The sequence below is a fragment of the Anastrepha obliqua genome, chromosome 5 (genome assembly GCF_027943255.1).
Source record: "Anastrepha obliqua isolate idAnaObli1 chromosome 5, idAnaObli1_1.0, whole genome shotgun sequence".
Lineage (NCBI taxonomy): Eukaryota > Metazoa > Arthropoda > Insecta > Diptera > Tephritidae > Anastrepha > Anastrepha obliqua.
In genome coordinates, this window is record NC_072896.1 from 39,976,314 (window position 1) to 40,219,500 (window position 243,187).

General features: G+C 36.4%; 5 protein-coding genes and 1 long non-coding RNA gene across 16 annotated transcripts; 3 read left to right on the forward strand and 3 right to left on the reverse strand.

Moving 5' to 3' along the window:
• Positions 1-4,879: 4,879 nt before the first annotated feature.
• LOC129247855 (uncharacterized) lies at positions 4,880-5,984 on the reverse strand. Its single transcript, XR_008582581.1, has 5 exons — positions 5,743-5,984; positions 5,594-5,682; positions 5,472-5,539; positions 5,095-5,415; positions 4,880-5,038 (listed from the first exon to the last, which is right to left on the reverse strand). It is a non-coding gene; the product is annotated as an uncharacterized LOC129247855 (long non-coding RNA).
• A 3,632-nt stretch (positions 5,985-9,616) lies between these two features.
• On the forward strand, positions 9,617-10,717 carry LOC129248705 (cuticle protein 19.8). The gene is made up of 2 exons (XM_054888332.1): positions 9,617-9,628; positions 9,689-10,717. Exons 1-2 carry the CDS (start codon positions 9,617-9,619, stop codon positions 10,715-10,717), a joined length of 1,041 nt encoding a protein of 346 aa, XP_054744307.1.
• Positions 10,718-26,417: 15,700 nt separating this feature from the next.
• Positions 26,418-60,109, forward strand: LOC129248570 (glycoprotein-N-acetylgalactosamine 3-beta-galactosyltransferase 1-like). Of its 8 annotated transcripts, XM_054888169.1 has the most exons (6): positions 26,424-26,530; positions 27,146-27,224; positions 50,712-51,304; positions 58,961-59,057; positions 59,158-59,436; positions 59,498-60,109. In XM_054888169.1, the coding sequence occupies exons 3-6, from the start codon at positions 50,793-50,795 to the stop codon at positions 59,690-59,692; spliced, it is 1,083 nt and encodes a 360-aa protein (XP_054744144.1). In that variant the 5' UTR covers positions 26,424-26,530; positions 27,146-27,224; positions 50,712-50,792; the 3' UTR covers positions 59,693-60,109. The 8 variants fall into 8 exon arrangements, with proteins under 8 accessions (XP_054744145.1, XP_054744144.1, XP_054744150.1 ...); XM_054888170.1 differs by lacking the exon at positions 27,146-27,224 and having other exon boundaries at positions 26,418-26,530; XM_054888175.1 differs by lacking the exons at positions 26,424-26,530; positions 27,146-27,224 and adding an exon at positions 26,644-26,663.
• A 12,557-nt stretch (positions 60,110-72,666) lies between these two features.
• LOC129247163 (glycoprotein-N-acetylgalactosamine 3-beta-galactosyltransferase 1) lies at positions 72,667-179,825 on the reverse strand. 2 transcript variants are annotated; one of them, XM_054886136.1, is made up of 6 exons: positions 179,206-179,825; positions 92,279-92,494; positions 78,662-79,172; positions 78,489-78,585; positions 73,050-73,334; positions 72,667-72,957 (listed from the first exon to the last, which is right to left on the reverse strand). In XM_054886136.1, exons 2-6 carry the CDS (start codon positions 92,319-92,321, stop codon positions 72,748-72,750), a joined length of 1,146 nt encoding a protein of 381 aa, XP_054742111.1. In that variant the 5' UTR covers positions 92,322-92,494; positions 179,206-179,825; the 3' UTR covers positions 72,667-72,747. The 2 variants fall into 2 exon arrangements, with proteins under 2 accessions (XP_054742111.1, XP_054742112.1); XM_054886137.1 differs by lacking the exon at positions 179,206-179,825 and adding an exon at positions 135,589-135,966.
• A 4,848-nt stretch (positions 179,826-184,673) lies between these two features.
• Positions 184,674-186,865, forward strand: LOC129248531 (gamma-tubulin complex component 4 homolog). Its single transcript, XM_054888111.1, has one exon. The coding sequence runs from the start codon at positions 184,788-184,790 to the stop codon at positions 186,801-186,803; it is 2,016 nt and encodes a 671-aa protein (XP_054744086.1). The 5' UTR covers positions 184,674-184,787; the 3' UTR covers positions 186,804-186,865.
• A 5,296-nt stretch (positions 186,866-192,161) lies between these two features.
• LOC129248004 (uncharacterized) lies at positions 192,162-226,631 on the reverse strand. Of its 3 annotated transcripts, none has more exons than XM_054887398.1 (2): positions 226,387-226,631; positions 192,162-194,180 (listed from the first exon to the last, which is right to left on the reverse strand). In XM_054887398.1, exons 1-2 carry the CDS (start codon positions 226,499-226,501, stop codon positions 192,625-192,627), a joined length of 1,671 nt encoding a protein of 556 aa, XP_054743373.1. In that variant the 5' UTR covers positions 226,502-226,631; the 3' UTR covers positions 192,162-192,624. The 3 variants fall into 3 exon arrangements, with proteins under 3 accessions (XP_054743373.1, XP_054743375.1, XP_054743374.1); XM_054887400.1 differs by lacking the exon at positions 226,387-226,631 and adding an exon at positions 213,875-214,894; XM_054887399.1 differs by lacking the exon at positions 226,387-226,631 and adding an exon at positions 198,287-198,471.
• Positions 226,632-243,187: the final 16,556 nt, after the last annotated feature.

The following is a 243,187-nucleotide window of genomic DNA, read 5'->3' on the forward strand; positions in this document are numbered from 1 at the left end:
CTTCATCAAACGTATTATTACTAGAGACGAGACGTAGGTACGTGGTTTTATGAGTGTGAAATCCAGCGCCGTAGCCGAATGGGTTGGTGCGTGACTACCATTCGGAATTCACAGAGAGAACGTCGGTTCGAATCTCGATGAAAACACCAAAATTAAGAAAAACATTTTTCTAATAGCGGTTGGCCCTCGACAGGCAATGGCAAACCTCCGAGTGTATTCCTGCCATGAAAAAGCTCCTCATAAAAATATCTGCCGTTCGGAGTCGCCTTGAAACTGTAGGTCCCTCCATTTGTGGAACAACATCAAGACGCACAACACAAATAGGAGGAGGAGCTCGGCCAAACACCCAAAAAGGGTGTACGCGCCAATTATATATATATATATAATCCAGACATCGGGCGAGTGAGTCAAGAGCTACAAATAAACTAAGACCAAAACAACCACGTCTTTTTCAGTAAAAAAAGTAGTCAGAAAACGATGCTCACGGTTTTTATGGATTCCGTCGATATTGTAGTAGTGTAGAAGTAATTGAAAAATCTAAGACAGCTCTGAAAATAGAGTTCCAGAAATGTGTCGAGAGCTAAATCAAAGGCCCTCGTTGACATAAATGCGTTGCAGTCGATGGGGAGTACTTTGAAAGCGATAATATCACTTTTAAGGAATAAACTTGAATTTTGAATTTTCCAAATATATTTTTTGAATCAAGGTGGTGTGTAGGAGCTGTTCATGTGGTTGTTGTTTGATTTCGATTATATTCAAATGAATGTTCAATAGAATCGTTTATAAGTATAATACAATAATTGGAGTAGGTTTCGCGCCTATTTTATGAAATTTTCTACTTTTCTGAAGTAATATGCATTAATGGTCTTTGAGAAACTTTGTTTCTTATTTAATTGCATCTTTTGTATTTTTGAAAGTCTTTGTTGCACAGAAAAAGGAGGTGAACTTCTGCCAAGAGTAGCGTGCGCTCATTGCCGCGATTTTACGCCAATTACCAGCTGCAATCGGCAGTCGTCATAATAGAACCGGCTTGTGCGCAAGTTTCTTCTAATAAAGTTCGCCCCTTGACAGGTGTGAGTAACGGAAAGGTCTTAATATAAATAATAAGCCATGTTCTGGATAAGAAGCTAAATTGGAGACTCACAGTTGCAGATAGAGTAGGCAAAGCAATGGCAGCGTTTTACTTCTGCACAAGGTGAATTGGGGAAGAATGGGAGATAGAACCCTTAGAATAATACATTGGTTCTACACAACGATAGTTAGACCAAATTTCTAATATGGTATTGTAGTATGGTGCAATGCTCTCGTGAGAACGGTGTGAACATTAAAAGTGTTGGCACGGTTTAAAGACTCGCAACTATTCTCATAACCGATTCAATGCTAGCCACTCCATCAAAACTTAATATGCGACACTAAACTTATTTTTAGTAGGTCTGCTGGTACCTTAAGTAAGTGGTCAAATATGGAATTTCCTGGATTTGTGGACTATGCATGTATGATATAAGAAAGAGCGACGTATACACAGATGGATAAAAGTTGAGAGCAGGGTGTGCGGTTGCATATATTCCGAACATTTGGGTATATCTTTTAGTTTTCATTGATAGCCTGCCGGCGAAAAAATCCTTCACAAAGCTGTCGACAACCTCCAAAGTAGCCATGATAGGCTGAGCTAATTCCACCCATAACATGGATTCCTGGCTATTACGTCATCGACAAGAACTGCAGGGCCAATGAACCAGCCAGACTTGGTACCAGGGTGGCTGATGAGTACATCGACAATGACATAAGCGTACCATACCCTTTCAGACTTGTAAGCTACTTATTATTGATAAAATTATAAGAACACCGATTGGAAAATTGCGTTATAAGCCCACCTACTGAATCGCCCTACAGTTGTGGCCGACTTTCAAATAAATGAACTCTAAATCCACAGCATCCCTGCTAAATCAAAATAAGCGTAATCTTAGAACACTGCTTTCCGTTACAATAGACACTGCCTAATAGGCAGCTTCGCCCAGAGGATAAGCATTCAAACACATAAGTTCCTCAGAAGCTTTCTAATCTTACACCCTTAGTGCCACTGTCCTGCTTTATCCGGGCGTAGACTTCCCACTTTAAGTAGGCAATTTTTAATAAATTGGAAGATCTGAGTACTGTGTAAATCAGGAATCTTCTAAAATTTGTAAAAAGTTGGTACTGATTTTAGGAGAGATAGAGACAAGCTCCCCACAAGGCATCTCAATGAGCTATGAGCATGAGTGTGACCCGTATGGAATAAGCGCTTCAACCTAACCTAACCTAACCTTACAGGCATGGCAAACTTCTGAGGCAATTTTTGAATGGTTTAAGTTTTTCACAGATGATAGAGCCAACGTTGACGTTTTATGGGATTGAGTACTTTTTCTGAGTTTATCAAAGTCAAATTATTCATCAATACTGCATACTGAACTCCGTGAAGGAATAAAAACACAGCTGTGCGAATTATGGCCAGACAAGTCTTGGCTGTCCACCAAGGCAAAGCGTCCGCTCATTTGACAATTTTGATCAATAGGTTTTTAATCGAAGATTTTACACTCATGCATTTCTATCTGTTTGCTAAGGTAAACTCTGTATTAAAAAGAAAAATATCTGTGCATCTTAGTTATGTTAGAAACGCGGCATAATGGAACAAGGAACTAATAAAAGAAGTATTCCATCACTGTTTTGAACTATTTAAGCTACTTTATATCAAAGATTTAGTGGAGGAGTGATAAAAGGTAAAAGGTAAGGTATATATGACCATCTTAAGTCTAGGACTCTCCTTTATCTAAAGGACAAACTGATTTTTCTTACCGCTTGGGAGTCTGTGTAAAATATTGAAATTTGGAATGGAACCGTCATTAACTTAACTTTTGGTGAAAAATATGAGTTTCTAATAAAAGTTACATAAATTTCCTGAAAGCTTTGGTATTTAAAGGAACCATATACATATTTTCATAAACAATTCAGTCAAAGACACTTTTTCCATTCTTAATTTGAAAATTTACTTGGGACTAATGGCTTTGTATTTGTAGGGTCTTACAACTGAAAACATCGTCAACAATTTAAAATCGATTTTTTGGTCGTTAACCACATTTTTTCAGACTCGATCGGATATAGGACTGAAGCTGGAAAATGAAGCTTGGAAAATTTAAATTTGTAATTTAAATTCATTTATTTTCAAAAAAGTTCAATTTCAATAAAAAAAATTGAGTGATGGCTTTTAGTTTTTCCCCATGATTCAATTATACAAGGTTAAGTAAAGTTTGACATCTGATTTCGGATGCTAGTTAATCAATTGATGCAATTTAGAAGCCCTTTCTGAAAATGTAGTAAGAAATTGAAAAAGGTCCTTGTAAGCCATAGAATAATTTTATGTTATTTTATAAGTGGTACTTAATTATTTATATTTTTAACTTAACTATTCCCATGGATTTGTGTCATATACCTCTGCAGTAGATTCTGTTTTTATGCGGTAGATACGTTCCGCAAGAAACAGCATAAAAAAAGCTACCAGTTCTATAGTAAAACTATCGATACGTTTCAAAAGTGCTAAGAACCGCATAAATCTGAAATAATGTAATAAAATCGCATAAAAAAGGGCACTAGTCCCATATTATAACTATAGATACGTTCCATAGACCGCATGAATCTGAAATAATTAAATAAAATCGCATAAACAAATATTGTATTTTTGAAAATTATATCTTTATTTAAGAAACGTCAGAATCGAAAAATAAATTTACGTCAGAAATAGAATCAGACAATACCCGCATGTTGCGCATTCGTTTAGGATTTGGCGTAAAATCACTTCCGTCACTTGAGGAAATGTACACGTCTGATCTAGATAGTTATGCAGGCGGTTCCATACTTGTAGGGTTAGCATTTTTGATGTAATCTGTGTTGAGTTTTTGCTTAGCTGGTTTAGAATCTTGTTTATATGTACAATTCCCGATAGGTCGACATGCATTTTTTAATTAAAAAAAAAACCGCACTATTTCAAAACCGCATAAAAAAAAGCCGCATAAAAACAGAACCTACTGTATATGTATTTTTACTTATTATTTCATCCTGCTGGCTCAAGTCCATCCCATAGGGCTTTTTTGCAGCAGCAGTTTGAAAATTCGAAAACTTTGTATTGAAAATATCGAACCAATCATTCACCGTATCAATGAACTCTGCTGTTTCCATGGGCTGATACATATCGAGCCCCAACGCATAACACCTTCGGATTACACGCAGAAATATGTGATGTTACTTATATATGTGTTTTAAGTTAGTTCGCAGTTGTAAAACAAATATTAGTTAGATGGGAAACGAGACAAAAGTAAAAAAATGGAGTCTCTAAAGGAGTATTTTCATTACATTAAAATGGAAATGCAGCTAGTAAACAAAAATATTTTGGAAAATTATTTCACTCTTATGCATATAAAGCCATGTTTAGTAACCTTTGCATTACGACGTGTTGCAAATTTCCTCATTTCAGTACCGTACGAACGTAAATGTACGTTTCATAACTGTTTTTACAAAAATGATGTTTTTTTAAAAATGATATCCCACCGTAAAGCTCCCTGCCGTTGAATTGGTTAAACGCTGATTCCAACATTTTAATTTTATCTAAGAACTCGGTGCTTGGTTTAACTAATCCGCCCTTAGATAAAGTGTCAACCCAAGTAAATGTAGGCTCATTGCATGAACAATCGGTCAACTTTAATTTGCGTATTATGTAACCGGCAATATATTCAAGAGCATCTTCGTGTAAGCTATCAAAGACATTGCGAAAGCAGAAGTTCAGTCGATCATTCCTCCACGTAAGAAAAACATTGGAGTTAGAAGAGTTAAAATTGAAAAAATTATAAATTTATTAGTTTATTGTTTAAAATTTGTCTACCTTAATATTTTATTAGTATAGTTAGGAAAATATATTCATATAGTCTAAAACTAATACATCGAAAAATTTCTATATTGATAACATAATCCACTTTTAGTAATTGCGATGATTCGGGCAGAAATCAAAAACCTGTAAACCAAAAATCTTAAAAATTGTTAATTCATAAATATAGCACTACAACTTACATGTAAATGTAGACGTAAAGCGCGAGGACTTGCTCGTGTAGGTGTTGCGCATGCATTTACGTACAGCATATTGTTCTAGACCGGGTAGCGTGAAGAGCCAGTTCGGAAGCCAAATTGATTTCAGTGGTAGCAGAACTAGGCACATAATGACCGTCACATGTCAAACACTTACTAGGTATTTGCACCATCATACACAGCACGATCAATGTCATCTATGAAATGGTAGAAATACGCGGTAGAAATACGCGCATACATGCCTTCGTTTCTAAAAACCAGCTCTTCAACACACATCTTCCGCTGCACTTGCTCGTCTGTGAAGTCCTACAAATAAAAACTTTTAAAACCAATTTATTAGCAAATATTCTAATAGAACTTACTAACTGTAGTTTATGTATTGTATGTAAGGTGGTCACTATTATATTTGCAAAAACTCTGTTCTAAAAACCTATTAATGAAAAAGTTTAATAAGAATTTATACAAATGTCTGATCTGGACTTACGTTTATGAAAATTCACCAACCGGTAGTTTTCGGCAGCAGAAAGGCGACTCCAAATAATCGACTACCACGATATGTAAGACATAATCGACCTAAATAGTGAAAAATGCCATTAATTTACAAAATAATTAGCTTTTATTAAAAAGACTTACCTAAATGTGGCTATATGGTAGCTATTTATCGCAATGAAAAGCACAATTGTAATGTAATTTTCACAGAACTTTCAATAGAATTGAAAGATGCGAAAGTCTAAGCAAAATGGAATAGGCAAAACAGTATTGCCTGCTAACTTTTTCAGCAAAAATTTTAACTTCTACGCTTTTGAGTACTTTTTCTTTAGAATTTGCTCTGAAATAAAAAGTAGCTTTTCCAAGAGGACAACACGGATTTATTAAGTAGCTTCAAGATGGCTAACACAGGGTGAAAATTGGCTACTTACATCACCTTTAATTATTGCTTCATGGTTTTTCCCGCTGTTTCTACACTGAATAGAATATTTTATGAAATATAGAGAAGAATGTTAAGCGATTTAGCAGAGTTTTAGTTATAAATTATCTTCCATTGATGAAACAACATCAAGACGCATACCACAAATAAGAGGAGGAGTCGAGTCCTGTAAATCTAGGCTGAACTATGTCGGTAGACATAACAGCCTGGTGTTAACATTGGTCCCGGAACACGTGGGTAACGTGGGTATCAATACCTCTGACTCTTTAGTTAGGATGGGCTCTGAAGCCAACTTCTTTGGCCTGGAACCCGTTCTGCCACTCCCTTCTGCACCCACGGTTAGCAAATGGGTTACTACAACGCATAAGCAAGCTTGGCAGGCGGAGAGAGGATGCAGATGGACTAAACTGATGTTATCTGACATGTCCAACCGATTGTCGCAAATCCTCTTGTCATTAAGCAGAAGGGACTGCAGGCAGCTGGTTGGACTGATATCGGGCCACTTTCCGTAGGCGAAGGACATGGAAAAGGTGGGCATCTCAGAGAATGTACTATGCCCAGCTTGTGAAGAGGAGGATGAGACGGCGGACCACTTTCTGTGCGCCTGCCCCTCCTTCGCTCGAATCAGGCTTGAGGTCTTTGGCACTGCTGTGTTAAGAAACGACCACCTTGACTACTTGGCACCACAAAATCTACTCAGATTTCTTCGGAGGTCAGGTACCCCCTTCTGTAACCTCGTTGTACCCCCTGGTAACCTTAGCAACCATAGCTGAAGCCGATGTATACAATCCGCGTGGGAGGCATGGTCAGAGCTAACGAGAGGGAAGCTCGGCAGGGCCACTTTGATATGTAAAATTTAAAGGCCTTCGGAAGTTCGCAGCGTCTTTCTCGGAGCGAGCGGCTACAAAAGGCCTCAGTTCTTCAGATTAGAACCGACCTCATGCCTTATCTCCAAATCTTCTTTAGGCTTATAACTTCTTGATGGACTCAACGTTTTTCGAGCTACAGATACAAAAACATGAATTTAAACACGCGAGGAATACATTATCCAAGTGGTACGTCGGATTTGGAGATGCGGAATTTGTGTTTATATGGAAATAGTTCTATAACTGAAACCTCTCGTGGCTCCATGTTCTATTCGTAAGAAAGGAATTGATAATGATGTGAGCTGACTTGTGGTTGATAATTGCCCTCTTTCACCATCATGCGTGCATGGCCATCACATTGCTGTCTCTAAATGCGTAAATGTGTGTTTTTGGACAAATTTGTTCGTAAAAGCATCATCGACGAAAAATCGACGCTTCTCTGAGAACTCAAATTCCCATAAGCTATCCGAGATGGAAGCATTTACTAAACTTTTTATTTGATTGCCGTAGTGCGGTCCTCTGCGAACTGCTTCTGTCAGGTCAAGAAGTATTGCGTAAGCATACTGAAACGAGAATGCCCAAACTCATGCATTTCATCTTGTACATTAATGTCATTTGGTGTGCTCCGTTACACCTGATATAGCTTACTGTGACTTTTTCTTGCTCCAAAGACTGATTTTTGAGATAATTGGGGGATACGGAGGAATTCTCAGTAAGCGGTGAAGGCGATAACAAAATCAATGTGATAAAGGTTGGAAGAAAAGTTAAAATATGAATATTGGTTGCCATGGAAACAAACTTGAAGGGGATAAAATAAGAAAAAGGATAATCAGATGGATGAACTTTTTCCAATAGGGGTTTTTTTTAACAAATGACTACAGTCAAACTAAATACATAGTTTTTTCAGTATTCATTCACATTTCATGTCAACAACGTTGACAACTCGTACAACGGTTTTACGAAACTCGACGCTCTGTCAAAAGTGTTCATCGCGCGATCAGGCCAACTTATGATGTACATAACCTATTAGCAATTGGGCCGATTTTTGGCTTAATGGCTACGTCAATAAGCAAAATTGTCCAATTTGGACTGAAGAGCAACCCTAAGTCATTCAAGATCAGTCATTGCATCCGTATGGTGTGGCCTATGGGCTGGAGGAATCAGCGACCCATATTTCTTCAAACGCGACGCTGGTACCAATGTAACGGTGAGTGGCGAACGCTATCGCGCCATGATAAATGACTTTCGAAGCCGGAAATTGAAGCCCAACAAAACGGCGCTACTTGCCATACAGACCGTGAAACAATGGATTTACTGCGTCGTCGTTCCGGTGAGCAATTTATTTCTCGCCTCGGACCAATGACTTCGCCGCCATTGTGGAGATACGTAATGCTTTGTGGATAAACCAGTTTCGATTGAGGAATTGGAAGCCAACATTACTAAAGTTATTCACGAGATAACGACCGAAGTCCTCCTTCAAAATTGTTATTCACGGATGGCCGATTTGCGATGCAGTTTCGGCCAATATTTGAATTGGATTATTTAAAAAAAATAAATATCATGGTTTTCACACAAAAATTATAAAGATTCAATTTGATCAATTTGAATTTTCGTTCTCTTATTTTAATTTAAAATCCGATACTGATCATCTTTTATCAATGAAAATGTTCACGATTTTCATTTTATTAATGAATTCCGGACACTTAAATAAAAAAAAAGGCAGCGAGAATCTGTCTTAATGAAGTCCTACCAAATCTGAATTTGCCCACTCACTTTAACTCTGCCAAAATAATATCAAAATGTAGGATGTTGCTCATGATGCGTATTTCTTCAAAAATTAAAAACTAAATCAGAGGAGTGAAATCTGACTTTGGTTCGTGTGAAGGCAAAACTCCAGGAAGAAATGTATGATAAAGAATCCCGCGGAGTGGCACCGAGCACTTTACTAATTTTTAAGAGGGTGTGTCGGTGCCAATAGTTTACAGAGCTTAGCGTTTTGGCAGCGATGAAAAGTGATAAAAAAAGAAATCAAGTAGACGACAATTGGTAAAATTACCCAATTCCAAACGCTTCAATGTCAAATCCGATTTTCTGCTCTATTTTTTGGAAAAAAAAAATGTCTATTGTGTAGCTGGTAGCATGTCAGGTGAAGAAGGAGACACAGAGACACAAAACTAATGTAAGATGTCCAATATTGATGAGTCAGCTGTCAGCAAGGGGATGACATTTGATTTCTTTGATGAACTACATTTTCTTTGCATTATGACTGTGTTGCCATGTCGAGTATTTTATTTACGCATGTACACACATACACACAAATGTATATGGCTGAAAGTGTAAGTTATTTCAATTAAATATTCAACAACAATTATTATGGAGCAGGGCCAAGCTAATGCCGTGGATAGTTTACTGTTAGACACAATATTTTGGTCATGAATTTTAGTTGCATTTATTTATTTTTTTTCGTTACAACTTGTATTTTTATTATAAAAAAAAGTATTGTAATCAAGTGCAGCCTCATTTATTTGTGGTTGTATAATAATGTAAGTAGTCGCAATTTGCCTACTTCATCGAATTGCCTCCAAACGATCTTTTTGCATTATAAATATTTCACTCAGCGCAATTGAAGAGCACAGTGCACAACAGCATCTATTCACATCAAGTCAAAGCACACGCTTTTAAACTAAATCAACTGAAAGGATTATTTAGGAAAATGGCTCTCAGGGTAAGACAAAGTTTGAAGTCTTTCAAAAGGACCGCTTATGTATCTCATTTGCCATTGCAGTTCTCCTACTTCGCTTGCGTAGCTGTATTGGGCCTTCTAGGCATCACATCCGCGGAATTCGACTACAATCCAAATGTTTACAATACTAACAATAGCAACAACAATAATAATAATATCGAAACGCCTAACATAAATGGTTATGACGATGACATCCAACAGCCAGCTAACAGCTACGACGCTCCACTAGCAGCTCTTAACACCTACAATAATAATAATTCAAAGCAGCAACAGCAGCAACCTCCAGTGAATGGTTATAACTACGACGTCAACAACGCGCAACAGCCACTTTCAAACAACTACAATAACAATAATCCTCAACAATCGCAACAGGAGCAGCAACAACAGCAACCACAAGAGTCACAGCGCAACGACTATGGATATGCAAAAGGCGCCGAAGCGCAACCCACCAACGCCATAGCTACACCCGCTGGCTATGACTATAAGCCACAAAACTATGCCGCCCTTTCTTCGTCCTCATCGGCTTCAGGTTCTACTACCACATCAACAAATATCGAAACATCATTCAGTGCGCAAGGACGGCAAACATTCGCCCCCGCCGCGCCAGTTGAAGAGTACAATCCGCCCGCTAAATACGAGTACAGCTACAGTGTACATGATGACGATACTGGTGATATCAAGTCACATAATGAAGCCCGCGATGGCTACTTTGTCCAGGGATCATACAGTGTAGTTGATCCTGATGGCTTTCAGCGCACGGTCCGTTACACCGTTGATGGACCGAGTGGCTTCAATGCTGTCGTCAATCGTGTGCCATATGCGTTGAAGCCAGTAGTCGCCGCCGTAGGTTTAAGTGCTTCACCGACCTCCGCCGCACCCATTACTAATATAGCTGAGTTGCCTCTCAGCAATAGCGCTTTGTTGGAGCAGTCTTCTGCTGCTGCTTCGTCATCATCCATATCAGCTTCGGAGCAAGCGGACGGTTCAAATAGCAACTTGCCTGTGGAGCCACGTGACAGTTACGCAACGCCTCCATCCAGTTCCCGGGATGGTAAAGGGCGATACCCATAAACACTTGGCACTTTGCTTACTAATTTTGTTCTATATAATCCTTAATTTCTTTGTAGTCGAATGAATGGTGTACTATGCATTTAATAAAAGTAGTTAGTAATAGTTTTTATTACAAAAAATTCACTGATTTTTTCAATTATTTAGTCATAGGGCCGTCTTGGAGAAAGTGCTTTTCAAATAAATTTCTGCTTCTGTTTTCATGCAGAATACGATTGATAAGTAAAAGTAATTTATTAGTTACATTTTTCACGATACCCGATATCTTCCGAACTTAACGAGTCTACGCTCAGTGAACAAAATAGTGCTGATATTTACTTCTTCGAAACCAAGTCAGCTGACACAAGCTCATTACAAGTTTTTGTAAACAGATGTTTATCTTTTCTCTGATAGATTCCAAAATGTTTGGCCCAGAAGATTAGCCAATAGAGTCCATTCTGTAATTGAATAATGTCTCAAAGCACTTACTTGTAAAAAATTTGCATACTAAAGGCTAGCATTAACTTTACAAACGTGAAATTTTTCCAATAAAATCCATTTTATTCGCTGTGAAAATTTAAGGAATGTATCAAACAAATTTATGAGCATCGCACCGAAAGCAATTGGCAACTTTCGATAAGAAATACTACTACCCAAAATTTTGATAGTTTTTCGTTTTACATCCATACTTGTTTGTTTTTTAAATATAAAATCAAAATAATCGAAATAAGTTTTAGTTCGTTCAGGTTTTCTTTTCTCTCGAATTGTTTTGCTTCTTTGGCGCTTTAACATTTCCTCGTGGGCCATTTGTGTGAATTTCGCTCCCAACATATTCGCCGTCCTTTGTGGTAACTGCTCCAGATGTGGCCATCTTTGTTTTTCTTCCACAATACTATCACTTGATCTACAAATTTCTCTGCTGAAGATTCTAGAGCCGCATTGCAGTTATTGGAGCGCCTTGTCGTTGGGCTAGGTGTCGACGTCTGGAAATAAAATAGGAAAACCTTTAATTAAGTTGCTTATGTTACAAAATATCGAAGCTTGTCCTAAATCTTACATAATTTTTCTTTTTAATTGGCACGATAACCGCTTACACGATTTTGGCCGACTTTAACAAAGCGCGCCAGCCGTTTCTTTCTCGGGCTAACCGGCGCCAATTGGACACACCAAGTGAAGCCAAGTCCTTCTCCACCTGATCTTTCCAACGCAGAGGAGGTCTTGCCTTTTACTCTGCTACCACCAGCTGGTACCGCATCGAATACTTTCAAAGCCGGAGCGTTTATCCATTCGGACGACATGACCCAGCCAACGTAGCCGTTGGATCTTTATTCGCTGCGCTATGTATATGTCGTCGTAAAGCTCATACAGCTCATTGTTCCATCGCCTGCGATATTCGCCGTTGCCAACGTGCAAAGGTCCAAAAATCTTACGCACTCAAACACTCCAAGCGTCGGTTCATCGGATGTTGTCATCGTCCAAGCTTCTGCGCCATACGTTAGGACGGGCATGATGAGAGTCTTGTAGAAAGTTAGTTTTGTTCGTCGAGAGAGTACATTACTACTCAATTGCCTACTTAGTCCAAAGTAGCACTTGTTGGCAAGAGAGATTCTACGTTGGATTTTAAGGCTGACATTGTTATCGGTGACTGTTTGTTTGAAGACAGGAGGTACTTCGTTTTGTCCTCGTTCACCACCAGGTCCATTCGCTTTGCCTCTTTATCCAGTTACATAATTATAGCCGGGGTAATCGAAACTTTCATCGAAGCTGGTGACACGTCCTAGACTGTCCATGCTTGGACATGAACTATAATATTGAAATCAGTACACATATATAAGTACAGGGTCCGGCACTCGACGTGTAACCAACTTCAGACCGCTCGCGCAGTTGATGCACGGGCATCAGCTCCCTGTTAATTGACTAAATGACAGTCCAGAGTATAGTTTACAAGCGGAAAAAGAAAATCAGTAATGAATTTCAAATGTAATAGTGTGATTGCATTATATTTGGTTGGAAAATCACAACCTGCGATTGTTCGTGAGCTCGATCACCTTAAAGTAAAGAAAGTGTTTGTTTATTGCACCATTACTCGATACAAGGATACTGGTAGCATCGCGAAACGTCATGGAAGTGGTCTTCAAAAGACTGCAACGTCTCGTGAAATAGTTCAAAAAGTAAAGAAGCAACTTGAGCAAAATCCCCGACGGAGTGATAATCAAATGGCAAAAGAACTGAAAATATCTGGCCGTAGCATTCGCCGCATTCTGAAAAATGATCTCCAGTCAGACTTGAGAGAGCGAAGGAGTTGCTTCGTTCGGCCGAAAGCGGTCAATTCGCAAATATCGAGAATTACGAAAATTTCAATCATCGATTGGCCTCCAGGAGGCAGCACCCGTCACAGGTAATGGTTTGGGCCTCTTCAACCGCAGATTGGAACTCTCCAATCGTTTTCATTGAGCCTGACGTCAAGGTAAATGCGAAATATTATCGAAAAGTATTCTGGAGGTGGCCGCCATACCCGAATGGGTTGGTGCGTGATTACCATTCGGAATTCACAGAGAGAACGTAGGTTCGAATCTCGGTGAAACACCAAAATTAAGAAAAACATTTTTCTAATAGCAGTCGCCCCTCGCGGACAATGGCAAACCTCCGAGTGTATTTCTGCCATGAAAAAGCTCCTCATAGAAATATCTGCCGTTCGGAGTCGGCTTGAAACTGTAGGTTCCTCCATTTGTGGAACAACATCAAGACGCACACCACAAATAGGAGAGGAGCTCGGCCAAACACCCAAAAAGGGTGTACGCGCCAATTATATATGTATATTTATGTATATAATAACAGGCCAAAGCGTCTATAGACACACGCTTTTTTTCTGTAATATGAATGCATCATTAATAAACCCTTAGAAAAGTTGTATTAGAATTTAGTCTTCTAACCTCTTTTCTTTGTCGGCACAAATTTTATTTAGTTTTTACTTTAACGTTTCCCCTTACATTCATAACATTCGTAATAATAATTATCGATAAGATAGAAAACACAGGGTTGTGCGGAAAAAAGTATCTCTATAGAGTAAGATTATTTTTTATTCTCGAATTTTGGGATAGAGATTTCGTATGAGTAATCCCGCTTTTTAACTACGGATTGTGAGATAAACTCGAAGAAGTAGATTATCTAAATAGTTATGTATTTGTGATAAGGGAAATGTAATAATACCCCGCTAAAGGGAGATTTTCTGCTTAAGGGGGAAGTCTACTGTGAATTTTTCAAAAAATCGATTTTTTTTTATTAGCTTAAAAAATACTTTGAACCCTCTTAAATAAGGTACAATATGTGTTACAGCTGGCTAAATTTTTCTTCGTTGAAATTTCCACCTTTTCCCGAAGCGCTCCAAAGCGCGTACCTGCGGCACATGAAACTTTAAACGCATTTTTCTCGAAACTAAGTTTTTGTATACGGTGTACACGATATCTCGAGTTCTGATAAATGAATCAGCTTAAAAATTTAATTATATATTCTCTGTAATAGTGTCTCTCGTCTGACATAGGATTTTTTTGATATCGTTATTTGTTAAATTGTTATAAACAATAGTAACATCAATTTTAGGCAAAAAAAAAGAAAAAAATTTCAAGAATTTTTTTTTCAACGCCAAAATTTTTTATCGACATAATCCTACGTCAGACGAGAGTCAATACTATGTATATGATAACAATATTTTGTTTTTTTGTTTTAGATCACCGAAACGTAAGATTTCATGTACACCGTTTAGGCACCTAAGAAAAGCGGACCTGCGCTTGCAGAAGTGCCACAGCGGCCATTTTGAATATTTTGACTCAACATTTTTTTTTTCAAAAACTTAAATATATAATAAAGATAAGAGTTTAAATAGATTTTATGTACGAGCAATATTTTGTTAGAAATAAAATCCGGAAAATAAGCCTGTTTTTTCCCTTGTCACAGTATACTTCCCCCTTAATAAGTGTACCACAGACTCAAATGATTTCGCATGCTTTAGATACAACATTTTACTCCGATCTTAAAAATATTTTACATACTTCCACTCTTTGAGCGACAAATATTTCAAGCATTGTTCACTATAAATGGATCAAAAAATGTTTTTGATTATTAGATTCGGTACAAGGCTTGATCAAAACACGCAATAAGTTTTAAAGGGAACATTAATAACACCTGCAGATGGAAGATTTGCTGCTTGAAAAGTGTTTAAGCGGTTAGAATTTTAAACAATTGCCGCTGACTCTTTAAGTCAATCAGAAATATATAGGCATAGACTGATAAGTGCAACGGTATATTTAAAATATTTTTTTACAAAAAAGTTATATGGTTCCCAAATTTCCTATCCTTTTTTTATTTTATTCTAAAAAATCACTAGGCACAAATATTTGTTAGAAAATTCCAGGTGATACGAAAAAAATGCATATTTGTACAAACCTATCGCGAAATGCAAATAATTTTTGTTTAAGCAAATTACAGTAATTAAAATTTCAAATACTTTCAAAAGTATTACCCGCAAAAAAGTGACAAATTAAACAAAAAGTGTAATATTTTTATTTTTAAAGCAATTTGTAGCACTTCCCAATACGTGTCGACGTAGTTCGTGCATCTATCATAATGCTAGGTATACCACTTATATTTATGGCCTTACAATGAAAAAATTAATATTGCTGGTTGAAAACGGTTTTATTTTTATTTTTTTTTTTTCAATATATTCTCCTTGATGATCAATACACTTTTGCATTTGTATAAACCAATTTTTTCAACACTTTATCTACTCGCATTTTCAATGCATTTTTTTAAATCGTGTGGGATCCAGTGTGAACAAAGCTTTTTTACCTCAAGCTGATCATGCAAGATCTTATTGGTGCTCGTCATATTAATGGCCTAGGCTGTGTCAATCTTGCGGCATCGATATTTTCTGGCATACCAACCGATTTTGGATCATCTTCCCCCAACGGCCAACAAAAAAAAAATTTAACGGTGCTATTTTGCCGAGCCAAATTTTCAACGCCACTATAAAAAACACTAATATGGCTCACAAACCAAAACTTTCTAAGCGCGTTTATGGGAAAATATGTCAAACTTTCCACAAGAAATGTCAGATTGCACCTGACAACACTAGATGTGTCCAAGGATGGAACATATTACGTCGAATTCCGATTTGCTCCTACGAAAGCAAAAACAAAACCTCCTTTTTAGTTTAAAGAAACTTACAAACAGCTTGTAGATAAAAGCTATGCAATTTTCTTTTAGTCAATTTTTAATTAAAAAACCACACCATTTAATTATTTAATAGATTATTAGTCAGCAGACACAGATATTCTAACATTTATGGCCTAAGATTGGCTATCAAATCGCAAGCCAATTATAAAGACAGCATACGATAGTTGAGGACATGCGTATGTATGTATATGTGGCTACAACCTTCCGAAACCATTATATTTCTTTATGCTTTTTTTTTTGAAATAAGACATGGAGGCCTACAATTTAACTGAAGAAATGAAGAGACTTACAGTTATCGTCGCTATATGTAAAGGGTGATCAATTTAGAGGTATCGGATTTTAAATTGAAATAAAACAACGAAAATTCGAATTGTTTGGGCACGCTTTATTATTTTTGTAGATCCATTGCTGACATTTATTTTTCAAAGATAGGCCCTTTCAAATAATGGCCGCAATTGCGCCGCAATTCGGCCATCCGTGAATTCCACTTTTGAATGACTCGCTGGAGTTCTCGGTTGGTATCTCGTGAATAACTTTAGTAATGTTGGCTTCCAATGCCACAATCGAGGCGGGTTCATCCAGAAAGTAGAAAGTTAGACTTTGAATATCAACGTACCCACAAATCAAAGCCCGATCTTGGTGGCCAAAATCCACTGGACCGAGACGACAGATAAATAAAAATAAGAAAAATCTTGTTGCTACTAAATGTTGTGGAGATCCCGGCCTTCAACTCCGGTATTAGAAAGTCGTTTATTATGACGCGATAGCGTTCGCCATTCACTGTTACATTGCTTCGTCTGTGAAGAAATATCTGCCGATGCTTCCTCCGGTCGATAGCCAGAATGGTTTATTTCAATGGATGCGATGGCTGCTTTGAATGGTTTCAGGTTGCTCATCAGCTGGCATATGACAATTTTGCTAATTGAGGTAGCCTTAAGCTAAAAATGGATCTCATCCTCTAAATAAATTCGGGTCTCAAAATGCGGATCTTCGGCGAGTTTTCCAAAAGCCCAAAAACTGAAATTATGGTGCTTTAGAAGATCTATCGGCTTTAAATCTTGGACTAGCTGTAATTTACACGCTTTCAAACCAAAATCTTTGCGTAAAATCGGCTAAGTAGTACCATAAGATACGACAAGTTATTGAGATCGGCGCCGAATCGATTCTTCAGGATCTTCGGCAAAACTCTCATTTACAGCTGCAATATTCTCTTTATTTCGGTCTGTACGTGGTCTAATCGATCGAGTATCACCCAATAACGTAAAATTATTCTAAATTTTGCCGATAGCCTACCGAATAATGCGTTCGGTAGAATGATTATGTACACCATAAGTTGGCCTGAGTGCGCTATGAACACTTTTCACAGAGCATCGATTTTCGTTGTTGAAGCGTATGTAAGCCTTTCCATGATGAATTGCCAATGAATAAAGAAAAAAATTATGTATTTAGTTTGATAGTAATCACACGTAATCTGTACAAACACCCTATTGGACAAAGTACCTCCAATCTGATCACCGTTTATGCATGTATGTGCAAATTACCTGACTGACAGTCAACCTGACAGTCCAATCATGTTCACGCTTGAAAAAGTCTCAATCACGTACAATAATCCGTTCAGCTTTACGAAAAATCACGTATTTTACTCATCTCTATTTAGAATCTCGCTATGATAAACTATTTTAAACCGTTAACTAGTTAGCATTTCAATATTACTAAAGCAGTTTTCTACGTAGGCGCATTCGTGTGCTACAAATGCACACAAATAAGCATTATATGTATGTATGTATGAATGTTTGTAGATATGTATATTCTCTAAAAACTGACTTTAATCTTACTCCAGTTTTATTGATATACATACACATATGCCGGGCCGATAAGAAACGTAAACATTTGATGGAGAATATTAATTAAATTAGCGATTGAAAAGTCTAAGAAATTAATTTAATTCAGAGCAGCTTAAATTTGTATCAAACTATAATGTATTTTTAGACTTACAGTACACTCCCGAAATGTGCACCAAATCATGTCTGCGAAAATTTTCACATTTGCGAATAATCAGAATCCAAATAAAATCCAAAAATATTTCTTACATTTAAGGAGCTCCATAAATATGTAGATGCTAGAATACCATTTAAGCGAAATTGCAGAAATACAGAAATGAAGTCGCTGCCAGGGCATAAATATAATATCTGTTGTGTTAAAGCGATTGTAAGACAACATAAAAACTTCCAAATAATTAATTTAATTCGGCAAATACTTTTAAATTTTTGATGGGAACATTTTGTGTTTTGGAATTGTAAGAATTTAAAATTATTATGCGTAGGTGTGAATAAGTATGAAATATTGATTTAAAGTGCTCCCAGGTGAAACGATAGTGTTTTCAAAGCGGGGGTCGTTGCTATTATAGGAACAGTAGATTGGTGTAATCATCTATAGAATTCCATAAGCGGATAATTACCTCTAGTGATAGGCTCTCAGCGCACTCTTGGTATGTTCAAAAATTGCCGGATAATATGCGACTTACATTTTCAATCATATGTAGGTGTGTTGGGCCACATGGAAATGGCAAGAAACTTTATTGCTGACAAGTTGTCTATGCTACAATATATCTAAGCAATATCCAGGAAACAATGTCGGCGTTGACCCAGCAACTGCAATTGATATGGAACTACGCCTCAGAAAGGCCAACAACGTATTTGCACAACTGGGTAAACCGTGGAGATCAAACCCAGTACTCTTGCCCACAAAATTCCAGGCTTTTAATGCATGCATTAAAACGATTTTGTTGTACGGATGCGTGACCTGGTCAACCTCAAAGACAAACGTCAGGAAGCCTCAGACATATTCTGCGAGTGTGATGGCCCACGAGAATCTCGAATGAACACCTATGGTGGCGCACTCAGAAATTGCCGGTAGAGACAGAAATCAAAAAGAGAAAGTATATGTGGCTGAGCCATATATAATATTTACATATGTGGTGCCACAGGCCGTGCTGGAATGGAATCCACAAGGACAACGAAGAAGAGGACGACCGAAGACAACGTGACGAAGAACTATTATCAGCGAAACTAATAAGACAATGAGTCAATTAAAATATCTAACAAAAAACAGAGAAGATTGGAAACTTTATGTAAAACAAATTTGCGAATAGACTAAGTTGTTATATAGTTTCCATATATACATAGTTTGTTTATTTTCAGTTGAAAAGGCCATTTAAATGTATAATTTATCAAGAAATGAAAAAAAACAGTTCGTACTTATAATATTTAATGGTAAATTACGTGCAGGTCATAGTAATAATAAAAGGTGTATTCAAAAAGTATGGCGAATTTTGAATTTTCGCAGGTTACGTATATTCGAATTTCGATTTTTTTGTGGCGATATGTTGGTACTTATGTCTCTCACTCATGCCGACGAGTTCGGTCATTTCGAATGTTCAGTTAATTGACTGTGTTGACTGTGTCATACCGAGAAACTCCTTTCGTCCAAAGCAACGTTTATCGGTGATACAAAATGTTCTCAGAAGGCCGAAAAAATGTGAACGACGAAAAGCGTGCCGGACGCCCGAGCACTTCAACATCAGAAGAAAAAATTGATGAGGTGTAGAAAATGGTATTGGCCAATCGTCGAATCACCGTAAGAGAAGTTGCTGAGGATCTAGACATATCGATTAGTTCGTGCCATTCTAATTTTTTCAATGATTTGGACATGAGACGGGTCGCCGTAAAATTCGTACCAAAACTGCTCAATTTCGACCGAAAGCAGCATCGCATGAACATTGCTAATGAGATGTTGGACTCTGTCCGCGACGACCCAAATTCGCTCCAGAAGGTCGTAACTGGTGACGAATCGTGGGTTTATGGTTATGACGTGGAAACCAAAGCTCTATCATCTCAATGGAAGCTGCCGCACGACCAAGACCGAAGACCGAAAATAGCGCGCTAAGTTCGGTCGAATGTAAAAGGTTTGCTTACCGTTTTCTTCGATTGCAGGGGCGTTGTGCATCATGAGTTCTTGCCACAAGGTAAAACGGTCAATAAGAATATTACCTGCAAGTTATGCGCGACTTGCGCGAAGCAATCCGCCAGAAACGCCCGGTTCTTGCATCACGATAAGGCCCCTGCTCACACATCGTTGCTTGTGCGTGACTTTTTGGCCAAAAACAACACACTTATGTCACAGCCACCGTATTCGCCAGATCTGGCCCCTGTGACTTTTTCTTGTTCCCGAAACTGAAGAGGCCCATGAAAGGATGACGCTACGCTACGATTGACGAGATAAAGACGGCATCGAAGGAGGAACTGAACAAGATAAAAAAAATGATTTTTGAAGTGCTTCGAAGATTGGAAAAAACGTTGGCACAAGTGCATAATATCTCATGGGGATTACTTTAAAGGGGAGAAAATAGATATTAATAAATAAATAAATAATTTTTGAAAAAAACACAAATTTCGCGATACTTTTTGTACAAACCTCGTAGTTGGCTATGCATGGCATCATGGAGATGGCATTTTCGGGTAAAAGAGAACAAGGAATGGGGTTACCACTTGGCTACCTGTGGTCAGCTCTTGGAAACACGGGTCAAGACAGTCCAGCAAGCGCAGGGGTACAAAGTCCTTCCAGTGATTAGAAGCAGCTCTTGACACTATTAAAGCCGTAACTTTCATTAGCGGTGAGAGAATTAACTGAATACTGGCTCGATCGAAAACCATGCGGTGAGACAACAAAACTTCTAGCTCCGTCTACCAACAATTTCTCGTCATTGCAATTATTTCTCTTCTTCCTAACGGCAATGAATAAATACAAACATGGAAATGATGCGTTTTGGTGATAATCACAATTTGCTTATAAGTAAATGCTTATTTTAAATTCATATATGTGTAAGATGGCGCAAAATAAATAATCAAATTTTGTTTTTGAACAAATTTTTTACATATTATACTTTTTGCCTATTTTGGCAAAGCTTCTACTCCAATTTGTGGTGTACATCTTGATTTTATTTTATGAATACGCTCAGAGGTTTGCCGCAATTAGATGAACCATTTTCTACAATATTATTTTGGTGGTCGGTACAAATAGCGGGTTTTGAACCAGAGCACTACCAATTGTTAGTCACTCACGAACCCAATCGGTGGAGTCGAAAGCCCTGACAATACTTTCTTTAATATTACATAAGTAGATATAAGCATCTTCTTTATATTATATTGTATGTATATGTGCCCATAATTATGAAAGTGGTCTGAGTCAAAATTAAAAAAGGGGTTTATCAGTTATATCACACCACATTATTTCAAACCAAATTTATTCAATTTATTTTTTTGATATGGTCAAACATGAATTATTAGATGGTGGTTGTAATTTCAACATTACATGGAATTCATTTAGTGTTAATTATGAAAGTGGTCCAAGTCAACATTTTAAGAAATTATATTAACATAACTTAGAAAAATGGGAAAAATCGGAGCAACCAATAAAGGATGAGGAAGAGAAATCACATCTCAGCGAAAGTTATTATGTGCATTTACAAAATGCTGAACGAGCTAGGAACAGTCTTGCAGAAGACCAGAAAAAAGCTAAAGAAAATTCCAGGAAATATTATGGCTTCTGATTCCTAAACTTCTTTTTTGTTAGCCTACTATAGGCTAAATGTATACGTATATAACTTGGATTGCCATAATTTCCATGATGATAATGCCAAGATTTACTTCATGTAATTGTTGAAACGACAGCGTCAAGAGTTGCACATATATTTATCAAAATTAGGCTTACAGTCATACTTGTTCAGGTCAAAATTGTTAGATTAAAGTAATATTGACATGGATGGCAATTGCTCAGTGATCAAATAATAATATTGAAACAATAGACCACAATATTTTGGCATCGAGACCTTCCTTTCTACCTAATGAACGTGATTTGGGTTGATAGAAATGAAAATAAAGAAGCAAATAACTTATACAAACCTGAACATTATTATGAATTCATGAAAAAGTGTAGAAGAAGAAATACATTTCGAATAAAAAGAATGTCGCAGCCGGATTTTATTTTAACGAAGTCACCAGAAGAGTCAACAACAAGAAGAGTAAAAAATACCACGTGGGACTCCGTGAACACGTAACAACAAACCGTCGAGCCCGAAACATCATCATGATATTACCAAATCAGAATTCCGAATTCAGTGAACGAAATTCTTACAAAATTAACCTTATAAAATCTCTATAAAACTTCTTTAGATGATTCTAAATACCATGTTTTGAATCTTTCCCCTGAAAAAGGAAGACAAACTAAAATTCATCCAAAATTTCATATTTCATATTCAAAACTAACAAAATTCTAAATAAAAAGATCGCATAATGTAAAAACATTTTTTTAATTAATTCAAGTGCTATTCATTAAATATCTCGAAATAAAAAATATATGACTTAGACCACTTTCATAATTAGGTATACTGTATATACAGTCTGTGTCAGGAAAAAGGAACCGCATGAAAGTATGTATTATACAAAACTACGAGTCACAATTACTCAATAAACCGTGTACTATTCATCGTTGTCGAGTATAACCTGGCATCTTCTTCATGCTTTGAACCAGCTTTTTCGCGTAGCTCGTCGACAAACAGGAGTCGATTTTGCGAACTTGACGCACGAGTTGCTTTAAATCATGAACTGGCCTTCCGGTAAGATGCGTTTTCATAGTTTCCCACACATTTTCAATGGGTTCGGTGACTGAGGACTGGGAAGGCCAGTCCAATTACTCTGACGCCATTTTCTTGTTTTGTTGCTTCTCAATGTGTTTTTCTGAGAACAGTGGTTTTGATGATGTGGGATGGCAGGATATATTCGCCTCCTTCAGTCGAAGTTCGATGGTGTTGATACTCACATCTACTCCTTTTTTAGCAAGAATTGTGCGTGCTTGGCGTAGTCCTGCTTTTTTGTTGTCACTCGCTTCAAGCCGCGCTCGGGTAAAGTCATCAACATTTTTGTACACTTTATATCGCTGATTCCACATCACAACAAACTTTTTTGATTTTTTCATTATTTTTGCAGCCGGGGCATAAGATAACTTCGGCCTTTTCGAATGCGTGCGTAAAAGTATCGCCTCGAAACGCTTCGCGTACTCCTCACTAATTTTTGTTTGGTTGCGTTGTCGGGAAAGTTTCGAACGACACTAACCTGAGTTAGCACTGGCGTCGTAGCCCTTGAGTGGGACTATTACGCATCAAAAAGCAGAACGAAATATATCTTGAAGTTACAAGAAAAAAAACCGGTTCTTTTTTTCTGACACGGACTGTACATGCACACATATAATTAAAAAAAAACAGATACACCTGTTAAGTTGAAAAACTTAAAACAGTATTAAAATCTGGCAGAAGTCATCTACTTTAGAAACCAGTTTTAAAGCTGTGTCGATTTTTAGTCTCACTTTATAAAGTAGTCAGTGTAAATACTATTTGTTCACTTTATCGCGAGTCAACCGTATTTGCAAGTAATACAAAAAGGGAATGCCATAAGAATCGACGTTTTGTTTAAACTTCCACTTCAAATTGGTATGGATTTAAAAATTCCAATCACGTTAATGGCTAAACAACAATAACTAATAAAAGACGAAAAACAGACAGCTATTACAAAAGCAAAGCATAAAAGAACTGTATGGTAGTTCATTGTAACAAAAATAAATAAAAAAATTAAACATACATACACACCTGTATACTATGATACAATATTGTGCAAAATCGAAGCAACCTTTCTTTTGAATTAAATAAACCACTTTTTCTAATATATTGACAGAAAGGGACGACTTAGTATAATTGTATATATATATTTTAAATAGCATATGATAGAAACTAATAGTGTTTTATTTCCCAATTTTCTTTGGATTCCAATTTTGTTTTCGTACTACTTTTCGTGTTCAAAAATAAGTAATTCCCCCTTTGTTTGATATTCATTCATCTAATACAGTTTCCTTTTCTCGAAAAAAAATGTAATCTCATTGATACTCATTAGAATCAATTTGGATTCCAATTGGTTTTTGAGTGGTGAATTTTTTAGCCGAGTCACTCGAACCGGAAATTGCACCTTTCTGGCTTTATGGGTTGTTTGCACTTGGTTTGATTTGGCGTTTTTAATTTTAGATAGCTACCAGAAGGCTAAAATATTGCTGCTGGGCTTTATTAGACTCGACAAATATCCACAGCCACTTTTTGCTCTCTTACCACAAATCTGCAAAGATTGCTAGAGTTGATTGAGTTTTCTCCCTGCATAATATTAAAATTTTGTTTCAACGTTGATCTTTTTTGTTTTAAAGTGGGAAATGAGCTTCATTAATGATAGTCGAATAGGCGAGTAGTCCAAACTGAAAACATGTTGTTCGTTGAAAAAGAGATAGTGTAAAGATATTAACAAAAAATCTTTTATTTGGTGCGAATGAAAAGTTTTTGAGTGGGCAAGCATATCGCCACGATGCCAAGGTCAAAAAGGTAGGGATATTTGAGCACTAACTCCGAAAATTCAACTTCTATCAAGAAAGTTTCCATGTTATACTTTTTTGCAGCCGAATTCTGTATTATTAGGAAAATTCGGCGTCGACAACTAACTGATTCGACGGTTGGTTTAAGCTCCTGCTCTCAGAGAGCACTGATCAACCGAATTTTTTTGGGACCAGCCCGACTTTCTGTAAAAATAAGATCACTTAACCAGTTACCGATATCCAGATTACCTTAAGATTATGGTGATATCACGTGGAGCTTAAAAGATCTGTCATGCAAAGTCAATCCAATGTATGCACGAGTGATGTTGAAACCCATGCGACCTAACCTGGAATTTATCTTCTTAATATTACACTTACAGTTTTCTTGTGCATACTGTGTGAAAGACTAAAATCATCACCAATGAACTATGAATCTTAATAATGTCGTTTTAAACCTGGCTAATCGACAAATACCATCAGTCATATATTCATGATATACTTTATCTTTGAAAGATCCGAGTAAAAATAACAAACACACAACAATTTTGTCGATTTTAAAGCTTTTCTGATGGTCTGTCATGGTGCAAAGAATTCAGTCCGTAAACCGGCTCTCAGAGAGTTTGAATAAATTAGCTGATTGGCTGACATCACAGGGGTATGACTTTGGTTTGCTTATGAAAAAAATCGATTGTATATTTGATGTGTGGAAAAAGTCAACACAGTCACTCTCTCATATTGTGTCGTTGTCGTCTGAGCAACGCCTGATTTGCCATAGCTGCCCACACAATTTTGTTATTCCCCATAGCAGATTAGCCAAACCAGGTAATCTATCATCCTTGATGGCTTATATTACGATGTACAGAAAGCAGAGTGTAGCCAACATCCAACTGCTAACCAGGTTTCAGCTGTATTGAAGAAAAGAGCTGATTTGTTGTGCTTATAACTGCAGTTTGCTTACAAAGAAAAATGAGATTCTGTTAATGATATACCAGAAAAATCAACCCAGCCTCCACTCACGTTACTTCATTGCCATCGGAAAATTGATTGGACGAGTGTGTGAATGAGTGTGAAACATGCGTACAGAGTTCTGCTGCCAGATCCCCGGTGTCACAGCAGTCGAAGTTGCTCTAATAATTTTGCTTCGGATGGTCAAAGCTGGTAATCGACCATACCTGAACCTATGGTACTGTTTTATGTTAGAAACAAATGTTGGAAGCGCAGAATTAAATCGCTCAGACCCATCCTTTATATGTACATAGGTGAGTAAAATAAAATACATAAGCCTGAAGTCCTACCAGAAAAATGATGACCTCCACTCCCTCTAGTAAATACTTGATTGCGAAATATCGAGCATAACGCACAAATAAAGGGTTTATCGAAGCTTAGTAACTCTAATCTTTCAGTAGAACTAAGATACGACTTTGCTCAACTAAAAAAAAAAACAAAAAACATCTAACTAAATAAGTTTATCGTTGTTACTCAGTTTTATTTTCATAAGGAGCTTGAGGGAAAATTTTTTGGTCAACCTAAAAATGCATACAGGCTTGAAAAATGCACCACCACTGTGAAAGAAATTATCGCTTAAAAATGGTGCCAAAATTAAGTGTTTTAGACTTTTATCGATAGTATTTAATGAATTAGTGGGCACACCGAACATATAAACATATTCTACAAATAAAGGTATTCCCAACGATATCTTGGGCATCACTATGGAAAAATTAATTTTTTGTTTTCTGCGTCAAATGAAATAAAATAGATGCGTTTAATTTATGCCATACATTTTTGTTTCGGCCTTCGTCACTCTTACTCAAAATCTTACCTTATCTGAGAAGTGTTACTTATGTTTTACACTTTACTGTATATATGAATTAAAAACAAACCTTAGTGACAAGTATTGGACGAACGCAACCGCCTGCGCTGACTGCGACAGTGCAGCAACAGTGTGAAGAAGACACAGCGACGATGCTAGCAGCTCGCGTGTGTTTACCTTCGTTTAGCTCACCGAGTGGTTTCTGCGCTCAGTCGACGACGAACGTTGACGATTGACGGTGTGAATCAAATAGTTACCGGACAGCTAAACGGATTTGGTTATTTTTGTGTGAAGCAGTATTTCTTGCAGTTAATGAAAAATAGCAATAAGAGGTAAAAAACTAAAAACCAAATCACAGAGAATGAATGAAAGTGAAAGAATTATGTAAATGAATTGGCTATTTCGTAGAAGCCACAAAGAACGTAAAGTGTGCGCTCAAATATGTGCCTGCCTATAAGTAAAAAAGTGAATATTACAACTTAGGTGCTTCAAAACAAAAAAAATTCTGCTAAAAAGAGTGAATTTATATTTTTTGTTTTTCTACCCGATACCGCGAGTTGGAGAACAAGTTTGTTTTTATTGGAATAAAAACAAATTAGAATCAAATAAGTTTTTAAATTGAATTAAAGCACTCATGTGGATGTAGGTACATACATACGTACATACATCCACATGTGCACCCAATGGTGCAGTGCTGTGATTATCAATTCTAATATAAACAAATACCAGAAGTGGTGCAAACGTGAATAAAAAGCTACTTTGTAAGTTCAATTAAAAAGAGTAAAAACGGAATGTCAATGAGTTATTGTAATTAACGAACGTTATTGAATTTGTGCAATTACGAAAAATATGAAAAATATGGCCTTGAAAGCAAAATAAAATGAAAAAAACCATTACTAAATATGTAGTCTAAAGTGATGAAAAAAATTAATTTCCGTCCCAATCAGTGTCAACAAAAAAATATTTGTATTATTCCAATTGTTAGAGTGTGGATAAAACAGATAAAGCAGATAAACAAAACTTTACGTAAGGCATTAATTGAATATTTTAGAAGCGAACCTGTATATCCAATCGCGATAAGCTTTTTATAATTAAATTTTATACATATATGTATATAGATTATTCCAACGGCTTTTGGTGTATAGTAGTTATCACAAATAACGAGCAAGAGAAATTTGGCTGTGCTCAGTGTAATGAACAACATACAAAATAAATGTTTTTCTACAGAATAAATCATAGTTAACCCAATCTACATAAGTATGCACAAATGCGTATATCAGCATGCAGAAACGGTTGGCCCTTTTTTAAAAGGGATATCTAATTGTGAAGTGAGTTTTTCACGGAGCAGCGTAGCTGTATCTGCAGCGTAATAGCCTAAACAGACGGCAGCGAGACTACCGGCGGAGTTAATTCCGACTAAAATTGTAGTGTGACAGACGGTTTTTTAGCGGTTTAGTGAATAGCTGATTTGCCTCGTGAATAGTTTTGCCAGTAAAAGTTGGACCGCAGGCAACAAATACGGATATTAGCTGCCCTGATATTAAGAAATAATTATTTATTTCTTCTTATCTTAAATTGCAATTTCTTAAACTGCTCCGAAATATCAGGCAATTAATGTAATTTTGAAAGTGTTAATGCAAACTAGCATTACACCAGTCTTTCTTGTTCTTCTCTTCAAAAGTTTTATTTTTTCATTCACAATAGCTATTAACTGTCATTTTCCGTCAATGCTGCCATCGAAAATTCCCCTCTTCCGCCTAAATAATGAGAATTAGCCCTCATCCCATGTCGTTCCATTTGGCGTTCGGACCCATGCAAATTATATTAGAAAACATTCATAAGGTACCTGCTAAGCTTTAGCTTTTTCAAAATTTTTTATTTTAACAATATTTTATCATAAACAAACGAAAGACCTATCGAGATGAGAAAAGGGTTAAGTTTAGTTGTCAACCCGCATTAGTTGCACTTAATTCCTAATTAAGGGGGGAAGTCCATGTAGAAACCTCAAAATCGGTCATTTTTTAAACATATTATTAAATGTGATAAAATAATTATATTATTTTGAAGCTTTAACACAACTTTATTTAACCTTTCGAGAGTACAAAAAAAAAATTTTTCATTTTGTTTTTCCAAAATGGCGGCTCAGGATCATTTCTTGTCGACTGCCTACGGCGCGAGGTCCCAAACTGCTCTATTTATTACTCTTAATCTATCGATCTGAAACAAAAAAATTTAATTGTTGTTTTTTTATAACATATTAACGGAAAGGATAAAACTATAAAATTAAAAAACAAGTATAAAATTAATTATAAAATAAGCCTTTGAAAAAAAGTCAGAATTTACGGCTGTTGTATTGACATTTTAAACCTCCAAAAAGTAATTTATCAACGCGAAATATTTGAAATGTTAGGTTTATCCTTCCGATAGTAATGTACAGAAAGGCCTCACCAAACATCAAACAAATCGGTCTATAACTTTTTGAGTTACAACACGAGCAGTTTTTAAAAATACAGTTTCGAGATAAATGAGTTTAAAATTTGAGGTACAGGAGCGCGCGGACCGCTCTCTACCTAGTTAATGGGCTGTAGAAGCTATAATATTAGGAGTTTCCGCATTAAAATTTCACAGTATATTCTTAAGAAACTACACTTTCGAAATATCGAAAAAACAAAAAATCGATTTTTTGAAAATTTTACATGGATTCCCCCCTTATCGTCGTGTATCCCGATTAACGCCACCGTCTGCCTACGGTATAAGGCTGAATTCCTCCACTTTGTAGTGTTCCATCACTCACGAATTGTTCTCTCTTTATGGTAATATTTGGCGTCTTTTAGTTGGTTATTTTGCTCAAAGTGCAATAGAAAAATGAATACTGTAATAATACTTCCAAAAATTTTAGTCATTGCAATAACAAGGTGGCGCAAAATTGACAATCATAATTAATTTTGTTTTTGAATAACTTTTTTACTGAATAAAAAAAGGATTTTGAATGACGGAAATCTCTATTTTCACCTTAACGTACTCCATTTCTCGTCTGTTTGTATATTGCGACTATTTAGCTCATAAGAGTGAAATATCATATGATTGACGTATGACGTCATTTGCAAAAATTATAAATCTTTCTTGTAAAATGAAGAGACATTTTTCAGTACGCGATTTAGCGAAACGTTGGTGTTCAGTAAATCAAAAAACTATTGTGTAATCACAATGTTTTATACAAGACACAGTGATTGGAAATTTCACAAGTTGTCCGCTAATGATAAGCACATTTTGTTGTAGTAAGTCATGAATATTATGAATGTAGTAAGTCATGAATATTATGAATGAGGCAAAATACCTAATAATTGTTTTGTTTTAACACGATTTTCAATATTTTAGTCATTTTTCTTGAATCTAATAGAGCAAACGGAATGAGACTTATCGACACATGTACGAAGCGTTAAAATTAGTCTCAGGGGAAGTCGCTGAGGCTCGGTAGATTTGCCCTCGTCGTTTAATAATTCATTCGTTTTAATATATTTAATGCTTTATTTTAACTCTTAAAAGAATTTTTTAATATTGTCACCTAATTCTCCTTTTTACTCGATAGATACGCTCCCAAAAAAATCGTGTAAAAAAAGAATTAGGTACACATATTTATTTATATTTATTTCAATTCTAATCTTGGATTACGAAATATTCTTACAGACCACACGGCTAATATTAATCTGAGAATGAATCAATCTTAAAATTAGTACAAATATTAAATAAATGAGCTAAAATCAAACACTAGTGATGTGGCGCAGAGAAAAACATTTGCAAATATTCAACTAAAGTAGGACTTGATTGCGTGAAATCAAAATCTAAAATACTGAAAACTTATTATAGTTCAGCACAATTTCTAGATATGGGAGCGTTGACACAATAACTGCTTTTAGAAAAGGTAATTTTAAGGAATTCCGAATGGCGAAGACTTCTAGAGGGAATATTGAAAGCAATCTTTTCTAAAAGAGAATGATGGTCAATAGAGCCAGTTATGAAGTTAATGATAAATGAACACGCTAAAATGGAACTTCAGTCCTCAAGTGCAGGAAGGCTAATTAGTTGGTAATGAGAATAGTAAGAAGGTAGTGGTAGAGACAAATTTAGTGAGTGGAGCGCAAATTTTAGAAAAAAATGTTAAACTCGCTCAAAGCGGTTAGATAGAATTTTAGTGTAAGGCCTCCAAATACCCGGATGATAGATTTACTAGGTTTGGGAATTAGCTATGGTGAAAAAAGAAATTAAGCGAGTAACTCCGGCTGGCACCTCACAGGGGACTCTGTAGCAGTATTCTGCCCGCTCCTTTCAAACATTTGCACACTTGTCCAACTAGTTGTTGTTGACGGCAACGAATAAATGGTTGTGCTGATTTTTTTCGTATATCACCAACACAATTTCAGTTTTTTTCGTAAACAAACAGCTTTCACGACACCGGTTACGCCAGTCAATCAGCTGATTCTTTCAAATTAACCGCCTGATATCGCCCACACCTTCTAAATTGTTCACCATGCTCCAAATAAATGATGCATACACCAGTATTGATCTAACCAATGCACAATACAGAGATTAAAGTGTGAAGTAGTTTTATTGAAGAAGTTTTCTTGGCATTTCTTTGTAGTACAAACCCCGTTATTGGCATATATCGTACTTCTTGCGCCCATTTGATTCTCATTGTCTCACAGCTGTCAAACAAAAACGTTTTACGACCGACACCTGAAGTGGTGTTGAATTCAAAATAGGAATCGTCTGTAGTTCACCCAATACTTTAATTGTTTCTAACGGAAATTGGCATTCGCCGTTTTGAATCTAATCATTATTACTCACATTTATGCGAGAGTGTTTTAAAACGAATGATAGACGAACGATAATCGCACCAAAGCCGCCAAATTGGAAATCGTCTTCGCTTGCGGAAAATATATATACATATGTATGTACGTACATGTGAATGAAAAATAGTAAGGAATATCAAACATTTGTACAACAAAATTCGTGCTTTGACTACAAATATGCGATAAAGCTTTGCGGTTTCTGGGTGTTTACAATTCAATATTTTTTCGCACGCATCCGGTTTGGCTTCCATGAGCTTCGAAATTTTAACGAATGTATAAAACCAAAGAAATTATTTGAAATCATTCAGGTCATTTAGGAAAAAGTATTTTTTACAACTCGCATTCTTAATGACTCCCAAGTTTTGTCATTAAATATTAAAAACAAATTAGTTATGGAAGGCAACGTTGAGTTAAAATACTGCGAAATTTTATTCAAATATTATCATAAAATTCAAAATTATTAAAAAAATTTTTATATTTTTAGAAAGTGGTTTGTCATGTATGAGAAGCTATTCTTTCGGTCAACACTGATTTAAGTGTAAATTAAATTCTGAAAGAGTTTGAATCCAATAGTAATCTACCTGGGTACTAACGATTTCAGGTCATGCATAAAGTAGGTAGGTAGGTGAAATGATTGAAGTACAATTCTAGCACTCTGGCACACTAGCACTAAAGCGCCGTTTTGATACCATTATGAGACCTCCAACAGGCAGATATCTACAACCAGCCAGGGTTGTTGATGTAATGGGAAAGATTGTTGAGAATTAAGGCTGTCAAAAAAAGGAGCGTTCTGAGGACTTTCTGAGTTCTCCGTCTATTGCACTAAGAGCTCCATCTTTTCTCCGCCTTCCTAAGATATAAGTTGTGCAATTCTTCTTTAATAACAATCAGGGCGATACCGATGACCGGCAAGCTCATCAGCAATTTCATTTCCCCCTTATATACATACGTATTTGTATTTAGTTTTGCATATTTAGTCTATGAAACCACAATCTCTTACAGACAATTTAAACTAGTCTGTTATACTTAAACTAGGGCATCGAATTAAGAATATTAGTAAAAATTGTTTTAGAAAAATCAAGATCGTCAAATTTGGTAAACTTTCAAATTACCCGGTACATTACGGGCTTAATTCGTGTAACATAGCACGAAGATACATATCTCCGCGGAATATTAAAATTTATTTTCTCCAAGAGTGACTGACAGGCATAAACTCCTTGAATACAGGGTTTGATTGAAAAGTAATGGACCTTCCGCGCAGAGCGTCTGCCAAGCAATTAACCGAATCGGCTGGTGGGGGAAAATGATCGTTGGACCTTCCCCTTCCAATAGAAACCGGTCCCAGTTCGCTGGCAACAGCGGTGCAGTCAACATCGCTCCGCGCGTGAAAGCTGTAGTTAAAAGTGTGTTAGGATTCTGCAGTGGCGAAAATGCAGCGATATTATTGTTTATTTAAAATAGAACTAGTAGGTCAACGATCATGCTGAGTTTGTTAGCTCAACAAAAAGGCACAAAAAACTGCTAATTCAGACGAAAATATCGATAAAATCACCGAAATAGTCGAAGTTGACCGGCATGTTAGTAGTTGTTGCATCGTCCAGGAGCTAAAAACAGTTTTGTCCTATTTGCGACCAAAATTTTAGATTTTAGTTTATATCAGTGGTTTTCTAAGAGCTTGAGAACTTAACTTTTAATGCAAAACAGAAATATTGTTGGAATGATTTTTTTTTTGGTTATAATCTGTTATATAATTTCAAGTAGTAGTCTGGTGAAATACTCATTTTTTATAGATATTTCTTTAGGAATTTTTTTTAAAGAAAATAAAATGCGATCGTTTGGATTTTATAGTATGTTATTATTGACATCAAATATGTAGTATACAAAAACAATTTTTTTTACATATTTTTTTGTAGTAGGGTGGCACCAAAGTAAGGGTCTTAAAAAAACGATAGGTGGCTTGCCAACAGGATTTTGGCTCTTCAGGGCACTTAAAACGAAAAAGTTAAACTGATTATTAATCTGTAGGCTTGTCATTTTGGAAGGTGCTACTCTCGTTTCTTTTCAGCCCTAACATTCCATACTAAAGTCTGATTTCCATACCTTTTTTTCAAAAGTTCGCCATTTTGTTATTTTTCAAAAAAATTTCCAATTTGGTCAAACGTATCTGCATAGCATTTATTTCTTGGACATGATATTCGATATATGTCAGGCACGGCTACGAGTTACATGGTCTATTCGATCAGTCCAATTTCTGAATAATTTTTCCAATAAATCTGGCATATGGCGTCAATGGTGGCTTGAATATGGAAATAAAGCGATTGCTAAGCGCGCTGTATGACAAGTTGCGCCATCTTGTTGGAACCAAATGTTGTCTATGTTCAGCTGATTCATATTTGGAAACAAAAATTCAGTAAGAATGACTCGATGGTGCTCGCCATTCACCGTAATGGCATCTCCTTCCTTTCGAAAGAAATAAGGATCACCAAGATGATGTTGCAGCCAGTGTTTGGATGCGTTGTTCTGACATTAAACCATTCATGATGACTTGTCAAGCCCTACTGAACAGAAATGTCTACACAGTTTGCCATTCTCAGCTCTCAAACCATAATTACCGACATCGATAGTTCTTATGCAGCTAAAAAGAACACCCCATAAATATAAAATAAAATATTTTGATTGTAATGCAAATCATGCAAATATAATAACGGCTCAAGAGTATGTGTGCCCTTTTTTCGTTGATCGCCGCAGTTGAGCTCATTATGTGGGACGTGGTTCTAAAAGGCCTAGGGTGCAAAATCTTGTTTTCTATCTTTTTTAAATCACCATATTCGCTGCATATTCACAAACAAATAACTTGCACCGGTGTTTGCTTATTTCTTGTGCTGACATCGTTCAAAATAGCTACTTCTGTCAAATTTACCGAGAACAAAGTAGTGGTGCTGTGGATGGTGCCACGTTTGAATTCTCTATATTTTATAAGTGTATACATGTCTGTATATATATAAACGAAATGTCTTATATCCCTTGTGCAGGCCGCCAATCTGCAAGATTTTTCATCACAAAATCAGTCAATTCGACCAGACCGATCAACATGAAAACTCACAACATAGACATAAAAGTTACTAAATTAAAAAAATTTCTGGAATGTATTCGTTTTCATTCCACGGTGCAGCATTTCGCATTAACAGTCAGCCGTTTGACGATAATTCATTGCGACGCGCGCACTCGCAAATTGCAAATTCAAAATACATACATACATACATATATATGTATGCTCACAGTAAGAAAATAGCGCTACAAGTACGTGCATCCATGCAAAACACATACAAATGCTAATGGCACACATATAATTACGGAATGTACCAATCTCGCAAAAAATAGGGCAAAAAATACGCAAATTTTAAATGTTTTTTTTTTTTTGGTTTGGTTTTTGTTAAGTGAAAATGCCAGGAAGAGGCCAAACGCGGGCAGTTGCCGGTACATGTATGTGCATATGTATGTGGTCGTGATGAGGCGCGCCACCAACAAACGACCCTGTCTATCAGCCGGCGCGCCAGTCAAAAAGTCAGCGAGTAATTATACACAAAAATGCATATACATACTTACAAACATGCATACATATATACATACATACACATATCTTATATGAGTGTATTAGTAGATGCTGAGTGACGCGTGCGCTGCAATATTTTGGTAATAAGATTATATTTATACGTACACTTGTACGTATCAGAGATGTAGCGGGTATTCGCATTCGCAAAAAGCCCCGCATTGACTCTTGCGCATGCGAATGTTGTGCAAGTCGTGACACGGCAAGAAATTATGGGCACTAATTGATCAACAGCAGTCTTCATTTCAGCTACTAGACGTACTTATATGTGACCAAGTTTGATACGTTACCCGACATCTGCACAGGCAAGAGTTTTTGCCTTAAAAATTTTATCAGTCAATACATATCGAGTTTTTTAGCTGCATGAGAATTATGGATATCTATAACTATGGTTTGACAGATAAAAATGACAAACTGTGTTGACATTCCCGTTCAGTATGATTTGGCAAGTCATCATGAATCGCTTAACGCCAGAATATTTCTAAATGAGGAAGTTGCTGCCGTTACGGTGTATGGTGAGTACCATCGGGCCACGCTGACTGTAATTTTGTTTCCAACAGTTAAACGGCTAAATACCGACGACATTTGGTTCCAACAAGAAGGCGCAACTGGCTATACAGTGCGCTTATCAATCGATTTATTGCCATATTCAAGCCACCATGACGGCTAAATTTACTGAAAAAGTAGTCAAAAATTCGACTAATCGAATGTACCAGTTTTCCTATTTGGCAGCTATATTTTCATTGGCGCGAAAACTTAGTGACAGCAACAATATTTTTTTTATATTAAAGCTAAAATTTGGCTGTTTTCTGTTGGTTTATTTATGATTATGTACTTGGTTATGAAATATCACATTTTTTTAGATATTTTAAGCATATTTGAGCTCCAATACAAGGCATATGCTTGTTTGAAGTCATCTTACAAATGTTTTTATAAAAATAAAAAAATGCACCTGCACAAAAATTGCTACTGATAGAATTAAAATTTACCCTTTAAGAAACAGGCAGGAACCTGCAATGGCAGTAAAACTACTTTTTATTAAATTAAAATTTGAAATTTAAGTACTAAATGAGATAAATATGTATTATTAAAAATTACTAACTTTCCTTTTTTTTTTATAACGAAATTTCTAAAAACAAAAATAATTTTTTATAAGAGCGTACAATTACTGGCGTATGCGAATCATGGTGAAAAAAAAATTCGAAGGCGTGGCCAATATCATACAAGTTAACCGGCTCTCAGCGAATTTGAAAGAATCAGTTGATACGCTGACGTAACCGGGATCATGACAGCAGTTTGTTTACGAAAAAAACTAATATTGTGTAGGTGATATACGAAAAAACGTCTCAACAACGACTGATTGGACGAGTGTACGAATACGTGTGAAATAAGCGAGCAGAATTCTGCTGTTGAGTATCCGGTGCTGCGGCAAACGAAATTACTTGCCCAATTTCGTTTTGCACCATAGCTGCTGGTAATCTATCTTCATTGTATCCTGCTAGTTTTGCTGTTTCTAAGTTGGATAAAGAAGCAAAACGAATGGGTTTGGTGGTGAAGTAAGAGAACATGAAATAACTCCGCCGTCAATCAAAGAGACGGCGAATTCGCGTTTAGGCACCCACAGTTATAATATTGAAGTTGTTTATTTAGAAACCAGGGTATAAAAAATATCAGTTACAGGTTATCAGAGAGAGTTGATAAATGGACTTAAACTGCGAGTAGATGAACAAATTCCACATTAAGAGGGAAAAATGTTCATAAATTACAGAAAACGTCTCCACAGTTCGCAAATACTATTTATAATAATAATATTAATATAATACTATGTATAATAAAATACTTGTTATAATAAAGAATCGCGATTATTTGGGTCTAAAAAACCCAACAATTTAACAAAAAAGTTGTTATATTTTGTTACATGTTTAATTCGATACATTCATGTTACATGTTTAATTACATTCATTCACGTCACATTTATCTTTTTACTTTACTACTGTCGATCCCACAAAAAGTGTAACGCCGGTCCCCAGGTACCTGTGCCAGGGAAAGACCAGCGCCAGTTCTCCGGGACCAGAAACGTGTTAAACTCGGTCAATCAAGCGGAAGAAATTACTAAAAATACTTCATCTGAGCATTCGCATTCGCATCCGCGCTAATCTAAAATTCCACATTCGTAACATCCCTAGTACGTACAGAGTCGCCGATTGGCGCGACATTTTGTTTGGTTTTTTTTTTTAATTTTTTTTTTTCGTTTATTTACATTTTGTTAACTTTTTTTCGTTTCTTTCTTATATGGGCTTAACGCGTTGACAGCGCAGGCAGCAGCATGAATAACACACAATGGCAATAAAAGTGTAAATATAACTGAAGCTGCCGCGGTATGTTGCTGTTTACCTGCGATCTGCTCGATTATTGATCTTGGAAGATTTGTATGTGTAAGAACATACATGCATACACACATACATGCATATGTGTATATTATACAATAATACATTTGTGTATACATACATACACAAATAATGGTGTTGTTGTGGGTTTTTCGTTGATGATCGTGAAGTTTGGTATTTTTGTCGTTGGTGATGCTGGTGCTGGGTCGTTGTATCTTTGTGTTTGGTGTTGTATTTTATGTTGCTGGTATGATTGCATCAACGTGACCGCATGACTCACTCACCGAATAACCAGGCTCCAACTGTTCATTGGCTAGCAGTAGCCAGCAGTCAAACAACACTTGTTGCTTATGCACACACACATATCTACATATGTATATACAGACAATGATTGGTATGTGAGCAATGCGGTACGCTACAATCAGCATGAATGCAAATTCATTCAGAAACTCATTTTTTCGTAGCTTCGGTAAATGTACTAATTAATGTGCCGTTTATTTTAACCCTTTACTGCGTGAAATAATGAAACGTTGAAAAAAATTGTTGCACGGTGGAAATAGCTTTACTATTTAATCATCAATAAGATATATTAAAAGAAAATTAATGAAAAAGTATATTATTTTAATTAAATTTTTATTTTACGGAACCATATAAACATAAAAAGTAGTTATAAATTATAGAAAACATTTCAAAAGCGGAAAAGTTATTATCCGACGAGAAAGACGAGTATATCGACTTCATGAAAATATTAGTTTTTTTGTCAAAAAGTACTTACGTAGGGGATCATGCAGCCAGACTCAACCCCCCTTCAATCCTATCTGCAGAAGCTGTCAAGCGGAAGGGGCGAATGAAAGTCTTTTCCACTACTTATGCGAATGTCCAGGGCTAGGTAGGGCAGACATCATCTCAGACATCAAGATAAAGAATTTGCTGCTATACTTGGACCTCACTAAATGGATCTGACTAAGAAAAAAAAGACATCATCACACGAAGACAGTGGTAGTAAAACGGTGCTGGTCCCTAATTAGGATTATTTCAGTGGAAATACTCAACCACTTCAACAACAACAACAGAAACAACAACAACAACTTACGTTTTACTCTGTTGTCGTTTTTTGAAAATGAATCACTCACACTGCAATTTTGTTTCTTCACCCACTTGCACAAAAGTGAGGTTATTTCGAAATGTGGTAAAATCATAGACAATTTTTTTGCGTTTTATTATTGCTGAATATATGTTTATTTATTTACATATATAGGGTTGTTCAATAGGTGCGCTTCAACTTTTTTCCGATAGGGAGGGCGAACGACGCAATATTTTTTATTTTTCGCTTGTCATTTGTAAACTTCATTAGTATACATTTCATCATCGAATGCTACACACTTGAGCAACGATTGCAAATAATCGTTCTGTTGCTGCTACTTTAAGAGCATTACGGCCATTTTACGGTCCATTTAACAAGCCGTCCCGTTTTGGGGTTATGTGAAGTCATTGGTCTACAGTAACAAGCCGGCGACCATTTGTGAGCTCAGAGCCAATATCGAACGCGAAATTGCTGGAATTTCGGCCGATTTATGCAAAAGATTGATCGAAAATTGGGTTCAACGATTGGACTTCGTAAAACGTGCACGCGGTGGTCATGCAAAAGAAATCGAATTTCATACTTAAATGTATATGTTCAAACTCGATAATAAAAAAAAAATTAGTTAAAAAAGTCAAACCGTTTGTGTTTTATTCAAAAAAGTTCAAACGTTGAAGCGCTCTTACTGAAAAACCCATATTATTTTATTATACTTCATTTAGAAATAAAATTGAATTAAAATTGTAATACCATATATGGGCTAATATGCGCTAAAAGGTAAAAGATGATGAAATAATTTAAATTGTATTGTGAATTTAATTAATTTGCTTATAATTTACCGTGCTCACTACAATTTTAAAGCGGACTAAAAGTTACCAAAGGCGACCGCCGTAGCCGAATGGGTTGGCGCGTGATTACCATTCGGAATTCACAGAGAGGTCGTTGGTTCGAATCTCAGTGAAAGCAAAATTAATAAAAAACATTTTTCTAATAGCGGTCGCCCCTCGGCAGGCAATGGCAAACCTCCGCGTGTATTTCTGCCATGAAAAAAAGCTCCTCATAAAAATATCTGCCGTTCGGAGTCGGCCTGAAACTGTAGGCCCCTCCATTTGTGGAACAACATCAAGACGCACACCACAAATAGGAGGAGGAGCTCGGCCAAACACGAAGTGTACGCGCCAATTATTTATTTTTAAAAGTTACCAAATATTTTATACTAGGCCTAGAACATCGAGATTTTGAAATTTTTTACCATTAAACGGCCCCGCTATATGTATTATATAGTGCCATATTGATTTCAAAGTGATTAAATGAGTTTTCTTTTCACCTTTTACTTTTAAAATAATCCACAACCAAGATTGTGATAAAGGGTCTTCCGAATTTTCGGTGGAAAAAATTTATCAACATTTGACATAATGCGGATATATTTTAGTTTTACAATTAGGTTGCTTAGGGTAGACTTTTAACAATTTATGTAGATATGTGGTTCTATCAACAACAACGAAATATATTGAGAGAAAATAACCAACCACGAGCAACCTTTACACTTGCTTACGGATTTTGTGGTTATCTGCTAATTTTTAGTGCGGAGAAACAAAACGAATTTAATTATATGGCAGCACGACAAATAAGTAACGTTAAACGAATATACGAGGGTCGTTCGTAAAGTCCGTTCAACATAAAAATAAAGTTAAAAACTTCTTAATTTTTTGATGTAAACCTTTTTTATTTTTCGACATGGTTGTTGTTGTTGTAGCAGTAATATAAGCCCGTCAGTGTAGGGTATATCACCAGTCGTCTTCGTCTGGCTCATCTAAAGGTAGGTCCAGGAAACATGCTGTTTTGACAGGTTGTGTCCAGAGGGAACGGGGTGTTAGATGAGTAGGTTTTAAAGGGCATGTGAAAAGATGGTTAGTGTCGTGCGGGGTGCCTTCACATGCCGAACATATGTATGTTTGGTATGTCGGAGTCAATTTTGGATAAGTAAGAGTTTAACCTGCTACTGTATCCAGAACGTAATTGTGCCAAGGTTACGCGGTTCTCACGGGAAAGCTGGAGCTCTTCATCTGTTGGGCGTGATGGTTGGACTCCGATTACGGCATTCGGTAGATGGAGCTTAAGGAGGTGGTCTTCGACATGGTCTTCTTTTGCACCTCGTCGAACGCTGTTTGTTCGATCATTTCGAAATAATAGGATTTGTCCAAATCTGAAAAACAACCATTTGTTTCTGCAATCACTTCCTCATTTTAATGAAATATTTTCCCGCCAGCCATTTCTTCAAGCTGGGGAACAAATAGTAGTCCAAGGGAGCCGAGGGAGCCGAGGGAGCCAAGTTTTGGGGGATGTGAAATGAGTTGGAACGATATTTCCACTAGTTTTGCGACCACAACTGCTGAGACGTGAGCTGGTGTGTTGTCGTGATGAAAAGGAAAACCAACTTTCTTAATTCAAATGGATACCAAATACAAAGAAATAGACTAATTAAATTAAACTTGGTGTGTGTTCTTCCAAGAGATGCTACTAACAAAACATTACCTCCATATGCACCAGTGGTGCCATCTCTCTGACTTTGCGCGAACTTTTTAAACGACCCTCGTATATGCATACAATCATTAACTGCAGGCTGGAAGCAGTCGAAGTGTATTGTATTTGTGAACGTAAACAATGTTTAATATTTGCAACTATTATAATAAATTGCACAATTACGTATGCATCTTCGATAAATTCGCATTCCAAAATACTTTAAACTGGATAATTTGGCTTTTTATGCTGTGCTTAGACATTTTTTACGTTCAAAAATATCAAAAAAAAATATTTCTTTTGATGGACCCCATTTTCAATCAAAGCTTGTTATATTTCTCCACTTCTACAATTGATGCGGCAGGATTACGCTCCACGCAGAGGCATATATAGTACTGCACCCTCGTCGAGTAAATAATGGGCCGAGAAGAATTCCGCGACAATTACACTAAACCGCCACGGTGCACTAATTGTCTCCGAGTTGCTCGTCACATATACATAGGTGTGGCTACGCTGACCTAGCCACCGTACAGCCCCGACCCCAACGGGCCACTTTTTGTTCCCAAGCATCAATCGAGCATTGAAAGAAACTTCGCTGTAGACGGTGAAATCAAATTCGATTACCTTACTGAAGAAGATTTCCGTTGATAACTTCCAGGGCGTCTTCAACGATTGGGCAAAACGTTGGCAAACAGAGGGAGAATACTTTAAAAAGTTCTGAAAAGATTGATATTAAATATATATGTTAAAAAAATCATTGTGGGAACTTTTTTGATAAATCCTGTATAGGGATGATTGAAAAATTTGTATAGAACATTATGACGAAATTCACATCAAAATCTCCAAAACTTATCGATTCCACTTTCACAAATATACTCATACGTAGAACGCACTAAGACGCCAATGTCACTTTTAATTATTCTCGGTAAAGATTAAATTCACCACGCATTTTAACACATTATTATTATTATTTTGAGAGGATTTATCACTATGACCTGAAAGATCTATTATGCGCCCTCGTGGATTCAGAGTATTTCTATGAACCCAACTTCCTTAAAAAATTTTAGTACAATCCATAATTGACTATCTTATTTAACGGTAGATGGAGCGACTAGTTTTACTTATAGCGGAAACCTTTCAAAAAATTATTATAGATTGCAAACGATATATGGCCAAAATGGTACAGAGTACTATTTAAGGGTTAATAAGTAAAAAGTGCAGACTTAAAACGAAAATCATAGGCACATGCAATTGAAAGTCATCTTTTTGCACCTCATAAGACATCAAACTGCAATATAATTTTTTTTTTTCAAAATATTCTTAGAAGTCAATACAATTTTGCAACTCACTTCACTTCAACTAATTCTGAAATCACTTTTGTCACTTAGAAGAAGTGTTTAAAAGTTTCAACAGCATTTTCAGACGTTGAAAACGTTGATCTCGCATTATATTTTTGATGATCAGGAACTAAAAGAAGTAAGGAGTAAGGCGGATGACCCATTAATTCGATCTTCAAGTAGTTGAAAACTCTCTTGTGTGAGCCGATACAGAGAGGTTCCATTCTCCTTGTGAGGAATGGTTCGAAAACTTCTGGAAAACAAGTTTACTGTTTTAAGTTGGTCTAGTGGTACAATTGCAGCATGACCAGATTTTCCGAAAAACAGGTGACAAATTGCTTTGAGGTGCTTCATCCGTGAACAATTTTTGTTAATGTAGATTAAGCTCGTCTTGGAACATCCACACTGTCGATTGCTTTTTGCTTCCAGTTCATATGCATAGATCCAAGATTCGTCTCTTGTTACGATGTCATAGGCGTGCGTTGTCCACCGCGGCTGAATTTCTTTACACCAATCGAAATCAAACATCCAACGAAAAAAAATTCCCTTGACGACCAAATGTCTATGCACTATCAAATTCTGGTACCATTAATACCCAAGGATTACTCTATCTCGCGGTATTACGTCGACAATTGATACACAGCATCTATTATTTCTGCCACAACAATCGTTTTGGACGGCCTTCCCGAAATTCCTCCTCTAGGGATCGTTGCACTCGTTGTGCCAGTGCTTCGCCATGGCTAAGTGCGGTGCTTCAATGCGGATTATCAATCCACTCCTATTTATGCTATTGATACCTATCTAAGTTTATGCTAAAAGATTCCAATTCTTTCGATAAAAATATCGGATTGCGCCTCATCACACGTGAAGTTGCAAGGGCGACCCTTTCAAAAGGCAACGCTGGTACAATGAACGCCTGCGTTATTCAATTTATATTTAGCACGATTTCATTATGACCGACTGTCATGATCTAGTGTCCACAATCCCGGAACTATACAGGCTGCAAAGAAGTGTATGTTTATGCATTACGGGTGCCATGAGTGCAACCTCAGGTGATGCCCTAAATGCTATGCTTGATTTGCTCCCCCTGGATCTTAAGGTACAACAGGAAGCAATAAAAACAATGTGTAGACTCCATAAATATGGTGTCTTGCAGGAAGACGGAACTTCGGGACACAGAGAGAGATCTTTAAGTTGCGAAACGAAATTGCCGATGAGTTGGCCAACCGTGGATCAGCGGTTCTCACAAGGACCGGAGCCAATAATCGAAATCAGTTCCGCAGGAATCATGAATTGGATCAGCTACATAAAGAGCGATGGTCCGGTCTAGAACGCTGCAGAACTGCAAAGTGTTTTGTGACAAGTCCGAACAGAAAACTGTCAAACTTTCTACTAAAACTTGGAAGAAAAGACATTCGGTTGATGGCCGGTATTATTACAGGACACAACCCATGGGGTCAGCATATGACCAGATTTAATGACCACCAATCATTGAGGACCCAATATGTCTGTCGTGCTTGGAGGAGGCGGATAGCACTGAGCACTTTCTCTGTGAGTGTACTGACTTTGCTTGAGCACGGCTATGAGTTTTGGGTTCCGATGTCGGATTTGCCAAAGAAATTCTCACAGGACTAACTATCTCTATCTCTGTCTCTATTCTTTCCTACGTCCTTCTCTGATACTTTTCTCCTTCCCTCCTTGACTATCTACCCTCTTTCCAGAGCTCTAAATACAATGAGCTTTTTAGCCTGAGCATTTTACGAGCCACCAAATCTCCTGGTGCTTCTTGGCTCGACCTTTTCAAATTTCAATTTCAACATACATATGTATGTACAAATGTGTATGCTTATAGAGGGTGGTTAAGTTTCAAGGGCCGATGTTGATTTTGAATAAAATACAATTTTTTTAAGAAATTATTGTCATTTCTCTTTATTATGATAATATTGGTATGGTTCAATTACGTATGGAACAAAATATCGGCCAAATGGCCGGCGCGGCCTCTGTGGCACACCTCCATCCCATGGTCCAAATTTTCGATGACGCTGAGGAATAACTAAGGCTCTATGCCGTTAGCTCTTTTAGCTCCTTTAGCTCTTGAATTGTTGCTGGCTTACCGACGTACACCTTTTCTTTAAAATAACCCCAAAGAAAAAAGTCCAACGGTGTCGTTTACGTTTAGGTGTGGTTCACATTCAACATCGACCCTTGAAATTTAACTACCCTTTATATATGTGTTTAGATTCTGCGCAGTATTTCCAGAAGTGAATTTTATCTTCAGAAGAAAGATTTTTTTCATCAATAATCAGAAAGATCTCAAAACGAAGATATCAAAACAAAATCAAAATTCCATAAAAAATCGTCTCAGTGAAGATATCTGAACAGCACTTGAATATTTTTTTTAATGGGTGTGATGTCAACTATTCGCAGTGTCAAATGCGAAAGTAAGACCGATAGATATCCACGTGAATATGTAATTATTTGATATGAACTTTCTAAAGAGTATCTCATAGTAGACGATTTGCAACTTAAAATGGAAAAATTCTGAGGAGGTTATTTGTTAAAACATTGCCCCATTTTTCAATAGTAAAACATCCAACGTGGAAATTCTGATTGGTAGGCATTGGACCAAATATATTTTTTAACACTTCTGGACAACTAATTTTAATCATTTTGAACCACTGTCACTGTACTGTGTATTGCAATGCAGGCGAATTATCTTTGTAACCCATAAAAAATTAATTTGTTTCTCCTTTTTTAACGTTGCAGATTATACTGGAAACGCTTGCGCTTACAGAAATGCTGAAACGTCAATCAACCACACAAAGCTAGTTTATTGCATAGGCTGTAGACAAATGAGTATTTTCAGCATTGGCACTGTGATTAGTTACAGCATAGCTTTTTGCATTTTCGATTAATTACTTTGCGCTTTTTTGCACGACGGTTGATGTTTCCTTGCTCATTTAAGCGAATTTCCGGGAATCCCATCAATTTTCTTGGTTTGAGCCAAGCTATCTGGCAACACCAAAAATGCCTTATTTAATGAAATTAACTATTACTATTTTGCCTTCACTGTTACTACTAAACTATAGAGCAGGGATTGAATCATCATATCCGTGAACGTATCAGCAATCGCGGAAAAAAAGACATACGAATTCAAATGGATCGCAATGACTTTTCAGTTCACAATGGTTTTTAAGTTCTACTGTGTTGTAGATTGTATTTTTGATTGACAATAAATGTAGAATTGTCAAAATAATTTAAAAATCACTTGAATTAAGCAAAACCTAGCATTAGTATAGTGAAGTTTATGAAAAAATAATTAGGCATTTCCAGACGGTTCTACCCAGATTTATATCCGGCGAAGAACTGTCACTCCAGCAGCATTTCTCAAAAATATATAGTGAATGTTTTATATTTTTACAACAACAACAAAGAATAATGTGACAGCTGAGGGATCGTTGTAATCCATTGGCATTGTCGCACACAGACTAAGCATTTTATAAATTTATTTTAGTTTTAATTTATTAATAAATCATTAAGTACCACCTTAAAATCCGTCCTTAATGTCAAGCTCACCTTCACGCGGTTCCTCCTGTTTAAAATAAATGGGTCACTGACGACCGACCTTAAAACCTTGTATAGAGGAAATGCAATAGTATTGCGACCCAGGCAACTGGACTCGTGTCTAGAGGCTTTCTAAATATGCAAAAATCATAAAAATCGGTTGTCAAACAAGAGCCTAAGGAGAGTATATTCTGAAGGATTTCAGTTTAAAGTATTCAGATCCCAAAGTGGCGCCTCCGATACTACTTGTTAACTTCTGCACTCACTCGCATTCAATTTTGTGAACCGATGGCAGTCCGTAGAATGCGTATATTCAAACATTCCACTAATAATTTCAGCACGACTTTTTCTTCCTGGCATTTCGGATGCTCCCACGAAAACCTTATCTGCTTGCCTCAGCTGAGCCCATCGCTGTCTCTGGAGATATCAAGCTGGACGGGTTCCAGTGCCGCTTCAAGTGCGGCTGTTTCAATCGAGAGCTCCTCACTAAGCGTCAGCATCTTTTCTTCATGTGGTCCACCACAAGTTTTGTTGATCGCAAGCTTTTTTCTTCCGATATTTTTGATCAGGGTAAGCCAAATAAAGGCTTATCAATCAATAATGGTTTATTGTTTATTACAACAGTTACAAGCTTCCTTCCACATTTTCGCATCTTGAACTGCATACAAGTTCGTAAAATGCGTACTTTCAACGACACGGTTATAGATGCGATAATTCTGAATTTTAAGAAATAAGATGCTATTACGTTTGTCATAATCCGGAAAATGCAATTTTCAATAACGAGTTGTATGTTCACAAATGTGACTATTCAAGCCCAGTATTTAGGTCTGCGTATGTTTGTAGGGTAACATACCAAACCTAGTCCAGAGCTTTCCTCCCAGAGCTGCAGACTTATGGTCTGATTCGGGTGATATTCAGGTTGTAACAGCAATGAACCAATAAGTGGCGTCAAGAGGGGAATAAGACAATATCAAAAAGTTTGTAATTTTCATAGCATTCTTTGTATACTCTTACATGTACATCCTTTGCTACATGTTTGGCCGAGTTTCTTCTCCAATTTGTTTGTCCGTCTTGATATTGTACCACAAATAAAGGGACCTACAGTTTTATGACCCCTCTGAACGGCAAATGGTTTGAGGAATTTTTTCATAGCAGAAATTCACTCGGAGTTTTGGCATTGCCTGTCAAAGGTGGCCGTTCACAGAAAATGCTTTTTCCATTACATTTCGCTTGTGACATCAAGTTTGTTTTTTGTGAAATGTTGCAAAGAAAAAGAGCAAAGTGAAAAGGGTAAAATATTTAATTAAAATTGGTTGAGAATTAAAAGAAAGTGTTTTTAAAATATGGTTTTCATGATAGAAAGTGGCTTACAATCGTGATTTTTCAATGCAGAAAATCTAAATGGAATTAAATGTAAACAAAGTGCAAAATTTCAAAAGCGCCAAGTCATCAACTTTACCTCAAATTCGATTACAAATACACGTGGCTGATTACGTGATCCTTAGCAATTGATTCATGAGGTTCGTATCCAACTACCGGGTCAACAAAAGTTATTATTATTATTAGACGTTGTTGCTTCCTATTTAACACAAACATGCGTTCCTGCACAACTGCAATTAAGCGCACGAATTTCACAAATCTAAATTGAACTGCATACTAGGCGACAATTTTGAAAAGCGAAACACAGAACACCAGAACACCATGTCGGGTGTTTGGTCGAACTCGCCCCCCAATTCGTGTCGTGTGTTTTGATTTTCCTACACAAATGGAGGGACCTACAGTTTCGGTCGCCTTCCAACAGCAGATGATTTTTATGAGGAATTTTTTATGGTAGAAATAGACTCGGAGGTTTATCATTGCCTTCCGAGTAGCGACCGCTTTTAAGAAACACCTTTTTGTATCATTCAGTGTTTATGCCCGCAGTGGGATTCATACCATAGAAAGCGAAAGTGAAAATTCTTCTGATTCAAACATTTTTTTATGAAGACAACAAAGTTCACGCTGTTTGTGAATAGATGCCGCCAGCAGTGAGTGATAGGTGATTCTAACATAACCTAAACGTCATAAACCAAGCTTAGACATATGGTAAACAAACTGCTTCGACACATTAGTGATTTTGTTTTGGTACCTATCATATACTTTTGATTTTGTGAAATTGTCTGATTTTGTGCCGAATAATCGTCATTTGCGGGAAGTGTTGATTTTCCTCTTTAATTCGAAATAACGGCAGCTGAAGCGCATCGAGAGCTACAAAAAGTATATGGAGATGCTGCTTTAAGTGAAAGAACGTGCCGAGATTGGTTCCGTCGCTTCAAAGACGATGATTTTAATGTTGACGACCGTCCACGTGAAGGAAGACCAAAAACCTTCGAAGACGCTGAATTGGAGGCATTACTCAATGAGGATCCGTGTCAAACGCAAGAAGAGCTTGCTTCGGTATTAGGAGTTATCGCCAATCCAATTGCAAGCGATTGCATGCTTTGGGAATGATTCAGAAACACGGGACTTGGGTTACTTATGAGTTAAAACCAAGGGATGTTCAACAAGGTTTTCTCGCCTGTGAACAACTGCTCCAGCGTCAAAAAAGGAAGGGTTTTCTTCATCGCATCGTGACAGGTGATGAAAAATGGATTCATTACAGCAATTCAAAGAAAAGAAAGTCATGGGGAGTGCTCGGTCATGCTTCTACGTCGTCGCCTCGGCCGAATATTCACGCTGCGAAGGGTATGCTATGTATTTGGTGGGACCAAGTTGGTGTTATTTATTATGAACTGTTAAAACCAAGCGAAACCATCACTGGGGACATTATCGACATTATTAATTAATGCTGGGTGATGTACTGAAATGGGAATTCCTACTCCACCCACCATATTCTCCAGATATGGCGCCGTCCGATTATAACCTTTGCCGGCCAATGGCACATGGTCTAGCTGAACAGCGGTTCCATTCATATGAAGACATCAAAAAATGGCTTGATCCGTGGATAACCTCAAAAGATGAACAGTTTTACTGCGACAGTATACGAGATCTAGCAAAAAGATGGGAAAAAGTAATAGCCAGCGATGGGCAAAACTTTCAATGATTCACTTGTAACCATTTTTTCAGAATAAAGTTATATTTCAAAAAAACAGCGAAAACTTAGTTGCGCACCTAATTAATTTGCTACTCACATAAAATACGTAGCGAAAAAGTGAATTGTCAACGGATATGAGAAAAATTAATGATCGAAAAGAAATCAGTTTGCCACATGGTACAAAAACGAAGGTCACTTAATGACATTAGTAGCCATGTTAGCCATTTAATTTTTGCTGGTCTTCATCGAACTTTAACTACTAGACTGAAAATTTTAATTAAATTTTTTTTCAACTTGTTTGAGATAGCCTAAGAAAACTAAAAAAAATCGAATTATTTAGCTTCAAATATCCCAGTATCCGTCAAAAAATTTGAAGTTAAGGGGGGAAACCGGTTTAGGAGGCCAAAATTTTGGTGTTTTTCGAGAATTTTTTGAGCAAAGAAGGAATAATCAGAAATTGTTTAAGTTTAGAGGATATTTTATTTATATTTTTAGGTACACTTTTAAATTTTTTTGAAGCTATTTCCGCGGGAGATAGTGGCGTTAGAGCGTACTGTCCATGGAAGATCGCCATTTGGTGGGAATTCCTGAAGTTGCAATTTTTTTCTGAAATCAACAGCAATTTTTTTTTTATTAACAACATATTTCCTAAGAATATTAACCTAATTGTGGTAAAAAAAATATTGAGAATTGCATGCTTTTGAGGTGCTTGAACACAAAGTAGTTTTCTTATTTTTTCACCTATTTTGCTTAAAAAACCATATTTTAAATAATAATATAATCCCAGAATTAGGTTCATATAGATTAGAATTGAATACAGAAAAAATCCCGAAAAATTTTAGAACGATTGGTCGATAACTTTTTAAGCTAGAACTCCCACCAGTTAAAAAAAAGTAGCTTCGAGAAAAACGTCCTTCTAACTAACGCGCGCTATGGTGCGGAACCGACAGGCAGTCACTTAATTGTCATAGAATCGGGAATAATGCAAATTTTGCTTTAAAATTTTTACCACATATTCTTAAGTAGTTATACTAACGATTTATGCAATAAAAAAATCAATTTTTTGATCGATCTAAACCGGTTTCCCCCCTTAAACTATATTTTGTTATCATTGTGGAATACCCCGCCTAAATTTTCACCTCTATATAAAAATTGCCTTTAAAAATTTGAGGAAATATGTAAAGCAACATTGCTTCCTTCATTAGAAAGGTGAGAGCTCAGCTGCTAAAACTAGACCGAGGCGAGTCCTACTTACACAACCTTTTATAATTGAATCATAAATAAAAATACGTAAAAAACCCATAAGCTGAGAAAATACTACAGAATTAATTGACTTATCTTCTGCTCAAATATGAACGAGACGTTATCAATAAAACGGTCTGCGGATGACATATGGCAAAAAGAAATTTTTTGTTTTTTGGTAGGACTGTTATAAGCTTACATGACAAATTTCAGCGTGATATATCACATAGTTTGTTTTCTGTGCTACTGTAAACAAGTCAAGCTCATCTCGTTCATATTTGAGTAGAAGGTACATACTTTTTCTAGATAAGAACGCTAACTGACATACATACATATTTTCACTGAAACAATAGTATGTGTATTCATAAATAACTAGCCAGAGATAGCAGCACTGTCACTTCTAGTAGCGAATTGAGTAAAAAGAGCTTGAGTGTAATTTTTCTACACAAAACTAATTTCGATTCGTTATCTGGACCTCAAAATGCAAGACGGGTTCACTTAATCCAACTCCAAAGCGTTCTTTTTATTTTAGTTATGGGAAAGCTTCTTTCCCAACAGGTCTGAAATGATTACGAAAGCAGCAAATAACCCTACTTATATTTTCGTCCTCTGTAATATCACACCTAATTTTTAGTTGTAGTGCCACTTCGATTACTAGCAACAAATTTTCACATGTAACGGAAAATATTTAAGGAATTTTATAACTCATGCGTAGTTTGAGGTATATAAAAAAAATTAGTTTAAGTAATATAAAAAAATTATAAAATTATAATTTTAGAATATGAAGTATCCAAAGTATAGAAAGATTTATAGTTTAAGCTCTCTCTCTTCTATTCGATTAATTTCCAGATTTTGGCTACATAAAAATTCGAAACCTACGGTAATGTACTACATCCTACATCTTCGCTTACAATACAACCTAATATCACAATGCTTCGTCAAAATATATCGAACCACCTTCGCCCATTTTTAATGCTTCTGGGCGGATTCGTAATAGGATTTTGTTTCTCACAACAGCTCCGCAGCTCAAATTGTGTATTTCGTTTGGGTTTGCCCAACGCCAGTTATCTAGATCGAGTTGAGGAATACGATGATCATGTAGAGCTGCTGCAAAATGAAGAAATTCTCCAGACACGGATTTCTAATACAGATGAAAACAGCCTAGCCGCGCAACTATACAATGAGACTCGAGTACTCTGTTGGGTGCTAACCAGTCCAATCAACCACGCAAAGAAGGCGATACATGTGAAGAAAACATGGGGTAAGCGCTGCAATCGATTGCTCTTTATGAGTACGGAGACAGACGATGAACTGGAAAGTATAAAATTACCTGTAAAGGAAGGGCGTGGTAATTTGTGGAACAAAACAAGGGAGGCGATGAAGTATATTTATGACAATCACTTTGATGATGCTGATTGGTTTCTGAAGGCAGATGATGATACGTGAGCATTACTTTTTGTTTTCTATCTAATTACATAACAAATTCCTAGTGTTTGCTTTTAATGTGATGATGGTAGTGGCGTTCTTGTCTCAATATATCGACCTGTTTGCGCGGAATGATCATATATTAAATTGTTTGCGAAATTGACTTTTCAATGCAACTTAACTCTACTAGAATAAAAAAAAATTTGGCAAAATGGCGCGGTTTTGATCTTAACACTCTAAAAATCGGGTACTTTTTCAGTTTTTTAATAAAAAACAAAATAATTGAAATAATAATATGATTCTATAGCCATCGATGTTGTGAACAACATATTAAAATATCAGACCATTTGGTTGAATAGTTTCTATTTTTGACAACACCAGGCCGAAAAAAGCCGTTTTGAGATAAATGAGTTTAAAGTTTGAGGTACGGGAGCGTGCGTGAGCGTGCGGACCGCTCTCTACCTAGGTAATGGGCTATAGAAGCTGTAATATTGGGAATTTCCGCATGAAAATTTCACAGTATATTCTTAAGATACTATACTTTCGAAATATCGAAGAAACAAAAAATCATTTTTTTGAAATTCCTAGGCCCTCTTAATATAACGGTTCCCCTTAAATAAGTTAATATAACGGTTAGTTAAACAGTTTTAAATGTTATTTCATGTACGAAACTTAACGAGAGAGAAAAATTTTCGTATATGTTAAAAAATTGGTTTTTCGGAAAGTTTAAAATTTTCCACAGAAATAAATCTTAGTCAATAATTGGTATTGATGTTGCTAACCTGGGCTTGAAAAAATAAAAACACTTCCCTATAAAGTTTTGTATTTGTAGCATACGGTAATTTCGCGCAAAGCGATCAGATATGTTTAAGTCAACTTAAGCACTTTTCCAACTTAAGCACATATTTAATATATTATATAAGGCGACTTGGATTCACCACTTCTCTGCTACCTCTACGCTCTGCTCACTGGAGGCAAAATTTGCATGTTGCAAGCTAAAGTTATCTAACAAGATTCGCCGTTAGCGAGTTGATGGAAAAAATAATCAGATGGCGCCTATTGTGGTGATGTTACTTTGCTCTCAGCGAATTTGACAAAGAGTTACGTCGTTTTAGCACTATTATGGCCAGACTACCATTTTCGTAATTTGATTTAACATTTTTCTTTTGTTATTTAGTCTCGGAATTTTAGTTCTTTCTTCATGACATTTTTCTAGCCTGTTCTAATTAAAAGTAATGTTTATAATTTTGTAAAATATATTTTTTAAAAATTAGTTCAATAATTCACTCAGTTTTATTTAGCTTTCCTTTTTTAATATCGCACGTCGCATTGCCCGCGTTTGCGGTTATTATTGATGTTCTTCTCCTTTCAGCAGTCAAATCTTTCGCTCGCTACTGCAGTGTTGCCTAGCTTAGGATATAAAAACGCACTAAAATGCCCATTTAAAGAAAACAAAATACCAAGTTTTTATTGAACTATATACTTAAAGAACTTTTTATGCGTGATAAATTGTCTTTAAAACGTGCGTTTTTTTAAATAAATGTGTTATGGTTATGTACAATTTAATTTATGAGTTTGTTAAGAGAAACTCTTGTGTTAAGAGAACGACTTTTTTGCTATATTTCAGGTTAACTTTTTTGCTATATTTCAGGTAACAAATTAAGGTACTTATTTTGTTAAAAAGTCGTTATGGTTTTTTCAGTATTTTCTGGTATTTTGTTGCTTTTTTTTACTGTTACTGTGAGTACACCTCTTGATGCCCTATGTCCCGCTAAGGATTCAGGACCAGAAGAAACGATTGCACCACTATGGTTTTGATTCGCATTCAGTAAATTCAAACGCTTTTTAAAATGTGTAAAAAGGATTTCAATCTTAAGAAGAGTTGAGAGAAGAACATTTAATATTCTTGCATTGACTTAAAAGGAGCAAAACAATAAATTTGCACCTTCAAAATACCAAACTTTATAGGAATCAACAAATTTGCATTAGCGCTAAAATCTTCTCAGAGTGATTTTTTTTAAACTTCCTTTGTTTAATAATACAGTTTTTTAACTTACAGTTTCGGTAGCTTTAAGTTAAAAAAAAGAAACAAACACCAAACTTAAAAATTTTCGCATTTTGGGTATAAAAATTCACTAAATACAGTGTATCCCTAAAGTAAGTATGCAGCGATGATTTCACCATGGTACAAAAGAAATAAAACTCAAAAGTAACACTACGAAAACAAAATACAATTTTATTTATTTTTCAAAGTCTTATATACATATTTACAACAAAAAATAATATAAAAGTAATTCTTGTTTTAGCCAGATCGGCTTAATATGAAAAAAGTCTTAAAATCACATCACAAAAATAAGTATGCATTCAATCAAAAACCGAATCCAAGAAAAATTTTTTAAATTATAATAAACTGTTAATATTTCGTTGGATAACCTTTACTCTTTTTGACAGCTTTTAACCGCGATGACATAGAGTTTACCAGATTCTGAGTCGCAGAAGTTGGAATCTTTCCCCATTCCTCCATAAGTGCTTTCTTTAGGTCATATTTGCCATTTATTTTATGTTTCCTTATTTGTCTGTCAAGATGTTCCCACAAATGTTCAATGACATTAAAATCTGGCGATTGAGGTGGGGTTTTTAATTGCTTTGGTGTGTTATACAGCAGCCATTCTCTCACAACTAGAGCAGTATGCTTGGGGTCATTGTCCTGTTGGAAGACAAATGATCGCTCAAGCCCCAATTTTAATGCACTTTGCTTCAAATTATCCTTCAAAATGTTGAGATAAACAGTTTTGTCCATTATCCCTTCAATCACAACCAGATTTCCTACACCAGAAGCCGCCATACAACCCCACACCATTATTGAATCGCCACCATGTTTAACTGTGCCGGTCATGTTTTGAGGATCGAGCTCTGAATTTACTTTTCTCCATAGTTTTTCTTGTCCGTCGGAACCAAAAATATTAAATTTACTCTCGTCAGAGAAAATAACGGTATTCCAAAAGTTTTGGTCTTTGGTTTCGTGCAGTTTTACAAATTCAAGTCTTTTCTTTCTGTTAGTACTATTTACAAACGGCTTTTTACGGATGTTCCGACCATGGAAACCAGCAGTATACAAAGCACGACGAATGGTTTGGGGGTTAGAAGTCTTGCCAGTTTCTTTTTCCATTTCAGCCTGTATTTTAGGGGCACTCGTTTTGGGGTTTTTCTGTACTTTTCGTACAATTATCCTGCGTTCCTGCTCCGTGAAAATCTTCGGGCGGCCAGTTCTTGGTTGGTTCTTGGTATTACCTTCTCTTTTAAATTTTTCAATAATTTTTTGTACCGTGGCGTTGCTTTTATTAACATCTTTTGCAATTTGGCGTTGGCTTTTATTATCTTTGTACAATTTTATTATTAAATCCTTCATATCTTGTGAAAGTTCTTTGCCTCGAGGAGCCAAACTTTAAAAATAATTCGCGCTTACACAACGAAACAAATTTGATGGTTTTTGTCGCAAATAAATCACATAAAGACTTACGAAATGCACAAATTTGCGAACTGCATACATATGTATGTACTTTTGTTATATGATTTTTACCGTTTCCTACGTAATGACGCCAGACAAGATAACGGAACAATATGTCGGCATCGTGTCTTTTATATTCTGGTTAGGGATTCTGCATAGCAATTACATACATACATTTGATAAAAATATGTCGAATTATTTTGGGAATAAATTCACATATTCGGCTGTTAATCATGGTGCATACTTACTTTAGTGATACACTGTATATTGTGAAGAGCAAATGGTTGGCGACACTGCACAACTTGGCAAAAGTGACGTAACGCACTCTCTGATGGGCGCAATCTTGTTTCTATCATTCTTGGTCATACCTCATAAAAATAGTACAACTCACTATTTTCAATGCTGCCAACTCTCTTTCAAAAGAGTTTCATTATAATTATTTTAATACAGAGCAAATTTCTTTGCTTCAACTTTGCAAATTCTTTTTTGGTTTTGCCCGTCATATTCACGTTCCTTGCAATTGATAGTTTTTAGTTTACAGTCATCAACAACATTGAGAGGAACGCGAACACAAAGAGTCTTGACAGAGTGCGAGCATCACAAGTACCGAGTTGAAGCAATAAATATTTCCCTGTGTGAGCGTCGTCTTGGTAATACCCATTAAGCGCGTCCAAACAAATGTAATTTTTACGAGTAGTAGCTCTCACTCAGTGCTACCAATACAGGTTTATTTACTATATACCAGTGCCTCATCCATTTCTCATTCGCTAACGCATGGCGTATCGAAGGCGCCTATAGTTAGTTATGTTACCTCTCATTTACTTATTATTAACTCTACTAACATTCTGTATAACACTCACTCTCTCTCAGAGAGGACATAGATTTTATATTGCTGATACCTTTTTTACATACTCACACCTGTTAGTCTTATGATATTTCATTCATGCTTTCTTCTGTTAATTTTGCTATCGTTTCTAACTTAACATAGATACACTTACCTTTCACGGTTTGCTTTTTTGGTTTTAAATGGACGAAAATTGTACCTCAAATTTTTTTGTTGATTATAATAAAGTATGAAATTTGATGAATTTTCAGCCCAAAAAAAAAGAAATTCTTAGAGCGCTTTTTGTAAAAAGTGAAAAAAACGAAAGATAATGGAATAGTATAAAATAAGGAAGTAATTAACATGAAATAAAGTAAAAATGTGTTATTGTAGATATTTTTATTATGAATTTTTACATGAACATAAAATATATTTGATATTTTATTATTTTTTTACGAACTTTTGATCATAACCAATTCAAATATGATGACAATTGTATTCACAAACAGCACGTTGCAAATGCTTAGAATAATTTGGATGACTTTTTAATACCTTATAATTGTTCCCACTTGCACTAAAGTCATGATGCAAAGATTCTACAGCTTGTTCACTGTAAAACCCTAATCCGCATTTGTTTTTCAAACAAAATTGTGACACATGATGAAACAAAGCGTGAATTTTTGGAGTTACTGAAGTACCAAGATCCAAGAAGCGTTTCTGCAATTCGTCGATATCATTTTGATACGTGTCCTTTAATACTGAAGAAAAGCAACTGTCAACAACTTTCTTTAAATTTTCAAAAGCTTTTACAAATTTAAGGCACTCCAAATTACATATAGCTCTTAGTTTATCGACACTATCCAAAAGTTTTTTGCATTGATTACCTTCAAAGGCAGGAGAACCGTAAGTTAGCGACCTTTCAACGTGACAATTTTTGGCCCACAATAAACTTACTTCTTCAAATTTTATCATCATGTCATTGAATATAGTGTTTACTGCTCCAATCATCAAATGCAACTCGGGAGGCGGAATAATGTCTAAAATTTCTTTTCGTGAATCAAGCGATGAAAAAACTGGAAGATTAACACAATTTTTGTAATTTTTGGCTTTTTTATAGTTTTTACCTTCGTGAATCCAGCATTCATAATTTCTTACACAGTTTCCAATACTTCTAGAGTTACCACAAAGATTTAATTTACCACTCTGAGCGTCGCACCATGTGCATGGATGTGTACTAGTATGAGTCATTAATCCAGTGATGATGTTTGCTAATTTAAGATCAGTTGCAACGGTGCCGAGAAGATCATTTATGACCAAATGAGTTTAACATTTGTAAAATTCTCTTGAACGTTAGGTGCAGCACATAGAAGTAAAACTTTTTTGACACCAGAAGATTTAAATTTTTTCGTAGAATTTTGAATTTTCATTGTTTTTGATTCTTCTTTAATCTGTAATGAGACACATATTTTTAAGAATCCACCTCCTCCATCGATGCCACATACGAAATTTATGAAACCTTTTGTATCTTTACAAATTATAACTCGCTCTGGTTCCTGAGTTACATTTTTAGCCTTCTCACGTATAAATGGAAAATCGCGTTCTTCAAAGAATGAATCTAGTTTGTGATTCTTTTCGACAATTTTGTTTCTCAAATGTGGTTCAATAATTCGATTACTGTTTGATCCTTTACGAACTGCTTTTGCTATCTTATAGATCGTATTATTGCTGCAATTTAAATCACTCTGTAATTTATATAGCTCAACATTAGAAATTTTTGAATTTTTTGTCATTTTTGGCTTAACATCCAAAATTAACGGCTTACCGCGAGTTTGTGACAATACAACCAGATTTTTATCTTCCGTCTTCTTTTTAGTGCTGGTATTTTTCTCATTTATAACACTCTTCAACAATGAACTAATTAACTGTTCTTTTTCTGTTACATTACAATTATTTTCAATTTTCTCTTTGACATTAGCGATTAAAATACTAGGAGTACACTTATGTCCTGATCGTAAATAACCTAGGCAGTTTTCACATTTTTTGTTATTATTTGTCGATTTTATTGTTTTTAGAGTATTATTTTTGTGAAAATTTGCGACAATTGTTGGCATTCTCACTAATTCACATAAACGACATTCGCATTTTTTTATGACAGAATTTGGAGTATTTCTTTGCAGCGGCATAAATTCACAGTAATCAGGTAACTTCAATTTATATTTTTCTTCGTCACAGTTATTGTTAGATGAACGATACACTTTCAATTTGCAACTAGCACACACGACAGCTGGTAATCTCTCATCATTTGTATTGTAACCACTCAACAAATTTAACATTTTTGTTTTTAGCACTCCTTTAACTTCAATAAGTACTTGAGCCTTTTTCAAACAAATTAAACATAATCTATAACGATTTTGTTCGTGAGTTCCAGCCTTCTTATACGATAACCGCGCCATTATAAAATAAAGAATGTCAACTTTTTTAACAAACGAAGAATATTGCAAAACTTAAAGGACATGTATTTTTCACCATAGCAAAAAACAAAATAAAATTTTACTGCTTAAAAGAATAAAATATCTTATGCAAGGAAGGTTCACTCAACAACATTAAAGATACCGACCGTTTGTCAACAGCGCATTGCATTGTTTTGCTTCCACGCGCATCACAATCATATGCAGAATTTTGAAAGTAAACAAAGAGCATGATGTCTTATATATAAACTTTTTAAATCTTTAGGATAAGAATAAGTTATTAGGAAAGTTATTAGGAATAAGTATTAAGTTCTAAACCATAAGCAAGATTTATAAAGTTTTGAAAGATGATCAGTTAAACAATCTTTTAATTATTGTTTTTCGTAGATATATATTTTCTTTTGCATATAATTGTCAATATTTTCAATAGATATTAAAATATTATCAATTATTACATGAAAAAATATAGTCAATATTTTCACAATACAATATTTTTATTTTATGTTACGTTAATTATATGGATATTTTATATTATTCGATTTTTTCGTTTTTTTCACTTTTTTCAAAAAGCGCTCTAAGAATTTCTTTTTTTTTGGGCTGAAAATTCATCAAATTTCATACTTTATTATAATCAACAAAAAAATTTGAGGTACAATTTTCGTCCATTCAAAACCAAAAAAGCAAACCGTGCTTTGTTAATGTTGAGGGTTATTTATACTCACATAATGTTTAACCTAATGTTAATCGATCTTATATATGTACATATGTACATCTGTAATTGTATTCTCTCTGAGACTTGTTCTTAGGTTTTAAATGAGAATTTTTAATTGGATACTGACTTTCATACAAAACGATATTATATGGTTTCTTATAGGTACGTTATTATGGAAAATCTACGCGTATTTTTATATCCTTTAGACACCAATGCACCGGTCTATTTCGGTTGCAAGTTCAAAAAGTGGGTTAGACAAGTGAGTAGAGAAAGAAAAAGTATAGCGCAAATATATGTTAATCTTATATAATAATATTATATAAGTACCTATATAATCAAATCCGTTTTTCCTCGTACAGGGTTACATGTCTGGAGGCGCTGGCTACGTAATGAGCAAAGAGGCCGTCAAACGTTTCATGAATTCCGCCTATCCAAATACAACAATATGCCAAAATAGCCACGGCGGTTCGGAGGACAAGGAAATGGGCAAATGTTTACAAAATGTAGGCGTGGTCGCAGGAGACTCGCGGGATGAACACAAACGTGGACGTTTCTTCCCCTCCGGTCCGCAGGGGCATCTTATACCGAAAGACAAATCAAGTTGGTACTGGCGTTATATATATTATAAAACGGAAGATGTGAGTAACCAAAACAAAATTATTTTAAATGGACATAATATTTTTCCATACCAATTTGTAGGGGCTCGACTGTTGTTCAGATTACGCGATATCTTTCCACTACGTACAGCCTTCCTATATGTATGTACTGGACTACCTGATATACAATTTGCGTCCATTCGGCGTTTTTAGACAGAACACAGGACTGCCAGCAAAACGCAATATGACTGAATTATTAGAACATTGGCGAAATGACAAATCTGATAATCCAGTTTAACGATTGCTTGGAAAAAACAAATTTGGTAAACGAAAACCAAGCCCATGTGAAAAGTGCAATAATTGCATGTGGAAAGGTTGAAACCTGCGCTCTGTAAACAGGTATATATGTAGTATGCGTATTTTTACCTAATAAACCAAGGAAATGTGGGCCTATCCAAATGAGCCTTTATATGGGCGTACATACAAATTTAGTTATTTGAAATTTTATAAAAGTAATAAGTAAGAATTTTGACGGTGCAACTATACTAAAGAAGAATATAGCTAAGTGATAAAATGTGATTTGAAACATTAGGCGTAAATAAATAGGAATAAATAAATGTAATTAATTTTGTGCCAAAATCATAATTAAAACCTTAAAATTGGAATAGTCCCATAATGAAAAAAACATGTCTATATTAAATACATAAGTAACACATATTTATATACATATATATATATTTATGCATAAGTAACATATATGTAGATATTTATACATTGCAAACATTTCTGTACATAGAAATCGTATTTCAAAATTATTCATAACAGATTTTAGATGGCATTTATAAAAATCATATATTTTTTCCTTATAATAATTAGTGCCACATACGACTACTTTCTATCCTTATTTTAATCCACACATTTGGATAATTTCTGCATCTACAATATTTAGCTAGTATTTGGAACTTCAGTAATTAAAATAAAACACAAATTATTGTAAAAGGTGTCGTGCAAAATCTACGCAATTTTTGCCAAGTTGGTAGTAATGACTTACTTCATCGTGAATCTCACGCAATTCTAGCGCCCAGCATAATGAACTTTACTAAAAACTATGTAAAGCTAAAATGTTGAGAAAATGTTCTCCGATATTTTTTCTATAGAACAGCAGAACACATCAATATATCTAAACTGTATGGAGTACATAGTTTCCTATGCCAATTCACCTTAAGATAGTGAAGATCATCATCAAAATGTTGAACTTTTTAATCAGAGCCATTAGAAAACTTCTAGATTTGCTACTCTATAGCCCATTCAATTTGAGTTTTTTTTTCATATGATGCACAGGCTCGGATGTATTTTACATAGAAAAAAATTATCGACAAGGTATGAATAACAATTTAAAAAATCAACGCATCTTATCATACTGAAATTGAATGAGCTTCAAAACTGCATACATCTCTTTCTAGTTTCTAGAGATTCTAATTGAAAAGCTTAAAATTTTAATTGCAGTTTTTTATATAAGTAATTTGTTAAATTTTTGTGAATTTCGTACAACGTTTGAAACTTTAAACATTTGTTATACAATGGAATATATATATATATATATATTTTTTTTTTAATTATCGAGAAAATAATTAACATTAAAAAAATGTGAATATTGTAAAAAGATTAGGGGGTTATATACCTTGTGAGCCCGAAAAAATGGACGATTGTCATAATTTTTTTTCAATATGTTTTAGAACTTTTATTCAAATGAGGCATATATCATACTGAAGGGTAACTCTCAAAGAATACATTTTGGTGTTTTTATTTTAAAAATTGTTATTATTTATTGTTCATATCGCCCCTCCCCCGAAAGCGCATGAGCAGCTCAACTGAAATCAAAAAAATTAAATTATTATTGTGCAAAAATGTTTTTTAGTAAATCTGAACGGTTTATTTACAAAAACAAATTTTTCTCGATATGAAAACCGCTTTGCACCAAAAAAACGATTTTTGAGGGGTTGAAAAATTAAAAAAAAAAATTAATTCCAGCGAACTATGTAAATATTTATAAAAAGTGAACTGTTCAAATTCCCGAGGTTGTAACTTCGAATAATTAAAAAAACATCTGGGGTCTGTCAGACTCACGCACGGTAGAAATGAAACTTCTAAGTTGGTTGTTCCATGAATGGGAGCCCCGGTTTAGATCTCTCCCCCCCTTCAGGTTTTCATATTTTTTTGATATATTTATTTGATATATTTACTTAATATATATTTACCTTGGATTGCCATGTATTTCATCAGGCATACTGGAGACAACTATCTGTTGATGAGTCGCATCTGATGCGCAAGTTTGCGTCACATCAGTCTCACTCTGACTCATTTTGCCCGTAACTTAATTGTTCACCAACACACACTGAATTTCCTCTAAATAGTTACGCAATAAAGAAAAATCAATAGCCGTAATACGTATATTCCTTCGATTTAGCGATATTGTTAAAAACTATTAAGAATATCGCTTCGTTCAGTGCGAATCACAGGTCAACGCAATATCCTAACCTCGCTTCACACTTACTGAACGGCTGATGCACGGCGTGGCTAGTTTGCTATAGAGCAAACGGAAGAGAAAGAAAGGCATTCGAGAGAAAAGGGGAGAGACGGCGTGTCTCGGTGGCTCCCTCACATCGTTCAGCGCTTGCGATGCGAGAGAGCGACAGAGAGAGCGAATAGGCGAGAGTGGGAAGGAGCAGCTGCTCCTTGGCCCCGCCCATTTGACGGATTTCGGTAACGCTCCGAACTTACCGTTTCACTCGCCTATTTTCAATCTGCCTTGGGGCCCCCGACGCGCCTAAAGAAGTTTCACTTCAAAAAGTTTATGCAAATCGGTCAAATAGTTTTTGATAAATAATGATCAACGCGACGGTAATTTTCAAAAAACACGACTTCGAGATAATCGCGACTAAAGTTTTGCGTGCACCTCATTTATGGATAATTTGCGCGCTTCCACTGTCTGTAACTTTCGTTCTAGTGATCCGATCTTTATGACTTTTTGAACTTTTATTTTTAAGATGAATACTTTTAGAATATGCCATACAAAATTTTTCGATTTTTTAGTCCAACACAAGGTATATACCCCCTTAAGTGTCTTAATTATGTGAGCTCAAGTGTATATACATAAGAAAAACTATAGGTACATGTATTAGTTTGGTGAAAAAGAAATTCATTCTTTTAGTCTCAAGTGATGATATGCACCGCTTTGTTGTATAATTTGTTGTTATTTTAAATGTAGACGAAAAACTCTAGTAATCAATTTTCATAATTTTCACTTGATATCAATTTCTTATCACTCAGGAAGTTTTGCAATGAGAGAAAAATGTGGTAATCGCTTGGTGCCAAGTCCGGACTATATGGTGGATTCAATAAAACTTGCCAGCCAAGCTCCCGGAGTTTTTTGTGAGCCACTTCAGACGTGTGTGGCCTTACTTTGTCCTGATAGAACACAACACCTCTTTTGTTCCACCACTTCTGGCCATTTCTGGTTAATCGCTAGCTTCAAACGATCCAGGTGTTGACAGTAGAGACCCGAATTCAGTGTTTGCTCATACGGAAACGCCTCATAATAAAAAAGTACAAATGCACAGTAGAACCTTTCTGGCTCTTAGTCCTGGTTGGCCACCCTTTGAGCTGCATCATCACACTTTGACTACGATCGCTTTCGTACAATATTGTCGCATGTGATCAATTTCTCATCCTCAATCCTCACCTGTTTAAGAAATGGGTCGATTTCATTCCATTGGTCAAGTCTTCGCAGATGGAAATTCGATCCCTCTTGTTTTTTGGTGTTAATTGGTGGGGCACCCAATCATCGAACTTCTTCTTTGTGAATCCAGCTTTGCGCAAATGATTTAAAATTGTTTTTATGGTCGATATTTAGCTCCTGGGCGATGCTGCGGCTTTAATTTCGAATATTTCTGTGGTTTTGTCGACATTTTCTTTGACATCAAAAATGCCTAAACAGAATCGAAGAAACCGAAATTGCACGTAATTGGCTGTTACAGCATCGGCACCATAAACATCATTCACAATTTCAGCGTCCTGGCTTGAATTTTCGCCTTTATTAAAGAAAAACTGTAAACCACCGAAATTTCTCTTTGTTGACTTCGATTGTTAACACCCTGTAACTTACAACTGAATAGACAAAAATAAAGCAGCAAATGTACCTTTTTAGTGTGAAAAGCCACCGGGACAACAAGCATAAACTTTACGAGATATCGATCACTACAGACATCTACCGAGCAAATAATGGATTTCTTTTTCCGCAAACTAATGTAATAATTCTAAAAAAGATCAGTACAAGCAAAAGTTCCCATATATCTTTTTAGTTTCGGTATTTGACAGATGAAATTACCCTGAAGATGTATGAAATGCGTAGCCATTTCACATATTTGAGAAGAGAATAAATTGCAATCATAGATCATCAGCGGATAAAGTTGCCTAGATGTTGCACAACATTTTATGAACTTATACAAGGCGGCACAAAATTAATCATTTGAATTTTGGAAAATGGTGTCGTACGTCAGTCATATTTGACACTTGTGAACCAAACAGCTGCAGTATATAAACATATAAGCAATGAGGCGCGTAAAGTTCAGAATAAATATTTCCGTCACTCAAAATCATTTTTTTATTTATTTATTTAATATGTGGAAAATAACAATAAATTATTATTTTACAAAAAAAAAGGAGCACTAGCTGCCAGGGCTTACGGCTCACTGCTCTAAAAAGATTATTTTTTACTACAAAAGTTAAGCTATTAGAGAGTTAATTTTCTGGAAACGATTATTAGGCACTATCGACACATGAATTAATAAAGGAATTAAGTTATGTGGGAGGTAAATTCATAGGATATACGAATCATTTTTTTATTTAGTAAAAAAATTCTTGAAAATTCTAATTTGCGCCACCTTATATACACATGAGAATGCCTTAGTTAGTTTCACTACGCCATTGTGAAAAATATTATCGATCTCACGTAGAAAGGGAAACCCTAATTGTTTTTTGGATTCTGATAGGTTATAATGCAATAAATCAGCATGAAAAATTGTATTAAGTTGCGTTAATAAATAATAATCCAACAGCGTAAGTTTATTTGTAGAAAAATACCTAATCAAACATTTTACTAAAATAAAAATTGCAGAACATAAATAATAATATCCATGTGTAGACGCAAATAGCTTTACTCCTCTTAATGCCCTTTTTAAAATACTCTAATATTTCAGAAAATATACCATCTTAACAAATATCAAAACAGATATTCGTGGAATTTTACTTGAAAAACATCAGGTATCCCTAAATCCTTTGAAATATTTCTTTCTCGCAAGTCTATTGCCAATTACAGCTAAAAGAAATGACAGCTTTTTTAATTTAATGGTTAAAATAAAAGCACCTCCTTGAAAGGTGTTTGAACTGAGCTTCCACCCCAATTTACGGCGTGCGGTTCGACGTTGTCTCAAAATTCAAGCGCTCTACAATTCTTTGCCGCCCCCGGACGGCAGATGGTTTATTATGGAAAAAAGTTCAACTGGAAGTAGACATTGAATCTCGGATCCAACGCAAACATACGTGAGAAAAAATGTATAAATGAAATTATTTCCTTTTTCAAAACTACAAAAATGCATATTCGTCCTATCTACTCCAGAAGAATTGGATATACAAGGTGAAGTCCAAAATAAACAAGACTGGCGTCATAAAAATGTTTTTGATGGCGCCATCTTTTTAATGAGTTAGTGCGTTGGAAATTGCATCCCTAGATAACTTCCAGTGAAATTCAGTTCATTCTGTTCAGTGGAAGCGAAGTTATTGCGTCTAAAGTGTCAGTATGTTTGTGTCATCGATACAAAAATTGAATTGAATATGAATTGTTGAAACAAATTTATGGCGATGAGTGCCTATCTCGTGCCAGAGTTCATGAGTTTAGGGATGATTGTGAGGACATATATGACAATGAACATACGGGCCGCCCAAAATCAGTAATTACCGAAAACTTCATCGAAATTGTTCGTAAATTTATCAAAAATGAGCAAAGCATCGATTTATCGCATTTTAACTGATCATTTGGGCATACGAAAGGTTTGTGCACGTTTCATTCCGCACAAGTTAACTGAGGACCAAAAATTGCTCAGGATTCAACATTCGAAAGACCTCATTAATGAGGCAAGAAAAGACGAGAACTTCCTTTATAACATTGTAACTGGTGATGAAACGTGGTGTTTTCAACATGAAACTGAAACTAAGCGTCAAAATGCCGAATGGAAGGCACCAGACGAGCCATCACCAAAAAAATCGCGTTTGGAGAAGTCAAGCCAATCAAGTCGATGCTCATTTGTTTTTACGGTTCCAAGGGAATTGTCCACAAGGAGTTCGTGCCAATGGGCCAAACCGTCAATGCAATTTTCTATCTTGGCGTTTTGAAGCATTTGAATATTTTAAATAAATTAGCTCGAAGTTAACAGAACAAAGCTCCTGTCGTTTATATTTTATATTAACTCAGTCTTGTTTATTTGGAACTTCACCTTGTAAAGGGTTTTCCAAAACATCAATGGTTTCGTTGCTTGTGGAGCAATTAGCGCAGTCTTGTTGAAAATAAACGATGTCAAGATCAATACCATCAAATTCCGGGCATACAAAATCGTTAAACATCTCTCGATAGCGCAATCCATTCACCGTAACTGTTGCTCCAGCTTCATTTTCGAAAAAGGTCCAATGATTCCGACGGCCCATAAACCGCACCAAACAGTCACACGTTGAGGATAGAGAGGATTTTCAATAATAACTCTTGGATTTTCTGAGCCCCTGATCCGACAATTTTTGGGCTTCATCACTCAAAATGATCGATGGAATTCCGGTTCATTTTCATGCATTTCAACGACCCAATCAGCAAAGACACGACGTTGTTGATGATCGGCCGGCTTGGTTTCTTGTGTTAACTGGACTTTATAAGCCTTAAGACCCAAATCTTTATGCGAAATACGGTGTAATAACGTTTGTGGAATGCCTAATTCCAAAGAACGACAAGGAATGGGCAAACCTGGGTTTTCTTCAACACTTTCGGCTAGAACAGCAATATTTTTGGCTGTTCTTGAGCGACGTCCACGGGTTTTATTCTTTACACCACTAACTTGTCCCAACAGTTCAAATTTTTCCACCAATTTCTGTATTGCGGTCCGACAAGGTGCTTCACGATGACCCAAAAATGTTCGAGTTTTACGAACCGTCTCTGCCAAATTTTCACCATTTTTATAGTGAATGTTAATAATTTCAATGCGTTGTTTAAGCGTAGTTTCTACTTGTCAAATATCAAAAAATGACAGCTTCAAAAGTGACATCTATCATAATAGCGGGCTATTCAAAATAACACCTGTTATTGGAAAACCCTTTATATGTTACAGCCAGGGTTGGGCATTTTCGCACTACCACCAAATTGCACTACCACGGCAAAATCCATTATCTCTAAACCTTTAGCGATGTGAAGAAATTGCATTATCACTAAACTTTTAGTCATAGTTTTTTTTTTTCACTATCACTAAATTTTCAATGAAACATGATCTTACCCAAATACATGTGATACTTGCAATACGAGTGAGTTATTATTTACGTATGTTTGTATGAATGTTTATATGTAACTGCATTCATGCGAAAGGAGCAAAGTTCTAATGAGCGCTTACGCCAAGTATATACATGCATACATACATATGTGTCATATCACTGGCTTATAAGGCGAAGCTGCTAAGTCCAATTCTCAAAGATTTGACTCTGAAGCAGAGTGAAAGAAAACATTAGATTATGTCATTATTTTTATCTCTCCTTTAATATTTTAAAAATTGCATTTAGCAGCTTTTCACGCTAAGCCAACGATATGTAAACATGCATTCGTGTGTAAGTATATACCTAAATTAGTTATGCGAGACTAGTTTGTACGTCTGTTGGTACAATTGGACTTATTCTACTATATTGCAAGTTATTTAAGTGAGTTTTTCTTTTGGTTTAGTGCCGCACGTGTTTTTTAATAAAAAATTGCAAAGTGTTCGAAGTGGTTAAATTTTGTTGTACTATTTTTCCATATGTCAACACTTAAAGAGTCGACTCTAGACAGAAAAACAAAGATTTCACTGCATCGCTCAATTATAAATTCCATCTTGCTATACGGCAGAGAAACGTGGACACTCAGAGATGCAGATGAACAGAAGCTGCTGATTTTCGAGAGGAGAGTTCTGCGAAAAAATTTTGGCGCGATATGCGATAAAGGCAAGTGTCGGAAACGCTACAATCATGAACTCGAAAAACTATATGCGCACCCTTCTGTGATAAGCACAATCATGATCAACAGATTGAGGTGGGCAGGTCACATATCATGGGCAAACACGGATTACTCAATAAATACTCTTCGGTAAGTGCCACAGACAGAGAAGAAGGGGCCGCCTGTCTCTTAGATGGATTGACGGTGTAGAAGAAGACGCAGGCTAATTGGGATTACGGGCATGGGGGCACAGTCACGAAACCGAGAAAACTGGAGGCATATACCAGGGTTAATCAGTCAACAATGATGATGATGAATGGAGAAAAATTATATTTCAACATATAGAATGAGTGGTACTGAAGTAGATTTTGGAAGTGATGATTCATTGGCTGGTCCCACTTTCGAGCCCAAACCTTGTTCGAATGAACAAATTCGACGGGATGGAACGATGGAAATTATCAGCTGTGTACGAACTATCAGTGACAATGCGAGTACTGAAGAATTTCTTCAAGAACAGCTTTTCGGCGTAAATTAAATTCTTTTTCATGGAGAATATCTCAAAATAGTGGAGAGGATATTGTTTAAGTTGAATACTTGCAATTAAAAATTTACAGAGAGCTTCGACTCCATACCAATCGAAAAGGATAGGTATAAGCGCCATCTGTCAAGGATGCCTTAAGAGAATTAAAGGTTCAGTACGCGTAAGTTCTAACTTTATACACCACTTACGCGAAAAACATCCAAGCACATTTAAAGATTTCAAAAGAGAAAGGCTTTAACCAGGAAAATGAATGTAATACGGCAAAATCTGCGGAAATACAGGGACCGGTACTCGAAGTTTAACCTATTAAAAAGGCCATACATTTAGTTTGGAAAATTACTTTTATTCAATTCAAAGTAAAAAATGTGTGAAAATAATAAGAATCAATTTACTTTTGCTCGATATCTCGAAACGAATCGCAAGCTGCCCGAATGTGACTTGCAGGTATTTCGGCCCACTCGCGGACAGTGGCTTTTTTCAGCATCTCGATACTGGTGAGTCTTTTAGTTCGGGCCTTGCTCTCCAGAATGGTCCAAAGAGAATAATCCATCGAATGCGCGTCTGGTGAATTTCAGAACCATTGTGTGGACGTTATGAAGTTCGGAAAGTTGGTTCCGGTTCACTCGGACTTTGTGAGACGGTGCCGAGAATTGTACAAACGTCCATGGTCTTCCACCAGAATGTTTGTCTGCCCACGGCTTCGAAATAACCTCCAGAAAACTTTCCCGATAATATTTCGCATTTTCCTTGACGCCAGGCTCGATGAAAACGATTTGAGAGCGCCCATCTGCGGTTACAGCAGCCCAAACCATTAACTATGGCGGGTGCTGCCTCCTGGTGGCCAATCGATGATTCAAATTCTCATATCAACGGCCGATCAAATAAACCCTATTGCTTTGGGAGTTTACGACTTCCTCAATTTGAAAAGTTTTCTCGTCACACAATACAATATTCGGAAATTGCCCGCTTTCGGCCAAGCGGAGCAACTCCTTCGCTCTCTCAAGTCTGACTTGTTGCTGCTTTGATGTGAAATCAAGCGCCTTTTGTATCTTGTAAAGTTTGACTTTGAGATCATTTCATGTCAGATATTTTCAGTTCTTTCGCCGTTTGATTGGCACTTTGTCGGGGACTTCGCTCAAGTCGCTTCTTCACTTTTTGAACCATTTTACGTGACGTTGCAGTCTTTCGACGACTACCTCCACGACGTTTCGCGATGCTACCAGTATCATTGTAACGAGTAATGGGGCAATAAACAAAAACTTTATTTACTTTAAGGTGCTCGAGCTCACGAACAATCGCCGGAAAAAATAACATTTTCCTTTGAATATCAAAATAACACCTCTGTTTGGAAACCCCTTTATTTATTTTGCCTTTCATTTGTATATTCATTTTTTAATCTAACCTCTGCGGTTTGGTTCCAGTAGAGATTCAGTATACAGCGCAAATCTTTTTCATTTATGTCTAGTAATTGTAGTACATTAAATATCTTGCCGTGTTGTAGAGTTTCGGAGGCTTTTTCATATGAAACATAGAAAAGTGGCCTTTTGCACGTCTCTGCAACATTGACACATAAGAGAGTTTCGCGTGTACCCAATCCGTTTTGAAAGTCTGACTACAGAGATATTCGCACAAAACTATGCTACGGTAAGTAAAGTAATTCCACTTGTTAGCTGTTTATAAGAGATCCTGGCAAACTTGTCTCCAACATTTGGTAGGCTGTAAAACGATTCGATATCATCAATCAGGTTCCTGTTGCAGGTTCCTGTTCGTCTCGGAATTCGGCGACGAAAATGGAAATGGATTGGGCATACACTTCGGACGCCTCATGGATATATTGCAAAAGCAGCCTTAGATTTGTACCCACCAGGAAATCGCAGGCGCGGGAGACCATCCAACACATGAAGGCGACTAGTTGAAACCGAGGCGCTACAAGCAGGCCGTTCATGCAGACAAATAAAATTTCTTGCGTTGAATAAACCATACATACTTATATAATATATATACTTTGTCACAACAAAATTAACTGCCTTTAGATATGCTGAGAATGAAAACAAATTATTTTATTCCTCAAAACTTTTCATACTCGAAACTTTTATTCAATTTTTAATTTCACTATACTTATTTACTTATATTTAAGTAGTGTTTTTTCGCATTTTGTGCATGTCTTTGTGTTCGCTAAATTTACTTCTAAGCCAATACTAAGTATGTATACAAAAAATGGCAAATATATTTACATTTACGTATGTATATATTATGAATAAGCAGTCACACCATTATAATTATTGCAGATATTCAAGACTACTGGACAAATCAAGCTTGGTAGTATATCAGGATATGAGTATTTTGCAACTAAAAAATGCATAAAGTGGGCAAAAAAAATTTTAATACGCTTTAAAATATGTACAATTTAGTTGTTGGAAAATACCCACACGCTTACACACAAGAAAGCTCAATTGCTTTTATATCTGGCTGAATTTTTGTATGCGTGGCATAGTAAGGTAGGTAGTCATTTTTTTTTTTTTTTGTTTTGTTTTGGTGTTTTAAATACGAAAGCATTTTCTTTGGTATATAGGCTTAATTAGTATTTTATAAGAGAATTTTTGGAAAATGTAATCGATTTTAGTTCGGTGTTTTTAGTTTTATGTCTTACTGCATCTCAAATGAAACCAGTCATCAATGAAATTAGTTCACAAACATGAGCTCTTAACTGGATAATCAGGGTATTTGCTACTAGTCATTGTTGTTTCAACCACTAATGTTTTCTAATACAAAATCGTTAATTCTATGAAATCCTTTGATTGAAGTACAAGTTTTTAACAAAACTATTTTAAAAATAGGAATATTATGAATCAAGTAGACTTGTGTGTACATATAAATATTCCTTATTCTATCTTAAATCTAAAGTAATCTAATCGAAGTAACTATCTAATACAACTTGGAATTATTTGAGGGCTGTTTTTTTCTTTTCTTTTTTTTTTTTGTTTTTTGTACAATTCCTGTATCGTACAATATTCAACACATTTTAGATCAACTCCATATAAACTTCACCAACTGTTGACTATGGCAAACACTTACATACTCGCACATATTCTAGGCTAGATACATACTTGTACGTAATTAGTTAACACAAAATACTCAGTTATAAAAAAAACGAAAAAATATATAATAGGACTATGAATAAGTTCGTGCGGTTTTTTTCGAAATTTGAAACTTTATTGACGTAAAATGGTTACAAATTTAATATTCAAAGTATTGTCCATCGCTTACTACTACTTTTTCCCATCTTTCTGGCAATTCACGGATTCCCTTTGTGAAAAATTCGGTCGGTTTTGCCGCAATCCACGAATCGATCCATTTTTTGACTTCATCGTAATTACGGAAGTGCTGGTCAGCCAGGCCATGTTGCATCGATCGGAAGAGATAGTAATCGGATGGCGCAAGGTCTGGACTATACGGCGGGTGGGGTAGGGCATCCCATTTGAGCGTTTCTAAGTATGTTTTGACCACTTGTGCAACATGTGGCCGAGCATTGTCATGTTGCAAAATAACTTTGTCGTGTCTATCGGCGTATTGCGGCCGTTTTTCTCGCAGTGCTCGGCTCAAACGCATCAATTGTCGTCGGTAGACATCCCCCGTAATCGTTTCATTCGGTTTCAGTAGCTCATAATACACAACACCCAGCTGGTCCCACCAGATACACAGCATAACCTTCAGGCCATGAATATTCTGCGCCGACGTCGATGTTGAAGCATGGCCAGGGTATCCATACGTTGCCCGACGTTTTGGATTGTCGTAATGGACCCACTTTTCATCGCCAGTTACAATTCGATGCAAAAAAACCTTTCTTTTGTGCCGTTGAAGCAGTTGTTCGCATGCCATAAAACGGCGTTCAACGTCTCTTGGCTTCAATTCATACGGCACCCAATGGCCTACCTTTCGGATCATTCCCATGGCTTTTAAACGTTTGGAAATGGTTGATTGATCAACTCCCAAAGTTTTTGCAACCTCTTCTTGCGTTTGAGCCGGATCTTGATCGAGCAATTCCTCCAATTCGGTATCCATGAACTTTGGCGGCGCACCCTCGCGTTCTTCGTCTTCCAAGCCAAAATCACCACTTTTAAAGCGTGCAAACCACTTCTGGCACGTTCGCTCAGCTAGAGCATGCTCACCATAAACTTCCACCAAGATACGATGACTTTCGGCTGCTTTTTTCTTCATATTAAAATAATGAAGAAGAATTCCCCGCAAAAACACATTATTTGGCACGAAATTCGACATTTTCAAGTGTGGTAAAAATATTGTTGTTTACGCTTCAAATAAAAAACTTATACTGACGTTTGTGCCTTACGACAGTAGCTCTCCAATGAATGTTTGGAAATGTGGATCGATGGAATAATAATCAAGTTACGCCATCTGTTGTAAAACCGCACGAACTTATTCATAGTCCTATTACAAAACGATCTACTTTTCTGTATGCTAACACACTTTTTTATACTGATGTACTTATATGTATACGAACTAATGCGTAAGCTTCCTTTTATGTTGAGACTATTTCGGTACGTTCAGGCTCCGCCGGCTCTACAGGAGGTGGCAACGTTTCTCCCACTTTCAAACGTTCGGGCAGCGGTTCGGGTGCATTGATAATGCCATATGGTCGCAAATGATATATCAAATAATCTAAGACATACATTTGGTTCGGCGTTACGTAATGGAAGGAAATGGCTGTGTCCGAACAGCAATCCAAGCCCTGTTAGAGAGAGAGAGAGAGAGAGTGAGAGGGAGATAAAAATATTAGGGAAAAAAATAAAAGCATTGTCCAAATATTGTTTATTGCCGTACCTCATCGGTTTTGTAGTAAATATATTTCCAATACCAAAAATCTGAATTTACATGCGAAGGTATTAGATGATGTTCCGGCACGAATGGGAAGAAACGGCCACGTGCATGCTGATCACGTGAATCGCCAGCGGTTACACCTACATTCGCCAAACATTTGCCAATTTCGGCATCTTCTGCACCAGTGCCGTCTTGTTTACAGAGTTTCTTATTCGGTATGGCTTTCTCGACAAAGCGGCGTACCGCCTCCTTACTGAGTACATAGCCAGCACCACCGGACATATAACCCTGAAAATAAAGATGTAGCACATAGCATATAATATGTCTACTTAAGATTTGACGTATGTTATAAGGGGTTTTCTAAACAGAGGTGTTATTTTGATATTTAAAGAAAAATGCTATTTTTTAATATAAATGATCGGATATTTATTTCACTATAAAGAGGAAGGTATGCCGTTAATGGTGGAAAATAACATCAGGCAAATGATCACCACGACCACGCTTACAAGACAATATCCCTTTCATGAAATTTTCCATAACCGAATTGCAAAGTGGCTGCTCTATATTCTCGATAGCCTTACGAATTCCATCTTTGAGGTCTTGAATCGACCCTGGCCTGTTGGCGTAGACCTTCTCTTTCACGTGGCCCCAAAGAAAAAAGTCACAAAGTGTTAAATCACAAGATCTCGGTGGCCAATTGTGATCATCTCTTCGAGAGATAACACGATCCGGAAACTTTTCCCGTAAAACATCAAGGATTCGTTGCTTGTGTGGCACGTAGCGCCGTCTTGTTGATAATAAACGTTGTCCAGATCAATACCATCCAATTCCGGCCATAAAAAATCGTTAATCATCTCTCGATAGCGCAATCTCATTCAAAATAACACCTGTTATTGGAAAACCCTTTATTAATTACTACGATTCAAATTAGAAATATAATAATACAAGGTGGCGCAAAACCAGTCATCAATTTGGTTTTTGAATAATTTTTTACTAAATAACGCACTCCATTGCAGTTGTGTTCGTAAAATTAATAGAAATATGGGTCCACCTCGTTTTACATTACCCCTATTCTCTAAAATTGGCTCCATCGAATCCCTCGTACTACTATTTGTTCTCTAATTTGAAGAAATGGCTGGCGGCAAAAGGATTTTATTCAAAATAGGAGGTGATTGCAGAAACGAATGGCTATTTTTCAGAAATCCAAATACAAATCTTATCAATCCAGCATAAACCAGAGGCATACCTAAGGCGTTTTCTTTTCGCGATGCATTAGGGAGGGGCGAAAATATGAAGTAACTGACAGCACTGGAAAATAGCTGCCCAAAATTACATTTGCTCGGAAACACTTAATGAGTATTTGTAAGACCGCGTTCATACAGGGAAACTTTTGGTACTTCAACTTTGCGAATTCTCTTTTCGCGCTGTCCGTAATGTTCACACAAGGCAACTCCTTTGCTTGCTTTGTTTTAGTTTTTAGTCTAAAACAGCATTGAGAAGAACGAGAAGCAAAAACGTGTTGACAGATCACGAGCAACTTGGTGGTCCTTTCATTTGCTCAACTCCCCCTCTTTCACAATTTACGATTTGAAACAACAAAAGTTGCTCTGTATGAACGTAGTCTAATGAAATGTGTCTAATATCCGCTAAGAGAGTTGGACAGCATTGAATATAGTTAGTTATACCAGATTTATGAGATATAACCATACTCGCTAGTGGCGTGTCTTGCTCGATAACTTTGTTGTTACTTTCACATGCAAATTTTTCGTCAAATGACCAGAAAAACTGTGAACCGAAGACGTCTATAAACAATTTGTTTCATCTACACTTGACACATGAGAACTTTGAATAACTTGCTTTTCAGCTATGGCCAACACCGTGGGGTAGAATTATAAGAATTGAGCAGATATGAACACATAACAACCTCTACGCCACGAACACTATCGGGCGATTCGAAGATTACGAAGGTCGTACTGCAAGTGTCAATGCAAATTGCTAATATCGATCCATGATCACCGAATTTTTGCCGCTATTAATTGAGGAAATCAGTTGGAGGACTATTTACTTACTGCACTGCGCAGCAGATGATGAAAACAACGCTCCCTTGCTCAAGACAATGTTACCTCGACCGCTCATGTCCCGAAAAACAGCGATTTCGACTGGTCTCCTCGCTCGTCCTATTTGACAACACTGAACTTTTTACTATGAAGCTATGTATGTAAAGTAAAAGGAGTACACTAATAAACCTCAAACACTCAAATCGCTGAGGGGCAATATACGCAAAGAAGTCGACTCCAAATATATGTAACCACAGAAAGACTCCAAAATGTTATGAGAAATGCAACAACGAAAACCGAAATTTGCGCAATACGGTTCAACATTTTTAAATCTATATATATAAAAAGAAGTTACATTTCCTTGGTAATCTTATAACTCAAGAACCGCCGAACTGATTAACACAAAAATTTCAGAGTTCTTTTCTATCTTTGAGGAGGTGGTTTGTGTGAAGTTTGATTGAAATCGGTGCAGCCGTTCCTGACATTTTATGTGAGTAATGATTTCCTCTCATACGAAATGCCTGTAATATACTGTACAAATCTCTTTCACCTTACCTGTATATAGGTGACCACCACAATCAAATTTTAAAAAAGTACAGAAAAGGCTATTGTGACATCTTTAGAAAGTATGTTGAATGAAAAAAATCAACTAATTCAAACATTTAAACATTTTACGAGTTCTATAAAGAAAACTTAATATGAAAAATTTCTTGCGGTATAAAAAAAACATTTGATGTATGGTGGTGCGAAGCCCACTGGGAAATGCTAGTACATTTATAAATATTTCTTGAATTATTGGTTTTAAAATTTCCGAGAACAATCTTTATAAAAATAGGTACCTGAAAGTGCAATGATCGGAATTTTCAAAAAAAATTAATTGGTAAATTAGTTGGTAGTTTAAAAGTACGTCAGGAGGTAAGTCAAAGTAAATGGAATAATTTGCCTCACAACGTTGAGCTAAGATGAAGCAATTTGGCTTGGCTGAGTTAGTGCAATGTTAAGTAATTCAATTGAGCTAATCGCACGACGCTTATTATTGTTATTATTGCTTGCTTAGGCGCCGATTATAAGGCGCATAGTGCTAAAGTTAATGATTTCCACTTCTTTCTATCATTGGCTGTTTATTTAGCTGAAATTGTTGCTGGATAATTCCTCAAGAAGACTGCGTCGCCTGGATCCTTTGAGTCGTCCTCTGCGCCTATAATCTTGATGATTCCACTCTAAGGCCATCGCCGGTGTTTCTTGCGCTGTTTTTTTAATAGTATGTCCGATCCAGGTCCCACTCCCCTTACGGGTTTCAATATTGATTGCGAACTGATTTCATTGCCTGGGTAAATCAATGTTTGATATCCAATATGTATTATTGTACGGAGACATCGATTTACAAAAGATTGCAGTTTGGATGTTATTTCTTGTGATGTTGGCTAGGACTCGCCGCCGTACAATAAAACCAATTTAACATTGAAACATTGAAAAATGCGGATTTTAGTTTTTTCCGTAAGGTGTTTGGACTACCATACGTTTTTAAGCATTGCAGTGGCTGATTTTGCTTTGTTTACCAAGATATGTAAACTCTTCAATCTCGTCGATCTGTTGGCCAGCAATGGTGATATTATTGGGCTAGATAGCATTGATATTCATAGATTTGCTTTTCCTAATATTGATCTTTAAATAGGCATTTTAAAGATTTTAAAGATTTCATGGCAGAAATGTACTCGAAGATTTGTCATTGAAGATTTGTCAATTGATGGCCCTCGATCGGCTGAGATAAGGTAGATTGGAGTCATCGGCATTACCTTTATTATACCTTCATTCAAGGTATGACATTGAAAATTGGCCAATAATGAGGCCCACTTCCATACGAGTATAACGGTAATTCTCAAAATCAAGCAAAATCACTCATATTCGATACAAACGATGAACCCAAAAAATAAGTGCGACACGAAAGAAAAATATCAAAAAATTTGCGGTGCCACGCATTATGTCGATAATGACTTAATAAAACTCATCAGAACATGTGTTGTTTAAGTTGTCTGTTCATCTATATCCAACATACAGTGTATGAACACAAGTCTACATACAAACCCTATGAGCTCAGTATTAGTAAAGCAGTAAAGCAATAAATAATAAAAGAAAATAAAAAAACAAACGTTATCACAACACTGCATACTAGTATACAATCTAGGAACTTGGTTCTGTATGTACAGCTGTTGAAAAGTATTTAAGAACGATGCGTCAATAACAAGGTCATGATCTGAAGCATTCTACTGTTGCAAACAAGTTTTTCGATCACTGTTGTGGGTTAGCATCTTCGAGTGCTGACAATAAAACATTCTTTGGAAGGCGTCAAAATGGTACGCAGAATACCACAAATTTGAATCAGTTATTTGAAAAGGCCAAGGCAGCCGTGGCTGAATGAGTTGGTGCGTGACTATCATTCGGAATTCAAAGAGAGAACTTCGGTTCGAATCACGGTGAAAGATCAAAATTAAGAAAAAGGAGTTTCTAATAGCGGTCGCCCCTCGGCACTCAATGGAAAACCTCCGGGTGCATTCAAGCCAACGAAAATAGGTGGTTTTGGCATCACTGTATATATGAAGAGTTACCAACTTCACACTGTTCGTATCCGTAAAACAGCTTATGACATCAACGTCAAAATTGTTCTAATGACAGTCCTCTCCAATCGTTTTTATCGAGCCTGATGTCAAAGTGAATGCAACTTATTATCGGGGAAAAGTTTAAGAAGCTGCTATAGAGCCCCGTGGAAACGCAAACATTTTGGTCGTAGACCATGGACGTTCCAACAGGACTCGGCACCGTCTCATAAAACTCGTGTGAACCAAGAACGGTTAAAAAATCATGTTCCACACTTCATTTCGTCCATTTCGAATTCGCTAGATGCAAATCTGATGAACTATTCCATCTGGTCCCCTTTGGAGAGCAAGGTGAGGACTAAAAAATATTCCAGTATGGATGCGCTGAAAAAAGCGATTATACGAGAATGGGACAAAATACCTCAAGATCACATTCGTGCAGCATGCAAATTGTAACCATTTATGAACAATTTTGTCTTTGAAATCAATAAAAACTAATTTCACACAAAAAAGTTATGATGTTTTGAATAGGTAACACTTCATATCGTTCACCCTGTATTATTGAGTTTGGAAAACAACCACGCTCACGTTTTATATGCCAACAATAAAAGCAAAACTCACTTCTATTATTTTTGATATTCTACACTCAAGCATTTGGGGTTGCCTATAAAATAGGCTGAATAAACGTAGATGAACTCCACGCATAAAATAACTTATTCTTGTTTCATTGAAACTAATACCACATACATACATACATACATATGAACTTATATGTACTACACCATATTTACCTGTTTCACAAACATTTTGAATTTGCAGCCAAAGTAAATGGGACTCTCCGGCGAGTAAGGATATAGCATGTGCCTCATATTTTCCATGACAGCGTATCTAAAGGTGTTCAATAGGTAAGTTTTTAATTTATAAGACAAACTTTTAACATAGCTTCGCTCTACTCTCTACTTACGTGTCATCGTCCGCCTTAAAGAACCAATCGGCCTCGTCCAAGTAGTGAGCGTGAATGTACTTAAACGCTTCTTTCGTCTTCGCCCATAAATTGTTGCGTCCCTCCTGCACCGGCAATGCTATCGAGCCTAATTCTTCATCCTTCTGAGAACTCATGAACACAAGCTTATTACAACGTCGCCCCCACGTTCGCTTCACATGTCGCGCCTTTGCTTTATGATTATTCGGATTTGTCATGATCCAACACAACACGCGCGCCTCGTTGTATAATTTTGTCGATAAGCTGTTATTTTCGAATGCGTGCTGATGAGAGCCAACATCCGCTTCGGGCCCCTCCTCGCCCAGCATATCGTGGCTGTTGTGCGCATCGTTGGCGTCACCATGTTGGTGGCCGGCATATGGCATATATTCGGGACGCGAAGGCGACGACATTATGAACATTTCCGCAAGACAGAAACCGACAACCAGTCCCACTATAAGCGAAATCAAGGAGCGTCGATTCGATCGAGATCCTAACGATATGATCGGGGTTGTGTCGAGCGCCATTTAAATGTAAAGAGAGTTAAAAATACAGAACACTTTGTTTTAGTTTATTGTTATATTATATTTCGATTAGAATATATTTTTATGTGTGACTTGTTTTGTCAAGCGCCAATTTTACAATGAATTTTTCAGAAAACAGTCTTTGATATTCTTCAAAGTGCTTTAACTATAATGCGACATTGGATACGAGTAAGCAGTTAAATAAATATACTCAATGCTTGCATATAGTGATCACACTTGTATTAATAAAAACGGAATGTTGACATTATATTGAGCGTTTTAGAACAGAGAAGTCTTAAACCTCAAATTTTTTCCGCGAAAAAGAAAACTTTTAAGAATTACCGCAATGCGAGATTTAGAAAGAGTACTAAATTCACCGCTAAATATTTTCATTTTTAATACCATAAACACTGAAGAAATTAAGGCTTGAGATAGTTGAAGTAAACGGCAAAAAAAATGTTCACCTATATTTTCGCAACGGCTACTAAGAAGAAAATATCCATCATTTTATTGTGCTTAAAAAACTATTTATATAATATTAGTTGTTAAAATCATTAAAAAAATGTCTTCTAATATGAAGTCAAATAACGCAAATTTCACAGTGACAGTAGTTACAGAGAATTGCCTCAATATGCAAGGCAACATCAAGACACACACCATAAATTAGATAAGAAATTTGGGGTAAACCCATTTCAAGTATACGTCAACTCTGCGTGTTTGTATGAAGTACCAAGCAGAGCTTGAAAACAAACATATAATTATACAGAGTGGCACAAAATTAATCACCCCCTCGGAAGATTTATAATTTTTACATAATGGCATCGTACGTCAATCATATTTGACACTTGTGAGCTAGACAGCTGCAGTATACAAACAAACAAGCAATGGAGCGCGAAAAGGTCAAAAGATTTCGATCACTCGGAATAATTTTTTTTTAATAAAAAAGTGATTCAAAAACAAAATCGGATTGATTCTACGTCACCTTGCATATTCGTTTCACGTTGGGACTAGTAGAGATACGCACCCCAGTAGAGCACATTATGGCTCGGTGGTTTGAGGTAATGCGACTACCTAATAATTTCCAAACGCACGCTCTTTTAAGGGGTTAGGCCACTCTAGGATTTTCAAAATATCGAAATTTTTTTGTTTTTGCTTAAAAGATGCTTTAAACTCTTTAGAATATAAAACAAAAAGTCCTATGCGTGAAAAAAATGTTTATCTCTAATATTTCGCACTTTTGCGCGAGCGCCTCTGACGTCTCTGACACGACTATTAGTTACGAATTGTTAGTCGTTGGAGCATGAGGAAATATCTCTCTTTTTGTTGAACATTGTCAAAAATATTAATTTTTTGAAATATTCGTGTGATTTTTTTCATTTATAATTTTTTTTGATTTTTGCTTAATAATAGTGAAATTCTGAACATGAGTGATAAAAAAGTGTATACAGGTCATAAAGGTACAAAAGGATCGTTTGTTACAAGGCGTCGGAGCAACGTGAAAAAGCGAAGACCACTGAATCGATTTGAAGCTGAAAGGTGTGAGTGCATCTGCTAAAAAATTAAAACAATCTGATGATGAATTTAATATTGACTATGCTGCTGGTTATTGCATTTTGAATTTTATAATGGTATTTTCAACAATAGCTCAATACATAAAGTGTAAAACGTGTGATGCAGATGTAACTTTTGAGCAAAAAAGTCCACGTGGGCTTGGTTTTAAGATAGTTATCGTATACCCGAATTGCAATTATGTTGAGGTTCCAAGTTGTAAGATTATTAATAAAGCCTACGAAATTAATCGACGAATTGTTTTAGCTATTAGAATACTTGGTATAGGGCTCAATGGCATAAAAAAATTCTGTGCTTTTATGGAGTTACCGCGACCTATTTTTCATTCTTTCTATGATAAAATAGTTAACTTGTTACACGTCGCAAGCACTGCTGTTAGAGATATTTCCATGAAGAAAGCAGCAGAAGAAGAGATAAATGAAAGCCGTGAAAAAGGTGAAGAAGGAGGAATTACAGTTTCTGGTGATCGCTCTTGGCGAAAAAGGGGATTCTCATCTCTTTATGGCGTATCTTCTTTGATTGGATGGCACACGGGTAAAATTATCGATGTATCTGTCAAGTGTAAGTACTGTAAAGCTTGTGAGTACTGGGAAGTTAAAAAAAATACGACTGAGTATGAGCAATGGTACTTTAGCCACCAAGAAGAGTGCCAATGTAACCATGAAGGCTCAAGTGGTAAAATGGAAGTTGACTCTATTGTCGAAATGTTTGCCAGATCTGTATCATCGTATAATATTAAATATACCAACTACATCGGCGAAGGTGATAGTAAAACGTTTAAGGGAATCGTAGATAGTCATCCATACCAAACTTTTGAGGTAAAAAAAAAGAGTGTGTCGATCACGTGCAAAAACGTATGGGTTCAAGATTAAGAACTTTGAAAAAAAATATGAAAGGCCTTGGAGGCAAAGGCAAATTAACTGCCAAATTAATTGATGAGCTAACAATATATTATGGACTTGCGATACGGCGGAATTCAGACTCTGTGGAAAATATGAAAAGGTGTATTTGGGCGACGCTTTATCATAAAATGTCAACAGACAGAACGCCTATGCATGATACATGCTCAGAAAGTTGGTGTGAATGGAAAAAAGCCAAAGCAGCAGGCACCTTGAAAGATTTTCAGCACAAGCCCTCACATTCCAACGAAGTTTTTGAGGCCATCAAACCAATATACGAGGACTTAAGTCGAGAAGAATTGTTAAGCCGTTGTTTGGGTGCATTTACTCAAAATGCAAACGAAAGTTTTAACGCAACCGTCTGGAACTTGGCTCCAAAATCCTATTCAAGTGGAAAAAAAGTCTTAGATATTGCAGTTAGCATTGCCACTTGCATCTTTAATGATGGTATTAAAAGTATTCTGCAAATTATGAAGGTCTTGGAGATTGATATTGGTGCCGAAGCATACAATTTTTGCGTTGAAACCGATGCTAATCGCATTAAACTCGCAGAACGCTCATTGACGGGAGCAGCAAAAGCGGCGCGCTTGGCCGTTAAATCAACAAGAAAAAAAAAGAAGAGCAAAATTTGGATTCAGAAGGGCAACTTTATGGACCTGGGATAGCAGATTAAAGGTAAAAAATTTTATACAGTTGAATTTGTCACTTTTTCATATGTAAAACTCGTTTTCAAATTTAAACCGTGTTTATCTCAAAACGTGATTTTTCAAAACTGCACGCAGCATAACACAAACAATTTTTAATATTTTCACTTGTAATTGTACAAGGATCTTTAGAACATTATTCCGCACTGAAATACGTACGGATTTTTTTATTAATTAATTAGAAAAATTTTTATAAACAATTAACGGTTCCATTTTAGATGAAAAATTCTACTTTTGACTTCAAACATTTGCAAAATACACAAATTTCAATATTTCTAAAATCCCGTACGTATTTCTACAGCTATACTCACGTCGATTGAGAAGAATTTTTTTAATTTGGTTTAGGTGGACATTTACGTCAGTTGTACTGCGTGCCGTGAAGTGCCTTTTTCGCAGGGCGCGTTCAGAGATTCACTCCAAAGGCGCCATTTTGTAATATTTTTCAATAAAAATATTTGTAATTACACTTAAATACATGCTTAATAATATACTTAAAAAGTTTTTCCCTAGCACCTTTCTTTCAATGTAAAAAAAATCCTTAAAAAACTGCTTTTTTTACAGTAGCTAGAGTGGCGTAACCCCTTAATAAATAATACAATTTTTTTTTATTTTTATGAACAATTCTTATTCATTTTTTAGAAGCATAGTACAATTACACCTAGTATACTTGTCCTGCCATAAGTTCTGTTACAAGTTAAGTCCGTACTAGATATGAAATTATAATACTTTTTTTAATGAAGTTACAAGATTAGATGAACAAATATTAAAAAAAATTTCATTTTCATTCAAAATGGTCAGACTTTTACAAAAGTCTTCAAACGATTAGGTCATTTAACTATTGCAGTAGGCACGGTTTCAATAGATATGGACGCCGCTGTTCGAACCAAAGATTTTTTGAGACTCACCGAATTTTTGTGAGATCTTCAACAGGCCATGGTCTCCAATTCCGACCACAAACTGTAGTACAATGGATTCAGATATGGAAAATTGTTTTTTAGCCACTGCTGGGTGGTTTTTACCTTATGGGCTGGAGCGCAATCTTGCTGGAAGATTCAACGCTCTCCATTGAGAAGAGTATTCCTCAACTGCTTCACCACGCCTTCTAAGACATCCTCTTGGTACACTTTTGCCCCAGTCTTAACCCCTCTTTCGCAGAAATGAAGAGATGTAACGCCTTTACAAGACACTCCTCACCAAACCATTACGGAGGCTGGACGGTGGCCACGCTGAACCCTTGGAACAACAGTTTTTGCGTCTTAGAAGCTGTAGCATCGATTTTGTCATTTTGCTTATTAAAAACTTCTTTAACAAGGAAAATTTTCTCATCTGTGAAAAGAATATTTTCATGGCCGTTGGCCGCGTGCCACCGAAGAAGCTGCTTGCATCTGTCGATCCTAATTTTCTTCAAGCGCGTTGTCAAGAGATGACCAGTTGAGCGAAGTAAGGCTTTCCTGTGGAGATCAGCTCTAATTGTCATGGATCTGGTCGATACATTCATTTCCCTGGACATGATTTGCTGCTTTGTAAGGGGATTTCTGCGAATTCTTTTCGCATGGCTTTTATGGTTTCACTGGTTCGAACTACGCGAGGACGACCACTTCTTTTTCTGTTCCATACGTAATTAAGCCATACCAATATTATCATAATAAAGAGATAAGGTCTGCGTCTTTGAGAAGGATTCAGTCGCTGCATCGTTGACATGATTTTTTAGTCGCTTCTGAATCAATTTCGTTTTAATATATTTCGATCTGGTTTGCTGCCAAATGCAGACAGGTTATTATGAAGTTCAGACGGCTTCTTTGCTTTTTGTCGTGCTGAATCAAAGCATCTTTTGGCCCTGCATCATTCCTCATTATTTTTATTTTGATGCATATTCATATATATCGTTATAAAACTTGTACTGTTTGTAGTTTCGCCAATTTTGGTATCAGGCGCCCACGCTGTCAGGGCGTATATTAGTCTTTTTAATTGCGGTACACACGCAACAAAAATATTTATATAAAAACAAAACCTCTAAATTGTGGCAAAAAAAAAAACAAACCAATTCGCATATTCAAGCTTATGCTTGAATTTTAATTTTAATTTTTTGCAAAAATTATAGGACTGAATTCAACGCCGAAAAAACTAAGTTTATGCTTCGCTCAGCACGTAAGATGGATGCCAACAATCTAGCTATAGATGATTTTGTTTTTGAAAGTCTAAATCAAATCAAATACTTAGGATTCGTTCTATCAGCGAGTAAATACACATCAAATGCAAGAAATGAAAGAAACTAGCAGATTTCTTAAGATGTATTATGCAAGTATAAAAAATATAAAACTGTTCAGATCAAAGGTTTTATCACGAATGCAAAAAATCAAGATGTATAAAACTTTAATACGTCCGGTTCTAACTTATAGTGCTGAAATCTAGACGCTGAAAGTTTATGATATTAACCAAACCGTTTTGAAAGAACCATAATGAGAAAAATCTACGGTTCTATGCGGCTTGAAAACGGCACGTATCGCATCTGTTACAACAACGAAATTGAAAACCTTATCGGTGGTGAAAATGTAATACTTTTTATTCAAGCGCAGCGGATTTGATGGTTTGGTCACATCATAAGAATGTTCAACGAAAGAAATCAAAAAAGGGTGTTTACTTTACATCCAATAGGAGGAAGAAATAGAGGCCGGCCAAGAAAGAGATGGTTTGATGACGTCAAAGCAGACTTAAACGCGATGAACGTTCATAATTGGAGAAATAAGGCAAGAGCGAGACTGAATTGGAGGAGGATTGTTGATGAAGCTATGGTCCACCGCAGATTGTGAAGCTAATAGCTCCTGGTGACGCTCAAGCATGCATGTCCTGCAACTTATATGTGTGCGTATCGAGTGACACACGAACTTGCTTCGTGTCATACATATTTGTTGTCGGCTTTGCATGATGAAAATAAAAATGTTTAGATATTAGCGTCATGCACCCGACACGCACACATATAAGCTGCAGGACATGCATGCTTGAGCGTCACCAGGAGCTATAAGGAAAGAGAGAGAGGGAGAATAAATTATAAATGCCGTGCTTAAGCCGAAAATCATTAGGTATTGGAAAAGGAAGCGTGACACTTCCCATACAAACTTAAATTTCATATCGTGGCATTAACAAATTGACAATTTGTATCATAGGAATAAGTTGAAATAGGCGTTTTGCGCTCTGGAATCTCCAACAAACTCTCTGCAATACGCAGTTTCTTGATATTTGTAGTTAGATTGTACATATAATTTAATTGAAATAGGAAAAAAACCTACAACTTACAGTGAGAATTGTTATTAATCACAGGCGATACTAGTTAGGCGGCCACCCGAGCCGAATGGATTGGTGCGTGACTACCATTTGGAGAACGTTGATTCCAATCTTAGTGGAGCTCTTTCTAAAGCATAGTACTATGTTCGCGTTTCACGTGAAATGGCTTTCAAAATCCATAAAAATTGCATTGCCGTGAAATTTCGTATGTATCTTGTGGCAGAAAAGTACTCAGTTCACGCCGTAAAAACAACGCGCAACGTTCTCATTTTACATTTCACGACAAGCAAAATGTATATTGCTGGCGAAATTTCGCGACTGTGAGGTTAGGACTAGCCTTTAAGGGAGGGGTCTAGGGTTTGAGCATTTTTTTAATGAATTTTTGAGACTTTGCTTTAGAGATATGAATAGTGAAAATGTATTTAAACTTTTTGTACATTATAAAGCATCATTTCAACAATATTGTACTAAATTTTTGTAAGAAAATATCGGGAAATAAGCCGGTGAGGTAACTTTTCCGAAAACGCCTTTTCCAAAAGGTGATTTGCGGTGACTATCGTATCTAGTTGTAGAATCACCTGAAATAAAAAAAACAGAATTATTTGGTTAAATTATCACCAAAACCTCCCCCCCACTGGCTCCAATTTTTTTTTTTTTCATTTTTACGTTGCCAGCGCGTTTTTGAAGCAAAAAGTGCGATTTTCACTGATTTTTTCGCTGTATAAGTGGAAACCGCCCTTAATGTAAAACAAAAAAGTGAAAAATCTCTCAGTGCGGGGGAGGTATTTTATATATAGAAGTTGTATACCAAATTTGAAAAGGATCGGTTAAATATTGTTGAAGTTCTAATAGTCACGGACTTTGAAAAAGTGGTTTCGAGAAAAACGTAACGCTCCGCTCCAAACGCTCGCAGCTGTCGCAGAGGAGTGGGGACAAAAACGTCTATAACTCCAAAAGTTTTGCTCCGATTGAGCTGAAATTTTGGGACAATATTTTTGAGACGATTTACTATAAGAAAAAGCTATTTCCAAAAATCGATTTTTTGAAAGTCAAACCCTAGACCCCTCCCTTAATTGCTACAAAAATCATACTTCAGCTTGTATACAGATACTTTTAGGATTCATTCGGAAAAAGAATTCGTCTAGGATGATCGCTCAACGTTGTTAAATTCTTTCAATAGTTTCCAAAACTAAAATCTTACATAAAGGATTTTTTTTTATGTTTTATTTCTTCGAGCATTAAGTGGAACGCTACAACGTATTCATGTAAATGCACCTATTTAGATCATAATGCTACAATAAGTAAATTAAGGGGTTACGCCACTCTAGCTACTGTAAAAAAGCAGTTTTTTAAGGATTTTTTTTACATTGAAAGAAAGGTGCCAGGAAAAAACTTTTTAAGTATATTATTAAGCATGTATTTAAGTGTAATTACAAATATTTTTATTGAAAAATATTACAAAATGGCGCCTTTGGAGTGAATCTCTGAACGCGCCCTGCGAAAAAGGCACTTCACGGCAAGCAGTACAACTGACGTAAATGTCCACCTAAACCAAATTAAAAACATTCTTCTCAATCGACGTGAGTATAGCTGTAGAAATACGTACGGGATTTTAGAAATATTGAAATTTGTGTATTTTGCAGATGTTTGAAGTCAAAAGTAGAATTTTTCGTCTAAAATGGAACCGTTAATTGTTTATAAAAATTTTTCTAATTAATTAATAAAAAAATCCGTACGTATTTCAGTGCGGAATAATGTTCTAAAGATCCTTGTACAATTACAAGTGAAAATATTAAAAATTGTTTGTGTTATGCTGCTTGCCGTTTTGAAAAATCACGTTTTGAGATAAACACGCTTTAAATTTGAATAGTCGGTTCAGAGACGTCAGAGGCGCTCGCGCAAAAGTGCGAAATATTAGAGATAAACATTTTTTTCACGCATAGGACTTTTTGTTTTATATTCTAAAGAGTTTAAAGCATCTTTTAAGCAAAAAAAAAAATTTCGATATTTTGAAAATCCTAGAGTGGCCTAACCCCTTAAATCAAGTTTCTTGAACATTGAACACTTTTTATTGTAATAAAATTTGGTAATCTGTAAGCTGCCGGAATCCTCAATATGTACATATAAATAAATATAATATATCTGGTGTCAGGTGTGAAATGATAAGTACTTCCTTAGCAAGTTTGTGCTTCACTGACTAATGTATGATAAATTATTATTTTAAAAATATTCATTTGATCTAAAATCGAAAGTTCTCTCAGCACAGCAGTGCCTTAAAAATAATGTGTCAAAGTTTGATTTATTTTCTTTTCAGCACAACATTTTCAAACGTGAAAATACTCTCCTACAAATTGATATTTTTGGGCTTATCACCAGAGAATGTTAATGAAATGTTAATATTAATACATGTTAATGTTATATTAAATTTCATTAACATTCTCTGTTAATCCGTTATTGTTATATTAAACTTCATTAACATTCTCTGTTAATCCGTTAATGTTATATTAAATTTCATTAACATTCTCTGTTATCGTAATTCTCAGGCATGGAGGACGTAATAAGATCTCGCGTGTTGTTTGTAATAACAAAGGTCTTCCCCTCGAGCTCGCTGCTTCGTTACTTGACAGTTTTACCAGAGAATGTTAATGTCAAATCCCAATTGTACTAAAAATAGTTAACAGTAACATTTGCTCCTTCTCATTCCATTAGCATTCTCTGGTTTTACGTTGCTTGGCTTTTCTTTTTGTAAATCCAACAAAAGATCCTAAGCGCCAAGTACCGAAGCGCCACGGTGCTAAGCTTAGCAATTTGAACTGTAGTTGGCAAAATAGCAATCAGCTGTTATGGGCATTTGATGTTCAGAGGCGAATTTTAAGTTTAAAATATCAAAAAGGGAAGGAAAAAAGTAGGCAAATTATTTTTACAGCCAAAGATTGTATGTTTCAAGTATAAATGAAATGAATGAAACGTAACTTAAACGCAAATGACTCAGCTGTTGCGAAAGAACATTACCAAACTAACAGAAATATACGAAGCCCAAAAATTTGTTGACAGTAAAAAACACTTGCCGAATTGCCAACTAACAAACCGCCAAAGTAAGGAAATTGGTGTGATTACACCAATAAATATAAATTTAGAAACTAGATCAAGTACACACTAACTGTAAAAATAGAGCAAACATTATGTTGCGGAACTCCATGGATTCGTCAAAGCTTTTGCAGTTCAATTAAATATTCTGGCTTATTAAAGTCAACAAGTCTAAAAAGCCGATTGTAAAACGCTTGTTCTACTTTGTGTACCTGGTGATTAATGGCTAAATAAATATCTATTATAAAATAAGCGGCAGCATGTGTTTTGTCTCCAATAATACAACGGACACGAGCTAAGAAGTATAATCATATATTTAAACAATTGTTTGTATTTTTTATTTCATTTTTTTTGCGACACATTTTTGCACATATGCAAAGTAGGGGCATGCATTGAAAGTAGGGCTAAAAACAAAAAAAAACATGTCTGACTGTTATTTTAGATCAATTCGTTTACGTTGTTAAGATGCAAATTAAGTTCATACGACTTATTTTTTCATGTTTTTGTTGTTTACTGAGACAAGTGTAAATACTCTGATGCAAAAGTTCGTTCTAAATTCAAATATTCTTACATACAAGTGAATTGAGACATGAAACACATTTTTCTCATAATGACCGATTGGGCTTGAAATACCCAAACACAGAACCCGCAAAATAAAAATCCCCAAATATGAAATTCTCATGGTTTGTGTGAAATGCGTTTAGATGAGGTCTAAAAAGCTGCAATTGGGCCATGTTGACTTTCAAAGTTATTTTAGTGTTCAACAATTGTTTTTGTTTTAAGAGACTACAGTAACACACCCAAGACTATCAGATACACAGGTAAGTGCACATGCACTTATACAAAGAACAAAAACTCAAATAAGAGATTTCACTACATACATCATTTTATAAAAGAAAAAAATAACTGACAAATTTAACTAGCGAAAGAAATATTTCGGCAAATGGATCGTAACTAATCAAGCTCATTTAGTTTACTATGATTTTTCTTACATTTGGTCGACGCTTCAAATTTACTTTCTTCCTGGGTATGGGTATGATTCTCGCCCATAATTTTTGCAAGTTTAGTTTTACTAAAATCATTTCCATTACAAGTTTTGTGCTCATTCTATAGGTTATAAAGCTTACAGTTTTTCTTTCAACAATAACTTCAACTCTTCGATGCAGGCCTAGATGGTATTTTGAGTGAGCTGAAAGTAATGTCTAAAGGAAGCTGCTACACTCTAAAATTAGAACCATGTTTAGGATTATTCAATCTGGTTTTTTCCAGTTAAATAGTTTCCTTTAAAATAAACCCTTATCTTTTTAAAAAACTTTGTCTTCAGTGCAGGCAATTAATTTTTTGTAATAAAGTAAGACGTCTGCAGGAGGAACAAATGACAAGATGGTTCGGTAATCGATAAACCGAAAATAAAATAATTTTACACAAACCAAATACATGGGAAACAATTAAGACCCTTATTATTTTAGAAACTTTAGACTTATATATATACATAAATCTCCCGGATTGAAATTTAAACAGCTTAAAAATCACCTTTTTAAATATAAATCAAACTTTCAACTTTGCGAGTCGTCATTCTATTTAATATACAAGGTGGGGCAAAATTTGTCACCCACGAAGACAGCTGACAGAAATGCACATCTGTTAGCCCCCCGTTAAAATTTCTGGAACATGATCATGAGATTATTCCCTTTCAAGTCTCTGGCATTGTTCTGGCAAGTCACCGAGCCTCAGGGTTGATATGTTTTTCGAACCTTTGGATATTTGTAGTGGCAGGCTAATCACCTACCCTGTCAGAAAGCAAATAGATTAACGAAACCAATGCAAAACTGAGTGTTGTCGAGGTCATATGCTCCCGAGTGGAGTGAACAAGGAAAAAAAACAAGATATGAGCTGCAGCATACGGCTTCACCACTTCAGATACCGAAGAAATCTTGTGGTCACGATTTAAGTCAGTAAGTCAAAAAAATTAAAAATTTCTTCCAATTTTCAACGTTTCCTCCTTTAATGTACTTATAAATTCTTTTTTTGTTAATTCCAATTTTTCTAAATAAATATTTCTACACCACGCGTTACAGGACATTTTCCAATTCAGTTTCGGGAACAAGAAAACGTCAAAGTCTTGGTTCGTGCGGCAGCTTCCATTGAGATGATTGAACTTTGGTTTCCACTTCATATATGGTTATGACGATTAGTCACCAGTTATGACCCTCTGGAGCAAATTTGGGTCGTCGCGGACAGAGTCCGACATCTCATTAACAATGTTCATGCGATGCTGCTTTTGGTCGAAATTGAGCAGTTTTGGTATGAATTTTGCGGCGACCCGTCTCATGCCCAAATTATTGAAAAAAGCGAACGGCACGAGCCAATCGATATGTCTAGATTCGCAGCAACTTCTCTAACGGTGATTCGACGATTTGCCATTTTCTTCACCTCATCAATATTTTCGCCTGTTGTTGAAGTGCTCGGGCGTCCGGCACGTTTTTCGTCATTCACATCTTCTCGGCCTTCTGAGAACATTTTGTACCACCGATAAACGTTGCCTTGGTCCAAAGTAGCTTCTCCGTATGCCACAGTCAACGTTCAGAATGCATCCGCGCACCTAATTTCGTTTTTCACACCAAATTTGATACAGGTTCTTTGATCCATCTTTTTGAATAGGTAAAAATCGAAGACGAGCCGAAACACGTGCAAGCAAAGCAGTTGTCAACAATTAACTGAACATTCAAAATGGCCCAACTCGTCGGCATGAATGAGAACATAAGTACCAACATATCGCCACAAAAAAATCGAAATTCGAATATACGTAACCTACGAAAAACCATACGAAAATTCAAAATTCGCGATACTTTTTGAACACACCTCGTACATGCAACACATGGGTTGAAAAGTCCCCGTTATAACACACAAATGGCACTTGTTTTATTGCATTCATCTATTTTTCGGTTAGTGCTAACCTTAAAAAGAGAATAAAGAACGTACTTTTAACTAAATCTGTACAAAATTTTAGTAATATTTCTTGTAGTATCTTAAAAAACTGAAGGCACTGCTATTTCAATGTTGCACTTAAAGCATAACAATGCCAATTAAAAACCGTTATTTACGTAGTTGCCAAATTTATTCAAATAAACTTTGCATATCTGAGACCCCTTAACTCTTCGCAGATATTTGGTATCGAAATTTTCTTTTGTATGATTTATTAGAAAAAAAAAAATAAATGACTTCAGAATAATTTTTTAAGGGTACAGGTATTTCCTCATTCACACCTGTGTATATTTTTTCAGGTCACAATTAGAATTTGCAACTAGCAAGCATACAAAGAAGTTGTCTACGATATGCACTTTCTTCTTAACCTTTAATAAGGGTTCTATAAATCTTAAAGAAGATATTAAAAATTTTCCGCGGAGCTGATTGCTGATGCAATTCCAAGTAAGTACAAAAAAATCGATATACTCGTACATACTCGTATGTATGTATGTATTTTAAAGACATTTTTTTGTCGATACATACTTAAATATTTATACAAAACCTTACCTTCAGTCAACACTGATCGTCCCAGCAACCCGTTGACAGTCATTTGTGTAATTTATGTAAATATTTGTGTTGTTACTAATTATTTTGTAGATGTGGTTTGTTAATGTAGCGTCCTTAGCTCCTAGATTTATCACGATGATCCTTAATAAATACCGACTTGTAGATTCTTTGGTTGATTTACAGTGGATTACTTGTTTTCTGCTGGTTTTACATTTTCTGCAAAAAAAGATAAATTAAGAACTAGATTTTAGTAAACTTTCATGCAGCTTAAGGGTGCATTACAATCAATAACATATTTTTTTTTTTTAGTAACTCCATTTATTAAGTACAATCTGTCATAAAAAATAACATTTAGCATTATTTAGAGTTGCAATTTAAAGCAGTTTAGCTTTGAGTAAGAACACTCAGCGGAGTTCATTACATAATTCTGCACACTAAATAATACGAGACTTAGAAGTTTTATACGTTTTTACATTTTACATTTTCAATCTTTGGATTAATTCATTTGGGATGCATTTTTGCACGCCACGTGAGACGCCTGTGTAGTTGGACATATAACATATCTGCCACTGACTGCTTTCTATGGAAAGCAAAAACAAAAATTAACAAAGGCCAACCCTAGCACAATCATCCATTAAAATGGATATCAACAAATGGCAAACACATTTTCTCGTCACTTAACCCGAGTGTTCTGCCCCCTCGAAATCGAACCCTCTCCAAGCACTGCTCAAAAAGTAAAAGATTCCTAGAACACGCACACCAATGGACCCACGCATAAAAACATGCTCGAAAAATTAAGTTAAAGAAGTGACAAAAACATTTAAATGAAGAAGGCCTCTGGATATGACCTCATAATTGAAGAAGTGCTGAAAAAACACCCAGAAGAAGTACTCACTTTCCTTGCGTACATATATAATTTTATTATATTATCTGGTTTGGTTCCTCCCTCAATGGAAAGTAGCTCAAGTAAAAATGATCCTCAAACCAGGAAAAAGTGCTGAACAAGTCGAATTATATCGGCATATCAGCCTATAGCCTATTGGCTCTGAATTAATGGAATCCCTTTTTCTCAAAAGAATGATGACTATAATTCAAGACCGAAATATAATCCCAAATCACCAAATCGGTTTCAGAAAAAAACACAGTTCCATCGAACAAGTTCATAGACTCATAAACCGCATACACGAAGCATTTGAACAAAAAAAATATTCCGCAGTGGCTTTTCTATATGTATGTATCTCAACCTTTCACCGCGTTTGGGATTATGGCTTCTTCTTAGCCTCACAGTCCGTGGTGGACCATAGCTTCATCAACAATTTTTCTCCACTTTATTCTATCCATGGCTACATCTCTCCAGTTGTGTACGTTCATTTGCTTAAGATCTGATTCGACGTCATCTAACCATCGCTTTCGTGGGCGTCCTCTTTTTCTTCCTCCAATTGGTGTTAAAATAAAAGCTTTCCTAGCATTTCGCTCTTTCGGCATGCGCAGTACGTGCCCAATCCATCTAATTCGTTGGGCTTTGATAAAACGTATTATATTTTGTCCTTGAACGATTTCTTCGATTTCATTATTGTAGCGAATGCGGTAGCTGCCATCTATTGTTGCAACCGGACCATATATTTTCCTTATGATACGTCTTTCGAAGCACATCAGCTGATGAATGTCATTTGTTTTCAGCGTCCATATTTCTGCACCATATGTAAGGACGGGTCGTATCAGTACTTTGTACATTCTTATTTTCTGTGCTCTGGACAAATCTTTTGATTTAAATAGTTTTATGTTAACGTAGTAGGCGTTATTTGCAGCTTGGATTCTGTCGTTAATAGCTATCGCCGAATCTTTATCTGCTGATAGTTTAAAACCCAAGTATTTAAATTCAGTGATATTTTCGAAAGCAAAGTTGTTAATACTTAGGTCATCGCGTGTCGTGTTGTTGACTGACCGAATCATGTATTTGGTTTTCTCGGTATTTACGTGTAGTCCCAGAGCTTTTGCATCTTTATCAATACATTTAAAGACGCGTATAAGAGTGTTTCTATCTTTAGCCATAATAAGAATATCATCTGCGTAGGCACATATCTGAAAATCATTATTAAATAATGTTCCATTCGTGTTTATTTCTTTAACAGTCGTGTGTAGCATTAAATTGAATACTAAACATGACAATGCGTCTCCTTGTTTTACTCCGGATATGATTTCGAATGGGTCTGACAGGCTTCCTTGCACCAGTACTTTACTTGTTGTGTTCGACAATGTACAGAGAATCAAATTAATTAACTTCAGAGGTATTCCAATTTTCTGAAAGCAGTATTTTATCCGTTTTCTATTTATACTGTCAAATGCCTGTTTGAAGTCAACAAAGAGGCAAAATATATCAATTTTATATTCGTAAAACTTTTCGAATATCTGATGGACAGTAAAACCTTGATCAATCGTTGAGCGGTTGTTTCTAAAACCACATTGGTAATCGTCTAGGATGTTCTCAGCATAAATATTCAGCCTTTCAAATAGAATGTTTGTAAATACTTTATAACCTGTATTAAGTAAAGATATGCCTCTGTAATTTTGGCATTCAGTTTTATGTCCTTTTTTGTGCATAGGTACTATTATGCTTGATGCCCATCCAGTGGGTATTTCATTTGAATGCCATATTTGGCTTACTAAGGTAAATATTTGTTTATGTAGTTCATGTCCGCCATATTTCAGAAGTTCTGCGGGTATTCCATCTTCACCACAGCTTTTATGGTTTTTAAGTTTTCTTATAGCCAATAGTACTTCGTCAAAGCTAGGTTCTTCAACATAGATTTCGGCCGTATGTACTACTTGTTCCTCCTTACTTGTATTATCGTAGTTTTCTTTGTTAAGTAGTTCGTTGAAATATTCTTTCCATCTATCTATTACTTGTTGTTTTTCGCTGATTATGGAACCATCCTTTGCTTTGCATATATTTGTTCGAGGTTGAAATGTTTTAGTCTGTTTTTTGATGTTCTGATACATAGCTCTGACATTTTTGTTTCTAAAATCGCTTTCAATTTGTTCAATTTGCCGCTTCATGTAGGTTTTTTTCTTTTTTCGCATTATTTTCTTAGCTTCTTTTCTTTTGTTTACATAATATAATCTATTTGTACGTGTGTTTCTTTCCATATATTTTATTCTAGCTTCCTTTTTCGCATAATTAACTGCTCTGCTTTCCTCATCATACCATTCGTTCATTACTGATCTCTTCTCTCCAATAGTATTCTTTGCGGATTTTATGATTGTAGCTTTCAGTTTATTCCATTGATCTTCAATATCTAATTCAGTTGAGTCATTATTTGTGCTATTTTCATTAAATAAAATGTTTTCAATCGCATATTTGTACTTTGCTTTCATATCTTCATTATTTATAAGTTCATCTGTATTCCACTTTAATTTTTTATAGCCTTTGTTGTCATTTACTATTGAAATTCGTTGTCGTAACTTAGCTACCACGAGATAGTGATCTGTGTCGCAGCAAGCGCCTCTATATGATCTCACATCTATGACTGATGTAGCATGTCTTTTGTCAGCAAGTATATGATCGATCTGATTAGCCATATTGCGGCCCGGCATTTTCCAAGTTTGAAGATGAATTCGTTTGTGCTTGAAGGCTGTTCTACTGACAACTAACCCTTGGGCACTCGCAAAGCTACACATTCGCATACCATTGTCATTTGTGTGGTTGTGTATAGAGAATTTTCCCGCAACTTTATCGATGATGCCTTCTTCCTTTCCTACTTTTGCATTATAATCGCCTACAATCAATAAAATGTCGTGTTTGCAAATATTGTTAGTTACGTCACTAAGGTCGTCATAGAATTTATCTTTTATAGCATCATTGCTATCGTTTGTAGGTGCATATATACTTATAATAGTTATATTTTGAAATTTACCTTGCAGTCTTAAATAACATATACGATCATTCACGGGAGAAAAATTCAATATGCTTTTTCTGGTTTTACTGTCTACATAGAATCCTGTTCCGCGTAAGCCTTGAGTTTCAGAACCACTAAAAAAAATCGAGTAAGCTTTCTTTCTCACTTCACCATCACCTTTCCACCTTATTTCTTGTAGTGCACAAATATTTGTCCGATATTTCATTAGTTCGTCTGCAATTTCCGCCATTTTTCCAGGTTGCAGCATAGTCAATACATTCCATGTTCCAAGTGTCAAATCATAGTCCTTTAAACGTTGCAGGGGTCGGTATTGATGTCCATTTCTTATCCGAGGCTGTTGTTGATGTGTCGAGACAAGTTTCTTTTTATACTGACATTAGGTTGTCAGCCTAAAGGCCAGTCCCCTTTCGGGGGTGCTCACCTTACGTCTTCCGTTCCTAGAGCATCCACCAAGGTTTGTTCTTTCTTGTAAAAAGATAGCTACTTGATCTCTGCACTAGGTTAACAGTGTCACCACGTGAAGGCGATGTAAGGGGATTGGAAAAAAAGATTGGATTATGGCTTACTCTATAAAATAAAAGACACCCTTCGAATTAACTATTACACATTTATTAAGGCTTACCTTGAAAATCGATATTTCTTTTTTAAATAAGGCGAAGAACCGTCGAAGCCATGTGAAAGGTCCCTTCCAATTAATTATTACACATTTATTAAGGCCTACCTGGAAAATGGATATTTCTTTGTCAAACAAGGCGAAGAACCGTCTAAACCATGCCAGCTGGTGTACCCCAAGGCAGTATTATGTGCCCTATTCCCATCAACACATACGATCTACCAGCTTCTGAAGTCGGGAACGTTCGCAAATGACATTGCTATACTCACAATTGACTCCCACCCCCATGTGGCCTCCCAAAAACTACAGAAAGGACTTGATAAAATAACTCATTGGTTGAAAGAATGGCGCATTAAGCCAAACGAGACAAATTCTTCCCAGAACACTTTTACACTAAATCGAAAAATTTGCCCACAAGTTAAGTTCAATAATATTATATCATCATACTCCAAACCAGCGTCAGAAAATATCTCGGTATGCATCTTGATAGCAAACTTACATGGAAACCTCATAGTTTTACTAAACGGAAGGCTCCAGGAATAAAACTCAGAAGCCTAAATTGGTTATTTCATCGAAATTCTCATAGTCAGCTATCTTGAAACCGCTATGGACATATGACATCCAACTTTAGGGCACTGCAGCTAACTGAAGCATCGAAATAATTCAAAGATTCCAGTTGAAAACCCTCGAAAAGATCTCAACCGCCCCTTATTATATCCACAATAATTGAAGAAATATGAAAATATGCTACATCACACAACTCTCGACTTCAATCGCCTCTTTGTCACAGAAATAATAGCAAATCGCATAACCTTCACCAGACTCAAGAGAAAGTATACAATAGACCTCATATCATAATGAATTAGTCTACATTATTATTATTTTTTATTATTCCAACAAACGTAGAACTCTACCCTCTCTCTTTACTCTTCAAATGGCACATATTTTAAAAAATAAATTTTAATTTGCACCCATCATATCTAAAATCATGTACAGGGTGGGCCATATAGCGTTTGCTTTTTGAACCACCTGTTTTTGTGAGAAATGTAACACAAATGACATATCAAATGTGTTCATAATTTACTTAAAGGTTTGACATTTACGAAATGGGACGCTATATGCTTGAACAAAATTGGGAAATATTGAAAACCTATTTCCAAAGTGGTGAGTCTTCTTCTTCTTTCGCGGTTACAGTAAATAGCGAGCGTTACCGTGACATGCTCAACGGGTTTTTGTTCCCAAAAATTGAAGAGTATGACATAGACGACATTTGGTTTGAACAGGACGGTGCAACTTGTCACACTGCCAAAGTTACACTCGAACTTTTGGCTACCGTTTTTGAATTCCGATATCAATTGGCCGCCTCGGAGCTGTGATTTAAGCGCGTTTGACTATTTTTTGTGAAGACAAATGCTATGCGAACCATCCAGAGACGATTGATGCTTTAAAACACGAAATCGAAGTTGCCATTCATGAAATTGGAGCCCAAACAATCGAAAATATGCTTAAAACTTGGGTCGAATGGCCTACTGTAAAGCCAGTCCTGGCAGTCATTTGAACGATATTATTTTTCATTCGTAAATAACAATGTTCAATCTTCAAAATAAAACAAAAAATTTGATAAAAATATTGATTCGTTTTTTTTTTTATAGCCGATTCAAAAAGCAAATTTTACATGGCCCACCCTATATTAAGTCCTATAATGCGGTATTGAGCTCTAGTGAGCCTTATTTTGATCAAAGACGATAATTTCTTACCTTCTAATTTTCCTATAAGTGGAATACATACATACATACATATGGGCTTGCGTGTGTATACGTTAAGTTTAGTATATCTACAAAGATTTGACCAACTTGATTAATCGCAAATAAAGTGAAGTAATTGATTTTTTATTTTTAAACGAAAATATTTATTTGTTCGAAATTATCTCTAGCGATCAATGATATCGCACTATCCACGAATATATAGTAGACTGCATGGTAAGTCCTTCAAATGGGTAAAAAAATGCGGAAATGAAATTTTACTTTTCATTAAATTTACGTTATTCGAAAGAAACCACACCTACATACGGCGCAAAATTAATCACTCTATTGGAAGATTTATAATTTTTGCAAATGACGTCGTACGCCAATTATTTCTGACACTTGTGAAAAGCTGCAGTTTAAAAAGACACAAGCACTGGAGCGCGTAAAGTTCAAAATAAAGATTTCCATCTTTCAAAATTTTTTTTTTTTTAATTTCGTAAAAAAGTTATTCAATAATGCACTGGATGATTAATTTTGCGCCACATTGTATATTTAAACAAGCTCAGACGAGCCCAGCGCATTTTTTAACTTCAAATAAACCGTGTTTTTTTGCTACCCGAAAAGCCCCTTAAATAGTTCTACACTCAGAAAAAGTGTGGACTAGTGTTGGTATATTTTCGAACAGTCTGGCAGCAATAAAAGCTCTTAGCGATATAATAGCAACGTCTGTCCTTAAATAACAAAGTGCATGCGTCACGGACACGGAACTGAGCTACCCGGATCATAATTGATAAACTGGCCCCAGAATCACAAAAGTGTAGTATATCCCTTCGATAAAAAAAAATTATCGATATCAAAACTTTGAAAATTAAGCTAATTCCAGCTGGATCGATGGAATCTCCCAACGAACCAACACCACGAACAAAAACTAATTTACCCTTTGTTACGTCAGTTTGTAGTTCGTGTTTTATGTGTCAAAATATACGCTAAATAAATCATTATCAAAGCGTAAGGAAATTGTAATCAAAAGTAAACGAAATTAATTAAAATCGGACGCTACTAAAAGTTTTTCTCCAAAGCAATTAGAAATACAATACACGCTTCTGTGTGGCACAGACGTGGACGATGACAACATCTGATGAAGCGACGCTTAAAGTGTTTGGGAGAAAGATTCTGCGCAAGATATTTGGACCTTTGCACGTTAGCAACGGTGAATGTCGCAGGCGATGGAACGATGAGCTGTATGAGTTTTACGACGACATAGACATAGCGCAGTGAATTATGATCCAGCGGCTAAGCTCGCTAGGTCATGTCGTTCGAATGGATACAAACGCTCCGGCTCTGAAAGTATTCGATACGGTACCAGCTGGTAGTAGTACAGGGAAAGGAAGGCCTCCTCTGCGTTGGAAAGATCACGTGTAGAAGAACTTAGCTTCACTTGGTGTGTCCAATTGGCGCCGGTTAGCACGAGAAAGAAACGATTGGCGCGCTTTGTTAAACTCGGTCAAAATCGCGTAAGCGATTATCGCGCCAATTAAAAGAAGAAGTAGAATTAGAAATATCTACAATGTCTTCACAACACATCTCGCAGATGGAAACATTATAATAATTCTCTTAATTACTTGAAAACATTTGTTCCTAAGCTATTCTTGAAAAATAGGAAGCGAATCGCGAAATAATGGTTGGTTTCTAATCGTCCGGGGGGTCACAAAACACCTGCTTAATATTCAGATTTTAACCCGGCGAGCGTAAGGTTGGGTGAAATTCACCCAGCCTGTAATAAACCGTTTGATATTTTCTATTCCGTACGTCAAAATAAGTTGTGCGTCTGAGTAGCTGCGCGGGGGGAGGTAGGCATTCGTTGTGTTTCATGCCGCAGTTGACCGCCGACTGGCGAGGTGTTTAGATGTTGTCAAAGTTGCGGCCGGGTAAGTTTCACCCACCTTACGCTTCGTGTTACAAATTCGAGTAAATACTTTTTGTTTTATATTCGTTATATTTTAGTTTTTATTTTTTTTTTTTTCAGCTAAATAATTAATATGTCATACGAAGAAACCCAAAGAAGATTATTGAGGGTTTTCGAAGCAGCTGATCAGGATGATTCTTGTGATGATTCTGGTAGTGACTTCGAAATTGATAATGTTGGCCAAAGAAGCTCTGAAAGTGATTCGGAACAAGAGGTAGGATTACCGAATGAGGAAGAAAACGAAGCTGAGGGATCTGAAGAACGTGAAAGCAATGATAACAGACCATATTTTACTGGAAAGAATGGTACAAAGTGGTTTAGTGTACCAGAAAGGTCTAACGTGCGTACGAGATCAGAAAACATTATAAGGGAAAGGCAGGGCGTAAAAGATATTGGCAAAAAAGCAAAGACAGCTGTTGAATGTTGGAAACTCTTTCTTACTGATGAGATTTTGCAAGAAATATTGTTACATACAAATAGTCAAATAAATCTGAAGAGAACTGCTTGTGAAAATAGTCACGTAAAGAAATACTATATATCATGGCAGACTTGTCATCGTCAGAATTAAAGGCTTTTATCGGTCTCTTGTATCTTGCAGGACAGTTCAAAGCAAATAAGCTGAATTTGAAGGATCTGTGGATAAGTGATGGATCAGGGGTTGAGATTTTTAGGACAACGATGACTTTGAAGAGATTTCAATTTATTCAAAACTGTTTACGGTTTGATGATAAGAATACTCGGAGCGAAAGAAAAGCTACTGATAATTTGGCTGCCATTCGTTCTTTTTTCGAGAAGTTCGTAGCAAATTGCCAAATTGTTTATACACCATCTGAGTATACAACTATAGATGAACAACTTCCATCGTTTCGAGGCCGTTGCAGTTTTCGCCAGTATATGCCCAATAAGCCAAACAAATATGGCTTGAAAATATATGCCTTGGTTGATGCAAAGTCGTTTTACGTCATCAATCTTGAAATTTACCCAGGAAAACAACCAACAGGCCCTTACGCTCTCAGTAACAAAGCTTATGATGTTGTGGACAGACTTGTGGCTCCAATTTCCAAAACCAATCGCAATGTCACCTTTGATACCAGTTATCCGTTGATGTTACACTTATTGAAAGAACATCGTTTGACAAGCTCAGGCACTGTTCGAAAAAATAAGCCCGAGATTCCAAGTCAGATGCTCCAAACGCGTAACCGAGAGATCCCCAGCACAGTGTTTGGATTTCAAAAGGATATATCTTTATTGTCCCATGTGCCAAAAAAAAACAAGGTTGTTTTGTTGATGTCAACATTACATCACGATGATAGCGTTGTTGCTGATACTAATGGCACACAAAAACCAGAAATGATTATTTTTTATAATCAGACCAAGGGAGGCGTTGATGTTGTAGATGAGCTGTGCACCAACTACGATGTTTCGCGAAATACAAAGCGCTGGCCAATGGTGATTTTCTATGCAGTTTTGAACATGGCTGGTATAAATAGCATAATAGTTTACAAGTCCAATAATAGTAGCAATTTGTCACGCCGAAATTTTCTTAGAGACCTGGGTATTGGATTGGTTTCAGAACATTTACAAAACAGAAAGGAAAATCAGCATTTACCCCGAGAGCTTCGCAAACGAATTCTGGACCAAGTGGATGAACCCTCACACTCACAACGACCTCCAAATAAAGTTCCTAAGCCTATCAGGAGATGTCAAATATGCCCTACTAAAAAAGATCGCAAGACTAAACACACTTGTTATAAATGCAATCGCTATTTATGTATGGAACATGCTGTTTTCACGTGTCAAGATTGCGCTCAAACTGAAGATGATTACGAGAACTCTGAATAACTATATAGTAAAAGTTTTGATCTCATATGTTTCCTAATTTTATAAGCTAGAAGTAAAAGCTATTCGTTTTGTTTTTTTTTAGTTTCTTTTTTTTATAAAATTATAATACTAAGTGTTACACTTTGTTTAAATGAAAGAAAATATTTTTGTTAATTTCATAACTAAAGATTTAAAAATATTTGTTTGCTTTATTTTTCCTTCCCAATCAGTTCTTGGGTTATTACATAATTGTACTAGTAAATAAAAACATATAAAAATATTATGAACACATTAAAATATCTAGCTCAATATATGGGTTTGTTACACCCAGCTTACGCTCAATGTAATAAATATTAACCTTACGCTCGCCGGGTTAATAAAATAAGAATATGTGGCTAAATCGGAAACTAATATTCGGAAATATTATCAATTCAATCAAAGATAATTCCATTGATTGAAGGTTATGATCCTGAGCATGTTGGTGGGCGAAGGCCGACGGAAGTGAACGACACGCGCAGCCGAGCCGCGCTAACTTTTAAATTTTTTTCGGAGATGAGGAGTCACAGTTTTTTCAAAACGTTCAAAATATGATTTCTTTACCTATTAAGAACTGTAAAACCTTGCCTAAATGTTGGTTAGGCTAACAAAAGCGGCACTGTTGTTACGGAAGGTATACAAAATTAATGTATTTCTTCTGTGAAAATACTGGTAATTTTTCTTAAAATAATTTTGTGTAAAATGGCTAATCATACGGGTAAATATACGAGTATATAAAGTATAATACGGCGGCCGCCGTAGCCGAATGGGTTGGTGCGTGACTAGCATTCTGCCATGAAAAAGCTCACCATAAAAATATCTGCCGTTCGGAGTAGGCTTGAAACTGTAGGTCCCTCCATTTGTGGAACAACATCAAGACGCACACCACAAATAGGAGGAGGAGCTCGGCCAAACACCCAAAAAGGGTGTACGCGCCAATTATATATTGTATATATACTAGCATTTCCCAGTGGGCTTCGCTCCACCATACATAAAATGTTTTTTTTATATCGCAAGAAATTTTTCATATTAAGTTTTCTTTATAGAACTCGTAAAATGTTTAAACAGTTGAGTTAGTTGATTTTTTTCATTCAACATACTTTCTAAAGATGTCACAATAGCCTTTTCTGTACTTTTTTAAAATTTGATTGTGGTGGTCACCTATATACAGGTAAGGTAAAAGAGCTGATAAAAACTTGTAATTAAACTTTGGTTCTTTAATTTCCATTTCAATTTTTTACGCTAAATAAATTATGCTAAAATAAATAAACTTAAAAATGTTTTTCCAGTTCCTTGAATGATCCAGTTTTTATTATATTTTCGTCCAAAATTAATATTAACATAATACACTTACAACCACAACAGTACAACAGTACAACAGAAACGCTCATAAGCGGCTGTGTATTTGTTGTTGTTTTTCCCATACAGGCATTTCGTATGAAAGGAAACCATTACTCACATAAAATGTCATAACTCAGGAACGGCTGCACCGATTTCAATGAAACTTCACACAAACCACCTCCTCAAAGATAGATAAGAACTCTACAATTTTTGTGTCAATCGGTTTGGCGGTTCTTAAGTTATAAGATTACCAAGGAAATGTAACTTCTTTTTATATATATAGATATATGATACGATTAACGACATTGATAATTTTATAGCTGCCGATGAACCTAACACCAATGCTGGTGTGAGGCAACATATAAGCGCGGGTCAGACGTTATACATAGGAACGTGTAACAAATGCATAAGGTCGCGGAAAAGTTGGCATTTGAGCCAAGCCGTGCTCCTGCAGCCAGTGCAGATCAAGGGCAAATATCTGCCGTGTGACAGGAACTTGGTTTGAAAACGCGCTGTTATGTCTTTCACGAATATTTCATCTACTGCTTTGCTATGCATACCGCACGCCCCATAAAATTATTCAGCGGAAGGACATTATGAAGGATGGATCCGTCCTTTCTTCCCGAACGATTTCCGACTGGTTTAGTTATTACAAGCAGGCTGTAGTACTATATCAGTTGGATCATCAGAAGATTCATAGAAGAATTGGCGGAGTTGGAAAAATAGCACAAATTGAAAAACGAAGTTACAACAAAGGTAGTCTGGCTTAATAATGAAAAAAATTGGTTGCAGTATTGTCAATGGAATATTTTATATATTAGAGGATGGAAAGGAAGACCTACGATCGAAGGCGTGTACGAACAGCGATCAGCCAACCGATGTTATGATCTCTCTAATGAAAAACACATAATCGACGGCACCAGCACACGTGCAGATAGTTGGCGAGCGTACGTATCCTTGCCGGAGTGAATAGCCGCAGACGGAACTCACGCCCAATGAATTGAGACACAGTAAAGGGTTACAAGAAGATTTTTTCAGAAAGACAATTTCAACAATACTGGCAACTTTATTAAAGTCACGGTAGAGATCATTTGTAGCCGCGACATTAGGATCAAAAAAGATTATCCGTTTATGAGCTTAATCAAAACTATTAACTACGTTTATAAGATATAATAAACAGTTTAATGTTTAATTTTAAATTAATATTTGCAGATACTTTCTAGAAAAAAAGAGGTTCGATAAAAGGGTGGCTTTTGAAATGAGTGAAATTAACCTTTGGCCTTCGATAAAATGATATTTTTATAAACAGTTATAGTAATTTACCCGATTTTTTATTCGAAATTTTTGCCACAACCCCTCCGTCTATCATCCATCTATCAATTCATTGAGGTAGCAATAGAAAGTTTAGCCAAAGTTTCCGTCGCCATCAACAAACATAAATTTATAGTACGAATTTCGTCAGAGTAATTCAGCTGTTCTTCGTTGTTTTTTTTTTCATTCGCGAACTATCATCTACCATGCATTTAGATCAATGATGCGAGCGAAGCTTTCTAATATCTTCACACCGAAAGCTTTCTCTCTAATGCGAATAATAGCCGCGGTTGGCTGCTGCAAAACAACAACTGAATGTTCAATCAACAAGCGGATTCTCTATGCTTAGGGCGATTGCACAATGGCATGAAATGCGAAAATTCGATACTAAAATATTCAAGAGTGCGAGAATACTCCCATTGCACACGGAAGTGACAATAAAAGAATAACAACAAACAACTGTGAGATGGCAGATGGCCTCAATTCACAGCCTGAAAGTATGCATGGGTTTCGCCGTTGCTTAATTCGCAGATATTGCAACATGTCTTCGCTTGCATTTTGTGGTTGTGTCATTGTACTTTCGTGCAATCCTGCAACTTGCAAGGGTTTTGCAAGACGTAGAAAATCCCCTAATAATTCCCGATTGCTGAGTTATAAAGTTTATTTATTTTGGATGTGTTCACTCACTTTCATTTAAAAAAAGTTTAAAATTGCATGCTTCGATGACAGAACAAAAGAATAGTAAAATAACAAAATTAAATAAATATATTGAAAAAAATTTAAAGTAATTTTATTTAACCACGGTTAAGTTATCTACCGCAGCTAGACATCCTGAAGAAATTGATAATTACGTATGAAGAGTAACAACAAAATTTCTTAACAAAGCTTAAATTAACAAAAATCAATTTGTTTATCTTTAAATGAAAATATTTACATATTTGTTATATAATAAAGGGTGATCAGATTGGAGGCACTTTTTTCAATAGGTTTTTTTTTGACAGATCATGTGTGACTACTGTCAAACTAAATACATACATATATTTTCTTTCAGTATTCATTAACATTTCATCATCTTGCCTCAACAATATTTACAAATCTTACAATGTACATATTACGACACTCGACGCTCTGTGAAAAGTGTTCATCACGCGCTCAGGCCAACTTATGATGTACAGCGATGAGGCCCATTTTTGGCTTAATGGCTACTTCAATAAGCAAAATTTGGCCAGAAGAGCAACCCGAAGCTATTTAAGAACATCGATTGCATCCGTTGAATACAACCCTTTGGTGCGTCCTATAGACTGAAGGAAACATCGGCCCATATTTATTGAATGACGATACTGGCGCCAATTCAACAGTGAATGTCGAACACTATCGCGCCATGATAAACGACTTTCTGTGGCCGGAAATTGAAACCGTGATCTCCGCGATTTGATTCCAATAAGACGACGCTTCTTGCCATCCAGCCCGTGAAACAATGGATTTACAGCGTCGTAGTTTCGGTGAACAATTTATCTCCCGTCTCGGTCCAGTGGATTGATCACCAAGATCGTGTGATATCACACCTTTGAACTTTTATTTGTGGGGGTATGTCTAAATAATTTGTGGATAAAGGCATTGGAAGCGACCATTACTGAAGCTATTCACGAGATACCGACCGAGGTCCTTCAGCGAGTCATTCAAAATTGGGGTATACGGATGGCCGAATCATGGCGCAGTTGCGGCCTACATTTGAAAGGGACTATGTTTAAAAAATAAATATCATTATCATTAAGACTGACCAAACAATTTGAATTTTCGTGGTTTTATTTCAATTTAAAATCCGGTATATCTAAATTGATCACCCGTTATTTATTTATATTAAATATTTATTACTTAAAACATGGCTTTTTTGAAAGTTTGTATGAAAAAAGAAATTTACAAGGTTTGAGTTCTTATTCTTAGAAATAGTAAAACTGTGCACTAAGTTTAGTCATTTTTCCCAACACGAGCTTCCACTTTTCGGTTTTCTCATACAAATCAAGCCTATCACAACTTTCATACTTACGTACATGTTCCTGGTACCACTAATTGTAACACGCATTTCAATAAAAGCAAATTTCGAGTTCCAACTTAGATATTTGTTTGTTGTTTACAAATAACGCAATATTACATAGACATGTGCATATATCACTTTCATTATTTTTTTTTTTATAAAATTGATACTTTATCTATAGAATAAATCACACCGCATATGGCCATTTAAATGCAATATAGCAATTCCAATTATTTCTTTTTTGAATTTAATTATTAATTTAATATTTTGAGTGGGTTCTTCATTATCTGTAGTCATATGAAGTGGAAGGTCTACGATTTTTGAATGATAAGCCACCCTGTCCTTGTGTAATTTTTAGTGATATTGAGAAGTACGTGGTGTGTTCAAAAAGTATCGCGAATTTTGATTTCTCATTCATGCCTACGAGTTCGGCCATTTTGCTTGGCTTGCACGTGTCTCGGCTCGTCTTCGATTTTTACCTATTCGAAAAGATGGATCAATGAACCTGTATTAAATTTTGTGTGTAAAACGAAATTAAGTGCACGGATGCATTCCGAATGTTGACTGTGCCATACGGAGAAGCTACTTTGGACCAAAGTAACGTTTATCGGTGGTACAAAATGTTCTCAGAAGGCCGAGAAGATGTGAACGACGAAAAGCAAGCACTTCAACAACAGACAGACAACAGAAAAAATTGATGAAGTGAAGAAAATGGTATTGACCAATCGTCGAATCACCGTTGGCTCGTGCCATTCGATTTTTTTCAATGATTTGGGCATGAAACGGGTCGCCGCAAAATTCGTACCAAAACTGCTCAATTTCGACCAAAAGCAACATCGCTTGAACCTTCCTAATGAGATGTTGGGCTCTGTCCGCGACGACCCAAATTTGCTCCAGAGGGTCATAACTGGTGACGAATCGTGGGTTTATGGTTATGACGTGGAAACCAAAGCTCAATCATCGCAATGGAAGCTGCTGCACGAACCAAGACAGAAAAAAGCGCTCCAATTTCGGTCGAATGTAAAAGTTTTGCTTACCGATTTCTTCGATTGCAGCGGCGTTGTGCATCATGAGTTCCTGTCATAGGATAAAACGGTCTATAAGGAATATTACCTGCAAGTTATGCGTAATTTGCGCAAAGCAATCCGCCAGAAACGCCCGGATTAATGGAAGAACAAAAATTGGCTCTTGCATCACGAAAATGCCCCTGCTCACACATCGCTGCTTGTGCGCGACTTTTTGGTCAAACACAACGCAGTAATGATGCCACAGCCACCGTATTCCCCAGATCTGGCCCCCTGTGACTTTTTCTTGTTCCCGAAATTGAAAAGGCCCATGAAAGGACACCGCTACGCTACGATTGACGAGATAAAGACGGCATCGAAGGAGGAGCTGAACAAGATAAAAAACATGATTTTTTGAAGTGCTCGAAAATTGGAAAAAATGTGGGCACAAGTGCGTAATATCTCATGGAGATTACTTTGAAGGGGACAAAGTAGATATTAATGAATACATAAATAATTTATTATTTTATAGTTATTATTTAACCAATCCAATTTGCCTTCTTCACTGAGATTTTGAACAAACTTGTGACGAACGTTCTAGACTTTACATTTTCAAGAATTGTAGTATATATTGGAACCAGAAGATGCTGAAGAAGTAAGCGTCAAAATCAACGAATGTTTCCGAAAGCAATTTTGCCCGTGTGACCGCGAATGAAACAGCAAAAGAGAATTTCCGGTGTCTCCCTTCCAGATGTCTCTGTGTGTAAATCGGCTCGAATCACTTAACGAATATTAGTAAGATCGCTTTCATACAAGGCAACATTTGTTGCTTTAACTCGATGCTCGTGATGCTCACTCTATCAAGAGCCGTTACGTGCTCGTTCTCCTCAATGTTGCAGTTGACTGTAGACTAAAAACTAAACAACTGCAAGGAACAGAACTTCTTATGAAACTTGCCTAAAATCAGAAAAGAGAATTGACAGAATTGAAAACAGTGAGGTACTCCTCATGTACACCTTCCACCAAATGTGTTTTAACATATGTCAAATGCCGGTTTTTACTTTGTCCCCCCTTCTCATGAGGGCACCATCCTGTCCTATCATTTTGAAAATGGCTTCAAACTACGAGAAAATTGCAGGTGATGGCAAGAGATTCGGTAACAAGATATATTTTAACAATGAAATTCGTAGTCTCCACCTGACACTTCTGTGTGGTTATACCAGTTGTATGAGGCATAACCATACTCGCTAATGTCGAATCGATAACTTTGTCGTTGCTTTCACATGGAAATTTTTTGTCAGGCAAGCAGAACCCAAATATAGCGAGCGAAGAAGTGGCGAATCGAACGCGTCTAATTTTTCCATGATTGCATGTCAAAATTTCTCTGCAATTTTATCACTAAATTGATACTTTATTTTCTTCTTGCGAATATTTGAGTAAGTTTATTAATAAAATTAAACTTAGAATTTGTTCACGCCCAGTGGTTTTGTTTTTTTGAAGTGAAACTTCTAAGGCGTCGATGGACGACCGAGAATGGAGAGTAAACTTTCAAGGCCATGCAACGTTTTGCATATGTTTGTCTATTTGCTCTTAATTTTTTTGTAAATTTTGCAGTGAATAACAAATGTTGTGAATTTCTTTAGATATATATTCTTTTCTCTCTCTCTCTTTCATTTTTTCTCGGGTCTCTCCCTCTTTATTTGTCTGCCTTGAAAGTTTCACTTCTGTTTTGTGTACTACGCAAGTAGTACAAGCCCTTTTTTTGACAAATGTGCAAACATATACCACACCGCTGATTTTCTTGTTTGCAATTTGCGATTTGTAATTTTTCAATAAGAAATGTCATTTTGTTCTCTCAATTTCCCCTTCGCTGCAAGTTTTTTGACACCAAAAATAATTGTAATTCAGCAGAAGTGACGTAAGATTTATGGTGAAAGTTAACAATCGAAATTAGTAAAACATGCTTAGGTTTCGCATATCATTTTTGCAATACTATCCGAATATTTTCAGCAAAAAATAATCAATGGAAAATCAAATGTAATCTTTATATATAAAAATGAATTTTTGTCTGTATGTCATCGATGAACTCAAAAACTACTAGGCCGATTATTATAAAAATTAGTATATATATGTATTTTTCTACGGAGAAGGTTTGTATGTAGAATATGCTCATTGATGCCACTCGACACCAAGTAGCAGAGTAGCAACTTCTGCCCCGTTCAACCGATTGTCATAAAAATTAGTATGACTATGTATTTTTACGCGGAGGAAACGAATATGACATGTTCATAGATGTCACATAGATTTTGATTGAAGACATATGGTTGGTTGACAATCGCTAACACGGCACTGGCCCAACTGGGAATGCCTGCTTCAAACCGACCTGCAAACAACCTTTTTGATCGTGATTTGCCACGAGAAACACACTATGATTCTGACCAAATCAGGACATTCGTTAGAACAAATCTTCCGCAGTTGATTTCAGAACAACGCATTGCGTTTGACAGAATTATGCGTGCAATCACAGAACAAAGCAGTGGACTGCTTTTCACAGATGCGCCCGGTAGCGCAGGCAAGACTTTTCTTCTTTCACTAATTTTGGCAACCATACGATCCCAAAATAATATTGCACTGGGTGCATCTGGAATTGCGGCAACTCTTTTGGATGGTGGTCGAACAGCGCATTCAGCACTGAAACTGCCGTTGAATTTGCAAAACACTGAGGCACCAACATGCAACATCAGCGAAAACCCTGGAATGGGAATGGATACTCCAAACGTGTCAAATTATCATATGGGACGAATATACAATGTCTCACAAGAAAGCAATGGAAGCGCTTGACCGTACACTGCGAGATTTGAGAGGAAACAGATGGATCTTCGGTGGCGCACTCATTTTATTGTCTGGTGATTTTCGACACTGTCCATTATACCACGTTCAACACCCGCTGATGAACTTAATGCATGTCTTAAATCATCAGTTCTATGGCGTCATTTACCGAAATTGACTTGGACAACTAACAAGCGTGTACAACTAGAACGGGATGCATCGGCTGGAAATTTTGCAAAACATTTATTGGATATTGGAAATGGGCGAATGGAAATTGATGAATTTACACAATGTGGCAACACACGCCGGGTACAGCTAGTAATGTATAAAAAAAAATTAGGAAGCTATTGGGAAATTAGGAAGTTCACTGTGTTATGCACAAAGCTGTACGTGTACGTCTATACATCATATGTAAGTATGCATATATAGTATACGTGCACCCAAGTAGATTTAATAAAAATTTTTATATTTTTAGATTACTCTAAAATTATTTGTACACCTTTCTTTATTGCATATGTTTGTAAATATTCTTATGGATACATATACAATATAATATAAATATAATAGTACGAGCATGATTGCGCACGTACTATCTAGTATCTTCTTCCGCCAACCATAAGCACGTTTTGGCGTTGCAACTGATTATATGGGCACCGGTCATAATAATTGTGCAGATTTTATTAATTTACTCATTAAACTCAACACAAATCAACTTTTGTTTCACACAAAATAAATATTTAATTATAGATATACATACATAGGTACTGTATACTCATGCAATGTACAATATTACTTGTATATATTGTGTTTTGCTGACAGATGTTGAAATAATTCTCATTTGAACCGGGTATACAGTAAATGTATGTATGATTTGCTAGCTTTCAATTAAATTATTTGTGCATTCGGTTTTAAGCACGAAACTGCAACGACAATTGCACCTGCATATATCATACAGTGACTCAAACGAATAATCGTACATACTCACTGTCCAACTTTAAAACAGTATTCCGGAACTGCAAGTTAATTATTACATATTTCTCATGTATCTAGAGTCTACTCCATTTATTCTTATAAATGAATAACATTTACATTCAACATTTTAATGCTGGGAAATAAAAATAAACAAAACAATGGAATTCATGCCCAAACGAATAATTGTACAAATTTGTTGTGTGTAGACAAACTATTTTTTTTTTTGTGGATACTTCTTCCAAAACGTGTTCGACTATATTGAGTTCAGACGATTGAGCGATGGTTTAGAGTAGTTTAGCGCAGTTGCGTATGACCCACCTCTTGAGAAGCCATGGCGGTGTGCTTCGAGTCATTCTCCTGATAGAAAGCAAAATTGCAAAAAGCAACCGTTCGGCAATTTGCCTAACATTAGCTTTAAGGATGTTCACATGTTGAAATTTGTCCATATTTTCTTCTACAAAATGAATATTTTCGCCCGCGCTTGTAGCACACCTTCGCACCATCACAGAACCGCCACCATGCTTTACAATAGCTAGAAACTCGTCTCAAATTCTGTATTGTGCTTTCTCCACACATAACACTTCATCCCAGTATGGGAAATTGTGCTAAACTGCAAAGCCAAGCGCAAAGCACTGGAGGCTGTGCAACGAACAGCGGCACTCAGAGTTTCCTCAGCCTACCGCACTGTCTCAGGCGCTGCAATTTTCGGGATCAGCGGATACCCGTCAACCTCATGGTCCGCGAACGAATGGATGCGAGGGACTCCAAGAAGAAACACGTCATCACTAGCTTCCCAGCACTGAGACGCCAAACCATGCTGCGGTGGCAAAGCCGAGGGGACTCTGAACCGAGTGGCAGATGGACGGCGAAACTTATTCCATCAATTGACAAATGGGTCCAAAGGAACTTCGGAGAAGTGAATTACTTCTTAACTTAGTTCCTCTCGGGCCACGGATACTTCCGGAGTTACCTATACCGTATGGGCAAGGTGACCGATTCCAAGTGCATATACTGCGAGCGATGACGCTAAACACATGTTTTTTAGTTGTGGCAGATGGCTCGCGGAAAGAAATGCTCTGAGGGAGCAGATTGGCGACATCGCACCGAGCAACATAATCAGCAAAATGCTCGAACGTGGGGACAGCTGGAACCCGGGAAAGAAATACATCGAGAACGTACTACGAAAAAAAAAGATTGACCTCGACACAATGCAACAAAGTGAAGCCGCACAGATAGAGACACAAGAAGACGAGCCTATAGCACGAAATATTTTGGACCCAGACGTGGGTGAATAGAATTGGTCCTTTATGGATGCCGTTCTGGACACTTCATGCCACTGATTTAAATTACATCATCATTTCATCAGTGTAAAAAACCTTAAAGCAATATGAAAAGTAGAGAAAATAGACATGTCGTTAATATTTATCATTTTCCAGAAGTCCAAATCCTTAGTTATATTCAGTGGCAATTTTCATCTGGGCGCTCTTGTTTTTCGCACTAATAAGTAAAAAAAAAATAAAAAGAGATTCTTTCGCGCAATTCGTTTATCGAAATTATGTTTTTTCAACAAATTTCGAACTTTTCCATCACAAAGCACTTTATTAGTACTCTGTTTTACGTTTCATTAAATTCATGGCTGATACAAAGGTTTTTTTTTAACTTCGTTGAAAATCATGCTTTCTTTGCAATCATTAAGCTTCTTTCCTTGGTCCAGGCAGCTGTTATTCGCAATCGGGGAGTCAATTTTGTATCTGCTAATTTAGTATAGCACTTTAGAATGAGTGCTGTTCATTAAATTGCCGATGTCCCTAAAAATTGTTCTCTCTTCATGCAATTTAGCAATCAGACGGCGTTCCTCTTCAGTTGTCTGTTTTCTTGACGGAGCCATCGTGCAAAATTTGTAGCAAACTTTTATAGCACTTTTTATGAAATTTGATGCGCATATTGATCGCCCACTTGAAATATAATTCGAATTGAATTCTCCGGATTTTATTTTTATTTAACAGTTTAAAAATGTTGAATGCAAAAATAAATAATAAATAAAATAATTTTTAATATGTACTTAAATTCATTAGACTATAAAAAAATGAAAAACGTGCTTTTTTCGAAGTAAATTTAATTTATCGGTTCGAAAATCTGTTTTTATTTGTGTTTGAGTAAGTGTTTGAACCACTGTGTAGGTATACCCATGTGCCGCAGTTGTAACTTTTAACACGTCGTATTGTGCTGTGCTGTCGAAATAAATACTAGTTGTGTGGCATGATCAGCACAATCTCTATGAATTCGGACTGTGGTTGAAACACTTTTATATTTTTATGCAATAACTTATATACAAGTAGACGTACATGTATACACAAAGTACGTTGCATCAAATGCCATTGAATATGTGCAGCGACAAATGCACATGTGAATCGTCAAATTCTTATTATATTATGATAAATAAACTGAACTATTTTGTGAGGGTGTCTACTTTGCGCGTGTTGTTATGCTTTATTTCTACCAAAATGATTTTTTGGAATTTTTCCGGTTCAATATTTACTCATGTGTACTCATATGTATGTACGATTGCATGAGACAGCACCAAATGTTAAATGAATAATAGCCGGCATTTAGAGAACATGAAATATGAAAACGCGAGTACTTCATAGCTGTAAAGAGACCGAAAGAAAAGTCTCATGTAAAACTAACATTTGTGCCCTATCAGTTTTACAATATCATATCAACATAGACAATAATCAAAACAACAGGTTTCACATTAAATTGACAAGAAAACCTATTAAATTAAGATCGCCATGCATTACATTATCTGATTATGGGAACCGATAACCTCATGTTAAAATTATCATACAAGTAGCTCTTGTTTTTTTTTTTTTGTCGGGACAACTAGCAAATGCAGCTCGCAGACATTAGCCAAGTCCATTGTATTATACTTGGATTCCCTTTTAATTTTCGTGAAATCTACCCGATCTCCGAAGAAATCTGAGTAGATCTTGTGGTGCCAAGGAGCCAAGGTGGTCGCTTCTTAACACATCAGTGCCAAAGACTTGAAACCAAAGAAGTTGGCCTCAGAGCCCATCTTAGCTAAGGAGTCAGAGGTCTCGTTACCCACAATACCCACGTGTCCCGGGACCCATGTTAGCATCAGGCTATTATGTCTACGGACATAGTTCAGCCTAGATTTACAGGACTCGACTACCCCTGATGTTGTTGGGGGGCTGTTTAAGGTCATGAGCGCAGCTTGCCTCTTCATCGGTTTTCCACAACAAAGTTCATGGCTTCTTGAACTGCATACACCTCGGCTTGAAACACAGATACATGCATTCCCAGACCACAGTGCAGTTTTGTCCTGTTGGATTCCACGTAGACCCCCGAGCCGGAGCCATGCTCGTTCCTGGAGCCATCCGTGAAAATGGGAAAACAGTGTTTGCCGGGCTCATTTTCGGAGTTTGACCACAACTGAGTCTCTGGCAGCACTACACTGTATCTCTTTTCAAGTACGTCTCTTGATGGCATGGAGTCAAGGGTCATGGAGAGAATCGTGGGAACGAAGTCCATGCCTTCTCTGTTTTCCAATGCCGAATTGTGTTTCAGCCTGCAGATGGGCTCCAAGGCCTCTCCTTGGATGAAAGCATCAAGTGGTGACAAACCAATCAGAGCATCTAATGCCGGGCCTGAAGTAGTCGGAAAAGGTCCGGTGCAACAGATGGCCACTGTGCGTTGTAGTCTCAATAAGGTCCTCCTGTGACCCACGAGAGAGAGTTTACTCATCCAGACCACTGATGCATAGGTGATAATAGGTCTTATCATAGCCCTGTAGATCCATAGAACCTGACTAGGAGAAAGACCCAACATTTCTACTCATCTAGACCACTGATGCATAGGTGATAATAGGTCTTATCATAGCCCTGTAGATCCATAGGACCAGGCTAGGAGTAAGACCCAACATTTCCAAAGGGACCCCAGCTTTGCGATTGGATCCCTTTTCAGGATCCTTACCAATTTTGCCGTGTCACTCAGAGACTCAATACCGCCGCAGAATTACCTAAAAGAAGCCCTTTTCGACTCACGAATTAGCTTCTTGTGGTTCCTCTGAATATGACGGTATCGCTCCCAGTCCTCAGCAAGATTAGTCTTGAGGGCCCGGTTTAGAAGTTTTCTCGACTCACGCCTCAATGTTTGGAGCTCTCGGTTCCACCACGGAAAGGGAGTCCGATCAAGGAGAGGTCGAATTGGACAGGCTGACTCAAAACATTCAACTAAGGCAGCGCTGAGTTTCTCAACTTCCACTTCAATCCCCTGTTCTTTCCGAAGTCTTGCTGGCGTCACGTCAAAGCGCCCCTAAACTTCTGCCAATCTGTTTTCCTGGGGTTTCTGGAGGACAATGGCATTTGTGCCTCCCCGCCAAACTGAAACTCAATATACCTGTGGTCCAAGCACAAATCTTCGGCAAGGACTTCCCGAACTCTTAAGCACCCCGTCAAGGTCCATGTTTGGGGGAGCTTCTCAAACAAAGGTTTCGGCCCTTTTTCTTATTCACAGAGAATTTAAATGCCGAAAAAATGAATAAAATATTATATATCAAAAAGCTTTGTTACCATCTGCTAAGCAATGGTATATCAAGAAAAATGAAAGCTGGATCCTTCAAGAGGACAAGCGAGTGGAAGACGCAAAACGGAGTTGTCACTTTAGATTGGCCATCTCGATCACCGGATGCAAACCCCATAGAAAATGTGTGGGCTCTGATGAATATGCAGCTTCGCAGACGCAAACCATGTAATTTAGATCAACTTTCTCGGCAAATTAGGAAAATTTGGAGGTCTTTTCCGGTAGAATATGCAGAAAAACTAGTGGAAAGTATGCCCCGGCCAGGTGCCAGGCCATAATTGACAATGCAGAAGATTGGACTTGCTACAGATGTATTTTCATTGAGTATTGACGACCAAATTTTCAATAAATTTGCGAATTTTCGAAAAATCAATTGTTGTTATTATTTAACAGTGGCGACGCTCTTATGTAACAGACTGTATGTGCAACATCATTGCAGAAAGTGTTGCTATTTTGTAGTTATGAAGCTAATGTTAGTCGATTTTACCAATAACTTCAATTTACGTATTTTTGACAACATTTTGTTCTCGAGTTAAAGATAAAGAGTTTGTGTTTTTATGGTTTTTCTATTTTAGGATGGAAAAATGAGTCTCAAAAAAGTTTAACAGACGATTTTATAAAAACAAAACACGGAATGGCCAAGTCTACATTTGCAAAGTGCTGCTTTTATTGCACTTGTATGGAGAGCACAAAGGTGAAGTCTGCAACAATTGCTCTTAAAACAAGAAACGTAATTTGTTTTAATTATAATATAATTTTTTAATTTATTTTATTTGTAATGAATTTTTTATTTGCGAAATTTTTTTATTTACGCGTTTAGTTATTTTTTATTTTATTATACTTAAAATAAATAAAATTAAAAGTAGGTACAGGGTCCGCCATATAACTTTACGGAATTAAAAATGCTATAAAAAAGAAACTACTCAATATTTTTTGAAACTGTTTTTTTTTATTTTGAAGTACAATCCTTCCGGTTAATGATGAAACACAACTTCATTCATATGGCTGCCTCGGCTAGCCATGCACCATCCCATACGATCGGTCCAATTTTTCAACACATTTTCGATTGTATGCGGCTGTATTTCAGCTATGACATCGCGTATGTTGGTCTTCAGTGCATCAATTGTTGCTGGTTTGTTGGCATAACACTGGTCTTTGACGGCACCCCAAAGATAATAATCCAACGGCGTCAAATCGCAATAAGCAACCCAGTTTCTCTTACTTTTTTCGCAAAGTAACACACATACGCTTCATTCGGTGCTTTTCTTCTTCCCATTGTCGTACGTAATTTTCGTACACATTCTGAAACATTACCATGATTTTCAAAGTAATGTCGCAATATTTCCCAGCGTTTTTTGAGCGTATACACAACCATTTTCGTTCAGCGGAAGAATAAAACTAATTTTCTGTCAAATCAGATGACAGCTAAGTGTTCCCATTCTTCAAATAATACCTAGTTCAAATCCGTAACGATATATGGCGGGCCATTTATATTAAACTTTTGTTGAAGATTGATGGCTACGAACAGAGAATATCAATGCTAAATTCATGTTAGTTGAATCCACTAAAAATGAGCATTTGTGCGTAAAAAAAACATTCTAGGATTAAGAAAGAAATATAAATATCAATGGGAAACAGTCCTAAAAGTCCGTGACACATCCTATCATCGGATATTGATGCGATTGCACGAAATGGTTTCGAATCACTCGAAGACGATCTTTTTACTCAACATAATTCTGCATAGCCGTATAAGTTTCACAGGAATAATAAATTTAGGTATGACGTGGAATAGGTTTTGAGGTATTGCGAAAATCTATAGCAGATTTGACATGTTTGAAGCCACACTTATAAGATCTCTGGCACAAAGGAAATAAAGTGCACTTGGTTCCAATCACCAGGTAAGTATTAATCTAATCAAATCGCCATTCAACGCTTACCCACCCTTCGCCACTTTGTTGTTTTTACGTCTTATTATAGTAATCGTCAGCTCATCTGGGCCTACTGTTGCAATTCACACTTTATAACTGACTAATTAGTAAAGCTTCTTTATATTCGAGATTGTCATAGGAATCGCCGTTAAACAGTACTAAAAATTGTGCCTTCACTTATTTTTTCTTAGCCTTTAATAAACTGTTGACGGCTGTACAAACAAAGAACTGTATAACGAGTTAACGCTTAGTTTAAATTACAAGCAGACTTGTCTTGCATTGAGAAACTGACTCATAATAAAATTTAGAAATAAATGAACAGAAATATAATGAAGTTCTCGATATTGCTAGGAGTGTTAACCCAAAATATAAATAGGGCTGACAAATTCCCAAAACGCGAGTTCGTGGCTATAACGGGTTATAACTAAAAATCTGCACTAATTGAAGATTTCAATTCATTTACATTTATTGACTGTATAATTTTTAGTTAAATTACATCTTTACTCAAAATTTACTCATACTTACATACATATGTATAAATATTTTTATCTGACATTAGGAGAGATTGCAGATATGTTGTCAGTGTAAAATATATCGTTTCCTAGCCTTAGTGGAACGCTTCATTTAAATAATTTTCCTTATCCAATGGCACTTAGTTTTTGCCGCTCGAATCTGATACTCTGTGGACATTGAATTCCGCTGCATCTATCTCACCTTAATGTTGAGTGACCTCAATGTTTTCCAAATACATGGCTGTGAATATCTCAATTTGTGAGATAAAATAGTTATATTTGGCACGCCCTTCACTCTAAAATGGGGCACGTATCGCCTACGATGGTCACCACTCACACATTACCAAAAAATTAATAACGAATGCTCGTACAATAGCTTGTGGCAAAGTTAGAATCATTACTAAAATAAAATCAGTTATGGGCTGAGCTTCTAAGTTAAGTTAGGGCCCACTTGGACAAAGAATCAAATTCATCCGATGTGATGCCTTACAGATGAAAAAACAGAGGGGGAGAAAAACAAAACAAAAATTAAAAAGGTGGGAAGAAGGGAGATGATAACCAAACGGTGACTTATTACGTTAATTACTTCAATCTGCTGCTGAAATTCACCAGGTGCGTAATGTTTAAAACTGCTATATCCACAGGTGTAGCAAACACGTAAGACCTCAAATATCGGAATCTTAGCCCGACGAGCGCAGGGCAGCTGAGGAGAAGGTGCTGAGATGGTTCAAACTCGCCCTCCAAACAGCTTCTGCAGAAAGGAGTTAAGGCAATCCCAAGTCTCACCGCAGGGACACCTATCGGACAAATCCTGTTTGCCACCAAATTTGAGAGCTACGGCTTTGTTAGTCTCCTCCGATATACCCGTAGCCAAAAGGATCTCACGACTTTGCATGTTTGCATACTAACTCAGCGCTCGCTAAGTTGACACGATGCTTTCTAGAAGCAGACTACAGGTTCTCAAGGGAACCCCCTTACTCTTTTTTTGCGATGAAACCATAACGAGAGTCCCTTGTATAGCCAGCTCATCAGCTCAACAGTTTTCCGCTATGCCACTGTGACCGGGAACCCAAATGAGTCTAATATCGATGTATTCGGGTGTAGTAGAGAGAGAAGTCAGACAAATTTCGAACGCACAAACAACGAGCCCAAAACGCTAATAGCCGCCTTACAGTAATTGCTGAGGAAAGCAACCAATTCTCTTCTTCTTTAATTGCGGCTACCTCCGCTTGGTAGTCTAAATTTGGGCATAATGGTGAGCTGCTCGCAGAATACTCCCCATTCAACTTCGAGCTAAAGATTCTATGTTCGTCTATTTTTTCGATCTCCTTAATGAGTTCGCTTTCTTGATACCATCATTCCAATCCCTTTTTTTCAGAGAATTTGAGTAAACTCTGATCAAAAATGGCATTATAAGAAATTCCTTGGCCTCAAAGTTTATGTTAGCATCTGACCCATTCATACCATATACGAGTGACTTGGAGTCTGGTTTGGCGATACCAAGAATATTTTAAATAAAATTACACAAAAATAAGAATTGATCTTTGCTGCCTCTGCTCAATATTTGATATAAAAATATTGTGCGGTTGAAAATATTTCTTATTATTCAGAACACCAACTTATCAAACTGTGAGCGAGTTATGAGCGGTGGGCTGGAAAGAGTGATCAAAGTAGAGATCGAAATTTAATTTAACCTTATGTTAAACACACATACATAGATATATTATATATACAGAAAGAAGCTTATCAGTAAAGAGAGTAAGCCGAAAATTTCAATTTTTTCTCATTTATTGTTTAAAAATATTTTTTAATAAAAAAATATAATATTTTGCTATAAAATAAAAAATATTTTTTGTTATTAAAAAGTTTGAGGCCCTAAATGTGCAAACGTTTGCTCGCCTGATTACAATTTGCAAAGACACTTCACTTCTTTAAACTTTTATGCCAACCTTTAGCAAAAGGTCGCGCCAACCACGGCATTGCCGCTGGCAATCAGCTTGAGTACAATAACGATTTGAATTTCCGGCACAACCAAAATAGTCAAAGCTTTCACAGCTTCTAGTGCTGGTGTTGTAGTACCATCTATTTCCGCCTCTGCAACCCCAACCAGTGCGGCCTTGATCGCGTAGTTGACTACAAGTTGGGCTACCTAAAATTTATACGGCAATCGATTTTCATAATACCTTAAGAATATTTAAGAAAACTTACGCGGTGCGCCATAACATTTAGTCTGCGCAGTTTGACCGATTGAGGACAACGACAAAACAATTAGAGAGAATATTAAAAACTTCATAGTAAAAGTATAGCACACAAATTTATAAACTCTTTGACTCTGACACTTGTGGCGAAATGTAATTTTAATTTTAAGTGTGCATCCTCTTCAAAATGTATAGCTGCTTATAAAAGTTAACAATTGATGCATATTTTTGCGAGCTTCAAGAAAGTAGAATATAAAAAACATCTTTACTATTGAAAGCAAAAAAAAAAAAAAAACTACTTACAAAAGCTTTAAAATCTGTTAAGAGGTCATTCATTTTTATACCCGCGCGCAATCGTGCAGGGTATTATAATTTTGTGCGGTTGTATGCAACAGCATCAAGGAATCGGGATAGATATAGAGATATATACATACTCGTACACCAAAATGTTCAGAACGAGAAAAGGAGTCGATTTAACCTTGACTGAGCTTCCATCCGTTTAACTTTAGCAAATATTATTATAATACAAGGTGGCACAAAATTAATCACGCTATTGGAAGACTTATAATTTTTGCAAATAACGTCATACGTCAATCATATTTGACACTTGTGAACTAGACAGCTGCAGTATATAAACAGACAAGCAGACGAGCGCATAAAGGTAAAAATGAAGATTTCCAGCACTCAAAATCATTTTTTTATTTAATAAAAAAGTTATGCAAAAACAAAATTGGATGGTTAATTTTGCGCCATCTTGCACATTTCGACGAAACTTTATACTCACATTCCGCTTTGTCTCTTACTCTTACTCTTTGTCAAGATAGTGAGAAAGGGATGTCTCAGTTATAATACCTTGATTAAATTTCAAGGGCCGATGTTAAATGTGAACCACACCTAAAGGTCAAGTTTTTTTCTGCATTTCATTTGACATTTTTCAATTTCAGACTAACTCAATTAACTAACTCAAGCGTCGTCAATGGTCAGAATGGTGGCAGCAAATGGCAACAGTGAATGACCAATTTTCGAAGAAAATCATCTTCAGTGATGAGGCACATTTTCACCTCAGTGGATTCGTCAATAATCCAAGAGTGATTGCCGAAAAACCAATGCACCCACAAAGAGTGACTGTTTGGTGCGTTTTATGGGCCGGTGGCATCATTGGACCGTATTTTTTCCAAAATGAGGCAGGTCAAGCAGTTACTGTGAATAGTGTTCGCTATCGTGAGATGATAACGAACTTTTTATAGCCCGAATTGGAAGATATGGATGTGGACGATATGTGGTTTCAATAGGATGGTGCCACTTGTCACACAGCTAACAACGGCTCTTTTACGCGAAAAATTTGATGGCCCAATAATCTCACGTCGCGGTGATGTCAATTGGCCGCCAAGATCATGTGATTTGACACCGTTGGACTTCTTTCTTTGGGGTTATTTGAAAGAAAAGGTGTACGTCGATAAACCAGCAACAATTCAAGAGCTAAAGCATGAGATAATTCGGCACATTAACGGCATAGAACCTCAATTATGCCTCAGCGTCATAGAAAATTTCGACCATCGGATGGAGGTGTGTGGCCGATATTTTATTCCATACGTAATTGAGCCATACCAATATTATCATAATAAAGAGAAATGACAATAATTTCCTAAAAAACTTGTATTTTATTCAAAATCAACACCGGCCCTTGAAACTTAACCACACTTTATAAGAAGAATTTACTCAAATTTGGTACAAGTGATGAGGGGCAGGTAAAATTTGAAAAAATGCGTGGTGTCACTCTCATATTTGCATGTAATGCTTGTATCATGGCTTAATTAAACTCGCCCAAATTTATTAGACATATTGCTCCTCCTTCATTCAATCCGACATAAATATTATTTAAATCAGACAAAAAACTACGTACACTCTTCATTTGTTAAAACTGACATCCGCCTGTCCTTCTCATTTGAAAAGCTTTAACCCTCCTTCTCTATGAGAATGACAAGCCAAATTCATTGTCTATGAGTTTAATTGATTCCAAAATTTTAATAAAATGTGCCCGATGAAAATTCGGACCGAATTTAGCACTTCCTTACTCGTTAAATCTGTTTTTCGAAACATGCTACAGTGATCCCATTCCATCAACAAAGCAACAGAAATACTTTTTTAACTTATTTATTCTTAATTCCGTAACAAAAGAAACAAAGGCGTCTGAATGAAGCCGACAGCCATTCACTGAGTACTTGTACGAGTAGGAAGTACAATAATAATAAAAATAGGTTTTTAAGCGGCCGCCGAAGCCGATTCCGGCTTTGTGCTACCACCAGTTCGACTCGAGTTCGATGTCCCCTCTGAGACCAGAGCTGCACCATATGCTATAAAATTAAAAAAAAAACTGCTCGCGTACGTAGATAAGATTGATGTCGTTAATTTCACCACCGCGGCCATCAGGGCGAACCTGTGATGAATGAAAACAAACTAAGCTAGAAACGAGTCTAAGCGCGGCCAACAATATCAAGGCTACCCCGCATGACTCTAACCACTTCCGTACATGCTCACTTAAATCTACTCATCTACGCCTATTCTCTCAAAAACAAAAAAAAGAGTGATTTTGATGAGTAAAATGAGCAATAGGTCTGACGCCGGACTTTTTCTTCTAAGGCTGTTTAGCTGTTTAAGGTTTCTTCTAAGACTGTTTAAGCTTATGTCAGCAAGGCCAAAACTTTAGAAGAACTTAATATAGAAAAATAAGTCAATGTGACAGAAAATACTAAATAAAATAAATAAAAAAAAGTATAACTAAGTGCAATCGCTTTTCGATATCTTATTCAAAAAGTAAACTCGTGAAACTATAAAATTTATTTAAAAATTAATTAATTGTTTGCATATCTGCTATTTTCAAGATTTATTTTTAATTTCCCGTTAATATGACTCAGCCTTATGTAGCTCTTCTCCTAGAGGAGCAATTTCATAATTGTTGTACTGCGTTATTGTTTTTTTAGCTGCTGAACAGGGTCAATAAAGAGATCCATCAAGAACGCCAAATTCTTATACATACATACACCTACATACAAGGTGGCGCAAAATTGGTTGACTACCCTATTGGAATCAATCATTTTTAACACTTGTAAACGTAAAAAGCTGCGTTATACACATAGATAAGCCATGGAGTAAGTAAAGGTGAAAATAAATAAAAGAAAATAAACACTCGATATCTTTTTTTTATAGATTAAAATAGTTATTCAAACCCAGACTTGGATGATTAATTCTGCGCCATCATGTATGTATATAAGTAGGTATATATTTAATTTGCTTGTTCCGTTGCTATTTCCATTATTTTAGCTTTGAATATTATACGGCGGCTCTTTAGTTCCATACGCAAACATTTTTTATTTTATAAAAAAAAACATTTAAAAGTGGTTCTGAATCGATTAACGAGGGTTAGGCACCAATTCTCTCTTCCAGCCACTTGTACTCGCAATCATAATCAAAATTGCAAGAACAGCATCTTCTCAAAAGCCCTCTTTCCTCGTCAGTGAAATAAGGACAAAATGGGGATTCAGTATTTTGACCTCCTTCCTCACAATAAAGTGGGATAGATAATCAACATCATTTAGAGAACGTCAAATGGTTGCAAACAATTTACTTTATGGTGGATATCACAGCGAAATTAAATTAGCTGAATCTAAAACGGCAAGAAAGGGAAACCCAGCCTAACATTTTGGTAGGATAATTGATTTATTTGAAGAAAAAATAAATAGTTTAGCAGAAGATACTCGGAGCGTTAAATTACTTCATTTTCAATTTCTAAAGCTATATCGCGATAAAACCGGTGCAACTGTTGACACGAACTACATCAGCAGAGTTATAAAAAAAATTAAAGATGAATTTGCTGACAGAATTAAGGAATTGAAAACCAACAAAACCATTCTAGCATTCATAGTAAATGTGTTCAACACAAATATCAGGTCAGTCCATAAGTTCGTGCGTATTTTACCCATAATTTCACTTTTGTACGATTTTTGCATACAAAAAATTATTCGCGGAATATAACTATTTATATTTTCTTTGATATATTCTGCATTCAACAACTGATTTCAATCGCGGATAGAAGCATGTGTTGTTAAAAAATAAAATGGAATCTTCAAACGCGTATAAGAGGCATATTTTGTATTTTTTTATAAAAGTGGTAAAAATGCAACAACTGCTGCTACAGAAATAAACACGGTTTACGGAGAGGATACCGTGAGTGTATGGGCTGCGCAAAAGTGGTTTTCAAAATTCCGAAGTGGTAACTGCGGCGTGGAGGATGCCCCTGCGTCCTGAAGTCTTTAACTCCGACGCCCTGCTCGAACTCGTGGAAGCTGAGCCAAATTTGACAGTCTATATGATAGCTCAGAGGTTAAATTCATCGCATGGAACAGTTCACAGGCACCTGGTTCAGTTCGGAAAGGTTTCAAAGCTGGGTAAATGGGTTCCGCCCAGACTTTACGTCGCCAACCTTCAGCAGAGAGTGAATGTGGATATGGCCGGTATTGTTTGTTTATTATGAACTTTTGGAACCAACCCAGACGATAACTGCTGATTATTATTCCCATCAGCTATCAAACCTGAATGAGGTACTTAACAAAAATCGACCGTTTTTAGTGAATAGACGCAAAGTTTTGTTTCACCACGACAGCGCAAGACCTCATACCGCAAGGCAAACAAGCTGAACGAGCTCGGATGGGAGCTAATGCCGCATCCACCATACTCTCCGGATATTGCACCTTGTGATTATCACCTTTTCCGTGGACTTGAATCCCATATGAGTAACAAGAACTACTCCTCTAGCTAGAAGCTAGAAAAAGGGATATCGAAGCGTATTTTCGCTCCAAGGACAAACAATTTTTTGAGCAAGGAAATAAAAATTTGCCTAAACGTTGGGAAGACATTGTAAATAATGAAGAAAAATATATTATTGATTAATAAATACTTTAAACATCTTTTTTATTAATTTTAAAACCACCTTTAAAAAACGCACGAACTTATGTACTGCCCTGATAAAAGTAGCCGTGTATATGAATACATATTTTTTCCTTATGAATACATACATTTTTTTTATTTGGCAAGAAAAAATTTTGTGGTTCTTTAATAACTTTGAAATTTTTTTAAATTGTAATTTTTGACTCTTCCGACTCAAAAGGTTGCCGACCCCTATTCTAGTGCAAACTTTCCTACACAATAGCTAAAAAAAACTGATAACAACACTGACATATTAAATACCAGCATAAAATGTCTCACTGCCAATTGCTAAGCAAAAGACATCCGAAAGGTAACATTTTCAATTATTTTGCTATGATAGCTGTCTGTTCAACCACATAAGTATATCTACATACATACATACATGCATATGTATGTACACATAATTAAATTTTATCAATCTTGTTATCGTCTGCACTTTTAAAATAGCGCAAAATACACAATAGCGGGTGCTTTTTTATGAATATCAGTATCCTCTAGAAATTTTGTTTAATGATGGTTCTCCCTTTTGGTTTAGTGCCTTCGCGCATAAACACAATGGTGACATTTAGAGCAGCAATAATTCTCGTGCGAATTTTGAGCTCACAATTGGATTAAGACTGCTTTGCACTAACGGAAACCTGGCTGAGTGTTAACTTTGATGATGCAGAGTTTTCTAATACGGCTCTCTTAGACATTTTCCTCAGAGATAGAAATTTTGTTAAAACTGGTGTTAATAAAGAAAACAGTGTACTTATAGCTACTCATAGACATCTTGGAGCTGGTTTTTATTAGCTACTGCTTTATGCTTTGTTATTTTGCCGAATTGAATAATTTGTTTGATTTGGATACATAGGTCGCAGCTTTTCGGACATTTGAATGTAACTTGTTTTAACTGTGTTTTGAAGTCTTTTCTATTGGACGTTTGCATGAGTCGCGTCTCAATGCTTAATTCTAAAAGCGTTAGGAGTCCGCGGTTCTCTAAAGAACTCAAAATTTCGGAATAAGTTCCACAAAAACCAAAAGTCTTCTGATGGTGTTAATTTCCATGGGTGTTACGTGTTTTACAGAGCTAAATTAAACAAACTCAATAAATGTTCATGAAATTTCCAAATTACAGAAACCAATATAATTGCAGCTAACTCTAAAAAAACACCCGTAACAAAGAAAATGAATTATCAATACGTGACAATATGACTTTTTTCCGTTCACTTGTCAGCTAAATTAAAACACCTCAGGAATTGTGGAATTGGGCACGGCTGAATGATAACTTTACAGCAAATAAACATGAGGGTTTGAAATAATTGCAAACAGAAGGCATTCAAAAACAGTTAATAGAAAATATAAACATATCTATACTGGTATGTACACAAAAACAAAATTATACTAAGAAAAGTGTTGGTGGTATTTTAATAGTTTTAGAAAACTCCAAAGCAGTCGGTCTTTTGTGATGGTATACTTAGGTTACTTAAATTATTTATGCCAGCAGAAATCTAACTTTGCTATTATTCACAACGGGGCTTGTACCATGAGGTAGAAAAATTCTATGGTCAGACATATTTGTAGGAAGTAAGTTTCTCTTGCAACAGCTGCTTTGTTCTAGTGCAAAAAATAAAAAATATAATCAAACAAAAAAAGACGTGATTGGCGCGATAAGCGCTTAAGCGATTTTAGCCGAGTTTAACAAAGTGCGCCAGTTGTTCTTTCTTGTGCTAACCGGCGCCAGTTGGACATACCAAGCCCTTCTCGACCTTATCTTTCCCACGTAGAAGAGGTATTCTTCTTCCTCTGCTACCACCAGCTGGCATCGCATTGAATACTTTCATAGCCGGGCCGTTTTTATCCATTCGCATGATACTTGTCGTCGCCAACGTAAAATCTACAAAACTCATCCGCTAAATCTTTTTTCAAACACTTCAAGGGACGCCTCATCGGATATTGTGATGATCCAAAGTTCTGCGTCATGGGTGTGCATGATGAGAAGCTTATAAGGTTTAGTTTTGTTCGACGAGAGAGGACTATTCTATTCATTTGCATACTAAGTCCAAAGAAATAGTTGTTGGCAGAAGAGTTTCTCCGTTAGATTTCAAGGCTGAAATTATTATCGGTGTTAATGCTGGTTCCTAAATAAACGAAGTCTTTCACAACTTCAGAATCATAAGTGTCAACAGTGACATGAGTGCCATTACGCAAGTGCTCGGACTGTTTGTTGGATGACAGAGGTATTTCGTCTTGTTCTCGTGCACCGCCAGATTCATTCGCTTTGCTTTTTTACCCAGCTTAGAAAAGGCAGAACTAACATCGTCGTTGTTAAAGCCGTCGTTGTTAATATCACCGGTAGACGCCAGCATAAAATAACTACTTTTACTAAACCCAAATCGTTTAAAGTTATAGTCGTATACAAACTTTAGCAATAATTGGGCAAAAAAAAGCATATCGAAGCCGCCAGATAAATGTATAAGAAAGTAGAACCGGGTTTTTAATTCTCTACTTAAAGGTATAATTTCAAACTTAATCAAATTTTGCAGCTTTTATCTTTAATATGGAGAAATAGTATTTGTATATATAACTTAACACGCCTATCCGAACACGCAAATAGAGTAACAATACATTCTAATAAGCTGTTGTTCGAGGAAAAGCATGGAAAGATGCGCCTGGAACTTATAACAGAGGCCCTACACTGTGCGTGTGACTCGCGAGCCACTTTGAGTGGGTTAGTGAATGAATTGCGCCATTGAATTTTATATTTATATTTAATAAAGCAGTAAAGATAAGCGTGAATTAAATTAGTATTAAAGCGAAGAGAGAGTTTTTGCCTGAATGCCGCAGAGTTTTTCGGTCCTTAACTTCGTTTTATGATGTAAAAACTAGATATTAAGAACTGGCAGACAAAGAAGTATGCGAGCTAAGTATGTGAAATCGTTGACTAAAACAAACTCAACTTGTTTATTAAATTTGTATGTGTAAACATATTTTTTTGTTTGTCCAGTCATTTTTCTCCTCCTCTTTGCTTTGCCAAGGACAACCACGAGTGCAATAAGACACTTGTCCGAAATATTCATAACCAACCCATCACTAAGACAGCTTAACTCAAATTATTTATCCAATTGATTCATGTCTGAATCCTATAAGAAACGAAAGCTGCAACAACACATGAAGAACAATTCAACGAAAAAGTACTTAGTCCTTATGTACCAAGGGATTTAATAGTGCAACCAGAGAATCTTAATGAAATGAGAAGGCACAAATGTTCCTGTGGTACCATTAAATTTTTATATAGACTTTTAAAAAAAATTTTAAAGGTGAATTTAGTTACATACGATTTTTTTTTTTTTAACAATTCAGGTAAACTTGCGACCAAATTAGGAAAATTTTAGTGCACTTCAAAATAAAAATTGTGACGTTAAGGGACAAAACGGCAGGTGAGTCAATATTCTACAGCTCTTCCTCTTCCAAAATTGCTGCACTTCGTTATTGCCCTTTTTGGCTGCTGCATCATGTCATTAATAAGAGACATCAAGAACGCCTATTTCGCCTACATACATCCACTTGCATACAAGGTGGCGCAAAATTAATCACCGTATCGGAAGATTTATAATTTTTGCAAATGGCTTCGTACATCAATCATATTTGACACTCGTGACCTAGACAGCTGGAGCGCGTAAAGCTCAAAACAAAGATGTGGTGGAATGTTGGAAAATGAGTTCTTAAATTATTTGCTCGAAAGTGGTGTAAAACAGTAAAAAACTTTTTTTCTTTTTTTGCATTTTCTTGCTGTGCTGACACCTTCAAAAATTATTCCAACTCTTCTGCGGAAGAAAAATTTCTTATCATAAAAAAATTATCACGTTAGAAATTGTAATCAATTTCTTTGGGCTCTTCATATATTATATGAGCAAAACAATTTTAATACAATTCTTGCTATGAATGCGCGCAGGTTTGTACATATGCGCGATGGTCTAATTACCTCTTAAATACTTCCGCTAGCGAAAGTGTTCTCCTTGGTGTTCAGAATGCCGTAACAAAACGCCCGATAAGACTCAATTTTATTATATGTATTCATACGCATACATACATGTGTGTGCGCAAAAAGCTGGTAGTGATTAGATAGAAGTTTGAGCAACATACCATATCATGTACTAATTTCTATTTACAGTTGTGTTATTAACCATTTTGTTTGCTTTGTACAACTAAAACTTAATAAATTTTGATATAGGAACTTTAATACTTTTTTTGCACTGGACTTCAATTTTGTCGTAATAATAATAAAAAAAGGTTAGCTCTAAATATCGTTACTATCAGCACACAATAGTGCCCTTACAACAACAAAAATACGTTGGAATTTTTTGCTAAGACTGACTACTTGGAAGTGGGAAAAATCAAATACTCAAAATCCAGGTTAAATAAATAAAAAGCGACACCTATTAATCAGCAGAGGAATCAAAATTTATACGCCATTTTAATTTACCATCTTTCATTTGAACACACAAACATATTTATTTCGCTTCACTTTGAAAATGTCAGTGTATATTGTTTTACAATGCGAGGAACCGAATATAGTGCAGTAACAAAATCTTTTGTCTTGGAAGTTTATCACCAACAGAAATAAATTAAAAACAAAAACTACAAACGTTTCAAGGGTATTTAATTCTTCATTTCCAACTGGGTTTTATAGGTCAAATATGGTCATACAAGCTTTGAAGATGAACAATGTAGTGGGCGTGCGACAAAACTAGTAATTATTGCTTATAAGAATCCAAGTTTGACTAAAGCACAGTATAGTACTAACTTCGCGTTTAACGTGAAATGGCTGTCAACATCCATACAAATCGCAATGCCGGAAAGGATGCGTGAAATTTCGTACATACAAGGTATTTCACGACAAAGTATGTAGTACTCGGTTCACGTCCTGAAAACGTGGCGCAACACGCCAGCTACATTTTTTCTACTGGGTTGCAAAATACGCTTCCACAGCTGGTATGACCTCATCAATTGATGATAAACGTTTCTAAGCATGCATTTTTTAGATCAGAAAACAGTTGGAATTAGAAACAGATGGAAGTCGCTTCGAACTTTAGTTCATGGATTTTAGTCAATGTCAAAATGCTCTTGTGACACGGTGCATTCTCCCTTTTTTCACGAATTTTTTCCTGCAGTTGGCCTAAAAGGTTACAATAATATTCAGAATTTATTTTTTTACCAGTTTGCAAGTAAGACAAGACAACAACTTCTCGGCCATTTTCAAGACACGAACTTGTTCGGAGCCAAAGAACAAGGTTCACACCACTCTTAAGCCTCTTGTTTTGATTTAGGATCATGGTTTTGGTTTAAGATCCAAGTCTCATCCATAATGATGAATCGATGTACAAAATCCATTTTATCTTTTCGAAAATGCTCTAAATGTTGGTGAGAAAGTCGCATTCGAATGAGTTTTTATTCCATTGTTAGCGAATGTGGCACCCAGCATTCTTAAACTCAATTCTTCGGTTAAAATATTGGTTACACTGCCCAATGGAATGCCTAGAACTTCTAGGACTAAATTTCTTTCAGTCACTCGTCAATTTTTCAATACGGTATGCTGTATTTTTTTTACGATTTCTGGTGTTGTTACTTTTTTTGGACGTCTTATACGTCGATCGTCTGCAAAGCTTGTACGACCACGTTTAAACTCAGCAACCCATCTTTGTACTATACTAATTGATAGCAAAAAGCCCTTATATACTTTCAACATTTATTCATAAATTTCCTCTTCTTTTAAACCTTCCAATAATAAAAATTCAATCACTGCCGATACCTGATTTTTTCCATTGTAGAAAATACTGTGACACGACGATACTAAATAGTTTGTAAACTAATAATGAATTGGCAGATTGAAATGTAACTTCACAAACGCTCATATGAAATGTGTATCAACAAAAAAACAAAAAAAATTAGGCTATTAGCAACGCCCTCTCTTATCGACCCAGAAAACTTATTGAACAACTTAGTATTTAAAATGCACAGGCCATTCAAAATTGAGCGAGAACTGACAGTTCGTTTGCAAGTAAAATGCCTGAGTTCGAATACTCAGTTACTTGAGATTAAATTGGATAAAAAACTAGTTTTATTTCAAAACGCACCATGATCCCATGATAAATGGTTTGCTCAGTAAAAGCTGCTTACTCGTTCTCTCTTGACAAATCGGCTCCCTTAGCAAGTCACTGGGTTGCTAGCTCTAGAAATTTTGAGTAAAAGTGGAGGAAAAGTAAAATTTGTAGGAAAAAAATTAATTTTCAATATGGTCTGCTGACTAGCAATAACTCGCTAGAGAGTTTTCATCGGTATGTTCAAGTCTAAGGTAGTATGACATGAAATACATACCGTTTAAGTCAGGACATGATAGAGTAGTTGAGCCAATCCGATATCGATGAGTGGAGAATTTGCAAAGCTTTTTTTCTTATGAAGTGGTGATTTAGACGGAATTCATGTTTTGTAAACAGCTAGCATTTTCCAAAGTGTTGCAGGGAGAATAATTGGGTAGTCCCGACGCGATCGATAACATTTCAGACCTCATTATAAAAAAGTTGGGATTAACGGAACTTGTTTCCAATGAGCCCACCTTCCCATGGATAGATGAAATGTCCAGAGGAGGCTTAACAAAGCTCAGTACTAGCATGAAAAAGCTCCACATAAAACTGTAGGTCCTTCCATTTATGTAATAACATCAAGACGCGCGCTAAAAAATGGGAGGAGGATCTCGGCCAAACACCTCACAGAATTGTATGTGCCAATTACTTATTTATTTTTAACGTAAAGGTTTCATATTGGCGAAACCTCGCAACGATCGCGATTTAAAAATTAATTCACAAAATAAAATCTTGGATTAAGTGAAATAATTTCTTGTTATAATATTAGATTTGGCAATTTACGCTAATAACTTCTATTTGCACCATTCTTTACTTTCAAATATTAATTAAAATTTATTTTTTAAACCGTTTGCCCTTTTCTTTCCATTGAAGTAAGAAAATACTTTTTTGCTACCATTTTTACCAAAAAGGATTTATTATTTTCCACTTAATTCACCTTCTTAAATACAACCTTTTGTAAGGGAGTGTCAAAAATCGAATGTCACTAGTGAGCAAACCTTTAATAATTGAACCATGAAATCGCACATTCTACTATTTTCGCTTTCTTACTTTTCAACCAACCTGTGCAGCAATGACACATTAATAGTAAGTGTTTATTAGAAGAGTGCTGGTGGTATACTAGGTACATATGAAGTAGTTGCGTAGTTGAAGTTAATTTACAAGCAAACCCATTCTTCATCAGACCTTATAAAATGTACTCAACTGAAGTATTTTTAAAAATTAGCAGTTTTTTATGCCTTCATGTTATCTATCAGAGGAGTGGTATTTGACTTGCAGAACTACATATGTCTACATTTGTGAACAAAAAAAAAAAAAAATAAAAGTGTTGATGCGCTTAACAAAGTACCCAATTATTATTTTTTCTCTGAATTGAAGTAACACCAGGAGATAACTCCGAAGTTCAGAAAAAAATTTCTTTTGTTGAGAGAAGGGAGCGATTTTTTAAATAATGTCGCTTTTGAAACCTGATTTTACTGGCTAAATGCGTATAATTTTCGAACTGTATCAACCTCTTCCAAAATGGGTTTACTTTGTTGCATTTCAGCAAAAAACGCAGGCGCCAATTCGGGGTATGCAGTTTTATGGCCCATCGAGTTTTAATATGAAAAAAAGGAAGCTCACAGTTTTCGATTTTTTTTGTGGAAAGGTTTTGGGCATTTTCTGTGTATAACGAATGCACGATATTTTTGTTTCCAAAAATTCTAAGGAAAAAGTATGAAATTTTGATGAAAATTTTCCGAATTTTCATACATTTTACAAAATGTTTGAAACTTCGTGTTCCATGACTTTTGTTGTAGTATGAACACATTTTTGTCTATAAATCAAAACAAAAAAGAAGAGTCAGACTTTGTGCAAGGTGGCACAAAATTAATCACCCTATGGGGAGATTTATAATTTTTTCAAATGGGATCGTGAACTAAGCAGCTGCAATATACAAACAAACAAGCAAAAGAGCGCGTAAAGGACAAAATATAGATTTCTATCACTCAAAACCATTTTTGTTTTGTAAAGCAGTTATTCAAAAACGAAATTTGATGATTAATTTTGCACCACCTTGTTTGGGGTGTTTTTTTTTTTTTGCTGCATGGGAACTATCGATAATGATAACTAAGGTTTGACAGCTCAGAATGTCAAACTGTGTTGACATTTCTGTTCAGTAAGACCTGGCGCTTCTAAATTGTGGAAATTTACTTGAAAAAAAATTATGTTCGCGAAGTTCATAGAGCACTTCGTCCAAAAATTGTGTCTAGTGAACAAGCACATTTCTGGTTAAATGGCTACTTGAAGAATTACCGTATTATATCGAGGGAAGACAAGCCTTAAGCCGTTAACGAGTCAACATTACATAAATTAAAGTTAACTGTTTGGTGCGGTTAACACCCTGGCGGCATCATCGATCCTTATTTCTTTTGAAATGCGGAAAGAGTTGAATTTTTGTTTCTAAAAATTAATCAGCTAAACATCGAAGATGTTTGGACGACGGAACAGGACTGCGCCACTTGCCACACAGCGCGCTTAGCAATCGATTTATGGCAATATTCATTATCACAAGAAGTACTCAAAAATTGGACTGATCGAATGCACCTGCGGCGAACATAGGGCGGATATCATATTAAAAAAACAATGGCATGAAATTATCTACCATATTATAATAGAAAAAAAAATGATTCCAACAATTTCTGTTTTGTATTATCATTTTAAGTTTCAAGCCCTTAAACAAAGACCCAATAAAAGACTTACTATTTTCTTCGCATTTTGTGGTCTATAAACATGTTTTTAAATTGTTTTTGCTACTCACTTGTGAAAAGTTATATCCATATACAATATAAATTTTTATACCTGTATGTACAAGGTGGCAAAAAATTAATTGACTTAATAAAGCATTTTTTTTAAATTGATTGTTACATGCACATAATTATGTGGCTTATACATATATATATATATATATATATATATATATATACTTGGCGCGTACACCCTTTTTGGCTGTTTGCCCGCGCTCCTTCTCCTATTTGTGGTGTGCGCCTTAATGTTGTTCCGCAAATGGAAGGCTTACTTCTAATAATTTTTTCGCCCCTATAAACCATAATCAGTCAATTTTTGTTGTTGTTGTTGTAGCAGCATAAACATTCCCCGTGCATATACAAGAAATGCTGCTGAAGTGACAGTCCTTAGCCGGATATAAATCCGGGTCGTTCCGGTTACGTAGAACCGACTGTCGTGGGAACGCAGACAACTTTTGTTCTAGGTAGCTTAGTTTTCTTGATTTGTTTCTTTTTATAAAAATTTATCACATTTTTCCACTTTATTATATTATATTACTCCTTGAAGTGATCTATTTACAGCAAATTAAACATTCAATTTGTATACCTGTTATCAATTACACCATGCGAAAAAATTCATTCCGAGTCACTTTATCCCATTTTCTAAACATGAAATTTTATTTAGTTTTTATGCTGCTTTCTTCTTCTTGGGCACTTTTTCTGACTTTTCTCGAGCACAAGTACACTTTTCGCCCGCCTTTCGATAACTTCACGACATGCGACGTAGTTGACACCCCGGAGTGTATGTATCGAATGAGGTGCAAGCGTAACAACACTTGTGCTTAAGTAAAAGTATAGCAAAGCAAATGCTGACTTTGTTTACTTAATGCTCTTTTTAAATAAAAAAAAGTTAGAAACTATTGCAATGACATTTTCTCGCAATCATATGTTTTATTTAAACATAATTTTTGTTGTTTTCTTTTACTTTTCAGCGACAAAAAGCTATCGCCAGCATAACCGTGGTTTTGCAGAGCTCAATAAGTGAATCGACTTCTGATTTACGAGCGCGCCTATATAGTTTTACTCGAACGGTTTACGAACTAATCAACTACTTGCGTTGGCTAAAACCCACTGAGGGCGACTCCTAAGCACGTAAGTGATGCCCGTACAACTAATGTAACGAAGTCTGTGTTCTTTATCGTGTTTCATGTGCGAACAGAGAAATGTATAATTTATATTTTGCCTTCTAAATCACGACATCCAAGCAAACACATAAATTCAAACTACATATGTACATTCATATGCTATATACAGACCTGCACCCACAACAAGCGATAAAACACACATAAAGTAGTCGTAGCATTTTAAAATTTATCAAAGTAATGTGACATTTGCTCCGCTGTTCCGCGCAGCGATCAATGTTGTTTCATTCATTATCGCCTTCATAAATGAGGAATTACTGCGACATCTCCTGCAAACACTCACATTCGATAGTGTCACTATTTTGGTTTCAGTCGTTACTGATAAGACGTTCACAGTTCTCTTCTCACGAGTACTTCGGCTTGGTATTTATTGTGTTTGGTAGGTAGGCAGCTCTCTCGCTCTGCTTTGACAAATCGGCTTCTTCGCAAATATACAGATTTTGAAAACAATAAATTAAATTGTAGTTAAAGATTAATAACACAGGTCTGCAAAAAAATGGGTTCGGAATGTTCTATAAAAGTTTAGTGTCGTTTCCGAAGTAATTTTTTGCGTAGAATCCGAATCCGGGGTTTAAATTGCTCTATCACGTTAGGACTTTGAGATAACCTAACCTAAAAGTACAAAAAACGCTGTTTTTGCCCATTTTTGAGGTTATGTAGCTACGAAGATTTTGCTCTTCATAAAAAAGTAGACGTGGTATTTTAAATTATAAGTCTTCCTCTTTTAAATGCCGTTGAGTTTGCTCAAATATCTTAATTTTTCACTGAGATATCGCATTTTGAAGTCTCCATGTTTTTTTTTTTTTTTTGTGCGACTATGTAATCGACCGTATCACGTCTCATGTCATCTCAATGGATTTTCGAATATCGAAAAATTCACAAACATGGAAACTTCAAAATGCGATATCTCAGTGAAAAATAAAGATATTTAAGCAAACTCAACGGCATTTAAAAGAGGAAGACTTATACTTTAAAATACTATGTTTACTTTTTTATCTGTCTTATAGATACATATTTAAAGAATAATTTCTGAAATTTTCAAAAACAAAAAATTAAAACTCCTCCATTGTAACGTCATTTCCGGTGACCCCTCGAAAAAAAGGTGCGTCCGCGTTGTCAGCATAACTCCTGACAGGCTCATCAAAAATAAAAAACCAAAAATAAGTGTTTTAGTTAAGACCATAAACTCGTGCTTGAACGAAGGAAAGAAAACAAAGTAAAAATTGGAATTTTGGCAGACATTTTTCCAAAAAAATGAAAATTTCTATCAAATTTGCTACACATTTTGTTTTTTTTTAAATAGTTGTTATTGAAAAAAAAAACAAAATCCTTCTTTCAATTGTATTTCGAACACCTGTGTAAAATTTCATCAAGATCGGTTGAGTAGTTTTCGAGAACATTTGACAACCGACTTTGAAAACACAGTTCCAAAATGTTGTAGAAATTAATAAGCCAAAAAAAAAATAAATCGATTTTTTGAAACAACGAAACCCATGTAACCCCTTAAGGGAAAACTACTTACGAGAGACTGACTTTTCAAGGACTCGCTCACACATTATCGCATTGAGTTTACCAATCTCGATACGAATGTTGCGTTTCAGTTCTGGAATTATGGTTGGCGCATTCATATAAACTTTACTTCTTAAAAAACTCCACGAAAAGTAGTCTGGGATCTATGGCCAGCTAGCAGTTTATATCAGTATTGCGAGAAATAAATCGAACGAGAAACTTAGATCGCAATAATGCAACGTTTTCCCGTGTTGTCTGACTTATGACGCCATCCTGTTGAAAATAACGATCGTCTATATATTCCTTCAAGCTTAGACCACAAAAAAAGTTCAATCAGGTGCCCATAGAGATGTTCATTGAAAGCAACAGCTCTTTAAAAATGAAGACACCATTTCCTCAAAAAAAATTTTTTTTCTATTTTTCAACATAGTCCCCTTTTAGAAAAATACATTTCTCTTAACGGTCCCGTCATCCTCGAAATAAGATTTTCCGAACTCTCCAAAAAACACCTCTGTCTCGACGATGACTTTCTCGTTTGAACTAAACTTTTTTCCCACAAGCCATTTGGTCATGGTAGGGAACAAGAAAAGGTCGCAGTTTGGCGGTGACAACTCCGGATGAGTGTGCTGGGGAGTTATCGTGGTCAAACAGCACCTCCTTTTTCGCCAAATGTGGCCGTGTCTCCTTCAATTTTTTGTGAAAGCGGTCCAATAACTCACTGTAGTATTGTCCAGTGATCGTTCTTAGTTTTTCTAAAAAATCCATGAGGATGACGCCGTTCGCCGTTCGCATCCCAAAAAATCGTCGCCATTTCGCGCACTTTCGTTCGCCGAACAGCGAGATTTATGTCGTGGATTTTTTGAATGATTTCCTCGGTAACCATGTTTGCCGGGCGTCCTGGTCGGTCACTCCTCATCAAAAACAGTTGTTCGCCCACGATTAAATTCGTTGAACCAATATCTAACTGTGGTATGACCACAGCGCAGTGTCGCCATAGACAGCATCCAACTTTGCTTTTACCTTCTCACATTTTTCCCCATCCAAAAACAAAAAGCGAATTACAGAAGGATATTACTCTTTTTCCATCCTAACGAAACACGTGTTACTCGAATAGCTGCCAAATCTAAAGTAGCCTACCAATCAATCTGAAATTCGTTTTGCCGTCGTTTGATAGATGGCAGCACATAATGCGAATGCAAATTTCCTTCAGTAAAGCCCTCTGTCATCAAACAAGGGTACTTATTGAACCGCCCTCGTACTTTGTTTTTAAAAATGACCATTTGTCTCACTTATTTCACTTATTATAAAAGTTTCAATAATTTTTTGTTCGTTCTATGGTTAAAATTGTGCATCTGTCTACACATTTGAAAAATGGCAAAGATGATACAAAATAAATGTATCGTCTAGGGATTATTCACTACTGACATCTAGGCGTCACTTTTGAGAGGCCCTTTATTGTCACATCAGCTAGATTTTTATTTAAAAAATCAGTTTTTCTTAATTTTTGATCTAATTGCTTAATTGAATTTTAAATGGAATTCTTAATTTCTATATCATTTATTTTTTTCTAGCCTGTAAAGTACAAATAAATAAATTGCATGCAATAAAATGCATAAATTATGTTTGCAAATAGAATAATTCCAAATATCCGATTTGTATTGAAATGTCTCGAAACTTTACTAATACGAGTATTATTACTTTGATGCTTTTTTTGTAGTTTTATACTCATAATTGGCAGAATATATTGAGAGTTAATGTTAATTAAATAAGACATAATATTTCATATAAAATGCAGAAATTCCTGCAAATTGTTTTGTTTTTTTTTTTTATTTAAATTTCTCTACTTTGCGTGCTATTTAGCTACTTTGACAAAAAGGCATTTTTCGGGGAGCGCACAAATGCAAGCGAGTAGCGTTTGAGAACGGACTCATGATGAAGTTGGTTGGGCTTGTGTTTGATTCTTATCACTATCTTTTCACTATCACTATAATAATTATCGATATGTATGGTACTATTTTAATAATGACGAAAGTGTTAGCAGTTGGATTTACTTATCTACTTGAAGTACGGATGCGAGGACCTAAATAGAAACGATGTGATACAAAAATAGGAGCATATGAATAAAATTGTGATTGTATAAAACTACAATCATAAGCAATTTTTTTTTTTAATTAATACTTCAATCCTAAAAACACAAATTCAGACCGAATTTCAAGAATCACATTGATTTTGTGAAATAAACACATTTTTTTAAACACTGCAACTACTAATTAGAACGGATTTCATATAAGATAATAGTTTTAATGAACTTGGTTTAACACTCTACACAAGCAAGCTTGTTATGGTACAGGAATGCGAAGTGTTGAGTAGGCCCTCGTTCTCTGATCACAGATACATAAGCTGTCAGGTTATATTCCGCTGAAAAAACAAACTTATATCCTTTAGAAATCCTAAGAATACGAACTGGGACTTTTATAGGGATATATTTACTATCAAAAACACCAATGATACCCCGGAAATACAGGTCACACGACGCACTTGAGAAAAGGGTTGAATTGTTTGCAACTACTCTTGTCAAAGCCTTCAAAAGATCCTGCCCCCCAACACGTAATAGACGCAAGGTGAAGCCTCCTTGGTGGAACAAGGAATTAGGAGCACAAAGGCGTAGAGTACATGAATTCTATAGCTTAGCCAAAGTTGCTGACAATGAGTTCTGTTGGAAGGAGTATAAGGATCTACTAAAAGTATACAAGAAAGAGATACGTAAAGCCAAGAGAGGATCTTGGAAAGACTTCTGTAGCAGTATGGAAGACACTAATGAAGTGGCTAGACCAGGCTAACCTAACCTAACCTAATAGTTTTCTGTAAATTTGAAGAAAAATTCATTATTTTGTAATAAAATCATCATTCGGAACTACGGCTTGCAATCTACAAGACATTACAGTTATACAGGCAGTAAAGTCACAAATACTTGCAGAGATTTCATACCATAAACCGGAGTTCGTTTCTATAATTCGTGCGAAATTGTCTAAATTTTCATTCATATTAAGTAGCTGAATTGTTTAGGCGAGATCCACGGAAGTAACCTTTGATTGAAAAAAAAGTATTCTCATTTGATGCATATATTAAGGGAACCGAAAATATCCTTTTCGCGCATGTTAGTGCTTCTTTGCCGTCTATGAGTTCATTGCGTTGTTGAAAGTCATGCCAGAGATATTTCAAATTCAAAGTTGTGAAAAGTTAAAAACTAAATTTTCTTTCGCCATTTTCAGTGAAATGGCTAGCCAACTACCAGAAGAGTTTCATATCCGCCATGTCAAGCTTTTGGAGTTTCACAAGGACTTTAATGCAACAGTTGCTACCAAAAACATTTACGATGTTTACTTAAGCGCCTTAGATGTTCGAAAATACCGAAGATGTTTTTCTAAATTTAGATCTGGTAATTTCGATCTTTCCGGCTTACGTCGATCAGACAATTGCGTATTAGGAAAGAGGGAGAAACTGAAAGCAAATCGATTTCAAAAATGGAAAATCGCTCCAAAAAGTATCTTAGAAATTTAGCAAACGAAATCAAGTGTTTGCACAATTTGAAAAAAAGTGCGTGTAACCTAGTACACATAACAGAAGTGAAACTTTCAAGGCAGACAAAGAAAGAGGAAGAGACCCGAGAGAGAATGAGAGAGAGAGAGAAATAGAGAGAGAAAGAATATATATCTAAATAAATTCACAACATTTGCAGAGAATACAAATAGACAAAATTTACAAAAACCGGAGAAGGGTCCACCGGTGTAGGTAAACGCTACTCCGCGCGTTTATCATCCACACAAACGCAGTGATTCCAGGACCGCAGCAACGGCACAAATTACCGCAAGACGATATCAATAAATCCGACGCCGGAATGGATAGGCCTCTATAGTACGCACAAGCACTAGCCAGAAAACGGAAATAAGAGCTAAAAAAATTGGGACCAAAAAGTAGGCACAAAAAATATATTTTCTACAAGTTTGCACCAACAAACAAGCGCCAAAAAGAAGGCAGTGTTATTTCTCACTAGAAATTAGCAACCACAAAGAAAAACTCAGGAAATATAGCCTAAAGTGTATCTAAGATATATATAAGGTATAGCTTTCTCTCTCTCATTTTCCTCTATGCTATAACGTTTTTCTCTCTCGCGGAACGAACATGCCCAAAACGTTGCATGGCCATTTACTCGCCATTCTCGCTCGTCCCACGACGCCTAAGAAGTTTCACTTCAAAATTTTTTACAAAAATGTATACTACAGAATATGGTTGCCAAAAAGTACTCGAATACGAAATGATCCATCTTTAAAACTAGTCGAGCATATCAGGTTTTTTTTTCACGAAATATAACCGCAAGCTTTTGTTATTTTACTTTGAGAAGTGCATCAAATGTTCTGAAGAAAATATTGCGGAACAGATCAAAATATTTTAGCTTGCATCAAAAAGTACTCGAATTCGAAATGATCCATCCTTAAAACTAGTCGAGCATATCAGGTTTTTTACCGCGGAATATGACCGCAAGGCCTGTGAAACTTTCGTTTTTTTACTATGGTTTTTGGATTAATACATTTTGATACTAAGCGAGTGCATATCTTTTCGAGTACATGATTTTTGTTATCCGATATGACGAATTTTCAGTTTAACGAATGGTCCTGACATCGTTCGCTTTACTGTAGCTTCACTGTATTAATGAAAATAAATTTCCCTTGGCTTTTGGTTTTACGCAAAAAAAAAAAATATTTATAACTCATATGCGTCACGCCGTTTCTAATTAAATGCAAGCAGCTGTAATTGTACGTACGTGGTAATTAGACGAAATAAGAGCAGTGTTATCTAGAAATACCATAATACTCACGCTGAAAAAAAATATATATTTTATTATGTTACATTATAGGTGTATATCAATACGTAAACAAAAACTTGAACAGCGTTTCCGGCAGCAGAATTGGATTTAAAATTTAAAGTTTCTCCCTGACAGCTGAGCATTGACCGGGGAGCGCTTCGCATTAGATTCGTTATTCGGGCGTGTTATTTAATCACGAAATCGCAGTGGCCGGAGGATGAACGTGCGCTCGCAACTGGAGCGTATTTCAAGTCCAACGATTGTAACTGCTCGTATGCAACTGCTCGTGGTAGATTTTGTGCACTTTACAATATTTGGCGCTTTCGCGTTGCTCAAAGTCAATATTTCACTCGTTCATGGGTGCGAAGGTTCCATTCAAGACAAACATCTGAAGTTCGGTGGCAAACAACCCTCGGCAGGGACCTAGTCAGACATGAACGAGCCGCATGAGAACAAATGAATATATTGAGCTCGTCGCTACAAGTTTGTACGGTAATCCAAGTCAGTCCATGTGCAGGAAAGCGGCTGTCCTCGGACTCTTAAAAGCTATTGGGTATAAACTATTGAGGAAGTATTTTAGACTTCACCTTTTTAAAATTCAAGTCGCGCAAGTGTTTAAGCCTAACGATTACAATTTGCGCAATCATTTCGTACGATAAACACTATCTTTTGAAGTTTTTGGAGTGGATGAAGCTCATTCTCATTTAAATGAAAGTGTAAATAAGCCAAATTACTACCAGAAGAACTATGAAAGCAGCAGCAGTCACTTCAGAGTCCCAAAGTGACAAAGGGTGTGCATTGTCAAGTAATGGCATAAATGGATCATATTTTTTTGAAAATCGTTGAGGGCAACCAATTTCTGTGGACGATGTCTCTTATTGGCGTATGCTGAACGATTGTTTTCTTTCAACAATGAGGCCACGGCTATCCTAAAAAATTGATAAGCAGTTTCAGTTACCCCTATGGACTCTTTTCTGTGCAGGTACTTCAGAAGTAAAGTCTATGAAACAAGCCCAGCGAACATCACATCACTTAAAGAAAATATCGTTCGCAAGGTTAATGGCATCCCGACATCATTTGTCCAGCGAGTGGCACGGAGTACGGAGTCCAGTTCCAAGAGAAGAAAAGTTGAAAAAATAATAATAATATAGTATACAATTATTGAAATAAACTTTTATCATTAGTAATTTATTATTTTAATTTAGCTTTTAATCTCTAATTCTTCATCACAATTTATCACAATTTTTGTACACCTAAGTGGATAAAAATCATAATGTTAAACATTTTTACCAAGTGAGAACTTCACGAATGAATATAGGTAGTTGAAATGGTTGAAATACCACTATGGCACTCCCCAAGTAGCAGTCAAGCGCCGTTTTGATGCCATTATAAGACACCAACAGGCAGATATCTACACCCAGCCAGAGCTGTTGATGGAATGGAGAAGATTGATGAGATTTAGAGTGGCACATTGCTCCAGACTGTCGGAGAGTAGAGCTGGCAGTGGCCTTCGTCGTCTAGCTGCCAAACCTGGACATTTACAAAGAAGGTGCTTAACAGTCTCCTTCTCTGAAAGGTCTCTACAGCTTCTGCAGTGGGTTTCTTTGCGAAAACATTGAAATTAGTGCGTTCGAACAAGAATGAAAAGTCAACCGTATTTAGTGGGAAACAAAAATGAGGTATCTAATATATCTACTGTGTGATTTCAGGTTAATGAGAAGGCAACTTACTACACCCTGATCTGAATAAATTACAATGGAAATAGCTGAAAATTATCATTCTAATAAAATATTCTAAAAAATTAACATTAACTGGACAGGTTCCTCTGAATAGACTGAAATACCCCCAATTTTTTTATATAACTATTACAACCTTATTTCTATTAATTACATTTTAAACAATATGGTATCTAACCTTAGCTTATGTATACAATTTACAAGCTTCAATTTATTTTATTTATTTACATAAAATTTAACTTCCACCGAATAATTTTTATTTGTAATATTGGTTCAACGAAATGCATAGAGTGTAAACTTCAACGCACAAAAGTGGCTCCAAATAAAAACAGAAGGTTCTGAGAAGGTTTGAGGCAATTGTATTGAAATTGACTCGGAAGTTAATTACTGAACTTGCCTGCATATTCTATCTTAGTACGTAAACACTTAAATAAATAAGATAAACCGGCATATTTGTGGAACAACATCAACATCAAGACATACATATATACATATATAAACCGGCACATGAATACAAGCAGGTAGTATGACTTTGCGACCTCGTAATTTAAATTCGTATTATTGTCAAATTGCTTTGCTAAGAACATTTTACATGTGTACATACATATGTATGTAGATATGTACATGTATAATCCACACATGGATATTTACAAATGCATCTTTGTTAATGAGGAATAAAGCTATGCTGCTGTCGTGAAATTTCGATCAGAAGCTTCTTCATTCACTTCACAGTTGACAAGATTGTTAGCTTAATGATATTCATAGTGGACGTAATGTTAACTCCACTGTACTGCTCCGAGTCATCACATTATGCATACTGGATGCGATGTTAACTTCTCTGCTCTGGTCTATTGTACCCTAACACTTTCATGCATGCATTTGAAAAATTTATAGATCGTTCATAAAATGTGAAAAATCGCAAACATTGTTTCATGGTTATTATTTCTTTCTTTCATCATTCCTCACTGTTAAAGTGCGCATCGAATTCCTTATTTTGTTAATCTAAATATATAGTATAGAGGTTCGTGTGATAAAAAAGAAGTTCTAAAGTACCTTTATTGTCAAGGAAATAAATATTAGCCTTTTTGTATTCAATTTATTTATATTTATAAGTTATTTTTCTTAATATATAAATGTACCTCCTCAAACTTCAAAAATCTCTAATAGTTTTAAGACACGAAAAGGTAAGCATATGGTAACTCTCGTCTCCCTAATCTAGTTGACCCAGACCAAAGTGCCTAAAAGTATACCACATACTTGTCAAAAAAGTCAATGACGGTACCAATCAACGCCAATTGGGGCCGCGATAGGTGATACAACAAGCAACGATTTTTTTTTTCAGTAATGATGTATCAAGCCTTAATCCGTTTATCGCATTCAAAATTTTTTGAACACTATTTTTACTCCATTTTGAATTGAATAGTGTTTTATATTATTTATAAAATAAAAATTTTGTTTACTAATATAACTTTTTTTTTTTTTCCAAACATACTAACTTCATCGACAAACAGTCGGCGCACTCGCGTATCGGCACCACGTCACTGTTATGACAGTTATGATTTCGAGGTTGTAAAGGACTTCGTTTATTTAGGAACCAGCATTAACACCGATAACAATGTCAGCCTGAAAACCAACGTAGCATCTTTCTTGCCAACAAGTGCTACTTTAGACTAAGTAGGCAATTGAGTAGTAAAGTACTCTCTCGACGAACAAAACTAACACTTTACAAGACTCTCATCATGCCCGTCCTAACGTATGGCGCAGAAGCGTGGACGATGACAACATAAAGCGACGCTTGGAGTGTTTGAGAGAAAGATTCTGCGTAAGATTTTTGGACCTTTGCACGTTGGCAACGGCGAATATCGCGGGCGATGGAACGATGAGCTGTATGAGCTTTACGACGACATAGACATAGCGCAGCGAATAAAGATCCAGCGGCTACGTTGGCTGGGTCATGTCGTCCGAATGGATACAAAAGCTCCGGCTCTGAATCTATTTGATGCGGTACCAGGTGGTGGTAGTAGAGGAAGAGGAAGGCCTCCTCTATGTTGAAAAGATCAGGTGAAGGAGGACTTGACTTCGCTTGGTGTGTCCAATTGGCGCCGGTTAGCACGAGAAAGAAACGACTGGCGCGCTTTGTTAAACTCGGCCAAAATCGCGTAAGCGGTTATCGCGCCAATTAAGAAGAAGAAGAACTTAATCTTAATTTATGACATTTTAATGCATTGCGCTTATTCTTGTTACAAAAGACATTCAATAATTGGGCAAAAGTGCAAGAGCCAGGCTCGTCGTTACATTTTTACAACAAATCCCACTCTCATAACCAGACACTCTAGTGACCGAGCGCGAACTCGTGCTCTCTTTATTTTTATGCTCCCATTACCCATCGTATGCGAACGCGGAGCTATCTCCTATAAATTTTCTTGTAAAGAAAATAATAAAAACTTCTGATAAGCGGTCGCGAAACTCTTATCCGTGGACAACGAAAATCAATGATCGGAAAGAGAGTATCGTCTAAAACACATATGGCCACACTAACACAGTCATATTTTTCCGTGATATTCTTGCGCTCAGCTCAGTCGGACCTGCTACTTGGCTTAATTTCTGGCACGACCTTGCAAGTTGTTTTAAAAATTAACTATTATTTCAAAGATTTGAGGCCAATAATATCAACTGTTCACTTTTGGACTATTTTTATAAAATTTCATACTGTTTCTTTGTAAATGCATGGAATAAAAAATAATGTCCGCTTATGTTAAAAGTACGATTACATCTAAGCTCTCATTTAGAGTTAGAATTGGTGACTTGGGAAAGTGGCAACCACACACGTTGCTTTTTAGCTTCTTTGTACTACGATGCTGACGCAGGTAGAGCAGCTAAAGGCACAAATTTCACACGAGAAGCGAATGCAAAAGTGTACTAAAAACAATCCTCTATGTATGTATGTAACTGCATTAATATGTACGGTGGCTCACAAAAGCATTTTGCCTAGTCTTTTAAATGTATAAATTTGAAGCCGGCTTTCCGGCAAGATGCGTTTTCATAATTCTCCACACATTTTTAATGGGGTTGGCGTCTGGGGACTGGAAAGGCCAGTCCATTTTCTTGTTTTGTTGTTTCTCAATATGATTTTTTGAGAGCAGTGGTTTTGATGATGTGGGACGGTAGGATATGTTCGCCTCCTTCAGTCGTCGATCGATGGTGTTGATACTCACATCTATTCCTTTTTTAGCAAGAATTGTGCATGCTTGGAGTAGTCGCAAAGAAGGGTCCCGCTTGGACGTTCAACTCTATCCTGCTTTTTTGTTGTCACTCGCTTCAAGCCGCGCTCGGGAAAAGTCATCAACATTTTTGTACACTTTATATTGCTGATTCCACATCACAACAAACTTTTTTGATTTTTTTATTACTTTTGCAGCCGGGGCGTAAGATAATTTCGGCCCTTTCGAATGCGTGCATAAAAGTATCGCCTCGACACGCTTAGCGTACTTCTCACTCATTTTTGTTTGGTTGCGTTTACGGGAAAGTTTCGAACGATACTAACCTGAGTTAGCACTAGTGGCGTAGCCCTTGAGTGGGACTATTACGCAGCAAAAAGCAGAACGAAATATATCTTGAAGTTATAAGAAAAAAAAAACTGTTATTTTCTTCTGACACAGACTGTAAACTGAGGTTTGTTGTCAACAATGAAGCCAAATTTTGTTAAATGTCACTGCAGAATATTCAAATATTGTCGTGCATCCATTTTATATTCTATAAACCACAAATCGCCCGCTCAATTGCTAGATATGCATCCCAAATTATGCCTGAAAGTTTGCTAAATTTCCCTATCGGTATACTATTCATCTTTCCAGTGCTTCTAATGGCTGCCACCAGCTTCTAGCGGCGCGGTCAGATATTTACCACGGTCTTCCACAGGCACGTTTTGGCTCCAGCCTTTTTTAATTTTTTGCTCGATTTATTACGTTATAAATATTTGCTGGGCTAAATAAAACATTTCTGATAACTCTTGCACACCTTTTTTTATTGCATAATTATAATAGACCGACTGAGTCACATCAAACGATGGCCGTTTTCCAGGGTTTTTTGCGTTATTTATAATTTACGTACGATCTGATATTTTTATCAACAAATCACACTTAAAACCACTTTACGACTGATAGATTACTAACACATGTGTAACAACTTAGTGAGATAACGGTATATCAAATCTTCGTAGCAAACGATGCCGAAAACAGATATGTATAGTATGTAAAAACGCTCTCTTGACAGCTGACAGAAGTATTTGTTTTATTTTTGTTTCTGCTTGCTTTGATGGATTCAAAATGTTTACCATTTTGAAGTATGGGAAACTATGTAAGTTAATCAAATAATTAAAAAAAATCTCCAAATTTAAAAACAAGCAATAAGAAGCGATGGTTTTAGTTAAAGAAGTGCAAATGACTTGAATATTTCACTTGGCCAAAACATTTTCTTGACAAACTGTACGTCAATTTGCAAACTATAACACAAGGTAGTCGACCAAAGTTGGTGATAGTTAGAGAAGAACGCTAAATATTAAAAAAAAATCGCGAAACACCTTACAAATGTATATATGCGTGTGTATATCAGCCTCAAAATCTAACGGAAAACTAAACACAACACTTGACACCCAAGTATCCGAGGAGATAATGGATAGATTTTCAATAGTACCTATTCATATCCACGGTAGCGTAGCACGAAAAAAACCGGTTATATAAAAACAAGTATAGAAAAGTGGCATTTATTCGCGAAAATCTATGAAACAAAAAGTTTTGAGTTTCGAAAAACCGTATTTTTTAGTGACAAAGGATTTAACTTTTTTTGGATCGAATGATTGTTGTTGTTGTGGTTGCAGCATCAGCATAAGCATTCCCCATATACATATCTACGAGGAATGCTGCTGGAATGACAGTCCTTGGCCGAATAGGGTCGTTCCGATAAAGTAAAACCGACTGCCGTGGGAACCATCGGATGGCCGTCGTATGGTATGGCGGAAGTCTGATGAAGAACTGCGAATCAAAACGCTTAAATACACTGTTCAGCAGAGATTCTGTCATGGTTTCGGATTGTATGTCAGCTAAGGTAGTCGGAAAACTCAATTTTAAGCTGCAATTAGTGGTGACGTACCTTAGCCTTAAGCGTAACCATAGCAATCAGCTGTTCTGGTCAAACATATGGTAACCGATTAAAAAGGGTTTTCCAATAAGAGATGTTATCTTGATATTCAAAGCAAAATGCTATTTGTTAATATAAATGATCGGATGTTTATTTCATTATAAAGAGGAAAGTATGCCGCGGTGGCCAATTGTGATCACCTCTTCGAGAGATAATACGGTCCGGAAACTTTTCTTGTAACAGATTAATGGTTTCGTTGCTTGGGTGGCACGCAGCGCCGTTGTGTTCAATATAAACGTTGTCCAGATCAATACCATTCAATTCCGGCCAAAAAAAATCGTTAATCATTTCTCGATAGCGATAGATAACACCTGTTATTGGAAAACCTTTTGGTGCCGCACCATAACGCCACAACTAGCTGTGAAATACTTTACATTTGTTTTGATATTTGCGATAAAGATTTGAACATTAGAAATGAACGACGAAAAATTAATTGAGTTAGTGGAAAATCATCCGTGTTTTTATGACAAAAGGCAAATTTTGTCACTAATTCTACTTCAATATAAGCAGTTTATGGTTACGGCATGACTAATCGACAAATGCTGTAATGTTACGGCTATGGTTGTGATTAGGACTATGGCGTTATGGGTACGGCACCACTAATTGCAGCTTTATGGATGGCACGATGGATACGGATCTTTATTTATTTGTCCGTTCTCAATGTATGTATGTATACACACAACACACAAACATGCAGCTTATAATGTTAAAATGTGGGTACTTTTCAACACAAAGCACTTGTAAACTTCTTCTTCTTAATTGGCGCGATAACCGCTTACGCGATTTTGGCCGAGTTTAACAAAGCGCGCCAGTCGTTTCTTTCTCGTGCTAACCGGCGCCAATTGGACACACCAAGTGACCAAGTCCTTCTCCACCTGATCTTTCCAACGCAGAGGAGGCCTTCCTCTTCCTCTACTACCACCAGCTGGTACCGCATCAAATACTTTCAGAGCCGGAGCTTTTGTATTCATTCGGACGACATGACCCAGCCAACGTAGCCGCTGGATCTTTATTCGCTGCGCTATGTCTATGTCGTCGTAAAGCTCATACAGCTCATCGTTCCATCGCCTGCGATAACGTGCAAAGGTCCAAAAATCTTCCGCATAATCTTTCTCGCAAACATTCCAAGTGTCGCTTCATCGGATGTGGTCATCGTCCATGCTTCTGCGCCATAAGTTAGGACGGGCAAGATAAGAGTCTTGTAGAGTGTTAGTTTTGTTCATCGAGAGAGTACTTTACTACTCATTTGCCTACTTAGTCCAAAGTAGCACTTGTTGGCAAGAGAGATTCTACGTTGGTTTTCAGGCTGACATTGTTATCGGTGTTAATGCTGGTTCCTAAATAAACTAAGTTTTTTACAACCTCGAAATCATAACTGTCAACAGTGGCATGAGTGCCATTACGCAAGTGCTCCGACAGTTTGTTTGATGAGAGAGGTATTTCGTCTTGTTCTCGTCCACCACCAGACCCATTCGCTTTGCCTCTTTATCCAGTTTGGAGAAGGCAGACTATCAGCGTCAATTCCATCGTCAACACTTGCAAAGACCTTTCCAAAATCCTGACATAAACCCTATAGAAAATCTGTGGGCTTGCCTCGAAGATAAAGTGCGGGAACAAAAAATCTGAAAGTTACCTTAAGGAGACCCGGTGGCATAGAAATTTAAAAAAATCGATTTTTTGTTTTTTTGATGTTTCGAAAGTATGCGGAAATTCCCAATATTATAGCTTCTACAGCCCATTTACTAGGTAAAGAGCGGTTCGCGCGTTCGTGTACCTCAAACTTTAAACTGATTTATCTGGAAACGACTTTTTTTCGTCTGGTGTTTTCAAAGAAAAACAAAAACAAAAATTATTCAACCGAATCTTCTGAAATTCTAATATCGATGGTTTTCGAGAAAAGTTACACAATTCAAAAATATAAAATACTGAGGTGGGTCAGTTTTCTAGATAATTGACGCGCCAATTCGATCACCTGACAAAACGACACTAACGCCATCTCTCAGAATTACTTCAAGATTCGCTTATGACGCTTTTCCAGATAAAAATATATAAACTCTGTAGTTGATTTTTGCTTTTAACGGCAAAACTCCGAATTTGAGTTAATTTTGAGTTGTGTCGCTTTTCTCGAAAATCATCGATATGTTGTTCACAACATCAATGGCTATCGCCTGTGCTAGAATAATTTTATTATTTCAATTATTTCGTTTTTTTTTTATTAGAAACCTGAAAAAAGCCCGATTTTTAGAGTGTCTAATTAAAAATCGCGCCATTTTGTCAAATTTTTTTTATTCTAGTACGGGTACGGTAGTAAATTAATAATTTTTTTTGGTTTTTGTATTTCAAATAAATTGAAGAGCACAATTGGGCAACACCATCTAGGTCCAATTTTTCAGGAGGGGCGCAACTTCAACGCCATTTTTTAAATTATTAAAATTAAAAAAAAAAAAACATTTTTTTTTTCAACTTTTGTATTTAAAAGAAGTTAAATAAAAGGCCTAATAAATTTAAATATCGTTTTTAATATTTTTTTATTGTAAAAAAATTCCTGAAAGTATCCTTAATTTTCGAGCTCTACCATCGGGACCCTTGAGGTTGTTTTGATCGAGGAATGGGAAAAATATCTACCGAATTTCGTCGCTAGTTGGAAGAATCTATGCCAGGACGCTTAAAAGCTGTTTATATGTTCGTATATTTATATACCAGTGCTAGGCAAAAGCAAAATACTTTTGTGAATTCCAATGTAACAATTATTTTTAACCAGCAACAATTCAAGAGCTAAAGGAGATAATTCGGCCCATTAACGGCATAGAACCTCAATTATGCCTCAGCGTCATCGAAAATTTGGACCATCGGATGGAGGTGTGCCGCCGAGGCCGCGGCGGCCATTTGGCCGATATTTTGCTCCATACGTAATTGAGCCATACTAATATTATCATAATAAAGAGATATGACAATAATTTCCTGAAAAAATTGTATTTTATTCAAAATCCACATCGGCCCTTGAATCTTAACCACCCTTTATACGTATGCTAAAATTACACAGGAAAGCAATGCAACACTTATATATTGTCGACTTTCGAACTTAAAAGTTTTCTACTTATGTAAATATGGTAATACACTTTATACTTTGGAATCAATCGCTAATAAACTGTCAAACTGTAAACATTGGTATTGGTATTTTATTTAACAAGCTATTAACATTTAGTTTCACTTGCGAATTTATTTATAAATAAATTATAAAAATATGCAATCGACTATTTTCAACATTTATGTTTAAGATAAAATTATGTTGTGGTTTTTTTTTCAAGAAGAATTAATGAAAAAGATAAATGCATTTGTTCATGACTAAAGCCGACAGCTCGATCAATACTTCAGCATCTTTCCAGCACTGAACTGTCAGCTTTTGCGTAAAAAATTAGGGCAGTTCCATTAAGGCATTTCCGGCGATTAAAGATGCATAGAATGTGATTTTCAAATTTAATAGTCAAGAGGAAAAATTAGAGCTGTGCGTTTATTCGATTATTCGAATAAGTTGAGTAATATATTGCCCAGTTAAGCGATGATTCGGTTAACCACAATTTGTGTTACTCGAAACGAGCATTAGTTGAATAATTTTAAAAATGATTATTCAAAAAACTATTTATTTTATTATTCAAATAAATTGCTTTTGATTAATCTGAAGTTCTATTGCTCTAGTAAATTTACTTACTTCTTGATTAATTAAAAAATTTACGGTTTGGAAAAAATAAATAAATACCATAAAAAATCTTGTTCCTATTTTTTCCATTGTAACGCCAAACTTATCGATCAGGTGATAAGTATTTGAAGTCATAGTTTATCACCCAATTTCGTTTTTTAATAACTTTTTTACTAAATAAAAAAAAAAGGATTTCGAGTGATGGAAGTCTCTATTTTGATCTCTAAGCGCTCCATTGTTTGTATACAGCACCCTGCGCCACCTTGTATAACATAATAATTATTCAGAATATTTCCACCACCCAATCGTGTTTTTCAGAGTTTAAAAATTTGGAAATAAATAATTCTTTTTTTCTTGTTTTTTATTCTTAATCCGAAGTTTGACTCCTAAAGATGGAAGTTTTTTTAACTGTCGTTTCAATTAGTAAATGTAAATTAAATTGAATATCCTGTGTTTTGAGGGTCGTGCTAGGGCTATCTTTCCGAGCAGGCAAGACTGGAAGGAAGGGAGAGTCGGCACGGATATAGGTACCTCCCACTAACGGATCCAAAATGGAATCTGGAGTGGGGCCGGGGGTTTTCTCTAAATCAGCCAGCATTTCGGTCTCCTTTAAACTGCCAGAAACGAGCAGCGTTTTTCAAGCAGAGGTCTTCGCGATCCTGCAGGCATGCAAAATGCTTCAAGATCGCTGTTGAGAGGGAGACATTAATATTTTTTCCGATAGCCAAGCTGCGATCAAGGCACTGTCGTCGCTGTATTGCAGTTCTCTTCTGGTGAACTCCTGTAAGGAGGAACTCAAACATCTCGATCGAGCAGGAAACATCTCCCTTATTTGGGTTCCTGGGCACAGGAATATAGAGGGAATTGAAATTGCCGACGAGTTTGTCAGGAAGGGGTCGACAGAACCGGTTTCAGCTGTCCCCCTCTCAGACATCGGTGTCCCTTTGTCCGTTGTTAAAGGGAAACTACATAATTTCTTTCTAAGAAAAGCGCAAGACAGATGGAGGTTTGTTTCATCGTGTGCTATTTCGAACACACTATGGCCTCAATACGATAAAACAGAACGCTTAAGGTGATGGGAATCCCCCGCCATTCAATTTCCAAACTCATTGCGGTGTTAACTGGTCACTGGGTGATCGGTACTCATGCGGAGAAGCTTGGAATTCCGTACAACCCCTATTGCAGAAACTGTGGGGATCCTACAGAGAAAGAGACCGTTGACTGTTTCTGCAAATGTATGGCTCTGGCGGCTAGGCGCTTGAGATTCCTTAGCGTGCCCTTTGGGGACGACTTGAAGAAATTCTCCAGCCTAGTCCCTTTTCTCTTCTCCACTACATCAACAGCACTGGATGGCTGTAGAAGGTTTTCTCTTCCCAATAACTTTTCTTTGCACAGGTAATGGTTTACATTATGGTATCAAAACGGCACGTAAGTGCTACTTGAAGGGTGCCTGTGGTACTCTGGCCATTTTACCTACTTACCTACCATCCGGCAAGATTTTCATTATTTAAAAATAGGAAAACTATGTTTTATTATTTATTTGTTTGAAAAATTATATCTTAGCCTCAAATTCCTCAAACGGAAACATTTTCGATTTAAACAAGGGCAAAGTATTCGAAACGAAGGGTACTCAAACGACGTTGAAACGAGGAACTATTCTTTTTGAAAAAAAAAAAAACGAAAAACAATAAGCGAGTGAGAAAACAAGTCCAACAAAACTATTAATATAACACAAAGTAATAAACCATATAATTAAAAATTAAATTGCATTTCAGCGACAACCGCAAAAACACCAGCTGAGAATTCGATTAGGAACTTAGTTGGACCGAAACTCATGAATGCCTACAAGTAGCAATTATTCAATTAAAATCATTCAAAAAAATTAATTACTCAACTGCAAGTCAACACAAAAGAGGAATTCGCAAGAGAACTAGTAACTGAAGGAATAAGAAGTTTCAGCCAATAACCCGGGTAAGAGCCCAATTAACCGGGTGCTCATGCACCCACATATGTAGGGGTCTGACATCTTAATAGAATTAACTGAAAACATACAATTAAAGTTATTTTGATTTCGCAATAACAATAATAATAAAAAAAATTCTTTATTGTATTGTACATTGCACAGCTACTCACAAATAAATACAATAATGACGACAATGAATGCGTCGGAAGGGAGATGGCGTTGGGTGTGTTATTTAATTCGGCTTGGCATTCATAGCAGCTCCAATAGAAAAGCATGCACGCATACCTACATACATATGTACCGTATGTAGGTGCGTTTAGGTATACTATACCCAACAAAACTTTTTGTTTGTTCTCAATCACATCTCCAACGGTAATTCTCAAGAGCATCTCAATAAGGGGATTCAATGTAGTGTATACTCAATTTCTCCACTTGACTTCAAAGGAAATTGGAAAATTGGAGAAATTGATATTAAATGATATATTTTTTATTTAATTTTATAATTTTAATTAATTCAATACTTTCAATAAATTATTTAGTAAACTTAATTATTTACACTTTTTTAAGTAAAAGTTAACGCTGGAAAATATTTTTTTTTCTGGGAAGGTTTATACGCGTATGTATTTATATATATGTATATACATAGATGCTCCCAAGAATGATAGAAACAAGATTGCGCCCATCAGAGAGTGTGTGACATCACATTAGCTGAGTTGTGCAGTGCTCCCAACTGTTTGCTCTTCGCAACAAATTTAATGCCTTTTTATACCCGAAATGCGAAAATTTTTAAGTTCGGTGTCTGTTTCTTTTTTATTTTTAATTCAAAGCTACTGAAATTGTAAGTTAAAAAAAATATATTATTAAACAAAAGAAGGTTAAAAAACGTCACTCTGACAAGCTTTTAGTGCTAATGCAAATTTTTTGATTCTTATAAAATTTGATATTTTGAAAGTGCAAATTTAATTTTTTGCTACTTTCAAGGTTATGCAAGAATATTAAATCTTCTTCTCTCAACTCTTCTTATCATTGAAACCCTTTTTACATATTTTAAAAAGCGTTTGAATTTACTGAAGGCGAATCAGAACCATAGTGGCGCAATCGTTTTTTCCGGTCCTCAATCCTTAGTGGGACATAAGGCATCAAGAGATGTATTCACAGTAAAAACAAGCAACAAAATACCAGCAAATACTGAAGTAACCATAATGGCATTTTTACAAAAAGAGTACATTATCTTGTTACATAACCTCAAATATAGGAAAAACGTTCTCTTGCAAAAAAATAATAAATTAAATTGTACATAACCATAAGACATTTATTAAAAAACAAACGCACATTTTAAAGAGAATTTGTCACGCATACAAAGTTCTTTAAGTAATTCAATGACAATTTGGTATTTTGTTTTCTTTAAATGGGCATTTTAGTGCGTTTTTATATCCTTAGCTAGGCAACACTGCAGTAGCGAGCGAAAGATTTGACTGCTGAAAGGAGCAGAACATCAATAATAACCGCAAACGCGGGCAATGCGACCAGATGTTAAAAAAAAGTAAAGCTAAATAAAACTGAGTGAATTATTGAACTAATTTTTTAATGTACTATATATATTTTACAGAATTATAAACATTATGACGGCCGTTGTAGCCGAATGGGTTCGATTCGGAATTTACAGAGAGAACGTAGGTTCGAATCTCGGTGAAACACCAAAATTAAGAAAAACATTTTTCTAATAGCGGTCGCCCCTCGGCAGGCAATGGCAAACCTCCGAGTATATTTCTGCCATGAAAAGGCTCCTCATAAAAATATCTGCCGTTCGGAATCGACATTATATATATACATTACATTTTAATTAAAAAAAGGTAGAAAAATGTCATGAAGAAAGAACTAAAACTCCGAGACTAAATAACAAAAAAAAAATGTTAAATCAAGTTACGAAAATGGTAATCTGGCTATACTGGTGCTAATAAGACGTCACTCATTGTCAAATTTGCTGAGAGTAAAGTAACGGCACACAATAGGCGCCATCTCATTATTATTTCCATCATGGATGCCTCCCATAATGTAAAGAATGTATAGATATGGCAGACATCAGAGCGTCAACCGGCTCTAAGCGATTTTTAAGGAATTAGCTGATTGGCTGACGAAACCGGGGTCATGAAAGCGGTTTGCTTACGGAATAACTGAGATTGTGTTGATGACACATACATACAGGGTTGGCCATATTAAACTGACCCATTGAGTAACCCTATAACTTTTTACTGTAATTTGAAATCTAAGGTTTACGTCAACAAGCCAAAGACACTAGGCGCACTTAAGGCCAATATCCGACGGGAAATAGCCGCCATATCGGCCGAGACGCTGGCCAAAACTATGGAAAACGCCGAAAAACGGGCACATTACGCTATACGAGCTAAGGGCGACCACTTGCGCGATATCATATTCAAAAAGTGATGTAAACGAATCTCCTTGAACTAAATTAAATGTTTTTCACAATGAAACACAAAAAAATGTTTCTTTTTCCATATTTTTTTAATAATCACATGGGCCAGTTTAAGATGGCCAACCCTGTACATATCAAAATACGTGCTAAGGGCGTCCACTTGCGCGATATCATATTCAAAAAGTGATGTAAACGAATCTCCTTGAACTAAATTAAATGTTTTTCACAATGAAACACAAAAAAATGTTTCTTTTTCCATATTTTTTTAATAATCACATGGGTCAGTTTAATATGGCCAACCCTGTATATGAACAAAATCAACTCAGCCTAGACTTACATATGTAACTTCGTTGCTGTCTGAACAACGACTGATGGGACAAATTCTGCAGTTTAGTACCCGGTGCCGTGGAAGCCGAAGTTACTCTTTTAATTTTGCTTCGGATGATCAATCTTGGTAATCCGTCATTCTTACATGGCTCCGTTAGAGTGTTGTTATAAATTCGGGCATACCAACAATCAACTGTGATTGCAATAAGATCATTCTTGTTAAATAGATTATTGTGGGACTCCTATCGGTTTGATTAGAAATTATTTTATCGCCTCCACAGAGTCAGGTAAGTATATTATGTAATCTAAAATCAGCCTAAATGCGATCAAATCAATTAAAATTTTATTAGATGAAGATCACTGAAGAATATGTTCCGTGATAATGAGTGAGTTGATAATGTAATATACAACAGTTAGGTTGTTCACATGATATCGTAATGAGTTGTCGAGAGCACTTTGAATAACAAGTTGTTTAGAAGACTTTGATTCACGACCAACTATTTTCGAACTGTCTCAAAATTCTTAATTCATGTGCAGTAACTTGTGAACAGTCTAAATATAGTTTCTAATATAGTCTAAATATATTTTTAGCCGTTTAAAGTTTGCGTCATACAACAGTACGACGCCCTTATGAATATACCGAAAATAAAATCTAAAATTACTGCGCGCATACATAGATATAATACATATTCAAAGAACTATAAGAAAAATTTTAAATATTCGCTTAATGATTAAAATTGTTACTTTCCGAATCACATGCAAAAGCTTTTTGGTTGATTGGGTATGCTCATATGCATATGTACGATCTTGTCTCAAAACAATCATATATATATGACCATAAAAAAAAAAATATATATATATGTATACATGTATAGGCTTAAGTAAGTGCTCCCTCGACAAACTGCCACTGATAAAGCAATGAAGCGGCCTATTGTCCGTCAGCTATGCTAGATTAGTGCTGGCGACGAATCGCATACAAATCGTGACGGTAGTGAATAATGCCATGTGCGCAAAGTGGAATCTCGCTGGGATTGTTAGCGAGCCCATCACAAGCAGACAGTTGCATATCATATATATGGAGGAGTACAACTGATCGCTAAAAAATTGTTTGTGCATTAAGAAATGCGGAATGGAAAATGTGAAGATCGCCGAGAACTGTGACAATTTTATCTCTGCAATATATACATATATAACACATAAGCACATACATACATATGCGTATGTGAAAATATGTATTTTTTATTATTTAATGTAACGTTATATGTAAGTATGTGTGTATATGTTTTTTTGGATAATCTGCATAAGCAAAGCATCCCACAAAATTAACTGAGACGTACTGTAATAACTATGTACATATGTATGTGTATAATATATACACACGCGTACACACATACATACATACTTTGATATCAACTGCGGTTTGTTATGCGAAAGCTTAAATTTAATCAGTACTTCTGTTATTGTCGTTTTTGCCCACATAAGTACGTTGTAGTTAATTGAGAGATTTAATGTGCAATTAGCTTTGGTGTTGTACTGAATTTTTAATTATTTTATTTTGATCTTAGTTCCTATCACATTTTACTCATTTACTCAGACATTTCATTCATCGCATTTTTAATTTATTTGTAGTACTCTTGCAGTAATTTAGCTCAAACCGGAAATATTTTATAAATTTTTATATTATAAGTCGCAAGCGAATGAAGGAAATGAAAGAAATAAAATATGAGAAAATTAAGTGAAATACAATAAAATCAAATAACATAAAATAAGGCAAAAAATAAAATAAAAAGTGCAAAGTTAAGTAAATAATAACAAGACGAATTACCATAAAACAAAAACATAAAAGCAATTAATTAATAAAATAAATATTCAAACACAGAACTAACATTAAAAAGCTATACATGTACGCAAACATGCACACTTACACACACTTGGATTTAGTGCAAAATTTAAAAATGCTTACGTTAGGGTCGCCTATCGGAGGATACTGGCTAGAAACCCTTAAGAGTGAAAAAGCTCCTCATAAAAAACATCTGACCAAAGTAATTTAAGTTAGTTTAAAAAAAATCATGAACCAAGCTGCTTTAATCGCATGAATTAATAAAAACATTTTTTAAAATGTTTTCCATTTTCATACACTTTTCCTTTCATTCTCGCAGATTGTTAAGCGATGTAATCGGCAAATTAGCAAAGTGAATGGGTCTGGTTCTAAACGAGGACAAAACGAAGTACCTCCTGTAATCAAACAAACAGTCGGCGCACTCGCGAATCGGCACCCACGTCACTGTTGACAGTTGTGATTTCGAGGTTGCAAAAGACTTCCTTTATTTAGGAACCAGCATTATACACCGATAACAATGTCAGCCTTAAAATCTCTTGCCCACAAGTGCTACTTTGCACTAAGTAGGCAATTGAGTAGTAAAGTCCTCTATGAACGAACAAAACTAACACTCTACAAGGCTCTCATCATGCCCGACTTAACATCCGATGAAACGACGCTTGAAGTGTTTGAGAGAAGGATTCTGCCCAAGATATTTGGACCTTTGCACGTTGATGACGGCGACTATCGCAGGCGATGGAACGATGTGCTGTATGAGCTTTACAATGGCATAGACATAGCGCACCGAATAAAGATCCATCGGCTAGTTGGCTGGGTCATGTCGTCCGAATGGATACAAACGCTCCGACTCTGAAAGTATTCGAGTCTTTGCATCACGATAATGCACCGTCTCACACTGCACTCGTTCTTCGTGACCATTGTGCCGAAAATTCCACGCATATCGTTCCGCAACCACCGTATTGGCCTAATTTGGCTCCGTATGACTTCTGGCTATTCCCAAAACTCTAGAGACCACTCCGGGGAACGCGTTTCGAGTCGATTGAGGAGATAAAAGCTGAATCGAAGAAGGTGCTGATGGCTATACCGGAAATGGACTATTTGGCATATTTCGGGGATAGGAAAAATCGTTGGCATAAGTGTATTTCATCGAGAGGGGATTATTTTGAAGGGGATGAAATAGATTTACAAGAATAAATAAAGATTTTTCATTTTACAACCAAATTCACCTTACTTTTTGCCCACAGTAGTACAAAATCCATAAATTCTACTCGAGTACTTTTCCACCAAAAAATATATCAAAAAAGTACGAAATATCCATTTTTTTATGTTCCACGTTGATACGCACGACACTTAACCACAAACACACAACTGTTCATACTCGAATTTACTCTCGCGTGTGTGGGCCTGCATTTATACACCATTTTATTTATTTGCAGCGATTCATTCGGCGTGTCCGTAAACAAATCAATGCGGTTTAAAATTTCATTCATCGCATTGGGTTACAAAAACTCTAAATAGCAATTTAATAATTTAAACGTAATTTGATAAAAAATGACTAAGTAAAAAGTTTATGTGGCCGAGTAAACGTAATTATTGAGATCCTATCCGTGTGTATGCAAAAGCTTATATTCATATGGATGTACATATGTATATGGCACACAATATATGTACGCTAGTCCCGAGATTACTAGATTTAGGTGTTTTGTAGGTACCAGAAATCCCGGGATTATCTTCTATTCATCCCGGTATCCCGAAAAATGTTAAATATCGATTTGAAAGAAGTAAAAACTTATTTATTACAATAGGTTAGGTTAGGTAAGGTTTGGCAGCCGCATCGCACTAGAGACAACGATGCCACTTAGACCACGAAATGGGTCCGTTGTGAGCCGCGGGGGTGGGCTACATTTCCCTCTCCATATTGAACCATCCTGAGCTTTTGACAAAGCGTAAACGGTTGTTGATACCTAAAATGTATAGATTATCTATATTCGTTAAGAAGTAGGATTTTAAAAATCGGTTCCTGCTTCTGGCTAGAGCTGGGCATGTGCAAAAAAGGTGTTGAATTGTTTCCAACTTCTCCTCATTTCTGCAGCTACGACAGAAATCATGCGTGTAAACGCCTAATCTCCTTGCATGATTTCTTATGGGACAATGTGCTGTGAGGGCCCCTACTGGGTCCTGAGTTGAAGTCTACTCAGCATAGACGTAAATTTAGCCTTGGTCATGTTTGCCTAGCAATTTCACAGGTGTTAACGGTAATCCATCTTTGATTTGCAGTACTGATTAGTGCGTCCTTAATGAGAAGCTTACAAGTTGCGAGAGGTATCTCGATAAAATTACTTATGTCTGGCATACAGGTACCTTCTCTTGCAATTCGGTCTGCCCTACAGTTCCCTAGTATATCTCTGTGGACTGGAACCCAGCATAAGATTATACGATATTGCTTGGACATCTCATTTAGAGATTGGCGACAACCCAAGACACACCTTGATGTTGTTTGCATCCAGGGCACGTAGGGCAGCTTGGCTGTCCGATAGAATGCAGACATCCGTTGATGATGTTCTGTTTATCTTTAACCATTTTAAGGCTTCATGAATAGCGTTTATTCCCGCTTGAAAAACACTACAGTGATCGGGTAATTTAAAGGATTCACTAATAGATACCTCTTCGCAAAATAACCCTGATCCTACACCGGTGTCCATTTTAGATCCGTCCGTGTAGATCTTAACGGGTGTGTTGGGTGTTGGATCTTCTTCAAGCCATTCCAGTCTAGAAGGGATATTCATTAGGAAATTCCTTTCGAAGCAAAGAATGGGAGGGTGATAATCACAGTCACCGGGTATATCCATGTAGGATTCTAAGATGGTTGAGTGTCCATGTGTGACAGTCCTCCATTGTGAGCTCGCTTTGAGCCTTAAAGCGGAGCACGCCGTTGAGTATCTGCAGAAGGGGTCTAGGGGTGGCAGATGTAGCATGATGTCCAAAGCCATGGATGGCGTGGTTTTCATGACGCCACATATTGCCGCTGATCTCTGCACCTTGTTCAATAAATTAGAATAGGTTTTTTTCTGCATAGCACACCACCAGACATTTCCATATAGAAGTATGGGTCTGACGACAGCAGTGTAAAGCCAATGAGCAACCTTAGGTTTAATTCCCCAGATCTTACCTAAAGCTCTCTTACAGGCATACAAAGCTAGGTTCGCTTTCCTAACTCTTTCTAAGATGTTTGACTTCCAAGTCAGTTTCCTATCTATGTTTAGTCCCAAGTGCTTGGTTTCTTCCGAAATCACAAGAGCTTTCCCCTTGAGCTGAGGGATTCTGTGTTTCCTAGTGAACAATATGAGTTGTGTTTTGTGTTTATTACAATAAACGCTTTTAAATTTTCAAGAAACTTAGTTTAATTTGCATATTAAAGCTTTATGCTCCAGAGCAGAGCTGGTGATTTCATAGGGACGCGTCCCACATTTTTCACATCTACATCTAAGAAGTAGTGTTGCCGAAGCTTATTGACTTTCTGTGAAAGAGCTCAATAGATACACAGCTTTGAAGCAATTACAGTTAGTCTTTAAGATGCTATCTGAGCAGTATCTATTGTTTTTGGCACCTAAAGATGACCTGATACCCATAGTTTCATTTGGAAGGAAATTTGATGTCACATAGAAGTCACGGAATGGATTAATCTAAAGTGCATTACAAGAGGTTTGACGGCTTTTTTCTTTACCGATAGGTCTAAGAATGAAATAGGTTCGGGAGCCGGATGATACTTAAACGAGAGTAATAGGTATCTTTACGATATGGGAGGAATGGCAACTGTTTTTCAAGTTTAGAAGTTTTTGCCATCCTAAAAGTAGTCGAATGGATAATTGAGAGAAGATGGAGCGGGAAAGATATTTAAGTCTTCAGTCACAGTCAAGCTGCGCTAAAGGCTCTGGAGAACGCAGAGCAATCCTCAAAGATTGTTCAAGAATGTAAGAAAAAATTTAATTCGGTTGCAAGACAGAATAAGCTCGTACTTATATGGATTTCAGGACACTGCGGGGTTCAAGGCAATGAAATTGCCGATGAATTGGCTAACTGTTGATCAGCGGTTCCCCCACAGGGACCAGAGCCAATAATCGGAATCAGTTCTACAGGAATCAAGAAGTTGATCAGCGATTATGTTTACAATATCCATAAAGAGCGATGATGCAACCTGGAACGCTACAGGACTGCAAAGTATTTTGTGACAAGCCCGAACAGAAAACTGTCGGTCTTACTTCTAAAACTTGGAAGAAGACGGTCGGTTGATGGTTGGTATTATTGCAGAACACAATCCATGGGGTCAACATATGACTACCATTGGAATCATTGAAGACCCGATTTGCCTGTCTTGCTTTGAGGAGGCGAATGGCACTTGAGCAAGGTTACGAATTTTTGGTTCCGATATTTTTGGTTTTTAGATATGTAGTTGAAATGCAAGTAGCAGCGAAACGCCGTTTTGATATCATTATAAGACTCCAACAGGCAGATATCTACACCCAGCCAGAGCTGTTGATGTAATGGGGAAGATTGATTGAATTTAGGTTGGCGCACTGTCCCATGCTGTCGAAAAAAGGAGCTTTCAGTGTCCTTTATCGTCTAGCTGCCAAACCCGGATATTTACAAGAAATGTATTCAACAGTTTCCTTCTCTGAAAGGGCCCCACTGCTTCTGCACTGGAGGTTAAATGGTAAACCTATCTTTTCCGCGTGTGTACGCATCATTCAATGACCGGTAAGCATAGCTACGAGTTTGGAAATTGAATTGCATGGAGCCCCCATGACTTTCCTAGTTCTACGTCTATTTTACTGGGGCCAAAGGGTTTTCGCAGTAGCACACGAAGAAATGGAGCTCCATCTGATCTGTGCTCTTGGGAAATAACTTGTGCAATTCTCCTTTAACAACAATCAGTGGGATCCGATGACCGGGTGATATCTGAGACGAATTCAGTTGACGCCTTTCTGGCAAGCTCATCAGCAATTTCATTTCGCTTTAAGTTCCTATGTCCTGGAACCCAGATCAAAGAAATCTTACCTGCATACCCAAGTGATTTGAACTCCTCTTTACAGGAGCTGACTAGTTTGGATCTGCACCATGGCGTCATCAGAACTTGATCGCAGCTTGACTATCAGAAAAAATGTTATTATCTGCCTCGCTCCCACGTTTCCTAAGCATTTCGCATGCCTGCAGGAACGCAAAAACTACTGCCCAAAAAACACTAGCAGTATTCGGCAATTTTAAGAAAATATATAAATTGGAAACCCTTACTCCGACTCCCAATTCCAACTTGCAGCAGAGGTACCAGCTTCGGGGCAGATTTTCCATTCGTTCCAATCCTGCCTACTTGGAGAGATTGTCCTGACATTGACCCTCAAATTCCAGTTTGCGAATAGAGAGGTCTGTACGAAGTTCAGAGAAATACGGTTTGAGAGAATATCTCCAGAGACCAACCTCCTTTAACCTGATTTCACTTTGAGTAGCGATGGAAATAACGTAAAAGTCGATGACAAGTAAGTGCAAAACGACATTCAGGGCAGCACTGAAGCAATTTATACATGCAGTCCTTTGCACCCTCTCCAGTTTAGAGATATTATAGCGCTTCCGAAGAGTTTTCTACCAAACCAAGGGTTTTTAAATATTCTACAATTTAAAGAATTTATTACTTTAAGGTACAAAAAATGATAGACAAATTATTTTCTAATATATCAATCTCACTGAGGCCCCTATATTTGCGGAAAAACGTCGAGACGCACACCACAAATAGTAGGAGGAGCTCAACTAGCTACCTCAAAAGGGCGTAAGTGATTTTAAGTGATGCAGTTTATCTTAAGTTTTAAATGGTTTTGTTTTTTTTACCACTATCTAGTCGACGTCAGCCGCTGTGATGCACAAAGAGACTTCTGAATATGCACGGTACCCGTCGCGAGAGCGTTAAGGAATACTTTATAATAAATATAATACTTTAGTATTTTACAAAAACACTTTATAGTAAATAAAAAATATTAGATAATTCCCGCTGTTTGTCAATATATGCCGCCAGCAGTGAGTGATAGGCAATTCTAACATAACCTAAACGTCATATTCAAGCTTAGACATATGGTAAACAAACTACTTCGACACATTAGTGATTTTGTTTTGGTATCATATCCTTTAGTTTTGTGAAAATGTCTGATTTTGTGCCGAGTAATCGTCATTTGCGGGAAGTGTTAATTTTCCTCTTTCACTCGAAAAAAACGGCAGCTGAAGCGCACCGAGAGCTACAAAAAGTTTATGGAGATTTTGCTTTAAGTGAAACAACGTGCCGAGATTGGTTCTGTCGCTCCGGTTCCAGACGGTGATTTTAATGTTGACGACCGTCCGCGTGAAGGAAGGCCAAAAACCTTCGAAGACACTGAATTGGAGGCATTGCTCTATGAGGATCCGTGCCAAATGCAAGAAGAGCTTACTTCAGTATTAGGAGTTACCCGCCAATCCATTTGCAAGCGATTGCATGCTTTGGGAATGATTCAGACACAGACTTGGGTTCCTTATGAGTTAAAACGAAGGGATGTTGAACGTCGTTTTTTCGCCTGTGAACAACTACTCCAGCGGAAAAAAAGGAAGGGTTTTCTTCATCGCATCGTGACAGGTGATGAAAAGTGGATTCCTTACAGCAATCCAAAGAAAAGAAAGTCATGGGGACTACTCGGTCATGCTTCTAATATACGTCGTCGCCTCGGCCGAATATTCACGCTGCGAAGGTTATGCTATGTATTTGGTCGGATCAAGTTGGTATTATTTATTATGAACTGTTAAAACCAAGCGAAACCATCACAGGGGATCGATATCGACTTCAATTGATGTGATTAAGCCGAGCACTTCGCGAGAAGCGGCCGCAATACGCGGAGAGGCATGAAAAAGTGATTCTACAACATGACAATTCTCGGCCTCACGTTGCCAAACCCGTTAAAACCTACCTGGAAACACTGAAATAGGAAATCCTACCCCACTCGCCATATTTTCTAGATATTGCGCCGTCCGATTATCACCTGTTCCGATCGATGGCACATGGTCTAGCTGACCAACATTTCCATTCATATGAAGACATCAAAAAATGGCTTGATCCGTGGATAGCCTCAAAAGATGAACAGTTTTACCGCGACGGTATACGAGATCTACCAGAAAGATGGGAAAAAGTAGTACCTAGCGATGGGTAATACTTTCAAAAATTCACTTGTAACCATTTTTTCAGAATAAAGTTGTATTTTCATCAAAAAAACAGCGTGAACTTAGTTGCGCACCTAATACTTTTCAACAGACATAGGAGGTTCTTCACAGTACCCGGAACAAATCAATAACTTTAAGAATATCTTCTATGAGAATTAGCAAATTAGATTTTCTGGTCATGTGCCGGATAACTACAGCGCCTGTCGAACGCAGATTTCGCTACATAGAATGCATGCATACTTTTACAAAGTTGAAAACATCACTATCATCGTTGGCAGTCAGATTGAATTGCAGTCATGACTAGAAAACAAATGTCGGTTGTCACTGATGTCACTGCACATCCATAAACAAATAAATATAAGGTTGTCAAAAAAGTCTTGCGGTATTTTTATTGAATTTTCAATTGTTCATAAAATTGGTTATAATAATGCGATTTAAGTCAAATATGCGCCGTTTTGTTCGATGACGAGTTCCCAACCAGATGCCAACTTCATAATGCCCCTCTTATAGAAGCTCGCTTCCCTATTGTCGAAAAACTCGGAGAGCCAATTTTCACAGGACTCTCTTGTGGACAACTTCCGACTACCAAGCTCGTTCGCCATGGACAGAAATAGGTGGTAATCACTTGGTGCGAGATCCGGACTATACGGTGGATGCAAAAGAACCTCCCATCCGAGCTCCCGGAGCTTCTGGCGCGTCACCAAAGATGTGTGTGGCCTGGCGTTGTCCTGATGGAAGACAATTCGGCCTCTGTTGATCAAAGATGGCCTCTTCTGCATGAGTGCTGCATTCAAGCGGTCCAGTTGTTGGCAGTACAGGTCCGAATTGAGCGTTTGGCCATAGGGGAGCAGCTCATAGTGGATGATTCCCTGCCAATCCCACCAAACACACAGAAGAACCTTCCTGGCCGTCAATCCAGGCTTGGCCACCGTCTGGGCAGCGTCACCGCTTTTCGACCACGACCGTTTGCGCTTCACGCTGTCGTAAGTGACCCACTTTTCATCGCCAGTCACCATCCGCTTCAAAAACGGGTCGATTTTGTTGCGATTCAGAAGCGATTCGCATGCATCCATACGGGCAGAAATGTTTTTTTGCGTCAAGTCGTGTGGCACCTATACATCGAGCTTCTTTTTGAATCCAAGCTTCTTCAAATGGTTTATAACGGTTTGATGACTCATGCCCAGCTCTTGGCCGATGCTACAGCTGCTACTATGCCGGCCCTTTCGATCAATTCAGCGATTTTATCGCAATTTTCGACGATAGGCCTTCCGGACCGTGGCGCATCTTCGATCACCTCTGCACCAGAACGAAAACGTTGAAACCATCGTTGTGCGGTGGAAATGGAAACTGTATCGGGTCCATAAACTGCACAAATTTTATTGGCAGCATGAGATGCATTTTTGCCTTTATCGTAGTAGTACTGTAAAATATGCCGTATTTTCTCTTTATTTTGCTCCATGTTTGCGACGCTATAACTCACGAACGACTAAAAGCAAACAACAATTAATCAAACACGTATTAGCACGTGAAAAGAGCTTTCCAAAAAGCTCTAGCGTGAACCGATGCGCCGAATACAACTAGAACTACGCGCTTGCAAAGACAAGCTTGCGGAAATACCGCAAGACTTTTTTGCCAACCTTATATTTGGCGCATTTATAGTTTATTAGAAGTTCGGCGCAGCTTCTCATAGTGGTGTGTTGCACGAGGTTGTTTTAACTGTAAACATTGCGGAGCCTACAGTTTAATTCCGCCTCTGGGAGGCAGATGTTGTTTTACAAACTTCTTAGTGGCAAAAATGGTATTATAAGTTTATTTTCCACTCTGTTTGTCGTGAAGAACTTGGGAAATCGTTGCGAATGACATAAAAAGTTTTACATTATCTGAATATAGGAAAATTTTATGGCAGTAAAAATATCGTTAATAAATAGCAGGAACAGAATTGATCCGAGGCATCTGGCCTGGGGAACTTCTGAAAAAAGCAATTACGCTGGAAGTAAAATGTTTACAAATAACTCCTTACAATCTATCATAGAATTACGAACAGATCCGACGGAGATAAGTTTGAAACCCAAGAAAATCAAATTTATAAATAACCAGTGGTGACATACTTTGTCAAATGCTTTGCTCAAATAAGTATTTACTACATCAGTGTGAACATTTTCTTTAGAATTTAAGAAGGTTGGTAATAGTTAAGTTGCCTGTACAAAACCGGTGCTGGAAATGAACAATCGATTTAGGGATTGAGAAGGTCAATTTATGTGCTGCAATAAATTTTAAATAGCAGATAGCTTTGGGATGCCGTAGTTTTCTATATATAAACGACCTATTTGTGACAGCTTTTACGAGTAAAAAAAAAGGAAATTATAAAAAATTCCTTCCATGCTGAAGGAAAAGTGCCCTGTTTAAATAAGCGACGAATTAAGGCACAATTACGTTCTGGATACTGGAGCAGGTTAAACTCCTACTTATCCAGAATCGACCCCGAAATTTTCGTGGCTATTTTCTTGCATAAAGTAAGAACTATTACAATAAATAAAGAAGCTGGGAGTAAAAAAAAAGACAAATACCCCACAACCCTAACAAACAATACTTTTCTAAGGAAAGCCGAAGGCGCCTGATGAGGGTTTTTTAAAGTACGACCGCGGAGTTTTACCTAAAAATAATGAGAACAATATTTAGCTCCTTTATCTCGATTATTTCTGTGATTTTATTGACATCAAAAATGCTTGAACGGAACCGATGATATGCACGTAATTCGCTTTTACAGTATCGTCACCAAAATTATCATACACAATTGCGGAGGCCTGGCTAGTATTTTCGCCTTTATCAAAGAAAAACTGTAAAATTTAACATACAAATAAATTTAAATTTTTTTATCGATACTTAACGAGATACCGATCACTACAAATAATAAGAATATAATAAAAATAAAATATTAATACAGTTAAGAAAAGTAAGCAATATTGGTAAAGTACGTTTGGCAGTCCCCAATAAACTATTGGGTTGGAAAATAAGTGATTGCGGATTTTTTTTAGAAAATCAAAGACAATTTTTTCATGGAACTAAATAACTTTATTCTGTAATGTATGGCCTATTTTGATCAATGACCTTTTGCCAACTTTCAGGCAGCCTCATAATCCCACATTTATAAAACTTCTAGTTTTTATTGGCAAAAAACTGAATCAGGTACGATTTGACATCATCATCATTATTGAAATTTTTACCATTCAAGAAGTTTTGTAAAGATCAAAACAAAAACTGATTACTTTTGGTGCAAGGTCAGGACTATATGGTAGATGTGGCAAAATATCCCAACCAGGCTCCAATAATTTTTGCCGAATGGCCAAAGATGTGTCATGATGGAATATAATACCTTTTCGATTTGTCAATTCGGGCCGCTTTTCTTCAACTGCACTGTTTACTTTCGTTAGTTGGTCAATGTAGACATCAGAATTTATCGTTCGGTTGTGTAGTTAGAGTTCAAAGTAGACAATTCTTTTATAATCCCACCAAACTGATAACAAAACCTTCTTTTGATGAATATCAGCTCCTGATGTTGTTTGAGTTGGTTTACCTGGCCGGCTCTACAATCTTGATATTGTTGGAAACAACCCATTTTTCATCACCAGTTATCAGTGGTTTTAAAAATGGATTTTTTTCATTACGTATCTTTAGCAAATAGCAGCTATTAATGCGTTGCGGTAAATGCTTTCAGTTCGTGAGGAATTCATGTATCGAATTTTTGAATATAGTCAAGTTGTTTTAAGTAGTTTTCAATGCATGTATGTCATACATGAAGCTTCTCTGCAATCTCACGTGTTGTACTGTGACGATCCGAATCGATTATTGCTTTGATTAGGGCGTCATCAACTTCAACTGGATGACCAGAGCATTTTTCGTCTTTGAGTGAAAGTCACCAGAACGAAATTTGGCAAACCAATTTTGACACTGCCGTTCTTTTAAGGCTTCGTCACCATAAACAGCACATAACTTTTTATGAGCTTACGATGCGGTTTACCCTTTGCGGAAATAAAAAAAAAAATATGGCGAAAATGTTTCTTTTGATTTTGCATTTTTCAACGAACGCCAAACGAAAACTAAGCAACCGATCCTTTTTTACTGATTGACAGCTGAATTGCCAACTATTAAATAACAAAATGTGTTTTACATTTGTACTACGTCTGCAAACCTAAAAATTTAATTAAAGCCATCTATGAGTGAAATCCGCAATTACTTAGTTGCCAACCCAATAATTCCTTATTATTGGATAGTTTCGATGATACATAGTTACAATAAATGGTCATGGTAGAGTACAGTAGGTTCCGTTTTTATGCGGCTTTTTTTATGCGGTTTTGAAATAGTGCGGTTTTTTTTTTAAATTACAAAATGCATGTCGACCTATCGGGAATTGTACATATTAACAAGATTCTAAACCAGCTAAGCAAAAACTCACCACAGATTACATCAGAAATGCTAACCCTACAAGTATGGAACCGCCTGCATAACTATCCAGATCAGACGTGTACATTTCCTCAAGTGACGAAAGTGATTTTACGCCAAATCCTAAACGAACGCGCAACATGTGGGTATTGTCTGATTTTATTTCTGACTTAAATTTATTTTTCGATTCTGACGTTTCTTAAATAAAGATATAATTTTCAAAAATACAATATTTTGTTTATGCGATTTTATTTAATTATTTCAGATTCGTGCGGTCTATGGAACGTATCTATAGTTATAATATGGGACTAGTGCCCTTTTTTATGCGATTTTATTACATTATTTCAGATTTATGCGGTTTAGCACTTTTGAAACGTATCTATAGTTTTACTATAGAACTAGTAGCTTTTTTTATGCTGTTTTTTTTATGCTGTTTCTTGCGGAACGCTTCTACCGCATAAAAACAGAACCTACTGTATTATGATTTCGCAGATACATATGTATGAAATATCAATGCCGTAATAATGAGGAGATGTCGGCGGCGAATCTCATACAAACCACTTTTTAAATTGTGAATGATTTCTAAATCATTCAATATCAATGTCTTGATATTGCCGAAAAGTGATTGGGAATTGGTAAAGGGAACAGAACAAACAAATACTGAAATAATAAAATCCAGCAATATTTGGTTTCTATCTGCATACTAATATCACGACTTTTCCAAATTTCATGGCAGGCAATATTACGTTAACGTAATAAGAGCAAAAGAAGAACACTGATATATCTATAATAAATATATACAAATATGCCTCGCAAACGTTCGAATCTTCCAGTAATACCTAAGTCAACAGCAGCTGATGAACTCAAGGCTCGCCTCAAAGCAACGCACCTTTGGAGGCATTGTGAAAACTCTCACTAAATACCAATATGAGTGTACATTTGCAGCGCGATACGTCCAGACAAACATTTTCAAAGCATCAACAAAATATTGGTAAAGGAAAAGTGCCGCATTATGTTGACACGCAATCTATTTCATTTGCATTGAACTTTTTCATCATTGTGTTATCCATTTAACAACATATTTGAAAAGTTTGTGCGTACATTGGCACAATTTATAAAAATCTTAAATGGCTTTGCGAACAAAAACCGCCGGCGTTAATAAAATAAACCACGCAGTTTAATGAAAAATTACAGGCCATTCTATTACATACAAATCCATTGACAGCAAATATTAAATATTTTTAAATTCATTGGGTCTTTCTCTTATCAAACAAGATCACCTGTTGATAAAGCAGCTTTGAACAAAGCAGCGAAAGATCTCAGCCATAAAATTAAAGAATATAAAAATCAATCATTTACAAACTACGCACAGCAATTAAATAATAAAAGAGACACAAACTACTCACTATGGAAATGCACCAAAAAGCTTAAACAGCCAGCAAACCATAATCCACCAATCAAAAGAGACAATAATGGGTGGGCGAAAACCAACATAGAAAAAGCAAACTTATTTTCAGATTATCTAGCAAAAATCTTTACACCCAATAGCAACACATCACCAATGCTAAATAATGATGGCATAGCCAATGATGATTATGGCGATATAGTACCCATAACTGAAGATGAGATGTGCGCCGAGATACAAAAGCTGAAGTCGAAGAAATCTCCAGGGTTTGATTTAATAACTGCCGAAGTCCTCAAACAAGTTCCACGAAATATCATTACTAAGCTAACAAACATAATGAATGCTTGCTTTAAGCTGCAATACTTTCCAATCTATTGGAAAATAGCTGATGTCATCATGATTCTAAAACCAGGAAAGCCTCCAAACGATGTAGCATCATATCGACCAATTTCACTGTTGCCCATCTTATCAAAACTGTTGGAAAAATGTTTGATAAAGCGCCTGAGCAATATCATAGAAAACAAACAAATAATACCAACGCACCAATTTGGATTTCGCGCGCGCCACTCAACTATTGACCAAATTCACAGAATTACGCGTATCATCGAGAACACATTTGAAGAAAAAAATGTGTGTTCGGCTGTATTTCTCGATGTCTCTAAAGCTTTCGATAAAGTATGTCATGCTGGCTTGCTGTGGAAAATAAAGAATGTACTGCCAAAAACATGTTTTAATATCTTAAAAACCTACCTGTCTGAGCGCTATTTTCGCGTCAGATACAAAGATGAGTTCTCTGAACTGAAAGAGATTAAAGCTGGTGTGCCGCAAGGAAGTGTGCTTGGTCCCCTTCTCTATCTACTTTTTACTCACGACCTGCCAAACAGCAGAAATTGCTTTACAGCAACATTTGCTGATGACACTGCAATACTAACCGTCGGAAAGACAGAAATAGAGTCTACTGCACAACTGCAGCTTGCTATCAATAAAATATACAATTGGACAGATAAATGGCACATTAAACTGAACGAAACTAAGTCTGTACACATCAACTTTACAAACAAAAAGACCAACTACCTGCCAATATACATAAACAGCATTAAAGTACCATACTCTAATACAGCAAAGTATCTAGGTATGACGCTCGATACGAAACTTAGGTGGAGTGCGCACGTGAAAAAGAAAAGGGAAGAACTGGACCTAAAATTCCAAAATATGCATTGGCTAATGGGTAAGCAATCAGCGTTATCCGCACACAATAAAATACTACTTTACAAACAAGTTCTCAAACCTATCTGGACCTATGGGATTCAGCTATGGGGATGCACCAGCTATAGTAATACAGCGCATATACAAAGATTTCAGACTAAGGCACTCAAGCATGCAGTTTGCGCTCCATGGTATATTAGGACGCAAGACCTAGAACGTGACCTCAATATTGATTCGGTTACGGCAACCATAAAGAAATTTGCAAAGTCGCACGCAGAGCGACTAAGCAAGCATGTGAACAATGAAGCCTTGATTCTTAACGATAATACAAAATGGAAACGAAGGCTCAAACGTAAAAAACCTCTAGATTTAAACTAATAAATAAATAAAAATCAGTTAAAGTATGAATTGTATTTTGCTGAGGATTAACTCAAATTATTTGTTGTAACAAAACTCTACAAAAATTGCTCGTTAGTATATATACCTATGTATGTAATGTTATACTAGTTGCAATGAAAATACTAATAATAAAAAAAGTCCTCGATTGTCTGTGCTGGACTATCTACTAAAAAAAAAAAAAAAAAAAAAAAAATTGGGTCTTTCTGGTGTACTACCGCACACGTCACTCGAAGTCGCCATAATCGGTCATTGTAACGTCTAAACGATTTAAAATTCATGTGTTCGTTTTCCATTAATACCACGAAAGGTTTTCATTCAAATAATGTCCAAGCGCGTAGATCACTCTTAAAATTAGTACACACAAATATAACCAATATATCAGTTTTTGATAAATATAACTTTTTATAAATTACCATTAGGATTAATAAGACTATTTAATGTTAAAAATGCGTATTTTTTGCATAAGCTTGAAAAAATGCACTATCCCGCTCGCTTATTTTGCTTAAATACAAACACCGAAAAGGAACGTTATTCACTTATAAAGAACCTTTATTGATTGAACATTTGATTTAATGCCTTTTTTACTAAATAGCACATCGTATTTTATTGAATTTCTAGTATTACAAATGCTCTTCTAATCGTTTATAATACAGTTCATACTAAATGCGCGGCGCGAACTGTCAAAGGAACGATAATGGGAAAAGAATAAGACGAAATAAAGAAAAACCCCGTCAACCAAAAGGGAACAGTTTGTATCATGATGCAATAATTAAAGGTGATGTAAGTAGCCTAATTTTCACCCTGTGTTAGCCATCTTGAAGCTACTTAATAAATCCGTGTTGTCCTCTTGGAAAAGCTACTTTTTATTTCAGAGCAAATTCTAAAGAAAAAGTACTCAAAAGCGTAGAAATTAAAACTTTTGCTGAAAAAGTTAGCAGGCAATACGTTTTGCCTATTCCATTTTGCTTAGACTTTCGCATCTTTCAATTCTATTGAAAGTTCTGTGAAAATCATTGTGAAAATTACATTGCATTAATTGCATTTGAAGTTTTGGGATTTTTGATAAATAGCTGCCACATAGCCACATTTAGGTACGTCTTTCGTTGCAGACTATCAATCTGATTTTTTGTGAATAACTGCTTAAAATTTATATACACAGGTGTGATTAGAGCCCGTTGCTGCCACCAATACTTTGCGTTTCATCAAAAAAAAAGAACCCAGTTTTAAATAACAGGCATTTATCCCCGTAAGCATGATTTCTGTGACAAAAAATAACACTGACACTTAGCATCTTTTGACCACAGAAACATACGAGGGTGCTATTAATATTTCTGGTCTACAAAGTTTTTAGCAGTTTGACATTTCAAAAAAAAAAAAATTGCTTTATCGGCTTAATATATTTAGTAAGCATTTAAGTAAATTATAAGAAAAAAAATGCCAAAGAATAAGAAAATAAACGGACAAAAAGATTTTTTGAAGTGCTTTATTTTTAATAGCTTTAGATTTTTCATGAAATAACATTTTAAGTAACTTAATAAAATTGAGATTAAAATATTATACTTTGTTTATATTTAAAGTACAATAAAGGAAAACACTCAAAACACTACATTTTTCTTAACAATTTTCGGGGAAGATTTTATCAAAAATGCCTGTGTTTTCTTTACTATTAATTTTTGGATTGAATCTTTTAATAGACGAAATATGCCAAGACCAAGCTTTGTTTTGTGCCACAAAACGTGGACAAAAGAGAAAGTTAAGTTTGTTCGTGTTCCCAGAGACGAAGTGAAAAGAAAAAATTGGGTAAAATCATGCAGCACTTCGTTGAAGCCAGGCGAAAAAGTTTGCATGTATCATTTTTCGGCGAAGGATTTCGAGATCGGACCAGATCGGAAAAGGGCTAAATTGTATAGTGATGCTCTTCCGATGCCTATCGAAATTTTGCATTGTTGGAATGAGCCTGAGACAGCCCCTCATTTAGTTGACGTTTCTACGCAAACAGAGTAAATTCTTTTTTATTTGAAAAGTGTAGTTCTATTCAAACGAATTTTGATTTAGATTATTTACCGATTTTCGTGTGTCTCAACTATAACTGCGTATATATAAATTTATCTTTTTTTAGCACAGATTTTATACTTGTAACTTTGCAGGTAATCTCGTTAAAAAATCAAATGTATGATTAGCGGACGTGACGAAATAAAAGTGGTTTTTCCTCGTTAAGAGTTTCCACTATTCTCAAGTTGTTTTATTTATTACGTCAGTGTAGGTTTACAAGTGGCACATATAGCTTCCAATCCGATGCATGGTCAAAATACATATAGGTATATATGTATATATGACACAAATCCATGGAAATACTTAAGTTAAAAATATAAATAATTAAGTACCACTTATAAAATAACATAAAATTATTCTATGGCTTACAACGACCTTTTTCAATTTTTTACTACATTTTCAGAAAGGGGATAAACTTATGCACTTTTTTCCCTTGCTTCCAAATTGCATCAATGGATTAAGTAGCATCCGAAATCAGTTGTCAAACTTTACTTAAAAAAAAAAAAATAAATAATTGGCGCGTACACTTCTGTTAGGTGTTTGGCCGAGCTCCTCCTCCTATTTGTGGTGGGCGTGTCGATGTTATTCCACAAATGGAGGGACCTACAGTTTCAAGCCGACTCCGAGCGGCAGATATTTTTATGAGGAGCTTTTTCATGGCAGAAATACACTCGGAGGTTTGCCATTGCCTGTCGAGGGGCGACCGCTATTAGAAAAATGTTTTTATTAATTTTGCTTTCACCGAGATTCGAACCAACGACCTCTCTGTGAATTCCGAATGGTAATCACGCACACATCGAACTTTACTTAAGGGGTTAGGTGGGTTACAGAGGTTCAAAAAAAGGGTATTTTTACTATTTTTTTTTTTAATATATACAATCATATATTTTATTTAAACAATTCAGCATATCAAAGATACATATTTAAACAGTATTTTGTGAAATTTTTATTTAAAAATTCCGAAAACTCAGCCGTTGGTACCTCATCTCCCTTAACGTCTCACAAAAAAATGCTCTTGCCGTGGACAGCATAACTCATTATTGGTTCATTTAAAATCAAAAAACCAAAAATATTTCGTTAGTACATGGATAAATCTCGTTACTGGACGAAGGAAAAAAAAATAAAATTTAATTTGAATTTTTGACAGACTTTGAACAAAAAAACACATTTTTTGGTCAAATTTTCGTCATGTGTTAGCTCGAAAAAATTAGTTGTAATAAAAATAACAAAAAATCCTTCGTTCAATAACTTGATAATGTTATTCCAAAGATGTGTGCAAAATTTGAACAAAATCGCTTCATAACTTTTCGAGAAATCGTGTCCACCGACTTAAAAAATCGAGTTTTGAGATAAACGCGTATACCTGCGAAACGCTGCACTGACATGGCCTGATGGGCGGAACTTCTGAAGGGTCTATCTCGTAGAATTTTACTCGGATCAATTTGAAATTTTAGGAGAATATTTTAAACATATTATACTATTTAATAAGACAAAAAAAAAAATCGATTTTTTGAAATTTTCAAACCCACCTAACCCCTTAACCTTGCATAATTGAATCATGAGTTTGTATATACTACTTATTTTAGAAAGCAGAATTATACAAATGGTCCTGAGCGTGTTCATGCCCTGAAGGCCGATAGACGTCATGGTGAAAAGATTTCTAAATCTAGCATCCGTGGATAGACGTCAACGCCCCCATGCCATCGAGCCACACCAACTTTTCAATTTTTTCAGAGGGGAAGAATCGCTTTGCTGCACTTTTTTTCAAAAAGTTTAAAATATATATTTTTTGTTCACCTATTATGAATTATATATAAACCTTGCTTAAGTCCTAATATAATATTTTAAGGCATAAATAAAGAACCGGCACCGTTTCGCTGGAATAAAAAACGAAAAAGTGAGGTTCGATAGAACTTTTGTGGTGAAATTGATCTTTAGCCTACGATAGAACAATATTTTCAAAAATAGTGAAAATTTGGACTATAAAATCGCGCGATCTTTTAATCAAAATTTCCGAAGCGGTATTCAATTCGACTTTAGTTGAATTACAATAAATTATACGTTTTAGCTAATTGCAAGTGTTCGATATACTTTCACTAATCGCAGAGTCTTCATTTACTGAAAACAAGCGAAAACCCGAGTAAATGTTGTAATTTTTGGCACCTTTTCTAAGGAGCACTAAGAAGCCAGGACTTTTAATAATGACAGTTCATTCCCTCCACCTACCGCCATTTTAACTATCAGCCATATAGGAAAGTTTCTCCAGAATTTACAAGCACTCATTTTCCAATAACTACTTCTAAGTAAGTTATAATTCTTTGGGCCACCCACTAGTTGGTTTATCAGTTTACCCGAAAAACAGCAAAAACTGATTGCCAGCAAAATCCAAAACAATTTCGCCAAACAAACAAAACATAAACACTCAAGTGAATTTAACATTTTTCTACAAATACTGAGTCTCCAAGTTACGGACTGTGAGAGGATGTCAGACAAAGCTTTGAAAGGATACACATATGTATATACATACACACATAGGGAATAAAGAGCGTATAGAGACACGCACTCAACTTTTTTCCTTGACTAAACATTTTCTTTCCGGTCAGTGGATTTAAAAGCGAGTGTGAAATAAATATCTTCTATACTTTTTTTGCATATTTTGTTACTTTATGGGAATATGTCTATTGTACCATATATAAGAAACGAAAGCCCTTTTAACTAAACACCAACCTTATTTAAACAATTTTTCGTTCATTTACTCCGCATTTATTTATCGCTGCAGCTAAAGCTGTTGGCCGCAGGGTCTGTAACCCATATTATTTTGCACTTTTATCACATAAATCTTGCTTGCTTGCATTTTTTGACAATTGGACATTCAGCATATCAATTTGATTTTATTTTACACTTTCTATAGCCTTAAAATGTTTGCACTTTTAACATTTCTCTTATATGCGCTTTCATGTGGGCGAGTGTGCGTATATAAGCCATATGTGTTCTATACTCAAGAATTAATCTATATTTACACTTTCGAATTCACTTCGTTTGATATTTCCAACGCAAAAATATCATATAGAAACTAAAGAAAAACAACAAAATAATCACTCGGTTTTTGCTTAGTTGCCTACGAATTATCACGCTATGCACCGCACTGGCTTGGCATAGATGGAAACAAAAACAAAATGCGCACACGGTTAACATGCACTCAGCATTTTTTTTTTTTCTTTTACACCCGCCCGCATTCGCGTTGGCCATTAACAAGACCGAACACAACTGGCAACAGCCTGGCCCTGCTTACACATTCAGCAGCTGCGACAGGAACGAATGAACTATTTGAACGCGCTCACGATGTTATTAGTTGAGGGTCTGTTTTTGCTTTGTCAACCACAACCTGCCAGAGTGTCTCCCTAAAAATTACGAGTACATTTCATTTAAAACTACGTACATTTATGAGTGACACAAATGAGCCGACAGTGCTGTTCGTGCGGGACGACAACTGGGAGAAGAGCAAAAGCGAGTGTTTTTCCATATTAATTTAGGGGTTTGTTTACCTTCTTTAGAAGGGATGCAAATACAGGCGGTTTATGGGTGATTGTTTTTCGTTGCAAATTTCCAATTGTCCTTTGAAATGTTGAATTAGAGTTGGTGTATTTCTTTCAAATTTTCCGCTTAACATGGCATTTTCAGCATAGTATAGTAGTTTAGTGCCTATTTTTTAAACGAATACAATACTATCATTAATGCATATAAAACTCTAAAATAAAGTGCTTGTCAAATACAAAAAGCACAAAAAACAATAGCTGTGTAGGCACAATATTCTCCCTAGAATGCGTATGTAAGTATGTACGTATATACCGCACTGCAGCAACTAAATACATTCGCTAATATATACACACACACACGTGTACATGTGTATTATAAAAGGGAGTGCTCTAAGTTGTCTAAATCGACTTACAGATGTGCTACACGCTATTATAGATAAACTTAAAATGAAGATAAACTTTTATACGACAAAATAGTTGGGCTACTCGATTATTCGTGTGTATGTACTTTGTAAATATGAAACAATTATTAGCATTATTAGTTGGAGTAAAGTAATCAATGGAAATGTCAATTTTTAAATAATATGTACAGCAACTATTAGACGCCTTGTGGCATCATAAATTATTTCGTTCATCACTTCAGATTATAATCTACTAAAAACTTCGCGGCTGCATCCAAATAGTAACAAATATTCAAATTTAAAGAATTTCAATTGTACACAAGTTACGTTTTTTATGTATCTAAACCTTGAGCGGTGGTGTGCGTATTGACGTTCTGTCGCCGAGGTTAGGCCCCTAATATATTATGCGGGCTTTCCGGTTTTCCTGGATGAATTTTATGGCCTTTTATAAGCAAAAATTTTCTCGCACCCTAGCACTGTCTTTCTTTAATTTGTTTTTATTTATATTATTATTCTGAAATCTGAAGAAAATTTGGGTTTCTATTTAGCTAAGTTAGGTGTTAAGTAATTTGCTTTACCAGTTAATTTATAAGTTAAAATAGAAAAGGTAAATAATAAATTAAAACAAAAGTGCTGAGTGTAGTGTACCTCTTTCCATATGTGTGTACATTTGTATGTGCTCTTTTGGATTTTGCGCCACTATTCCCTCACTGATTCGCGAATATGGAAATCCGTTTGAGCATGTTTTTTATTGTTTTTTTTTTTTCCTTTACACATCTGGCGTTGTAATTGGGTTTCATTCGTTAAGTTGCTCTCTTCACACATTTGATAGTAAAAAACATCCAGTCAACGGTTGTATTAATAATTAATGATTGATATAATGATTATTAATTAATACTTAATACCGCAACTATAAGTACATATGTACATGTTTATGAGTGTATGCTAAATCGCTTTGGCCGCGCAAGCTTTGTAATCTTTTAATATTTAGAAGCGGATTGTGTGTGCCATATAGAACGTGAGAGTATTCGGCATATGAGAAAGACTCACCCCCTAAAGTTCGATTTCTTGAAGCAAAACAATTAAAAATAACACGAGAAAGAAATGCAATTATTAATAAGAAATGTTGTGTTTCTGGCTGAAGCATAATTTTAGGCTCGACTCAAACATATTTTGTTGTTCTTAGTAAAAGCAGAGAACAGAGAACGTTAAATATAGAGAATTCTCACGAGCTACGAATAGTGTGAATTGTCAAAAATGAAGTGAAACCGCGAACACTATTTCACCTCGCTTAACTCGACAGCGGGGAAGTTCTTAACAGGGCTGATTACAGTGAATTATGTACAAGTACATTGGCTCTGCTCAGTTTTTGGTTTCTGTATGAAATCAAATTGACGAATGCCGACGGCATTTTGCAAGGCATTTGCTTGTGCATTTTTATGTTCCCTTGGTAAACGAAAATTTATTCAATTTGTATTTTCAAACAAAGGTGATGAAGAAAAATGATTGAAATTATTATATGCGCCAACATTTCAAATCAAAGTAACTTTATATTTTGATTTAATTTACCTCTCACATTTTGGTATGTGCGTTTTAGTAAATTTAAAACTAAACAAATTTGATGAAAATTTTTACTAATATTTTGAGTCGAAATTAATTCATAGCATACAAGTGTTTTGGTATATCGACATATGTACATATTTACATTTGAATATGCATTTTTTGTTCCTTTGGCAAACCAAATCTTTTTCAATTTACATTTTATTACAGGGAATAATAATATACATACATACATTTGTATGTATGCATTTTCTAGATAGTATAAAACTTTAAAATAAATAAAGGAAACAAAGAAACGTATTTGCATATATGGGACAACTAAATTCAATTGCATCTTTATTAAATATATATATGTTGCACGCATATGTGTGCACTGAAGCAACATGACCTACCTCACGAGCATCGCCTTATATTTCATGTAAATAACCTAATGATCAAATTCCTGCCTCACAAAAGCTAAAACAAATTTCTTTTGAATACTCATGTACATATTTGTATGTGCGTATGTACACTTGGTGCCCATATCCCTTCAAACAAATCAAAAAATTCTGTATACAAAACGCTTCATTACCAGGCACACAGAAAGATGGCATATGCAAATATAAATATTGAATTCAAGCAAAACAATGCTTATTAATATACACATATGCATGTACATACAAGCGCACACACAGGTCATTTGCTTTATTCCTCAAAATGCGTATGTCGTTCAAAGCTAAAATTCTATGCCTAGCGACTACAAGAACAAAATGCAGTCATAGACGCAGGCGTAGCGGCCATCATTCTAGTTGCCATAGCGCTGAACAGTCGCGGCGGCGCCGAACAGTTTCAACTATTGTAGTGTGCAACAAAAACTCATCTTCAAAAAATTCATTGATAAATTCGAGCTCATAGTTCTAAGAGCAAGAATTTTCATTCATAAAACGAGCCGCCCATATGCCAATTTTCTCGACAATTCGAAAATAGTCAATATTGGAATATTTCGCGTAGAATTATTTGCCAATATTTGATAAATCTTCAATTTTTGTCAAGTCGAGTGCCCGCGGCATCGTACATATGTATGCAAAAATATATGTATGTAAATATGTCTTTCTAAATGCTCGACAGCCGCAGCTGCTGTGCGTCAAGTGCGCGCATGAGCATACAGTAAGTTGCAGAAAAAACAAGTAGCTTAAAAAAAAAGGTCTGATTCGGACATTTTAATACTAAGATAAAATTTGGAAACAATTATTTTATGTTAACTGATAGTAGGGAAATAGTTAATTAGTAGATTACTTTACGTATGTAGTTTTTCAATTGATAAAAAGTGCACAAAACATATGCATATATCTGCAGCTAGAAACTTACTCTGAAATCAGAGCATTTGAAGATGCCTGTAACATTTCAAGCTTACTGTACATACAATGCTGTGCCAATGAATGTGCGCTGCGCCATGAGTGCGCGCTGGATTTCTTGCGAAGTTTTACCGTTTTATCTTGAGCTGTGGCTGGTGAGCACACATACACACAGCATATACATATGCGCAAATGTATATAAATTCACAAATGTATATAAATTCACAAATTTACATTTGCATATGCCATCTTCCTGTGCGCCTGGTAATGCAGCGTTTGCTATAGAGGATTTTGATTCAGTTGAAGGGAATTCAACAAAGTTTTACAGACACCAGACAGACAGACATAACATATGTACATAATTTGGATGATTTGGAGAAATTCAAATATATAGGTCATATTAAAAAGCTACCTAACATTCTTTGCTTCTAATCACCAAGAAATTCTTATCGACTGCTGCTAAATTTACATAATTCAGCCCCTTCCTGTTAATTTTTGTTGAAAAATCTGTCTATGGTGAATTGTCTTCGCGAGACGAGTACCCCTCGAAAATGAACACTTTCCAGTCATTAAGACTTCTCTATTCATTAACGTTCTCTGCAGAGAATGTTAATGAAATGGGAAGGAGCAAATGTTAAATAACTTTTTTTCGAGTACTAATTTGTAGATTCATAGTAAGGGATTTTCAAATTCAACTTACCACACTAGTGGGGGATTGTATATTAGATAATTACCATGCTAATGGAGGATTTCTATATTTACTTACCACGCTAGTAGAGGAATTCAGATTTTTTTTCTGCGCTTACCACACTAGTAAGGGATTTCATATGATTGTTCACCACAGTAATAAGGGATTCATCACACTAGTAAGGGATTCGTCGGTTTTCATGCTCACACATAAGTGAATGAGTTTGCGATTCCATTAACATTCTCTGGTAAAAGCTACCTGCGTTCACAGACGCCGTAAAATTCTATTTTGCTTTCATGTAATAACAACGCAAAGCTAAGGAGATGCCTACCAAGGATAATTGTGTTCTTCTATAAACTATTATTAAGACTTATAAAAAAAGTATTTCGATTTGAATTTATTATGGTTTAGTTTCAAGTAATCACAATGCCTAGTTTCTATAGGTTGTAAGCATGAAAAAACTGGGAGTTTTTTGTAAAAAATATTGCACAACTAACTTAAGCCATTTTAAGCCATAACATTTCTATTACTTTATAGATTCCTACACAGTACATTAACACGCGCGAGTTCTTCCAATTTATTTAATTTTTTATATGGCACGGATGGCAACGCTAACAATCTGAAGTCTGTAAACATTCCATGACATTTGTGAATCATATGTTTTGGTTGGGCCGTTTTGAAGGCGCGTCAATAGTTTGCTTAATAAACATTTAAAAAACAACTATTCAATAAAATATTCTTCAAGTGCTGAAAGGGAAGTAATTAAATCGTACAATTCACGTTTACAAGCATGATTCATGAAGTGCTGCTCTCGTGTCTTAATTTACAATCAAAGCGTCTATCGCTGGAAGATTTCACCGCGCCAGATGTTACAGCTTTCCTGCATCCGTGTGAAAAGTACGTACTTCAGGATATAGTCACAATCATAAATTTGTTACGTGACATAGAAAAATTCGCAAAGGTATGTGGCAGTAATAACAGTTGCAATCGGAGTGTATTAATCTTCGACACAGATGAGCCACTACAGAAGGGACTTTATTTGAAAGCATTCGCTAATGGCATCGACACAATTTTAAAGGATTATTTCATAGACATTACAGCGCTTGAAAAAAGTTATCTGCAAAATCCAAAAAATTTCTCTCTTCTATTTATCTACCGCAATTTGAAATCATATGAACCACTGGCGCTTTACTTGCGGATGCTTATTCGGGTTATACGCACTCAAAAACTACATGGCTGCGGAATTATGCAGTACTTGCACCAAAATGGCGAACATGGTGATCAGAAAATACGCTTAGCCATAAAAACATTACAGCTGGCAGTAAATGTAGTGTTCTTTAAACAACTAACGCATTGGATACTCTACGCCAAAATAATAGATACTTATGGCGAATTCTTCATACAGTGCTCAGAAGGTCACCTCAATAGTGCAGCGGAGAGTGACACCAGTAAATGCGCTAGCACAGAGAGCGGAAAACATGCCAGCACTATAACTACGCTGTCGAAAGTGGCCAGCACCTATGCGGATATATGGCGCTACGAAATATGCTATGATCTACTACCACATTACCTACCCCCGGGCTGGGCTGAAAAAGTACTTTTTATTGGCCAAACTATACTCATCTTTAAAGCTGATGCGAATAAACACAAAAATCTAACGCAAAACTGGAATAAAACCGAGCACACCGATTTGGAAGATGAAAGTTCGCTGAGCAACGAAAAGGAGCATATTTATTTTGGCAAAATTCAAATGTTGCAAAACGATGAGGAATTGAATGTGCAACATTACGAAAGTATTGTTAACGAAATTAAAACGTACGTTACTACACGACTATCTGAAATCGCCATAAATCAGGCAGATTTGGTGCAACAATTAAGACTTATGAAGGACTTTTTCCTACTGGGTAGGGGCGAATTGTTCTTGGAGTTCTTACGCCTAACATATAACATTGGCAAAGATAAATATAATGAAAATAAGGTGCATGACTTTGTAAAAGCATTTGAATCGGCAGCGCACGGTGTTGGCGTCTCTGAAGACTTGGAACGTTTCTCTTTGAGTATCGCAAAACCGCTGATGCAAGGCAGCAGTTCTAAAGAACTGGAACACAATTTCTTGCAGTATATGCAGCTTAATTATAAAATTAATTGGCCGCTACATTTATTGTTTTCACCAAAGGTGATGGAACATTACAATATTCTATTTCGTTTTCTGCTTTTGATAAAGAAGATGCAGTTTGAGCTCCATATGCTATGGAGTAATAATGTACGCCGTTCAAAAATGAACACTCCTGAAAACATAAAATTAACAAATCTTCTCAACCAACTGATGTTTTTCATCGACAATTTGCAGTACTACATACAAGTCGATGTATTGGAGAGCCAATTCAGCATACTTTTAAATACAATACTGAACAAAGCTGACTTTGAGGAAATACAGAAAGCGCACAGCATATTTTTGACCAATATACGTTTTCTTTGTTTCCTATTAACGAATGAAGAAACTATGAAAATAAATATAAATCAATTTATAATATCGCAATCAAATAATCCAATTTATAATGTCCTCATCGATGTGTTCAATTTGTGCGATAATCTCAGTATGATTTTGGGGCAAGAATTGTCTATGTCGAAAACTTACGACCAAATTGATAAACTGGATGAACGCTTTGGCATCTTAATGGATCAATTAATGAATTATTTAATCTCATTAAAAACAAATCCGAATACGACGCCTTTAACACAACTGCTCCTGCGCTTAGATTTCAATCACTGGTTCAGCACAAAGAAAAAGCAAACGCTTGCTTAAAAGTGCCAAACTTATTAGAGTTATTTAATGTTATTAAGTCATTTCTTACAATTTATTTAAATTAATAAATATAAATTATTTCTATTAAAAAAAATCTTGTTCAAATGTATACCTGAATAAATGAATCGCTTACAAATGAAGAAATATGATATGTATATAATATAGCTATTTATTCACCTGCAATATCTTGAGCATCACAGATATCCCACATACTTCTAAAATCAAAAAATTTTTATTTTTAATTACAGCAGCGAACACTGAAATCCAGACACTTGCGTAGCGATCAATTATGGTTGACTTTTGACAGTATCTAGTAAGCTTAGATATATTTTTGTGCCACTTAGTTCAGATACCATTCATTCCTTGCCTTTAATTAAGTGTCCGATTGGTCAGTCGTGAAAAAATGTCGAACTATAAAAAATGCGCGAAAGTGAAAAAGCGAAAACTACTTCTTTTACGAAATTGGTGCTAAAGCTAGATTTATATGTATGTATATAAATAGTTTGGACTTTTAAGTTTCCACATTTCAGTGTCGGCTGTTGTATATTAAAATACTTTTTTATTCAATTTACCATTTCCAAAGGTGACTAGGCATATAAATATTATTATACATTAATGCTATACTCAACCGAAGTCGGAAGTCTTGAATGAAATAAGTTTATTATTTCCATTTTATTCTTATTTCATACTTTAAGGGCCGCATCTAAACTTTGCCAAGCTCAGCGGCTGATGTGTTGCAGTGTTCAAAACCCCAAGGGGGGTCCGTGAAGTTACATCATAAGAGTACAATTTTTTCTACATTTTTGGAAAATGCTGCTGAAGCAAGCATCTAGGCCAGATATATACCCGGATCATTAGAACCGACTGTCGTTCCCACCGACTGTCATGGCAACGGAACGTATCGCGCCTAATGAGTTGATGTGAAAGGATGTTTCGTATCGTGAGATGCTGGCAGAAGTTTACTGTGTTACCTGAAGAAATTTTTTTCTTGTTGCTATAGACCTGAGGTCATGTATTATATTATCTTCAACCGGGTAGATCCATTCTACGGTATATATATTTAGATTTCGTTCCGATGGAGATAAAAAATAGTAGCCCCATCAATCGAGTAAAACTAAATTTTAACAATTCTTTCTTTCTAATATCACAAATTGTTTTTAAGTTACGAGGTTTCACAAACAAATTTGAATTATGACATGCTGGTTTTAAGGACCTGTTGGTTTTGTTAAGCGTTTTAAGGTTGTTTTAACGATTTTTCGTCAATTCAGTACATAGTCATTTTACCGTAAAGACTGTTTTATTTTCTGCCTCGTAGCTGTGCCGCCATAAGGCACAATGCTGGGTCTAGCGGTAGAGATATATTAAACAATGCCGAGAAGAGTACGCCGAGTTGGGTGACCAACTTTTTAATCATACATGGATCGAACTTGTGGTTCTCCTTGCAAACTCTTGGTGCTCTGACCTCAGTACCTGGAAAAAATTACCACACCTACCAGAAACTCTCCCTCAGTGGATGACTAGTATGTTAAGTATGAGAATCAGCGCGGGTAGAATAATGGCAAATGCATCCAGAAAGTGTCCGCTAGGTGGTGCACTATCACAACCAAGGTGGAGCGTAGTAATAGATGTACTGTTGGAATTGGACGGAATTGGTTTATCATTTCCAGGCTCTTCTGACGATGTAGTCATAATATGTAGAGGCAAATTCGAAGAGCCTCTGTGTATTAGAATTGAATTAGAGATACAACTATCGAAAAATTGGTGTATTAAGGTGAGGTTCAACGTAAATCCAGCAAAAACGTTCATCATAGCATTTGCAAGGAATGGCAAACTCAAATATCTTATAACGATTCACTTAGATCGAATTGAGGTGAAAATACAGAGGGATGTACTGGACTGTCACTCCAGCAGCAGGAAGTAGAAAAGTGCGAAGATCATACCGGAGCAATCTACCGAGTTTATTGCACTTAAAATCAGTAATGGATTGCTTCAACCTAATTCGATTTAAAGATCGTACGGAATTAAATAAGAATAATATCACTAATTTAATCTTAATAAAGAAGTTCAACAGGACACCAATCTTTTCTCATTCCCACTTAAACGAACTCACCTAACACTTCTTTCCCTCTGGCCAACCTTGTCCAATGTTACATTTCTGAGTGTACTGTTAGATTATCCCTATGGCAACATTTACGGGGCACACCAATTTAGGCGGTGATTAGTAATGTGGCTCCAACAAATTAAGGTCTAGAGTAAAACATAAAAAAAATAATCTTTAAGACGATTGAAGATTGAAGGCAACGAAGACATCAAATTTCTTGCAATTCGAATTTTTACCTATCTGGCTCACTGAGCTCTGTGTGCTATACTTATTTGCTAAATACCCACTCTGTCTAATAGAAGCGAGACCACCATGACTTACTAACTATTTGACCTATTCCATTCATTGTATGGGCTTACAATATTTATTATAAGCAATATAATCAATAAAATGAAAGTCACCACCATTAGTTATAATGACTTCACATCTTCGAGTCATACTTTGCGTTAATTTCCGCTCAAGTTTTGAAGTTAATCGGCTCCAAATCAGCCGAAATTGCCTTGATAGCTGTTAGGCCGTCCATATTTGTCTTCCTTTGAGTTTTTGCTTAACTATTGCCCAAATATTTTCAGGCGACTGTGAAGACCAATCCAACATCGTTTCTACGACAGTCGGTTCTACGTTACCGAAACGACCCGGATTTATATCCGGCCAAGGACTGTCACTCCGGCAGCATTCCCCATATGTAAGTATGGGTAATGTTTATGCTGCTACAACAACAATAACCAATCCAACATCTCAATCCTCTTTTGTTGCTTGCATCTACACACCTTCGGCATCGAGGCTTGAGATCGTTGCCTTCTTGTCCAAGCTTGGCTAGTTCTTCCAAATATCTTCACAGCTGACAGTAATAATGTTTTTTGGTACATTTTATTCATCAAAACTGCATTCAAATTGGGGGTAAACACAAACAAACCGCCAAATCCTTTTTCGGAGCAGCAGCCCGAAACATGAACCTGAAGTGGATGCTTAAAAGTTCGTTGAAGTTGCCGATTATCAGCGGTATATCAGGACCGACGTAAGCAACTATGCGCCAAAAAAGAAAATTTATCCGTGAATATTGCGTTTGGCCAATTATGTTCTGTATTTGCCTTAGCCTATGTAAGTCCTTTTTGAATGTGTAATAAGGAGAGCAGCGGTTTTTTCAATGGACAATGCTCCGGAATTTGAGGTCTTCTGCTCGTAAAGTCCTCGAAGCGTGTCTATGGATGCATTAACATCATTTTTTATTAAAACTGCTTCAGCCGATAAGATTGGCTTTGTCACAAACAAATCAATAATAGAATTTGAACTTGGGTTGGAGAGGCATTTTTTATGGGAATTCGTCAACGTTTTCAACTTCGGTATTCGGTTGCACCCATTTATTTGCGATATATATCAGGTCAGTCCATAAGTTCGTGCGTATTTTATCCATAATTTCACTTTAGTACGATTTTTGCATACAAAAAACTATTCACGGAATATAACGGAACTATTTATATTTTCTTTGATATATTGTGCATTCAACAAGTTATTTTAATCGCGGATAGAAGCACGTGTTGTTAAAAAATTAAATGGAATCTTCGAACGCGTATAAGAGGCATATTTTGTATTTTTTTTATAAAAGTAGTAAAAATGCAACAACTGCTGCTGCAGAAATAAACACTGTTCACAGAGAGGATACCGTAACTGTAAAGACTGCGCAAAAGTGGTTTTAAAAATTCCGAAGTGGTAACTGCCCGCTAGTCGTCCTAAAGTCTTTAACTCCGACGCCTTGCTCGAACTTGTGGAAGCTGAGCCAAATTTGACAGTCGATATGATAGCTCAGAGGTTAAATTCATCGTATGGAACAGTTCACAGGCACCTGGTTCAGTTGGGAAAGGTTTGAAAGCGTGGAAAATGGGTTCCGCATATACTTTTCGCCGCCAACCTTCAGCAGAGAGTGAATGTGTATTCTCAGCTGCTGCAACGGCTTGAAAATTAAAGTTGTTTGAACCGTATGGTTACTGGTGATGAAAAATGGGTCCTTTCTAATAATCTTGTTCGCAAACGCCAATGGTTAGAAAAAGATGAAACACCAGAATTGACCCCTACAGATGGCCTTCACCCCAAGAAGTCTGTCCTGTCTATTTGGTGGGACCGGCCATATATTGTTTGTTTATTATGAACTTTTGGAACCAAACCAGTCGATAACGGCTGATTATTATTCCCATCAGCTATCAAACCTGAATGAGGCACTTAACAAAAACCGACCGTCTTTAGTGAATAGACGCAAAGTTTTGTTTCACCACGACAACGCAAGACCTCATACCGCAAGGCAAACATTAGGCAAGCTGAACGAGCTCGGATGGGAGCTAATGCCGCATCCACCATACTCTCCGGATATTGCACCTTGTAATTATCACCTTTTCCGTGGACTTCAATCCCATATGAGTAACAAGAACTACTCCTCAAAAGAAGCTATAAAAAGGGATATCGAAGCGTATTTTGGTTCCAAGGACATACAATTTTTTGGAGCAGGGAATTAAAAATTTGCGTAACCGTTGGAAAGACATTGTAAATAATGAAGGAAAATATATCATTGATTAATAAATACTTTAAACATCTTTTTTATTAGTTTTAAAACCACCTTTAAAAAACGTAAGAATTAATGGACTGACCTGATACATTTCCCAAATCGTTTTTCATCGCTTCAAATTTCATATTTTTCATAGCCGGAAAACGTTTTGTAAAAACAACTCAACTTTCTAAATTTCTCACAAAACTAACAAATTGCACAACGCTTATTGCGAAAAAAATTTTTTTTAATTTTTTCCTTTTTATAACGATATTGAACAGGCTGTATACATACATATATACTCGTAAATATAAATACTCAGCACTATTTTTTATTTACCTTTAGACGGCGGTGTAGAAAAAAACTATGTAGAGAAAACTAATAATGACTAAATTGGACAATGCAGAAGCAATAATTTTTGGAAAAAAACAGTGGTCGTGACGGTTGAGTTCGTTTTGATGATAGAATATTTTCCATGCTATTGTGTGCGTTTAATTCTAAATGAAACATAAATCAAGCCACTTTTTGCTAAAAGAATTGTTGGTAATTAGAGCAATGAAAATCAGCATTGACAATAAAAAATGTTTCATGGTTAGAAAAAAATTGTGACAAAAAGCTGTAATGCTTGGCTGGATGGCTAAATGAATATCATAAATACTTACATGTATGTACATATGTGTGTAAACTTAATTTCCAAGACCATTAAAACACATTATTGTTTTTATACATAAAGCGAAACGCCGCATCACTAATATAATTATTATCTGTGTTCCTCCAAACATACAGTTACAATTATATGCATAAGTATAAAATTAGTTAAAAAATACAATGCACACATTTTAAAAACTATTTTAAAAATTGTTCGAAAAATACAGTCAATTTTAATCTATGATTTTTTACGACATACATACTTATTTATTTATTTTTGTTCTCTCTAATTCATCAATGCATTTTGCGCACTCATATGGCCGATTTGTAGATAGGCCTTCAATCTAATGATGACTTATTACATTCCATATTTCTCGGTTTGTATAAAATTATTTATTTTAATTCAAGTGTACTCTTCTATCATTATTTTACGTTTATGTTTTATAGTTTACAAAAAAAAAAAAAATTAACTAAATTAAATTTAAGCGTCACCCGTTCGAATATATTTTGGGCCAGTTGGTTGCCCCTCGTCTCTTCTATAAAAATGAACAACTCAATATTAATATTAGCACCGCAATAGGAAAAATCGCGTAGACTGCCGTGCGCGGATGACACGTTGAGATTAGGTAAGTGATGTCGTCCTCTTCATGCTCGATACCATCACGCGTGGGCACTTCCACTACTACAATTTCATCGGAAAGAAATCCAATGGGAAACGTGCAATTCGTCGCATTCACACAACCCGTCAAATCGCTTAAGTTGGAGTATTGAAAGGTTGGTTTGTAAATATCGAAAATGGCGTGAATGTCATTGCGCACCAGATCGTTGTCACTATAAAAAATATAATAGTAGTAACCATCTTCGTTTATTTCATGCTTAGAGAGCATGCGATGGGACCCATTCTCTAGGAAATGCGCATTGACGCATTCCGCTGAGGGTGGGAATCCTTCGGCTAGTAATATGGCACCATTGTAGCAGTTAAACAGTCCAGTTTCAAAGCTCGAAACCGAGTTCGATTCATCAGTGATGGTAAAATTAACAGCATTGCCGCCATGACTGTATTTACGATCGTAGACATGCTCACGTTTTGTTCGCCGTCGCTTGTACAATTGATCATAGACTTCTTGTTTCCTATGTTCCGCCACTTGGTGTTTTTGTTTCAAGTGTGGCGTATCTGCTGTAGCAGCGGCAGTCGAATGACTTCTGCGACGACGATATCTATCCGTACTTTCATTTGATGTTCCCGCTGAGCTCTTTGCCGGTGTGTGCGTTGTGGCATGAATGGGGGCACTTGAAGGTAATCGGCGATTACGCATTGAACTTATCGAGCCTTTTTTCAACTTCTTTCCACGTATTTTTGCAGGTTTTAACGTAGGTATAGTTGTTATATTACTTGCAAGTTCCGGTGGCATCACCAGCGCCGCTGCGGCTGCCATGTGTGCTGCAACCTTAGCGCGCTGAAATGACTGCTCTTCTGCATCTTCACTAGAATCCTCACCACCATGATTTTCCTCCTCCATATTAATATCGACTGGCTTCTTATCAGCAGTAGCCTCGTCCACTGGCACAACGTCTGCCATTTCCTTAATATCCTCGAAAAAGACTTTCACCTGTTCGTGACCCTGCGCAAAATTTGCGCCTAATTTATTTTGATTATGATCAAGCAGTCCGCAGGTGTTTAAATTGCGTTGTCCCTTTACTACCAGGATACGCGAGCCGTCATAGCGTGAGCAAAACTTTAGATGCACTCTCGCGCCCTTTAGCAGATAGAAGCCCCAATACTCTAGCGTATCGTCGGGCAACGTCATTGACTTCTTTAGACGTATATGTTTACGATTTGTGGAAACTTCGGGTTTGCTGCGCAGTTGAAATGCGTTGAAGTTTGAATTCATGCGTAGTGAATGTTGCTGACAGAAGATCGATGATAAGCCGTCGCGTATCTCAATGATGTCTGACTCGGCGACGGGATAAACAACGTCTGCGAAGACGGTGCGGCGTAGGTAGAGGGGTATGATTATCAGTGTGGCGGGCAGTATGACGATCAGTATGCAGAATACCACCACACGCTTCACTCCCTGCATCTTGTCAGTCTCTGTGTTGGTGAAAAGAGAGGTAAAATAGAGTTGATTTATTGAGACTTATGAATGAAATTGTTAAATATTTGTTTATTAAATAGCAATGAAGAGTTTGTTTAGCTATGAGATTAGAGTGAAGAATGTACTAATTTATATTTCGAAATCAAAAAACAAAAATATTTTTAAATTTGAATCAAGATGTGCCATAATGAAAGCTAAAAATTATAAATTTAATTTTATTACGGATTAGGAGTTAGAAATGCATAAAATCTTTAATACTGGTGGTTTTAAATATATATTATATTATCATAAATCCATTATTTTCTCAGTAGATGTCTGTAGCGATCGATATCTCGTAAAGTATCGATCAAACCATTTAAAGTTTATGGCCGTTGTCAGGTGACATTCACACTAAAAAATTATTTTGCTGTTTTTTGTTTGTTCGATTCAGTTATGAGTTACAGGATGTTAACCATGGAAGTCAACAGAGAGAAACTTCAGCTACATTTTACAGTTTTTCTTTGATAAAGGCGAAAATGCTAGCCAGGCCTCCGAAATTGTGAATGATGTTTTTGGTGACGACACTGTAAAACGAATTACGTGCAATTTTGGTTTCGTTGATTCTGGTAAGCCATTTTTGATGTTAAAAATATGTCGATAAAATTACAGAAGTAATCGAAGACGACCGGCATGTTAGTAGTCATGGCATCGCCCAGGAGCTAAAGATCGACTATAAAACAATTTTAAACCATCTGCGCAAAAATATTACGCACAAATAATGCATTTATTTTTCCCCAACCAGGTTGTTGTAGCAGCATAAACATTTCTCATATATATACGAGGAATGGTGCTGAGGTGACAATCCTTGACTGGATATAATCCGGGTCGTTCCGGTTACGTAGAACCCACTGTCTTGGAAACGAGGGAATAGATAGATACGCGGTTCGTTAGGTATGGTGAGAAAATAAATTGAGGGACACTTTGGATTCTACGTCATTCGATTTGTGTTTCATGTCATTCGTTTTCGTTTACGAATAACGATTTGCTACGATGAAAAAACATATTTGAAAAACTAACCGACGAATCACGACCGTTGAAGGTGATATCCACCTTGTCGTTGTGCTTCGTCGGGTTCGATCGGGTTCGGTACGGTGGACCAGAGCTTGCTCACACCAGAGGTGAAGTTGAAGGACTTCAGATGCTCTTCCCATTTAGTCCGCTTATATCGGGTTATCAGTTAGCGAATCTCAGAATTGAGATCCTTTATCCGAGCATCCCCGAGATCGGCCTGGCGCAGGAGATCACGCTCGTTGTGGCTGTGATCACCTTGCGGAATGTGCGTTCGCCTCCGCGCACATCGGTGGGAATGAGGAGAGCTGCGAAGATGTTTTCAGTAAATTCCGCGAATCTGGTCCACTTAGCTTTGTTAAAGTTGATGTATGACCGGTGATCCGCGGAAACAAAGTCGGCAGGTTTCTCGATCGAGATGATAATGGGCAAGTGGTCTAGTGCAAGCGATAGCATAGGTCGCCAGGTTATGCTATTTATCAGACCTGCGCTAGCAATTTCTATGTCACTACCCTGGTGGAGGCGTCGTCGTTTACATTGCTGAATGTCGAATCGCCTATGTGCTCTGCCAATAGCTGTCCCCTACGATCATTTGGCAGGCTTGAATGCCAAAGATCGTGATGCGCAGTAAAGTCACCTACTACCAATTGGTTTTCACCCCCTTATAAATTTCGAGCTCAGCATCGCCTGACCGGAAAGCTATCCCTTGGCATTCTAAGGTGTTGTCCCTGCGGTCGATGAATTCATCGATGAGACGATACTGCACTGTATGGTGGACTATAAACGTTAAGCCACTACCGTGGTTTCGCTCGCGATCCTTTCTGTGCACGTTGTCGCCGTCCCTGGTGGTGAGGGAGGAGCTAGCGCGCAGTTTTGTCTGTTGGACCATGTCGGCTCATGAAGTCGACTATCTCGTCAATCCGTTGCAGTTCAGTTGTAAGAGTTTAAAACTCCTCGGGAGTGTGATCGTAACTTGTGGGGTGAGGGACGCGTGGTATTGTGGCTTGACGTTGACGGACGGCCGCGCCACAGGGTGCGGTTGCGGGTGCAGAGCTCTGCAACAGGGGGCAACGAAGTCGTGTGTCCACTCACGGGTGGTGCGCAGGCCAGAGTACCTTCGAAAGTGGTACCAGCTATTGCAAGAATTGCACTGGACCGTTGTCAAGTTCCGAGGGACCCTGGTCTGACACACGGAGCAGTGCTGGGTGTGGGTCAATAAGGGAGTTGTTTTGGACCTGAGGGCTCCTTACCGTTGAGGTATTGTTGGTGGCGACAGTTTGACGTGCCGGCACTGAGGATGGTATCGCCGTTGAAGCAGGGGCCGCCTGATGGCGGGAGCAACACGTGGTCACATACCTGTGAGTCTTAAGGCCTGAACAGATCTTAAGATGGCACCACTCGTTGCACTTATTGCATCTAACCGAGGTGGAGTTCGGGTGGAGCCGTTTGTGGCAGATACCTCTGGTCCAGGGTTGGGTTCAACGCTAGCCCTGAAGAGAAGTATTTGGAGTAAACGTGCAGCAAGGGATTGCTCTTGTGACGAGAGATTGGGGGTGGGATACGGTACACTAGACAGGGCTAGTTTACTCGGGCGGAAGCTCTTGGCCGGGAAAAACCCGAGTCATTCCGGTAACGTAGAACCGGCTGTCATGGGAATGATTATATAGGGTTTTCCAATAAAAATTGTTATCGGTGAATGGATTGCGCTATCGAGAAATGATTAACGATTTTTTATGGCCGGAATTGGATGGTATTGATCTGGACAACGTTTATTTTCAACAAGACGGCGCTACGTGCCACACAAGCAACGAAACCATTGATCTTTTACGGAAAAAGTTTCCGAACCGTGTTATCTTTCGAAGAGGTGATCACAATAGGCCACCGAGATCTTGTGATTTAACATCTTGTGACTTTTTTCTTTGGGGCCACGTGAAAGAGACCCTCTCTTGCCAACAGCCCAGGGTCGATTCAAGACCTCAAAGACGGAATTCGTGAGACTATCGAGGACATAGGGCAGCCACTTTGCAATTCGGTTATGGAAAATTTCATGAAAAGGATATTGTATTGTAAGTGTGGTCGTGGTGGTCATTTGCCTGATGACATTTCTACTATTAACGGCATACCTTCCTCTTTATAATGAAGTAAACATCCGATCATTTATATTAAAAAATAGCATTTTTCTTTGAATATCAAAATAACTCCTCTTATTGGAAAACTCTTTATAATACAATTATATAATTATATTATATATATATATATACATACACCTTTTCCGGGTGTTTGGCCGAGCCACCTATTTGTGGCGTGCGTCTTGATGTTGTTCCCAAATGGAGGGGCCTACAGTTTCAAGCCGACTCCGAATGGCAGATAGTTTTATGAGGAGCTTTTTCATGACAGAAATACACTCGGAGGTTTGCCATTGCCTGCCGAGGACCGCTATTAGAAAAATATTTTCTTAATTTAGGTGTTTCACCGAGATTCGAACCTACGTTATCTCTGTGAATTCCGAATGGTAGCCACGCATCAACCCACTCGACTACGGCGGCCGCCTTATATATTATACTTTGCTTAAAATTTCTCCTGCGGCTCTACACTAAATCGAACACCGGGAAAGAGTTCTCAGTATCAAAACAACCTCGGAACACAAAAGTAACTTGCATTTGAACCATTAAAACTCGATTACAAATTTATGCATGATATGGCAAGGTAAGTGTGTTATTTTGAAATTTGTTATAATTTTAACTGAATTCTGAAAAGCATTAATTTTTCTTAAAGTTCCCAGACTGAAGCAGCCTTTTCTTGTTTTGAACTGATTTAATAAAGTGCAATATCTTTATCTTTTACACATTTTTACCTTCATTTTTTAAGTAACAAAAATTTTAGAAAAGGTTCTTATATTTATATTAAACCAACTATATAAACATATGAAGGTACATCAATTATCACCATATATATACCATATATGTATGTATATGTACATACTTACATACACACAAATCTACGTTTTATAATTATTTACTTATCCATATTATAAAATATTTTTTAATTTCTATACCTTCAAAATAGTATTCGTTCAGCTGCATTTTGACGCTTGTGGTTTCCTGAGAAAAATTTCCAAGCAACTCGGTTATCACTAGGCGAGACTTTTATTCTCCGATTAATGTTATATATTTTTCACACAAAACTAAAAAAAAATATTGCTTTCAATAATCGTCCGTTGTTCACCTATGCGGGGCTGATTACCATCCAAAGCCCGTTTAATACTAACGAAGTAAAAAGTTATCAAAATATGAACTAAATATATCAATCTGAAATCAACAACACAAACATATTTGTTTTGTTTACCACTGAGAAGGCGTAGAAATCAGTTCGCTCAGTAGATCCACACAAGCGTATTTAATACTCATACATATGCATGCGTAGTCCAGGTATTTTAACTTTAAGAATCAAGCGGTAAAGTGCTATGAGTCTCAGGCAAACTCGGCTGCTGTATGCCATATAATCGAGTCGAAGGAGAGTCGGCATTAGTTTTCGAAAAAATACGCTACAAAATATGTACATATACGAGAGTATGTAGAGTATGTTGGGATGCATGACTGGCATTACTATTTTATTATATTTGCATAAATGCTTATTCTTTAGCGATATAACGATTATCAGACATACCGACTTGGCTAAGTTGGTTCATTGGTAGGTAGGTGAAATGGTTGAAATACCACTCTGGCACTCCCCAAGTAGCGCTAAAGCACCGTTTTGATGTGGTTCATTGGTCATTCTGAATTTTTTTTTTGGTGTTGCATATGCCTTTATTCATTTCGATTCCGTTAGGCTGTTACAAATAACCGTTATGTGAATAAAGTTCTGATAGCTTGGTTCTCCAGTGCGCACGGATATAATAATTGAAATTAAATGAACAAAAATTAAAATTAGTTCTTTAATTTCTTTTAGTTTATGTATATTTTTCCACTTCTATGCACATATAAAGTGTCTTTCAAAAGTGACGTCTAGACGTCAGTAGAGAATTCTTAGATCGTACCTTTTTTATCTGGCTTAGATGTCAACAACCTAATAAGGGTCTTACACCGCACAGACTAGATATATTGTTGCTGTAAATAGCTGTTAAGCAAATTGGTAACGAGGATGTGGCAACAAAATGGTGCGGAAGCTAGTTGGATTCTGAACCGCCACTTTAACCAAGCAACCTTTTTTAGGTCATCTTTGACATTTGTCAAGTAGACAGATGGACAATTTTGCATGACAGAACAACGCGTTGAAATTATTGAAACTTATTATGAAAATGGTCCATCTTTAAGAACAACATATCGCAAATTCGTAAGTTTTTAGTGGCAATAATCGTACGAATGAGGCGACAATTCGAGGGTTGGTGAAAAAATTTTAAGAAACGGTTCTTTCGGAGATAGAAAGAGGATTTGCAGACCAATAACTATGCCTTTTGTTGAGAATATTGCTGCTGTAGCGCGGTCTTGTTGAGCAAGCTTCAACATTGATATCTCGACGTTCTCAACAATTATCCATTCATTAGTCGATTGTTTCGCCGATTTTACCTGTAGACGTGCTCATGGTGAACATTTGTCATTTGTCAGTTGTCCCATATAATTCTTAACCCTTTACTGCATCAATTAATAAAAATATAAAAAAAAATTCTCACGGTGGAAACAGCTTCATTTAATTATCGATAAGACATATTAAAAGAAAAATAACGAACAAGTTTTATATTTTGTTTTTTTTGTACGTAATCATATACATATAAAAACTATACCTTTTCAACTTCAAATTGGGACTAAACAACTTCAAATTGGGAATAAACATATTCAAATTGGGAATAAACAATTTGAATGTCTTTTAAACTTTAGTCATAAGGATTGTAATTAAATAAATAAAGAATGCTGTGCATAAAACCGATATTTTTATTGAATTTGGTTTTTCTTATTTTATTCATATTTTATTAATTAATATGACACCGTGAAATGGCTTACATTAAAAAAATTGAAGCTGATAATATTAAAAAACAAATTCAAGCAATGTACAACAAGAATGAAGATCGGAGAGCACTATCAAACACATTAGGAGTAAAAAAGTCTACTGCACATAGGTGGGTTAAGGAAAACCCACAAAGTGAAAAACAACGTGGAGGAAAAAGGAAAAATAAAATAACAAATGAACATCATTTTTTAATGGAACAATATATTGAAGAAAATCCAAAAATAACACTAAAACAACTTAAAGAAAAATTCCAGCACCATCATCACGTTAATGCCTCTACAGAATGTTTCCGCAAACATTTAGATAATTTAATCTATACATTGAAAGAGATTCGAAACGAACCTGAAAGAGCAAATAATGAAGAAAATAAAAGAAAAAGATGTGTGTATGTTCAGAAACTTTTAGAATATCAATCGGAGAATAAACCTATTATTTATATGGATGAAACCAATTTTAACTTATTTATATCCAGAAAACGAGGCCGGTCCAAAAAAGGAAGCCGTTGTACGTTTATTTCAGCTGGAAGTCGTGGAGCTAATATTCACCTAATTGGATGTATAGGAAATCTGGGTTTAATTCATCATGAAGTAAGAAGAGGTGCATTTAAAGTTATAAAGTATAGAAAGCAGTTGGAGAGCGGATAAATTATTATCCGCCGAGAAAGATGAGTATATCGAAATATTTGTTTTTTGTCTCTGCTATCGTTTTTCGAAAATAAATCACTCGAACTTCAATTCCGTTTTTTCACCCACTTGAAAAAAAAAAAACGTAATTTGGAAATAAAGTGGAATCAAAACTGAAATACGATATATGAATCCATGTGCGGTAAATGGTTAAGAGGCGTATTTTGAGTAAAAATGGTGAAACCTGAAAGAATCTAAATTTTGATATGTTCTATTTTAAAACAACATCTGGGCGTGTCTTTTGAGGGACCTTTTATTTTTATACGACGAAGTGAGTTCAAAAAGTAAGGCGACTTTTTCCACAAAAATATTTATTTATTTATTAAAGTAATTTCCCTCAGATATAATACACTTGCGCCAACAAATCTTCGCTTTTTCATAGGCATTTTCTCCTTTGGGAACAAAGCGCCAAAATACATCCTAAAAATCAAAATACATCCTAAAAATCAAATATACCATAAATCAAAGCTGAAACTGTAAACATATATTCTAGACATTTATACCAAGGAAACAAAACATCGAAAATCGTAGAATGATATAATAAAGGGTTTTCCAATAACAGGTGTTAGGTGTTATACAGGAGAGATAATTAACGATTTTTTATGCCCGGAATTGGATGGTATTGATCTGAACAACGTTTATTTAAGACGGCGCTACGTGCCACACAAGCAACGAAACCATTGATCTTTTACGGAAAAAGTTTCCGAACCGTGTTATCTTTCGAAGAGGTGATCACAATAGGCCACCGAGATCTTGTGATTTAACATCTTGTGACTTTTTTCTTTGGGGCCACGTGAAAGAGACCCTCTCTTGCCAACAGCCCAGGGTCGATTCAAGACCTCAAAGACGGAATTCGTGAGACTATCGAGGACATAGGGCAGCCACTTTGCAATTCGGTTATGGAAAATTTCATGAAAAGGATATTGTATTGTAAGCGTGGTCGTGGTGATCATTTGCCTGATGTTATTTTCCATATCATTTATGTTAATCATTTATATTAAAAAATAGAATTTTTCTTTAAATATCAAAATAATACCTCTTATTAGATAACCCTATACAAGGTTGCGCTCATCAGAGAGGCGTGACGTCACACTGCTGCAGTTACGCGCGAGAAAATGCAAACAGAATGCGAAAGGGAATTATACAAACAACATACGAATAAATTGCACAAGTGTGACGTCACACACACAGTGATTCTGTCAAATTCATTGAAAGCGAAATAGTTGTACGACATGGGTGTAGCCTTTGTTCTCTATACATTTTTTCGAAAATCGAATGAACGTTGCCCGCGAAATTTGAGATTACGTTACTGTCTGAACACAGCTCATACTCGTACAATAAAGATTTTGCAAGGCATAATCGGTGAAACTATACCTATTGGTGGGCTTCGCCAGAATGCACCACCTGTGGTTTGAAAAATCAGCGTAAATGTTGATTAGCGTTGATAAAACAAATTTTGAACTAAAGTACTCGTAATTTTTGAATAAAAACTACACATTTGATTTTATTGATAAATATTCTCGTGATTCAATTATGTTTGTATGTTGACAAACCCCATTTTACCAAAGAGTTTTGTTCGCTACCAAGCAAAAATAATCTTTTGAGTAGCAAAACTTAAATCTCTCATCTCTCATGTCTCTCGCACTTACGATTATTCCGCATATTTAGGTGAAGAATGCGGTAGCGTTATTAAATTTTTGCTCAGCTTTATCAAAATACGAACACATGTACCTACACACATACCTACATACCTACCCACTTATCTACGCGTAATCAAATCAAATATGTCTCACTTATTCCAAGGCTCCAGCAACAAAAGTACGAGTAACTTGTCCAATCTGGCACTGTTAGTTTTGGCGTTTCGCCGCTCTGTGGCAATATTTACTGAATAATTAACGAACCGTGATTCTATGAATAATTTGTATACATATGCATTATGCATTATTTTGTATGCTTTAACAATGACAAATTTATGCCACCAGCCAGCGAATGCGCGTACAACTGTATTATACCCTTGCACTTGTGAACAGGGTGTTATAATTTTGTTTACATAATGGTTGTATGTAACAGCATAAAGGAATCGAGAAAGATATAGACATATTTATATATGTATATACCGAAATGCTCAGAATAATGAGAATATCCGATTTTGCCATGTCTGCTGTCCGTCCGCACGATAACTTGAGCAAAAATAATATATTTCAGTGAAACTGTGTACACATTTTACTCTTTGTCCAAGGTAGGTTGGCATTGAAAATGGGCGAAATCGGTCAATACCCAGACCCACCTCCCATATTGCGGTAGTTTTCAAAAATTAAGAAAACGAGATATTTCTGTTATAAATCATGCAAATTTACTCAAATTCTGTACAAATGATGAACAAAAACAAGAAATACGGCGCATGTAAAATTTCGAAAATGGGCGTTACCGCTCCCATTTTTGGATAAAATCGCCCAAATATGGCACATGTACAGTAACTCACAGCTTATTTGATGCAGGTAATACTTTTTTAGAAAAAAGAAAATGACTCAATGTTTATTAAATTTAATAAAAAAAAAATGTATACGACTTGTAATGAGATATGTACATATGTACTGTTTACCATTGCAGAAAGAATAATAACAAAAACAAAGCTTGCTGAAAAAATATAGAAACAAATAGTTTTCTCATCAAAATGTGCTCACAGCTTAAATGATACAGAGTATTTTATATTTTCTCTGAGAATGCAATAAAATGTTCAGCTTAATGTCACAAGTCATTTTCAGAAAAATTTTGTAAAGAAAAGTTGAAAAAATTTAAATTTGTTAAAATGGGATCACAGCCCTCACGTTATTCGTCATTATAAAGAGCGAAAAAGCCAACGAAAAATTGCAGAAATTTTTGCAATTAGTTCATCAACAGTCCAGCACATTATAGAAAGGTTTCGCCACGAAAACAGGATAGAAGATAAGCGCAGATCTGCGCCAAATAAAATATTTAATGATGCAGATAAGAGGTGGATTGTTCGCAAAGTTAAAGAAAACCCCGATTTAAGCGCTCCAAAATTAACGCAGAAGTCGTAAAATACTTAGGCAAGCTCTGTAAGCCTGAAACTGTTCATAGAGTTCTGCGCGAAAAAATTTTCATGGAAGGACTGCCCGAAATGAGCCGTTGATTAATGCTCGTAATACAAAACAAAGAATAGAGTTTTGCAGACAACACTTGACCAAAGACATTTCGTTCTGGAAGTCCGTTGTTTTTGCGGATGAAACCAAATTTAACATTTCAGGTCTGATGGGAAGTCCTGCCTGCGTTTGGAGAAAACCAAACACCACGCTTCAACCATGTAATTTGCGTTCTACAGTTAAACATGGCGGGGGCAGTGTTATGGTATGGGGTTGCATGTCCTATTTAGGGGTCGAAAATTTAACATTTATCGAAGGAAACATGAATAAAGAGATGTATGTGGATATGCTAAAAGGTAATTTAGTACAAAGTGCGGATAAAATGGGCATTAGGGATTCGTTTAGGTTCTACCAAGACAACGATCCCAAGCATACGTCTGCCCACCGCTTTTGAGAATTTGTGGTCAGTTCTGGAAAATAAAATAAGAAACCACAATATTTCTAATGCTTCTGAGATAAAATTAGTTCCAATTATACAGCAAAACTAATAGAATCTATGAATTCCCGATTATAAGCTTGTCTGAATCAAAAGAGAGTCCCCAGTAAGTATTAGGCGTAATCATAAACTTGAAATATTAATGTGTTTATGTTTTTTTAATACTTTTAATTCAGTGCATCATTTAAGCTGTTACCTCAAAACTGTAACTTAATTACTTTCATTTGCCATATCTTTCCTATGAAGAAACATTTTTTGTTGTTAAATAAAACATGTTATTTAACAATAAAAAAATATAAGATTTTTTATGTAATGGAAATACCATAAAATATATTTCATATTTTAATAGTTTTTTTTTGGCTGCATCAAATAAGCTGTGAATCACTGTACATATATGTATATTATTAAGACCAGATAAGAGCCACGCCTCCTTTTTACATATATATATATATATATATACAATTGGTGCGTACACCCTTTTTGGGTGTTTGGCCGAGCTCCTCCTCCTATTTGTGGTGTGCGTCTTGATGTTGTTCTACAAATGGAGGGATCTACAGTTTTAAGCCGACTCCGAATGGCAGATATTTTATTTTATGGGGAGCTTTTTCATGGCAGTAATACACTCGGAGGTTTGCCATTGCCTGCCGAGGGGCGACCGCTATTAGAAAAATGTTTTTCTTAATTTAGATGTTTCACCGAGATTCGAACCTACGTTCTCTCTGTGAATTCCGAATGGTAGTCACGCACCAACCCATTCGGCTACGGCGGACTTTTTACATGCTAAGTCTAAATTTCCCTCAGTCGCTCTGTTTATTCCAAAAATAAAAAGCTAGCTCAAATTGAATTTTATTAAAATATGCGCACGTATAGAAAGTTCTGCCAGACCGAATTTAGCCTACTTACTGTACATATCCGAGGGTTGCTATTTATATTTGTGGCCTAGTAATGGCCTCTCCACTTTCGCATTCGTTTAAACCGATTTTCGAAGCACTTTGAAATGAAAAAAATGGTCACGGTTTAATTCCATTTCTTATCTAGATGAAGTTCTAAATCCACTGCAAATAACACTAATAGGTCCATCCATCAAAATGTTCTGAGTGCGTTTATTGTAAAATATAGCAGCATTTCCAAAGGGAATATCAGGTAGCGCCGAACAACATTAGATGTACCCCGTTATTGTTTATTAAATTTAAAAAAATCGGTTTTTTGTCTTGAAACAATGCTCATCACGTTTTGTAGCTCATTTGGTTCCCATCTTATCAGCTAAAATTACCACAATTAATTCGCTAAGCTTTATTGTGTTTTGTATTAGACTGTTATCAAAAGAAAATGTCAAGTATCAAAAACGTTTTGTAGCACACAGTTTTCAATCGCATGACCGCAATGTTTCAATGACTATAAATTTGTATTGCTCATTTCAACATTTTGTTTTTATTTTGTAGTCTGATAAGGTGTTGATTAAAATCTTTGCACTGAATTTTGTCTGAACCCGTCTACTTAAGGCGCTGAAAAAGTATCAATCAGTTACAAACATGTATATATATATACGAGGGTTGTTGTTTATACTTCTGGCCTTGGTTAATTGCAGTTGTTGTTGTAGTAGCATAAATATTACCCATATCCGTATATGCGGGGAATGCTGCTGAAGTGATAGTCCTTGGCCGGATATAAATCCGGGTCGTTCCGGTAACGTAGAACCGACTGCCGTGGGAACGTTCTGCATCGCATCGTCACTGGCGATGAAAAATGGATCTATTATGATAAACCAAAAATGATGGAGCCTACCAGGCTAATCAGGTCCATCGAAAGCGAAAAAAAATATTCATGTTTCAAAGGTTATGTTGTGCATCTGGTGGGATCAGAAGATCAGAAGGGTGTCATCTATTATGAACTCCCTAAACCACCTAAAATCATCACTGGCGAATGGTACGGTAGACTTGACAAACTGATTTTGCTGGACTGACCCTTTTAGAGGGACTGAATTGGGATATCTTGCTGCACCCCCCGTATTCCCCAGACATTGCACCTTCGGGTTTCCATCTGTTCCGATCAATGCAGTCAGCCCTTATTGGAGAGCGGTTCACTTCTTACGAGAGCATCGCCAACAGACTCAATGAATGGATCAAGTCAAAAGAAACCGAATTTTTCGTCAGAGGGATCCGATTGCTGCTTGAAAGATGAAGTAAGGTTGTAGCTTCGAATGACACATACTTCACATAATATCATGTGTCATTTAATTGTTTAAATATGTAATTGGTAACTTTGGCTAAGAAAGGACAGAAACTTATTCCCATACTCAATATTTCACTTTTATTTTACTTTATTTTATTTTATATTATTTTACTATAAAATTAAGTTATTTATATTTAATCATTTTGTTAAATTTAATCACCTATTATAATAATTATTATAATTTTACTTGGGCTTATTTTTTATATTGGTGACAAAGACATAATTGCGTACTTTATGGAAATGAACCGAAACCTCGCACCCCAACAAAAATGTTAACATATAGTAATTGCATTTTTTCAATAGCCGCACTTTGCTTTTTCTGCACCGCTTTTCAGAAGTTCAAAAGCAGGCCATTTTAATCGACGTTACAAACTGGTTCTGTTTTGTAAGCAATAAATTTGCTCGTGCATCTGCTTTTAAATAACATTTCCTGCGGTTTACTCAAACAATTAAGATGATTGCATAATTCTAATTACATTTCATCACAATGATTTTTAAATACTATCTGACTGCCAACACAGAGCTGAGTGTATCTCCCACATTTTCAAATAGCAAATTATTTAGTAGTTGGATAATATAAAAATTGATTATGAAGAAATAATCAGGTTTTAGTTAATTTCTATTGAATATTTTTCCCTTTTAAAAATTCAAAAGGCTTTATGAGCACTGCATAATAACTACACCGTGCGACAAATATTACATAATCTTTTTTTGTTATGCAGCAAAAATTTCATAAGCACCTGAGATTATGGGTTTTATATAGTAATCCCACATACTCAGTTTTTCATTTTCTCATTGATTTTAATTTTTTTTAGACTTTACAGTTTCAAAGGATTTTTTACATTTTTCAAGAAATGGTTTTAAGTACTCACACTCACTGTACGATATTAATTTGGATATCAAACGAAATATCACGCATAACGCTTCTGAATTGTGGAAATTGACTTTGAAAAAAATATATTTGTTCACGACGTTCATAGAGCGAAGTGTTGAAAAAGACGCCGAAATCTCGATTCGTTGTTGTTGTTGTTGTAGCAGTACCTTTGCCGTGTCAGTGTAGCGTAATCAACTAACGGTAGGCCCAGGAAACTAGCTGTTTCGACGGGTTGGGTCCAGAGGGAGAGGGGTGTTAGATGAGTAGGTTTTAAAGGGCATGTGAAAAGGTGGTTAGTGTCGTGCGGAGTGCCTTCACTTGCCGGACATATGTTTAGTATGACGGGGTCGATTCTGGATAAGTAGGAGTTTAACCTGCTGCAGTATCCAGAACGTAATTGTGCCAGGTTACGCGGGACCCTCGGGGAAGTTGGAGTTTTCGTCTACGATTGGTGGTGGTTGGACTCCGATAACGGCATTCGGGGGTCGGGAGCTTAAGAAGGTGGTGAGAGTCTCCCGATGAATGTCGTTTATGGCCTGTCTGTCCGATCCAGTAGCTCTCTGTTTACATTCCCATGGCAGCCGGTTCTACGTTACCGGAATGACTCGGGGTTTCCCCGACCAAGGGCTGCCGCCCCAGTAAACTAGTCCTGTCTAGTGCACCATATCCCAATGTCTATTCGTCGTCGTTGTTGATTTTGGCTCACGTGCCTATTAAATGCAGCTCGTGCAAGAATTAAAACCAAATTACTATCGTTAGCGTCGCATTTTTGCTAGTTTGGGCTCATTTAGATTTATTATTCAATTTTATTAGAAAACGTTATTAGAAAAAACTCGTAGCCATGAATATATCTACCAGATTATAATAAAAAAAATTCATTCCAGCAATATTTCTCTTTCGTATTATCATTTTAAGTTCTCAAGCTCTTAAAGGAACATCCTTTATATTTACTTCATTAGTTAACAAAAGAAACGTTGCAACAAAGTTGTTGGAGTTATTGGTGTTCCTCACACATGCACGGGGAATGCTGCTATGGTGAAAGATATAAATCCGAGTCGTTCCGGTAATGTAGAACCAACAGTCGTGGGAAGCGAACACCCTTCCAGGAATGCAGGCTTCTCAGACGCCAATAAATCGTGGCTGCTCGTGCATTCTAGCAACAAGAATCTGAACCTAAAGCAGCAGCCAACTGGAAGAAGTCATTACTTGGTCTGTATACCGCTAGCCGAACTACGTAAGATGCTGACACTCTGCAGTGCACTTTTTCATACAAGTTGCGGCGATCGATTGCGACATTTTTGAAATTGAAAGGGAAGTTGAAGACGATAGCTTCGTTATTACTATCATCAACTTCGGTAACTGCAGCTTTTGATCTTAAATATCAACAAAAGCTAACTTGGTTCCTAGTTCTTTGCCCACTAAGGAGCCTACTAAAGCGATGCCCGTAGACCTTTAGCCCTTGCACCTAATGAGGGGCTCGTTGGCATGATCGGTAAAATAATTAATCTAAATTTTAGATTTTTTGAAATATCGGATTCCTCGTCAGGAATAATTGTTGTTTTTTTTAATGATCTGTCACAATCTTATTCGGCACTACTCGAAGCGTGCCGTTTGCAGAGAATTTGTCTGTTTAAATTGTCTGTTTTGTTTTATGTTTAAATTGATCAGAAATTTTTGTTTGTTTATTCTGTTTAAAAAATTTATGAGAAATATTCATCATGAATATTGCATCCGCAAATTTAGTACAGATTGGTTGTCATTTTCGGGATTCAAAATCGAGAACATTGCTTTACGGAAGCAGTTTTGGATAGTTGTTGTCGTTGCTACTTTATCCCATACTTTTTGATGAAATACAGTGCATTTGACGACTCTGAGGCTGAGGTTGCAGTGTCAATTTTAAGTAGTATTTATTTGAAAAATAAGCTTCTATAAAATATCTCAAATTTTGGATTAAACCTTCATCAAGAGATTGGTTGACTGCTGTTGTCTTTGGTAGCAAAAAACAAAAATGTTTATGCTGGGCGAGTTCAAATCTCTTGAATCAGATGCTGCGCTATCCAAAAATAAGACGATTTTTGCGTCTGGGTGTTGACTTTTTTGTATGCGTGGGATTTTTTTACAGGCTCCAAGAGAGAGATTACTCTAATTTTTTTTATCAAAGTGGCTTGAAACATGGTGCCCGCGTCCGGTTATTGGGGCGATATTTGTATACAAAAATTAATGAAAATCCTGTGTTAGAAATTTATCCTCGGTCATTGGAGCTTTACGGTTATAAGGAGGAATTTAGAATGTCAAAATCAGTTGATTACTTTGCAAGAATTTCAAACAAAACAATACCGATCATTTGACATTCAAACCGAAACGAAAAAAAAGAAAAACAAATCAGCTATTCTAGTAACACTGCCTCGCAGGATTTTGCCTTGGCACTACTATTTCACACACTTGAGAGCTCAGTATCAGGTCAGTCCATAAGTTCGTGCGTATTTTACCCATAATTTCACTTTTATACGATTTTTGCATACAAAAAATTATTCGGGGAATATAACGGAACTAACGGGTGATTTTTTAGCTATTATCTTTTTAAACAGTTGGTTTAAACAGCTGACGTACATTTCGTGTTTTGTTTCACTGTCAAACATTTTCAGTTTGGCCTATAATTTAACCATGAATCGTCTTACAAGCAAACAGCGCTTGCAAATCATTGAATTTTATTATAAAAATGCGTGTTCTGTTAAGAAAGTTTATCGCGCACTAACTCCATTTTATGGTCAGTTTAATCGACCCCCTGAAGCGGCTATTCCAGCTATTGTGACTCAATTTAGAACCAAATTTACATAATTGGACATCAAACCACCAACACCAACACGCTTACGTAGAGTGCGAACTGAAGAAAATATCGCAGATGTATCGGCCAGTGTTAATGATGACCATCAATTATCTATTCGTGGCCGTTCGCAGCAATTGGGCCTCTATTACTCAACAACGTGGAACATTTTTCGAAACGATTTAGGTGTGAAGCCTTTCAAAATACAGCTGGTGCAAGAATTGAAGCCGAACGACCTACCGCAACGCAGAATTTTTGGTAAATGGGCTCTTGGAAAGTTGGCCGAAGATCCACTTTTTTTATCGAAAAATTGTGTTCAGCGTCGAAGCTCATTTTTGGATCAATGGGTACGTAAATAAGCAGAATTATCGATTTTGGAGTGAAGACTAGCCAGAAGAAATGGAAGAGCTACCAATATATCCAAAAAATGTCACAGTTTGGTGCGGTTTATGGCCTGGAGGCATCATTGGACCGTACTTCTTCAAAGATGCTGCGAATCGTAACGTTACTGTGAATGGTGCGCGCTACTGTGAAATGACATCCAACTTTTTTTTGCCAAAAATGCAAGAGCTTGACTTGCATGACATGTGGTTTCAGCAAGACGGTGCCACATGCCACACAGCACGCGTAACAATGGACTTGTTGAGAGGCGAGTTCGGTGAACATTTTATTTCACGTTCGGGACCTATCAATTGGCCACCCAGACCGTGCGATATAACGCCTTTAGATTATTTTTTGTGGGGCATACTAAAGCTCATGTCTATTCAGACAAGCCTGCTAACGCTTTGGAAGACAACATTAAAGCATTTATATGTGAGATACCGGCCGAAACATTGGTGTATGCCAAAATTGCAGTAAGCGGATCGACCATTTGAAGCGCCGTCGCGGTCAACATTTGCATGAAATAATCTTCAAACATTAAGTTATATGGACTCTACTAACGATTAAAATAAAAATTTACGTGTGTTATTTTGAAAAACTTTCCTATAGCTCTTAAAATATCACCTTCTATTTATATTTTTTTGATATATTGTGCATTCAACAAGTGATTTTAATCGCGGTTCACGGAGAGGATACCGTAAGTGTAAGGACTGCGCAAAAGTGGTTTTCAAAATTCCGAAGTGGTAACTGCAGCGTGGAGGATGCCCGCGGGCTGTCCGTCCTGAAGTCTTTAACTCCGACGCCTTGCTCGAACTCGTGGAAGCTCAGCCAAATTTGACATTCGATATGATAGCTCAGAGGTTAAATTCATCGCATGGAACAGTTCACAGGCACCTGGTTCAATCGGGAAAGGTTTCAAAGCAGGGAAAATGGGTTCCGCATAGACTTTCCGTCGCCAACCTTCAGCAGAGAGTGAATGTGTTGTGTTCTCAGCTGCCGCAACGGCTTGAAAATGAAAGTTTTTTTAAGCGTATCGTTACTGGTGATGAAATATGGCTCCTTTACAATAATCCTGTTCGCAAACACCAATGGTTAGATAAAGATGAAACACCACAACCGACCCCTAGAGATGGCCTTCACCCCAAGAAGATTCTCCTGTCTATTTGGTGGGATATCACCGGTATTGTTTATTATGAACTTCTGGAACCAAACCAGACGATAACTGCTGATTAATATTCCCATCAGCTATCAAACCTGAATGAGGCACTTAATAAATTCGACCGTCTTTAGTGAATAGACGCAAAGTTTTGTTTCACCACGACAACGCAAGACCTCATACCGCAAGGCAAACATTAGGCAAGCTGAACGAGCTCGGATGGGAGCTAATGCCACATCCACCATACTCTCCGGATATTGCACCTTGTGATTATCACCTTTTCCGTGGACTTCAATCCGATGTGAGTAACAAGAACTACTCCTCAAAAGAAGCAATAAAAAGGGATATCGAAGCGTATTTTGGTTCCAAGGGGAAAAAATTTTTTGAGCAGGGAATTCAATATTTGCCAAAACGTTGGGAAGGCATTGTAAATAATGAAGGAAAATATATTATTGATTAATAAATACTTTAAACATATTTTTTATTAATTTTAAAACCACCTTTAAAAAACGCACGAACTTATGGACTGACCTAATACTAGCCTTAACCCATAGTAAGTGATTTGAAAAATTTGTCCACCAAGGACAGTGGCGTGATTGGTTTTGTTTTCTTTTTATTAAAATTGGTTAAATAAAGAAGTATTTGGCATGTTTACTAATAACTCAATTCATACTGAATTAATGGGTTGGGGCTAGTCAGAATCTTCAAAAAAATTTTTTTACATTTTCCTAAAGTATATTATCTTTAAAATATTGTGTGAAATTTTGAAGTGAATCTGACAAATACTTTTCGAGTTATTCAACAAATAATAAAGGGCGCTCGGACGCTCCGGAGCTCGAAGCAAGACTTTAAATGCGTTTTTTTTGAACTGGTGATCACTGTAACTTAAAAACCGCTTGGTAGATTTCAATAAAATTTATACTGCTTTTGAAAAACATAAAAAACTTGTGCCTGATCGAATTTTCGAAATTTCGATATTTTTAAACAATTAATTGTCGACTTTTTCTCGAAAATTTGAAAAATATTTCTTGAGACCTTCATATTGTTAATTTTGAAAAAAAAGCTTTGATCAGGCGCAATATTATCTAATAATAAAACTAATTTCTCTTGTCCGATTGATTTAAAATGAATCTCCAAGAACTTGTGATGATTACCGCAAGGAACTTCTGGAGAAACGGGGTACACACAAACAGCGATGACTTTTACAATTATACATTTTTTTTTTGAAATTTTGCTAAAGTCAAGTCGAAACATGATGTAAAATGCTATGTTTTTATTTTTGTAAAATAAAGCAATTGACTAGCAAAAAAAAAAATTATTGAAAATCATCATTCTTTTGGGCTCTGACTGCCCCTAACTGCTTAAAATACAAACAAATATTTATGTGTCAATTTCGAAGTACTGAGAATTTCATAATAATTAAAGTCCCTTTTAAATAATATAACGGTTGAAAACTTCAGAGAAGTCTGCCCAACCGAATGAGATGGAAAGGTTCATTCTCACAACGTTCGCTTTATTGACTTATTTCATTCTGAATTCCTTCTAATACCATGCGTGACATAATTCTTTTTATTGCACATTACAATGGAGTTAAAGTTACACATTACTTCTTTATCAGCAGAAACACTTTTTTACAAAATATTTTTATCTGGTAAACTTTTGGGCCACCCTATATGTATGTAATCATATGACCTTGCATGTACATGTGCATGTGCGTGCTGTGCAAAATGTTTGTTGGTTTATCGTGTGACATTAGTAATAATGGTTAAAAGAGAAGAGAAATTGTTGTAATGACAAAATCGAAATGTTTAATATTTACTATTGTTCTCTTGCTATAATTGAGGCATAACATCTCCCCGTGCACATTACCATAGTTTGTTAACACTTACTTATTATATTTTGTTGCTGTTGTTCACGCAGGCACCGCTGGAGCTGTAACAATTGTCACCAAATCGGGCGTCGTATTTGTTTTCGTTATCGCTGCTTTTTAGTATGTTATATTTTTTTCGTTTGGTACAAACTGTCGGCAATATGAACAGCGCGTATACTTAGACGACAAAGGAATGGCGCAACTGTCTACTTTTTGTAATTTTCTTGTATTTAGTTTCGTATTGGCTGTGATGATTTTATTGCATTTATAATTATCCATACATTACAAGAAGACTAAAAACCCGTTCGATAAAGTAGAAAATTTATTCCGATGTAGGTATGTACATATGTATGTAAATTCTCGCATCAGCGTAGCTGATAGTAGCGCAATTTTGCTTTCATAGTGATAAATATAACAATATTTTTTCATTATTTCATGCATACAATTTTCCAATTGCCTTATCTCTCAAAGTGCATCAATAGTAATTTGAATATATACATCTGTATGTATGTAATGTCATTAAATTAGTTCAGTAAATTGCATTAATATTTTTTTATAGACGCCAGAGTAAATATGTATGCAACTATCATGTATGTACATCTCTCATCACCGCTTATATTGGTTTTTGATTATAAAGAATTAGGAAAATATTGAGATGTATGTATGTATGTCAAATTCTAATTTTGTAGTTTGTTTAAATATCACTTTTCAATTTTTTATCACACCAATTCAATCCCATGAAAATCTAAATTTTTTCCGCATTCCCTTCCACGCGTTTCCACTTGCACTACATTTCGAATCCGCTGTTTTTCCCAGCGGTCCGCTACGAACATGACTTTTCACAGCCGCAAAATCACAACAACTGTTCGTATTTTTTATCATATGCATACACCTGGTTCATGTGCATCAAAACACGGAAGTCTCCCTTTTCGTAAAACACATCAATAAAATTAAAAGTAAAGACAAGATACTCGCACACAGCAAATTACACAAACAACAAAGCAAACGTGTTGAAACAATAATATCAGCACTCATTGAGCCGCTCAAAGAAAGCAAATCATCGAGCACTTTTGTGTGAACTCTCTTGCTCTTTTGTTTTTATGTTGCTCGTGAAAAACCAAAACAAACCGAGTAACGAAGAAAACAATGAAGTGGAATGTCAAAAAATAATTGACGTTCCTCGGAAAACAATTCAAATTAGAAATATGGTGAAGTTGGTTGTTGTTTGTTAATGTAACGATGCAAGGGAAATTTCAAGGTATTGAAATAAACAGGTGGAGGCTAAAGGTATATATTTAAATTGTGTAATTGTACGAAGCCATATGCAATGTATAGTTTATTGTTAAACTTTAGGGTTTCCCCCGAAAATATTTATTTCCATGCGGCCTTACATCAAAACTTGGTGACAAACGATTATGGGTTTTTGTGGTTTTCATGGACAGAAATAAGACACAAAAAAAAGTTGTTACTCAGTGGTTTGTAAATGTGCTAAGTTAAAATATAAAATAAAAATAATAATACGTGCTAAGTTCACATATCTCATATGGCTATCAGACGGGGCTGGGTATTTTGAAGTCGTACGCTCAAGACTATAGAGTTTTTACTTGTTTAATGCATAAATGACAAAAAAAAAACAATGTGCCTTACATATTTATAATAATTTCACTTTAGCAACTAGAGACGCAAATTTCTGAACAATTAGTACCAAGCAGAAAGCACTTAGTTTCCACTGTCGTAAAAACGTGTTTTTGGTTTTTTAAACTATAATTTTATTTTGTGTTAGGCGAAGGCTGCGAAAGGTTTTCTAAATATTTGTTTAAATATTTTAACTTCTTATACAGAAAAACCTGTGTTGGAAGCCATCTCAGACAAACGCGTTTAGATTTCGCTCAAAAATATTAAGTTGGGGTATAAGTTCGTAGCGTTTTTACCGCAGACTTTTTATTTAAACAAAAAACCATTATATCAATAAGTCAATCAATTATATATTCGCCTTTGCTCTTTACAACCTCTTCCCACTTCTCGACCAATTTGTTGATGCCGTTCCTCCAAAAATCGATTGGTGTGGTGTCACAGAAGTTGTTGAGCCGCTTTTTAAGGACTTCTTTGTTATCGAAGATAACGCCCTTCATATGCTTCGACAGGGAGCGGAAAAGATGGTAATCGGTCGGTGCAAGATCCGCATAATACAGCGAATGCTGAGGCACTTCCCACTCGAGCTCTCGGAGTGCGGTTTCGACGACTTGTGCAACATGGGGTCTGGCATTGTCATGAAATAGTATGGTTTCGCTATGACGATCAGGCCTTTTCAGTCAGATAACCTCATTCACGCGGTGTAGCTGTGCAATGTAGAGCTCCTCGTTGATCGTGTCATTCTTTTCGAGCATTATTATGCCCTTCCATTCTCACCAAACACATATCATGATCTTCTTTGGGTGAAGGTCTGGCTTGACTCTCGGCTTTGGCGTATCTGCTGGGGCCACCCATTCCTTTCTTTGCTTCATATTGGTAAATAGACACCATTTCCCTTCTCCCGTGACAATTCGGTACAAAAAGTGATGTTTATGCCCGAATGTTGCTCGATGGCGGAGGAGATGCTGAGAAGCAATTTGAAGGCGACTTTCTTTGTTTTTTTCGTTGTGCTCGGGAGGCACCCGGGCTCCCAATTTTTCGTTTTATGGTCGCAGTTCGTTTTTTCCACCAATTCACGACTGGTTTGGCGAACGTTCTCCTTCAAAAGTGATTTGAGACGTCCTTCATCGAATTCAGAAAGCTTTCCGCTGCCGTTAAAGTCATCATTTTTGAACTTTGCAAACCATTTTCGTGCTGTAGACTCGCCTATGTCAAAAATACAATTAACATAGTTTTGTAAAGCAGAAAGAGTTCATTCGAATTAATAGTTACTCTTCACCAAAAATCAAACAAATCCTTGTAAAATAAAAGAAAATATAAAAACGCTATGAACTTATTCCCCAACCCACTACATGCAGTCGGGCAATGTTGAGTTCTCGAATGAAAAAAAAAATCATTAAATGTCCCAGACAAGTACAATTTTTATTGGTACGATTTGCGTAACAACGACGTACGTATGAATGTCAAAAAGAGACTTTGGTCGTAGCAGCGTTATGGTGTGTGCGGCATTTTCATCAAGAGGAAAAGCAAATATTTGCTTTGTATCGAGTAAAATAAATTTTCATTTATTTATTTATCACATTTTTGGATGATAAAATGGATGAAGGCAGCATTTTCCAACAAGATAACGCTGCCGTTCAAGTAACCAAAGAATCGCTGAAATGGTTGAAAGAGCAAAACACACCGCTTATGAAGTGGCCTGCATGCAGTCTTGATTTGAATCTGGTGGAGAACGTGTGAGGGGGGAATATCGCGCAAAATGTATGGATAAAAGGTGCAAGAACACCAGCATATGACTGCATTAGACCTCAAATTGGTTATTAAGGAAGCTTGGGAAGATTTGAAAAGTAAGTGAAATCAATGCCTAAACGTATTTTTGAAGTTACTAAAAACATGGAGGACTAATTAAGTATTAAAAATTCTATAAATATGTCTATATTAAAAATTAAGTTTATGCGCTTACACGAATATGTTCTTATTTTTAGTATGATATAAAAAAGCAATGATTTAAGTACAACAACAACAATGAAACTTGGATATTACATAAAATATGAAATATTATATAAAAATACATAAATATGAGCTTTAAGTTGTTGTGCGCAATGCTTTGAATATTGTCAAGAGGATTACTTCTTTCAATGCCACGAGGACTGCCTTTTACCTATAAGTTTTTGCGCCTTTGCAATACTACGGGTGATGAGCTGTAATTCGATATTTTTACCGTTTTTTTTTTTGGGTTTAATTGTTATTTTTTTGCATAGACTTACATGTACATATAACGAGATTTATTTGTTCTTTTTTCAATGAGTTAAAAAATTCATCTCGCCCAAATTATAAAATAAACTCGTGAAAATTTTCGTGCAATGATTTATTACGAATTTCGACGTTGCATATCGAGACAGTAGTGCCTTGATCAACTTACTTCGACTTATGGTGTTAAAGCACCACACTTAGCAACTATGAAAAGCTGGAACACGAGTTCCAACATGGTCATCGATCATTGCAGGATGGAGACTATCCAAAACGGTTGTTATCAATTGATAATGCAAGATCGCCATGTGACATATCGAAAGAGGCATCCTTGGGCATTAGTGGGATCAGCATACATATATGTATTCAATATTGGAGCAACATTAGGTTGTCAAGAAAATTTGTTTTCATTAGATACCGCATAATTTGACATTTGTCTAAAAAAAGAATCGTGTCGAGTGGTATAAAGAAATACTGAAGAAATTCAAGGTGGTTTAAGATATGTCTGTGGCATCGTAATACGTGACAAATCTTGGATCTATGTATGCATATGAGCCAGAAACAAAACAGCTTATGATAGAGCTCAATACAACAAAAGTTGTTCGCGGAAGAAGCATATCAAAGTAAACGGTCGCCTGTTTGTTTTCGAAATGTCTGGTTATGTCGCAACTGTGACACCAGAGAAATTTAAAACAGTCGGTTCTGAGTGGTACATAAGCAGTATGAGCTCTCACCTATCAGCAAAAGAGCTTTTGAGCACTCGAAAGATCGAATTAATATGTCATCCGCCTTATTATAGCCCTGATTTGGCCCCGAATGATTTCTTTTTGTTCCCGAACATTAAAAATAAAATGTGGTCAACATTTTTCAAAGTCTGAAGAAGCTGTTGAAACCTTAAAATAGCTCGTTTTGGAAGTATCTACTTCTGAGTGGCAAAAGTGCTTGAGAAATTGGTTCAGGCGAGGGCAGCAGAATATTAAAAAAATTTTATTGTGTTTTCATTATTGGGCATAAAATATAAAAGGCAACCCTCGTAATGAAACTCTCGTGAAATAAACGGAGTTGATGAGTATAATCCTCTTCTTTCTGCCAAGCGTTAACAAATGGCGAATAGATGAAGCAACTCGTATAAATGAAAATATCTTAGCAATGCGGGAATAGAGCTGCCTTAAATTACATGTGTTTTTAACATAGTGAGTTATACCAGTCTAATGTGGTATAACCATACTCGTAAGCGGTGAGCCTTGCTCGACCATTTTGTCGCTGCTTTCACATGCAAATTTTTCCGTAAGTTAACCGAGCACAGAAGTGGCGAATAGAAGAGGCCTACAACCATATTCGCTAAAGACGAGTCTTGCCAAATCATTTGTTATTGTGTTCACATGCAAATTTTTCGTCAAGCGAGCGGAGAAGTGGCGCATCGAAGGCGCCTATTATCATTTGACGATGTATTTGTGGACGACATTTAGATAACATAAAATTTTGGAGTTTCTTATTTACTAATATCCATAGAACATATAAATGAAATTTTTACAAACTGTCAAAAGTGAATTGTGCGTGAGAGACATTTCAGCGTTTCTATTTGCTGGAGGACTATTACCTTATGTCATTTTCTATTTGTACGCGTCAAATCCAGTCGCTTTAATAGGGCTGGGGGTCCTTTGTGACGTGACGTATGGAACGTACCGTGGTGCCACAATGAAAATATTGCCGCATATAAATAAAAAAGCAGCAGATGTTCTTTTCGTGAAAGCAAATACCATTTTTCGTTTTGTATAAACAGGTTTTCGTTGGTTGTGAAATACATTATATTGAAGCAAAATAGGCATTTTAATAGAATTTATGGTAGTCGTAGTCGACCATAACTTCGAAATCGGGACGCACATTCATTTTGAGGATGAAACTTAGCCGTTTCTCCATTTTTTCAAGCTTTTATCGAAAAGATAAGGACGCAAATGAATTGACTCAATTAATTTAAACTCTATTTAATTTGTAATAATAAAAATCACCATCGATACAAATTTGTGCGGTACAACATTGTTCTTCTTTAAATAGTTGTAATTTTCGCCGCACTTGCGGTACGGCAAAAGTAGAAAGTTGCCAATTTTTGTGCACTTTGGCATGGCGTACGGCATGTTTGTGGTGCCTTCGACACAAATACATATAATCTATTTTACTGTCAGTCGAAACCGTTGTCGCATCGGACGGAACAGATCCATTGTGACGGACCTATAAAGCTCAGCCAATGCTTTGTTTTTGTACCTTCTATTGCATCGCTTTGCGACCACCGTAGCCAAATCGATTAGTGTGCGACTACTATTTAGGAATGCGTAGTTTCGAATGTACCTTCTGCTCAAATATGAACGAGACGTTATCAATAAAACGGTCCGCGGATGACATATGGCAAAAATAAATTTTTTGTTTTTTGGTAGGACTGTTATAAGCTTACATGGCAAATTTCAGCGTGATATGTCACATAGTTTGTTTTCTGTGCTGCTGTAAACAAGTCAAGCTCGAGTGTGCAGATATGTGCATGAAGCAGCAAAATTATAGAAAAAGTTTTTTGTAATAGCTATCGCCCCTCGGCAGGCAATGGTAAAACTTCGTGCCATGAAAAAGCTCCTCATTTGCCGTTCGGAGTAGGCCTAAAAATGTAGATCCCTTTATTTGTGCAACAGCATTAAGAGGAAGAGCTCGGCCAAACAACTAACAGAAGTGCACACGCCAGATATTATTATTTTTCTTTGCATCACTTTGACAGTTCTCCTCCTACACTGTCATATAAAATAATTTGTTTCCAAATATAGTTTCTGCATACATTTATTTTAAGAATTACTTTTAAAAATTATAAACTCAAAAATATGGGAAGTCTGATTATTCCATCACTCTCAATTTACATAAAGCTGGATTCTAAGAATCTAAAATTTATTTTACAATTCATATTACTCAACAAGTTGGGTTACATGTCAAGTGAAGTTAAGTTACGAAAATTAAATCTAGATCAACTGATATCCTATGCCGTCATCATTTCAACGTGCTTTCCATTGAATCCATTTTATAAGTGGAAGAAAGCTACATACATATATCTGACAACATTTTGCATTGACGGCAGACTTGGCTAAATCGACTCCTCTTATCATTCTGAGCATTTTGTTATAATTATATATCAGGTCAGTCCATAAGTTCGTGCGTATTTTACCCATAATTTCACTTTTGTACGGTTTTTGCATACAAAAAACTATTCGCGGAATATAACGGAACTATTTATATTTTCTTTGATATATTGTGCATTCAACAAGTGATTTTAATCGGGGTTAGAAGCACTTGTTGTTAAAAAAGAAAATGGAATCTTCGAACGCGTATAAGAGGCATATTTTGTATTTTTTTATAAAAGTGGTAAAAATGCAACAACTGCTGCTACAGAAATAAACACTGTTCACGGAGAGGATACCGTAAGTGTAAGGACTGCACAAAAGTGGTTTTCAAAATTCTGAAGTCCTTAACTCCGACGCCTTGCTCGAACTCGTGGAAGCTGAGCCAAATTTGACATTCGATATGATAGCTCAGAGGTTAAATTCATCGCATGGAACAGTTCACAGGCACCTGGTTCAATCGGGGAAGATTTCAAAGCAGGGAAAATGGGTTCCGCATAGACTTTCCGTCGCCAACCTTCAGCAGAGAGTGAATGTGTTGTGTTATCAGCTGCTGCAACGGCTTGAAAATGAAAGTTTCTTAAGCGTATCGTTACTGGTGATGAAAAATGGGTCCTTTACAATAATCCTGTTCGCAAAAGTGAATGGTTAGATAAAGATGAAACACCAGAATTGACCCCTACAGATGGCCTTCACCCCAAGAAGTCTGTCCTGTCTATTTGGTGGGATATGGCCGGTATTGTTTGTTTATTATGAACTTTTGGAACCAAACCAGTCGATAACGGCTGATTATTATTCCCATCAGCTATCAAACCTGAATGAGGCACTTAACAAAAACCGACCGTCTTTAGTGAATAGACGCAAAGTTTTGTTTCACCTCGACAACGCAAGACCTCATACCGCAAGGCAAACATTAGGTAAGCTGAACGAGCTCGGAAGGGAGCTAATGCCGCATCCACCATACTCTCCGGATATTGCACCTTGTGATTATCACCTTTTTCGTGGACTTCGATGTTCAAGTGAGTAACAAGAACTACTCCACAAAAGAAGCTAGAAAAAGGGATATCGAAGCGTATTTTGGTTCCAAGGACAAACAATTTTTTAAGCAGGGAATTAAAAATGTGCCTAAACGTTGGAAAGACATTGTAAATAATGAAGGAAAATATATTATTGATTAATAAATACTTCAAACATCTTTTTTATTAATTTTAAAACCACCTTTAACGCCCGAACTTATGGACTGACTTGATATTTTTTTATATCTATCGCTCTTCTTTTGTGCTGTTATACACCAACAATAATCTCTTCTTTATAGTCAACCTAAAACTTTATGTGCAACATTATCTTCATAAAAGGGAACAACTTAAATCCATTCCGGAAAAGTATTATGGAGTTATAGTTATAGAGTTATAATCGATGTTATCTTTGCATTTACATTTGTAATGAAATATCTGTTTAAATAAGCAACAATTTATCCGTTAGACAAATCGGCACGATATGGTTTTTTAATGCAGTGACGATGACGATGCGCTACATGTCCGTACACAATGCGACTATCTATCGTCAAAGCACGAGTTGTTAATATGTCGAGCGATGAAAAGTGATTTATTTTATTATACATATCATCTTCTTCGGAGGAGGAGAAATAAAAGAAAAACAAGGCATTGGGTGCGCCCGTAGGAATAACTGAAACAGCAGATTATTAATTGCCACAAGGCAGTTATAAGAGGATAATTACAAATTTCAGATATTTTATAGGATGTTTAAGAATGCTTTCAAGAAGCGTGAAGAAATTGTGTAACCGGCTATTCAAAAACATAATACTAACATGCGCGAATGCATTAGTTATGATTACGCTGAGGCAAGGGGGTGGATTTCTCAAACGTACTCCATAGAAGAAGCAAGAGTCTAAACTTTAGCAAAAGTTATCCCTCACCTCTTTACCTCCTCTATAAAACACTAGTGAAACTTTTTTTTAAACATTACTATCTGTAGATTTATTAACAGGTAGATCACAATTTTTATAAATTACAAAACTTTTCATGAACATTTATGAAATAAAGTTTAATTGCACACAAACACTTTTAGACCTTTTAAATACGAGTGCTCCATCAACAAATTAAATGAATTCATCAGACATTTTTATTCAAACAGTTTTTGACGCACAAACTATGATATAAGCGTATTATGATATTTGATGACACTGTTGTACCTGTTGCATAATGCTTGTCATGCTGCATGCTTGCTGTGACGAGTACGAGTGGTTACCGGCTCGCGGTATGCCATTTGAACACAAAATTGCGACAACGAAGGGTACGTTTCCACGACAGTCGGTTCTACGTTATCGAAACGTCCCGGATTAATATCCGGCCAAGGACTGTTACTCCAGCAGCGGGGAACCCGTATATGGTATAAGTATGCGGAATGTTTATGCTGCTACAACAACAACAACAATAAAGGGTATCTCTCGCGGACATTTTGTGCATACGTTACGAAGACGATACGAGCCGTGTGCGAAGGTTCTTAGTTTCGCATAGGATTGGTATGATACTTATATACAGGGTGAACGCTATGAAGTGTTACCAACTTCACACCGCTTGTATCTGTAGAACAGCTCATGACATCAACGTCAAAATTGTTCTAATGACAGTTCAATATATTGTTTATAAGCCATCAAAAGCATTTGCGTCTCAGTTTTGTTGACATTTTTTTTTTTTTTGTGATGGAATTCAAACGTAATATAGTGTGATTGCGTTATATTTGACTGGAAAATCATAACCAGCCAGTGTTGGTGAGCTCAGTCACCTCAAAGTGAATAAAATGTTTGTGTATCGCACTATAAAACGTGACAATGATACTGGTAGCATTGCAAAGCGCTATGGAGGTGGACCAAAAAAAACCGCAACAACGCCAGAAATGGGCCGGAAATTGAAGGCTCGACTTGAACGAAATCCACATCGAAGTGGAAGAAAAATGGCCAAAGAACTGAAAATATCGCAAGACAGCATTCGACGCATATTGAAAAATGAGCTCAAGGTCAAGGTTTACAAGTTCCAAAAAGCACACGATCTTTCACCCCAGCAAAAAAAAGTTCGGTTCGAAAGAGCAAAGGAGTTCTTGCGCTTGCACGAACGTGGCGAATTCCCTAACATTGTGTTTTCTGATGAAGGAAATTTTCCAATTGAGCAGTTCATAAACACTCAAAACGATCGTGTTTACTTGACCGAACGCTCATACGAGAATTTGAGCCTACGTATGGCCACTCGAAGCAATTTCCCATCGCAAGTAATGGTTTGGGCCGCAGTGAACGCTGATGGACGCTCTCCAATCGTTTTTATCGAGCCTGGTGTCAAAGTGAATGCGACTTATTATCGGGAAAATGTTTTAGAAGCTGCTTTAGAGCCGTGGACACGCAAACATTTCGGTCGTAGACCATGGACGTTCCAACAGGACTCGGCACCGTCTCATAAAGCTCGCGTGAACCAAGAATGGTTAAAAAATCATGTTCCACACTTTATTTCGTCCACACAACGGCTTTCGAATTCGCCAGACGCAAATCCGATGGACTATTCCATCTGGTCCATTTTGGAGAGCAAGGTGAGGACTAAAAGATATGCCAGTATGTATGCGCTGAAAAAAGCGATTATACGAGAATGGGCCAAAATACCTCAAGATCACATTCGTGCAGCATGCAACTCATTTTTTGACCGTTTGAAGGCTATAGTCAAGGCAAAAGGTGGTTATATCGAGCTAAAGTGAATATATGTTAAAATTGTAATCACTTTTGAACAATTTTGTCTTTGAAATCAATAAAAACTAATTTCACACAAAAAAGTTATGGTGTTTTGAATAGGGCGGTATTTTCTCAAATTTTGCAAGTTATAGTCAGTTTTATTTCGATGGATGAAGTTTGCGGTTATCTAAAATGTATTGTCAGTGAAAATGAGCCGAAAACTAAGGAAACTTGCGTTAAAGTGGAACAGGAAATATAATAATAAAATTAAATGATAAATAATAAAAAAGGAAAAAGAAAAGTGGAAAATTCTTAGAATTCGATCACTAAAACTATTGGTCGCCGTAAGTCAACATCGCAAACAATATTGAAAAACTTTTTTGAGACAAAGTCATTAGCGAGCAAGCCTAGAAGTTGTCGACCGCCTAAAATTTCTCAAAGATTTAATCTATACAAAAATCATTGGAAACTGACCAGAACAAAGTTCACGAAGATCTTCAGAGGAATAACCTTATCTCAACTGTGAATCATGGTGAAGGTTCGGTGATAGAAACAACTTATGGATCGGTTTGTTTATTCAGAGATTCTGAAAAGTAATTTGAAAGAATCAGCAAGCAAATTGGGTCAAATTGGCGGATTGTATTTCAACGACACAATGTGTGTAAGGGCTTTATAACGTGCCAAAACAACTCCATTCGCCGCTCCAATTACCGCACCTCACCCCTATAGAACATTTATGGAACGAATTAGAACGCCGGATGCGCAAAATAACGTATAAAGAAAAAGAGGAACTTACATCCGAAATAACAAAAAAAAAATAGTTCTTTCCGCGCAAAATCAATTAAGGGCAGTAGCAGAGGCAAAGAGAGGTCCAAATAGAAACTAAAACTAAACTATTTGCATTTATTATAATTAGTTTTCAGTAGTTGTTTATGGAGTATTTATACTTTTCTGCCTTGTGAATTCATTCCTTTCGTTTTTTATAGAAGTTCGCGGAGAAAAAAATCCATTATTTTCTCGGTAGGTAGATGGCTGTAGTGATCGATATCTCTTTGATAAAGGCAACAATGCGCCCATAAAACAGTTTTAAACCATTTGCGCTAAATTTTATGAATAATGGACTTCTTTTTCCTAGACCTTATATAATTTGAAAATATTCAAAATATTCAAAAATTATTTTTATTATCGTTTTCGGAATTTTCTCCAAACAGGCAATATGCTGGGCACGAAGAGCAAAGCTTTCCCCCGCATGACACTAACTACCTTTTCACATGCCCAGTCAATACCCCTCTCCCTCTGGACCCAACCTGTCGAAACGGCAAGTTTCCTGGGCCTACCTTTAGATGAGCTAGACGAAGACGACCAGTGATTTACACTACACTGATAGGGTTAAATATAAATAATAAATAAATATAGTGCTTTAAAAATTCAAGAATTTGTTTAAAAAAATTTTTAAAAATGTTATTCTACAAAATATAAAATGACTTTTAAAAATTTTCAAAATTCTTTACTTTTATTAACTTTCCTTCTTCTACATAAATGGTTTTGTTCTTACTCTTAAAAAAAATTTCGTTGCTAAAATACGAGTGTACAATTTTTTGTTAGAAAGTGCAAGTACCCACTCTTCCTGGCCTCAAACATTATTTTAGCACATGGGAATGCCTTCGATTTCTATTTACATACATACACATAGAAGTGAATGCAAGTTTGGAGATAGTAGATGCAATATGATAAAATTTAAAGTGAAAACTTTTTTATACTCACTCCTAAGATTCGGCAGGGAGTAGTAAAAGTCCGAATTATAGTAGTGATATACTCCCAAGCTGGGTGATGTGTGCGTTGGCTGCACTGGACGTTTCATTAGACTTTTTTCCGCCATGATGTTCAAGTCTCCTGTTTTAACTCTTTGTTCAGATTCACTGTTAGTTTGTAGCTCTTAGCAGGAAAGTTTTGGTAATTGGCTTACTGAAGACGACACAAAACGAACACCAAACAACCGATGCCAACGAGATTTCTACATCAACTAACTTAAAGGCCTAGAAGGGACGCAACATTTTTGCGATAAACGCTTATACTCCTGCACACTGTGCTTACATTCCGACAAGTGTCCATTATTCTAAGTAAAGGTGCGGTGGGCAAGGAGATAGAGGAGTCAATTAATCAGGAAAATAGCGATACTGTAGTGTTACTGAAGGCGCTGGATGCATTGGTGTTGAGGGTTACTCAGCAGCTGAGCTGATTCCGCTGCGGCTGTTTTTGATTTTGTTGATTCTTTCGCTATATCTATGTGTTGGTGTGGTTGTGTGCGATATATTTGTTTCATTTCTGTGTGTATACATGTACATATATACATATGTACCCCAACTATACAGATATAAAAGTTCCTACTCTAATCAGAGTATGGGCATACCTATGTATGTGTGTGCATGTTTGTGGGTTGGCGTGGAATAGCAAATATAAACAAGACAATCAAGCGTAAAGAAATGAAATTAATATTGATAATAGCCTCAGGAGTTGTTAGACATTCACAAGAATGTATGCACATAGGTACATACATATTAAGCTGAAATATAGGCATACAAACATACTTACCATATTAACGCACCTACATATCGGCCAAATAAACTGAAAATTGACAGAATTTTGATACAAGCTGACTTGTGCCGTTATTTATAAACAAATATCATAAAGATATAAGCTGCGAGCAAACCCGGTAATCGCTGATGTCAAATTAGATATGCAAATACATACGTATACACATATGCAGGTATAAGGAGATAGGATAAATATTTGCCGCTGTGCAAAAGCAATAAAAAGTAGTCATATATATATTAGTGAATTTTTAATCGAAGAATTGCAACAGTAGATTGAAATTATTTCATTGGAAGAGACAAGGCGAAAATTCTGCAACTTTTTTAGTTCCTTTTTAAATAGCTTTTAATAACTTGCAGTTCATATTAAGCTCATACTCTTCGACTTTTGTATGCATCCACATACACATACCTTGATCAAAAAGTTCCCAGAACAACCGCCGAGTGACGCTCTAAGTTAACTGATTTCAGTTTTTTCGTTTCAGTTTTTTTGGTTTTGTTAAGTTGCCACATCTGTGATTAACATTCCTACCAAAATTGAATCGCGACTGCTTGACATTGGTAAAAATTACGCTGCCTTGAGTAACTGAGTAAACATATCTTTGCACGTGATTTCGATTTTTTTACAGTTTTAAAAATTGTTCAATGGTGCAAGAATCTTACAGATGTTGGGAAATCATTTCGGTATTGATTCTCTAAAGAAAGCAGCCGACAACCGGTTACGAGTGGCATGAACGCTTCAGAAGAGATCGTGAGGCCATCAAAGATGACGAACGTAGTAACAGGTTGTCAACATCGAAAAATAAGGGAAACATCAATAACATAAAAGAAAAGTAGATCAATAACCGCAAATTATCACCCAGAGAGCTGACAGAGGACTTGGCCATTGCTTATGAGTCCGTTTAGGTTATTACGGTTAATGATTTGGCTTTGCGCCGTGTTGCTGCAACGTTGGGTCCAGTTGGTTGGGGCCTGAATTTCATGCAAAAAAGGGACAGCGTTGATATCGCCAAAGAAATTATTTTCAAGGCTGAATCCGACCAAACTTTCATCAAACGTATCATTACTGTAGATGGGTTGTGGACTTAAGAGTACGACGCGCAATCCAGATACCAGAGGAGTGAGCTCCAAATGAACCACGACCAAAAAAAAAAACGTAATTTTCGGTCAAAAAGTCACGGTTTTTATGGATTACACCGGTATTGTACCCCGCGAATTTTTGTCAGACTGGCGTTATGAGACGTTTTATGGTTTGCGTGAAGCAATTCGCCAAATAAAGAAGGATTTGTGGGAAAACAACTCGTGGATTTTGCACCACGATAACGCACCGTCGTGCAGTGCCATCATTATCCGTGAATTTTTGACCAAGAACGAAACGAATACCATTCAACAGCAATTGAACTCACCTGATATGGCTCCCTGTGATTTTTTCTGTTTGATCGAGTCTAAAAATCAATACGAGGAACGTACTTTAACAGCCGAAAGAAAGTAATGGAAAAGTCGAAAATGACTCTGTTGGGTATACCGACAATAGAGTACCAGAAATGTTTCGAGAACTGGACTAAACATTGGCATACTTTGAAGGCGATAATATCCCTTGTGCAGAATAAACTTGTATTTTGAGTTTTCTAAATACAAACTGGGAACTTTTCCATCATGGTATACATGCATTTACATACAAACGAATGAAGTTATTTTTTCGTTTAACGTAGATTTTCTCACTACGCGCCTTATAAATTTTTAATTACTTTTTATAGCTCAGAAAAAAAAATACAATATTACATTCGAATACATACTAGAAATAAAAATATTGTTATTGCTGTTATAGACTATAATGACTTTGGAGTTGTTGTGCTAATCACCCCGGTTCCTTATCACAGCATCGTCCGCTTATCGCAAAATTTGTTTTTGCCTTACGAAGAGCCACTAAAAATTAAATATTATTGTAATACGACGCTGAGTAGGCGATAAATTTAAGAGTGTGCAAGTATGTATGTATGTGTACATAACTAATAATGACATACATGAACATGTGAAGCTACCTGCTCTGGAATATTACGCAGGATTTAGGCAATCCAAAGTGATTTCCAAAAGCAGCTAGAAGACAATGATGAATGGCTTAATGTATATCTGCTTAATCCTGCTTCTTTTTTCAGATTCAAACTGATAGAGAAAAATTTAAGTTGCATTTCATGCAGATATGTACTTATATGTATGTATGTAATAATAACGACTGAGGCAAAATTAAAGAAATCAGTAATTTAATAAATGACAAACAAATAAAGGGTAATCAGATTGGAATCAGTTTTTCCAATAGAGCTTTTTGACAGATCACGCTGGACTACTGTCAAACTAAATATAATTTCTTTATAATACATACATAATTTCAGTATTCATTGGCATTTCATCATAGAAAGACTTACGCCTCAACAACGTTTACGAATCGTACAATTGAATTACGAAAGCCATCATGGTGTTAAGCGATGAAACCCATTTTTGGCTTAATGGCTACTTCAATAAACAAAATTTGGGCTGAAGAGCAACCTGAAGCCATTCAAGAACAGCCATTACATCCACTGAAAACAATCGTTTGGTGCGTCCTATGGGCTGGACGAATCCTCGGCCCATATTTATTCAAAGACGACGCTGGCGCCAATGTAACAGTGAATGGCGAACGCTATAGCGCCATGATAAATGACTTTTTGAGGCTGGAAACTGAAGTCCGTGATCTCCGTGATTTGATTCCAAATAAGACGACGCTACTTGCCATACAGCCCGTGAAACAATTAACTTACTGCGTCGTCGTTTCGGTGAGAAATTCATCTCTCGTCTCGGACCAGTGGATTGGCCGCTAAGATCGTGTGATATTACACCTTATTTGTGGAAGTATGTAAAGACTAAATGCTTTGTGGATAAACCACCGTCGAAGGAGGAAGCCAACATTACTAAAGTTATTCACGAGATACCGGTCGAAGTCCTCCAGCGAGTCATTCAAAATTGATGTTTATGGATCACCGAATTACGGCGCAGTTGCGGCTAACATTTGAAAAGAATTATCTTTAAAAAATAAATGCTATAAATGGTTCTACACAAAAATAATAATGATTGCCCAATCAATTTGAATTCCCGTTGTTTTATTTCAATTTATGATCCGATACTCGTACTTTTATTTATACATATGTATAAATATGTGCAGTTTAGCTTGGGTTAATGGAATCAAAATTAATTGAAATTAAAATGTCAGAAATATTATCCAAGGTGCCATGACAGCGGTGGTATGTGGGGCATGTCACTACTAACACTATAACATTCCTCCTGCTCGGTTGATTTCCACCCTGGAGCAGCGTTAGCATTTCTTCAAAATGCAGCTGCATTTATGTCTATTGACACAACAGGTTCCTTTGTTGCTGCTGAAGTTACAACTGCTGCTGTAGTTTCTGAGCTTTCCTCAACCAGCCAGTGTGGTTGAGCCTCATCACAACTGTAGTCGCGAACGTCGCCTGTACGGCGTCTCATTTAACGATGGACGAGCAGATATCCACGATAAATCTTGTGTGAGACGACGGATGTTCGAATACCTTTTTCAGCACTACGCGTTCTTCACTAAAACTTTTGTACTGAAAGGCCACGTGTTCTGTGGTTTTAACTGTATTTGAGCAACTGGGGAAAAAGAGCTGTCAGCCAGCTGGAAAGGTGTATGTATTGCAAAAAGTAGGCGTGTCTGGTGAGGGGTAGTAGTCGATATCGTCATGCTTTCTATTCATCCACCCTTCGAGGTCTGGTATAATTTTGTACGCTAATCGGCTTTTTGTCTGACTCTTTCCATAGACACGGACTGTCTTTAAAAATAGTTTTCTTAGTGGCCACAAAAGCCTATTGCAGTGACAAGCTATACATATCAAGTGTGCTGCGCAGCAGTTGCATAAGAAGTGCTAAAGAATCTACTTCATCCTCATCTCTACAGCTCATGCAATATTCATTATACCGAGCTTCCAACCTGGTCTACGTAAATCCAAATTCCCATTTTTTAATCGTTTCTTGCACTCGCCTTCTCCGCCATCCAAAACTCCTTTAACAAGAAAAATTAGAGCCACGAATATTTCCCAGACTTGTATTTTAAGTAATGAAGTTCTGAAAATATCTATCTTACGTCACTTCGGGTATGTACAACACCAGGCCAGTTTTAAAGAGATTAGCCAGTATCCAACTTTCTTTTATGCATATCTACTTCGGCGGGCATATAATTTTAAAAAGAAAGCACACAAGTATGAGAGGAATTAAATATTGTATTGTAAAAATTATAAAGATTTCCAGATGGTGTTTCCGTACTTTTGCTAATGAAATATGATTATATTGATTATAAATGAATAACCTGCCTCTACACAAATATCAATAGCGGTTGTATATAACACATGGGTTAAAAAGATCCGGGCCTAACAAAGAAAACACGTTTTTTTGTTCAAAATTAGCTGTATTTATCAACATAATTTCCATCAAGAACAAAGCAATTCCAGCGCCGCTCTAAGATTTCAATACCATTTTTGTAGAACGATATATCTTTTGCCTCTAAATATGTTAGGCCTCAATTTCAGCGATTAACCTCTTCATTCGAACGAAATTTCTTACCGGCAAGCATTTTTTAGGTCTGCGAACAGCCGGTAGTCGCTGGAAGACAAATTTGGTGAGTACGGTGGATGTGGGAGCAATTCGAAGTTCAATTCATGTAGTTTTGTCATTGCTCAGAATCATCAGCACGTGTCTTGTCTTGTCTTTCGTCTACAGTAAGCAAACGCGACACTCACTTCGATCAGAGTTTTCTCATAGTCAAATGCACATGCAATATAAAGACCACACATTCTTTCGATATCTTTACGATGTCAGCTAACTCATGCAACTTCACTCTTCGATCATTCAAAAGGATTTTCTGTTTTTTTTTGTGTTTTCTGGTGTTGGACGTCCACAGCGTTTTTCATCATCGGTGATCGGTGTCACATTTGAAGTCAGCAAAGCATCGTTTTATTGTTGTTTCTGATGGAGCGGAGTCCCCATAACACTTTTCAATTCATTGCTTCACGTGGACGGTATATTTTTCCCATCAAGAAGCAGTGTAAATAAAACACGAAATTCTTTTTGATCCAATGTTTTGAAAATAACAAAATTAGCGTAACTCTTAGCACAAGAACTCACGAACTAATTTATAGATTACCATGAAATTTTAACAGTTGCCTTTTTAAGGTTAGTACTAACTGAAAAAGTGGTGAATGCCATAAAACTAGTGCCGTCTATGTTAAGGCCCGGGACTTTTTCGAAACACATAAAATAGCGAGCAAGTCAAAATTGAGCCTCGCCAGTGATGTCGTAAATTGGGCGAAGCGCTCTGTGAAGTTTTTTACTGAATACTGACTTTAAAAATAAATTGCATAATGAAATGGTCTAATTCCGTTCTGTCTTTTCTCAATGTGTGATAATGAGTGTAAAGGTTTTTCGGCCCTGTAACAAACAATTCAATGATCTTTTAATCTTGCTTTGGGAGATATTTTTTATGGGCCTCGTGCAGGGAAGTTGTCAATGTTTTTAACTTTGGTATACCACTGCATCCATTTATTTATGAACATCTTCGACTAGCTAACAAATTGCACAACCCCTAATGCGAAAATGGTACGCCTATTAAAGGGTTACATGGGGGGCGTCCATAAATTACGTGAGGTGTTTTTTTATATTTTCTGTCCCTCCCTCCCCCCTGGTGAGATGTCGTGAGATTTTATTCAACCCCCTCCCCCATCCCCCAATCTCACGTGAGATTTTTCAAAATGTGGGTTTCTTATGTAAACGCGTTGGATTGTTATTGTAAAAAGAAAAAAAAATTTGCTCCGAGCTTTTATTTACGACTGTTTAAGACTAGTAATCAATATTGCTGAGAGTTATAAGTGTAATAAAAATTTAACAATCCGAGTAGAAGACTTAAATCGTAACTACTGCGATTAAAAAAAAATATCTACTCTAATTCAGTCCATGGAGAATCATGCGCGGTTTCAAGAGAGACTATTGGGACCAACATGTCCATATGATTTTCAGTAAAATCATCTGCTCCTTCAACTTCGTTCTGATCTAGCTACTCTAAGCCGTTGACGCTTGCGCACAGTAACTCAATAGCTCGTCTTGTGACAATCCGTGAGGGTCGCACTTTACGGAACATACGCGCTTGCTTAGCTCGTCATGTTCTTTAAAGTCCGAAATTGTCAAACGTCCATCAACCTGAGTGATAGGGTATTGAGGTGGCAGAAAACGGTCGTGAAGAATCATATGCAGATCACTCCGGCGTGCGCTACAGCACTAAGGTCAAGCTCTATATGCAGCTTAGCAATCTGTTTCTTCATAGTATCTTGTGCTGGAGTGGGACGTACGTTAGATGGTGTAGTGCTCGACATAGCTTCATCCACATCATCGCTGATCACAAGAAGCTCATTTTGAATTATGTGAAAACAGTGAAGGAAATGACCGCGCTAATATTTTGTAGTTATGATTTTAGCATATTTTATCAAGAATTTCACTGTTTCACTTTTTTTTTATGCTATTAATTGTAACAAAAAAGTATTTTCTTAAAAAAATATATATTTAACCTACCTTTTGAAGGAATGCTAAAGTAGACCGAACTTTTCTCTCAATGGATTCCCTGAGAAGCCGTTCAATCTCATGTTTAATGCGATGTATTAACTCTTCTTTCTTCGGGAATTTTTGCTTCGCAGTATTCCATAATTTTATCACATCGTCGTGGCAGTAGTAAGAGCATGAACTGAGTCGAGTAAAACATTTACAAGAATAAACAAAGAAGGTTTTTCATCGAGTCGCGCGTTCGGCTGATAATGGCGCGAAAACAAACGACGGGCTACACTGTACTGTAAATTCAGATTAAATTGAGCTATTTGGTATAAAACAAATATGGTGGTTTGACAGTAGTAATGTACATATAACGTCGAAGAATGAATGAAATTATTTTCTTTCGAACGAATTAGTGAATGATCTTAATCATACTACGATTACGCTTAAGATTAAATCTTAAGCATGTACAATCTGGATAATGGACCAAAATAGTATAATTTTTTTTGTTTCAATCAGAAAAAAAATTGCGTGATATTTCCCGAGACCCCCCTCTCTCCAACGTAAGATTAGATGAGATTTGACTCGACCCCCTCCCCCCCTTAAACATCTCACGTAATTTATGGACGCCCCCATACGTCCAGCAGCGCCAAAAATGCGCTAAAAGAAAAACTGTTTTTAGAAAGGATAACAATCGAAAAAAATATAAAAAAATTGTATACATTGTTTATTAGTACTTATAAAAAAGTAAAAGTACTTAAAAAATATTTATTTGAATTTTTCTTTACAAAAATTAGTATATAAAAATCACGTGACCCAAAGTACAATGAAAAAAAGTTGCTCCACGGTCTGCATCATTTCTCCTTGAAATGTTGATGTACAGATCCGAAAAAAGTAAAAAAAAAAATCTTGTAAAATAAAGTTGTAGTTATAGTTTGTTGAGCCGGATTTTTGGCTTTTGAACAATTTTGCAATTTACGGCATTTAAAAAAAAGTATGAATTTCACGTCATAAATGTCACACTTCAATTAATATATGTTTATAAAATTTTTAAATAAACATATTAAAAATCAAATCTATAGAGAAAACTCTTTCGAATATGTAAAAAAAACTGCATCAAAAAATATTAAAAACTGTATGCGTCATCATGCAGACCGTGCCGGGAAAAATAGTTTCGAGAAAAACGAGTTTAAAATTTGAGGTACAGGAGCGCGCCGGATTGCTCTCTACCTAGTTAATGCGCTGCATAAGCTATAATATTGGGAATTTCCGCACGAAAATTTCACAGTATATTCTTAAGATGCTTCTTCTTCTTCTTAATTGGCGCTATAACCGCTTACGCGATTTTGGCCGAATTTAACAAAGCGCGCCAGTCGTTTCTTTCTCGTGCTCCATTGGATACGCCAAGTGATATGAAGCCAAGTCCTTCTCCACCTGATCATTCCAATGCAGAGGAATCCTTCCTCTTCCTCTGCTACCACCAGCTGGTACCGCATCAAATACTTTCAAAGCCGGAGCGTTTGTATCCATTCGGACGACATGACCCAGCCAACGAAGCCGCTGGATATTTATTCGCTGCGCTATGTCTATGTCGTCGTAAAGCTCATACAGCTCATCGTTCCATCGTCTGCGATATTCGCCATTGCCAACGTGCAAAGGTCCAAAAATCTTACGCAGAATCTTTCTCTCGAACACTCCAAGCGTCGCTTCATCGGATGTTGTGATCGTCCAAGCTTCTGCGCCATACGTTAGGGCAATGCTATACTTTTGAAATATTGAAAAAAAAAATCCTGGACGTATGTAACCTTTTAAGCATCATTTAAATTTTTTTATAACTGAACTCTAAGTTTGATTTTTGCCGACCACGCTTCTATTAGACAGACTGTACATGTTTATATTTGTAGCAATAAAGTTCAAATTTGAAAATAGAAAATGTTTGCATACATAGGAATATACTTAATCATACAGCTTACACAGCACAGGTTATATAATAATTAATTATATAAATATAATTATTTACAAAATACCAAAGTGGGTGAAATATGTAGGTATATTTTCTATAAAGTGATTAATTAGCCTATCACAAATATATTGTATGTATACACAAATATACATTTACACATACAAATTCGTGAAGTGAGTATATTTTGTATACACGTGCTGCATATTTTTGATTCGAAAATGCCAATCTACATATGGCTGAATATTATCGCCCTCATAGGTGCATAAATATCAACGAGGAGTAGTCGCAGAATAATGTTCTTTAGTTGGTGCCATAAGTTGTACATTACATGCATATTTACGGCTCGTAATTACGCACATTTACATTTATGTTCACATGGTGGAATGGCCCGAAAGAGAGAAGTATGCTGAGGGGTTTCGAGTTGTTAAAAACAATTAAGTAATTTTGGGTTTTAATTTTTGTTGTACTTAGTTCTGCCATAAGTTCTGTTACAAATTAAGTCCGTTATAGATGTGAAATTATAATACTTTTTTCAATGAAGTTAGTTTTACTTAATTATGTAAATATTAATTTTTTTTTAATTCTCATTCGAAATGCTCACCATTTGCTTTTATGCAAGCCTTCGAACGGTTAGGCCATTCAGCTATTGCAGCACGCACGGTTTCCATGGACATTGACGTCGCTACTCGAAATAAAGATTGTTTGAGATTCTCCAAATTTTAATTAGTTAATTTCACCTTAATCCATAATAGGGGATCCCTATCTTGAGGAGCTAGAGCTCTCTCCAAATACTGCCGCTTGACGATTATGGCATTAGAGCGCGCATTTCCACGTTTATGGTTGGCACGGTGATCTAAGAAATCAAGGAAGGAATCCTGCGTCTTGGTGCTGAGGTCCAAATCGGCGTTGATGGGGATTTCCTCACTAGTGCAATTCACCAATTCATTTTCCAAAAGTTTTTCTGCTTCCTCAGCATTCACAATTTGCTGAAATCCATCCCTTTTAAACCTCGGATTTATTATTGTTGCTATTCTCGTCACAATTCGTTCCTCGTACGTAGACAGCCGTTTTGAAATGGACTCCAATAATATACTTTTCATTGTCTCTCCTTCCTGAGTTTGCAATTGTGGTGATAGACTTAGTACTTTTCGGTACAGGCCATATGTCAAAGGTATAATTAATGAAATTGTCACATACGTTCCGCCACAAATTCTTTCACTAATTTGATGGAAAAATGACAATATTTTTTCAATATCTTTTAGAATATTTATTTCTTCTGCCGTAAATGGAAGAGGTGCATGCTTAGTGGACAGTAGAACCGTTGCAATAGCTTCGTGCGTTGCCAGGATTCGTTGTATCATGTAATAGAAACTGTTCCACCTTGTAGGCATTTCTTGTAAAAGGGTGTAAGCAAATTTATCTTGAACCCTTTTGAATTTTTCATTTACTATGGAACTTTTCTTAAAAAATTTCACTATCACCTTACATTTTGTAAATAAAGCCTTAAATGCTTCGTCTTTATCCAATTTGAGTCCATCTTCGACAACCAAATTTAAGGTATGAGCAAAGCATGGAAGATTCCGTATATTTAATAATTCGCACGCTTTTAGCATTGCACTGGCATTGTCTGTAACGATGCAAATAGTTTTTTCGTAAACATTCCAAAAGTTTAGTATTTCTCGCAAGGTGTTTGCAATATTTTAAGCCGAGTGATTAGTTGGGTCAATTAACTTGCGTGTGGCTAACGATGCTGTTTTCATGGTATACTCATGAAGAAAGTGGCATGTTACGGTTATAAAGTTTACATTTGCACTTGAGGTCCACAAGTCGCATGTGACGGCAATATTTGAAATACTCTCCAACATCGCGGACAATTTGGCCGAAGTTTCTCGAAACAAATTATGCATCAGCACATCTCTTAATTGCGTTCGACTTGGAAGCTTGTACCTTGGATCCAAGACTTGCGTGTGCTTTATAAAGCCTTCATTTTCGATGACACTGTATGGCTGCACATCTTTGGCTATCATCTCGGTTAGGGCTCTGTCAATATCATTCTTTCGCTTACTGTTTGCATCGTAGAATACGGCTCTTTTCAAATACGAGTCCATAGAGCGCATACTGGACCTGCAACTGCTGCTTGTAGATGCTGTGTTGTCATTATCAGCAAGTGTAGCTGTTGTGCTAGAATCCGGTGCGTGGTCTTTTAAATCTGGATGAAATCTTTTTAAATGGTCCCGCAAATTCGAAGTGTTTCCGCTAGTTTTTTATATCTTTTGCGCAGTTTAGGCACTTTGCAAATTTTTTGTCGTCGGACCGGTTAAAATATTTCCAAACTTCAGATATTTTATTTTTCATCTTTTGTGTTTGTTTCTCGGACACAACATCCTTTTCGGAGTCTGAGGAGGTGCAGTCGCAAACCGGAGTAGAGCCGCGACGTTTACCTTGTATTTGAAAAAAATTTGGTTAAAATGGCTTCAAAAATACGTCATGATAATTACCTTTCTGAATGAAGCGATCCATTTTTTTGAAATTTATCAACTTTTAAATTTAATCACTTTAAAATTCACAAAGAAAATTTATATTTATAGTATAAGTGCAAACGACGCCACAAATAAATGCGGCAAATTGTATTGCAGTGATGTGAAACCAAACTATCGATGAACTATCGGCACTATCGGTAATGCAGCGCCATCGATAGTATGACAGCTCGATAGTGCCAAACCATCGATAGTGACGATAGTGCCATCGATAGTTCTCCACCTCTAGCTTGCATCTGTCGATCCTAATCTTCTTCAAGCGCGTTGTCAAAAGATGACCAGTTGAGCGACGTAAGGCTTTCCTGTGGAGATCAGCTCTAATTAGTCTTGTCATGGATCTGGTCGATACATTAAATTCCCTGGACATGATTTGCTGCTTTGCAAGGGGATTTCTGTGAATTCTTTCTCGAACGGCTTTTATTGCTGCACTGGTTCGAATTACGCGAGGATTACCACTTCTTTTTCTGCCTGTTACTTCAGATGTTTGGGAACGATTGAGCGTGCGGTAAACAAACATTCTCGAAATATTAAGTTTTTTCAGCATTTTGTAAATCTCATTGCACTTTTACCACACTTTTGTAATGCAATCACCCCAATGCCATTTTCAATACCTGCCCACTCCAATGTTAACAAGCAAAATTTGCCACGAAACTACGTAAAATTTATGAGCACTGAACAAAAGCAAAAATAGCGGGACTTGTTTCTGCGATGTTCTCGCTGTACGCATTGTAAAATTTGTCACAGAATTTACGACAAGACTAAGTATATTAGCAGGCAAATTTACAATGCTATCTACAAACATATGTATGTACATGTGATAATGAATTATGTAGGAAAAAAATATTTATAATCAATAACAAAAAGCTCAAGAACTTTTCCATATCATTTATGGGGCATTTTAAATAAGGTAACACTGTTCAAGAACTTCAAACAACCAGTTTGAGGTGGTTTATAAAAAAATATATTTACATTAAATCGATTATTTATTTTTTGCACAGCTGTTTCTTCGGTTTTGGTAGATAACATCAATATTTTTTACAATTTGACGAAATATTCGTAGAATCGAATCGAAAAACTATTATTTGGAAAGTGGCTTTTTCTGTTATTCAATTTTAACTTTTAACTTGTTTCAGCTAGATTTTTAATAAATAAATGAATAAATAAATAATTAGCGCATGCACTTCAATTACGTGTTTGGCCGAGCTCCTCCTCATATTTGTGCCGTGCGTCTTGATGTTGTTCCATAAATGGAAGGACCTACTGTTTTAAGCCGACCCCGAACGGCAGATGGTTTTTCATGTGAATCTGTTTTATGCACAAATGCACTCGGAGGCTTGCCATTGTCTGCCGAGGGGCGACTGCTGTTAGAAAAAACGTTTGCTATTATTAGATGTTCCGTACACGTGGTTTCGAACGCGTGCACTTCCGAATGGTAGTCACACACCAACCTATTCTGCTACGGCGGCCACCAGATTAAATAACATTCTCGCCAGGGAAATTTATATTCATGGTCGCAGCCGAAATTGCGAACATCCAAGGCATTAGTTTCTAAGAATTTCCAGATGCTCAATAACTTTTACAATAAAGTTAATTAAGTGACGCCAGCTTTTAAGCTACATTCGGACTGCGACCTGTTGCCTCCCGATACCCCCTATTCGACACCTTCACAATGAGGCCCAAATGCTCCCTGTAATGGAGCACAACAAACTGCTCAGCAAGCAGTTCCTGCTAGGGTGATACCGCAGGTTTTACCCTTGCAGACACCAGCTTGAGCCAGAGCCGCCTCTTAAGTACGTCAGGAGACACCTTTTAAACTACGTCGATGAGATCCAGGAAGAAACTGACAGAAATCTACTGGACCAGACAGTGTTTAGACAGTCATTAAACAACATTCACCGGGAGACCGTCTACACCTTATTAAGCTCGCGTCCTATGAATGCCGTAATCGGAGTCCAACCACCACCTATAGCAGATGAAGAGCTCCAGTTCGAATTACGTTCTGGATACTGTAGCAGGTTAAACTCCTACTTATCCAGAATTGACCCCGACATACAAAACATATGTCCGCCATGTGAAGGTATCCGTCACGACACTAACCACCTTTTTACATGCCCTTTAAAACCTACTCATCTAACACCCATCTCCCTCTGGACCCAACACGTCGAAACTGCATGTTTCCAGGGCCTTAAATAAGCTAGACGAAGATAAGCGGTGATATACCCTACACTGACGGGACTTATATTACTGTTAAAACAACAACAACACGCCAGCTTTTATTTGCTGCAACTAAGGCTGATTGGACACCAAGTAGCAGTGGAACAAAAAAAAAAAATCAAGAGCAATATATACAAGGTTAAGTCCAAAATAAACAAGGTGAAGTCTAAAATAGAAGTGACAGGAGCTTTGTTCTGATAACTTCGACTTTATTTATTCAAAATAGTCCCCTCTGGCCTCGATACACTGTTTTGCGCGATCTAAAAGTTTTTCGAAAGAGTGTTTTAGGTCATTGACCGGAATGTCCTTCAGAATGTCGGTACAAGGCTTTTGGATGGCTTCTACGGACGTAAAACGTTTTCCTTTCACGGTCAACTGCAGTATGCCGAATGGTCAGAAGTTACAGGGAGTCATATGAGGCGAATACGGTGAGTGATTGGTGGTTAAAATGCGAATTCTAGTAAAAAAATCAGTCACAAAAGTGAGATAATGTAATATTATATCATGCAATAAGGGTCAGCTTCTTCTTTCGCGGTATTCAGGGCGAATTCGACGAATGCGGTGCAGCAAACACTTCAAAACGCCAACATAGAAAATCGCTTTGACGGTTTGGCCTATTGGCACGAACTTCTTGTGGACAATTCCCTTGGAGCCGTAAAAACAAATGAGCATCGACTTGAGTTTTGACTACTCCAAACGCGATTTTCTGGGTGGTGGCTTGTGTGGTGCCTTCCATTCGGCATTTTGACGCTTAGTTTCAGGTTGATGTTGAAAGCACCACGTTTCAGCACCAGTTACAATGTTATAAAGGAAGATCTCGTCTTTTCTCGCCTCTTTAATGAGGTCTTCCGAATGTTGAATCCTGAGCAATTTTTGGTCCTCAGTTAATTTGTGCGGAATGAAACGTGCACCAACCTTTTGTATGCCCAAATGATCAGTTAAAATGCGATAAATCGAAGTTTTGTTCATTTTTGATCAATTTACGAACAATTTCGATGGAGCTTTCGGTGATTACTGATTGTGGGCGGTCCGTATGTTCATTGTCATTTATGTTCTCACAACCATCTCGGAAACATGTAATCCACTCATGAACTCTGACACGAGATTGACAATCATCGCCATAAACTTTTTTCATCAATTCAAATGTTTCGGTAAACGTTTTACCGATTTTAAAACAAAATTTGATATTAGCTCTTTGTTCGAAACTCATTTTTGTATCGATGGAACAAACATACTGTCACTTTAACGCAATAAATTCCCTTCCACTGAACCGAATGTCACCAAGCTTACATTGGAAGTCAGCCAGGGGTGTAACTTCCAATGCACTAACTTATAAAAAAGATGGCTTGTTTTGTGCTGGAATTTGGCCCTAGTATGTCAAAATCTATAATCAAAGATTGGCAGTTTAGAGTATTTTACAATTTAAACACCAAATGCATAGAAAAAAATTAAATCGGCTACTCTACTGCTACTAAATGTGCAATGTGTCTTGGCTGAAACGTAATGAAGCCAATTCGAGAACGATCAACCATTTCTTAAAATGTCATTATTTTAGGTAGCAGATAGAGATGCACAGTATATCTCATTTGAGCTCCAGTGTACAAAAGTTTAAAGTAAAAAGCGTAGAAATATATTAATTTTCAAAATTTCATGAACTTCTACGGCAGAGATATCGGGAACATTTGTACAATCAGTTTGAAATGCCGGACTGAGAATAGAAAATTATTCTAACAGGATTTATGTAGACTTTAATGAATAAAGAAACGTAAAGAAGTATAATTTAAATCCGATCAGCATAAACGATAGCATAGTCCAAAACGTAAACTATGATTGAAGGCAGTAAATTTACACACTTTTATTCCAAAACTTGCCTAGAATTTATTTTCCGACTTTTAATTCATTTATTTCGCGACATCATTTACACATAAAAACATAGTGCACGCACAGTTAACCAGAGTAAATTATCAATTTCAAATCATAGACAGATTGAAATAATGGGTTTGGAATATGCGGTAAATTAGTATGAGGAACGTTCAAACGAAACAGTAAACACAGGAAAACGTATTCTAAACTTTTGAAGTTTATAGTAAAAACCATCTCTCTCATCCAAAATCGAAGTTTTTTAACAAAAGGAGGAAAGGTCGATCGATGTGAAAACGGCAACACTAATGACTAAAGCCATATATTATAGCCATGCTCATACTTTCCCGATAAAGAAATGGCCAGTTGTATTGACATGCAGATGTATATGCACGGCATCATACACTCAATCAACTCACCACACTCGTTTATTCCCTCAATTGACGTATGCAGTCATTGAAATCAATAGCATACACATACACGTGCCAGTCGACTGGGGAGTGTCTATAGGGTGTGGGTGTGCATTAATGTACAAATATGCACTAATCGGAAGTCGAAGAAGAAGGTAGCGCAGAGAACCAGGGGAATGAGTGCGACGAGTCTCTCATTTCTTCATAGTTTTTTTGTGAAATTTTATTATATGTATAAATATTTTATTGTAATTACTTGCTGTGAAAACCATAACAGTGAATTTTTGAATTTTAAAACTAATTTACCGACAGATGTAACAACCCGATCCCTAAATTTGAGTTATCAAATCTCACAATTATACCAGCAGAATATATTCAGTAAATTCAATTTCC

Excerpts from the sequence above, each read along its gene's own strand:
- LOC129248570 (XM_054888170.1), top strand. The coding sequence starts at position 50,793 with ATGCTTCGTCAAAATATATCGAACCACCTTCGCCCATTTTTAATGCTT. Across the intron at positions 59,058-59,157 it reads TCAAAAAGTGGGTTAGACAA|GGTTACATGTCTGGAGGCGC; the intron begins GTGAGTAGAGAA and ends TTCCTCGTACAG. Across the intron at positions 59,437-59,497 it reads TATATTATAAAACGGAAGAT|GGGCTCGACTGTTGTTCAGA; the intron begins GTGAGTAACCAA and ends ACCAATTTGTAG.
- LOC129247163 (XM_054886136.1), bottom strand. The coding sequence starts at position 92,321 with ATGACTGTCAACGGGTTGCTGGGACGATCAGTGTTGACTGAAG. Across the intron at positions 78,586-78,661 it reads TTTAAGGCGGACGATGACAC|ATACGCTGTCATGGAAAATA; the intron begins GTAAGTAGAGAG and ends GAACACCTTTAG. Across the intron at positions 72,958-73,049 it reads TTTACTACAAAACCGATGAG|GGCTTGGATTGCTGTTCGGA; the intron begins GTACGGCAATAA and ends TCTCTCTAACAG.
- LOC129248004 (XM_054887398.1), bottom strand. The coding sequence starts at position 226,501 with ATGGCGGAAAAAAGTCTAATGAAACGTCCAGTGCAGCCAACGCACACA. Across the intron at positions 194,181-226,386 it reads CTCCCTGCCGAATCTTAGGA|AGACTGACAAGATGCAGGGA; the intron begins GTGAGTATAAAA and ends TCACCAACACAG.
- LOC129248531 (XM_054888111.1), top strand. The coding sequence starts at position 184,788 with ATGATTCATGAAGTGCTGCTCTCGTGTCTTAATTTACAATCAAAGCGT.